Source organism: Ammospiza caudacuta, chromosome 3 (genome assembly GCF_027887145.1).
Source record: "Ammospiza caudacuta isolate bAmmCau1 chromosome 3, bAmmCau1.pri, whole genome shotgun sequence".
In the NCBI taxonomy this organism is placed as follows: domain Eukaryota; kingdom Metazoa; phylum Chordata; class Aves; order Passeriformes; family Passerellidae; genus Ammospiza; species Ammospiza caudacuta.
The window spans coordinates 3,880,374-4,110,727 of NC_080595.1; the positions used below are offsets into that span (position 1 = coordinate 3,880,374).

At 43.9% G+C, this 230,354-nt stretch overlaps 2 protein-coding genes across 5 annotated transcripts; one reads left to right on the top strand and one right to left on the bottom strand.

Moving 5' to 3' along the window:
• Window positions 1-10,443: 10,443 nt before the first annotated feature.
• On the bottom strand, window positions 10,444-172,999 carry CCDC85A (coiled-coil domain containing 85A). Of its 3 annotated transcripts, none has more exons than XM_058801735.1 (7): window positions 172,941-172,999; window positions 168,887-168,937; window positions 78,930-79,318; window positions 75,545-76,460; window positions 27,338-27,414; window positions 17,776-17,895; window positions 10,444-12,394 (listed from the first exon to the last, which is right to left on the bottom strand). In XM_058801735.1, the coding sequence occupies exons 3-7, from the start codon at window positions 79,146-79,148 to the stop codon at window positions 12,305-12,307; spliced, it is 1,422 nt and encodes a 473-aa protein (XP_058657718.1). In that variant the 5' UTR covers window positions 79,149-79,318; window positions 168,887-168,937; window positions 172,941-172,999; the 3' UTR covers window positions 10,444-12,304. The 3 variants fall into 3 exon arrangements, with proteins under 3 accessions (XP_058657718.1, XP_058657719.1, XP_058657721.1); XM_058801738.1 differs by lacking the exons at window positions 10,444-12,394; window positions 17,776-17,895; window positions 27,338-27,414 and adding exons at window positions 64,269-64,318; window positions 74,285-74,352; window positions 75,168-75,243 and having other exon boundaries at window positions 75,702-76,460; XM_058801736.1 differs by lacking the exons at window positions 17,776-17,895; window positions 27,338-27,414.
• Window positions 170,480-215,801, top strand: EFEMP1 (EGF containing fibulin extracellular matrix protein 1). Of its 2 annotated transcripts, none has more exons than XM_058801739.1 (11): window positions 170,480-170,777; window positions 171,232-171,319; window positions 174,220-174,268; window positions 174,446-174,706; window positions 203,058-203,180; window positions 206,492-206,611; window positions 209,208-209,327; window positions 210,759-210,878; window positions 212,311-212,434; window positions 212,551-212,746; window positions 214,606-215,801. In XM_058801739.1, the coding sequence occupies exons 2-11, from the start codon at window positions 171,239-171,241 to the stop codon at window positions 214,762-214,764; spliced, it is 1,353 nt and encodes a 450-aa protein (XP_058657722.1). In that variant the 5' UTR covers window positions 170,480-170,777; window positions 171,232-171,238; the 3' UTR covers window positions 214,765-215,801. The 2 variants fall into 2 exon arrangements, with proteins under 2 accessions (XP_058657722.1, XP_058657723.1); XM_058801740.1 differs by lacking the exon at window positions 170,480-170,777 and adding an exon at window positions 171,082-171,116.
• The last annotated feature ends 14,553 nt before the right edge of the window (window positions 215,802-230,354 follow it).

Consider the following 230,354-nt stretch of genomic DNA (forward strand, 5'->3'; position numbering starts at 1 on the left):
TCGGTGGCTCTGCCAAGCAGCCGCTGTGGCAGACCCAGCTCCGTGCGCATCCACGCACGGCAGCCCAGGCACGGAGGGGCCAAACTGCTCCCTGGCTGTCACACTGGCCCAGGTTTAGCCCTGTCCACATGGAACAACCAAAATCCCATCGGGAAAGGCAGACAGGAGTTGCACAGTGGCAGTGCGGAGGGAGAGCTCCCACACCTGCACCTCAGCAGCCTCAGGTGCTGCCGTGCTGTCTTTGCTGCTGCTCCAGCACAGACTGACCCAGGAGCAAGTGCTATGTGACCAAAGAGCTCCCACCCCTCCCTGCTGACCGGGAAGCAGCAGATTATTGGAAAGCAGGAATTATTTTCAACCTTGTTAGCATTTGCCAAGCATCATTTCAGTTCTAACATTATCGGTGTTTAATAGGGCCATACTGAAAGTCTTTGAACATTGCAATCAATACAGCTGAGCTGCTGCACAAAATTTACAATTGATCTGTGTTTCACTTCATTAAATGTTAGTTTTACAAGCTTTGAAGATAGGCCTGCTTAAAATTGTTTAACAACCTGTGGCTGCATCATCAGCTCCTAAATGGCCACGCAGCACTGACTGAGGGCTAACCCCACTAGTCAGTGATCCCTTGCCCTACAACAGCAAACTCACTTTTAACAACCTGTAGCGTGTTCAGCAACATTCCTTTGAGCTCAAAGCACACTGACTCAAACCACTTAGAGAAAGAGAGAGCACAGACAATAAAACTGAAGCCCTGGGCCCACCTTCTCTGAGCCCCCATCTCAGATGTGGCTGAGCTGCCCACCTACAGGCCTCAAGGAAAGACTCCTGAAAATTCTTCAAACTCTTCAATTTTAATTTTTTGAACATATCAGCTCCCCTGGAGCAAGCAGGCACATGTAGTTAGTCACTTGGAGACCACACAATCCTCAGGTGGACTAAGCCATACAGATTTGCAGCAATAGTAACATGCACACCCTGAAAATTAATAATCAAATTGCTTTCTGGCTTCTCTTTCTTGATGCACTGAGTTAAGAGTGAAACACAAAACCTTGATTCCTGCTACACCAGGATGGCTGAGAGGATCTATCAAGCCCTTACTCCACAGGCAGTGCTCTGCATGGGATAAATTATGAGGTCTGATAGCAAACCATCACTCTGCTACCACTACTAACACACAGTGTTACTTATCTTCTAGACAAGTGCAATATTTTAGTGCAAATGGGTTTATGTACTAGTATTTCCTCATTTCTATGGCCTTGCCTCACCAGCCTCTATATTTTCACCTCCACAGCCAACAGCTAGTAATGGAGAAAAATACTGTACATTCATTATAGATGAAAAAAAAAAATTCTACATCCATTATTTCTTTATGCTCTGGTTAAAGGTTATGCTTTCCTCTTCATTCCTGTCTCCTGCAATATATTAAGCCCTATGCCAAGGTAATTCTTGGAGTAGGTAAAAAACCTATTTACACAAACAAGTGATATATTGTACAAACTACCAGCTAAGAATCAGCATTCCTGAAAATTAAAAAAAAAGAAATATATATATATATATACACATACATATCAGTAACTGAGGAACTTTGTCACCTACCATGTGCAGACAGCTGGGGTGTCCTGGCTTCTCCTCCATCCGGAGCTGCTGCTGGGAACGCTGCTCGGCCCCTTTGGCAATGGCTACTCACGCTTGTGCCGAGGGCGGCTGTGCCAGTCCTGCCCCACGCCGGGGCCCTGCTCCCCTCAGAGGGGGCTCAGACACCAGCCCACATTTACAGCCCAAAAACGCAGCTCCCCCATTCACCAGGCAAGCAATTGGACATGGCAAAAGCACAGAAAACATTTCTGCATTGGTACTCCACATGACTGACCAAAACCTCCCAGATGTGTCACTGTCATATTTTCTGAAAAATCCCTTGCCCAGGATTTCTTCTCCTGGAAAGCTGAGAAGCCTCAGAGAGAAATGAAAACAATGATTATCTGATTTGCTTCTCCTGTGTTTTGCTGCTTTGGAATGTGGTTTGGACATTGTTTACCAACTGGCCATTGTTTGATAGGTTTTATGTGAACTGTTTTGACTTAATGATCAATCATAGCCAGCTTCGTCAGGCTCTGAGGAGAGTCAAAAGTTTTTCAGTATCTTTTAGCCTTCTCTAAATATCCTTTTTCTATTCTTTAGTATAGTTTTAGTATAGTATTCTTTAATATAATATCTTAAAATAATAAATTAGCCCTCTAAGAACATGGAGTCAGATTCACCTTTTCTCCCAACAATGGGGGACCCCAAAAATACCACACAGATGCCACTGCTGAGGGGTTGCACTTTAGCAGTTACTCATTCTCCTGCCAACAAATGGGAAACCTCTTTTGGTTGCCAGGAACTCCATGGCCAGGAGGGAGACACAAATAACAAGTGATCCAAACCACGCCTGCAACACATCCCAGGGAGGTTCACAGCACCCACTACAGCAAAGGAATTCAGAGAATTCTCCTTTGTGCATCATTTCTCTCCCTCATCCACAGCTTTGCTTTGGGCCGTGCTGACAGCAGAGGCTGGGAAGTGGAATGCTGGACTTGGAGCTAAAGCACCACAAAATGCAATGTTTATTGTCCCTGTCTGCAGGAGAAAAGCTGTTTCTCTGACATTCCTACCCAAAACAAACACACTCCTACAGGATAAAAGGAGTAGGGAGCTGCTCCAGCCACAGCCCAGCACGACTTCACAAGGCCCAGCAGCCTCTGCCAGCTTGCCTGGCACAGCCACAAAACCAACTCCAGACCCAAGGAGAGGAACTGAAATCAGCTCTCAGCTGCTAAGTTTTATTCCTCTTTGAGCATTGACAAAACCCAGATGGTCTTTTCTCTGAGTGAAGACCATTTTGCACCTGGAAAACTCCAGTTGGGAAGAGAAACCAGAAGGCAAAGGGGAGAAATCTGCTCATGCAAGCACTTTGCTTTGCAAACAGAGCTGTGCCCCTCTAATCAGCAGCAAATGTTCCTGTGCACAGCAGGAAAATGTGCAGAGCAAACCTGTCTCTCAAAGAGATGAAGGCATTTCTTCACATCAATAAATATTTCACACTGATGTAAACAAAAAAAAACCCAAACAGACACCTGTTGCAAGGTTTAAAATTGAGGGAAAATGTGTGAACAAAAATGGTGTTAATGAGGCTGTTTGGGATCTACCTTTCGTTTCTGAAATCATTTGAAGGATTGAAGGGCTGAAGTCAGCAGCAGATTGGAGGGACCTTCCCTCAGGAGCAAGTTCAGACAGGAGGATTTTTCTGAGCAGTGTTCCCAAGCAAAGGCCACCAAGCATTCCCAGATGCCTTCCAGTAGTACCACAGCAAATAACACCACATAAACACTAAGCTAAGACCAAATAAAATAAGCCTGCTTTTCAGGCCCAGGCTCCACACACCCAGAGTAAACCCCATACAGAGTTACCCCTCTCCACCAACTTGTAAGGTGAAATTGATTTTTAATCCTTTTTAATCACTGCCTGTGACAATTCCCATGTAATTTACCCACTCCTCAGGAAATCGCAACAGACACACCAAAACAAGAATAGAAATTGCATCATTTTGAGGTAATTTTCCAGTCATTTATACCCATGAAATCCCAGCTAACAGGACTGCCTGTGTAAAGCAGCAATAGAAACATGAAGGGATTTGGGCCTTTTTTTAAAGTGAATATCTGGTAAATCAGCATTAATTTTCTGGTGGGTTGGAATATTGTAAGGATCACTCAAGTAATGGCAAACAGAATAAAAACTTGGGTTTGTGTGCAGTTATAGTTCAGCACTGCAGTCATTTTTGCTGCCCTTTGGACATCTTTATGTATCTGAAAAGAATGAAAACTCACAGGATACATCTAAGCAGAGAGTAACTTTGATTACACAGCTCTCTTCTAATACCATCCCTTAATTGATATAATTTCAGCTCCTCTCATTCAGCCACTGGAATTCTGAGGCTAGTAATATGCAATATAGGAACTAATAATGTGGTTAAGAGGCAGTTTAGCCCAAAATCTTTTTGGGAACATATTTAAATACTACACCTAGGGGAGAAAAAGAAAAAAGCCAGCCTAATATTTCCTCCCCAACCAAATGAATAGCATGGGGTAAGTAGACTAAACATCTTTTTCCCTCTTGCAATCACACTGATTTATGGACTGTTTACATATTTTGTATGATGACAGAAAACTAAAATGCAGCAAATATGACTTAGAACCCATTTTTTATAACGTTCATTCAGAAATTTTCCCTCAGTCTGTGACATCAACAGCTCCTGAGTTACTCACAGGCATAGGTAGAAGCACAATTGACTTATGTAGATTCCATCCAGACCAAGAAAAGCTCCCTCCCTCTATGACACAAAAGACTGGAAATCTCTAAATGCCACTTTTTTTTTTTTCTTTTTCCAATCCAGACTCTCTCAGATCATTATTTTCTGTATTTATAGCAAGTACCTGTGCTGGAGGTGAAGGCCCGGTCCTGTGATGGGAGAACGGAGCCGTGAGGGAAGATGGCGGAGATGGGGCTGTGAGGGGAGAGAGGGGAGTTGTGAGGGGAGAATGGGGCCATGAGGGAAAAATTGAGCTGAGAGGAGAGAGAGAGGAGCTATGAGGGGAGAATGGGGCTCTGAAGGGAGAGAGTTGTGAGGGGAGATGGCAGAGATGGGGCTGTGAGGGGAGAATGGGGCCATGAGGGAAAAAGTGAGCTGAGAGGAGAGAGAGGAGTTATGAGGGGAGAATGGGGTTCATGAGGGGAGAGAGAGGGGAGATGGTGGAGGCAGGGTTGTGAGGGGAGAATGGGGTCATGAGGGAAAAACTGAGCTGTGAGGAGACAGAAAGAAGAGTTATGAGGGAAGAACGAGGCCGTGAGGGGAGAGAGTTGCAAGGGGAGACGGCAGAGATGGGGCTCTGAGGGGAGAATGGGCTGTGAGGGAAGATGGCGGAGATGGGGCCGTGAGAAGAGAGAGGGGAGTAGTGAGGGGAGAATGGGGCCATGAGGGAAAAATTGAGTTGTGAGGAGAGAGAGAGGAGCTAGGAGGGGAGAGAGTTGTGAGGGGAGACGGCAGAGATGGAGCTGTGAGGGGAGAATGGAGCCATGAGGGAGAAATTGAGCTGTGAGGAGAGAGAGAGGAGCTAGGAGTGGAGAATGGTACTGTGAGGGAAGGTGTGAGGGGAGGATGAGGCCGTGAGGGAAAATGGCAGAGATGGGGCTGTGAGGGGAGTTGTGAGGGAAGAATGGAGTTCATGAGGGGAGAGAGAGGGGAGTTGTGAGGGAAGAGAGAGGAGTTGTGAGGGAAGAGAGAGTGGGGAGCGAGAGGGGAGTTATGGGGAAATGAGGCCGTTGAGGGGAAAATGGGGCTGTGAGGAGACGGGGTAGTTATGAGGGAAGAATGGGGCCGTGACGGGAGAGAGAGGAGAGTTGTGAGGGGAGACTGCAGAATATGGGGCTGTAAAGGGAATTGTGAGGGAAGATGAATCCATGAGGGGGGAAGAGAAGGGTTGTGAGGGAAGATGGTGCCGTGAGAGGGGAGAGACGAAAGCCATGAGGTGAGATGGGAGCTGTGAGGGGAGATGAGGCTCTGAGGGGCTGTGTGAGGGAGGTGCTGCTCCCGCCGGTTCCCGCCATCCCGGCGGCACCATGCGGAAAAGCTCACTGCAAACACCAGCTCCGGGGAGCTGAGGGGACAGAAACACCCCAACAACCCTGCTCTGATCCCAGCAAGTGAATCCTGGGTTGTGGCAGGACCAAGCCCTCGGTATTTCCCCTCAACCAGGCGAGCGCATTTCCGACTGAGACCTCAGCACCAATTAATTAATTGAGATCCAAGATAAAACCTTATCAGCGCCAGTCTGGGCACTGATCACCGGCTGCCTCTTCTCTCCATTGTTCCCTTTTTCCTGCTAAGGTAGGGATATTAGCAGGGGAAAAGTCAAGCCGGCTGTCACATGGAACTGTCCTCTAAGAAAAGAGAAGGCAGCTTCAAAAGAGCTGAGGGAAGCAGCTGGGAAAGCTTCAAGTTGTCTATTTTTCATTTATTTGCCTTTTTTTTTAACCAACTGCTCATTTTTACATCTGAAAATGCCTCCAAAGTGCCTTTAGAGCAGCACTCTCTGCTGGCACATACCTGCCTTCCCATCCAGCTCAGCTTTCCATCAGCGCTCACAGAAACATTTTCCTGGACACAGTAAAGTTATTTACTTAACATAAACACATATGGATTACGGATGCTCTGCACAGATATTCCCGCACTTTCCATTCTGTCAGGGTACCAACACAACTTCTTCAACCCTCAAAATGCTCCGTGCAAAACTCTGAAATCTCTAGTGAGAAGCCAAAGAGATGCTGCAAAATGGCCACAACAGGCTTAAAAATAAAAAACAAAAGGAAGTGTGAAAATCATACCAGAAAGGAAAAAGGAAAAAAAACCCCACACAGTTTTAACATCGGAATATACAAGAATACTTGTAAGAAAGGCTTTAAATTGAGTTTCATAATTTGTTTTGATTGAAGAAAAGGCCTTACTCATGACATCACTCATCTTGCACCTAATTGTATGCACATGTTGGGACTCCAGCCTGAAGCAATGGGTTAATTCTCCAATTATTTCACAGGATTAAAACTACTTTTTTTTTTTTTCCCCAGGAAATGTAGTGTGATTGTGAAGCCCATCAAGACATGCTATTTCATAATTAATTCTAAATAAAAAGTGAATTCTCTCCTTTGTCTAAATAGTTTGCTTTGGCTCAGCTAGGAGCAGCAATTAGCAGGACAGCCTCCCTGAACACATTTGATCTGCTACAGGGTTTCCTGCTGTGGATCAGAGGAACAAACCTGATTTCACACAATCCATGGGGTTTATGTTGGCTGGATGTGCTGTAATTAAAATGATCTTTTTTTTCCCCAAGGGCTTTGTTTATCTGCTTGTGCTTTCTCACAGAGAGGCATTCACGTAGCTAATTTAGCACTTCTGTTGATTTACACTCCTGCTCTTTACCAGCTCCCTTTGTAGCATTCACTGTTTGTAGTTTGGTGCAGAAACTGGGACCTGTTGTCACTGGTGTTAGAGGTCTGTTTTATTAGCAGGAGTAGAGGAACAGTTCCCATGGAAACATTCCCATCTTTCATGGTGTGCTTTTCCTGGGATTCTCAAGGTTGGGTAGGGTGGGCTCTGGGCCTTCCTAAATGGGAGCATGCAGCAGTCTGTGAAAACTTCCCCTTCAGCAGGGGGAGGAAAATCTGTATTTTTAGATTGTGTATTTCCTCTCTTATGAAGCCTAATGCCTGTGAAAACAGAGCAGCTCCACAGCCCCATACCACTGATTGATGTTCAGGCCAATCCCACTGCTCTGACAACAAACCAGATCCCATGTGGAAAGGGCACCTCCAAACCCAAGAGAACATTTTCCTTTCACTCTGACCTTTACACTTAAGCTGTGAGTGGAGCTGTGGTTTAGCAGGGCTCAGCACCCTGGCCTGAGCCAGCATGGCCCTCCCTGTGTCACACCAGGCTCTTCCCAAGCTCCTTGGAAAAAAACCCAAACACACCATCCTGCTGCACAGTGGAGGTGTTCAGGCCTGGGAACATCACTGCTCACAAGCCAATCCCAGCCCCTGGCACTTACCAAGAGTGATGAGAAAAATAAAGTGAAGTCACCTGTGAAAGGATTAAACCACCTTCTCTCTCCCTCAGTGTTTGCCACACACAGGTGAGCTCATTGCAAGTTGATTGTCCCACCTAAACACAGCATGAGAGTCACCTGCAGCAGCCTGGCAGGGCAGGAACCCATCCCCTGGCAATGGGCTCCCAGTGTTACTTTTTCCTTTTTTTTTTTTTTTTATCTGCAGCCTCACAAATATTTATTTTAATCTACTTCAACCTATACACAGTAGTGGGGAGCAAAAAATCCAAAGAAACCTCAAACTTCAGGGCCACAGCCAGTGCTTTGAAGAGATCCTTACAACAAGTTCTTATTCAAGAGGAGAGTAATAATAATGTTCTAACAAACACATTAAATAATTCAGTATTATTATTTTGGCAGGTCTTTGTGAACCAGGTGTTTAGGAAGCAGTTTCAGACAGGAGCAGGTGATGCAGTCTCTGGGGTCCTTCCCCACAAGCCAGTAGCATGAGGAGAGCCACTGATGCCTGGACCAGGCTGGAGTCCCTTAGAGCCTGACTCCAGCAAAGCCCTCATATCAACATCACAGGACTCTGTGGTTTTTTATTTCCACCATCCCCACCAATATTTCTCAATTTCAGGATTACTCACACAGAACTGTCTGAGCTTCCACAGTTAAGGAAGATTCAAGTAAGGTTTCTATCTCTGGTCTATGTTATCTTAAGCTTTTAAAACACAGTCATATTTTTATTTATGTAAGAGTATTCAAAAGTTCATTTCCCTTCACACTACCATCTCTGCTTTGCTTGACCCTTACAAATCCCACAGCCTTGCTAAGCCTTCCCCTCCTCTGACCTTCCACACATTGAAAACCTCAACCATTCCATGCTATTTCTGGGATTTAAAAAACCCCAACCAAATAGGAGGAGTCTGGAGCCACCAAGCAGGAGGGGAAGGAGGTATTTCTTTAAGAAAAGAGTGATTCCAAGCAAGAGGATTTGCTCATTCCTCCTTTGGCAGTTCCCCTTCCCCCTCATCCCCAGTATTGCACACATCAGACCCGAGTTGCCAGCTCTGGCAAACACCACCTCCCAATCCTCTCCTGCACGTGCTAGAAAGTGCCATAACCACAAATCAGCCCAGAAAATCCCTGCTTGCTGCTTGATTAATTAATGCAGAGCCTCTATTTACGCATTCCAGGCAGAGCTGCTATCAAGCCAGCTGTTCTTACCTTGGGGACCTTGGATGACCAGAGCTGCAGTTTGGTGCTGGTTTGGGGACATTCATGGCTGCTTCACCTGAGCCTGGAAAACACAAGTGTGGAGACAGATTTTGGCATTCCATACCCAGCAGCTGCATTTGCTGGCCCATTCTGCTCAAAATAAAAGACAGTCTCATAAAGACTTTTTTTCCACTTAAAAGTGGGGAGAAAAAAAGTGGCTGAGTCATTTTCTTCTCTATTAAAGTGGTGAGATCAGTATAAAGAACTCACACCACCCTGGGACTTACTTCAAAAACATTTGGGGAATTAAACAAACCAGTGCCCTGGCATGGCTGGTATTTGTTGGGGAGGCAACACAGAGAGCCTGGGGGGCATTTGGTGTTGGAGAGGTTTGGGTAGCACAAAGGAGCACTGGGCCAGGCACTGTCCCCAGGCCACAGAGGCTGTTTGGGCTGGCTCTGCTCAAAACATTACAAAGGGCACTCTGGCTTCATGCCAGTTCATAAACACGTCCATCAAGTGCAGCCTTTGGGGAACAGGCTCCACTGAAATCAGCCACTTGCTGAAAACAAAGTGCCATTCTTTACCTTCTAACCCTTCAGCAAAGCAGCTTTCCTGCAGTACAGAAGGTAATATCCACTCCATACATCCACTACACAAGTGCTATTTAAAATTCACTTGCACAATGAATTTATAGTTCATTCAGGCTCAGCTCAGATCCTGGGAAAGGCCCTGTAACAACATCTTCAGCCAGAGCAGAATTCTGCTAAAAACAGCCACACAAAGAGTCCACGAGGCTTGGCACAGTTGCATTTCACTGAAAAAGGCTTAACCACAGGGGCAGGGAGCAAGACAGAGGAGCTGAAGGTCCCCAAGAACTACAGCAATTTTTATTCATTAGCACAGAGGCATTTCAGCAGGCTACAGACTCTCCCAAGAGCCCTGACCCCCTTCTCCACACACTGCCCACTTTCTCCTCTTAGGAAGGTGCATTTTAAGGAGTTCCCATGGGATTTATTAGCTCAGAGATATTGATTGTACTAAGTATCTCCTTTCTCCAGAAAACTCAGTGAAAGTTCTCTGCTTTGCACCAAGAGCCAGCCCTTTCCCCTGGCCCACACGAGCCCATCCTGGGACAGGGACGTGGTGACACACAAGGCCACCAACACACTACAGGACACTGCCAGCCCCACCAGCACCCCCTTACCTGAACAAGAAGACTCCAGGAGCTCCACATTCTCCTGACTGCACCCCAAAACTGCTCTGTGAGGAGGGCAGGAAGAAAGAAGCAGCCCAACTGTCCTGGGGCTGCAAACACAGCACAGCTGAGGACTGAACGAGTTGCACCTGTGCACAATTACCCACAGCTATTTCTTGTTAAGCAGAAAACAGAGAAGCAACTTCACATTGCTGGGATTTTTTTAAGACACCTGGCAAGAAAATGAAGAAAACTGCACAGTGTGCTGCTAATTTCTCAGCCAAGCATTTTCAATGGCTCCTGCCTGTAAGCCCAAGCAGCTCAGAGCTTCAGTCAGTAAAGGAGAGAAAACAAGGGTGGGATTCTATAATTTATTACCATTGCTAAGATGAACACAATACTTGATACCCCATCGTATGCAGAACTGTAAAAAAATAGTTTTAATACAGTATCAAAATTTACACAAGTGTAGTGTCAAAAGACCAGGGTCCCTCTCTTGGCCCCTGCACACCCAGAGTGCAGGCACAAGTACAGGTGATACAGCTGTTCATACATACAGAGATAGGAATACAACAATTGAAATTGAACTCTGCAAACAATATAGAGCAGAAAACAACCTGGGAAGAGAACAGATCTCTGGCTGGGCTGGGGTTATATCAGAAACCACGCAGGAGGGCAATGGGTCAAAACAGAAGGCTGGATTCTGCACTTCCAACTCAAGGAGAAGCAGTGAAAGGGAGTTTTCCCAAGAAAGCAACGCTGGATCAGAGGCCTTACATTGAATGGTATCAAGTGAAAATAACAACAGAAACCAACAGAATTACTGCTGCAAATGAACACACTTTTTCTGAAGACAGATAGCAGATTTACATCATACTCCTATATAACAAAAGATTGTACAGCAACAGAGCTACATTTCACTGCAGATAGCCCACGGATACAGTCCAAGCTCAGAAAAACAGAGGTTCTGACTTTGGCTCAAATCTCAGTAACCAAGAACAAACCAGAAACCCAGGAATTGTTGCATTCCTATTTTTTTTTTAATTAATTTTTATTAGTCTTTTTGATACTCAGCTATGGTAAAAAGTTAAGCAACAGCATTCAGTCACAAGCCTGTTGCACATTCATACATGAAACTATCATTGCTTTAAGATATACACAAAATATCTATCGTTGTAATTCAATACACACAACTAGGATCATACACAGAGATAAAAATAAACTAAGCACATCTAGGGCGCCGTCTGGTCAAATCTCAGGCAATCTGAACAAGAGCTTTCTGCCTCATAATAATGGAAGGCATGCTCTGAGGATAATAAAACCTTTTTCTTTGAAAGAATGCTACAGTGGCAAGAAAAGCTTTTTTTTTAATAATGCAGTGCAATCTTTTAGATCCTTGTAGGCTTTTGTTAAACAAACCAGCATGTCTCTAAATTAAATAGTAGAAATTAGCATCCTGACAATTGGGATATAATTTCCAAAATAAATTCTAATGGAAATCCTGACTTGAGACCTGTGATAATGATGCCTAAGTATTCTGTTCATTAAAGGGCCGTTCATTAAACACCTTACACCTCTTCAGAAGATGTGCATCAAAAAGAAAGCTATCTTGACTTTCATTTAGAAAGAAATTGTGGATCACTACAAGTACTGTAGTTATGCTACACTACCGGCTGGTTAGGACTTTATGGTCTTTTAGCACCTCCAAAGGCAGGTATTCTACCAAAGCAAAAAAATCACCTGGAAATTGCCTAAGCACCATTAACGGATCCTTTACAGACTGAAGTGTGAGTTACTAAGAAGCGACTTCCTCAAACCTGCGGAGACCAAAGGCACAGTTTATCAGTGTCTCTCCAGTCTGCTGAAAACCTCTCTTAAATCCAGTGGAAAACTCGTTCAGACCTATCAGAGATTCACTGTAACTAACGAAAATAAAACTTATTTCGCGTAACGCCTGCAGAATCCCAAATATCTTTTGGTTAGGATGGCAATACCTCAGTGCTTCTAAGGGTGGAGTGTTGCAGTGAGGGCGCAGAGCTTCGTTAGCTGGGCTATTGGAACAGCAGGATTGGGGGACAGTGCCACACAGCTCCCTGGCAGGCCCCTGTGCAGAATGTCCCCCCTTTCCAGCAGTCTCTTGCAGGGCAGACCCCGTGCTCAGATGGGGATTGGGCGGACGCAGGCGGTGCTTCCCCTCTCCTGGGCAGTGAGGCCGTGCTCTTCAGAGAGAGGATGTGCTCAGGGCCTCTTACATGGGTCCTTTGTACTGATTTCCTGACAAGTGCTGTCTAATTCCAGGGCACGACCCTGCAGCATCTCCAAGTTTCCTCCACACAACCTAGAGGGAGGGATGGAAAGAGAGCTCAGTTATTATTCCCAGGGAAGGAGCACCGGTGTTCCTATGGACATGCATCTGGAATGCCACACACACCATGCAGCACAGCTGGGACACAGGGCAGGACACACACAGGAGCAGAGACTGCCTCTCAAGGGACACAACATTGCTTCTGAACACAGAAAGCACATGCTGCCAGGTAAAAATGACTAAAAACAGGGACACATGAACTGGCAAGTGCATCACTGGGATACTTCACGTTCCACACACAAGACTGAGGGTGTTTGCAGACCTCAACAGAAACTCTGTCCAACAATTTCCCCAACCACATCTCCTGCAGGATGTGATTCAGAAGCACAAAGATCCATCCAGAGGTGTCTAAATGTCTCCAGTTTAAAAACCACAGAGCAGTTCTCTATTTCCAAGGGTTTACTTGTTCTCTTAAAATCAAGCAAGGCATTACAAGTGTTCACTCCACTAGCTCTTCCTCGAAATCAGAGGAATTGTTCCTGCCCTCACTTTGCTTTGCATCCATGTTACAATACTGGAATTAAAAAGGCAGAGAAGTGATACTCCCCAACACTCAGGGAAGTATTTTATAATGATTTACAGAAAGGTTGATGGAATAGGAGCACAAGAACAGCAGTTTGTATCATGTCCCCAGGCCTCTCAGGGACCACAAGAGACAAGAATGGTGATTCCTATCAATTGTATCACAATTTCAGATTATTTTTTTGTAACTGCTACTAAATCACCCACTAATCTCCAGGACAACAGCAATGAGACTGTCAAGAAAGGTAAAAGCTGTTTTCCATTGTCATAATTCATTGTTTGTATTTTACCAGTGCCTAAAGTCCAGCAGTGTACAGACTCTGCATTAGCTGGCACTGAACAAAAACAAAGGAGGTGGATCCCGGGAGCTGACATCCTGAAAAGCTAGCTCCTATAGATGATGAGCAAAGGCAGAACAAACCCAAGGTCCTACTGTGATTCTGTGCAAGAGATGGGAAAGTAACTCAGTTTCTCTGAGCCTTTGCTGAAGAAAACTTGAGTATAAGCATGAAAACCAGAAACATTTTAGATTGGAAGCAAGATGGCTCCAGTGCTAAAGCACAGGGCCAAAAAAGTCAAGTCTTTAAAGGGAAGTGTCTTTAATTCCAATGGGTGGGCATGACCCAAACCCTGCAAACTTGCCATATGACAAAATCTTGCAGCCAGAAATCCCAAGTCACCATCATAAAAAATGTGTGCTTTAGGCACATTTGCTGTGCAGTGAAACACTGCAGAGGTGAGAGCATGAAAAATGGGCACCTCCCAAACTGGGTGTGTGTGGCACAGCCAGGCTGGATCTGACCATTCTTTCCAACCTCTGGTTCCTGATTTTCCTAACTTGATACAAGCAGAGAGGAAGATCTCCTGGACAGCTTTTGTGAGAAGGCACATTGCACCTACCTATTACTTTCAACAAATTTTCTTCTCAATAAACATTTAGACAATATTTACCATGCAGCTAATGCTGACACAGTAACAAACCAGGGGGTGACTCTTCCCACAGTCCCTTGTCCCAACTAAATGAATGACCCTCTGCTTGCTAGGAAGGGACAACAAGCCCATACAAGAGAGCCCATGTCCTAAGCACAAGTGACAAGTTGGGGTCAAAATGTCCCTCGAAATAATTCCAAATTTCAGCAGAAACCTCAGCTAAAGGACAGCTGAGAGGCTCATGATGCAGCCATGGAGGAGCCTGCACCCAGCTGCAGGGGAGAGCCATTACACCTGCAGCAGCATTCCAGCCCTGTGGGACTCCAGGAAATACCCCTGGAATTCTCAGCTCCCTGAGCCCTCCTGCCCAGCTACACCCCTAATCCCAGCTGGTGTATCCCACCTTCCCTTGGCCTCCCTTCCCAAGTGAATTACAAACAAAACTTCCCAGTAACCTGAGAAAAATCAGGAATAACATCCCTCCAGACATTCCTGTGCTTTGGAATTACCCCCATGCTCTCTAATACCCCATGAACTACCTCCAAACCTGCTGCCACATGTGGCTACATTCTCAAAAGGCACTACAAGGTTATAAATGCAAAGCAAAACCATTCCCAAATCCGTTGTTGATGAGGAGGCACCAATTCCATTTGCACATCCTGAGGAGAGAATTCCCACCTCTGTTATCTTAGTAAAATAACAGCACTATCATTTACAGAATTCCTACAGCATGAACTACACATCCATATTTGCATTTTGCAATATTTTGGTACCAGATTGCATTTTGGTACCAGTCAACACCACACTTCAAAATTCTGGAGCTCAAAGTGAAACTTGTCATCGTTCCACTGTTTTCACAGGCAAAAGGATGCCATGGCAAATGTTTCCTGTGAAACACCCACAGTGCATCAGGCTGCAGCTAAACACTGAGTTACAGCCTGGCAGGGACTGCAAGGAGAATGCAAAAGAAAAGAAACATTATAATTAGTTCATCACAAATCCCCTGTGCTTTTAATGTGGGCTGGGTGGGTGTAAGAGAAGACAAAACCAGAAAGGAAATAACCAACTATTTAAAAAGTATAATAATATATCAATAGTCCAATCAGGCACAGATTATAAGAGTCAGAGGAAAAGGGAGCATTTCAATGCCAGCAGCAGAGCTCTGAATGGCTGGGGAACAAAGGGACAAGGTGGGATACAAGTATATATTTGAGATTTACACAAAGGAAGTGATAATGTCAAATTGAGCATTTTGGAAGTGGCATTACTTACATCACAAGAATTTTTATGAATTACTATTAAATATGTATAACTTACAAACTGGGGTTTTAGCCATAAATTGTGAAGGAATATCACAGGCAGAAAAATATAAAAGGACCATTGTTCAGATGGGGAAACTGAGGCTGTCAGGCTTCATCACACTTGCCAAGTTTTATTCTTATGAAGGATAAATTCAGGTCAGCTGAGTCATACACTACTTTATCCCAGATATATTATACACATAGATTTTTCTGATCAATACTAACCTGCATGTTAACACTGCAGTGTTCCTAATGAAACAGTAATTGCATTACAGAAACAGTAATTCACTTAATTTCCATATAAAATCTTCAAGGGCATACTGTCAGCATTTAAACAAAGATTACTCTGTATCTTCAGGTGTTTCCAGGCTCAATATGGAATGTAAAATTAAACACCTTAAACTTAGCCTGCACATTATCCCAGCTGCCTCAGTGCAAAGCAAATCTGTGTGCAGCACCACAGGCAGTTTGGTCAGACACAAGTGGCCCAGGCATGGGGACACACACGTGGCAACAACTTCTTCCAGCAGGTCATGGAAGAGCCTTGGCCACGCAGCTGCATGCCAAAGCTCTGCTCCTGTTCCCCCCTTCCTCCACCAGAAGGAGAGTTCAGACAATTGTTTAAATATTTTTTCATTGTTTTCAAAGCCAGGAAGACAACAGTATTTTAACAATTCCCTCCTCTGTTTCCTAATGGAAATATCCTTTTAAAACACATTCCTGCTCTTTAGGTTTCTTGCTGTGCACAAGTGGCTGCACTAACAACGAGGTTTTATAACACAGACAATTTCTTTGTTGCAGGAATTCCAATTTGCCAAATTAGCACAGAAAAGCAGGCTGTTGGTGCTGGTTGGTTCCTCTCCTGCACCTGATCCTGCAGAGTGTGCACTGCCCAGAAAGGAGGGACCAAAGCCAGGTGTCCCCCCTGGAAACAGCAGGGTCTGCTCCCTGGCTGGGGATGGGGAAGTCGGGCAGTCTGTGAGCTGACAGCTCACTCTCCATTTGGACACAACACCTCATTTATATCCTTTGCTGCAGTACCTCCTGGTGAACTTCCAGCTCAGCTCTCACATCACATTGAGGTAAACTCTGTGTACTTCTTATCAATCCATTTCAGCAAGCAAAGCATCAGCTGTTGTTCCAATATTTCACTTACACAGACCAGCTGTTATTACAGGTTGTCAAAAGCACCTTGTTAAATGCTCCCTTCAGGGAAGAGCCTTTGCCAAGGGGGATTTTAAGAGAACTACAAAAAGCTTTTTTCCATAATGACACATGATCTCTCGACAAAATTACCCAGCATAGCTTTATGTTCTCTGCAGCAGCAGGTGAAATACATGGCAGATGCAGAGAGGACCTGGAGCACTCTGAACCCGGCACTCCCTGGAGCTGGGAACGTTTTACAAGGGTGAGAACGGAGCCCTCCTGGGGCATCCCCCGCTGCCTCTCCCCTCGGGATGCCAGGAAAACAGCGAGGTGGCTGCAGGGGGGCGCTGCCATGCCCGGGGCTGTGGTACACGAAGGGATCTGATTGCTGTCATTTGTGCTCCATTCACTTGCACAAACCCATTTCTTCAGGCTCCACCGAGGTGAAGCCAAATGTCACAATCACCCTGTGCAGGAACTCGGATGTCCAGCTAAGTCAACAGCACTGCTGAGCTCAAAACCAGAGCAAATGTCTGCACGAGTCCCTTCCAGAAAAAGGACAAACCTCCCCCTCCAAGGATGTCCCTGCAATACCTGTGTAGGTGGGGAATAACACCCAATGAACCTAAAGCAGGTTAGAAATGAGTGAAGCACAGGAGAGAAGGGGTGCCCAAAGCCCCAAACAACCACAACTGAGCCAGCACTGGGAGACAGGAATACACAGTCCTCACTCTGCTCAGCTCTCCCTCAGTTTTATTCCCTCCAGAGGAACACAGACCCCACTGGTGCCTGTGCTGCAGTGGGACAGTGAACTCAGCCACTTCTTGTCTCAGGTCACCCCATAAACCTTGGAATCTTGTAACACTTTCTAAGTTTCTTTAATTGCAACAGTTTTACTGCTGACAGAAGGGAGAACTTGAAACTTTACCCCTCTGAGTATTTGTGTCAACTGCTGTGTATCAATGTCACACAGGCCTCTGCAATCCAGCCCTGACTTCAGGGTAAAACACATCTGTTCCCAAGGGAGTTCCAACACTGACCTTGGGATTGTGGTCTTTGCTATTTTTAACACAAATATACTGTGTGCCTTGGCTTTATCTCTGCATTAAAGTCTTTCTCTCTGCACAGGTTACAGGAATCCCTTGTATTCCACTGGAGCACAAACATGAAACAATGAAAGACTTCCTTATTCTGCAAAACACCACTTCCAGCCTCAAAGAAAAATTACAAATGTAACATGGAGAGCAGCTACAGCTGGAACCAACATGGCTGAGAGGGCTGGACCCTGCCCAGGAAACACACAGCCCACAGATGCAATGAGTGACACACAAGAACAACCCCACTGATGACAGCAACATCCCGGTGGTGCCCACGGGGATGTTGCCAGGACAATACACACGTGTTGAGGGACACACAGGACGTTTTGCATGGACTGGACCAGAGGAGCAGCGTTACCTTCAGAGCATTTACCACTGAGTCAGACTGCTGAGAGGCTGAGCCATGTGCAGTGACGTTGGCTGGCTCGTTTGCAGAGCAGTGACTCCCCTCCGCCCCTCCTGGCATCCTAAGGGCATCCTTGGCAAGAAATTAAACACTCTTTAATACACAAAAGGCTTGGTCACTGATTTAAACAGATGTCAGGCATTTATTGCTCTTTTGCAAAAGGCTGAGAAGTGCTGAAGGTGTGTGTTACTGCAAAGCCCCCCTCTTTCTGTGCCACAGTAAGCAAGGGCCATTGAGGCAGTGTGGGTGGCACTGCTTGGCACGCTGTGGCCCTCAAGGGCATCTCCCTGGGAAATCAGGACATAGTAACAAAATTTCTTGTGTGTGTACATCGCCTCACAGAAGTGCTACAAAGTTTAGAGAGATAATTTCAACCTCACTGTCAGGTTTTTAGAAGGTCTAATTTTATCTCCATGATTCTGGAGGTTGTTCCTTCAACAGAACTCATATTTTGGAATGTTGCTGTGAGGTTTGCAACACGAGCTGACCAGGGAAGGAGTCAGGAGCTCCAGGCTGCCAGCTCCCTCCTTCCCAGCCTCCGGCTCCTCCAGGCAAGGCCCCCTTGCCCTGAGAGAAGTCAACTTGTCCCCTGCAGTGACAACCTCGGAGGCTTTGTCCTCCCAGTGGACACCTGCAAGGGCTCCTCAGGACACTGCTAAAAACTGCAAGCTACCTAAACTCTTCCAGCCCAGTCAGCTCCAGCTTTGCAGGATGTAAAGCATCTCCTGGAGTGAGGTAACCTGAGCAAGCAGGCAGCTCAGGAGGAGTGCCAAAAATACCCCTGCAGCATCCGTGGGCAGCGGGGGGAGCGCTGCAGCCGCAGGGCCCGCCCCAGCCCCGCTCCGAGCTGCTCCCAGCCCGCCCTTCCCTTCCCTTCCCTTTCATCCCTCACGCACAACTTTGGGCAAAAAAATATTGAGAGCTACAAAGAAGCAAAACGGTTCAGACCGGGGGATGGAAATTTCCTCCCTTACAGAGTAACAAACACCATAGGAAACATTAAGAAATAATGTAGCAGTAATTCCTGCTGGAATGTGTGGGAAATGCGTTTCTGAAGGAGAAATAATGACAGTGGAAGGGGCCTCTGCTGAGGATCGGTGTCCCCTGTGCAGCCACTTGCCCTGCTGAGCAAGCACACGGCACAGGGCAGAGCTTTGGGGGGTCTCTAATCTAAACAATAGGAAAAGATGAAAGGGAGTGTGGGAGAAAAAGGGCACAGAGCAAAGACACGAGGCTGAACTTCACAGATCCAGTCTGCCTGAAAATTCATTGGAAAATAACACAGTCCTGATGCTCTTGGGATATGCTAAGGCCACTGTAAGGAACAGTGCAGGCTCAGAGCAGTGCCAAGGGGCAGAGAGAACCCTCCCAGCCACCCAACACATCAACTCCACCCCCACAGTCATCTGGACTCGACCTCACATATTCTTTAAAAAACCCTACAAAATTTAAATACCTTTAAAAACCACCTAACCTCAGAATGCTGCATATGCTAAAGCCATAGGAAAGGTACATTAAGCCTGAATCTGAAACCTCATTTCCTAGACAAACCTGTCCTCCTGCCAAGCCCAGGATCCATGTAACCCATCAGAGTGGGCACCAATGGATGGGATAACCAGGCTGGCAGCAGCAGCATCCTGAAACCATCCCCAGCAGGGACAGGAGCAGTTTGCTGTGAGGCATGGAGGGGTTTTAGGACTCACTTTGCTCTGGGAAGGATTTACAGATCTGTAAGTGACTGGCCAGACTTAATGCTGTACTTTGAGAAAGGAAATGAAAGTTGAAGGAAAAGGGGTAATAAAGCAGATTGGGTTAGGATAAATTCAGTCTGTCAGCTTTGGAGCTTTTACCAATAAAGGTATTCTGTTTCTTGACTAACTCCAGAGGCAGCAAAGATTTTGGTCAGTTTTGAATGAAAATAGAAATGTTGCCATTGAAATGCAGAGAAAATAAGAACAGACTACACATGTAAAGCCTCCTGAACACAATAAAACCCAAAGCTCCTGCAAGTGCTGCTGCTCTCAGAGTTCAAGCCTTCCTCCAGGCAGTTGTGTTCCACAGCCTCTTCCCTGCCATATGTAGCACATTTTGTCTCCTTTCATGAGAAAGAGAAACTTGTGAACACAATGCTTCCAGCAACCAGCACATGTTGGTAGGAGACTGAAAATTAATATTTCCCCTGTGGACATCCTTCTCCTTCCTCCCTCTGTCCTTGATAAGAGACAGAAGTTTTCTTTAAAAAGTGAGGCAGATTTTGCAGCCCTGAAGGCCCTTCCCCAGCTCAGGGATTTCTCATTTCAGGTGAGGCCAGCAAAGCTTCTGCCTCCCCTGGAGGAAGATTTTTCCAGGGGTGATGGGGATGCCCAGCCTGAGCATGGCCCTGTGAGCTGGAGCACTGGGAGTTCCTGAGGCAGGGAAGCAAAGCAGGATGAAAAGGCACTTTGGGAGACAAGGACCTGAGGTCTGCAGAGCCCTGAGTACAGGATCCTCGAAGATGGGAAGAGAAATCTGCTCCCTTCCTCCTCCTCCTCCTCCTCCCTAGCTGCACTCAGCACCTGCACTGAGGCACTGGAAGCATCATCCCTGTGGCAGATCTTTCCTTTTCTTATCCAGTAACAAACTGGGAAAGTGGATCCAAATCAGACAGGAGGGATGAAGTCATAGCTCTGTAATGCTGAAAGCCCTAGAAACCTTAAAAATCTGGAGTAATTGTGAGCAAACAGCGCTGCACAACGTCAGCACCTGAGAAATAACTGACATTTTTGCTCATCCCACACAACCAGCCTTCCCCTGGTCCTGGCCAGCCCTTGTGCCTCTCCTGAGCCTACAGGGATCTGTGTGCAGGACATCCCACTGCAGAGAGCAGGTAAAACCCACACCACATCCTGTGTATGGCTTCCCACAAGGATCAGCATCCCTGAATGCACAGATCCATTTGCTGTTAGAAGTAAATCTACAAAATATCTAATGCCAAAATGTGACTCTGGTGAATAAAGAACAGGAAATCTGACTCAGCCCTGTAATATCACCTAACAAAAAGCCCAGATGAATGGAAATTTAGAATTTCACTCACACTAACTGCAAAATGTTACTACTCAGGCCATTTTCCCACAAACCCTGCACTGTACCCTGGTCAGGGTCAGAATAAAGACCTCTGTGTAAAACAGTGGATTTTGTGATGGAGAGAATTAATCATGAGCTTTTCTACTTAAGTCAGTAGAAAGCTTCATTTTTTCAATCTGTATTGTTGAGAAGGAAAGTCATGAATGAAATCCACTGTAGTGCCCAGCCCAGTGCCCGGCCCAGTCCCTGTGCCAGCCCCTCCAGAGGTGCCTGGCACGCAGGGAGAGGCAGGAAGGGAAAAGGAGTCCATGGTGCCCCAAGGACACTCACAGCCACCCCATCAAAGCTTCCAAGAGAGCAGGAGTTTCCTGCCTGCTGGGCACTGCTCTGTGCACTCACCATCCAGCCCCACCTCATTGTGCAGCAGCCTCTTATCCCAGAGGCAAGTGCTTTACTGGGAACAGATCCTTCCTGCTGGGGAGCTGCCACACCAGTTCAATCACTACCTGATTTTGAAAGCTTTTTTTCCTGATTTCTCCAGCCCTCAATTTCCCTGTACAGCTCAAAGCAAACACAGACTGTGTTTGTCAGCTTGTTTCAAACAGGCAGGAGAAGGAAAAGCAGAAAGCAATAACTGCAGCATGTTGCTCTGCTGGATTAATAACACACTAAAGAAAAGTGACATTTTTAAGGGAACATTTTTGTCAATTAAAATACATAATCTTCAAATGCTGCACTTTTTCACCTGTCCTCAAAGACCTCAGCAGGAACCTGCTGCCAAAATCCACACACTCTCACAGTGGCTTGAAGGCACACTCAGATCTTTGAGTGTGCTTCACCCCTCAGAAACAGCCATTTCCAGCAGGCCCTTCAGAAACCTCCTTTGATAATGAGCAGGAAAGAGAAAAATGTTCTCCAAACTTTGGAGGCCACACATGTAAAATCCAGAAGATTCTGTAGAGTCTACTAGAAAATCCTAAGGACAAAATAATTCCAGACTTTTAGAGTTATAACTGGAAAAAGGCACTGTCTGTCCTCTGAGAGCTGCAACTCTCTGTACACCAAGTTTTTCTTGAATTTGTGTCTCAGTAGTTGAAGCTCCTGAGCTCTTGTCTTCCAGCCCTCCCCTGTGAAGCACAATGGACACCCTGAGATAAAGTCTCTGCCCAGAACCTCAGTGCTGGGAACTGGAGCCCTTTATTAATTAATTTAGGCCTGTTAATTTACACTGGGGATGGGGGCACATGAAGGAACTGGGTGGGTGGGTGCTCTTAATTCATTTTGTTTCAGCAAATATTTGATGACATGATTAGGAAATATCAGTTTGTTCAATGGCTTTTAATTACATTTTGGTTGAAGGATTCTCTATTCTACATGCTAAGGAAGGCAGGAGATAAACACTATGGGACTCTGAGTGACAGAGATTTTAGGAAAAAAACACTAACCAAACAGTTCCCATCTTCTAATTAGAATTATAATTTAAAAATACCATGAAAAGGGAAAATAAAAAAAAAAAACAGACCTCAGTGGAAGGTTTTGGAAAGATTTGGAAATGGGTTGAAGTAAAATGTGATAATCTAATGGAAGGGGAAAGAAAGAAGGAAATGGAAATGTTGGAAGAGGTTAAAAATAAAGTAAATTGTGCCTAAGAGTCATTTCCCAGTTTAACATGCCAGGACTGGAATGGACTAACAAGGATGCAAACCCCCCAAAAAGGGGCTGAAGCAACAGTGCAAGTGAGAGAAATACAGCAAAAAGAGATGGAAAAGGAGCAGAAGCCTTTGAAAAGCAAGACTGAGGAAACAGAGGCAGCAGAGCCCCGGTGAGAGGGAGCAGAAGGGCTCCAGCTCAGCCCAGCCCAGCACTGCCTCCTGCTCCTGTGCTGAGGAGCTCACTCCCTGCAGCCCAGCTCCAGCCCCACTGGCACTTTGAGCATCCTGGCAATGGAAAGGGAAAGCTGAATTACAAGGACAAAGAGCTGGAAGGGGAAAAGTCTCCTCCTCCTCCTCCTGTGAAACAAATAAGAACTGAAGCAATTTAAATTGGGTGACTTGCCAAGTTTGTCCATTGCAAATGCATCCACTGTCATTGTATGACAGATGTCCACATTGCCAGAGCATTTCAGCTGAGCTGATCAGCCCTGAAATACCATCCCTACAAAAACTCAGGGATATCTGCAGCTAATTGATGTGTGCATGCCAGATCCTGCTCTGGCTTCCCTCAGCACAAGACACAGGGAGCAGTCAAGCACCACAGCAAGCCTGGGAGGACATTCCTCTTTCCAGGCCTCTAAAGTTACTCCCTGACATAACAGGGCTGTCACAGCCCAGGGAGCTGCAGCTGGGATCCAAATCCAATCTTTGATCCCTACATGTTTTATTGATTATCTCTGAGCATCTTCATTGCAGCACCATAGGTGTTATGTCCTGGTGTGACAGGATTTGAGTGGTAGGGGAAGATTTAGGGTTTTAGTAATGGGGAGGCTTTAGGGATGGCTTCCCAGTTCCCAGCCCTGCAGCTCAGTGCACATGAGATCCATATTTAAGGAGGAAAAAATGCCCTGTCCACCCTGCACTGCTGATGGGGAGGAGATAGAGAAAATCAGGAGTAAAGCTGAGCCAGGGAAGAAGGGAGGGGTGAGGGAAAGGTGTTTTAAGATTTAGTTTCTATTCCTCATTATCCTGCTCTGTTTAGAGTGGTAATGAATTAAACTCTCCAGGCCAAGCCTGTTCTGCCCATGACAGTAACAGGGGAGTGACCTGTCCCTGTCCTTACCTCAACCCATGAGCCTCCTGCTGTGTTTTCTCCCCCTGCCCAGCTAGGAAGGCAGTGATGGAGCAGCTTTGGTGGGCACCTGTCCTGCAGCCAGGATCAGCACGCTGGAGGTGGTCAGAGCACTGCTGATGCTGCACTTTCCCTTCTCCATGGCAGCTGCACAGCCTGGTCCCAGCGGTGCTGAAGCTCCAGGTGTGCTTTGAGTCAGCAGAAGGCACTGCCAGAGCCATGTGCTGCTCCTGCCTCAGCCCAGGGGGAGCTGCTCTGGCCTGAACTCCATCCAGCAAAGCAGAAACGTTCTTGCCCAAGCCCTGCAGCCCCCAGGCCCTGCTGGCACACAGCCTTGCCCTCAGCAGTGTTTGAGGAGCACCAGGGCGAGCTGCTCACCCCTCAGCACAGTCTGGCATTCCCAACAGAACACCCAGCTGTGTGCCATAAATCTTGGGAAGGATCTGCTTTCTTGCTCAAAAGTCCTGTTTGTGGCCAGAAACTGAAAGGGTCTGGATCATATCTTGTTACTGGAGAGAAGAAAAACAGAACAACAACAGCAAAAGAACAGATCTCACCAAACCTGCAACCTACAACTCCCTGTAACTCTGAAACCCCCTCCTATTCTCTGAGCCACCTTCTCAACCACTGTGCGTAACCATGATATTTTCTGGAAAATCCTTTCCTTAGGACTTTTTCTCCTGAGAAGCTCAGAGGCCTCAGGAACAAAATGCAAACATTGATTATCTGCTGCTGTGGAATGTAACAGGTGCATCTGGGATTGGTCTCGTGTGGTTGTTTCTAATTAATGGCCAATCACAGTCAGCTGGCTCAGACTCTCTGTCCGAGACACAAACCTTTGTTATCATTCTTTCTATTGCTATTCTTAGCTGGCCTTCTGATGAAATCCTTTCTTCTATTCTTTTAGTATAGTTTTTGTATAATATATATCATAAAATAATAAATCAGCCTTCTGAAACATGGAGTCAGATCCTCATCTCTTCCCTCATCCTAAGACCCCTGTGAACACGGTCACAACTGTGCAGCACAGCAAGAGACATTAACAGGCTTAAGTGAATATTCCATTTTTATATCTTTTCTATTACTTGACCAAACTAAAATGTTGACTCAGTGGTGGTACTGCAATTCCCCTGACAGAGGAACCCTTTGGTACAGCAGAGTGAGCTGAAACTCAGGTTCCATTTGAACAGAGGTGGCAGCACTTAAAACCATTTGCTTTGGAAATGCCCTTGCCACTAAATATTAATAAAACCTTTACATTAGAGGTCTATGGGGTTTTGAAAAGAAAACTAATACATATGGAGGGAGACAAGCAAAGCAAAAGAAATTGGAAAAGCACCACATCTAAGTGACAGAGGAACAGAATGATTTGTCTGGAGAGGTGTCGACAAATGTGTCAGTGCCTTTCTGTGAGTGGCACATAAGCAGAAAAGGGGGAGAAGAAAAGATATTGAAAGCAGAGAGGAAAAAGAAGAAAAATGTGGCAGGAGGAGAGAATAAAGCCTGAGACAAGGCCAGGGCTCCTCAGCAAAGACAGCAGAGGTGTCACACTTATAGCTGTGAGTTCTCACCTCTCTCCTAAGTGCAATCCTGCAATTCCCAAACCCTCCCAGTGCCCCAGCACCCCATCAGAGAGGACTATCCAAAAAGCAAAAGGCATCTCTCATGGAGGCAGTCCTGAAATGTTAAGGCAGGACACTGTAACTGAGTTAGGGCTGTGCCAAAAACCTTCATCAGTTGTGGAGCTTGTTGTAGATTTTCAGTTTATTTGTCAAAAGCACTTGGCTTGGCTTCATGCCCAACAAACTCCCCTTCCTCCCATTAAAGGGGATCAAACCAGTGCCAGGAGTTTATGCATTTCCATCCTGCATCCTTGTCTTTGGGACAGGGCCTGATCACACTGAGGTGAGCACGTTCTAGGTGGGACCCACAGGAATAACAAACCCCAAAACAAACTCAGGCAAAGGTAACACTGAGGTGATGAGAGCAGAGTTTGAATCAGCTCAGTGTCTGCACTTCCTTTCTCTCCCCAAAGCCATGACTTCAACCAGGAGGAAGAGTAAAATATGCCAGGAAATGTGAACTCTTTCCACTCATTAAGTCTCAGAATGAAGTAACCAGAGATAGGAGATTGTTCAGAACTCTACCACAGATCCTTGTGCCAACAAAACCACACGTAAGACAAACTGACCTGGCTATTTGAAAACAAAAAGCAGTTTCCAGGCTTGCTTGCCTCACTCTTCCCTTTTAAACCCCTACCCTCAGCATATTTTGTTTCAATGTTTTTTGCAACAGCTTCAGGCTTAGGTGCCAGGCTGTTTTTACAGGGACCATTCTCTAGTTTGGCACCCCAGCCAAGGTGTTTTCACTGAACCCAATGCACACAGGGTGGGTGTTCCAGGCTCTGGTCAGATTTGGGAATGCTTTTTGTGGGTTCTGCCTCAGCACCTCAGACCCAGACAAATCAAACATTAAACACACAGACACTTCTAAAGATTTGGCCCATGAAGACTGTTCTGCACAATTATCTCCCAGTGTTGTTCCAGACCCAAGACAAACCACACAGTATTTTTGGGTGGGTTTGTTAACATTTGCCCTGAAAACCATTCTTGAAAAGAAAATAATATTCATTATCACTGAGGATCAACCTCTGTCTTTCCTACTGAAAACTACATGTTAATGAGCAGGCATTTCTTTCTGTCCTTCTTTTCCAGATTCAAAAATTAAGGTAGAGAGAAGAAAAGTGCCCAAGGTCACCAAGCAAGAGCTGTAGAGGCCTTTCCAACTGTCACATGAAAGGTGAGGAGAAAATCCACCACACTCTACCTAAAATCTGCTTTAGGAAAAGGGCAATAATCTGAGCCAGTGGATTTCACTTCTTACTCCATCACTGTTACCTTGGATTTTACAGTCAGACAACGGTACTAAGTCCAACAAAATTCACTTTTCTTCATCAGACCAAAGACCAGTGTTCAATTTCAACAAAATCCAACTTCTTTTCTTTTCCAGTGGGCAGCTTCATTTGAAGACCTGATGGATTTTTCTAAGGATTATTTAATGAAATATAATAGAAATACATTCTAGTAAGTATGTGCATACATGAGGATCACAAGTGTCTTTGATTCATTTGTACCAGACTTTTAAATTTTTATTCTTAGAAACATGTTAGGAAAACCTTTAAGATCATATTTGCTTATTTATTCAATTGCATTTCAGCAATTGCATTATGTAGTTAATTGCATTAATGTAGCTAATATAGTCCTTCAAGCATTAAAAATAATATAACCCAATTATCACTTATAATGTTTGCACTTTTAGAGCAAAATATTTTGGTTAACCATAAAAAGTAGTTGATATTTTAACAAGAACCTCTTGGAATAAAACCAGAATGCAAAGGGTCAGTTCACTGTGATTCCCAACCCATAAATTAATTAATTAATTAGAAGTAGCAGTTTCCAGGAATTTTTTTCTTAACAAAGTATCAAAGCCTGCAAAGGAAAAATAATTAATGAAAGCATTGTCAGAGCCTTAAATGAACCCCCTAGTGGAAGAGAGCAGGATGAGCAAACAGATGTGGGAGCCTCTGGGTGTGTGAGTGTGGAGAGGCAGGAAGGACAGGGCTGCTGGTCCCTCTGCAGCCCGGCGCTCCCGCGGGGCTGGCACCCACCTGGGGCAGCATCCGATTTTCCTCCTCCAGCTGTCTTACTCTGGCCTCCAGCTGCCTAACATAGGACAAGGTTGATTCTAAAAAATCAAACAGAAAAAAACTCGTATTATCCACAGAGATCTGCTCGTGTTCACCAGTGCCAGAGCCTGTGCCACACTCTCACTTGTACTCACAGCAGACTGCCTCTCTCAAATATCCATGGAACATCCCACTCTGCTCCTCCCAGGGCAGAGCAAACACCACTGACCCTGGAACTGATCAATTCCTTGCTGCTTGTGATTCTGCACCTCAAGGTGGTCCTTTCTCAGACCCAAGGTGTAGCCACAATTCTCTTCACAGAGAAAAGCAAGGCACAACTTCCCAAGGCTATTTCTGGGATTCACATTCTCTGAACCTCAGAGAAAAAAAAAAAAAAACAATTCTTATCTCATTTACTGCTCCTGTGTTGTGGAATGCATTGTGGAAGATTTTTTACCTGAAGGGAATTGGTAACTGGATTCTGGTGTGAGTGTTTTGATTCATTGACCAATTGAATCCATGTGTGTGTTGGGACTGTTGGCTGACAGTCACAAGATTCTGGGCATTTGAGTGCTTGGGGGATTCAGTGTAACAAAGTGTAATATAACATAGAATAATAAAGTAATTAATTAGCCTTCTGATAAGATGGAGTCCTCCTTATCATTTTCTTGTCTTTGTTGGGGTCACCCTGCTTTTACTCTACCAAGGAATCTCACAGAAAGACAACACAGGCTTGAGTTCTTCCAGCTCCTCATCCCCACCTGGAAACACTCCACATGGATAATGCACTATCCCACATGGACAATGCACCGTCCCACATGGATAATGCACTATCCCACATGGATAATGCACTATCCCACATGGATAATGCACTGTCCCACATGGATAATGCACCATCCCACATGGATAATGCACTATCCCACATGGATAATGCACCATCCCACACGGATAATGCACCGTCCCACACGGACAATGCACCGTCCCACATGGATAATGCACTGTCCCACATGGACAATGCACCGTCCCTCATGGATAATGCACTATCCCACATGGATAATGCACCATCCCACATGGACAATGCACCGTCCCACATGGATAATACACTATCACATGGATAATGCATCATCCCACATGGATAATGCACCGTCCCCCATGGACAATGCACCGTCCCACATGGATAATGCACCGTCCCACATGGATAATGCACTATCACATGGATAATGCACTGTCCCACATGGATAATGCACCGTCCCACATGGACAATGCACCGTCCCACATGGATAATGCACCATCCCACATGGACAATGCACCGTCCCACATGGATAATGCACTATCACATGGATAATGCATCATCCCACATGGATAATGCACCGTCCCCCATGGCCCACATGGATAATGCACTATCCCATGTGGATAATGCACTAACCCATATGGATAATTCACCATCCCACCAGGTCAGCACTGCAGAGCCCAGGGAGTGCAGAGGGTGCTGTGCAGGCAGAGGGGTCGGGGGTACCCCTCACACCCTCCCAGGGCTCTGGGGCACACACAGCCTCCCCAGCAGCACAGCAGCTCCTGAGCTCCACCCAGCTCCACCAGGCCATGCTGCCACAGCTGGGGCCGGGCTGGAAGCAGCTGTGTGTCCCCAGGGCCTGGGAGGTCCCCAGCTGGTTGACAGCAGGACCAGCCAGGGCACAGAGCAGCTCACGGCATGTCCTCCTCTGCCCCACTTACCAGGGACACACTCCCACTGCCCTCAGGAGTGCACAGAGAGCAAACCCTGCCTGCTCCACTCACCAGGCACTCACCGACCTCCACAAGGGCAACCTTTGGTGCCTTGTGAAGAACATGAGGCACTCCCAGTCTGCTCCCAAAAACTTGACATAAGAAGTGGAGATCCCTGATCCAGCACTAAAAGCACCCATGAGATTTACCATCAGACATTTTTTGGGTCACTGAGAAGTGCTGCTCTCAAAGTCCTGGATCTAAGAGGGAGACATGTCTAGGAATGCAGCACTCAAGTGTAAGAAAAAAGGTGCAGAAAAACTGCTGTGACTCCTGCACCTCTTTGTGTGTAGGAGGAATTCTGCATGTACTCATTCCTGACTCAGTGAGCCACTCAACTTCCCGTGAGATGTCAATTCCCATCACACATTTGTACTCACATTGCCATGTAATTAGCAAAATTGATGATTGATGATATGGAATCCATGGGTACTGAGGCACTGCTGATGCTGATACAGCCCTTCAAAGCTGCATTGACAGCACAGCTGTTCACTGGTTTAAACTGACAGATGAATTTGGGCATGAATTTCCTCTGATAGCTCAACACTAATGCAGCCTGCCCGTAAAATAAGGGAAATAAGGTGTCACTAACTGCTCTTACAAGGCTGCAATAGGCTAAAATATGCATGGGAATTTACACAACATGAAGACAACAAACAGTAATTTGTCAAAGATGATTAATGCCTAGCCAGGCACTGGATTAAAAATAGCCTTGTGCAATAAAAGAGGAAGAGGTAATCTGAGGTTCTGCAGGCTCTGCTGCCTGAGGAGTTTCATAGTTAGTGATGGGTGCATCTCTGGAGAGCGCTGAGCCCGGCTCAGATGAGCACTTAGGAGATGAACAACTCATTCAATTAACTGCCAACGACAGGGACCCTCCCACCAAATCAGCTCCTTCCCAGCACAGGCACTCCTGGGAAGGGCTGCAGGAGCTCCCTCACATCACATTAGCACAGGCAACAGCCCCCAGCACATCCCAACCCTCCCCTCTGCTGTTTTCTGTGTGAGACGCCTCCTGAGCACTCATTATGTCAGAGGGAAGGACCAGGAGCTCCCTCTGGCACTGGCCAGCCCTAAATTCATTGGTTACAGGTTCACTGCTGTGTCAGTGTGGGCTTGAACTTCACACTCCAGTCCAGCTTCCCAGCTGTGCCCTCCCTGTGAGCTCCCCTCTGGATTCTCTTCAGCTCCAGGCTGTCACAGACACATTTTATGAAAAATCCTTTCCTTAGGATTTTTCTTCCTGAGAAGCTCAGAGGCCTCAGGAACAAAATGTAAACATTGATTTTCTGCTGCTGTGGAATGCAACAGGTGCATCTGGCATTGGTCTCATGTGGTTGTTTTAATTAATGGCCAATCACAGTCAGCTGGCTCGGACTCTCGGTCCAAGACACAAGCCTTTGTTATCATTCTTCCTTTTCTATTCTTAGCCAGCCTTCTGATGAAATCCTTTCTTCTACTCTTTTAGTATAGTTTTAATATAATGTATATCACAAAATAATAAATCAGCCTTCTGAAACACAGAGTCAGATCCTTGTCTCTTCCCTCATCCTCAGACTCCTGTGAACACCACCACACCAGGCCTTCTGTGATTTCCTGCCTGAGCATTCCTTATCTCCTCAGATAATACACACCTCTAGGCAACATCTGCCTCTTATCAGTTTTATTCCTTCACTTGTCTGTTGGGAGTCCAGAGCAGAGATCCCTGCTGCTGCAAATCACACAACTCTGCCTCAGTTCTCAACTTCCCAATGCCAGCTGAGGATTTGGTCTGGAATCTCTGTGCCTCTTAATCCTCCTGAAGTGTGAAACAGTTACTTAAATCTCTCTTGTAATCTGATTAAAAGGGAAAATTAGGTCATCTACTAAAGGCTTGAGCAAGCAAATCCTAATGTATGTGAGTCTTCTTGACACACAGACAAGACACATATATATTTCAGGATCTGTTAATATATTTATGCTGGGATGTTATGAGCTTAGAGGAAAAATGAGCAGAAAAGCCAGCCAAGGACACAGCAGACAGAGAAACTGAAAACGCAGTGAAAGTGAAACATAGTCACCAAACTTTAAAAAGACCCAACCCAACAAAAGTTGCACTCAAAGTGTTTATGAGAAGACCTGTATGATCCATCTCTTCTGCTCTGGAACCTCCTGTGCAAACAGGTCAGTCACTGGCTCACATTATTACTGCCAGATTTGACCTCTGTAGGCCCCTTGGTTACAAGATTTCCATTCCTTCCCATCTCTCTTTGTGAGGCACTGCTAAGGGTGTAATAGTCAGGAAAAATTCTCATTCTCAGGAATAGGCTACCACCAAATGAGCTCCCCTCCTTGAGCTTCCTGTGCTCTTAACATCACTGAGAACATGATCAAGGTGGTGCTTCATTCCAGGGCTGAAATAAAACCATTTTCTGAGCTATAAGAGACACAGAAATATCTTGCTCTTAGGGAAATGCAGTGACAATTCACCCTCTCTCCACATCTGTCACTCTAACATGTTGTAAGAGAACATCAATATTTACGTAGCTGATCTCTTTTTCTTTTGCCAACCACACTCTTGAAGCAAGGAGATATTTTGGGGTTATGTCAAACTTTATCAGACACTTCTTACACTGCTGCCAAAGGCATATTTGTGCATTGGATTTATCCATTTTTATATGACTGTGCCTGGTCTCAGTCCAGCAAGAAATTCATAATATTCTTTAAGCCAGATTATCCTCTGCTGTTTTAGAATGGGGGAGGATGTCATGTTAAATTCTGATATTTTCCTTTTTCTTTCTGGGTTTGTTTTGGTTTGTTAGTTTGGTTTTGTTTGGTTTGTTTTTTTGAGGCTCACAACTCACAGACAGCTGTGGGACTGCACTGGAGAACATTTTAAAGTCCAAGATCCTCTACACACTTATTATGTCCCTGGAAAATGGGTGAGAAGCCCACAGAAGGCAAAAACCCAGAGGTTCAACCAACTTTTCTGCTTGTTCATAGGAGCTGGAGTAACAAGCTCAGTATGGCAGGGGGAAGGGATTTTATCCAACAGAGGAGTACTTGAGGGAAAGACAGAAAGGGAGACGCAAGGCAGTCCTCACATCCTCATGGCCAGAAAATGGAAAATCATGATTTGGTGATAATGCAAAATTCACCTGGGTTCTGTTACCAGCAGCTCTCACTGCTTTGGTATTCATGTTCCTAAAGGAGGTCTCCAGAATCCTTGGGAGCCACATCCCAAAGCACATTTTTAAACACTCAGGGTATAAATCAGGGAAACTCATTCCAACAATTCACCTGGGCAAACGATTCAGCATGTTGGGTTAGGGATACTTTGATGTGTGGCAATAAGAGTTTGGCTGAGGTACATCCAACTTCAACAAACTCCATTTGTTATGCTGCTCTTCCAGAACCACAGAATTAACTGGGTTGGAAAATACCTTTGAGACTCCTGCACTGTGCTGGCAGGAATTTCATAATTGCACATCAAATCAGATTTTGGTCACTCAAATCCACACCCAGCACACTGCAGTGGCAACTAAATAATCTTTCAATAAATGGGAGATGAAAACCAAGGTTGTGCAAGGGATGCTCTAAACCCTCCTGTAACTGCCTGGCAGCTCCTCACATTTAGGAAAGGGTTTCTCTGCTAACTGGGGAGCAGATTCAATGACATGCAAACCATCTCCCTGTCCTAGAATTCCTAGTCATCTGATTTAATTGCCTCAATATTAATATTCATGACTGAGACAAGCTATCACTGCAATCCATCCCCTTTCAGCTACCTTGCTTGGATATAAAAAAATAAAATGGCACTGTTGGATTTACACTCTCAGCAATTCACACCCCTTGCACTCAGTGCTGGCAGTGTCCACCTCCCCAGGGCAGGATCAGGAGACCTCCCAAGGTCATTTTTAGCCCTGTCTCCTATGATTTTCTATCAGGGCTGCACATCTTACATAACATCCCTGACTGAGGAAGTGCTGGAGAGTTCCTTGTGCAGCTGAATTCCCCCAAATGCAGCAATGCTGGGATTAGTGCTGCCATGTAGAAAGAAAGACAGACATCTGCCCAAGGCAGGGTTTTGTTAAGCTCACCAGAATGTTTAGGAGCTATTTCTGACAAAGGCACATATTCTCAGGAAGTTTTGGGACAGTGAGCACCATGGCACTAAGACAGGGTTTGCATTTCTCAGTCTTGCTGTTGTCTGGAATTCTCCAGCCCCAAGCTCAGATTCCTCCTGATTATGGATCCAGCAATTCTTGACTTCTCCCAGTAATTAAAAATATCATTAACTAAGCTGAGCTAGTTCACCAAGTGTGTCAAAACTGCATCCTAGCAAAGGGAAAAGCTGGCACATGCTGGTTCAAATATCCAGGGTGCAGTGGCAGCCCTACCACTTCTCAGGCACTGTGTGCCATGTTTCCCCTTTCAGCACACATTACACACAGACAGGTGCTAATTACCTTATCTCTGTAATCAGAGATTTTTATTCAGATTTCACACAAAAACAGTGTGTTTTCTCAGGTGCAGCCTGAGAAAACCTTTTAATCACAGATTAACTGTTTATTAGAAGAAAGCATACTCTCCTTACCTTAAGGCAGCCCTTGCCTTGCCTTTACCCATTCAGTGATGGGGTCTGACTCAGACTCCAAGGTGTTTGCACTTGCCTGGATTTAGGTGCCACTGTGGATCAGGCAGTTCAGTCAGCAGGTCTGGGCTGACTGTGCACACACTCCCCTGTGGTGAAGCTCTCCCAAGGCTTTCCTTCTTCCCCAGGTCACCAAGCAAAGCCCCAGGTCACCCAAATGCTGCCTGTGACACAACTTACTAGAAATGTAATGTTGGCTTCCACTTAAGAACATTACTGATTTAGGCTTAGGAGGTTTTGTTGCACATTTAGCTTTAGGTGCAACAAAATTTCCAGTTCAATTCACCTGGAAAAAAATAAACTCAAAAAAAAAGCTTAAAAAAAGGTTTAAAAACCTTGCATGGAGAATGAAGGATTCAACTACAGCAGCACCTAAAAATCATTTTAGATGTCAGCTGAGGCAATGCTCTTGCTAACAGTTGATAACACAGTCACACTAATGGGCTGCTGAAACACTAACCTTGCTTTGTTTGAGGTTTTTTGGTGCTAGAGGTGACAACAGCAAGGCTTTCCTTGCTGGCCTGTTTGATACTCTGTTAGCTCCCCTCCAGCCTGTGCTAAATGCATTTGGCACAGTATTGAGGGAAACAGAGAAAATCAAACCCATTATGCTGTTGCTGAAGCCTTTCCCACTGGCTGGCAGCTTGTTTTGCTATTGACTGCTGTGGTTTATGATGGGTAAAATCTTTATTGCTTCCATTTACTCAGGTTTGTCCCTGTGCCACCACGCTCTCCTGGGCTCATCAGGAGTGTCCCCAAAGCAGGCACAGCCCCAGGCCAGGAAACACAGCAGAAGGAAAGGGGGGTGGAAGTTCAGCAGGATCCTGCATGGAACCCAATGGAAAGGTGGAAAAGGCACCAGCTGGGAACAGCTTTGTGTAGGGAAGGGAGACGAGGCACTCATTCATCTCTCCAACCCACTGCCCTCATCTCCTTCCTTCCCCAAGCCAGGCTGTTCTCAGGCTTGTCTTTTCCAGCTGATTTCACACAGGAATCTCGACCTCACACCAGTGTCATTGCATCTTTTAAGTGTCCCTTGCTGAAAAGACCCCGGGTCTCTTCCAAACCTGTGGCCACTGAGAAACCACTGTATCCACAGAGCCACCTCCAGCTTTTCCCAGTTCTGCTGTGCCTCTGTAAAATGAACATTTACAGGATAACATGAAAAAAAATACTATAAATGAAAATACAAAGCTTCCCAGCAGCAGCAAGATTTGTGCAAAAACCAGGGGGTCAAACTGACTGAGACACCAAATACATGCACTAAAAGTCACTCACAATCCCCACAATTCTCCCCAGATGCTCACAGCCACTTTCCTTAGTTCATAAAATTTTATTTCACAAGCTCCAATCATCAGATGTTGAAGAGACATGGTTTAGAAAAGTTAGTTTAGGTGAGAATTTCACTATTGGTACAGCAATCTCAGGTTAATAATACATTGGCTTCTAGCTGGCAAACTGCAGCTTAGGCCAAAGCTGAGAGCCACATCTCCAGGAATGGTGAATCAGAGCAAACCTCTCAATCACTTTTATGCTCATCTAGTGCCTTGTTAGGAGGCAGTTATCCAACCTGTAAATTCCTCTTTTATGGGGAATTGTTTGTGTGACTCAATCCCAAATCCAAACAATGTCCCTGAGAGTACAGAAATAGAAGCTCCCTCATTATTGAAACCATTGAACCATTGAACATTTTGTTGCTACAACTACAAAAGAGATGCCAAAACTCACAGCAAAGATCAATAGCCACATGAATATGTGGGGGAACAGCCAGCCCACAACAGTCCCTGTTCTGGGTGTATGTGGGGTAAATTTGAAGGAGAGAGAAGGGCTCCAAGAGATGTTGGGCAGCAGGCAGTGCCAGGAAAGCAAGAGAGGCAGCAGGGCCACTCTCAGGCTCTGTTCCCAGCTCTTTGCCTCACTCTGATCCTGCTGATGCTTCATTCCCTGCAACAGGAGCATCCTGCATGAGCTGTGCTGTGCACACAGCATCCAAAGCCTCCTTTAAACACAGCAGGAAAAACTACAAACCCAGTAAACATCCGAGGGAAAAGGCAGCAAGATGTGCACAATGATCGAGCTCTGTGAGGAGCATTCTCATGAGCAGGCAAGGGCAGGAGCTGGGGAACTGCCAGAGGAAGACAGGCCAACCTGGGCAAAGCCAGAGGAGATTTAAAATTATCAGGACAAAGGAGGGTTTGGATTAATTTCTCTACACTGAGTGATTAAGATGTAGGACAGGCTATTAAATGCAGTAAAAGATGTTACAAGATTAAATATGTCCTGGGGACTGAAACCACCCTCTTGCTTCCAGAGCCCATTAAAGAGCCATGGTACAGTAACACCTGCCTGTCCCTCCTGAGCTGGGCACATTTAAAGCAGGAAAGATGAGCATTTTGTAAAATTACTGCACCAGCAATCTCAGCACAGCACCTAATTCCAAGGAAAAATTAGCTCTATCCATTTCAGCTGGCAGCTACACAATAGCAGAGGGAAAGGCTCTTGGTGCAGTCTCCATCTCCTCTGTAAGACTCTTTTGGAATGATTGGGGAAGCGATAACAGAAAGAAATAATCAAAGGACAAGGTATTAAAAACCTGTCAGTGCAAACATGATGCTCTCTAGGGACTCACATCTCCACAGCTGGAGAATCCATGTCTCCAGACAAAACCCTTGGGAGGAGGAGCCCCAAGAGGGACCTCAGGGATCAGGAATCTGTGTCCAGCTCTGGCTGAAATCACCACTCAGCTACTTCAGCACTTAGGAAAGCTCTGCAGATGTCTCCTGCATGTTCCTGACAGCCCAAACATTCTGACCTCAGGGGTAGAAAGATTCCAGAGCAGAGCAGACATCACCCAACAGAGGATACTGCCCCAGTTTCAGCTCATTATTTCCCTAATTTCTGAAGATCTGCATATCTGATCAGTATCCCTTCTGTACTCTTTAGTTTAGTACTCTTTAATATAATATAGTGTCATAAAATAAGAAATTAGCCTTCTGAGAACATGGAGCCAGATTCACCATTCCTTCCCTTGTCTGGGAACCCCACAAATACAATACCTGACCAAAGAGGTGAAGGAAGCACTTTCACTTTAGTACAATTCCAAGACTCAACTATCTCTCCATGCAGTCCTAACTAAAGGATTCAATTGCCTTCCATGGAATGGTCTGTCCACCCTTGTGGATGTGTGTCCATCCAGATCAGCCACCCAGCACAGCCATTCCCAAATCCCTGTCCTTCTCAAACACAGGGATTTATGCCCCTGCTGTTGGCTGCCCCAGCACCTTCTCCTTTTATGTTCCGAGCACCATTTCATCCAACAGGGATGAAATCAGCCAATGCAGGAAGTGCTCTAGAACCTCAACATGGCAAATCAGCATTGCAATAATTCCTCAAGTTTCTAAATCACCTGCATCCATTTGCAGGATGTATTCACCCATCACAGTGCTGTGTTCAACATCCAGCCAAAGCTGGGATGACTCAGGGAGAGCAGCCCAACCTGAGAACTCTCCCAGCTGCTTATCTTCACCATCAGAACAAAACAAACATTTTAAACAAGGTCTCCTCTGTTTATTTCCTGGTTATTCACTAATGGGAAAGCAATTTACGCATTTCCTCTCCCCAAACATACAAATAATTGAGCAGGGTTTTGGTTTCAAGGCTGCTGGAATGGTTTGTGTCCTTCTGGCTGAGGTTTACATGGAGCCCATGACTAATCCATGCCCCTGGCTCAGGGAGCTCCTCAGGGCCCTTTCCTGCCCCTCCTGGGCCACTCAACACACACTGAAAGATGAGTCAGACTCAAAAATCAAGTGCATGTGTTTGTGTGGGCATGTGCATGTGAGGGGAGGGTTCTCCTGCCCTCGAATTACCAGGATTTCATTCTGGCCACTCTGAAAGCTGCTTTTATAGGGTTACATGGAGGAAGAATTTGCCCCATCAGCAGGCAAAAAGCAACAAGAGACATGTAGGCATTTCCCATTTATCATCTCTGATTAATACTACTAATTAAACTAAAATATAGTAATGTTGTGAAATAGAATAAATTCTAGAAAACTAAAAAAAAACCCCTGATATTTTTCTCTACCCGCAGCTGCAAAGTAGCACTGAATCTCCTGAGATTTTTTAGAATGAAGAAAAAAGGAATTATTCCCAGGGTTCTGGGCACAAAATATAGATGTGACTGTAACTACAAACTGCAGGAAAACTCCAAGTAAAACAGTGGGGGGGGGGGGGAAGGAGATTCCAAATCCCATTATATGACATATGTATGACCACAGCAAGTCATGTCAGAGACACAGGCAAAGCAGCATTCCTGCTGCTTTATTGTAGAGGGATCAGCTCTGATACTGTAGTGCTGTGGGCAGGGGAGGTAAAATCAGATATAAATGAGCTGTCAGGGCAGCTGCTGTAACCAAATGCAGACAGCATCCCAAAATTTCTGGAGAAAATTGAGACATATAGACAGCCTTGGAGGTTTAAGGCTAGAAAAATGCTATTAAAACAAAGCAGTCTGGCTTCCTGCCCTGTGGAGACAAAGGAATTTTGATAATAATTCCAGGAATGCCTGGTTTCCTTTTCACTGCTGGAAGTGGATATGGTTGAAAGAAATCTGTGGGCTTTTTCCTGTAAAGAAAATCTTGGCAGAAACAATTGGACCAAAATTAAATTTATGAATGAGGTTTTTTGTGTGACTTAGGACATGAACATAAGATCTGTAGCAATAAATTACTGCAGGAGGATTATATATTTCATGGATTTTGTGAGCCTGACAACCAGTTCCAACTCATGTGCACTATTTTTGCCATTCCTTAAAACAACATTGCTTTCATGCTCACCTATGGAAACTTGTATCAATTACCTGCAGGAGAAAACTGCTTTTTTCTCACTTCTTTTACAGCATGCTGAGCACAAGAAGCAAACCCATCCGCCCCAGATAAAAACCACAGAATATCCCACAGTGTTTCCTGCATCCACCTGCTCCACAAGGGTATGGAATTGCCTCTGTGGCACCAAGATTTGGCACATTACAGCTGTCAACATCCCTAAATCTTACACAAATATGACCCCCAGCACCTCCCTGGTATTTCCTGGAAGGCAAAAAGCAATCCTGGCCTCACTAAGGGTACAGGGATCTGCCCTCAGCTTCAAAGCCCACAGAGCTTCCAGTCCTAAGGAAGACTGATAGAAAAACAGAGCACAAAAGGAAAAAAACAGAGACTAAAAGGAATCTCCTCTCCTCCCATTCTTCCCAGAGCAGCAATTACAACACACCAACCCCAGAAAGAGCTGGCACACACAACAGTGCCTGCCTGGGAAGGTGCCAGCAGCTCAGGGAAATTGTAAGCTCACTTTTCCCATAGCATAAACACATTTCAAGGAGGTTCCTTGAAAAACAAGGAACCTTTCCTCTGGCAGAGCAGCCACTGAGAGCTCCACACTTCCCTACCCAGCCTGCTCTTCCCAAGGGAAAGAGAACTTTCTGGCACAGCTGAAATAACCCTTTTTGGGCACTCAGGTTCCAGTTCTGGTGGGAACTGAACTCTTCCAGCAGTGGCAAGTCCCACCATTCCTCATCAGCCAAAAAGCACTTGGGCAGCAAATGGAGTGAGAAGCAATGGGAACTGCTCCACTTGCTTTGTTTGTAGAGCTTTGGTTGGTTTGGTTGTACCTTTTTTGGTCAGAAGGCAAAAAAGACATTGAACACATCTCTAGCCCATATCCCAGGAAGCTGCAGTGAGATTTCCCACCTCAGTCTCCTCCTGCTCCCACACCTGCTTGTTTAAAGATGATATTCCCAGGTTTCATTTTCACTTTTTGGGGAGGGAATGCTGGCAGAGGCAGCTGACACAGCTGGCTGAGTTCTGCTGAGAGGATTTGTTCTGTGCTGACCTGGCCTGGCTCCACAGTCAGCACCCAGGGACAATTTACACTGGGCAGGACAGCAAGAAAAGTGCTCCCACTGCAGAACACACGAGGTGACAAGAGGGGGTTGTTAGAAGGGCTTTTCCTGATTTTAGTGAACTCCTTCCTTCAGTCAGTGATCCAAGGATGCCCTGAAGGGTTATTCCCACACTCCCAGGAACTCTGACTCCAAGGGATGCTCACAGAAAGAGGAAAAGCAACACCAGGATCAAACCAGGCTCACCCAGGTGTATGATTTTTTGGTGAAGTCCCTCAGTAAAAGGACTGAGAGCTGCCTGGCCAACATTTTAATGAGACATCATTTCCACCTAAGCTTGGGTCAACTTCCAGATTTTTGCTTGCTGATTCCTGTCCTTACTGAGGACATTTTATGTTTTGACAAAAATCCTTTTCCTTGAATTAAGCATGAACACACAAGTTACTGCTCTGTCTTAGAATATGAGATTAAAGGGTTAGATCTCTAAAGGACTGGAACTTTTAGTAAGAGAAAGATTGAGGGATAGACTCACACCTGGATTTGGAGCTTTTGGAAGGGAGAGACAGGGTGGCAGAGTCAAAGAAAGGAAACATGACCTCAGTTTAAACTAACAAGTAACACAAATCTCCCCTGGTGGAAGTCAGAGGAATGCAGACCTGTTTGGGAAAGTAAAATCAGAGGAAGTGAGTAACTATCAGCAATCTTATTTCCAGAAAAGAACCTTATCTTTACTGCCTCATTTTCAGCATCACCACAATGTTTCTCATGTCGTAGTAAAGAATTCCCTGTAAAGAATTTGTGGTTTTTTCTTGCCATCCATTACATCCAAAGTCTCCAATTCCTTGAGCATCAAACATTTGCCACTGGACACAGTAAATGTTGGCAGTGGCCAATTTTGTCTCAGTGTAATTGTTCTCTGTGTCATGACAATTCCTACCCTATTCTTCTTTTTGCCAGAGCCCAAACAACATCCACTGCAGGGGCCAGCAAATCAGCTTCTCTCACAGAGCCACAGAACAGTCTGAGCTGGAGCAACAGAGCACATTTCAGAACAACAAAATAAATATATTAAAATAAGTTGAAAATGTTTTTTGTCAAAAGCCCTTCCCTTGCAGTAATAGCAGCCTCAGTTCATAATTCCCAGGTTCAGACCCCCCCTGTGTCACAGGATTTCCTAGGAACAGGACATGCCATCATAGACATGAATTACTTCAAGACTCAAATCAGTTTTCCTAGTCTTTAATCAGAGACACTTCACTCTTCAATATTTAACACACCGACCTAGGACTAAAGCAGGACACTTGTGATTTGAGTATCAATTTTTAAAGTGCTTCTGAAGTCTCAGGAGGCTTTTCCCACTAAAATTCAGCCCATGCTTAACCTATTTACATAGTCTTTCATCTTCCTGTTGTAAGAACATTCAATCAAATCTGCTGAGTCAGATAAACCTCTTTACAGGAAAAAGAATATTTGTCCTTTGGATTCAGGCTTGAAAAAGATAATGGAAACCACAAGTTTTCACAAATTCTGTAGTAAGTGCTGATATTCTGGGGAAACATCTTTGTGATTTATTACTTGCTGCTTGGGGAGCACATCTGAGGAAATTCTGCATCACAGAGAAGCTTTCCCATGCTGTAAAAAGATAATTTCCCATTCTGTACATTGCAACTTCTCAAATTAAATTCCTTTTCCTGCTGAAATACTGAATCCAACCCATCCAGCCTACAGTTCATTCAGGGTACTGAGCAGATCACATGTCGAGCCAAAGTCACTTTGATCCTAGGAAAAAGGACACTGATGAATCAGCAGTCATCCCCTGGATTGAATTTGCCACTAATCCAATCAGACCCAGCATTACTTTGCCCTCCATGTTGAGCAGCCCCTCCCAGTCTATTAAGGACAGAGGATTGTCACACACACATTTTATGAAAAATCCTTTCCTTAGGATTTCTCCTCCTGAGAAGCTGGGAGGCCTCAGGAACAAAATGTAAACATTGATTATCTGCTGCTGTGGAATGCAACAGGTGCATCTGGGATTGGTCTCGTGTGGTTGTTTCTAATTAATGGCCAATCACAGTCAGCTGGCTCGGACTCTCTGAGAGTCACAAGCCTTTGTTATTCATTCCATTCCTTTCCTTGCAGGCCTTCTGATGAAATCCTTTCCTTTATTCTTTTAGTATAGTTCTAATATAACATTCTCATTTAATATAATATACATCATAAAATAATAAATCAGCCTTCTGAAACATGGAGTCAAGATTCTCATCTCTTCCCATGTTGGGACTGCCTGCAAACTTCCACAATTATGTAAATAATAATTTTAAAAATATATATTCTCAAAATCAAAAAATAAAATATCCTAGTTTAATAAAAAACTAATTTTTTCAAAAAGTTATAAACAAACCAATCAATATTCAAATTTAAATATTAACATCTAATATAACCACTAAAAACATAAACACACCTCTAAAAACAGAAAAAATTAAAAAACAAAAAACTGTCTCTTAATTCCAATGCATAGAATTGATCACATTCACTTATGGGGCAGCTGGCACAGGTTCAGCTGCATCCCCTGCTCTCTGTGCCACTGCTGCTGTAACCTGGGGCTCACCAAGCCCCAGGGGAGGCCAGGCTCCCCCTTCCAGAGTTTCCATTGAAATCCCACTGAAAATCAGCCAACTGAAGTCCCCAAAGCAGGGACCAAGAGAGGTACAAATGTGCCTCTCCCTCGTGCCCAGCCAGCTGTGAACACTGCGAGGTTCAGAGCTGCAGCCCCAGAGCAGGGCTGGGCCAGCTCTGCCAGGACACTCCCTTCCCTCCCCAGCAGCCTGCAATGGATGTTATGGACTGGTCTGTGTGTCCATCCTGCTAGGGCTCAGCTCCAGCTCTGCCAGGACACTCCCTTCCCTCCCCAGCAGCCTGCAATGGATGTTATGGACTGGTCTGTGTGTCCATCCTGCTGGGAGTCAGGTCCCAGCTCACTGGGGAGCTCCCAGTTCTCATCAGGAATTGCCTCTCACCTGCTGCTCCAGACTTGGAGAGACCTTAAAGCCTCCAATCTCCCAGAGCACAGGCAGTGAGTCACTTCACACTGCAATTAATTCCTCCTGCTCCTGGGAACCACAATACAGAAGTTAATCAAGTGAAAGAGAAATTAAGGATGTTGTTACTCAAACATCCAAGTCGTATTTCTGGACTCTGAGATTATTTCACATCTGTCATTCATTTGTTAAAGCTCCTCTGCAGAAAAAATAAGTTTATTTGAAATGTCACCTTTAAGGAGTCTCATAGCAAATTTAAGCTCAGTTAGCTCATACCCCACTAAATTGAAAATCTGTTAAATGAAAGATGAATATGACTGAATTGCAGTTTCCATAATGCAATAGCACATAATCAAAGGTAGGATTGCTGTCACAGCAGAATTCTCTCTAGAAAAAAATCTGTTTCATTGTAACAGGACAGGTTAATTACTTTTTGCCCCCCAATAAAATTACTTTTATATAGTTTTTGGTTATTACATTAGAACAAATGATGCATGGACAATTTTAAACATGATTTCTCTCTCCATGAAGACAATCAATTAGCAAACTCCCAAGCCTTTCTGTAGTTTTTACTCTGGGTTTATTGAAATTCTCTTCAGATTTTCCCCCATTCTCATTACTCTTGTTGCCTGATAATTCCTGAGACTGGGAATTATTAACTAAGTAATTAACTTCCTTACATCTTCATATCACCCATTAACATAAACCATTACCTTGAACACAGAGAGGTGCCAACAAAAACACCTGAAAGCACAGACAGCACTAAGAGTGGACATCTGCCTCCATGCCCTCAAAATGTTGCTCCTCTCTGCCTGTCAAACACATCTCTTACATTTGACATGTTTATCAGCTGCATAAATATGCACATTGTTAAACTTCACACTCAGAAGCATCACTTTGGCCCTGGGGCAGATATTCACATTGTATATTTTTGCAGCTGGAGGACCCACACAAGAGAAATATGCTTTGAAAAAGGCAGCCAGGTCAAGGCCACAGGAATGAAGATTTAATATTAAGATTTATTTAAGCAAAATAAATTTTTTAAATAATGATCCCTCCCCCCAAAAAATAACATTCCAATGAAGTTAGATCCTGCTGCAAAGAAAGGTGAGGGGACAAGTGTGGAAGGAGTGAAAAAGTCCATTTTCAAGGGTGCCATTTCAAGGGGTTAGAATTCACACAGAACCTTTTGCATGTTAATTAATCCAGCAGGGGAAGGGGCTGTCCCTGCCCAGCAGGTGGCTTGTCACCTCTGTCATTTATCTGCCATGTCACTGGTACTTCTGGCACTGTGACTGCTGCTCTGTGTCCCCTTTGCAGCCAGCCAGGGACTAAGGGCTTGTTTCTTTCCACGGGGATTTTCAGCAATTGTCCCCCACATTTTTGCTCCTAACTGGCCTGTTTTGTTACAGGAACAAACTGTAACCCTTCCAAATGCTCCTTTCAAAATGGGAATTGCCCATATTTATTCCTGGAGCCTGTCCTATCTCCAGAGAGAAAATGTCTAATTACTCTGCTCATCTCAGAGATTATTCACTCACTCATTTAGCTCCAGGGGAAGTGAGCACTCGTGGCATTTTCTTTTAAAGGCTTCTAATTCTGATAGTGTCACCAATGTAATGAGCATTATGATGTGAGTGACCATGACATGTATTTTCTCTAATAAACCAGCTCAAGCAAGGTCCCCATCCTAAAGAGCCACAACAGGGAGCTGCATGGATAAGATGATTAATCATGCAGGGGATGAGTGAAAATTTGCTCTTGATTTATTTACTTGAATTAGTCAATGCAAGCAGGTGTGAAGGGAAGCAATTTTCCCTAGAAATGCAGGGAAAGCTTTGTATTCTTTATTCTCTCTCTGGCTTATGTCAGAAGATCATAAAACCTTTCCAGCTTCCTTTTCAGAAAAATGCAAAGCCAACACATAAAAGCTGCTGTGAAGTCAGTACCTGAAATGATGGACTCTGAGAATTTGGTCACAGCTGTCCCCAAGTGGGGAACAATCTGCAAAGAGCCCCTGGACCCCTGGCAAATGGGAACAGAGCAGAGGCACAGCTCTTCCCAAAGCTCTGGAGCTGGCACATGCACCCTTGGAGCAGCTGGTGCTGGCTCTGAAGAGAGACAAACAAGTGACCATCACAGAGGCTCTGGGTGCAAGGTAGAGTTGAAACAGTTTTAGACACTTTGAGCAGGATTTGGGGGGGACTCAGGGTGCCAGATCCCAACTGGGCTCTTTAGATGCACTGATTTGGGCTCCCTGGGTAGAGAGAAGGCTGAGAAGGGAATTCCCCAGCACAGGAGAATGTCACAGGGCAGCTCTGCTGCAGCACAGCCACTGCTGCTCTCTGTGTTCCTCCCACTTGAGCCCAGGGAAAGCACAACAATCTGATTTTTGCTCCAATATTTACCTAGATACCATACAAAACAGGTACAGTTATTTGCATTTTCACACAACTGCTGCATTAATAATTGCTCCAGGCACCATAAGAGGAACCTTGGCTTGAGTCAAGAAGCACAGCCTGGCAGAAAGGACAGGAGATGTTCCCAAAAGCAGAATACACAGTGACCACACCACCAGCACAAATTCCCTAGGAAGGAGCCCTCTGCATCCAGCCAAACCTGGACAGCCCAGGCTTGGCTAACAGAGCCCTTCCACTCCTGTCAGGATTGTCCTAATGGGATATTTATGGTGTAAATGCTGCTCACAGCCACTGCAAATGCTGACATCACTGCAAATGCTGACAGTCATTTGTTGTTTATTAAGTTATGGGTCTGATTTTCAAAGGCAGCCAAGTGCCAGCTTTGCTCCCATTGAAGCCATGAAGAAAAATCTCCCTTGATTTCACAAGAGTCAGATAAAGACTCAAGATTTTCAAAGTTCTTAATTGTATAGTGATTCAAAACCTCACTGAAACAAAAGAAGTCTAGAGAAACTGAAAACACTCAAAAAAATTCTTCAAGTCAAAATTTTGCAGTTTGCAGGTATTCCACATCAAAGCTATAACAGATGTGACAACCAAAAGGAGCAAGAGTTAATTGAGATCCACAACTTCTCTGCTTCTTAAATGCATGACTCTTCTGTTTCTTAAATCCAGATACAATGCAGAATGACTGAGTCTTGACCTTGCCCTGAAGTTTCGTACACAACACTACAATGTTTCTCAAAGAAGAAGGATCTGTCTTGTGGCAGTAGCACATCAAATTTAAGTTATATGAATATTTAAGAAGGTATTAATAGGTACCTTAAATAAACAATGTGTCATGAAAATGGCATCACATAAAAGTTTTAAATCCCTTAATTGAAAGGGTAGTAAAGCACTTGCAGGAAGTAACTTTTACTTTGATAAGAGCCTAGAACAGTCACTGAGCACACATTCAGAGCTGGCATCAAAAGAACAAAGGTTTAGCTGTGGATCACAGTTCTCAGGACAAAGCCAACATCTTCAATAAATCCCAGTTTGTTTCAGAAGTATCTCCCATCCCATCCCTAGCACATCATCCTCAGCACCCACAGGTTTAGGTACACCCAGGGAGACAGAGCCCAAAACCCAAAAATCCCTTCCAGCACTTCCAAGAGCTGAAATCAGCAGCTGCAATTCCCATGGAACCAACAGAACTTCAGAGTCCTCAAGGCAAAGGTAACATTAACAGATCTCTAGCAAATAATTATTAACAAAATAACTCCTACAGAGGTATCAGGTAAACCAGGGGCTCTTAAAGTGCAGAGAGGCTTTTGCCAATTCAGGTATTTGGCTGCAAATCCCAGAAGCCAAATTGCAGGTAAGGGAACAGCCCAGCTTTCCATCCAGGACACCAGAGACCTCACACAGGAGCCCTCCCATCAGAATAAATTGTTCAATGTTGAGTTAGAAACCTCCAGAAATAGAACTTTGAGATTATAATTTTCACATTCCCTTGGCTAAGGTGTTGCTCTAAAAAGAAACTGCTCAAAAGAGAGATCTATGACTGAATTAAAAATTCAGGGCAGGTAAGTTCCATGTGGAATGTCTATGTATTTAAGAAATCCATTTATCCCATGCATTTATATTTCTCCCTGAGCTTCCTTTTCATGAAAGTGTATTTAGAATTAATAGGATTTAGAATTATATTTAGAATTACTCAGCCAACACTGTACAGCAGTGTCCATCTTTTTAAGATGCTTTACAAATTTATAAATTTCCTAAATTTCCCAAAGATTTCTCAGCAAGTTGAGCTAAATATGGATTTTTTTCCCCCCATTTTGCCATTCTGCAGATATTTGGACTTAAAAAAAATGCTTAAACAAAATGAAGGTTAAAAAAGTACCTGCTAATGACAGCCATTTGTTTAATGGCAGTTGTTCAGCCAGTGCAGCAGGAGGCTGCTTACATCTGCCAACAGAAACCATTTATAAAAACTAGTCTTGTAAACCACCACACATAAATCCATGGAAAATCAATGCCCATGGTTTCTATTAGGAAGTAGCAATGAATTATTCCTTATCCAAGAAGGGAAATAAGCTGCCTTTTTTCTTTTTTTTTTCCTTTCCACCTGCAAAATTCTAGAGGCCAGATCCAAATCCTTTATCAGTGAACTTCTCAGTAACTCCTGTGGGCTTTGGGTGACACCATTCGCCTGTCCTTAATCTTGTCAACAAATTCCATCATATCCTTTGGAGAAAATCCTGCCATTGTTTTAAGTATGTCTAATCCATAAGGACAAAGCTTTAATGAGTTTCTAAATTTGTATCTTAAGCAGTAAAATAAAATAAAATTTCAAAAACCCCTGTGACCTAGAATCCGTTCCGAAGCGCTGCTCATGGCTTCACTCCACAGTGAGGTTTCAAGATGGGATTTATCCCACATCCAGGAGGAAGAGGCACAAAGCAGGACAGTTTCCAGTGCTTCAGAGATGGTTTTCATATCCCCCAAAAGACACCAAAGGGGGCATGGTCTGCATGTCCCCATCACTGAGAAAGTGCCACTATTGTATTTGCAGGGAAGCCTCAATGAAGGCAGGAATGATGCATCTGACTCCATGTTCTCAGAAGGACTATTTATTATTTTATATATTAAAGAATACTATACTAAATACAAAAAAGCTACTTACTGAATGTTAAAAAGCTAATAATGAAAACTTGTGACTCTTTCCAGAGTCTCAACACAGTTTGGCCCTAATTAGCCAAAGAGCCAAAACAACTCCCAGCAGAATGCAATGGAACAATCACCTGTGGGTAAACAATCCCAAACACAATCCACATCAGCACAACACAGGACAAGCAAATGAGACAAGAATTGTTTTCCTTTTCTCTGAGGCTTCTCAGCTTCCCAGAAGAAAAATCCTGAGCAAAGGAATTTGTTCAGAGAATGTGATTGCCACATGGCACCTCCACTCCCTGCAGATGTGTGTGTGTGGCAGCAGGACACCATCCCTACATGAGACACAGCAGTTTTAGTGAAAACAAGGAGTCCAACAACTGAGAGGTGCAGGAAGCCCCTGGGTGTCACAGTCATATTTTCTGGAAAATCCCTTTGCCAGGATTTCTTCTCCTGAGAAACCTCAGAGAAAAATGAAAACAATGATTATCTGATTTGCTTCTCCTGTGTTTTGCTGCTTTGGAATGTGGTTTGGACATTGTTTACCAACTGGCCATTGTTTCATTTGTTTCATGTGAATTGTTTCAACTTAATGACCAATCATGGTCCAGCTGTGTCAGGACTCTGGAAAAAAAAGTTACAGGTTTTTCATTATTATCTTGCTAAGCCTTCTCTAAGTATCCTTTCTCTATTCTTTAATATAGTTTAGTATAGCATTCTTTAATATAAGTACATAAAATAATAAATTAGCCTTCTAAGAACATGGAGCCAGATTCATCTTCCCTCCCCATGATGGGAGACCCTGCAAATACCACACCTGGGAACAGCAAGAGATTTCTCCATTCTCACTGTCCATCCCTCAGGTGCTTTAATAAAGGGCAGGATATTGAGCATGGCAAAATGAAAGATAAAATTCATAAGAACTCCTTGTGTTCCATGGAGTTTGTTTATAATTTGGCAGTTGTGTAATTTAAAAGAATTGAGCAGCACTTCAATAACATCCATGTCTGTTACCTGGGGTTTATTACACTTCCAGCAAAATGACAGACAAAACACCAACCTTTCACCTGCTTCTGGTCAAGAATTTAAATTCCTTCAAATGGCCCAAATCCATACCCTGCAGGAAGTTGCAAGGCAAAATTGTTGACTTGGTCCCTTTTAATTTAATTTTTCATTTCAATCTATTCACTTAGATAAAACAAATTAAGGCTGGTGAGAAGGTAGGGGAGTGGAAGACAAGTGTAAAATAGATTGTGTAAAAATAGATGGGGTTGTACATCCTGCACTGCTTCCTTTCTGGTGCTGTGTTAGAACCCTGGTTACTGAGAATTTCAGACTGTCTGTGCTGAGAGGCACTGACCCCCAAGAAAACACTGCATTTGATCAGAGGCCATAAAGACTTCCAAAATTAAATGATAGAACTAAGATGATGAGTGTGTAGTTTGAATAGAACTAAAACATCTAAGTTCAAACAAGAAATACAGGCTCACACATTTAATCCCAACCCTAACAAAAAAAAAAAAAAAAAGACAAGACTCCACAGTCCTGTGGCTCTCTCCTCTTGATGCTGGTGCATTTCTAGGAAGGATGTCCTTGCTCTCATTCACAGGCACTGCTGGAGGGCTCCTCCTTTGGTTCATATTTTATTTCTGCCCAGCCTCTTCCCTGACTGCTCAGCCCCACTCTGACACAGAGCTATGTGTGTTTCTTTAGAATGCAATCTGCGTGCTGCTACATCTGCACATCCAGCCCAAACAAATTTCTACCTGCAAATTCCCTTAATTATACCCAGGCAGAGTGTTTAAAATCACAGCATCCTCAGGAGCACAAGCCAAACCAGGCACACAACCTGTAGCTGCACTGCCAATGCAGGCAGACTCTGCACAGAGGGATCACCTCCAAACAAGCACAGCTCTGTGCCTGATCTATCAAAAAATTACCAACAATTGATGGGGTAGGACTTGAGAATGAAATGAAGCTTCATTTAAATGGTCCACTCAAGTTGATGTTGGAGCACACAGGATCTGGCATGCTGAGCTGCAACCAGTGCTCTGTCACTCATGAGTTGACAGCCACTTCTAAGTATCAAATTTTATTTATATGTTCAAACAACATCTTCATTTCTTTCATTTCTTTTGAATTTCCTGATACTGCACTTCATAGACCTTCTCCAATATCTTTTTGAAGTAAAATGAAGCTTCAATCTGTCTTTTGCAGTTACTCATTGTTTATATATTTTCACTTTCCCCCCTGCCTCTCCTCAGAGATTAAAGTCTTTTCCAGTTATCCCTGACCAATTAATTATTTTTTTTGTCTCCAGGGAGGAGATGACCAGAGTTTCACTTATTATTAACAATGAAGCTTATATAAAACACATACATTTGTATTTAGGTTAATTGATATCAAATTCTAGTGGAATTGGACTAATTTATGATATTCAAGTAAGCTGATCTCAAATAAGTTTGTTTTGCTTTGGGATGCATCTTGAGTAAGTTTGTTTTCCCAAGCATGACTCACTTCTAAAGCAAACACCATCCAGAGTGTGGTTTTACTCCCAGAGACATTTGAATCTTTTGCTAAAATAGTGACAGAAGAATAGATATTTGAGAGCTCCTCTGGGAGAAACCTCTGGTCAATCACTGCTTTACCTGGGGCTTTCTTCTGATCTCACTCACACCTGGTTATGAATTCTGTGGATGCTCCCTTTGTTCCCCTTTAAATGTCACTCTCTTCTCATGTCCCAGCCATTTTAAGGCAGATTTTCTCAGCTGCTAAAAGGGCATTTGAGAAGGCACGGCAGCAGTCTAACACTTTCAGCTCCAGTCCTGCACTGTGTCAATTTAATCTCATCGCTTGCCTGAAAGTTCTTTCATTCTCCTTGGTTTGGAAGCCCCAGACATATGGCAGCAGTTGTCTAGAGGCAAAAAGAAGTGACATGTGGCATGAGCTGTGAGCAAGCTAGGGAAAATGAGCAGGCAGAATGTGAGGTTGCACTGGAGGTACCAGAGCTAAATATGGAACTGAAGTGTCCCAAATCCAACAGCAGCCCTTCCCACAGGGGTGCCCTGCTATAAATACCTGGGTTTCTGATGGCACACTCCAGGTGAGGAGCAGGGTTCCTGCCCAGCTAAAGCCAGTGCTCCCCCAGTGCAGCCCACAGGAGACAACAGCAGCAGCACTCAGCAGGGAGGGACCAGCAGCTCCCACTCCTCTGCAAGGTCAATCCTTCAATACCTCGTTGACAGCAAAAACCACTTTCTGGGGGAACTTGGAGGCATTTATTTCCCTGGTTGGTCTCACACTGGTTCAGCAAGAGCCCAGGGAACAGGGCTGGGGACCTCCTCCTGCACTTAGTGAAGAGCAAAATGCACAGAGATAAAATTAGAGGAAAAGAGATTTACTCTACACGCATATGAAGGCATTCGCTTCCTTTGCTTTAATGAAATTATTTCAAACTCAGAGTAAGGACCACCTCACAGCCAGGGTTTATACAAGCCCACATACCTGTTAGACACATTTTCAGGTACAAATCAAACACAGAGCAATAGAGATGCTCTTGTGAGTCAGAGGTGTTTAACCCCATGTGCACCACATCCTCACCTGTTTGAAGTTGACACAAAACTGCTCTGCCCACCCACACCCCTACAGAGCCCAAGCTGCAGCTGAGAGAGGCTCAAACAGGAGCAACATACCCAGCCCACCAGATGTAAAATGATGGATATCCTGTTTTAACTGATGCCTCTTCATTGGACTTTTCCTTTACCTTCCCAGGAAATATTGGAAAACCTGTTGTCTTTTGATAAGCTTTAGTTTTAAGCCTTTAAGGAAACAAAAGGGAAAATTAGCAGGGTTAATGTCTGAGCAGAATAAAAATAACTGCTGCTAAATAAAAGTGAAATACAGCTTATTCTGCTTGCAGCTTTACATGCAGCTTGCATTTCTTCCTAGAGCTCCAGCAAAGGCCAGGAGACAGACTATTTATCAGAAAACCATCAGGCTGGAATTTCATACCAGGCTAAGAGATCCCAGCTGAGCTGTTTACTTCTAAATAAAAGAACCCATGAAGTATGGTATGGAGCTTGAATTCCTTCACTTGGAACCCCAAAGCTGAATGGTCAGACCCAGAAAACTCCCTCCAGAGCCTAATTAATCTCATTTTTGGAGTTCTGCTGCACCTGGTAACCAGATCCACTGTGTAGAGCACAGCTTTAGACAAGTCCATATCATGAATTTCATAAAATACACTGGCTGAGCTTGCCAGGTAAAATGAACTATTTTATTAAGCAATAAAGTCAGGGGATGGAAGGAAGATGGAAAAGAAAAACTTCTGCATCACTGGGGTGGCCACTATCCAAATCTTTGCAGCTTTCAGAAGAGCTGTCATTATTTGATGTCATGTATGAAATGCCTTGAAGATCTAAAAATGAAGCCAAATTCTCCATCAGTCAGAAGCCCTTTGCATTATGCCACCTTAAATTAGTTAAGGGTTTGGCATCTCATCTGTTCCATTTTTATTCTTTTATCTGGTGATTTGGAACACCCACACAAACCATTTCCCATCCCCTGTGGCTGCAGGGGGCTGGTTGCATGGAGTCACATCCACAAGGTCCTTCTCTAGCAAGAGAGAAGGAAAAAGAAAGGAGGGATTTAATTTCTACAGCTCTGTGGTCAGGAGTCATTTTCTTCCCTCCTCATTACAGTGTCTTTGCATTTGTTAAAACTCTTTTGGGGAGAAATAAAGTGAAAGGAACAAGATGTATTAAGATGCATAAACAGCTAAACAAAAAAAAAAAAAATCTCTGTATTCCAGCTGTTACTAAATCAGATTAAAGCAGCTCCTGCAGTCAGAGCCTACTCTTACTGAGGACAGAAGTGAAGAAATGTCTGAAAAAAGAACTGGCCTCAAGAAAAGCATCATTATTATTTCCTTTCCACTTCAAAACTTTAAACAAATTCAGTCTTCCTTGATTTCATCAAGATGCTGCTTAGGCAAGCTGAGGCAGCCCCAGCCCACCCCTCCAAGGCCAGGACTCCTCAATGCCTTGTGAAGGCTGGCCCAGAGCAGAGACTGGGTGGAGGTAAAAAAAAAAGTAGGGATTTATTAAGAGGCCTCGAATAGATCCTGGGGCAGCACAACCCCAAATGGCCACAAAATGGACAACAGGTCACTGGGCCTCACACTTTTATAAGTTTTGGTCCATTTGCACATTGGAGTTACCTGTCCAATTAGAGCTTTGGGTTATGAAGTCCCATCCTGCTTGTTTTCTAGAAACTCTCTAAGTCCACATTGTTTGTGCTCTTGGGCCTGAGATCTGGATTGGCTGTCCTTGGTCCCCAGGAATTGTTCTGCCTCCCTATTCTGTGGAGAGAGCTCACATCCCCTAATATGAAGCCCAGACTTACACACTAAAGCAGAATAGAACCTGAAGAATAGAAAAGCAGAAAGCTGAGGCATCTCCTAAGCAGAGCTGTCCTCTCCTGCTCTGACACAGAACATGTTCCCAGGGTCTGCACACTCAGCACAACCCAAAGCAGCCCTGACAGCAATTCAGGGCTCTGCTGCTCTGCCACCTCTACTTTCCCTTTGAAACAGTTGCTATTTATGTGTCCTACCAGACACAAGCACCCTCAGCACATTCCAGGGCTTCCTGCCTTTCTCCCTTTTCTTGGCTCTGGTACAAAATCTCCAAAACTTGACACCAAAGCTGCTTATTGTTTTAGCCACTGATGGCATTAAGTGTAAGGAATACTGCCTAGAAACCACCCAGTGCCCTTTTCCCCATCCTCCTGTCCTGAGACTCCTCATTCCTGCTGACACTGCCCACCTGCAAAATCTCAGCTGGGGAAGGAGTTCAGTTTGCTTTCTCTAAGGAAAAGAATATTAAAATAAATAAGAAACAAATCACACCATTAAACAAATTGCCTTGCTCATTAGTCAGGCAAACATTTGGGGGTTTTTGTTTCATTCATGTACAAGAGTTTCATTTCTGTTCCCTCTGAATTAAACACAAACCTTTCACCACAGCAGGTACAGAGGAACTACACACACTCAGAGTTGGTTCAGATTTGTTCTGGATTCCCAATATCAGATATTCATTCCTTCACTACTGGTTTGTTGTTTTTTTTTTTTTGCCATTTTTTTGTCTTTCAATCAGGAAAAGCTAAACTGAAGCATGCAGTGCAAAGTGAGCATGTAATACCAAGTGTAATTTATCCTCAGGGAGGCATCAAATCCAAATTCTGCCCTGGGACATCAGGACAAAGTTTCTGCAAGTGTATCAGGAAGAGAGAGAAGTTTGTCAACATTTAATCAGAATCACAAAGCTGAAGTCATCTGAATTTCCAGAACCAGCAGCTGGAATGATACCTGTGGCTTTAGGAAGTACAGTCAATCTCCTTTCTTTGCTTTAAAGGCATCGAAGTAGGCTATGAACCCTTCAGTGTTTTCTATCTCAAAGTTTGATCCTGTTTCAAGATTATCTCTCATTCCTTGCTGACAACACCCAGCTTTTTAGGAGTTTTAATTCTATTAATTAACTATATTCCAAAAAGCAGCATTTTTGATGCATATGCTGTTCTTGGCCAAAGGCTGTTTTACCCTTTTTCTTACCTTGAGGAACCATTTTTGTTTGCTAAATATCCAGGGAAGGGACACTACCAGCACTGAAACACACAGCATCTCTCTGACATAAAAATAAACCCAGCCTGCCAACTGTTTGGTCAGCCACATCTCACATTCCCGAGCAAGAGGAGCTTGATCATCACCCATCAGGACTTTGATAGACACGGGCTCCTGTCTCAAGGATAGGAACAAACTGTGGTGTCTCTTCTGACAGCACCCAAAAGGGGTTTTAAACTTACAATGGGATCCAGAACTATGCTGATTTCCCCATTACTCATAATAATAATAGAAAGGTTTCTTATTTCTGTTGAAAGGAACATGAGAAGTACACCATGGATACAGAAGAGAAACTGAAGCAGCATTTGCAAAAGAAATCAGTAAAATGTGTTTGACCACTGCAAGCAAAGGCAAGGCTGAGAAGTGCTCAAAGCTCATGCCTTGAGCACCTGGAATAAGGCAGAACACCTTGAGGAGAAGAGGGAAGCCTCTTCCAGAGGAACAGCAAAGAGGCTAAGCTTGGGCAGGTTTGTTCTGTCCTGCCCAGGGAGGAGCACCCAGCACCAGCCCAGCCACATGAGGAGCATTTCAGAGAGCTACAAAGAACCCACAGAGGTTTGGCTGCTGAAGGAGACAAAATTATTTTTGACCTCAGATACATTTCTCCAATACAAAAAGATTTTTCCATTGTAGAAGTTTGATGATTTCACATTCCAGATATCAATAATTTGAAAGCACTCTTCTATGACTACCTTAAGCATAAAACTTAGTCCTTGAAAACAATCCCATGTCTCCCACAACATCTTTCATTTTCTCACACTTTGTCCAGGGGTGAGAACTGAGTGCCAAGAGCCCTTTAAGGAAAGTGTCTCATGGCCACAGTTGTTTGTCAGACAGTCTGGCCAGATTTACAGATGAAAACCCAAACATGGATCATTCTGATGAATTCAAGGTGACAGATAACAAAACAGGAGATGTAGAAAGAATATGATGATTGATTTTTACCCAACAGAATATTCCCTGGATTGCTGCACTTCAGGGCCTGGTGTCTGTAATGGAGAGAGGAGTTGTGAGCAGCTCCAAGTCTGAGCAGCACAGTCACCTGATACTTATTTACTCAAAGATGAAGGCTAAAAAACTGACTTAGAGATCATAAAGTTCTTTAGCAATGAAATTTCTTAAGATGTGTAGGGAAGCATAAGGGAAACAGAATTTCCAAGAGATAAAACAGGTCAGAGAAGGGATGATTTTTCCCCAGCATTAAATGATTCTTCTTGACATAGTCCTGCACCATGCCACCCTCAGCAGGCATTGTTGATTATAATTAAATCTATTTTATCCACCAAACCACCAGCAGAGCAGCAGGGACAGGGGCCAAAGAGAGGATGTAAGGATGGTTGTGATAAAGAGCATAAATAGGTGCTGTGATGAGAGAAGGGAACACAAATCAGCTTCAGGACTCAGAGGAGAGGGGGATACAGGCTGTGTTTGCTTGGAGCCCAGGGCAGCACTGCACAGCAGCTCCTGACAAAAACTGAATGATAATTCCACACCAATGTTTGCAGAGAGCATTGGGAAAACTTTCAAGCTCTTGGTATTTCAAAGAGCAAGTAGAAAGAATCTCAGTTTAATATTTCAACCTTTACCCTCTCAGTATTTATGACTGACTCAAAGACAATGGTTTTTCCACCACAAGCTCACCTGTGTTCTTTCCAGAGGTTAAAAATCCAGGTAATGATCCAGACTGACCCTGCTCAGCTTTCAGATGCTGAGAAGAGCCTTGCTTGCAAAAGTACAGCTTCTTTCCTTTTAAATAAATAAAGGATTAAATGAAACACAGAGCCTTTGCTTTTGTCAGCTAAGGCATTGCTGAGCCCTTGTGTCACTCCAAACCTGCACAGGAGCCTAAAGGAGGATTATGAAACAACCTCTCCCAAAGCAAAGTCATCAAGGCAAGGACCAAAACTGCTTAAAGACCACAAAATTCCACCTGAGTCCAACATTTAGCTGCTGTGGAGCCTGTCAGAGCAAATCCTGTGTTGCCCAAGTCCCTGGATGTGGGAAGCACAGCTGATGGTTGCAGCAGCAGACAGAACAGCCCTGGAGGCTGACACTGCTGAGCTGAGCTGCTCCCTGCTCCAGCAGGACCCACCAGAGCTCAGCTTACAGACCCAGCATGGCCCAAATGAGACCCCCAGGACAGACCAGTACAGAAATGGGGATTTTACAAAGCCCTGAGTGTAAGGAACCCACTGGGGGAGCAGCACAGGATTTTCCAAATCCCCATAGTGCCAGAGGCAGAGCCAAGGCTTGCTTGATAAATCAGATAGATTTATCTTTAGAAAGATAAATCAGAATAAACCCCAAAACTCTGTGTTGTGGTGTGCTTGTCACAGGGACACAACCACAGCACATTTAATCCTTTTCCTTGCCTCTAACACCTCTCCCCTCTCCATCTCCTGGATTCTCCTCTCAGTTTTCCGAATCCTCTGCCAGAGCTGGTTTCTCTCCCCAGAAGTTAAAGGGTTAAAGCAGCTACAAGACTGGGAGCTGACAATTCCCCTGCTGTGGGCATCTCCCAGTGCCTGGGGCTCCAAAGGGAGGGCTGTCAGCTGGGATCAGCCCAGGGATGAAGGACCACGCACAGGATCATCCACACACGGCAGCTTCACTCAGTCCCTGGAGAGCTTTACAGAGGAAAACCTGGAATTTGATAAGGAACCAAATAAAGTGAGCTATAAACATCTTCTGCAGCACAAAACTGCTGTGCATTAGGTTTGTAAAACATCTCAGGGGAAAACGGGGGTGTTCTGAAATGCATCACCTTAAAATCTCTCATAGTTCATTTTTGAGTTTGGTTTTTTTTCTTTTAAATTGTGTATCAATCATACAAGATTTCAAGGGATAAAAACAATGAATAATCCACTCAAAATTAATTCTGCACATTGGTTCAACAGTTTTGAAGGCAATAAATCATCAATCACCAGCACAGGACCACAGCATCTATTTTGTGCACGAAGCAGCACTTTATCATGGTAAATTTAGCTGTGTCTCATTAAACTGACTGCAGGCTCTGGCCAGCCAGTAAAACCTGAATAGGCTTTCACATTATATTCCTCAGAGCTCAAAATAAATCACAAAGTTTCAGCCCCATGTATCTAAGTGATCTTTAGAAAATGAATTAACCATTGCCACTACTGAACAGTGTGGAGTTGTCTGAACAGCAAAATTTCAGAATCTTTCCTCAACCTCCATGGCTCCATAACAATCATATTAGAGATTTAAAAGCTAATTTATTCTCCATGCAGTGAAGTAGATTTTGTTTATTTGTGGTGGGTCTTGTTTGGGTTGGGGTTTTTTGGAGTGTCAGTGAGTTACTCTGTACCAAGAGGAAAGCCCAGCCACAGGCACACAAGGTGGCACATCCCATTCCTCCAGAAATCAATGGCAATATTTCTGCAAGAGGATCCAACTGTGTCTGATCAATTTCTCATTCAAATTAATTTCTTCTTCCCACTAAAAATGAAATTAAAGCCAAATTCCTCTGCCCCTTCCCCCCTATGGATTACTGGCCACATTTTTCACCCCTGTTAATGCTCTAAAAAATGTTCTACATGTGGCCAACTGTGCCAAGGTTTTATTCCAACCCCACTTCTTTCCTTCACTGCATTCCCACTGATTTTTCATACTTCAGTTATGGTGGGAAGCAGAGACTTAAGGAAGGTGTTGACAATTAAACATGAAACATATGTTCCTGTGAAAATAAAATCAAGATAATCATTGTGTGAATGGTTCTTTGCAGCAAGATAAATGTCCCCTCTGCCTCTGACATCCCATTTTTCATCAAAATGGGCTTGAACAGGCTGGGAACTCTGCTTTGGAACTGCCCTGTGATCTGCCAACTTCCAGCTCCCCAAGTGTTGAAAGGTCAGTGTTTGCTCCTGGCAATCCTAATTCTTATTCCTGCTTCAAGGTCTGCACTCCTGGCAGGAGAACAGGCTCAACAATCCCAGTTCAGTATTTCCTTGACTCCACTTCAAATCTCTCTCCTGAGTGTGTAAGAAATGACCTTGGCTGTAAGTGCATTTGGATTTTTCTGTTTTACAACTTTAGTGAAGGGAGTGACTGAAAAAGCACATGATTCTCTTCTCATTCAAGATATTTAAACACCAGAACACTCATGTTAGGATACTTTCAATAAATTATTTATCCCCAAGACTCTGGGCTTACCACTGCACCATGTTTGTTCCTGTGATGCCCACAGGAGTAATTGCAACAAAGCAGAACTTCATCCAAAGGTTCCACAATCCTGTGCTTCACCCTCTCCACAATTTAACCAGCACCATGTTTCTCCATCTAGTTCCAATTTCCAGTGAAATGCTTTAAGAAATTTCTCAGTTTAAGAGGGAAAAAGCTCCAAACCACACCCAAGATCACACAGTAATTGTAATTTTTAATTATCAGTGACTAAAATCTGCATTTCCTCAAGGAGAAGAGCCCTGAGCCTACCATTATCTCTTTTGCAAACACTGCTGGCCCTCGGCTGTCACCAGAGAGATGTCAAAAGGAAGCAGGCAAACCCCAATTCCAATCTCCAGAAATGCAATCCCACATTGTCACAGCCTGAGTGCAAGTCACAATTCTTTGAAGCACCAGACAGAGCCTGGTGCCCAGCAAGGAAGTCTCCCAGACTTCCATAAAATCACTTGTGGCAGAGAGCAGGGCTGATTTCCTGCTCTCAGGACAGTAATGGATTGGCAACACTTGTATTAATTCTATTTTCTCCCTTATTGTGGCATCTCAGAGGGACTGTGCATTTGAATATTGAGCTTATTTGTACAGCTCCAGAACCAGCTCTGTGTCACCCCCAGAGAACCTTCCTGCTACAGACTTGAAATTTCCCACCAAGAGCTTCACATCCAAGCTGGAACCTGTCCAGGAGCATGGAGGGAATGGGGTGTGCTGGCTGTGAATGAATGCAGCCCACAGCTCTGGATTTCCCTGGAAAGCACTTATTACCTTACAGTGAAATTGGAAATACAAAAACCCTCCCTGATAAACATTTTGACTGTTCACAAACACCCTGGCAGAGGGAGGGATGGATGGAGGGATGGATCTTCATTCCCAGGCAAATGCACATGATCACTTTCTGTTTGCAAACCAAAAAGGCAGTTTCATATTAACCTGTGCAATTAAAACCAAACTTATTTATTTTCTGAGCAACCTTCCAGAAATCTTTCCATCCCACAGTACCTTTGATTCATGTTAAATTTATCAGAATTACCATTTAGACAAACAGAGAGATTATTCAGGTTATAGTTAGAAATAGTCCTAAGGCTAAAACTAAGCATTAAAAAATATTCAATAAAGCTTTCAAACCTTCTACCTTTGTAAAGCTACTTAGCTAAGCTCCTTAACAATGCTGAAAACAAAATAAAAAACCCTCAAAACTCATGTTGGATCAGAAATTTGTAGTTTAACATGTTAGTTACATGGTGCCTTCTACCTGTGTAAAATAGGATTAAATTATTACTGAGCAATTCATGGCAGCCTTTAAAACTGAAGTTAATTCACCTCTTTTACCTTAATTAATCTGATCCCATCATAGGTGTACAGATGGATATTCCTATTTGTGCAGCTGAGTGAGCATTTCCTGGTTGAATTAAAATGGGAGAAGAGGTCCCCTAAATGAGCTGCTACCCTGTATGGCCACGTATCAAATGAACCATCAGGTTCTTACACATTCACTTCACCTGGGATGTTTTTCCAAGCCCCAAAGCATCTGTAGGAACTTTTTAGTGCCATAAGATTCAAACAGCTGCTAGGCAGGGACTAACAAGGAGGAATTCCTATATCCTTGTCTCACTCTCAATAATAAATCACCCACTACCAAAAATAAATCAAGGAAAAGATCTAGAACTGCAGATTTTAATCTCACAATTGACTTTTAGTTGGTTTTCCAATGTAATTGCTTTTCCACCAGCAATAATAATCAAAGGACTCATAGTAACAACTTGCACAAATCATTAAGATTCATTTAGTAAATGTGGATTAAAAAAAAAATATTTTGTTTTCTAGTTTTTCAATAGGAAAGCTCAGATTCAGCAGCAGAGTTCAACTAACACAGACTATTGACTGATCCAGTGGCAGCAGTCATTTGAAAAATTAAATACTCCATAATGAAAGATTTCTGCCTTGCAGCACACAGGGGAACTCTGGGAGAGGAGAGGCCACACAAAAAGAAATTCACTTTTGTAGACTATCACCTGCCAGAACTGCCAAAACCCCATTCACAGTCACGAGGAAAGACTGGCATGATTCCTCCAGGTGCTCAAACACCAAAAGCCAAGGGGAGCTCAGAGGTGCTATGGAAATATGGAAATAAAAACCCTGAGCAGCCCCTTGGAGCTGGGGAGGAGCAGCAGCACCACAATGGTCACTGGCCATGGCTGGCACTGTGACAAATGTCCTGTTTTCCACCTGCAGGAGACCAAACTGCTCCCTGTGACTGACTGAAAAACTACAGCCATTGACAAAACCCTTCAGTTGTGCATCCAGCACCCACAAACAAGTGATATATAAATGGTCATTATCTACAGCTTTTCCTACCATTTCAAACTTGGAAATGCTGGAGCTTTGGTGGTCCTGTACCCTAATTCTGCTCTCCCACAGCTGCATTTTCAGGAAGCAGGAATATTGTTCAAAACAGGGCAAATTCAACATAATCCAACTCTAAGTAACTGGATTGTGACATTTCCCCTTACCCAGACTCCTTCTAAGATTTTTGTTTTTTCAGTTCTTCACTTTACAACCTGTGCACTCTTAGATATAACCCTGAATCTCTCTGACCTCATCCACTTTCTTCTTCCCAAAAAACCCCTCAGAAACAATTTTCTGAGCAGCTCCATTGTCTGCACTCAGCAGGGTGGGACTCCAAACTCCAGCCTAAACACAGCCTTGTGGAGAGTTTAGTTCAGGCATGGCTTGAAGAAAAAGGCCATGAAGCCATGCAATTGAGAGAAAAGTAACAGGTAGTTGTGAAGCAGTTCCAAAGCAGTTCCCAGCCTGACTTCTATAAACAATTAGACTCTCTCAGGCATCATTGTATAAACAATAAGGTTCTCAGGCAGCCTTCCCATAACAAGTGAAACACCTTCTCTGGGAAAAGATGGCACCCTGGGAACAGATATGGAAGTTTTGGGAACCTTGCATATCACAGTGGGAACACTGGTTTTATTTTGTGTAAACAATTAACGGTATTGTAAAACAAAAGGTGTGGTTAGAGTTTTCTCTGTTAGCCTATCATGAACCTGGATTTTGGAATATGCATGAAGTTCGTTAACACTATTATTTAAACTGGCTGATCGATCAATAAATTGAGTCCGATGCATCACAGGATGGTCGTTCTCCCCTCACTTCAACACAGCCTGCTCTCACTGCAGCTCCAAAAGCCACCTCCACACGGGAGTGATGTTTCCCCAGAGATGGCAATCAGCCCTGAGCCCAGCTGCAGGAGAAGGGAGATCCTGTGCAGTCCATCCTACTCCTGCCTTCTCACTTCCAGCAATTGTGTGCTTGCTGCTCCATCTGGGATCCCTCAGGGGGAGAAGGCTCTGCCCCCCGGGCAAGGCTGGGCCAGCTCCTCCTCTCCTGGAGCCCGGAGATGTTTCATCCCTGCAGCTTTCTCTGAGGTGCCCGGATTGTGGAGAGCTCCAGCCTGGGCTCAGCATGTCCGAGGCAGCAGAGGGAGCCTGGCACACTGCCCCTGGAGTGCTGGAATCCATTTCCCACTGCTGTGTGAGAAGGGTTTCAGATCTGCATCATTCCTGAGATATGGATCTTTATACATTTCTAAATATGTTTGTTTAACAGGCCAATTAGCCTCTCACTAATCATCTCTCATGCTGGGTAAGAGTCTAGCAATGTAGACAAAAAATATACAGAATATTCCAGTTATTCCACTCCTCTGACTCTCCTGGCTGGGCCACACTCAGGAACATTTCCAGTCTCCCTTCATTGTGTACAGATGAATGTGCTGCTGGTTTACATTTTTTAATACACGCTCCTGACTCAGGCAGAAGGAACACCATGATTTGGGAAGCCTGTTCACCAGACTGAGCACAAACAGAGATGTAACTGGCTTCCATGTGAGGATTCTGGACACTGTATTAGAGCATTCCAAGTCTACTGACTGCCAAGAGCTCAGTTAAAAATAAAATTACTGTTTTGACCCTTTCAAAATACCTGGGATGTGTTTTGATAAACTTTTTTATTTACTTTATACTATTATCATTATTTCTTACTACTCTCTTTGAATTTCTAACTGCTTACTGCTGACTTGTCTTATTCAGGGTTCAGAGTTTAATTTCTTGACCCACATCCATGAAATGTTTGCAATTATAAAAACATGATAATCCCATTAAGTAGCTGTAAAACCAGTTAAACACAGTAGGAATATTTTTACAGGAGAAAATTATATGGCTCTGCAGAAAATTTTACAAGGAAAGATATTTAAACAAGTGCTACCTCAGAAGTAGCACCATATGTTCCTTTACTTCAGCATGAAAGACAAAACGCCTGCAAAATGAAAAGCAATGACTTTTTCCAGAAGTTACTGCCACGAGATTTTAAAAATACACACTTATTTCAAGTACCAAATAATCAGAGCAATTAAAAGACTAACAGGTTGCTAAATCACGCTCAGGACACACAACCGGGTGTTTGCTCTGGTTTGTAATTGAATTGCAATTCCAATTCAATTGCAGATGAGAATAGGAGCCGTATTAATGTCTCTGTAACCTCTGCCCAGCTCTGAAACCTTGGCCTGCACTCGGAGCACATTTTGGCTGAGAGGGGCCATTTAGGGCTGGCCTGGCACGGCCGGGAGCGGCTGGAACTGCAGGAACTTTGTGCTCCGGGCAGGATCGGTGCTGTGTCCTGTCAGCACAGCTCCCAGCGCCGGGAATGTCCGGGCTGTCACCCCGGGATGGCAAACCCCGGCTCCCAGCACCGGGAATGTCCGAGCTGTCACCCCGGGATGGCAAACCCCGGCTCCCAACACCGGGAATGTCCGGGCTGTCACCCCGGCATGGCAAACCCCGGGAATGTCCGGGCTGTCACCCCGGGATGGCAAACCCCGGGAATGTCCGGGCTGTCACCCCGGGATGGCAGACCCCATGCTGGGGAGCTCCGGAGCCGGCCCCGAGCCCTGGGCGGGGTGAATCCCTTGCTGAAGTGCCCCTGCTGCAGTGACCTCGCCCAGGACAGCTCCAGCTTTTGGCAGCAAGCAGAACCTTTCCCCAGCGCTCCCTTGAAGGCAGCCCCGGCTCCGCAGGACTTGAAGCAAACATTTCAGCCCGCAGAGTTTGACAGAGAGCAGCAGCCACCTACCTGCCAGAGCAGATCTGCCGGCAGGCAGCCAGAACAGCTCCGAACCCCGAGCTCCTCCCTTCCACATCTGCCAAGGCACAGATGTTCAGCCAGAGCCTCGCCGTGCAGATTTATTTCTGCTAAGCACCACTTCCCCCTCCCTGGCACACTCACAATATGCCACACTGTTGATGGATGCTGAGGGCCAGATGACCATCTTGCCAAAATACTGTGTTCTCTCTTGTTCTAAGCTCAAGAATGTTCATTTTCAAATTTTATTCTGATGGAAGACAAATGCTCCTCTGGATTTTACCAGTTAGCAGCCTGAAATCCACAGCAGAGCACTGCCCACGCCTCTGGTGGTACCAGCACCTTCATTTCCCAGATCAAAACAACTACAGCCACACAAACACTGTAAGAGTAAAAACAGGCCATGAGGAACAGGACAGAAAACAGAGCTTTCCTCCAGAAAAGCTATCACAGCCCTTCAGGTGGGGATCCATTGTAAATCACTTTGTGTGCCAAGACATCTTTAAGCAGCCCTGTAAATGCAAAAGGTAGATTAATGGCTTCTAACAGGAATGCTGCACACACAAAAGAGAATTAAAAATAGCTTTGTTTCCCACTAGCCCAGTTCAGGAAATTCAGGAAGGAAGCATTGCCTTAAAAGTTGATTTTGAAAGGAAACACATTGAAAATGTTTGTCTCGAGCTCATTGTTCATCAAGGTGTTTTCTAGGCATGTGAGTAACTTCAGCCCCAGTTTCTACACCATGCTGAGAACAGATTAATCTAAGAATAAAGCTGTTAGAAAACTGACATGATGCAATGGCATAATCAGCAGCAAAACCTCAGGAAACCTGCACTAATTGGTGGCTGATTAATCCTGTCTTGTCTTTTGTTTAGCTCATGGTTCCTAACACACAGGTGATGACAATATTTCTGTGGTTGTTAAATTGTTTCCAGAAGTATTGGTAAGAGCTGCAAGCAGAACCAGGCACTACTGACAGGTGTAACATTTCCTCAGGGTAACTGCACACCCACAGCTCTCCATACACATCAAGGTCTCACCTCCATAAAGACATTTTTTCTGGCTGGGCTGCCACCAGGGGAGCGTTCTCACACGTAAATCAATGTTCCACACATCACTGCTGCCCCAGCCCACACACAGGAGCTCTCCAGGGCCACACTCTGTGAGTTCATCCAGCCAAGCTCTCTGGGCAGAGCTGCCTTCTCTCCTCACTCACACAACTCTGCTCCCAGAACCTCTGCAGGCTCAAACTCCTGTTTAAAAGTTGAGCAAGGACAGGACTTGACAATGGCTTTGCACAGCGAGCAGGGAGCAAAGGAAAACAGCAATGTCCTCCTCTGCCCTGGGTACCCCAGGAGTCACAGACTTGCTCTGGACCTTTCAGATGCTCACAGAACTCCATGGAACTCAGAAAGCTTCTGCAGCACAAACCAGAGCAGAATTTTGGGCCTGAAAAGGACAGACATACTGCAAAGGCCATTTCCAGAAGAGGCATAAATGTCATTAATCTGATGACCAATATGTTACATCATCTTTCCCTCTGATGGTGAATTCAGCACATAACACCAAGGCTGTGGGTCCAATTTCTACACTTAAAGAGTTGGACTCAATGAACTTTGTGGGTCCCTTCCAACTCAGAATAAGCTGTGAACCTGTGAAAATAGATGTCACTGAATATTTCTTCTGCTACCTTTCAGATCTGCCATACACTTGGGTTTGGGCTTTTCAGCATTTGGCTTTGTGTTCAGAGGGAGAAGTTTTCTGCACAACACATACATGAAAACACAAGTCCACAAAACCAGAGCAAAAAGGGGTGCAAGGTCTGATTACCCCCATGTCTGATGAGCTCTCCCCAAAATCCCACAACTCCCCATGGTCAGCAAACCCATCAGCTGGGCTAAAGGCTATCAGAGCAATTCAGAGCAATTCTCCAGGCATGGAGAATAAACACAGATGGAGCTGGGCATGGACAGACCCACAGGGGGCAAACCAGCACCATGCCAAGCCAAGCTCTACAATCTCATCCACCCCTGGTTCTCCACAGACTGGCCAAGCCCTCGGTTAGAAGCTGAACTCTCCCAAAAACCATTCCCAGCCATGCAACCATGTCTGCTTGCACAGATTGGGCACTTGGGCCCCATACCAGCAGCTCCATGAGCTGAGGTGCAAATCAAGCAGCTGGCTGAGGCAGCAGCCAACTCTCCTGACACCTGACAGACCAGAGAGCTTCAGGGTCTGGCATCAAAGTGCTCCTGCTTCCCTGGGGAACAGCATTTCCCAATAACCAAAATGCAAATACTATCTGGATTTTTCTCATTCCAGGGAATAAAAACCTACCAGTAACTTTTATCTTTCACTACAGATTCTTGCCCAAGATTTTCCAGAGCCTCTTTGCTTCCTGTCCATCATTACGGGTTTCTGAGCAGCACTGCACAAATAAATAAATCAAAATCTAACAAAACTGGGAAGGTATTAGAAGTACTTAAAGTGTTAAATTTGAGAAAAAGCATCACCTAACTGCATCTTTGCAGTCAAAATCATGTTTCCCCTGCAACAAGGACAAGGAATATTCAAAAATCCTAAAGTGACATGCAGGATTAATATCTAACATCAACTGACTTAAAAATACATGTGCTAAGTGCAGCTCTACTGAGCACAAAGCAGACACAGCCAAGGTTTGCTACATCCCAACTACAGATCTTTGCAGTGATAAATTCAGCAGTATTTTGCTCTCAACACCAAAAGAAATTGTTTCTCATTCAAACATTCTTCAGCAATCCTCCTAATATCCATTTTCCAAAGTGACACTGGAATTAACCGTCAGGTTTTCTTAATTAAGAAAAATGAATAAAATAAAAACGCCACAAAACAGGAAAAGTAGAATAGAATAAGCTGCTCAGTGCCTGAAGGACACACTTCAGGGGGCAGCTGATCAGTAAATACACTGGAATTTGCATTGCTGTACAAAGTGGGTCATGCCAGCCCTTTGTGCTACATCTCCTTTTGGAGTTCCACAGGCACCTTTTCAGGATTCCATGGATACAACTGGCTGTGCTTGCAATATTGCAATCAATACAAGGCATCAACACTGCTCTACTCATTCTTGACAAATCCAGGATGATGGAGTGGCTTGAGAGCACAAAACTCTGGGATCTGTGCTTCCAAGGCAGTCTGATCAGTCACTTCCATTCTCTTGACCAATGCAGGAATTCAGGCTGAATGGGACATTGCAGTCCACTCAAAAGTGAAAAAAAAAAAAAAACGTCAGCATTTGATTATGTTCATGGAGAAGCTAAAACACATAAAATCCCAAAGTCTTCACACTGAAATTAGGATTTGTTTCAGTAAAAACTCAGGATCTTTTCTCCAAAATATGTGCACATGCTGTGGTTGTGAGTGGTCCCAATGCAGCCCTCAGCAGTGTTGGCTGGAGGACAGGCCAGGCATCAAATTCCAACAGCAGGAATGAATCAAAGGGTTCTCAGCACCTGTACCTGGAGGAGACAGATTTGGTGACTTCTGCTGCTCAGTGAACACTGAAGAGCCTTTGGTCTCAGTGGTTGGAGAGCTGGTTAGGAAAAGATCATTGCTGCAATGCTTTGTCATGTTTTCTTTCTGGACTTAGTGACACTGCAAAAACCTAAAATTCAAAATTTAACTTCAGGTTACAGAGATTTCTAAAATGGACCCAAACAAACAAGGTGAATGACAGTGACAGACAAGTGACTTCATTCAGAGCACTGCATGAGCAGGGATGTTTAAGCATCATGTTCTGTCTGGGCATCCCATTTCAGTGCAAGGAGTGAAGGGCTGAAATCCTTGGAAGGATCTGAGTCAATGTGCAGGTTCTGCCTCACAGCAGTCATGTGGTTGTGCTTGATATATTCATCTGCCTCCAGTGGAATGTTCTTTTTGTTTCTCATAACCCAACGCTATTTTTAGAGGCTCATCTTAATGTCCTCAGCAACGTTTGCTGACCACAGAAGTCATCAGATGGATTTTGAACATCACTAAAGTTGGTTCACTGTAAACCAAAGACAGGCTCAGGAGCCAAGAGGGGATGTGGGTCAGGAATCAATGCTTTTCTCCAGCTGCACTTGGCCTAAATGGAGCTTATCACAGAGTGATGAATCAGCCTTGCACCCTTGGTAGCAAGCACTGACATTTTCCTTTGAATCCAAGTCACAGGTACAGGCTCCAATGTTGATCAAGGCAAATTTTCACAGCTCACAGGAGCTTAGGGAGATGCACTGAAAGAAATCTGGTGAGATTTGAGGTCAAACATTTGAAGGAGCTATCTCACCACTGATCAGATCAGAGGTGTTTAATATTACAGGCATAAAGGCTCTGGAATAATTTGTGCAACCTTGAGGAAGTACCAAAATGGAGGAGATCTTTAGGAGACATTCCATACTGTGGCTGCCACATGGCTCACTGTGCTTTTCCAGCTATGACACATCTTTTACTCTTGACAGTGCCTGAACTGCTGTTTCACTGGTCCAAATAACCACTCCATTCATTATAAGGACTTTTACAAACCACTAAAGTTCACATGAATTATGCAAATAAAAAATACAGGGTAGAAGAAGCATGTCCTTGCTGAGCTACACAGTCCAGAGCTGCTGCCTTCTTCACTCCCCATGAATGTTACAAAAACAATGCAAATATGCCCAAATTTGATAGCAGAAATGAGGAGTAGCACTGAGACTATTTGTTATTCACAGCCTTCACAGAACTGTTCATCTTTTAAGACAGCCTAGCTCAAGATAGCAGCTTTCCCATTCACAATCAATAAATTTGCACACACTTCTATGCTGCATACCAAATGCTCATGGACACAGATTACAATCCTGGCCCTCCTCTGTGTGCCTTGCAGAATTAAAAACACTTTAAAATAAATGTACAAGTCCACTAAATAAGCAGAGTAAAATCATTACTGCTTCTTTTTCCAAAGGCAATTTTAGTTGATGCCCTTCACCCCCCACGTTATACTTGTATAACTCCTTCCCTCTCCAACAATTACTGCACTGCTTTATGCAAGCAGCAAAATTGAAAGCTCTGTTTCAGTCCTTGCTGATTCTCCTCACAGAGGCCACCCTTGAACCAGTGAAGAAGCCCAGGCAGACAAGATTTACATCAAGATCATGACTTGAAGATGATTCTCAGTGCTCCCTCAGTAACTATATATCTCTGCACATGACAATATGACCCAAGATAAGCTGTGCTTCAGTTTACTAATTAAGACATAACTTACAAAGACATTATCAGCTCAGAAGCCAATGAATTTTCATTGCCAGTCATTTTCTTATGAACACAAGGCTTTATTAGAGCTCATTAAATACCCTGTAATTTGGAATGCCTTGCTGTCCCTTACTCCTGTCAACATCCCTGCACTTTGTGTGTGTGGCAGTACAAAATGTGAACCCCACACTACTCTGCCTGCCAGCTCTTCCCTAACTCTTAACCCATTCAGCTCCAAGCCCTGCACAGCCCTCCACTGTTAACTTCATAATAAAACTTAAAAATAAACAAATAAAAAACATTGAATAGGTGAACAGAAGAGACAGGACATTCTGACTGGCAAGTATAATACACACTACAAGGTTGAATGTATTAAACAAGCATCACTCACCAAAAATTACTGTAATATACTGACTGTATTGTAAGTGCCATAGTTCAGAGAATTTTACAATTCAATCACTAATATTTCTAAACCCATATTTTATTTTTCTAAACTTATGGCACTAACTCCAAAAGCTGTGTGAAGAACTGATACATGAGGTCCTGAGCTCAGGTTAAGGGCACTCTCTCTATGCAAGGGCTCAGACAAGGCTTTAATGTGAGGATTTGCCATTCTGGCACTAAAAGAATAGAATAACACACAGATGTGCCCACTTATTTCAGGCAGACAGCACCAATAGCCTGCAAACTCCTGACGAGCTCTCTGAGGTAAAGGCAAGTGGCTCACACCTTGACCCACTCTCCATGAAAAATAAATAAGCTTCTCTGCTGTTTCCTGTACACAGCAAAACAAACTCCCACTCACCACTCAGAAAATACATTGTTTCTCAGAAACGCCCAACGAAATAAAGAAAACAGAAGATGAATATGCCAGCTCCATGGCAGGTGTACCACCACCACAGCCAGGGGGTGGGAGCAGGGCTGGCTCGCAAAGTGGGGACATGATCACTCCCGGCGCTGGGATGGATCAGCTGCCCGTCCCTCCCGGGGCCAGGGACATTCCAGGGGACACTCCAGACACGGGATGGCCACACGTCCCCAGTCACGGAGCCAGCGCGGCTCCTCCCTCCGTCCCGCTGGGCAGAGACGGGCACCGCTCCGGGGCTGCAGGAGGCCCCGCACGGGAGCAGCGCCCAAATCCCGGGCAGCACAGACCAACAGGGACCCTGCTCCCAGAGAGCCCAGGTACGCTGGACATGGCTGAAGGGAATGCCTCTGTTCCATCCAAGAACGGCCGAATTAGCATTAAGTCCTCACTGCAAAACACAACCACCAGGATATGCACCCTCAGGGAGAAAGGAGAAGCCAATAAAACTTGGAAGCAGTGATTTCCCAGAAGGTGCTGGGGTGTTCTCAGTCCCACTGCAGCAAGCCCTGCCCCCAGCGCCTCGGATCAGCCTCTGAGCTGGGCAGGAATCAGTGCTGAACATCCAGACAACGTGTGAAACCAGGCTGTAGCCACGATATTTTCTGAAAAATCCTTTCCTTAGGATTTTTCCTCCTGAGAAGCCGGGAGGCCTCAGGAGCAAAATGTAAACATTGATTATCTGCTGCTGTGGAATGCAACAGGTGCATCTGGGATTGGTCTCGTGTGGTTGTTTCTAATTAATGGCCAATCACAGTCAGCTGGCTCGGACAGAGTCCGAGACACAAGCCTTTGTTATCATTCTCCTTCCTTTTCTATTCTTAGCTGGCCTTCTGATGAAATCCTTTCTTCTATTCTTTTAGTATAGTTTAATATAATAGATATCATAAAATAATAAATCAAGCCTTCTGAAACATGGAGTCAGATCCTTGTCTCTTCCCTCATGCTCAGAGCCCTGTAAACACCACCACACCAGGCCACTCTCCATAAGGAGAGGCTCAATCTGCCATTGACACAGCCAGAGTTTGCTGCAAGGATGATCCACTGCACACTAAAACATTCACATCTAAAGGAGTTATGTCAGGGAAGTTAAGGACATGGAATTGTAAACCTCTCCCAAAAGTCCTACAACGTGGCTTTCTAGCAGGTTCATTGTTTTCATACTACAAAACACATTTTCAACATGATAAATCACTCCCCCAAAAAAATGAGTTGGGTAATGAATGCAGCATGCTGTAGTCACATCCATATTCACAACTCATGCCCCAGTTCTCTTACAGTGTGTAACAGCCAGAACTAATTTACAAGTCTGACATCAAACCTACAGAGCTCAATTGAAAGATTCTGATTGACAAAGCTTCAGAGCTCCACACTTCTAAATTAAATACCCAAAATAAACATGACATCACAAGAAAAAATTCTACTGATCCTGGTGGCCTTTGGTTTCACTCTGCACGGTGAGCAATGCTGCCCCAGGCTCCAGCTGTGCAGTGCTGGGTGCCACCAGGACAGCTCAAATCACAGCCAGAGTGTGTGCAGTGCCATTGATGACAGGCAGATTATTTGCATTTCAACTTGAAGAAACATGAAGTGTAAGAAAACACACATGGAAACATGACATCATGCCACTCTTGAGCCAGCCAAGGGGAGCTGTTTGCACAGAGAGGGTATCACTTCACTCAGCAACATTGTTAGGAGTTTTTTCTCTCTGGAGTCACACTGCAGTTTCCCCTTTTTACTCAGTGCAGTGTTTTCTAATTTAATTTTCCTCCTCACAAATGCATTTATAAGAGAAAGTGTCCAAAATTTATGCTGAGTTTCTGTTTAGCCTGCAAACACCTTTGCTCAAGGAGAGGTGATGCTGCATCTGTTCTGTAAGAGCCCTCACACCTCCAGCAGTACAGGAGGTGTTAGTCAGCACTTTGACTTCTCTTCATTAATAACCTCAGCAGGAAGCAAGAAGCACACATGAAAGCCTTTGGATCCTTCCTTTCACACAAAAGTCAAAGCTCAGAGTAAAACAAAGGACTTCTTAAAATAGAAAGTTGAAAATAAATCACTTAGATGAAAAAACCAACACTCAGACTGCAAATGCTGAAAGCAGATCAATTTATAGAGGCACTTACACCCAGATATCTGTGTCAGAGCTGAACTGTCAAGTGTTCTTCTAGGGTCTATTAATGCTCTCTTCTCAAAATGTTTTTACTGCTGGTATCTTCTCATCTCATTTCAGCAATCTTTCCATCCCAAATACTTCTGTTCTCATTACCCAGAACATTTAGGTGTGATTACAGCAAAAGATTATAATGTTTTGTTTGGTTAAAACCTCTAGAATTAAATACATGTGTTTTCAATTAACAGGCACCAGGCCAAATTTTGCTCTCCCATTTTCTGTCACTCCAAAGTCTAAGGACACTCATTTCAGGAAAATATGTAGGAGAACCATGAAGCAGAGGGTATTTTTAAAGCCTTATAAATCTTATAAATGAAAGCTGACATGTCATACAAGAAAAAATACCAAGATCAAACCTTTGAGCATAGAAGATGAGAAGAATTATGAAAGGAAATGTTATCACCTCATCCTTTATTCCTCCAGCTGTGCCTGTGAGCGAGAGGCTGAGGTAACTTCCCCCATAGCTTAAAACATGCATGAAGGCCAATGATTAATGCATAAACACACCCTGCAAAGCAGCTCCAGCTGCACACAGCACATTGCTGATGGCACTGCAATGTCACACTGCAGCCCCACTCTGGGAGCCACCTGCAAACCCTCTGCTCCACCCCACACCTTCACCTACAGCCCCAGCTCTGGGGAGGTCACACCCCCTGTGGGATCCACTGCTTCCCTGTGCTCACAGCACTGCAAATCCAGCTAAATGGGAGCTGCTGCAAACTCCCATTTCTCCAGGAATAGCCAGGCTGCTCCCAGACATGCTCCCAATTCGGAGCAGCAGCTCCAGGTAGAGAGTACAGCACTTTTGGAATGAGGTCTGACATGCAGAGGAATAATTTCTCCTCTCAGACATGATTCAGGGCCCAGCTCAGAGCAAGGAAGATGGGACAGGCTTGTACTGACTCTGGTAAACTCTGACTATGCAGTTAAATATTTTATTTTACTCCTTTAAATATCAAAACACGTTTGTCTCTGCTGTTTATCACCAGCACTTCACTCTTGCTGCTCACATGACAGCCCACAAGAACTACAATAAGTTTAGAACTTGTGCAAACTCATGACACAGATGTGCAAACATCTGTCAGCTACAGATCCTCCAGATTTGAAAGCAAACTGGATGGCACCAATGTGATATAATATTGTATGTACAGCATGGCTTTGGGATCATTATCAAATATTGTCCTTTTGTGCTGCTCAGCAGAGTTTGGGGCCAGGTTTCCAGGCCATTTCCCAACTCCCATTGTCACAATTTCGGCATTGCTTACAACAAGCCCAGGATTTTTATTGCCTACTCTCAGCTGGCAGGGTCAGGTACACACAGAACATCCAAATTCACATTTACACATTATTTTCACAACAATAACAATTTATAATGAGCAGCACTTCTACCACTTCCCCACAACTTTACAGTAGCTGACAAAATCAGAACACAAAACACCCAGAAGGACTCAGCCTTGCTGTGAAGACCAAGTATTTCCCTGAAGTTTAAAGCCTTTTCTTCACAGCAGAGCTGTCAAGAGTCTTACCAAGTTTGATCAAGGTCAGACAGATGTCAGAATTAAACCTCAAGCTTGCAGCAAATTATATAAATATAAAAGAAGAGAGGTTTGACAACTTTCTGGTGAGAGGAGTTGTCAAACCAAAGAGGACTTCTCTGTAGAAGTGCTTCTATAAAGCCCAGGGCAGGCAAAGCTCTGATTAAAGTCAATAAAGAGCCTCCCAGAGCAGCAGCTGCCCTCTCCAGCCCCTTGTGGCCTGAGTCCAACCTTTTGACAGCTGAAATATGCTGCACAATGGATGCCAGTCAGCTCAGGAGTAAAGTAACGACTGCTTTCACTGCACTGCTAGGAATGTGGTTCTTAACAAGGCTACTTGGGGGAAAAATCCTAAAAACAAACAGAAAGCCTACAGTGCTGGTAGCAGAAACCCCATATCTTCCTCCCCCTGTGAGTTTTAAAAATAAATACTTAAAACCTTGGATCACCTTCCTGCATAAACTGTGGTGGACTGATGAACTCATGGGTGCAAGAAACAAGTCATTTTTAGAAATCTGGTTCCACATTCTGTGCTACTTACAGAAGGTCAATTGTAAACCCAAAAATCTGAATGGAGAAAAATATAGCATTTAATGGAAGTTGTGTAAGACCACCTTGAATAACTTCTGTATTGCACATCTTCACATATTTGTCACACACTCACCTTTTTAATCCTTTCCAAGTCTTTAGAAACAGGAGTCTCTACACTTACCATGCTGGGGTTGGTCAGCCCTGTCAAAAACACACATTTCACTGAAATCAATGTGGATTTGCCCCTGCAGAGAGGGGCTAACTGAAGGCATTGTGCAAGTTAATCCCAACAGGTCACTGCCAAGTGTGACCTGTGTTGGGGACAGCACCCATCTCACAGCACATCCAACAAGTGGCCACTTCCACTGATGCCTACACAGCTTTCACAGCTGCTCATGAAATGGAAACACTTGAGCTCCACCACAGACAATTTGCTGAGGCAAAATCAACACTTTCTGTGTAGAGCTCAATTTCAAATCTAAGTGTAAAGGTCTGAGAAAAGGGTTTTCAACTGGAACACTAATTGCCTTCATGAGAACATCCCAAAGCACGTGGAAGAAATAAAAAGTAGCAGGCTATAGGAATTGTGCTAAGTCTAAAATGAGTGATTTCCACAGCAGAGTAGGATGGCTGAACTTTGTAGCTTTCAAAATAACAAGATACTTACATTGTGACTCTCCTAAAACAAATAATTTATTTCCATCAGTCAGGATATACTGCACTTAAAACTAGGCATGTTCATTGGAAACCTTTCTAAAAGGCAGCAAGAACAGTAAAGAAACCCCTTCTTGATCTTCTTAAATTTTTAATTTGTTAAGATTAAAAATATGCAAACTCAAGGCTTTGAAAGGAGCTATCAGATTCATTTCTATTGAGCCTACTCTTATCTGGGGTCTTTTCCAAAGTTTATGGATAAGGATAAAAGAAGCCTTCAATCAATAAACAGGAAACTTCAAAATCTTTAAAATTACAGACAAAGCAGATTAGGAAGGTGGAAAGAAATTGGAGACACTCACCTCCACTCTGCTGACTCAGATACAAGCAGGACAAGAAACATAATGCAATTCCTGTCTTATGCAAACACAAATGCACCTGGGGACAAAGAGTTTACATCTACCAACCACAGAGCAGGGTCTGGGCTGCGATCTTCTCCTTGATACCCCACACCAACACTCAAAATGTATTTTCGCCCTACTTCTTTAATCTGCCCCACACCCGCTGGATGGACAAACGTATTCCAATGAAATTATCTGCTAAAGGAATAATGGTAACGCCAGACTCACTGCCTTTCATTTCACACCAAACATCATTCCTGCTGCAGAAATAGCTGCAATAACACCAAAACTACCTTAGCAATTTTCAAAGGGAGCTTTTGCTCCAAGCATTGACCCACCATTCATTCCGTTGTACAAACTCCTGTGGTGAGGGGACAGCTCATCTGTCACTTGTCTCCTGAGGGTCCCTTCTCTGCTGCCTCCGCTGAGGTGTTTGAGGTGCTCTGGGCTCCCTCCATAGTGCTGTTTGAGGTGCTCTGGGCTCGTACCCCTCACCTTGTGCAGGTGCTCTGTACTTCCACTGGGCGTGTGCTTCTGCAGGTGGTCAGGGCTGCCCCCGCTGTGCTTTTGGTGCTCAGGGCTACCCCCAGGCCTCTGCTTTTGAAAGTGTTCCGGGCTACTACTCAAAACGTGCTTTGGGATAGTTTCTGGGCTGCTTCCGCTGTGCTTTTGTGGTTCAGGTACTTTGACAATGGTTTTGTGGTGCTCAGGGCTCGGCCCTTTCAGGTGGTGATCAGGACTGCCAGAACCCCTGGGCTTCTGCAGGTGCTCGGGGCTGATACTCCTGTGCTTCTGATGCTCAGGGCTCCCTTCCCCCCGAGGTTTCTGCAGGTGCTCTGGACTGGTGCTTGGGTGGTGTTTGTGATGGTCTGGGCTGTCAGTGCTGCCCGTGCTGGAGGTGCTGCTGCCATCCCCCACATCTCTGATGTAGGCGCTGGCGGCCGTCAGCTGGCACAGGCTGATCTGGCTGTCGATGGAGCTCCGGCTGCCTGCTCCTCCGCCCTTCTCCTCATCCAGCAACACACACAACTCCTTCAGCTCCAGGTTCTCCTTAACCACTTCTTCCTGCCTCACTTCCAGCTCTTTCAGCTTCTGCAGGTACAGGGCCACCTCCTTGTGCATGACGCTGGCGCTGTACCTGCCCAGGCGCTGCCACTCGCGGGACACCCTCTTGCCCTTCTGCCGGTCGTCATCCAGGAAGCAGCAGAGGTCCCTCAGCTCCTGGTTATCTTCCTGCAGCTTCTGGTTGATGTCCTTGAAAAGAAAGATCATCATGGCAGAGGGGTGTCTAAAGGAATTGATGTTAAACTGTTACTGCAGACTCGTGTTTGAGCACTCCAGTAAGGCATAAATAATCCCATGTGCAGAGCTGGCACGTTGGAAATGCCCCGTGCTTTGAGCAAACAAAGCTGCTGTCCAGCAAAAACTTCCCTTAGCTTGGAGCTCATTTCTAATCTCCGATACAGCAGAAAAGTTTCAGGTGTTTAATTAATTTTCATGCTAAATACCAGAGTAATTTAGCTCCCAAATTGGGCAAAGATTGTAAGTGCTCTCATGATGATCTCGCTCCCCTGAGAAATATTCACCTGCGAGTTATTGCTAAATAAAAGTGCAAGGTACATCAGAAATTGTAATCTCTCTTAAATCATTAATTATTAACATTTAGACTCCCTAAAGCATAGTCACATAAAAAGATGACCATTTTAGTGAGTTTTTAAAGAGAGGGGTGTGCTGGATTTTGTTTCTGATTGGCATAAAAAGCCTTGTCAGTTGTCACTTAACCAGGACTGCTTCAACCACTCTGAAATGAAATAATCTGCTTAAATAGATTTTCTTTCACCCTTAACAAAATGAAGTACAGGATTCTATGCCCTTCCCTAAGTGATGAACAGTCTGAAGCAAATGCTGTGAAGTAAAAATGTTCAGGGCATTACTACAGCAGAATAAAAGCATTTCCAGCATTTTATCTTTCTAGTTTGGACTTGTGACCATATTTGTCTTTCTCCCATCATCTACATATCCATTCCTTATGAATGACATTACAGCCAGAGATTAGCCAAAGCTGTTAAAAAGTCAGTCTTATGGAAACACCATTTCAGTAAAGTTTCCTAAGGAAAGGAAGCTTTTGTGACTCCATCAGATTTAGGTGCATGAATGCCTGTGTTTGTCCAATTTTTACCTCAAATAACCTGGAATTTTAACAATTTCAACCTGTACTTGATAATGGCAAAAAAAATCTCAATGATGCTTTAAGGTGTCCTTAAAAGCCTCACCTAGTGAAACATGTTTGAAATTATCCCACAGTAGAATAAAAAAGAGTTGTGGAAGTGCACAATTCCTCAGTGAGGAAGCAGGAGACTCCCATCCAGCCAGGCATTCTTACTCATGGAGCAGTTATTTCACACAGGACAAAGGAGGGAGATTCCCAGACACCAACACAGGGCTCAAGAAATCTCCTTCTCCCAGATTCTTTCTGCAAGTTCCAGCTGAGGCATCTGAACAAAAGGAGGAAGTCAAACAAGACTCAAGGAGTTTGGAATTGAGAGAGGAATTTGTGACTCTGTCCTACCCACCTGAAGTGTGTTTGGTCAGTTATCTGGAAGATGCAGAAATCCAGATTTAAAATATGAGCTTCAGTTTTACTCAATACCACCATGGGTGGGTCTTTTTTACCCTCAGACACCACCAAAGGGACACAAATCCTTTGCAGAACACAAAAACTTGGGAGGCAGGAACTGTCTTCCCCCACGAGCTATTTATTTCATGCCATGCCATTATCAAAGACACTTTCTCAATAATTCTGTCATTTAAAGCCATTGTACAAGTGAAGAACTCTCTTCTAATGCACTTTCCTGTAATAATTCAAAATCCCACACTGCATCTCTGTCTCTTCTCTCCTTGCCTCCAAGCTCACCTCGCTGAAGGAATTTCCTGAAAATTCTCAAAGCAATGAGCCAGAAAATGCTCTGTAGTTCTCCCTACTCAAAGGTAACTTTCCAGGTCTATAATCCACAAGCAAGGTATTGCTCTGTAAATAACAACACTTTCTTCCCAGTCCTCAGAAGTGGGAAGGGAGCATTAGGGACTAAGCTCCTCACCCACAAGAGAGTGAAATTAAGAGTGGATAAAGCACTACAGACTTGCTCTGCCTCTGTCTGCAGCCTGCAGGAGCACGCAGCTAAGAATGGTTTGATCAGAGATATGTTATGTTACCAGATGTCTTTTCAGACAGTAAATTAGGGATTGGTTCTGACCATCCCAAACCCGAGCCCAAGGGTTTGCCATCCCCTGCCACAGGCTGCACTGCATCCTGGAAACGACCAGCTCTCTCCAGCAGCCTACAGCCTGCCTAAGTCTGTCTGAAATAGTGACAGAAAACAGCGTGAGCTACAGAAACCTTATTTCTGGGCACTTCAGGCAGGATCATTTAACCTCACTCACAACCAAGGAACTCTAACACAAAGCTGACAAGACTTCAGCATTTTTATCTACCCAAAAAATACCGGGGCAGAGCATAAACCAGCCGTGCCCCACCGCCTGCCTAATAGCTGGTGATCCCTTAGCCGGATACTTTGATTATTAAGCGGGATCAGACGCTTTTCACCCCGCTCCTCATGCACTTTTCTTGGGAGCGGCTCCTCCCAGACCATCCACCTGACGAGATCGCTCCCGGCGGGAGGCACCGCTCAAACTTCACGGCTCCCACCCTGCCCACCCCGCTACCTTCAAGCCGCGGATCTCGCCGAGGTGGAGCTGGAGGCGGCGGTTCACCTCGCGGATGAGGTTGCTGTGGTCCAGCATCGCGCTCATCTTCTCGGCCTCGGCGCGCCGGAGGCTGCGGATCAGCTCCTCCTTGCTCCACTTGAGCAGCTCCTCGTCCGACACCTTGGACAAGTCCTCGGCCGGGGCTGCTCCGCAACTTTCCGCCGCCACTTTGGACATGGTGGCGGCGCGGCAGCCCGGGGCACTCGCGGAGCCTCCCCGCGCTCCCGGGGCCGCCCCGCCGCCGCCGCCGGGGGAAAGGGCGAGCCCGGAGCCCGCGGGGTGCCCCCAGCTCCAGCGCTGGGCCGGGGGGAACGAGGGAGACCTCTTCTGGCCCCAGGCAGCGGATCCTGGAAAAAAGGAGGAAAAGGAGGAGGAAAGGGCGTGGAGGAAGCCGGGCCACAGGCTGGGGAGCAAACTTCCCCCGTCGAGAAGGAGAAAAAAAAAAAATAGAAAAAAGATCGAGACCAAAAGATCCCCGAGACAAGCCCGGCTCTTGCAACAGGTCAGCGCCAGCTGCGTGCGCCCGGTCCCCGCCGCAGCGCCAGGGATGCGCGGTGGCTCTCACGGTACCCGCCGCCCCCGGGCTGCGGGATGCAGGGGAGGATGCCAAGTGCCGATGCCGCGCACCATGGCGGTGGGCAGAGCGGGAATGAGCAGGGGACCGAGCGGGAATGAGCGGAGGCCGGAGCGGAGCGGGCGCTGCCGGCGCCAGTGGCGGGCGCGGGGCCGCTCGCGGCTTTTCAGCGGGGCGCGCGCCACGTGCGGGCGGGGGCGGCGCGGGCCCCGCGCGGCTCGCGGGCGCCCCCTGCCGGCCGAGCCCCGCCAGCGCGGCCGGGACCGGCCCGGGGCGGCCGCCGGGACGGACGGACACACCCGAGGGACGGACACGCACACCTGCGGCCGGGACACACCTGAGGCAGCGTCCCGGCTCTCCCAGCCGGTGACCGCCGCGCCCCGGAGAATGGAAGCACAAACGCAGCCGGCCGCACCTCCAGCAGCGCGGCAGGTCACACGCATTACATCACCGGCAGGCAGCGCCGCCCCGGCTCAGCGCGGCTCGCACCGAGCCTGGGGCAGCTCCTTACTCCAGCTGGGGGTCGCACGTCATAAACTAAACCCCTCACAGGAATTAGGCTTGGGCTGCTTATACACCTTCCCTAAGAATACTCAGCCGCAGTGTAGCAAGAGACTCACATTCCCCAATTCGCTCAGAGATACAAAGACTCTGCATAAATCTGCCTTGCAGATGATTTGAGAATGAAACTTGATAATCCATTCATGCTGCTTACAAAGAAAGATGAGACGGCAGATCTCAGAGGCAGAGGTGGATGAACTGAAACGATTAGATGAGTAATTGGTTGAATCCCTATTTTTCAATCACAAAGTTCCCCCTGAACAACCCCCCGCGGGCAGAGGAGGCTGCCTCACTTAATGGGCCCTTCCTGCCTCCAGTTCTGCAATTTTAGAATTATGTAGTATTAAAGAAGATTTCTAGCTCTTGAGGGGAAAATTGAAGTAGTTAATGCCAGCTCTGGCAGATCACAGGGTTGTAGCTGGCTCTGCACAGGCAGATGCAGAACCTGTCCCACATCACTGTCCCAGCCGGCGCCCTTGGCATTCCCTGCCAATGGCAGAGGCCCAGCCCAAGGATTATTTTCTGCTCTTAGTCCTGTTCAAAAGTTGCTGCTTAAATGGTTAAATCAAACATTGTTCCTTTGTTCTTACTGCTAATCCTCTCCCTGAACTGCCAGCTGTACTTGACCACAATAAAAGTTCTCCTGCTCCTATCCATCCTGGGCTACACTTGGGCTTTTCCCCACTCAAGTCCTCCATGTTTCCCCTCCCAATTGTCATGAAGAGATGTTCTTTCAGCTGATCCATTTTCCATGTGCCTCCAGCCTTCCAGGCACATGCCAGACACTCTGGTTCCACAGGAAGGTGGCTCAGCTGCAGGAGGAACCCCAAAGCCATCCCTGTCCATCACAAGAGCTCCACCCAAACCCAGAGCTTTGCCAGCATGAAATTCCATTTCTTGAGCAGCATCAAGTATTGTGTGAAAATTTTATTTTCTCTGCAAACTCTATCACTCTCTTAAATCCCCTGATTTTTTTTTTCCACTGCAAAGAACAAAGCTTGAGATAAAAGCATCTGACCAGCCACAGCAAAAATACAGTAAGAGGCCATGAAAAGGAGCTGTCATCGTTTCTGCCCAAATATATTTCATTTTAATGCAACTGAAAAAGAACAGCTTGGCAGCAGTAAATAAAGGCTTTTCTTCTTCTAATTCAGCAGTGTATGAGTTGAAAGGTCACATGATGTCGGATTTTTAAAAGTTCAAATTAATTTCCATCCTTGAAATAAACAGTTAACTGAAAAATGTCCAAGAACTTTTTAATCCAAAAGCTCCAGGGAAGAGTGCCCACTTGCCTCAGTGTTTGCAGCGTTTCTCTGGAGCAGCATTTCACAGCTTTGATCAGGAGGAGCCACGGAAAGCACAGATCTGAAAGGAACAGCTCCAGGGGACACCGTGTTCCCCACAAATACAAAGCACCTCCACAGCTGTCTCTTCAGGAGGCACAGTGTTATTTCACAGGCACCAGGGAGATAGGGGAATTCATGGAGCATGGACACTGGAAGCAGTTCAAACTTCAAAGGCCTGGGACAAATGTAGCTCTAATAATGAAAGCAAAAGTGTATCAAGTGAAACTAATCTGGAACATTTCTATAAGGAGAGGATCTAATTTCACATTCACTCACACTGGTGTAACAAGATCCAAACCAGAGTGGAAGTGCAACATAATTACTCCCATCTCCTTTAAGTTTAAAATTTTCCTCCTAGCCCACCTCACTGCCCAAATGCCAAGAACTTCCCTACTCCTGGGCTTTACTCTCAGGGATGAGGACCACAAAACAAACACTCTGCTTTTCACATCAAAGCTGCATTTTTGCAATACTCCCCTGAATAATTCTCATTCACAGCCTGCAATGGAGAGTCTGGGCAAATGGGTTTGGAGACTGCAGTGCTGGGATTGCTGCAGCCCCTGTCCTGTCCATCCCTGGCAGTTCCTGTCCATCCTCCAGCTCCTTCACTCCAGGTGCCAAATGCCAGCAGCAGTGTGGATCCACAGCCAATTAAACCTCCATAGCTGGCCATGCTTTGCCAGCCCAGGAACATTTCACTGCCGTGTCCTGCTCATGCCTGGACATGCAGACACCAAGGAATTGTTGCTGGAAAATTTCTCTGGCATATCCTCAAGGACTTGCTTTCATGGCTGTCTGCAGACCTCCAGTGCTTTGAGTCCCTGACTGCTGGGCAATCTCTAAGGATTATTATAACCAATAATAATTATCTGATGATTTTAAACTCTTGGACATTTCCAATGAGGCCCTAAAGCTGTTCAATAGCTCTCTGCCAAAAATATGTCATAGCCAAGTACTTGCCTAGCCGTCATTTTACACAAAGATGGCTAAACTGTTTTTGTTCAGACCTTCCAAAAATAGTTTTGAGAGGAGTTCAGACTTGAAAAATGTCATTCCCAAATTGGAAGTAAGTGGAGAGAGCTTTAAAAATGAAAAGTTCAAGTAATTTTAGTTACAGTTGCTTCTAGATGTTGCTCCCATCAGTCATGTGTCTGGAGCTGACACCCAACACAGCATCCCCAACATCAGCTGCTCTCCAGCACAGCCTGTCCCTGGGAGAGCTCCTCACCTTCCCATCCTGGCCCTGCAGAGTGTCTCTCCCCCATGGCACACCCCAGGCATGCATCTCCTGCCTGCCAGCCTGGCCATTGTTCCCTCATTGGTGTCACTGTCACAGCCCTCTCTGTCCATCCCTAGGTTAAAGATCTCCCCAGCAGCTTTGCCAAAATGGTTTTGCCTCATTTGGCCGGGTGGACCCCACCTCAACACTTCCCAACAGTCCTTGACACCCAAAGAGGGTCCCATGGTCACAAAAACCAGATCCCTGCTGTCAGTGTCCCAGGAATTACTGCCCACAGGATCCATTCACTGCTCCTCCATCACAGGATTCACATCCCAGCCCTGCCACTCCTGCACAGCATAAATGACATAATGCATTTTACAGTGCAACACAGATCAACTGTTCCTAATGGAGTCTCCAGCAGGGTTCAGAGTGTTGGTGCATATCAAAGTTAATAGTCTGACCCCAGGCCATCCACACAGCATTTCCTGCTTCACTGCATGCCCACTGCCACTGCACAAAGGATATTATGGGTAATGTCATCTGGCTAAAGCTGGCCACAAACAAAACCCTTCAGTACAGACACCTTTGTATTAAAGCCTTTACAGATGGAATCCTCGTCCTTTGCTCCTGAGCTGACCCCAGGTGAAAGTAAAGGCCAACTCTGAGCAAACCAAAGCAGGCAACATACACTTTTCTCATCCCAGAAATGCTTTGAGAGAGAAAGAAGTTCATGTATTTCCAGCTAGGAGAAAATGCAAAAGAAATCTAAAAAATGTTTTCAAAATAATAGTCTGAAGAGAGGGGGGAAGCTCAGCTTGAATTAATCATTGAGCTTTTTAAAACTTCAGAAGTTGTAACTTAAACCTTTTTACTTAATTACTTATAGTAAATAGTTTCTATTTATTCTGTAAGAAAACTAACTACATAAAGAGTTTTTTCTTCTTGAAATTGTTGAGAAGTTTACCTCCATATTTCAAAATTCAGAAATTCTCACAAAGCAAAGTTTTCTGTGAACTTCTTCCTGCTGCCACCTACACCTTCCTTATAGTCCAGCAACCATGCAAGTGCGAGGTAAGCTGGGTCAGCTTTGTGAGTCAATGAAAGAATAATGTTAAAATCTGCAATTTATGAATAATAACTGGTTTTCTCATGGATGACTGCACTGGTATGGCTCACAGAGGCTGTGTGGGATGCAAGGGAGGTGGGAGGAACACACAAGGCCAAGGATGGAGATGGAGCAGGTCCATCCCTGCTGGCAGAAGCCTGCATTTGGAGCAGACTAAACACACCCTGACTCAGGCAGTCACCAAAGATGTCCCAGAGGAGAGGAGAATGAGAATGGGAATGTCCTGCTCAAGCTTAGGCAGTGCCTGTGGCCCAGCCAGACTGGCAGCTCTCACTTGGAATCTGTAATAGGATGAAAACTCCTGGAAGGTCTTACGTAGGCACTTTGCCTTTTATTTCAGTTGCAGACTTGTGTGTATCTCCTCCAGGACAAACCCAGGATCCCCAAGTCAGGCATTACTCACAGGAGGTGTGCAAGGAAAAGGCCACTCAAACTGACAGGGAATTGCTTCTGCAGGTGCTGGCCCATGCTCCTGAAGCTGCCTGCTCATCCCAGTGAGGCTCATGGAAATGCACATGCCTCAGAAGTGCCCAAGGTTAAACAAGTGGGCTGATGGCTGATCCTCAGAGACAGCACCAAATATGGGAACAGGCACCTTTCCAACCCAGCACAAAACATCCCTGAGACAATAACTTACAGGCATCCATAGATGTTACAGGGAAATCATTAATTGTAACATTTTTATGGCGTTGATTTTATCGTGGAGGGCTTGGCAACTTTTCTGCAGAGCTGACAGTTTGTGCTGGCTGGGATCCAACAGAGACACAGAACCAGAGCATCTGGGGGGTTGTTCAATTGTGCTCCCATTCTTCATTTGGGTAACACTGGGCTTTGCTTCCTGTTCATACTTGATTTGTGAGTTAATAAGGGGCCAGATGCTTCTTTCCACCATTGTTGATGGGAATAAAGTACATGCCCACATGGTGGGGAGTGAGACAAGGTGCATGTCCTACAGCATCATCCCTTGCTTCCCCAGCCCTGGAAGAATGGCAAATACTGGCACAGCATCCACAGACATGAAGATGGAGACCTTCTGTCCTCCTCTAAGACATCAATACAGATTTAAGCATTTATACCATGCTTAGTAAGCACTGGAATGAGATGAAGGCTTTACTGATACTTGTTAATAAAACATTTCTACAAAAAGTGATTACTCACTGCATTGTTTATAAAGCTGTGTGTGTTTAGTAAAACCAATCTACAACAGGACAGAGCTCCAATGGTTTGTAACACTGTTCTTCATTTAGAACCATCTTAATTTAGCAAAAAACCATTTAAACCAGTCACCTGTCCACTCACTCTGGCTGCCTCATGATTATGGGCAGGATTTTTTCATTTACAACAGACGTCCCAAATGCCAGGTTCTGCCTGCAGTCTGGTGGCTCTGCTGTGAAATCATTGGTTATTTATTCACCACTTACTCTGTCCCAGAGACACCAGTGCTGTGCTGCAGAAGCCAATTTCTCCCTGTCTCTTGCTGCTCCACTGACAACTTCCACAGTGCAGCTCAGTGGGACTTCCAAATCATCCAAACTTCTCATCCCAAGGTTTTCACATCTTTACTAGGACTACCTATTTACAGAAGCAAAATTAGATTCTTTTGAAGATTTCCCTGGAGTCACTTTAAATACTAGACTGGTTTAAAAACACAAACAAAACCATTCATCCAGCCAAGCACGAGTCCTTGAGCACAAAACTGGAAACCAAGGAACACCCACAGGAGACATTTGCACATCAGTCCATATCAGTCTCCTGTCCTCACTGCAAGCCCAAGTCCATCTCAGCCCTTCCCACAGGCCAGGCCACAGCACCTGGAGTTCTGCTTCCCACAATGTCCCTCCTTGTCTGGGCTCCAGAGCCAGGCCAGCAGCTCATTTAACTGCAATGCTGCCCTGCCAGCCTAACCCAGGCTGCATCTGAGGGGTGCACAGCTCTGCACGGCTCCTGCTGCAAGAAACAATTCCAAGACAAAAGGGCTTTAACTTTTAGATGATAAAAGGCAGCAGGAGTAACACAACCTCTCCAGCAGATGTGGCTGTGATAACATTCATTTCCTTTATACCAGTTGCAGCTCTGATAATTCCCATTTCCTTATCCCTATTCTTTAAAACTGGGCTGTTTTTTCCCATTCCTTTTTAATTAAAAAACAAACAAACAAAAGGACAAGAACAGAACAAAAACCCAGAAGAATAACAACAAAATCTTCCAACGTTTGGGCTGCTATGAAGTGAAGCATTCAGAGCTCATCTAACAGAACATGGCACTTCCTATTGAGTGCATTCCCTGTGCTGCTCCAGCAGTTTAAAACCACTGCAATATTTCCTGGGGTTTATATCCCACATCTGAGCAGTTCCTCAGAGGCTCTGCAGGAGCTGGGCAGTAACAGGGGTGAAGGAGCAGGCTCAGAGCCCTGTGGGCTCATGCACAATGGCAGTGAGCACAGCCTGACCAGCACAGCACACACCTTTTGCCATTTTGTAATTGCTACCTACAGATTAGGTTTTCATGAGAAAAACAAGCAAAGTTGCCCAGAAAAGGAGAGTTAAGGGTATGGCAGTAAAACTATCACAATGCCTAGTGGAGTTCTCAGTTTCAGCTGGAATTAAGGCCCAGCTGGATCTGAAGTCATTGCCTTCATATCAGCTGGAGACTACAGGACTGTAGAAGGAAGCTAACAGATAAACTGCTCACTTGCTCCAGCCCTGTGCAGACACCAATGGCTGCAGAAATTAATTAATTATCAGCTCTGACAATGGAATAAGGACTGCAGTGTATTACCCATGCTGAGCCTCATTCATTTATTTGCACTGCAATAAATGAGACCCCCAGCACGCACTGGGATCCCTTGGAGCTGGGGCTGTAGAGCCCCTAAAGGAGAGGACTGTCCTCAGTCTAGTCCATAAAAAGACAGCTCCCCTAGAATTTCCAAGATGCACCTTTAAACCTCTGGTTCCTGCAAAGAGGCAGAATTAGTTAAATCTGAGTGTCCCATTTAATATGTGGGCATTTCCCACTCCAAAGCTGCACTCACATTAAACTAAAGAAAGAACAAACCACAGCTTTGCTGTCAGTTCAGCAAACAGGAATCAACTGAACATTTCCCATCATGTCATACAGTGAGACTTTAAAGTTCTTCCTCTGGTTTGAGGCCACTGAGAGATGCATCTCCATATCAATGTGTGAGTGCCCCTCTCAGAAGGAAGGTGCACAGTAACTGCAAAGGCAGCTCATGAGGTTATTGAGAGAACAACAATGCCCACAGATCACCTTCCTCTGCAACTTTCATCTCCAGGAACACACTCCTTAATTTTTCTGCTGATTCCTCTCAGCAGGAAAAATCCATTAAATATTTAATTAGGCTGTGTTCAATATATTAGGTAAGTGAGCCACTCTATCTAGTGCTAACTAAACATTAGATGCTGTATCATTACAACACTGCTGCAATGATATGCACATTATTGGAGATTTTGGGCTGAACAGGAACAGCAAAACCAAAAGGAACACCCAAATCAGGATTTCTATTCTAAGCATCCTCCTTTGAGCTATTATTGCTTAATCAATTCCTGAGGAGAGGCATGAACTGGGCATTGGAGTGAGGGGGTTTGGGGCTTGTTTGAGTTTTTAAGGATTTTCTCTATTGAATTCATCAGTAGGGAAACCCTTGTGTGTGGCTTGCACAGCCACAGGCCAGGGTGGACATTCCAAACTGAATGAAACAGAGCTAAAACAGAGAGAGGGCAACTTAGCAATTCCAAGAAATAAGATTTAATCTAAGTAAAGCACAAACCATTCCTTGAGAAAGGCCAGCAGAATCCTGCTGACCTCAGTCACTTCCCAGCAATTTGGGATGACACACACCACAATGTTTGGAATACACAGGGAGAGGAAAGAGAATCTCATTGCTGCACATTCTGTCCCAGCTGAGGTATGAAAAATGCCAAGGGCAAGTGGTTCTGAAAAGAAATGGATATATTGCAGTTGAAACAATTGTTTCCAACAAGGAAATATTAGACACCAAAAACCTCAACCCCAGCCTTCAGAGGACGAGCATTTCTCAGTTTGTAACATTAGCTAAACAAAGTGCCCAAAGACCTTTGCACAGCAAGCTCCTGCAGCTCCAGCACATGGGAACCCAAGGAGGATCTAACCCAGAACTGAGATTCCCTGGCTGACTCAGCCCCTGCTCTCAAATTGTAATTTTCTAATCTCTGTGGACAGGGACAGCTGGGCTCAGTCCTGAAGCACTGGGATGTGATGCCACCATCTAAACCCCCAAAAGTGACTAACAGAAAGTTTTGATTATGAAAAGAAACAAACTTCACTCATTTCTAATAGGAATTCAGTGCTATGGAGGCAGAGACCAGTTAGATATTTTAGAATTTGTCCCAAAAGTCACTGGCTCCAAAACATGACTTTCCATTATTTGCAAGGACTCTTGGACTCATAACCTTCTCAAATACTCCTTACCAGCCTTGGTCCTCATCTCTTTTTAAAAGCAGAATAACATTTAGACAAAGAAAATGACAGAAACAAAATTAGAAGAGGGAAATAGCTAATAAAAAAATAATTAGGGAAAAAAAAATCACACTGCCTGCTTTTTTCTCTTGTCAACTAAAATCCTCACACAGTTGCAGTAATCCAAGTGGTACTTCCTTATGTTGCCAAAAATGCAAAGATGTTAAAGAGAATTTTGCAAGTCAGCCATGTGTCAGAAAATCCCAGCTGATTGAGCTTTGATAAATGCTCTTTTAAAAAAGAGCAAATGTGGTTGCATTCTTTTTTCCACTATGATGCCTTTTTTATTTTGCTGGGAAATTTTTTAACAGTGGTTCTTATAACCATTAAAATCAAACCATTTGGGGAAAAATGCAGAGCACAGAGCCCTGTTGCAAACAGACACAAGAAGATATGCAGCTGAGAAATTACTTTTGGAAATAAAACAGGTTTTGGAACCAGACCATCTCCAACTTAACACAAACCCAGAATATCCCTGATCTATCACAGGCATTGGGGGAAGCAGTTTGGACCAAATTGAAAGGAAAACTTCCCAGAGGTTTTCTTCCAAGAGGATCAGATGTTGATGCTTCCCTCAAAAGCAGCTATTTATAAATAAATAAATAAATAATAGAATAGAATAGAAACTGTTATTTTCCATACAACCTTCCAAAGCTCAGACAAAATGAAGGACAAAGTCAGAGGGTTTCATCATGATTACAGACATAAAAAGAAAAGAGAACAAACTACAACCAGATCCCGTTCAAGATACTATTGCTTTAAAGACACTCCCCTTCTTCAAACAGTGACAGAAATGTGCTGGTCCCAGAGGGAAATTAAAAATCTTCTCATCTTTGTGCTATAATCTTCTTGTTTCTCCTCTTGCAGGGACACAGATCACTGCTCAGCCCCGTGACACATCCCTGTGCAGCAGGGATGGGCTGAGCTGTGCCAGGCTGGCCTAAACAAGGAGCATTTGGGGAGAGGGAAGCCATGGAAGGCATCAGACCAATGCAATGCAGGACAAAGCTGAGAGGATTCCTGGATCCATCTGCATAAACAGGAGCAGCCTGATGTGGATGGATGGGCACTGCAGCTGCTCACTTTGCCAGGATTCTGAGGGAAAGATGATTCCTGGTATGAAATCATCTTCACCAAGTTTACATCTCAATAATCCACTTAAAATGTACAAGAACTAATTAAGCTTAGTGGATAATGACGGTAACAACAGTCCATAGTAATTTCTAGCACTTTCTATCTTCAATGCACTTTACAGGCATTAACTAATTAATGGATAACATGAATTAAAAAATCAATGCATGAGCATAGCATATGATTAGAATTAACATTTCAATTACTCTCCTTATTTGACCACTGCATTTACAAAACACTTCTCACTTCTTTGCACGTGTGTGTAACAATCAGAAAGGATCCTGTACAACTTATCACAAAGCAATTTTAGAGTTTCAGAGCTGTCCTGTACACTGAGAACTCACATCTGCTCTCCTATTGTCCCTGAAATTCTGCCCTTTTTAGCTATTTCCACAGATTCTTGTTACTGTAATCCCTTCTTCCTTAAGCTTTGCTCCTGCACAGGGGATACTGTGAAGTTCCTGCAGCTCCTGGAGTGCTCACACCCAGACACAAAAGCTGCATTTGGGAACTTCCAGACCAAATCCCAAATCCCATTGCTTCTTCCCACATGGCAAAACCCCCAGCAGATACCTGGTGAGTGCAGCCCTCACTGATGCACCTCCAAAATCACCTCAAGTGCTGAAAACAGAGCAGTGCAGAGCTCTCCATGGGCCAACTGCTCTGGATCTGCTTCACAGGACATTGCCTTCAGCCAGAGCCTTCAGCAGATTAAATTAAATGCAATTGTATCTGTGCAGGGGCCAAACGTGGAAGTCTCCCACCAGCAGGAATTGAGGTTTTCAGAAACACAAAACAAAGACACATTTTGGCAACTTGTCTTCCCCTGCTGCCAATTTAAACCTTACAGTTTAGAATTACTTCCTTTCAACATCTGTTGTTTTGTGGCAAACAGATTGACCTTTGTGAGAGGGGAAAGTTCCTTCTGGGTTTCTTTGCAGACCACTGGCCTGCAGGGATGTCAGTGTCTGGATAACTCACACTTGTTAGATTTTCCCAACAGTTTTTGAGGGTTTTCAGGTACTAAATCCAACCCAAAGCCACGAGGACCCACACACATTAGCTACCACACACAGCCTGCAATAAACAGAAACCTCCCACAGCTGACAGGGTGAGTGCATTTGCCTTTTCTCCAAAACACCAATTTGCAGCATTTTCCCTGCTGGTGCCTTCCATCCATCTGCAGAGACTTGCAGTTTGTCCTCCTGCTGTTCCACGCACCTTTTCAATGAAAATTAATTCATGTTGCAGCATTTTCCCTGCTAGGTGTGTAGGCTGAGCCTGCCTTGCCCTGCTGCTCTCTGCAAGCTGCCCAGCCAGACTTTCCTGCAGGAATCTCTTTTCCCACACATCCCCACACAACGGTTGAGTGTTACATGTGGGCCAAAAGCATTTCTCCAGCCTGACACCTCCTTCAAAAGTTACCTTTTTCAAGTGACTTCTCTGCTCCTGTCCAGCTCTTCAGGAGGCTGCAGCCTCTCTGAGCAGCTGTTCCTGCTCCAATCCCCTTCCCTGGGTGCTGTTTCCATGTTCCCAGTCGATGCAATCAATAGCTCACTTCTCATGTTTGCCTGATTACATAAAGGAATATGGATCCAGTGCTTCCAGAGCACAGGTTGAGGTGACAAAGGGGAGCACAGCAGTGAAAGCCAACAGCAATCACTCAAACCCTGCTGAATAAAGTTCTTTGGAATAATTCAATTATCAGCTTCCTTTTCCCATTTAAATTCATTAAATGCCCATAAACTTCTAACAGGAAAGGCCAGCACTGATTTTAATCTTGCTCATTACCTCTCCTGCTTCTGACTAATAGGGCTGCAAATATTCATTCTCGTGTTAATTAATTTTTTATAATGTTATTATTCTTTAAAATGGACTCTTTCTTTCATTTACACAGAAGCTGGCTGGTGAGGTCTATATACTGAATTTTCCAGCTCATTGGATTTTACTTTCAGCCATGAAAAAACTGTGCAACTATGAAGACAAGTTTCAATCTGATCACTCCATAAAAGTTTTTGGACACTGTGGATGACAGAAGTGTGCTAATAAAGTTTTCTGAACCCTGAATGGAAATTCTCTTTGGAATTCTCATGAACAGGACAGTCCTAAACCCTTACCAGTAACTGTGGGGAATATTTCACAATTTTACAAGAGCAATAGTGAGGCAAACAGGTTGGAACTGGAAAAAACCTCCAGTGCCATTTTGCCACACGAGCCAGAGCTGTGAAACAGAAACATTTGGTAGCCACAAGGTAGGAATCAGATTCAGTGACAGAATTTCCCAAGCAAACAGAAGATGGAAGGGTTCCAGGTACTCTGACATGGAGCCCTCCCCAGGAGTGCCCCTGAGTCCCTCCCTGTGTGCCACCATCACCCTGTGACCCCTGAGGAGGACAATGAGGGAAAACCACCCAATTTCTACAGCACAGGAAAAGGTTATGGAAGAACAGCAATGAGTCCCATCTTGGGAGAGCTGGGCAGGGACGTTGCTCTGAGCTAGGAGATTATTTTAGACAAGATTCAGGCACTGGCCCAGAGCACAAGGAAATTTCCACTGCTGTTGGTACTGTGCATCACTGGGATAAATAAAGGCTTTCCTAAGCTGTCCCTTCCCCATTGCCTTTCAGAAGTACTGCAGTCCCAAAATCCAGCAAAAACTTGGAGACTGCAGGAAATGCAAAGTATTTCTCTTCTATAAAAATATTCTGAAGCAAAGAGGTATCATATGGAGCAATATTTCATGAGAAATTACAGCCTCATAACTCTGCTTTTTGCTTTTCCATTCAGCACTCCTACCCACCTGCTCTCCCACCCACACACCCCCAGCATTATTAATGCCTATGAAAGGGCATAAAGTTTTCATAATAAAGAAGGTTTTTGTCCATTTTCTAGAGAATAATGTGCTTCCTTCAATGTACTCCCTTGGGGGAAAATAACGTTTGGGTCTGCTCTAACTGATGCTCTTTCTTGGGACAATACAACCTGATTTTCTTTTGGATTTATAAGAGTTTGGTACTGAACTTATCAATCCAAATCTGCCTGGAGACACTGCTTTTCACTGAGGGGGTGTCAGGTGTGCTGCTTGTTATACATCACCATCCCACACAATGTGTTGTCATGTGTAGAGCAAGATGTATCCTTGATCCTAAAAACTGATTCTGTGGGTTTTTTATCTCATTACTGAAAATGAGATTGTTAATTCTCAGTTTTTGTACATAAAATCTACTTCAAGGATATGCTTTGTTGCCATTTATTGTTTGCTTCTGGAAAGTTCTTGATTAGCCAGAAATTTGGTGATGTCATTAAATCATACACTTGCAAAACAACCTAAATAAGCATTTTCTTGTGCTAAGGTTAAGGCCAGGCTACAAATTTGAAAGTCAGTGGTGGAGCCAGGGATTTCAGCTGACAGTGCTTTAATATCTACAAGCTTAATGTTATGGTAAAAAACAGCAGGAGCAGCCCAGGCAGGAATGTTTTGGCAGGAGGGAGAAGCAGCTCTCAAGGCAGCCCTGTGCCCTCTAAATGCAAACCAAAGTTTGGATGTGCCCGTGGCAGTGAGGTGACACTGGCACAGAACAGGGAGCACTGGTGCAGGTGTCACACTGTGAAACTCCTGCTCACCTTCAGCAGCACCCAAAGCCTCCAAGCCCTCTGTTATTCCACTTCATGGTGACCTAGACTAGAAGAAACCAGGCAGGAGTAACTGCTTGTGTCAAGGCTTGTCAGAGCCTTCAGCAAGGATCGAGCAGGGAGGGGACAGTCCCCTAAACATCACTCCCCCAGCTGAAATAACCAATTCCATAGCAGCCTCATCTGTCCATGAGAAGTACTGCATGGCAAGGAGGGAAACAGCAGTGGAGTGACTTCAGTCAGCTCAGTGAACTGCATGGGTTTGTTATTTAGTGAACATCACCTGGAGATAAACAGACAAACAAACCCCTGACCTACTCACTGAAATTTTCAAAAATAATTAATATGAGCACTAAAATGGCAGAAATTAGACATAAAGCATCAAATAAAACATAATAGTACTGAGGAGCCAAGAGTTACATTCCTCTCTGGCTTTTATATAGGTAAGTCAAATACAGCTTAAATAAACTTGCTCTGCACCTGTCTGTGAAGAAACTCTGACGCAGACTTTTCTTCCTCAGCCTTTGCCACCTATCCAGATGTGCCCACACGGAGCCAGTCACTCCATGGGGTGAGTGGGATCTCAGAGGATGGCTCAGCTCTCCGGGAGCCTCTGGATGCATCCCCAGCTCACAGACCCCGCGGTGAGGGCTGCCTGCCTCAGGCCCGCTGTGCCCACAGGGTACACAGGGCAGATCCAGGCCTTTGTGGCCGTGTGTTCCATCAGAGAGAGCTGGAAAAATGTGTGACTTCAGCACCACAGACCAGAGACCAAGGCTGGGAGCACTGGGAGGGCAACCCTGGGTGGGAATAGCTGCTGATGGAGAACAGGGTGCCCTGAGAGAAATCCCTGCTGGCATTAACTCAGTAGAGACACTGAGAGATGAGCGGGCATCTCCCCTGAGGGGGAATCTCCCCACAGCACAGAGGATGTTTCCTCTGGGGCTCAGAGCTTGGCTCTCCCTTGGAAAAACTTAAAAATAAAGAGGGATAAATGTGAGTGACATGTAACAGGCATGTGGACATCGCCCACAGCTCAAAATACCTGCAGCCTGCGCGGGCGGCTCCCTCCTCAACCAAATCCCCTCACGGCTCACCCGTGTCCCACAGAGATCAGCGGGGAAAAGGGCGGGAAAAAGGCGGGAAGGGCCCTGCGGCCGGCAGGTGGCGCCCGCACACAGTGCTGCCTGAGGGCGCCGGCCCCAAGGCCATCGATAGGTATCAAATACACAGAAATTATACACTTACATAAATAAGTACATCAGTACTCTTCCGGCAGCCCGAGACTCCCTCCTGCTTTATCTCCACAGAAAAAAGGGGCTTCACTTCAGGCCGTGCTCCTTAACGGCCTTTGGAGCATCCCACACCTCCGGGCCTGCGCCTGCCTGCGGCCTCCTCTCCTGGTACTGGCCAAGAGGCAATGGCACCACAGAAAGCGATTGCAGAGAAATTTCCTTTTGCCTCCCCAGAGAAAGGCCCACGCCTTTTGTAACTCTCACAAAGAGCCACTTCCACGGGTGATTCCCAAGAATCTACCACCATTTTACAGGGTTTCCCCTCACAGTTGTTGTGTATGGACATGGCACACGACATTTTGTACTGCTGGGCACTTTGAGGTTACCCACTGAGGGGATTCCTTAAAAAAATCCAGGATTACAGAATTGTTTGATAGAGGATGGAAGCTTAGGCATGGCTTAGAGATGTAAATCAGAGCAGAACAGGATTCCTGTCTGAGTCTGTGCTTTAGCATCATTCCCTCAGCACCACACCAGGAGTCAATGCCGTCACACTGTGTCAGACAGAAATCCCTGTGAACGTGAGCTCAGCAAGAGGAGGTGAATGGTCTCAGTGACAGTGAGCCATGGCTGAGGCAGGGAAAGGACAGAAATCCTGATCCTCGACTGCTGCTCTAACCATTGGGACCATCCCTGTGAAAACTGCCACCTGATCTTCCTGCCTCACTCTCTTCTCTTGCATACAAGTCAGGAAAGTCTGTGCAAGTCAAATCAAATCAAATCAAATCAAATCAAAATAAAAACAAAAACCTGAGCAATTTGCTTTTACTGCAGTGTAGTGCACGTAAAGGTGACTGTGCAGTAATTCATGGTTACAGCTCTCAAACTGTGAGGAAATAAAACCAAGGCACATTTCCCAAAAGGACCACAGTCCATCCAGCTGCAGCCCATAAGCTTGAGAGCAGCTGATAAAATAAGCACTAAGAGAGCCAGAATTTGAGTGATGTAGCCACCTCCAAAAGCATTTGTTCCTAGAAATGTGTCTGGGAAATATCTTCCTCCCCCAGTGCATCGCCTTCCTCACAGAAAGGTAGGAGGAAACCATGCCCCCCCCACCTTAGAGTACTGAATTTTACTAAAACCAGTAGCTGGATTTCTATGGCATAAGACAATTCCCTCTCTTGAGTGATGCCATCTCACACTCTGCTCAATGATCTGTGCCAGAGTTTGCTGGCAAAGGGACCTGACAGCCTTGTTCTGCCTGTGAGGCTGGCTAAGTTCATTAGGCTTACAAGGGAGAACAAGCTCAAGTAAAGTGCACACATCACTGTGCCCTTCCTTAATTAAAATGCATGATCACCAAAGAGCTGACACCCAAAACACTGCCCACACAAAGCAGGCACACACGTCTCTCACTTAACAATGCTTTATTTTCTGTCAAAACTTCTCAGGCAAGGTATTTCATTGGTGGGTTTGAGTTCTATTTTTCAGGAGGGGCATAAGATGCTGCACCTCAAGGAACTGGGTCGCATAAGTTTCTGGATGTGTTTCAGAAAGCCCTTGAAATACCAAGATTTTCAAGATAATAATTGGAAAATATGTATATCTTTCAGTGACTTGATGACATTTCTGCAATCAAGATTTTGCAAAATACCATAAAAGCACTGACCTTCTTTTCTGCTGTTTCCCATTTTGTAGCTGATGGCAACATTCATACAAATCAAAAAGATTTACACCTCAGAAAGAAATATAAGCATCTAATTATACAGGTTTATTTGCAGAATGGGGAAAAAATGTCAGTCCTGTGCTGCACTTTTTAATTTTGCCAGACCTCAAGTAAGGAACATTTGCCACGGGTGTTTCAACACTGCTCTGCCCACTAAGTGTTCCAGAATATATGATCCAGGCTTTTTTCTATCAGCTAACTAATTGATTCTCAGAGAGAATCAGCTTTCACAAGGTGAGAAAAAATTATTTATGCAATCATTTTTTCTCACAGCAAGCACAGCTTTAAAGGAAATAAAACTTTTACTTGGAATATGATAAGAAAAAAGCATTTCAGCAAGCAGGATTGAGCTGGCTCATGTTGCTTCTGAGAAGAAAAATATATGGGTCTTTTTTTTAACTTTGTTCTATTACTTGTGATATAGAGGGTTTAGATTTAAGGTTATCTTTTTTATGTCCACTTTTATCACCAACCTTTCCAATGATCTTGTTCCTTCTGGCTGCAGAAACTGGGACACATAATATTATGCCATTTGCAACCCATTACAGAACGTTGTTCCAATGACTTGCAATGGAGTGCAATATAAAGCTGTTTATAAGGCAGTTACTTGAGTACAGAGTTTAACATAACTAAAAGATATTGAAAAGAAAGGCTCTCAGAGCCATCGTATTTTTATTTGCTCATAAAACTATTTTGGAACTTTAATGCTCAAGCATAAATTTAAGCCAAATTAAAGCGCTGAAATGTTTACTGAGAGTTGTATTTTAGGAACAAGTAACTTCAAAAGTATTAAGAAAACAAAAACTGAGATGTGAAGGCATACCTCTGCACAGGACAGCAAAACTCAAACAGGATGGTTTAGCTGGAAAACAGAGAGTTCACTCAAAGTGAGAAGTGATTAATAACCCTCTTATGAAGGTGCTTCACATGCACAAATCCCATCAAACACAAGAGGCTGAGAGACACATCCAAGCCCCCTTTGAACATCAGGAAAAACTCTAAATCAAATGTACATTTCCTTAAAAGGGGCAGGTCTTTGGGAGGTAAAAATAGCTGAGCTTTGCTAATTTAAGTCCAGGATTTGAAAGTGTTTTGCAAACAGTCCAGGCTTAGCACTGCTCCTGGGAAGTGAAGGTGTTATTGTGTCCTTTTTATAGGCACACTGCAGGAAGCAGATTTTTGCTCTCAGATTTTGAAACATCAGCCACGAGGTAGAAACAATTTTGAAGCACATCTGTCCTTAATGGAGTCAGGTCAGCTGCTGCTGCTGGAACGCTGAAGCATTAGTCTGATTCAGCACAGGAAATTCTGTGTTCCCAAAACTGAGGGGAGAGGAGCTAAAGGGGAGCACACACTGTGCTCTATCACACTGTGAGTGCTGTGAGGTTACTGACACCCCCAATCCAAAGGGAAAATCCTCTGGTCATGGACCCCTGTATGAGCAACCAGGAGCAGATGTGGAGGGGCCAGCACAGCACCTGATCCCAGATTATTCCAGGTAGAAGCTGCCCAGGGCCAGGAGAACCATTGCCCTACTGGAGCAGCCCTTTGGGGCAGGATCAGAGGCTGAGCTGCCTGGGAGGGGACAGCGATTCCCCCAGGGAGCTCTGTGGTGGCATTTGGCAGTTTCATTGCTTTCCACATCTTCTGCTGGTTTGCGTTACTGCAAAAAGGCAGCATAAACTGGAAAAAGCACATGTTTTCAGAGTTCTGACAGTTTATACAGTGTGCCATGCAAGACAGAGTTCTGACAGTTTATACAGTGTGCCATGCAAGACAGAGTTCTGACAGTTTATACAGTGTGCCATGCAAGACAGCCCAACTATTTTCCTTTTCTGAAGAAAGATTCCCCTGAGCGAGCCTTAATTCCCAGTTCCAAACTGACTGGCAATTAGGAGTAGATGAGCACTCCACGCTCCATCACAATACAGTTACAACTATTTAAAACCCAATTAATTTCTTTCTGACTTTCCCATCAAGCTGTAAAGTTCCAGTTGGCAAGGATTTTTACTTTGATTTTGAATTCCTGCTTGGAAGATTAACTGAAAATGGATTTGGCTGGAACAGCTGCACCGAACATATTTTGTTTTATTTTGTTGCCATCTCAAATAACAATACTTAGCACTCTTCATCTTCAAAGCATTACACAAACATTGAGTCACATCCCCTCCCAACAATCTCGTGACATCACCTTCTGTGAATAAAATCATTCTCATTGCAGAGAGGTGGAGAAGCAGCAAGAGCTCCACAATCTGTGCGGGGTCACAGGAAAAGCTCTTGGCTGAGGCAGATGGAGGAGCCAGGGGCTCACAGGTCCTCACTTTGTTAACCTCCACTTCTGCAGAGGTGGGGGCTGCTTTGGGGTGGAGTTTTCTTGCCTTTTTTATTTTTGCAGCTCTGTCCATGCCAGGATAACAGCCATTTAGCCAGTTGTGCACGTAGCAGCTTGCAGGGGCTGTGCCTCTTCCTGCCCTGCCACCTGAGGCTGAGCATGCACAGCTGCGTCCAGGGCAGGGAGTTCCCTTTTCCCTCACTGAATAAATGGTATTTTGGGCATGCTCCTATGCAAGTGTGTGTCTGCCCTCGAGTCACTGAGGCCCATGAACCTGGCTACATCCAGCAGGGAAGGAAGGTGATCTTTCTCTTTAGCCATACACTGATCTCCAAAGAGTTCACTGCCTGTGGGGGAAGCAGTGCCAGGGCCAGCCCTTAATCCCTGAGTGCTGTTTACTCAAGGCTCACACACTGCACATGTGGCTTATGCACCTAAATTAGGAACCTCAGGTGGCTCTGAACTCGCTGGAGAAAGGTGCCTCCTGTCAGGGGGTAGCTCAGAGACCTTCATTCAGGCTCTGCTGACAACAGAGGGTGCCTGTGCTCCTAAATTAGACATCTAAATCAGTAGTGTGTGCAAAGCAAAGTCGTGTGAACACATCCCTATAAATACATATTCTCTGCAGGGCCAAATCCCATGGAGTGAGTAAACATCAGACATGTTGAGCACAGAGCTGTCAGGGTTTCTTTTCCTGAAGAAAACTGACAAAACCCCCCATGCTATTTTTGGTCCTTTGCACATCTTGGTTTGTCTCCCTCCTTATTTGGCTTCTTCCTAAATATCTAAAGAGATTGGATTATTCCTTACAAAACTACATTACCTAGAGAGCCCCTTTCCAAAGCACAAGTGAGGGAACTGCTCCTCCTGAGCCATGACAGGTATGTGGTGACAAAATCTAGGTTTTGCTGAATTTATGCCTTTGTGAGGCCAAACACCCTTGTTTGTAGACTGGGAGGCCCTGGGAAGAACTGGCACCAGGAGGCTGAATCATTCCCAGGCCACTACTCTTGCACAGCAGCTTTCAACAAATTATTTCACCTTCATCCTGCTGTGAGGTACCCTCCATCTCAGCAAGCACTGCTGGGTGCTTCCTCTCTTAAGTCCTAGTGCCAGTTTTTGAGTGCAAACTGCTCACAAAATTCCCAAAAGAGCTGAATTGTTACTGCCTCAAGTGCAGGAAATTGCAGACAGGGAGAGGGTCCTTCAACTAAGAAAAAGCTGGAGTGAACCTGATTTATGAAAGGATTCAAGAAGTATTCATGAAATTGTCCAGAATCTCACTGGAGGTGAGGGCACCCTTGCCACTCTTCTCAGCATAGATAATCTTTTCCTGGTATCTCAAACTAAAAGAAAACAACCACAAGTAAACCCACCAGTGATCTGCAGCTTTCCAAGTAGCAAGTCTGACTCCAGAGGTGAACACTGTGCCAGCCCTGACCTGGCTCATGTCTTCTGCAGCACTTTCTGGCATTTTAAGTTCCCCACAGGGAGCTGTTATGGCCTTTCTATCACTGGGGTAGTAGAACACATAAAGACACCAAGAGCACATAAAGAACACACAAGGATAGAAAGAGAATGCAGCTGAAAGAATTTTTGAGAATTTCTTTCTTTCCATAATAACCCTCAACTGATGGTTTTTGTTTCATTCTGGATCTCCTTTGTTCCTTCTCAGACTGTATTAGCAACTGCACACCCAGGGACTGAAATGAACCCATTGTACTCACTACCATGTATCAAGTGTGTAAAATGATCATTTCCTCCTGTTTATCATCCATCTGTACACATTCTGGTTGCAGAATGGCAAAACACTGCACAATAATTTCTGAACAAAAATCTCATGCTGTTCCTCCTGGACATGCTTATATGCAGTGAATTAAACAGAAGGATGAGTTTAAAATTGATATTTCTCATTGTGCCATAACACCACTGAAGTTTACAGGGTAGCAACACTGGCAGCTGAATCAGGTTCCCACTGGGATTTGAACAAGTGACATGTAAGCCCTTACATGAACCACCACAGAAGTTTCAGGCTCTGTTTCACACCAGAACAGTGTTTTGTACAAGCTGCACTTCACAAGAGCATCACTTTGTTCGGGTATGATGAAGTGATGAGCTGTGGAATGAAAATGAAGAAAGGTAAGCAGATACCAAAGGCCTGTATGTATTTATTACTTCAAAGTGAAAACACAGTGCAGACTGGAAGGGGAAAGGTTCAGTAAAAGCAGTGTCAGCAGAGGAATTTAAAATTGTTCACATATTCCTTGGAAAGAATCCATGGCACTTTCATCTGGTAAGAGTGGTGCTGTGTTAGAAGTTGTGTCATCTGCAAGAGCAAGGAAATAATGATCTAGCTAACACTTGACTCTGAACCATTCTTGACTTGTCCAAGAGCAAACAAAGCAGCATGAGAAGAACAGGAACAAAAATACACCCTGACCAGTCCAGGGTCAAGAGGAGGTTTTGTGGTCTGTAACAGCACAGATCCCCTTTCCTAAGAAACAGCTGCTATTCCAAATAGCTCCTGAAAAGCACTTTTATGAAAATTCCATTGCTAAGAAAATAAACAAGGAGGCAGAATAGCTACTATAAATATAAAAATAAAGAGTAAAAATACACGTGTATGTAACATATATATCTATATATAAACATAAATATAGTCAGAGAATGAAATGTTCTCAGTTAATTCTGAGACACCATACAAAGAAAATGTGATGTTCTTGCCAACTATGAAGATAAAAAGCCCAGCAATTGTGGCCATTAAAGATTTATAGGAGGTTCCTGTAAAAAGCAAGAGTCAAAAACCCAGAAGTCACCAAAACCGTTTCATTAGACAGGTCAACTTAATTAATTTGTTCAATTTGCTTCTCTTCCATGCCAGGGTGTAAAGGCAGGGTGGGAAGCAGGAGGCTAGAGGTGATGGGAAAGAAGCTCATTAGGAAGCAATAAAGAAGGAAGAGACACCAGAAAATGAATGTTAGTTCATTGGGAGAATTTTAAAAAATGCCATTTGTCTTCATGACACAGAGGCAGAGAGCTCAGCGGGCCCGTGCATGGGGTGGCTTTGCAGGGACCTCTGGCTCCTGCTGGCCCCTGACCCCAGTGCTCAATCAAGGCAACACTGAGCTGTGCATGGGGCCACCTTGGAGTATCTGGTGAGTAGAGTCCCTAAAGATTACAAGCCAAACCAGAGTCAGAAGAGACACCCAATACACCTGCCACAGGATTTCAGCAGGCTGCAGATTACCAGTGCCAGTGCTGACAATTGAAAATCCAAGCTCATACACACCTTGGCCTCTGCCCAGCCTCACCTGACACATCACAGAGCTCCTTCCTACTCCGTGCCTGTGTGACATGTGTGGATGTTACTCTCTGAAGGAGAATTCCATGCTTCCATGCTGGACTGGAGTTAAATGCTCCTGAACTGGGACTCTTTAGCCAGGCAAAAATTTTACTTCTGCACAGAAACTCATATCCTATGAGCAGGAATTCAGGGGAAGGCCAGCTCGCCCTTAGGAAGGGGGATCCAGACATTGAGCCAGCAGCCTTCTGGAGGAATCTCCATGAGCCAAATCCCATAAATAAGTCAGGCTCAATTATTTTATATCAAAACAATATCTTGGCTTTAATGAGTGCAAGTGCCAATACAGAGAGCCCCGCGTTATGAATCGCTATTTTCTCCTGCCCAGCACTTTCTAATTTCCTGCTAAGGAGGCAGCGGAATGGGGTCATTAATCTGAATTAGGAATACCCTGACCTGCTCTGCACTTTATCTGCTAACATTTCCTGGCACAGCAGTATCAGATGGGATTCTGTATGTGAGACAACAGGGGGAGGTGAGAAATGCAGGTCCTGATTTTAAATAACCTCAGGAGAGGTGTATTTTCACTAGCAAACCCTTAAATGTAAAAGCAGCACAGGGTTCTCTGTCTAAAGCATCACAGGAAATGTGTTGAGCCGACAGCAGATAATATGTTCTTTAAATGAATTAACATGAGAACTTTTCCACTTTGCCTTCAGATTAAATATTGGAATATTATTGCAAATACACCAATGAATGAGATCAAATATAAAACAAATAGAAATAAAATTACAAGGCATTAAAATAGAAAAAGAGCACAATTAATAACAATGCTCACAAAATTAAGGAAAACACTGCTCCATTTATAATGCAACTTCCTCACCTGGGAGCCCAAAGGTCCTGGCAAAAGACAGGTCACGCTGGGTTTGTGCTTCTCAAGCAGAATTGCACAAAGACACAAACATCATATAGCCCAAGGGGTCTAATATCTGAAAACACCTATGCACTGAAGTTTTGCTTTCTTTTTTATGATTATTTTTATGGGACAAAAATAGAAAGTGCAAGCTGTAGTCACAGAGAGCGTTCCCATTGCACGTGGCACAGGACAGACTCGGACCAACAAAAACCCACAGCCAGGACTGAGACCTCAGCACTGCCCAGACCCACTGCCAGCTGTCCTACAAAGGAATGCACCTCCCTCCAAATAACTTTCCACAAATGGATAATCCCTGCACAGTCAGTGGGAGTTTTCCACAGGGTTTAAACTGCTCATGGAAAGGAGAATTTCCAGCAGTCAGCCCAAGGCCCCAGTGAGATCCTAAGCGAGGTCTCCCGAGTTTCCAGGGCCCCTCTAGCAGGACTGGGCCTAATTCAGAGAGCAGCTTCACAAAGGCCATGCCTGGAATGGTGAATATTCATCACCTGGGACTCAGCATCCTCACCAGCAGCAGCACAGAAAGCTGTGGCTGAAGGCATGGAAGAAATGCTGCACACACACACATCTAACGCAGCAGAACACAGCTAATTCTCCCTACAAATTACTCAGTAATTATTCTCCAGTCTCTCTATATATTTGAGAAGCCAAGAAAAAAGACAGTAGTAAAACTCCCCCTCCCCCACATATTTCTTTAGTGAAATCCTAATTTTTTCCTGCCTATGGTTGTTTCACTAAGCCAAAATCCATTCAGCATTTAGTCTTCCTTAAAACTAAGTGATCTTACCTCTGGCTCCCAGGGTGGCACATCTATTATCAGGCTTGGATAACATGATAAGCAGTTATATCTCATAGTGCAAACATTTTTCAGCTCTGTGAACCTCGTTGCTAAATGTGTACCTAGGCAGACTGGATCTCAGAGCCAAGGAAGTTTATTAAGGCAGAAGACAAAGCTTGTCAGGTGTTCATATTTCTGTGCTTGTTATTTGTTGGCTGTACCTTGATTTTTCTCAGGAGTGAGACAATCAGCTCATTTCAGCCTCTCTCAGCCTGCTGACATGACAGAGAAGAGGCAGAAAAGCAAATGCTGTGCTCCTGCAGCTGACAGGTATCAAGAAATAGAAAGTTTGAGGCCAAGATCCCTCCAATTTTTGCACAACAGATTCTTCTCCAAACGAGTAGTGCTGTGGTGTCCCCCTCCCTCATCCCTGCACAGCACACAACAAAGAGCATGGGATGAAATGTTTGTGCTGGAAACAAGATGAGCATTGACAGGTGAGCTGATTTCTTCCATTATTTGATGTAAAAAGTTTTACAGGAACATCAGAGTTTTCTCTTCCATGCAAATGGATAACAAAACATGCAATATACAGGCTACAGAACAAATTTTTTTTCTACTTCTGTTAACATGTGACACTCACAAGAAATGGGACAGAGCTGGAGAAAATGAAAACTGGCTATATAGCTTCCTATCATTCATAGTCCTGCTAACTTTGTCCCATCTCCCTTTTTTGTTACCAGGACACAGGAATTCCCATATATGAGATAACTCCCTGGCTTAAAAAGACATTTTGTGCTGGAAAAAAAATATATTACAGAGGGCAAAGGGCTAGGAGCTCCTGTCCTGATTAATTCATTTACCTTTTAAATACAAATGCTGGTATATCAGCTAAAAAGAGCAAGGTAGCCTTTTACAGTGTAGGTGTACCCAGAGGAACCTCTCTGCTGCTTCTTTAGCTCTGACTTCCTTTTATTCCAGAGAAAGAGCTGCAAACTGTGCAGCTGATCACCTGTGGTTTGACAACTGCTTTAGCAACCACTTGCTCTACACTGGACAGGCACTGATTCACTTTACTTTTTTTTTTTTTTCCTATTTCAACCTTTGACTATAAAAAAAATTTATTACATTTTGGCAACCAGTTAAGAGTGCAGGAATTGCTGGTCAGAAGTCCTGCTGCCTCAGCATCCTGCCCTTGCCAGCAGCTTTCAGGAAACCCATCACTTTTTCAGGCAAACCTTATCCTGTCCCCAGGGCCCACCCAGACTCTCCCTGGTGGCTGTGTCCCTCCATGGTTCAGCATCTCAAACTTAATTTAATATTATTTTATTAAAAAAACTCACACTGAAGCAAAGTCGATTCCTTTTCATTACAACCAAGAATATAAAATAAATGCAACGAACTCATAGCTTAATTTCAAGAGTCGTTTCAAGAGTGACATCAGGACAACTTAAAAGCAGGAAACTCTCAACTCTAGAATGAGAAACAAGTATTTGTTAACTCTGAAGGTGCTCCATTAGCTTCCTTTCTTGCACACTACCAATCTTTGAGGAATGGCATTGTTTCTCAAGGAAAACCTCATGATTTTCCACTGACATTCCACCCCTGAGTCCTACAGGTGGAATACATTAAAAATAATTAATTCTATCCCCAAATTAATTTCTTGTCCTGTTTGAGTTGTGACACAAACAGATAAATCCTAAACTCTATTTCCAAATCCCAGTAAAGCTGAGACATTCTAACACTTTTTTTTTCTCTCCTTCCACTGCCATCCAGTTTTTCCAAAGGAAACAGAGCAGCTCTTTTCATGAGCTTTTTGAGAATTTTAGAGGCTGACACTCAGCCATGCAGCAATTCCTAGAAAAAGGAAAGCAGAACAACTGAACATTTGAACTCCCACAAATAACCTCCACAATGATTTTCCACATGACCCAGAAGAATTATTTTTAGAACCAGAAAAGTAGCTTTATTCTCTATTTCCATTTAGTCCCTGCAACGTTGGAAAGGACATTCAGTAAGGATGAGTATTATTATTTCTCCATGATGTGGATTCCCTTGGAAAAGCAGCAATTCCTAGAAGTACCAGCCATGATGAAGACAGGCTGTTCTAAGCACGGTGTAATTCATGGTGAGAGCTTCTCCCTGCCGAGGATTTTCAACCAAAGCAGGCAAAACAGAGCAAAGCAAAGATGAGGAGTTTGTTTTGGAGGCTGGGGATCTTCTCTAGCTCCCATTTTGTGTGAGATAGGACAAGTAATAACCCTCTACATTTTATATTTCTAGGCAGAAATGCTTCCACTACCTTGCCATGAATTGAGAGGTTTTGGAAAAAGCTCTCAACTGCCCTTTTCCACCTCAGACCCAACAGGAAACTTCCCTCCATCCCTGATTTCTGCTTTCCACTCTCCAGGGCCTGGGGGCACTCAGTGCCACTGGGTGGTTACAGAAGAGGCTCAGTGGTGCAAACCAGACCATCCCATTTCCAGCTTTGACACCCCCATGGCTTCACAGCCCACAGAAAGTCAGGTTATTTCCACAGCATCCCTGCTCCCCTCATTTCTTAGTGAATCCATATTGCTCAAAAGCCCAGCAAATGCAAAATGCTCCTGTCCACCTGGCAGGATCCCACAGGATCCTGGCCCCCACTGACCCCTCAGTGAGTGCAGCCCTGAGGGGAGAGACAGAATGTGACATTTCCCACACAAATGTACCTGTCTGATTTGCCAATCTCTCACTTCTTTCTGCAGCCTGAGGGCAAGCAGCAGCCAATGCCAAATGCTGCCTGAGCAGATTTTTCTGTATGGATTACATAGAACTTCCATTTGCATGGCACAGGAAATGAAGCCGTAAATTCTATTTCCTGTAAAATCCCATTACATACATCATATTAGAGAATAACACAAACTCTGATGAACTCAACCAAAATGCATCTCAGCAAATGGTTATGGAGGAGCTGAGCTCTGTTAGAAATCCATGAAAATTAAGGAGATGCATCAATAGATTTGGGATTCAGCACAGGTGAAAACCAGGACCTGATTCATGTCTGTTTTCTTCCTTAATATTAAAAGTCCATCCAAACCTCCCATAGCATTTATATCCCTATTTGTCAAATTAAACTGGTCTAAGCAAAAGTTTTTGTGCTGTGCAATGCTGCAGATAAAAACCTTGGCTTAGGAAATGCTTCTCTTCAAAGCTTTCCCAATGCAGTGTCTCTCTCCTGCAATATCCAGCTGAGACATCAATGACAACATGGATACAACTTCAGACTGAAAACTGGAGTGATTTTAAAGGTAAAAAAATATTCCATGAGAATAATCCCTCTTAAGGAACCACTGAAAAGCTGCTGTGAGAACCACACAATTGATAGTGAAGCAAAAGAAGAAATTTCAATTAAGAATTTATAATTCAGGAATTTTGTACAGTGATTTTTATTTTGTGGTCTCGTAGAAACTCTTGAAATTTTGTATGAGTTATTTATCAATCTGTGACATACTATGCTACCAATTTGAAGCAAGTTGTATTAATTTGCATGTTTTTGAGAGGCTATCTTGGTTTATCTACATTTTATGCGTAGGAAGAGTTAAATGACAGCCTGTAGGAATGTCCCAGGAGGTATCTGTGCTTCCCTCTCTATGTGCATGGCACAGTCCATGCTCCAGCCGATACAAAAATTCATTTAGTGTGGAAACACACCCAGGAATATTCCCAGAACAGACAAGGCAAAACTGCTTTATTGGCCCTTCTTCTTTTGCCCCTTTCTGGAGAAAAGGAGAGGAGTTCACCCAGAATGTGCAAAGGTAGCTGGGCTTTATCCCTGCAGGGATAAACAAAATCCCCCAGGTTTTGTTCCTTGTTGTCCCTCAATGAATGAAAACTCTGATGCTGCAGAGGCCAGGAGGAATTTAGGCATAATTCAAGCAATCCCACCCCCATCCCCACGAGTGTGCAGGGTCAGTGTGCCAGGTTTTGTTTGCTCAGGTGGCTCCCATCCTTATCTGATTTCTCTCCCTCCGTGGGTCATGGCTGTGATGAGAATCACATTCCATTTCTACAAACAGCATTTCAGCTCTGTAATTAAAATGCAGCATAATCACAAACAATTGAACAGCCATCAATGAGCACAAGGCAGAACAGCTTGTCACACACAAGCCACAGAATGAAGGCTGGAGACAATTTTCATTTGTTTCCTTATTAAGGAACATGAATGAAGCCTTATATTATTTGAGGATGCTTAGAGAATATAGGTATGAGCACTGGTGGGTTAATCACTTCCAGACAGAAGACTATTGGTAATTTCTTTAATTACAGTACAACTAATCAAACACAGAAAACTCTAAAGAATTGGCTGGTTCCTATGGATTAGCCTGCAGGGGTCCCATCTAATTTCAGCGACTTAACCCACAATTTCCAGTGATGTATTTCTACCCCAACTCCAGAACAAAAACCAAAGCTGCAGAGCAGATGGTGAGGTTACCATACCAGTTTCTGTATTTTTATTTAATACAGCCACAGCTGAGGTTTGATAGGAAGAGAACATTAACAATCAAGTGAACTGATCGAATGCAGCTCTGGCTAGGGAGTCAGGATAATCAGATTAAACTTGCTGCAAAAAGCTAAGTTCACAAACCCATAAAAGTCACCTAATTGCAACCTTTGTTTCAAAAGAGCAAATACAAGTGTATAAACTGCTGCCTTTGTCTGCTTTAGTGTTTAAGACTGGAATTTCTCTTTATATTGCAACTTCATTACATTTATTTAAGGGGTTTCAATGTATTAAATAATGTGCTGCCATTACCTTAATATTTTCCTGAATTGCCTAATTTTCTATTTATTTTTAACGTGCATTTTTCATATTTTTAAGAGCCTGTTATAAAATTAAGATGTTTATATTTGGCTGATTCTGACATAAAAACAGAATGAGCCCAGTGAGTCAGAAATCAGCTCTTGCTAGAGAAGACCTAAAGAATCCTAAATTTATTCACAGTGACACATGGAATAATAATTATTTTTACATGGAGAAGGTAATAGAGTGCATCACAATGCATGAAAATAATAACCTGTCTTTAATCCAACATATGGTTTTCATGAAAGATGAACTTAAATTAGAGACTAAGCAGAGGGGGGAAAAAAAAGGAAGGCCAGTGAATTAACACAGGGACAGACAATTTACTACCTTAATATTAATAGAGAAGGGAAAATATCTTTCTGGCACAGTCTATTGACACAAGAATGAGAAGATAAATTTCAGGGAAATTCCCTCCATCAAATACAGCAGTTGGAAAGAATGTAAGTGCAATCCTTTGCTTCCCCACCATAAAACAGAAAGGGATTGCCCAAAGAGTTTGAGACACCTCTGGGTTTTCACAGCTGATTTGTAATATGCACTTCTGCATTTTGATTCTCCAGAGAACTTGGTATTCTCCTGCTAAATCTCATTTATAGTCCAGCCAATTCTCACCTTGAATTTTCTAGACGCCTTCTGACCTCAGGTGCACACAGTTAATTCTTCCTCGTAATTTATCTTATCCTTCTTTCCAGCTAATTCAATTACTGCTTGATTAGTGACACAAGAGAAAGGAGAAAATGAACCTGGGCTATCATTAATGAACAGAGCCAGGGAATTCACCTGCAGCTTTCCATGAGAGGCCTCTGCAGCAGGGCACAGTGACATGAGGAATGACCAGGGGTCCCTGTGCCACCCTCCAGAGTGGCCCTGAGGCCACAGCATGGATCACACACCACTGTGGTCACTTGAGCTGCTCCTGCTCAGCACTGAGTCAGTGCTATGGGATCCAGGCTCCTTCCTCTTGGACACTTGGGCAAATCCCCTGAATTCAGTACCCACATTAAAAGATAGTAAGAATTATTAATTTATTATCTGGATAGAAAAATAAAACCACCAGTGCCTCAGTGAAGGGCAGGAGTGGTGTAAGTCACTGAGCTGACAGCTAACTGGGAAATTTGCTCATCTTTATCCCAGAAATGCTGATTTGGAGTTATCCAGGGAAAGATGCAGCAAAGTCCAGAAGTATTGAATGATTTGCTGCACGTGCCTTCACCAGGAGCTTTGCTGACTACAAGAAGCTTTAATCAAATACTCTGAGGGTTCCCCAAGTGCTTGAGCAGATATTCCAGCACACTGCTCCTCCTCCTACCTGCTCACTGAGCAGCATTTGCTCCCTGTGCTCTGAAAACACTTCCCTTTGCTCTGGCTCCAGCCAGAGAGGATGTGAGAGGGAAGTGGAAGGTAAATTCTGCTGGTCCCAGAGCTCCAGAGAGTCCTCCTGCTGCAGTTTGTTAAATGACACTGTTAACAGCCCCCTGCTCCAGAGCTGCTCTCAAGTCTGCCCAGATGGGAAAATATTTTCCTCCTTGCCATCTCCTCCAGCTGGAATAGGATTGCTCCTCCAGTAAATCCCACCAAGTGACAGAGCCATGCACTGCTGCAGCACGAGGGAGGTGACAACTGCACCTTGTGAGGGAAAATTGCAAGTGCTGGGCAAGGTTAATGGGCTGCTGTGGAGCTCTACTGAGATAAATGGAGTTTTGCCACACAAAACAGGGTATGGAGAATATTAAAAAAGGCATCATTTTCCACCATGTCAAATTGCTGCCCTGAAACAGAGTTTTTAGCATTCATCTAAGTGGCCTTTTAACAGCATAAATGGAATATTGTTATCTCCAGAGCAATGCTCCAAAAGGTGATCTCAGATAACAAGCAGCAGGGAAAGCTGAAGAACCTGACAAAAATAAACATTTTCTGAAGATGAAGATATTTCTGCTAGCACAGATGGGTTACAGCAAAAACCACTTACAGCCAGAACAGAGATTCATCAGAATTATTTCACAGGGTTTGCCACATGGTACCACCGCAGCCTCAGACATTTCAGGGATCTAAAAAGTGTCACCTGGTGTCATGCCCGGGCTCATATAAACACTCTGCTGGTATAAAACTCAAGAACCAGATAAATATCATCCTTTGAGGAGACTTCAGCTCCAGAGCATGTTTCAAATGTAAAATTTTACAGCCTGCCTCAGGAAACTCAAGGAATTCAGGATATTCCAAGTTCTCCAGTACCACTGCAGCTCCACTGTTTATTCTCCAGTGTTAACATATGCTTGGCTTGAAAACAAGGACTGCTTTAATCAAGGCTTATTTGGCTATTGTAATTTTGGAATTATGAGATCATCAAAGGACCCAGCTTAGGATAATGACAGTGAATAGAATGACTTTGGCTTAACAGGGAAGTATAAATTATGTCTAAAGAGGATACATCCACCTTGTGCCAACTGGTTAAGCAGTGCTCCCACAGATGTTTCATCCATACAAACTTCTCAAATCCCATCTTTTCATTAAAAAATTACCATAAAAATTCAGATGCTCAGCTGAAGACGCTTCACCCAATGCAACAGACATTTTTTTCTTATTTCATTTAACCTTTTGAAGCGTGGTTTTGAGCTGTGCCCTCTTTGGTGAGCACACTGGAGCTGATCCTGTAATATTTACACAGTGAGTGTTGGATGGAGCAAACCAGAGTTAAGGTGTTGAGCTGTGACTGCCACGTCCTTGGTGGGTGCAGAAGGGCTGGAGGCAAAACCACAACCAAACAAATTCTTTGTTTTTCCTTGATCCACAGGAAGAGGAAGCTTTTCCAGGGAGCCTACAGGCAGTGACAGACTACTCAGTGCCTGCTCACCACTGGGGCAGCCAGGGAACCGTGGGATTTGGGACAGCCCTGACACCCCCTGTGCAACTCCCCATGACCCATCCCTGCCCCCCAGGGTGCTGTGCATGCCCTGCAGCCCTGTGGCACCTCCCAGAGGCACAGCCAGGGTGCTGTGCATGCCCTGCAGCCCTGTGGCACCTCCCAGAGGCACAGCCAGGGTGCTGTGCATGCCCTGCAGCCCTGTGGCACCTCCCAGAGGCACAGCCAGGATGCTGTGCATGCCCTGCAGCCCTGTGGCACCTCCCAGAGGCACAGCCAGGGTGCTGTGCATGCCCTGCACCCCTGTGGCACCTCCCAGAGGCACAGCCAGGATGCTGTGCATGCCCTGCAGCCCTGTGGCACCTCCCAGAGGCACAGCCAGGGTGCTGTGCATGCCCTGCAACCCTGTGGCACCTCCCAGAGGCACAGCCAGGGTGCTGTGCATGCCCTGCAGCCCTGTGGCACCTCCCAGAGGCACAGCCAGGGTGCTGTGCATGCCCTGCACCCCTGTGGCACCTCCCAGAGGCACAGCCAGGGTGCTGTGCATGCCCTGCACCCCTGTGGCACCTCCCAGAGGCACAGCCAGGGTGCTGTGCATGCCCTGCACCCCTGTGGCACCTCCCAGAGGCAGACCCAGAGTGCTGTGCATGCCTTGCAGCCCCTCTGCAGGGATGGCACCTCCCAGAGCCAGGAACCCAGGCAGCACAGTGAGGAAATTTGTTGAAGGTGCAGCATTTCTGAGCAAAATCACATTCATGGCTCTCCCTGGAACAAGGCTCCCAGTATAGCTGTGGTCAGAAGCTGCTCCAAGGGAAGCTGTGCTTATTTATATTCTGGAGACACATTTGAGCCCTTAGTATCTTGTTTTCCATACTCACTTTAACAAAGCATGCCTTCTCCAAGGTTTGCTAATGAGCCTAGCATACTTAGGGAAAAAATGTAAAATATACAAACAAACTCACTGTCAGATGGGTTTTTCCAAGACCTGGCCTGAAACTCAGAGAAATAAGAAATAAATGCTGTGTCCCTCCAAATATCTTACAAACTCTGATGAAGAAAAAAACCCCAACCTTGATTTTTCAGCCAAATCTCCCAGCTGCTTTTGCAATTCATAACAGGTCTGGCTGAAGAGTTGGTTCATTTTTATAAATCCAGTTCCTTTCCACAAAAAATGTCACTTCAATAACACATCCAAATCCTGATTATTTCGGGCTTAAAACTAAACTCTGTTAAAAGACAGTGCCTTTCCCTGCACTGCACTTTCACCCAACATACATAAAAGCACTTCTAAATTTCTTTTGGAAAGAGTGTGACGCTTCCAGAACCAATGCTGTTACTCAGGGATTAGGATGGGTGAATTTGAGAAGAAAAACCGTAAATCAAGATAAAAAGATAGCATCTAAAATCCTGGGCATCAGTAACCAATCAAAACATGCATGGCACTAGACCTTCAAAAATCACACATGTTCAAAATGCAACTAATTGGTGAACAATCAGTGCAAGTTCCAAACTGATATCATCACTCTGAACACCAGGAGACCCAAATGTCAGGTTTTGGAGGATATATTTCACTGGATTTCCTTTATTTCCTCAGTGCTGATCAGCACTGGGCTCTCAAGGATTCTTCTCCCTTCTTGCAGGTGTAACATTTCCAAGGATCCCTTTGCTACCTCACTGCGCTGATTTTCTTAGAAACTCAGGAGTGGTGTGTATTTTGTGCAAGAAGACATCAGAAAATATTTTTGCCATATACGCACACATTGTTCATGGAATTGTGTGCAAATACATCTGTGAGTTGTCTCTGCCTCACCTGAGCAAGCTCTCCTCTCCTCCACATGAGCTCTGTCCTGACAAAAGACACAAAAATAACCTCGAGGAACCAAATGTGTTTCTCAGAAATGCATCTGCCAGCCTTGCCACAAAGCCTTTTTCCACCTCCATTACCCAAAATAGCTCTGAAGCATTTCCAAAAGGCCATCAAGACACAAAGCAACTTTCACATGTGGCTTGGAGCCTCTTGTTTCTCACCTACTTCATGACAGAGGAGGGGTCTGGGGAGGTTTGGACCTGATTAAGCCTTTGCCCCACACATGTACCAGAAGTTTCTACAGAGCTGCATCCTATAATGTGCTTGGTACCACACTTACAGAAGTGAACATTGTAATTTCTGATGTCTGATGAGCTTTTCTTGAAGGACAACACAGCAGATCTTGGCCAGGGGCCAAACACACAGGAAACACTGTTATCCCTCAAATAAATAATTCATAGAACTTTGCTTAATGAAAATTTAAGAAGCAAAAAAATCACACCAGCATTAGCAAGCTGTCCTTTGAAGAACTTGTCTGCCAAGGTCAAAAAGCAGTCACCTGAAATGGGATCAACCAGGCAGAGATTCAGATGGAAATTCAGCTTTTCAGATCAGGTTCTCCAGCTGGTTTTGGTTGGAGGGAAGCATTTCTTGCTGTGCTGCTGAGCAGCCACAGCCACTTTGCTCTTCCCTTGTGTCACAAACACGAGGCCAGCTCAGCAACCAACTCTGCAGAAAATCAAAGGAACCCAAAGCCAGCCCAGACTCTGCCATACAAACCTTGCAAATGCCACCCCAGGGGATGATTTGGACCCAGTGGCACCAAGAACTCACAGGCACCCAAAGAGTGACAGCAGCAATCTGGAGCTCATCTCCTTTCCTCAAAAGTCAGTCCTGTAGGAATTCAGGGAGCAGGGCTCCAAACCCCAACAGGGATTTTGAGAATTTGGGTTTGCTGCTTCAAAAACACACAGTTTGACCAGTCTGCTGTCAGACCAATTCCTACTAAAACAAACATTTAACATGTGCAAATACTAAAAGATGAATTTCCTGTTTGAACAGTCAGCACAACAGAACATTGCCAAAGGAATCATTGCAACATCTGTCAACGTAACCAACCAACTTCCAGCCAGAAAACAGGACAACCATCATCTGTCATCAGAGACAGAACCAATGCCCCAGCACAGCCTCCCTGTACCAAATTCCACATGGAGACAAAAGATCAGCGGGATGGGGTGCAAGGAAGGGTTCCTGTGATCTCTTACCCTTCCCTTCCTACCCAAATAAGCCAACACCCAGCTCAGGAGTGGAAGCCCCTTTGGTACTTAGCAAAGGAATCATCTCCAGGCAGTGACAACCTGGAGACAGTTCTGTTCTCCCCAAAAAAACCAGCTGCTTATGGCCATGGAGCTGCTTCCCTCAGACATCTCATTAACAGAGTTCCAGCCTGGCCAAACCTCCCCAGCAGACATGGACAGGCATTGCAGTGATAGCAATGACAACATTAATGTTCACAAGAAATTCTGCTTTTTTAATAACTATTTCCAAGGTCTTTGCTCATTTTCTAAGCAATCACACATTCCTGGTTACTCAAAAAGGTTTCATTTCAGTTCTAAGGAAAAGGTGTTGCTGCTGACAGCCCATTGCACGGGTGTGTGCTGTCCCTGCAGGTGTGTCCCTGTCCTCAGCCCTTCCTGCCTGCAGGGACTCACTGAAAGCTGTTTGGATGTGCAGGGGGACACTGCCATCCATGAGAGATGTCACTTTATCAGTGGAAATGATGCTGATGTGGCTGTGGGAGTTTTAACCTTTTTCAGGAACCAGAAATTCCTCCACTGCCTGAGTGCCTGAAAAGTTATTACATTTGTGTGCAGAAAAGGTAAATGTTACCAATTTTGCTTTTAAAATTATGTAGAAAAAGCAGAGGGAGACAAATGAATGCAGCTGGATTTGCCCAGGTAGTTAAAGAATCCTCCAGTGCCAAGGAGGTGGTTTCTGGCCACAAGGGGCCAGGGAAAAAACTCTTTGTGAACTTGCTGCCAGTGGAAAGGTGGTGGAGACGTTTCCGAGCCACTTCTTACTATTGTTGCACACAGAACAAACCAGGGAAAAAGAAAATAATAAATTAAAAAAGAAAGAAAAAAGGTGTAGCAGAGCAGTTTCTGCTATCTCAGAAGAAGATGCTTCAGAAAAGCTGCAGGAGCAGGACAGCTGATTTCCCAGAGCTCCCTCCCAGGGAGAAAGGAGCTGCTGCCATCAGCCAGCTCCACGCCTGGGATTTGGAAATGTGAACAGGGCCCTTAACTTCCAAAGCCCTTCTTCCTGTTTCTATTTTAAACTAAAAGGAGCCACTCAGAACTTGCAGAAGGCACAGGCCTAAAGCTCTCCAGGCCAGGGGTATCTGAAGCAGTGACTGAAAATGTTGTGCTTGTAAATTGTTGCTGTTGCTCTTTGTAACTCTGTTAACAAAATTTGTAATTTTGTTTTCAAATACAGAAAGTGGAAGTGGAAGAAGGGAGGAAAAAAGCACAATTGGCACAGCTCAAATCAGACATCCAAGTCAATGTATCAAACATTTCCAGGGCAAGACTCTGCTTCCAGCTCACTTCCACACATTGTGCAGGGGGGTTTCCCTGGTTTCCTTTGGATACCACCCCCAGACATAATCCAGCTCATTATCAAGAACCTCAGTATTCTTTTCTCACTACTTTTATCTTACCAGCCTTGATCATGCTTTTCCCCCATTCTAAATCACTCCTTTATCACTTGGATATATTAATGCTCTCCCTCTCAGTGATAACCAATGGAGCAGTTGCATCCTGAAAAACTCAAGATGAACTCAATTAATTAATAAAAAAATTTGTAAATCACTGTCATGCTCTCTAATTAGCCACTTCCCACTCCTGCACAACAGCAAACCCTGTCTTGAGAGTTTAGACTCAATGATTTCACCCAAAGTTTGGAGGATGAAGACCCAAATGCATCTTTAAACACACAGAGCAGTTTCCTGAAGTGAGGCCACGCAGTTTGAAGCAGTTAAATCCAGCTGGCTGCAGGATCCATACAGCTGTGGCTTCCCTCAGCTCTTAAATAAAATATTAGGGTGTGTTTCTATTGTTTGTTGGCTGTCATCAGCCCATCCTTCAGCTGACGGGGGTTAAAGGCTATGTAGATTCCTGGGACAGCTGTTTGGTAATTGTCACAGGCAGTTACTTGGTAACCCAGGAAAGGCAATCTCAGGAGGTGGATTCTTGGTTGCTAAGCGATAAATTCAGGTAAAATAACCTTTTCCTGGATTTTATTGCAACTACAGGCTCCAACTGTACAGTCCTGTGCTTTTTTTATTTTTTTTTCCCTTTCTTCTCAGGGATGGGATTTAAAATTATTGCTGAATAACTTTTCTGGGATCTCATGCAGCATTCAGCACAGGTTAAATGAGGTGGCACAATATTCTACTGCTATTTGAAAGGATAAATCCACAAGGCTTCTCCAGCACATTGCAGCACGTGCTGTTTATTTGCTGGGTGCATAAGAGTGATTCACACAACAACAAGCTGAGCAAAACAGAGAAAGGGGCAGGTGCTGCTTCAAAAAAGGATTTGCTGTTCTTATTTCCCTTTTTGGGGGTAGGAATTTTTTAAAATTTACTTATTTTTAAGAAACTGTAACATGCAGGTTTGAGCTGAGCCAGATGCTTTTGTGCCTGAGGCTCGCTGAGCAAAGCTCTGCAGCCCCCCCCTGCCCTTGGCAGCGTCGTAGGGGTCAAACTCCCACATGGACACAAAGTCCTTCAGCAGTTCCCCATGTGTGTGTCACAAGCAGGAGCTCAAACAGAATCTCAGCTCTCAGTGCTCTGTAATTTCTCCACCTATGAAACAGACACTGGCAAGACTTATTTTTCTGCATGGCAACCTTATTTATGAAAGCCTTAGAGGGTGAAATCCTCAATCTTCATTTCCAACAAAGGTATTTTTATTGGTTGCTACCTTATCATCATTGAGTAATTCTCATGTCCATTTTCAAGGAAATGACAATGAATCAACACCTGCCTCCCTCCAGAAGAGATGTGCAAACAGAATTTGGCTGAGTGGGCTGCACTGACCCCATCCTGCTGTAACAGAGCAGAACAGGGGATGGATGGATGGATGGATGGATGGATGGATGGATGGATGGATGGATGGATGGATGGTTCAGCACTGGAGCCTCCCAAAGGATCTGTGCAGCCACCCCTGTGTGTCTCAGGCAGCAGCAGCCCCCACCAAGGGCAGGCACCAGCCCGGTTCCCTTTTTCGGGGCCTCTGACCAGCACAAAGAAAATTCCATCCCAATTCCTCTAACATCCCACCTTGCTCTCCCTGGGCATCTGAAGGAGGATGTTGGTCCCTGCCCCAGGACCATGCTGTCTCTGCCACTTCACTTCCCATACACACCAGAAGGACTTTGCAGAATTCCCTCAAGTTCCTTCCAAGAGGAAGAAATCAAAGGTGCCTCTGTGCCCAGACTCTTGTACCATAATCTGTGATTGGGAACAATCAAGCTCTAAAGAGCTGCTGAGCTGACATCAGGAACCTTCAGGGGGGATTTCTGCAGCCAGCTCCACAAAATCCCAGTGAGCAGGACTGATTCTTGCCTTGCTGACAGCAACTTCACCTTATTCCCTTGACAGGAAGAAGTGAACTCCTTGAGCCACACTAAGAACCTAAGGACATCCCAGCTGGCCAAGGAACCCTCCTGGTTACTAATAAAAGTCAAAGGAGTGAACTGGAACAGAGAATTGGTTTGGATGACAGACACACTGCCATGTACCAAACCCTTTTGTCACAAAGATCACAGAACTGTTCCCCTTTCAATCACTACAAAAATTACTGTTGAGGAGAAAGATCTGACTGTGCATATACAAAACCGGGAGAAAAAATATGGTTTCCAGTGAGACAAAAACCACATTTTTCTGGTAAAGGAGGAAGCCCATTTGCTGAGGTTTGCCCTCACACCCGGGGAAGATGGATGAGCCAAGGTTTGAGCCAAGGTTTGATCCTTGCAGGCTGCTCAGGGAAAGGCTGATGGAGTGTTCAAGCCCTGGTTCTCCACTGAAGGGCCAGTGCAAGTTGTGTTTCCCACTCCTTTATGTGCCATATGGCAAGTAGAGGAGTCTGGCTGGGATTTCTTATTGATGATTTTAGCTTTTAATGCTCAATTTGTACAGCCCCAGGAACACAAAAGCTCTAAAGCTGCATTGTTGTTCAAGGTATTAGGTTTGCATGCAAGCACAGAGAAAATACCACCTGCTCTAGAAGTCAGGTAAAATGACACACAGAGTCAATATTTAGTGAAAGACTGGGGTCTAACCAAGGAAGAATGGGCAGTGGCTTTCAAACACACAGAAAAGAACAGAAACAAAATCCACTAGTTGGGAACGACACAGGGAAGGGATGGGTCACATTTTACACTACAGATTGTAAAGGAAATAAATATTTCAATACATCTTATTTAAAGGTCTGAAAATCAGATCAGATTAAATTTAGTAATATTTTATACCCATCTATAAACCACCCACCCTAACCCTTTTCACTGCTTCTTCCAAGCAGGGGAAAGCAACTGCATCCAAATAAAGAGGCACAGAAATATCTGTTTCTGTGTGATGTGAGGCTGATCCAGCACCTACAGAGTCAATGCAAACATTCCTCTTGACTCCAGTGTGCTTTGGATCAGGCTCCTTGTAAGAGAGAGTCTTATACCAGGGAATTTTCTATGGCAGAAGGAGAACATCTGCCTCAGAATTTTCTTTCTGTCCCTCAAAAATACTTTTTTGAGGAAACAAGGTGCCATCTTTTGTGAGATGTTTTCAGGCAGCTTTGAATGCTGAGCAAAATTACTTTGATACAAAAATCTCACTGATAAATGGTTATTAAACATGTTTTAAATGCTACAAAGACGTGTCTCAAGAATTAAACACAATATTATATCCGTGTTAGGCAGAAAGGAAACAAATGTCCATTTTTCCACAGCATATATATAATCCTGTGCCTAGGAGTCATTTCTTCCCTTAAAATTGCATTATTTTCATTGAATTCTTTATCTTTTTTTTTTTCATGTTTCAGGTGATAATTAAACATTTAATAATTAAGCAATGCCTTCCTGAGAATGCCAGGCCCTGTTTCTGTTTCCTTATTCCCTTGCTGCTTAGGCAGCATCCCTACCTAGAGCAGCAGGGATAAAACAAGCCACGACTTTTTGGGACCCAGGCAAACAGAGAGTAGAACAGAGAAGGCAAAGATTTTTTAACTCACACAAAGCTTAAAACAGCACCCTCCTTGCTTGTCATTTTTGTCCCTTGACAAGATCTCCAGTAAAAAAAAAAAAAAAAAATTTTGCATTTTCAGTCTCACAAAAACCATGGGTTCTCCAGCAACGAGGCAACGGAAAAAATCAATACTTGCCATGTACCATGTAACCAATAGAATAAGGGCAATGATTTATGTATGGATGGATGCAGACTGAATCAGCTGGGGCCTCAAACACAGGCACACAGAGAAGGAGCCAGAGAGAAAGAGGTGTGGGGGTGAGCTGGACTGCAGTGATTATTCCTCCACTATGGGCAGATTTTTTTTTTTCTGCAGCAATAATCCCCCTGGCTGGCGCTGCAGGATGTGGAGGAAGGACTAGCAATGTGTGGAATATATGCTGGACCAGCTTTTCTCTTTTTGCCTCAGAATCATGATGCTGTGTTGAATACTGAGGTACAGTAAAAAAGGAAGACCAATACACGGGCTGCAGTCCTTCAGGCTTCCAGCTGCCTCCACCCTAATAAAGAGCAGCCCACTGGGGCAACAAGAAATAGTTTAAAGAGAGTCAAATTATCAACAGGATAAAAATGTACCATCACTGCTTCATGCCAAGGAAAAGCAGGAAGGGCTCACTGAAGAGAACTACTTATACCCCAGGAGTTTCTGCTGAGAATAGAGTTTTGTAAATTGGATTACCAGGGACACAGCACCATAAGGTATTTAATGACTGTGGTAACTTTTAGGATATCTAATACTGCTGCTGCTTTAGAAACAAAAGCATCATGCTAAAGATTTACTTGTCTGTTTGTGTGATGTAGGCTAGCAATAAACACTTATCCAAACTTAATTCAATGCTTTATTGCTGTGCTGTTAATAAATATCTCATGGCTGACTTTAAAGTGAGAGTAATTTGCTGCAGAAATGTCATAGTATTTTATTAAAAATCCCTCCTGTGTAGTTTGTGCCAAGTGTAAAATAACCCGTAAGCGTTCCTGCGACTGCTCGGATCCAGGCTGCATTTACATTTTGCAGAATCAGATGTTGCTTCAGGACTTTCAATGTCTTACTCTGCCATCAAGTAATTTGCTATAATTCATATTTCTGCCACAATTACCACTGAATCAATTATCTTTTCTTTCTATAATGTTTAGACAATATTTAGACCTTGGTATTTTCAGTCTCTCTCTTGAAAGGTAAAATATTTCAGATAATGCTGCAGAACAATAGGAGGCCACCAGTTACATTCACCAGTGAGGCAATGTTAGATCAATTAAAGCTTTAAGAATTGGGGGATGTTTGAAAGCCTTGAATTTTATAGAGGTCTGGGAATTTATCAGGTCAGAATAGAACAGAATAGAACATTTCCATTCTGCCTTCCCACATCTTATTATGACAATCTGCTGGTGAGAATAATCACCAGCTCCCAAACAATTGTGTTTTATGGTGAAAATATCAATGAATATGGGGACAAAATTTAGTTTAAGTATAAATAGATTTTTGTTTTCTAAAGAATGTGGTTGCATGTCACCAGACTTTGCACTTGAATGATAAAAATTCAGAGTATTTTGCTTTGCTATTACCTACCTATAGTGTGCTCAGCATAACAGAGCATACACCTGTATGGGCATAGCAAAAAAGCAGGAAAATAAACCCCTGAAAACAGAGTTGGTATTTCATTTCCCAGTCAGTTGACAGTGGCAGACAACAATAAATTTCAGAGAATGAAAGTATGAAACATGTTCTAAATCACAGTAAATATAAACAGCTCATTCTTAATTCAGTTAGAAAATCCTTCTGGTAGCAAACACTCAACAGCAGTAACAACTATCTGCTCCTCATCCCTCTCTTTTTATTCATCCCCAGATTCAAATCTTGATAAATTTAAACCTTTTAGAGTTATGTTAGGATACAATGGACAAAGATGCAGCCTATGAGCCAAACAAAGCACAACAGAACACATCCACAAGAGAAGACACCTCAGCAGCAACTTCTGCTGTAGAAATGAAATGTGCACAATTCAAGGGGATTTTCCCAACTGCCCAAAGTCCTGGAACAGAACAGGGCATGGAGAGTCTTACCTTGGAGCAATAATTGTAATTCTCCTCCTGCTTTCTCTCTCTCAATAAACAGAACAGAAACTCCACAGATGATGCTGGACTTGCTTGAGTTTAGTTTAGCAGCAGCCATAAGGCCATGGAGCCCTTGGAGGAGCAGAGGGAAGAAGGGAAGAGCCAGAGGAACAGGCACAGCTCCTGCACAGCACCAGGGCCAGGTGAGTCACACAGACAAAGCCTTGGAGGCAGGGATGGGGGAATTGGGGTTGAAAATGAATGCCAGCATTTTCCTTTCTGCTGGCCCTGCACTGCTTTGATAACTTGAGCACAAGGTTATGCAGATAAAGCACCTGAGCAAAGCCTGGTTTGGGTTTGGATACAGCAGCAGAGTTCATTTTAAAGCAACAACAGCACCCAGGTCCACAATTCATAAACAAAAGGAGAGGAGCACTGTCACTCCTGCAGCCCTGCACTGCTCCCTCACCTCACAGGTTCTCACTGGCAAAAACTTCAGAAATTGAAGTTAGCCAATTCTATGTGTTATAATTAGGAAAATAGTACAGAAATTATTAAATCTGCAATCCAGAAAATTATCCTCACATGTACCAATAAATGTCTGTTTCTATCCAGCACATGATGCTCTCTTTGCAAATCACCATTTGAAAATACACTGAAGTTGAAGAGAACCAAAAATAAAAGCTGACATATAAAATACTAGAGGAAAAAAATCTTATCATTTTTAAAGGAAAATATTTTAATCTGATGTTCACTGCAATTCATTTCCTCAGCATGATTTCCACCTTTTATTAGGAGAAATACACAGTTAGGCTTGCTCCCATTTACACTACTGGTGAGATTATCAGAAAACTAAATTATTCTTGTTGATACCTTCTTAGCATTTTAAATATTTGTGCTTTGGAAACAACTAAAAAAAGGAAGTGGGTGTGTGACTTTATTGAATGTGTAGTTTTTAATTCATTTTCTATACCAGGAAATGTATGTATACAACTGTGTGTTAATTTGTTTTCAAATGAATGTGAAAAATTTTCTCATTTCAGCAGGGTAATTTAAAATTTTTTAGGGACACATTTGCAATTTTTTCTGACATTAAAGTATTGTAGTTTGTCTCATGAATAAGGAAATGTCACAGATTGAAGTGCCTTATCATGCTGTAAAAACTGGGGTACTGTGGAGCAGCAACATCTGGATTTTTGATGTCTTCATAATTTTTTGTCCTGGTGTGGTCAAAGGATATCAATATTTGTTGGAAACTGCTAAAGTACTTCTGCAAAGAGCAGCACTAAACTAAAGGCAGTTCCTGGGGAAATGAACAGCCCAAGATCCTGCCTAACACAAAGCAGAGGGGATTTATCAGAAATGCAATGTCTGCAAGGTGTCACATTTAATCCACAGTAAAAGGGGGGGAAAATCAACTCAAGAGCATTGTAGGCCCTGATTTTGGAAGTGCTTGAATCACAAAAGCAGCACCCACTCTGAAAACAACCCAGTGTTCACCAGGCATGGCCTCTGGGGTAAAATCTGAGGGGGAAACTGAGCCCTGATATTTGGCACATAACAAACCCAAATATTGGTGTATCAATGCCCCCTGAGCAGTTGGAGAGCTGGCAGTGATCATTTGCAATTACTGTAATTGCATTCATTCCTTGTTATCATTTCCTGTGCTTCCAGTGCACCACATCTGATTCTTTTATCTCATGCAAACCACCCCAGCTCTGTCAACAGCTCCTGAATTTTTAAACAGGTACCTTTGCCTCCCCTCTTTTATTCTGCCTGAAATTTTCTGACCCCACATCCTCAGCTAGAGCAACTTCCATGGATTAAACAGTTCTATAGCAGTCACCTAATAAAACACTATTAATTGTAATAGATTTTTGTTTCTTCTTCCAATGATATTTCCATGGCAACATTTTCAGGTTCTATTGTTGAGGGTGTTCTTCATTCCCAGAGCAGGTTAACCACAGGGCAGGAAGGGCAGGCTGTTGGTCAGCTTTTATTTTCTCTGGTCCTTCAGCAAAGGTTAGTTGAGGTCACCAGAAGCCAAAGGGTAATTACTTTTCCTCAACAGGGTTAAAGTCACACAGATTGCTATTGAGACAACTGTATGCACGACCTTCAGGATTTTATGTTCAATCTTCCTTTCTTTCAGCAGAGCAAATGTTAATAAGGAAGCAGAGAGGGTAAGAGCCTGGTTAGCTGGACACTGTGCAGTTCCACACTCTGCAGCTCTGCTCCTGACTGGCTGAGCAGTTCAGAGCAAAAATGCCCTTAGGTGAGCCCAGACCACAAAAGGCTGCACAGTGATTAAGTGTGAAAGCTATCACTAGCCAAAAAGGACCTTCCCTAGTCAATTAACAATATTCCAACTCAAGTAAGAAATTTTTTAGGAGAGCCAGCACCCCCATATTCTGTTTCAGTGGCCTCCAATTCATCAATAATGTCACTTCCTTCCACTCAAAAAATGAGCTGGAATTGCAGGTTTAACTAGGCAGATTTTAGTGCTCAGTGTCTCGGGCCTGGCTCTTTTCAGTTTCCCATGGAACAGCCAGCAAGGCAGGAGCCTGGTGGGGGTGGAGGAGAGACTGACCTGACCTGCAGGGAGAGCCAGGGAGAGGGTTTGGGTAAATGAGGGGTTAATGTGGATTTGGTGGAAGGAGAACGGGCTGGTAGCACACCAGCATGGTACACAAAGTGGAAATGCACTCACACGGGGAACCTGCCACCACCAGAGACCAGCCCATACAAAATCCCCACGTGTGAGTGCAAATCCAGCTGGAGCCCAGGCTGGTGGCACCTGGAGCTCTGGGGGTCCCTGCTCACAGCACTCACAGCCAGGCACTGCTCTGCTCCTTTCCCTGCCACAAACTGAACTTCCCCTGTGGCTCCCCAGGCACCACTGCTCTCATTTCCAAAATTAACAGCCCTGGGTTACTTTTTGTGGTACTCCTGAAAGTAAATATTGCAGCAGTGAAAGTCAATAATGCAAAGCAAGAGGAGTAAGAAGGGGAGGGGGTTAACTTTCTCCATGTTAGTTTCAGTTTTCTGCTGGCTGGCTTCTCAAGCTCAATGTTGACGAAATAAAATAAATAATATTAAATAAATAAATAATATAAAATAAATAAATAATACAAGGATCAGGTCCTGATCATTAAAATATCCATTATGAGTCAGGGAAGTGCAACTCAACTTCTTGATTGATGCATTAGGGTGTAAGCTCAGCACGAGTTATAAATAATCCCAATGCTGATAGATGACAAATGGAAGATTTGGTAATCAATCAATTCAAATGGGACTAAATGGAAGAATAATGCATCATTTATACTTGGCTGTGTTGTACAGTATGTAAATTATTGAGCACTTGCTGTAGCACTGTCACATCAAAGGGCTGCTGGACAAACATGCTCATAAAATGAAATTATCAGGTCTGTTTAAGCACCTGTGGGACACAGCCAAAGGGCCACAGAAACTTTCTTCTCTCCAGCCTGAACTTCAGACATTGAACCAGTGTTACAATTAGGAAAAGATTACAGAAATTACTGAATCTATAACACAGAAAACTATCCTAATGAAAAGGCAGACCTGTCTGCTTACAAGTTTCCCTTTTCCCAGGGACAGCCACTGCTGTCTCAGAGCTCCAATACCAATTCCCAAACAGAAATCCTGTTACCCAGCATTGCAGACAAGATCAGATTTAGGGTAAGGGCATCAGGGGACCACCCCCTAAGAAAGAGCTCCAAATACAGCAGTTTAAGAGCTACAGTGTCAGATGTAACTTCCATCTGCAACATGTAAGGGAATCAAACACACTGTGCTAGGAAAAGCTGCTTTAAAGACTCTCAAACCTAATTCCATTATGAAATCACCCTATACAGCAATGACACAGTTACAGTTTGTTCTGAACTTTCAATCTTACATATCACTAAATTAATTAAGATGCTCCATTTGGAAAGGGAACTTTCTCTTGGAAGTGTGTCAGGCAGCAAAAAACACAGACAACCAATGGCCAGGGGCCACTGACACCACATTGCTCCTACCTGAACCACAGCATCAGGGAATGATTTGGGCTGGAAGGGACCTTAGATCCAGTTTCACCCACTGCCAAGAGTGGAAGCAGTGTAATAGCAGAATTCCTTCTGTCTCATCTGTTCTGGGAAAATTGGGCTTTCAGGAGAACTTACAAACATCCAAGGTGAGACTAAAAGATCCAAGGAAGCCCCAAGGAAATTCAGACAGCTGTGTGGACTCACCTGCTTCCTTTGGACTTGTAAACAATGACAAGAGCCACAAAGTGCTGATATTGCCAGCTCAGGGGAACACTTAGGAACATTTATCCACTGTTTTCCATCATATTTAGAATATAGTTCATCCTATTTCATTCCCATAGCATTCTTAGAGCCAAATGCAGGCTTTCTGATTGCTGTTGAATCATTAAAAGCCACAGCGACATGATACACCTATCAAGCATTTTTATAGATTCAAAAGCCAGAAATAACAAACCCTAGGACTAAAATATAAATTTTAGCTTATTTTTACTTGAGTAAATCTATGGTAGGGTACCCCAATTACTAATGATTTGCAAATCATGGTCCTTTGGATGTACTTTGCATCTACAAACCCTGACTGAAAATGGCACAGACTTGCAAAAGTCCAACTGCACAGGAATTTGGCTGCTTTGGAATCTTCATCTTGGTTCCTTTTGTTGTTTTGTAATGGACACTGTAAAAAAGAATGTGGAAACCACCAAGGCTTCAAAATCATGCTGTCATCTCCAAAGTTCAGCCTGCCTTGGTCACTCTGTGCTCATGGAGCTCCAAAATTATATGGGGTTTAGGTGAAGAGAACAATTGAAAACCCAAAGATATTGAACCTGTTTCCTGATAGTTTATCCATTTCCTTCAGTTTTCTTAGCATTCCTGCTCTCAGGATTAGCCATACAAAGATAAATACTTTCCACCTGTAGTGTAGAACTGATGTTTTTAATCTGGGCTTTTAAAAAGTGCAATTAATGATGCTTGAAGCAAAAGAGACATTTTAGATATCAGAGTTCTTAACCAAAAAAACACAGCTCCACCTGCACTCACCTTTGCAGGTGATCATAAACAGCACAGGGGGGAAAAAAACACTAGGAAACCTATCCTGGAGCTGGCAGAAAACCTGCAGCACCCCAAGTATCACAAAGGAAAGGTAAAGAGGTTTCCCAAATGATAAAACTGGGAAATGTGCAAGTACTACAAGCTGGCAAGTCTACTTTATCTCAGAAGTGCACAATCCTGCCTAATTTCCCATGTCATGGTAAGACAGGCAAGAGGATAAACATCAATCCCACCCCATCCCTTCAGGCCTGTCCCATGAGCCAGGTGAGAGCTGGGATGTCCAGGCTGGGTAACTCTCTCCTAAAAGAAAGACACCAGTGTTACTCTAAATCACCTTTTCCACTTCAGCCCTTGTGCCATAAGGGCAGGTGGCAAGTGGGCTGTGGGATCAGTGTTTCTTTGGATGTCACACATGGGAAAAGCAATCCCTGGCACAGCATTTATCTGTGACAAGTCCTCCCTTCCATGCTGTGACCCTCTGCATCTTGATTTCCTGTCAGCTTTTAGAGCCCAGCTAATTAGAAGATTCACTACTCCTTATGATTCCTGACTTTCACAGTTTCTAATTAGTCTCTGCAGCAGTCTGTTACCTAAATGAATTGTGATATTCCACTTGGTGTGTTAAATGAGAATCACCAACAAACATTACATTTTCTCCTCAGCATTATTTACCTCACAGTAATTTAGCTCTGAGGACAGCAGGTTTTAATTTCAACACTCAAATGAAGAAAGGTGGAAGGGAAAAGAAAAAAAAAAAAAGGAGGTTGAACATTAACTCCAATTCCCTTTTCCAGAACAACCCCTCAGATTAGGAGCCCAAATGGGGAAGCTCTGTTCCCTAGAGATAGGGCTGAAGGTCTGCACAGAGAGAGGCACAGCCAGGCAGGCTGTGGGACAGCCCCTGCGCAGAGCTCGGTTCTGTCCCGCGCTGCGGCGGCTGCGGAGTGCCCAGAGAGCAGCCCAGAGGTAAGAGATGAACGAGGGTTATCCCCAGATTCAGAGATCCCTCCAGAGGGAGGTTGGGCTGTGAGCTGCAGGATGCTGAGGGCTGGTTTCTGAGCACTGTGCACCCATGAGCTCCGGAGCTGTTCAATAGCCCAGGGTTGTCCAGCAGCAGCTCTGATGTAAAAGTGACTGGAGCTGGTCAGTCTGCAATGCTGGACTCTGATAGAGGCTTTGAACAGTGTCTGCTCTGGAAAAAACCCAAAAGTTCTGTCTGTTGTTCCCACTGGCCCTTCTGGGAAAGAGAGCACCAACAGCTTGGACAGGGTGATGTTCTTTAGCAACAGAGATTTGAGCAGCAAATCATAAATGTTATTCACCTCCATCTTCATCCAGTGCAGCAGAAATGCTGAGCTTGGTTTGCAATTTCCAATTTTAAGATCAACTAACTAAGTTTTAACCTCTTTGTGCCATTTATTGCATTATAAAAACTCCTTTCATGCAGGTTGCATCACCTGCTGCAGCCCAGGCACAGCACAGCTCCTGCAGTGGTTGTTAGCAGACTGTGCACTCTCACACCTCCTCATTTTGGAGCACAAGAGTAAAAAGCCTTCACTGGCTGCTGCACAGCACCTGTAAAGAGAGGTTTTCAAAAAGGCAAAATTTTGGTCTTTTAAAAAGACCAAATTCTCTGTATAAGCAGACAGTCAGCAGTCTGAAGATGCAGAAGACTCTAAAACAAGTATTTATTAGAGTTTCTTGCTGCTATTGCTATTAGAACATTCTGGTTCTGTTAGGCAAGACCTAACAATTAAATCCATGTCAGAGTATCTGAAGTGTCTCACTGCATTTGCTCAGGGCAGTTCACACCACCCAGACTCAGAGGGCTGAATCCAGCTCAGCTCTTTGTGCTGTGGTTTATGTATTTCTGCCCAGGTTCATCTGAACATTTCAGCACCACACACACCCAAAATGCCCTTTCCAGGGACAACTGAGCATTCAAAAGCTGCTTGAACTGCACTACAATTTTAATGGTGCTTTGTGGAAATCTCTTGTTATGTATATTTGTAATGGGGCAGATTTGTGCTAATATCCACTACCAACCGTTTGTCAAATCATTATTTTAGGAAAGCAAACTAGCAAAATGCAAGAGAACAACTGAAACAAATTTCTCAATTGAAATAAATTTCAGAAAGGCATAAAAAGACTTTTATACTTTTTGTCTGCCAGTTTTTATTCATTACTAACTAAGTATTACTGTGCTACAGTTGCTGCCCGTGCCCACAAAAATAGAAGAATCCAAAAATTAGTTATGATCCTCATCCTGTGGATCCCAAAATGTTCCTATCCCTGCAGAAAAAGTAATTTGCAGATTCCTCAGAGCTGGGAAGAACCTTGCCTATTTTAGTGTCCATCAGATTTCTATCAGCACTGAACATTTTACAGGAAATATTTCCAAACAACATTTTCCATGTGCAGGATGAAGTGATTGTATTTAATAACTGCTATAACAAAAGCTTCCCTTGCTCCATTAATTTAGCTGCCAGGCTGTGCTGCAGCAGCAGACAAAGAGTTAATGTCAAATTACATCTTCTGATACCCCGATTGCCTTTCCCCATCCATTGTTTCCAAACTTCCTTTGAATGGTCAGAAATTTTCTGCCTGAATAAACTCTCAACAGAAAAAAGAACTGGAACAAACAGAAAAATGAATAAAATAAAACCAAACTCTGTGGGCAATATACAAAGGAGACCTGGTTATAAAATCACCAATTTCTAGTTCCAGCATTTATTGTGAAAGTAAGGTCCTTTAAAAATGCAAATGTTACTCCTTGAAGGAAAATTATATAATGGTGACAACATTCTGAACATTATCATAAACTTTGTAAATTTATCTTTGGATGATTTGATACTCAGAGCAGAAATTAACTCTTCCCAACTATTTGAAAAACATTTATAAAAATTACATTTAAAATAACAAATCCCTGCTTTCCTGCTGCTGCTCATGTCCAAGCTTTCCTTTAGACTGAAATATGGATGAATTCTACTAAAAGTTATTTGTCACTAATACACAAGAGCTCCCAATTCCAACTGCTTTGCTCACTCTTAGCATTCTCATTTTACTGTCAGAAGCAAAACCTCTATTCTTATAAAAACCAAGAGCTGCATTTCAGTTATGGTTATCTATTGATTCAGTTACACTTGAATTGATCTCAAATTGTTTCAAGCAACTGTTCTGCACCCAAAACACCACATGAACCACAGAAACCAGATCAATAGATCTCAAGTGAAATAATTGTTTTCCTTTGTAAGAGCCCATTATTCCTTGAATGCAGAAGTGTTTGATTGACCTCCAGGAAAGCAGCAGATGTGAATAAAGCAAGCACCTCAGGCCTTATCGCTCCAGGAGAGGCCTTGGAAATGCTCAGAGCTCTGGGAAAGGCACAGCTGGAAAAGCAGCAAACCTGCTCTGGACTCTGATAAGGGCACAGCAGTGGGACACACAGGGAAAGAACAGATTTTGGGAGCAACTCACTGTGAAAAATGCCAATCACTTGTTTTTAAAATTTTAAAAGTTTAACAGTAATAAAATGGTTATAAAAATAGTAATATAATTAGAGTAATAATAATTTGGACAATTTGAATTAGGACAATATGAGACAATAGAAATAAAGAGTTACGGACAGTCTGGGTACATTTTTCTGGGCAAAATAAGCCCAAAAAAATGTACCCATGTTAACAGAGGATTAACCCTTAAAAGCAACAGCCTGTTGCATATTCATACATCTCATCCATGATGCATAAATTCCATTCAAACACAGGATTCTGTCTGGGCAGTGTCAGCTTCTTCCTCTGAATCCTGACAGCGCCTTTGAGGCAGGAAGAAGTTCATTTCTTCTGATAAGAGGGCAAAAAATTCATTTTCTCTGAAAGATTTAGGTGTCCTATGGCTGCATGGCTGCTATCTCAGGGCAAGTCCTTTCTTTAACAAAAGTATCCTACACAGCATAGTTTCTACTTTAACATTTTGTTATAACCTAAAACTATATTTAACACACTACTTAAGAGAATTAATACAGCCTAACTTTCTAACACAACACATATAATATTCATTTTAATATTTGTGAAAAGCCAATCATAAAATACATGCATTTTTCACACTCACTCATGAACAGACAGCAAAATATTTCACTAGTTAAGGGAATAATTCAAGGGTTCTCCAGTGACTGGTTTGATTTACAGAGTGTTGGTATTAGTGAGGGTTTGGTCCTGTTTTGTGAAATTTCACACCATAGTGGCACTGAAGTAATTTTTTCCCAGTTCCTCACTAAACAATTGTAAGGCTTTGTGAGGGCAGTCATTTCCAGATTAGCAATTTTCAGTGCAGCAGCTGAGGAAATTGGGGGCACCACATGAATTCCACTGGCAGGATAAGATTTATACCGGATTAACAATTCAGTGGAGTGCCTGAAGTGAGATTTTATTTCTTTTAATAAGAATAATACTGAAAACAAACTAAATGCTCACATCAGAGCTAAGAATGGTTTGTAAGGAATATTGGTTGGCTCCTTGCACACATTAGACCAGGTCTGAGCTTTACTCTTTTACGAGTGCAATTAACTGCAAACACCTTGTCATAAACATTGCAAAAGGTCAAAGAGATTGCAACAATTTTGCTAAAGAGATAAATGGTCAAATAAAACATTGAATTGTTAATTCCCAAGTGACAAAAAGCTGCATGAATCAGATCAATAGAAAGACGTACAGAACGAATTCTGGGATAAAGGGCAGGTCAACCTTGAAGTGTTATTAACTGGCTCCTGTTGTTTTGCTGGGGGACATCCTGTGTTCCAGCAGGTAACAGGGTTCCCAACAGCAAATTGATGCTCACAGAGCTAAAATTGGGCAGCAGAGATTGTTGAAACAAAAAGTTCTGGAAGGATTCAGCTCTATTAACTTTGCTTTTATTAAATATTGTCAGACACATACAGCCGCTCGTTCCATCTTATCCCTAAATTCCAGCAGGGAGTGTGTAAGGGACAGGTTTGTCACTGAAACTGCATTTTGAATGACTGCAGTCCCTTATTTAGCAGTGAGGCAGAATGGGCTCCTGTTTTCTGCTTATTTTTAGACTATTAGGGAGAATTTCAGGCTCTTGGGAGGGGACCATTTGAAGAAATCCCTTCCCAAATTCATTCAATTTTTGAAACCCCTCCAGAGCAGATCACAAGATTGAAAGTTATATGCAAATAAAATCATCTCAGTATTATTTAATTAGGGACATTTACAAAGAGAGGCTAAGCTACTCACAGAAGAGAAAGGATGAAAAATTGTAAAATGCTCTCACAAATCAGCAACTCTAATATGCACTGGAAAATACCTAGCAGTATCCATGGGAAGGAACCGAGGAACTCCAACTATTCCAAAGTGTTAAATATAAAACACAGACAGCAATGCCTATCATGATCCCATTGGACACTTGAAAATGAACATTTCAAAGGTCAGGAATTTTACTTCTGTCAAATTGGATGCCAGCAATTTGCATAAGACTGAAAGTCAAATATCAGTGTAAATTTCCCCAGTCATATGCAAATGTAATCACCCCATGCCTCCAACAGCAGTTTTATGTCAGCCAGCATGAAAAATGTACAGGAATCCCATCAAGCACGGTGGGCTTAGGGATGTAAGTACCACAAGACACTACATGACAAACATCTGTGCTGTGCTCATGCCATGAAAACATATTTTACTCTGGCAGCAAATTTTAAGGTGCTGTTAACTACTCATTCAATGATGTTTATAAATGAAAAAGATGCCCCTTATTTTGCAGTGCACTTCAGAAATGTTTATATTTAGACAAAACTCGTGGCAACATTGAGGTGTAATTTTAGCTTTGAAAAGAGGAAGGCACATTTGTGTTTTTTTTCCAGAAAATATATTTTCACTCTGCACTTTCTAAAAACATCACTTGATATCTATAGCACAAAGCCTCAGGGCTCACTAAATTAATGGCAGTTATGCCTCTAGAATTAATGGCTCTGGGATCAGGACTGACTTAGGTTTTCCTACAGTATTTAAAATTTAAAGAGAAGCCTAAGACTTTCCCACAATTCTAACAGAATAGTAATAAATAATACCCTCTAAATGGGGCTATATCAAACCAGTCATTTCAGCCAGTAAGTTTATGAAGCAAAAGGGTGTAGAAAGTTTTTCTCATGTAACAAAGGAGAGAATAAGCTGGTGTAAAACTCCTATTTGCTCATTTTTAGTTAGTTCAGATGTAATGTTAGACATGATAGTATTTGTATCACCTGAGATACAACACAGAATAAAATTATTCTGTGTTCTGAACATCCTCCTTTTTACCACCACAAGGCACTCATTTAAATGACTCTTTTAAATTAATGAGAGAAAAATAAGCAGCACTTAATGCATATCTGCATCACCAGCAGTGATGCTGCTGGAACATAAATGTTATTTTATTAAAGTCCGTGGCACTTCCTAAATATCCATAAAGTACCAGATACCCTGGAGTGACTGCTGCACTGTCTAAATGCTTCAAAGGGCTCTCACAATTTGTTACAAATTGAATAATGTGACATCCACAGAGTCCAGCAGTTTAACCACAAAAGCCCTTCAGATTCACACATGGAGCCTGGCAAGATGAAGTGCAACTAATTCTCGTGCAGTTTTATTAATTATATCCAAAGGATGCGATTTGACCTCACAACTGTGATCTTTTCAAGAAGAGAGAGACAACTGCTGTGCAAGTGCACATCTGAGGCACTCGCAGCTTTCCTTGTCCCATTAAACGGCGCCGCTCCCCTCGCGGGACCCCAGCGGCGCAGACCCGAACAGCAGAGCCCAGCAGGAGCGGGCTCGGAGCAGGTGCTCCTGTTTGGGCTCTTTGTGGAGCATGTGGGGCTGAGCAGCATTGCTTCTCTGCCAGAAGAAATTCTTTTTATTAAATGTCCCTGGTGCTCCCCTGGAAGCGGGGGTGGATGTACCTGTGAGGGCTGTGCTCCCCTGGAAGCGGGGATGGATGTACCTGTGAGGGCTGTGCTCCCCATGATAGCAGGGATGGATGTACCTGTGAGGGCTGTGCTCCCCATGATAGCAGGGATGTACCTGTGAGGGCTGTGCTCCCCATGATAGCAGGGATGGATGTACCTGTGAGGGCTGTGCTCCCCATGATGGGATGGATGTACCTGTGAGGGCTGTGCTCCCCATGATAGCAGGGATGGATGTACCTGAGAGGGCTGTACTCCCCATGATGGGATGGATGTACCTGTGAGGGCTGTGCTCCCCACGATAGCAGGGATGGATGTACCTGTGAGGGCTGTGCTCCCCTGGAAGCAGGGATGTACCTGTGAGGGCTGTGCTCCCCATGATAGCAGGGATGTACCTGTGAGGGCTGTGCTCCCCATGATGGGATGGATGTACCTGTGAGGGCTGTGCTCCCCATGATAGCAGGGATGTACCTGTGAGCGCTGTGCTCCCCTGGAAGCGGGGATGGATGTACCTGTGAGGGCTGTGCTCCCCATGATAGCAGGGATGGATGTACCTGTGAGGGCTGTGCTCCCCATGATAGCAGGGATGGATGTACCTGTGAGGGCTGTGCTCCCCATGATAGCAGGGATGGATGTACCTGTGAGGGCTGTGCTCCCCATGATAGCAGGGATGGATGTACCTGTCAGGGCTGTGCTCCCCATGATAGCAGGGATGGATGTACCTGTGAGGGCTGTGCTCCCCATGATAGCAGGGATGGATGTACCTGTGAGGGCTGTGCTCCCCATGATAGCAGGGATGGATGTACCTGTCAGGGCTGTGCTCCCCATGATAGCAGGGATGGATGTACCTGTCAGGGCTGTGCTCCCCATGATAGCAGGGATGGATGTACCTGTGAGGGCTGTGCTCCCCATGATAGCAGGGATGTACCTGTCAGGGCTGTGCTCCCCATGATAGCAGGGATGTACCTGCGAGCTCTGCTGCCCTCCCTGGTGGCTGGGGCAGGTCCTGCTCTTGCACACCTAACACAGGCAGGCTCCCTCTGGAACACACCCACAATCCAGAATCTAGCAGTAAATCAAAGATATTCATCCCCAAAAGAAGCATGTGGATTTAAATGCTGCTCAGCAGGATATTGAACAGAATAAGGGGTCACAGAAGCACCCTGTATGGCAGCAACACAGTGAGAAACAAACCTTTACACTGCCTGCAAAAAATACAGATTATTAGTGAGACAGCAATTTAAAATATCAGCTTTCACTGGACAGTTTTGGTTTTTTGGTTCTCTTTCCTGTCACCTTTTCTGCCTCCCTTGCACCCTGCCTGCATGGCCTGAAGCCCCTCAGGAGGGAACTTCCACTGAGCAGTGCTCCCTGCACCAGGGACAAAGAGCTCATCTCTGCTCTCACCCTGCCCATTGCCACAGCAAACACAGGCAGGGAGGATGGAAAGGGAATCAGGACAAATATGTACTGGACATACAATTTCCTCCTAACATAGGGACAGTCACTACATCACCTTTTCTTCAAATCCTCAAAGACAACAACCACGAGTACAACTGCCCACACAGAAGCCTTTGAAGTAATTTCTCCATGCAAATTGCTTCTGCCACACACCACAACTTTTGTAACAACCTGCTTGTACCCAAATTGGACACTTGAACATTTCTGCTCAACAGAAGAGACAAAAAAACCACCAGGTTCTCAATCTCACTGATTCCCTCCCCACCTGTGTTACCAGCACAAAAGAATTTTCCAATTCTTTTGCTTGCATGTATTAAGCAAAATTGCAGGAGTATAAAATTGCAAGGGGACCAGAATTGCTCATTAAAATCACACTGCTGACCTTTCATAATGGCAATATAGATTGCTGTGACTAAAGAAACAATAAAATTGCATTGGAACTTTCTAAATGTGTGCTCACAGTTAGTCACAGATCTCTTCTGCTAAATTAACACAAATTGAAATGATGTGATGGAACTCAGCAGAGGTAGAATGTGATACAGTAAAGGGAGACCTAAGTGTCTTGATAAAGATAATTAAGAATTTCTGCATTCTAGAATTCAGACCTCGAACAAAATTTCATGCACAATTATATCCTGAATTTCAGTGGTTTATTACAATCATTTCAAGTGAAAACTGAGCACTGCTGCCACAAATGTCCAGGTGGAATCACAAACCCAGTTGTAAAGGCTGAACATTTCCTGCAGTTTATGAAGCTGAGGGAGAAAAGACAAGAAAGGCACTAAATGTCCCCCAAGGAGTGGCTGTGACACCGAGGGCTGTGTCACTGGTGTGGAGCTAACCCTGCTGACACTGCACTAACACAAAACAGCTTCAGTCCCACACTACCCTGCAAAACACAGGATGGTGCACAACCAAAATCCCTGACTTGAAAGAATTTTCCAATTCTTTATTCCAAGTATTAGCAACTGCTGTGGTTCTTAGGGACTTGCTTCTCAAACAGCCACTTGGGCAGGCAGGAGAAGGCAAAACCTGGCTGCACCTTGCAAAGCAACACTGGTGACTGCAGATACATCATCCCACACAGCCCTGGACATCAGGAAAATCAGGAAATCCTGGAAAATCAGGACACTGCATTTGTTATTTTCTCATTTCCACCTGTGTTGCAATAACTACAAACCCCTCTGATAGCAAAGAGAAAAACTCATTTGTGTCTCTAAAGTCCCAGCAAATTTTGATAGAGTTCAGAACAGGTGCTAATTTAGGGCTGAATATAAACTAATGAGACATTAAAATGTCCCTTTGGTAATTCTTTTCCAATGCAGCAGGGGGGCATTTCTCCTCTGCCAGCTCCTCTTATTAAATGTCCATCAGTGGGAAATTTGGAGTATCCTTTCAAAGTGTTCCTTTAGGAAAACAGCTGAAACCTCTGAACTGTGCATCACTTCAAAACTCCTGTTATAACACAGTTCACATAAACTCATTTTTAAAATCATCTGCTCAGTTTGGGAGCTCAGATTTTCTCCCCACTTACCAAGGCATACATGTTATATACTTGTTTTTAAAAACTTTAGGAACACAGAACAATCTGTTCTCCTGCCCAGCGCCTCCCGAGTTTTTTGCAAACAGCAGGATTTCTTTAATGCTTCTGATTGAATTTCCCTACTTTCTCATTTAAGGGTAGGAAAGCAACTTCTATTCCACACCCCTCTTAGCAGATTGTGGCAAAAGAGGAGAGAGGGGGGAAAAACCCCCTCACTAAAGCTCTGACAGATGGTACCCAGCGTTTGACTCATGCTGGGCTCAGCAGGACCTATAGTTTAGAAGGTTAGGACTGTCAAAAAGACTCTGCTTATCAAGTGAATAACAAAGTGTGCACTGCCAGGCTGTTTCCTATAGAAAACTTGTCTTTTCCTTGTAATTCTCAGCTATCTCTGTGGTGCTTCTGAAACTTGTGGAGGAGCAGATGCTTTAGTGTTGGAGGAGGGAACCATGGCGGGAGCAGGGCAGGCCTGGCTGCGGGAGCGGTGGCAGCGCCGCGCTTTGGGGAGCTCACAGGGGATTTGAGAGCAGGGAGAGAACTCTTCCTCCTCTCCCCTCGCCTCCCTGTGCACTCAGTGACAAATTCATCTGCTCTTAGTTACTGCCCCAGCCTGAGGAATCGCTGGAGCAAAGTAATTGTGGCAAACTGGGAGCAAAGGCAGAGCTCACCAGGCTTTTGTTTGTAAGTGATTTTGTGAGATCGAGCTCCCATCAGGCAGCATCCAGCCCAGCACAGGGTGAATGAAGGGACTGCAAATGTTAGTGAGCAGCACTGGAGCCTGCAGAAACACAGCTGAAAGGTGAACAGCTTGTGGCCATGTTCTCTGGTGAGTATGGACTTTTCAATTCAGGGTGGGGGGAGCTGGTAAATAACTCCTGGTATTAATCACTGCTATAGCTCTGTAAATATTCCTAATGCTTTCTTCCTGAAAATAATGTCAATTCATTTGTTGAACAAGACCATTGGTTTAGTCATAAAGTAAATTGGTACCAACAGTCAGCAGCTGCTCTTCAACAGTTAGAATTAATGAGATAGTAATTATACAGCAAAATACAATCTTATTATTGCCAACACTCAAGCCTCTGTCATTGCCTCGTTTGCTTTTTGTTCAGAACTATGAAAAATGAAATTACTTAACTGAGTTCTGAAGTTCACAGAATATAATTAATTCAATGTGGGTTCATTGCTGTGTCTGGAATCCTAGTTGCTTTATAACAGACTTAAAACTAAAACTTGGTACCAAGGAGGGCAGGGGGAGGAATCAGTGCTGCTTTGCAGAGCAGCAGAGGGGGGTGACTGCACACAGATGATTGTCCTGAGCTACTGTGCTGCCAGAAAACCTCCAGCAGAACAAGCGTGTGGGCAAAAACTATATAATAATGATTTAATATTTGATATCACATCAATCTCAAGGAAAAGCCATAACCAGTGTGAGGCTCCTGAGGAATATAGCTCAGGGCACGCATGAGGCAGGCTGTGTATCAGAAAGGGTTTACCTGTTTGTGGGTTAAAAAATTAGGATAGTGCTTTCATTCTTTGACATTCTGGCCTGAAACGTGGCTAATTTATTTAAGGCTGTTCTCCTTCCAAAAAGGGAGGGGGAATAGGTTGAGTGTACAACCTGTTGCTTTTCTCCCTCCTTTTCTTGCCTCAGCTCAGTTCCCTTTCCCAACCCAAGTATCCTCTAACAGATCATGTAGAGCTCACAACAGGAAATGGATCTGTGCAAAAACTGAGTTTGATTTCATTTTCATGCAGTCAGTCATGAGCCAAGCAAAGGAAGCCATCCATCAATAGAGTTCTGAAACACGTGTGAAATATGAGCAGTGTTCTCACCCATGATGTATCCCTGCAGAAGGTGGCATTCCCACAGCCCTGTGCAGCACAAACCCAGCCCCACACAGCCATGTCAGGGAACAGACACTTGTCCTTGTCACCTGGGCTCAGGGCAGACAGGTACTGAGCTCCCACAGCTCCCAGCAAATCTCCTCCATGTGCTGCTAAAAATCCCTTGGGATCTGGCACATCCCAGGCCCAGGAGCCATTTTCCTGCTGTTCCAAGGCAGGGCCCAGAGAGGGACCCTGCCAGCCAGGGCCCAGGGCAGGGACACACTGTCCTGTCCCGGGGTCCCTTAGCAGCCTGACCCTTGGCTTTAACCCCTGCCTGCATCCATGGGTAACTGATGAGGATCCTTGCTGCCAGGGGACTGAGCAGCCCATCAAAACCAGAAGCTGCAGCAGTGATGGGACAGAGGGAAGAGAAGCAAAGCACTGATGGACAAATACAGGAGGCAACTTGCATTAAGCTTCCATATAAAATGAGTTTGCAACCAAGTCACACTGGTCACTGATCCATACAGGAATGCCCATTTCTCAGAAAAAAAAACTTTACAATTTGCAAAATCACTCTTAGAAGATGCACAGTCATACTCACAGGTGCATTTCAGCCATGATATGACTTATTTGCTTTCTTCTGATGACATAACTCAGTCGTCAGTAGCCTTTAATTCTTCCTGGCTTGGATCTGTTGCAAATCTTTGGGAAAAGCTCAGCTGTGAGGGGCAGAAACTTTGTCCTCACCCTCTGCACATCTGCCTGGGATCCAGCTCAGGCCCAGGGGTATCTAAGCTACAAATGAGGTATGTGCTCTGTAACAAAGGCAGCAGATGGGCCAGCCCAGCAACACCTACCAGGGCTGTACCTTTGAGAAAACCCTATCTCAAATTCCATGAAGGGAGGCCCTGAATACTTGCATTGTTCTCCAGATAACAAAAAATTAAAAAATAATTATTAACCATGATCCTGAGGGCTTGAACCTGCCACTGGACTGAGAGTTAATTTCAGGAAAACTGGGACAGTTTCTCAAGCTTGGGGAGCTTTGTTTTGTGCCTAGTTCAGAGCACACTGTAAAATCAGGTTACACAGCCAGTACCTTGTTTAAAACAAGACTTCACGCTACCAGTGCAACAGAAGAGCTTCAGAATGCCTCAAAAAAAGGATAGATCAGCTTTAACTGCCTCCTCACTTTTTCCAGAAAGATGAAACCTTTTATTACAAGCTTTCCAGCATGTCACTGAAACATTATCTTTATTTATACCTCAAAGTAAACATACAAACAGCCACTATAAATTTTATCAAACAGACAGGAGAGGGAGCTCTCTCTTCATCCCACTCGATTAGGAATGGATTTTGCTAAATTTATTTAAATCTAACCATATTTTTACTCTGTGTCACATTTTACTTGCCCCTCTTTTGTCCTGGGACTGTCTCCCCTTAGCAAACCACCCTAGCTCAAACATTCCTGTGTACCACAGGAAAATGTTTATAAATTCAATATATACATCTGTAAGGCACATTTAATTTTGGTGTAGTAAAAAATGAAGATGTAACTCCTACTGATGAAATTCTGCTTCCCTATGTACTGACACACACATAAATGCATGTGTGTCTGCATTGTAGGTGTACTTTCATATTTCTCAGCTTAAAATACCAAGCAAGTTATTTTTTCATGGTTACCATCCTTTCCATAGTCACAGATAATTTTGTATTAATACTGAGATCTATCAGCCTAAAAATTCTGGTAGTTCCAAGTGCATTTTTAAGATAAATCCCTGAAATATCAAATCCACCAGAAATACATCCAGGCAAAGAAACCACAGCTGACAGAAACACAGGACAAAAGAAAGTCACAGTAATTTTAATGTCTGCATGTTCTCACTGGTTTGATTTGAAATCTTATTGGAATGGGGTCTGGATTCCCATTCCCAAGCCACAATTTTGACAGCAGAAATGCTTGTATCAGCATCTGGATAAAATGCTAAAAATCAAACTGCGAGTTACATCTGTCTCGCAAAGGCTGGATAATAAGATTTACTTAATCCATTTGAAAGAAAAAAAAATGGTTTTGTCCCCCAATTTGTTGCAACATCTGAAAGTTCATGAGGTTATGACCCCTCTTTAAGAAAGCATCTTCTACCACCTGCAAATACCCCAGGAAAGCAGTTGGAAACAATAAAACACGTGCTAGTTAACCGTTTCCAGGGAAACAGTTATGCTCCAGCAATGGGAGGTTTCAGCCCCACAGTGGCTTTGTCTAAAGAAGACATGGCCCAGCTGTTACTGAATAACCATTGTTGTAGATCATTGGGAAATAACAGTCAGGGCACCACAGAAGCCCTGTGGAAGTTTTATTTTCCTCGTTGCCAGAGGTACATGGGAGTGAAATGACAGAAGAACAACATAACCAAAATATAGGGACAGGAAAGATACTAAAGTCAGCTCCTGGTTAAATACACACAAATGTGTTGCCTTGTGCACTTTTAGGATGGTGATTTTTCTAATGCAACATCCCCTCAGGGCACTAGTGGCAAATATTAACATGAGTAATTAACTACAAAAAAATTAGTTAGAAACTCAGAAAGTTTCAGAGCCTGAGGATGGAGTTACTCTTTGTGCTCAGAAGTGAATCAGCACACAGAGCCCATTTTTTGTTCCTTACATCAAAGGGATGTAGCAACAGATTGGTCTCCTGCTCATTACAGGGTTTTCCAGAGCCACACAATGGTTAATTTCATTGTCTGGAAACACAGCATCAGAGTTTGCAGTGCAAATTTTCATTCCCTTGAACATGGAATTTGGCTGACTACACTCATTAATTGGCAGAGCAGAGCACATCATTTAACAAGGGTGTTCTGCAGGTTTTGTTTGAAACAGGGAGAGTCAAACCCTGGATCCCAGCAGCCAGGGCAGAGCTCTCAGTAACAGCAGCAAGGTTTCTGTATTTAGGAGAGTTTTCCCTCTTATATTTATCAATTTGCTCACCCTACAAGGATTACTGCTGGCTGTGTTAAAGGGAGCATGCAGAGGGTGCAGCACAGCTCCAGTCCCTTCCCAGCACGGGCAGGGTGAGGTGACTGATGGGCTGAGCACAAGAAACACACAGAAATCACAGGAAAACTGAGATATTCCATACCCTAAAATTCTTTCTCCTAAATACAAGCTGATTCCTCTGGTGCTGCAGGGTGTGGTGAGGGGAAAATGTGGCTCTGGGTGTTCATTTCCCCTTCCCTTGTGCTCCATGAGCATTACAAAAAATGACGAGAATGACTTGTTCTCTAGAAAGAACCTTTTCAACCTCTCCTGATAATCTGCTTAGCAAGGACACAAGCTGTTTCTCATTTGTTTATACTGTACAAGCAGTCACAGTGAGTCACATCTCAGGGAGACATTTTTTTTTGCATGGATTTTTCAAGAATTTGCTACAAAACATCCTTTCACTTCCAAAAGACAAAGGGAAACAAATAGTGGGCTTTAGTTCCCTTCTAAAGCACATTAAAGATTTTTCACAGCAAAAGACACTAAAGATTTGTTCCTCATCCTTCAAATTCTTTGGATCACTTAGTGTTGGCAAAAACAAATCTCTTACAATGAAAGCTCCACACCAGAACTGAGTAAATTAATCTGAGGCTTTTATAGCCTCCTTTGCTGCTCACAAAAAGAGTATTAAAGTAGGTTAAAGTAGGGTATTTTTTCCTTTCTTTATTTCCTGTGCTTACTGTTTGGAATTAGAAGAAGGTTAGAAACTCTACAGTCCTCTCATTCATTTGTAATTTTCCCCCTTTTTTAAAGCCCTGCACAGTACAAGTCTATTCATAACCTGTGCCTCAAAGAATGCCCAATTTAAATGTAAAAATGCACAACAAGACATAACAAGTGGGAGAGTCATAAATGAGGTGAGAATTCCATGGACTGAAGGAGGGAGGTTTGTACCAGAGGAACAGCCAAAGGGATGGTGATGGCCCCTGGAGAACACTCAGATTTTCCCTCCTTTCCTTCTCAATACCAACAATTAGACAAAAAAGGAGAGAGATGATAGAAAATAGATCATTGCCACTTGATTACAAGTAGAATCTGTTGAGAAGGGAAAATTACAGTTGTTCCAGTAGAGACCAAACCAAAGTAAGGGAGTTGGGCAAGAAGGACCCAGCCACAGAAATTCAGAGGAGAGGTGCTGCTCTCAGTCCCAGCTGACTGGGAGGCATCCAAACTGCAAGCTGTGGAGGCCAGGGTTCCACTGGGAATGAAGTGTCAGATCCAAACAATACTGAAATTATCAATATTATTATCTAGTTTTCTTTGAGTTATATCTGATCTTTCTGCAACAGAATCTTCAACTTCTTACTCAAAATTTCATTTAAAAAATTACACAGAATAGCAGAAAGGAAACATTTCTCTCTCTTCTTCAACCTGGATAGAAGTCACAGACTGGGAAATCTCTGCAGGCAAGTGTGATGTCTTTATAGCAATCTCACAATTACCTGTAGAGATTCTACAATCTGGCATCTTTGTGCACAGTAATTATAAACTATTCACTTCTTCAGCCTCTGCACCTCTGCTGAGCTGAGCTGAATTCCATCCAAATTGCCCAAGTAGCATGGAGCTGACTGCAAGCTTTTTGTTTAATCATTTTCATGAGTCAAAAACTGAAAAAAAAAGCATCAAACCTACATAAATTAACCAACTGGACACTGGAAAAAATACTAAAGGACAAAGTTATTATAGGCTATTTCTCAACTATGAGGGCTTAATATTCCATTACTAGGCTACACCTCCTGTTAACTGAGCTGAATCACAGCTGGGTTTTATGGGTGACCAGCTCATGCAGCACTAGATGAGTTCAGCTTTTCTAAAGTGATGATGCTCTGAAGAACTGCTCAGCTGATGAACATTCTCATAGCAAGCCCTGGACAGAGTGAAGGAAGAATTAGCCACTTTGAAAGAAGAGAATACCCAGCAAGGCAAGCCTTCATGGAAAGAATAAAGTATTTATTTTTCTCATTAAAAATGTTCCTAAAAATTATATTAATGAAATTTTAGCTCATCCTACTGCAATGACATTGAACAAATTAATTGGACAAATATTTATCAGGCTCAGAAAGATGTTTGTGAGACATCCAGGCCTTCATCCTGCTCAGAAATGCATTCCCAGTCTCTGCACTAGAACCTGTGCCTACACAGTGCAGGAAACTCACTCCACCTGCCCAACCCTTACACAAATTGTGGCTGGAAGGACAATTTGGCATGAAGGGACACCAATGGTGATGCTGAGCTTTTTGTGCAAGAACACAGAGGAAGCAGGATCACAATTTCACCAAGCTGCAAGTGACAGACCTGGACCTGCTCAGTTCATGCTCTGCTGGAGGACTCCCAGACAACACCTGGCCCTTTGAAGAGCCCTCATGTCCACTTGCTTCCTGCTCAGAAGTCAAATAGCATCAAATATCAGTCAAATATCAGTCCAATATCACATTTTCATCTCCCTGGGATGAAAAGCTGCCACTCAGGCTGTGCCTCCGCTCCTGCAGGCTCAGGGGAAGCTGAGCTGCCTCTTCCTCAGGGCTGCAGCTCTGCCAGCAGCTCAGGGGAAGGGAGCAGTGCAGAAGGGGTGGGTGTTTTCCAGAAATCACAGAAACCTGATTCTACTTGGGTACAACAGACAGGACCTCTTGGAAGGGTTTGGGCTCTCATTACAAAACTCCACAAAATCCAGCAGCTGTGCTCCACCCCTTACTGTAAAGGATCAGTGATTTCCACACTCTTTATTACTTCCTCGTTTTACATCTCCTCTGTTCTCCCTGTTTACAAGAAATACATCCTTACTCTGCAGACCCTTGCTGCATTCCCAGTTTCCCAGCACTTGCCAGCAAACCACTACTCCTCCAGAAGAGTCACCACCTTTATTGTAGATTGGAATGTACATAAAGACTGAAATAAGGCCATGAATTTAATCTGTTCTTCTCAAACAAGTGTTAATTGACAAATGAGGAGGGCAAGCATTTGCAATACCGTGATTACAGCTGATAATTGTGCATGTGGGTACAACTGACTTGTCAGCATCTGCAAATAAAACCTGTGGTGACATCCCAGAATAACTCCAAACAATGGCAAAGACCCACTCATTTCAGTACCAAGTTTGTTTCAACATAAGCTTTATGTATTAGTTCTGGACTGGAGGCAAAAGTGTGGTTGGAACAAATGCATTGTCCCCAGTCAGATCCTTACAATTTATCCTGGTTTTTATTGAGCCAACTTGTTCTTGTCTACTGAGTCTTCACTGCTTAAGTCATAAAATGCTGTGCAATAAAATCATCAGTTACCTTGTATGATATTTAAAAAATTATCTGATAACTCCACTCAAATATTTTAAATCCCTCTTCAATTATTCAGCCAAGCCCTGCAGAGACATCAACAGAGTGCCACACATTCCCAAACTGCTGCTGAGGAATGAGATGGAACCTGTCCTTCCATTTGGATTGATAAAAAATGCCCCAAAAAGAAGCTGTGCTGGCAAATCCAGTCCTGAGAAGGAATGAAGCTTTGCTTTCTAAGCACTGACTCAAATCATGCTAGAATCACTCCAGGCTGATCTCAAATTCTAATCCCTTGATTATTTAATATTTTCTTCTTAAGACTGTTCTGGCATAGAAGGTCTTTTGGTTCATCTTGTATGCTTTAAGTTTCTGACACCATTTTCAATCCTTCTTCTTCTCTTCATCCTGCCAGAATTACCTTTCACACCTTCACCTTCAGAATGCTGCCATTGCATCAACCAAAACAAAAGAAAATAAGAGAAAAACAAATTTTTCTGCAAGTTTCAAAAAACTGTAGTAATTACACCAATGACAATAATGTGCACTTATTATTTGCTGGTTAAAATCTTGCCTCAGTGAAATCCAGACAAGTTTTTGCATTCTCTTCCATGGGATTATTCCAGAAGCCTTTCATCCTTCCTCTAATGACTTCTTTCCATCTCCCTATTTACGAGGAAATCTTTTAAACAGGACATACAAATGAGCACTAAACTAGGGAACTAGCTGGAACCCAGCATGCTGCAAGAGCGGAAAATTAAATAGCACAGCGTGAAAAAAAAAAACCTTTTGCAGAAGAGAAAGAAAATTCTTAAACACTTTCCACCAGTAAGGAGAGAGTGCAAACTGGTAACACAAATCTGAAGCTGCAGCAAGTCACCAGGGAATGGAATGGAGAGCTCTTTTCCTGGTGAGCTGCCAGGTTTCAAACACTGATTATCTCTTAATTATTGATTAAAAACCTCAGAATCCTTGCTTCTAGCAACATGCAGAGATGGAGCACCACCTTCTATTTATCCAACTCCAAATGTAAGCAAAATTCCATTATGTCTGAACTTTTCATTGAAGGTTTGCACTGAAAATTACAGTACCAAAAAAAAAAATTGAAGATTCATAATTTGATCTTTGATTTGGAAGTTCTAAATTCTCTTTGAATCAGTCTTGCAATCATTCCATAATCTTATTACATACATGTAAAATAAAAGAGGGGAAAAAAGAAGAGGGGAAAAAAAGAAGAGGGGAAAAAAAGAAGAGGGGAAAAAAAGAAGAGGGGAAAAAAAGAAGAGGGGAAAAAAAGAAGAGGGGAAAAAAAGAAGAGGGGAAAAAAAGAAGAGGGGAAAAAAAGAAGAGGGGAAAAAAAGAAGAGGGGAAAAAAAGCTGAGCACTTATGTCCATCAAGGCTGAAGATTCAAACACTTAAAAGTTCAAGATTCAAACATTCAAAAGTGCCATGGCTGAGGCTGCCTGGGTGCAATTGCTGTGTACCCTCTGTGCCTTTGCAGAGTGAGACAGATTTAAATTACAGGATTACAGGTGTCAGAGCAAGATTAACATTCCTTTACCACAAGGCTTTTATGCACCAGAGATAAGGAAAGGACAGTGCAGCCTTTCAGGAACTTGAACACCTTCTCACTCACAGGGAAGCTGTGAGGCAGAAAAACATCAAAAAATCCCTGTGCAGGGACCTTCTGTACCATTAATCCACACCTATTTACCACTTGTCTAAATTCCTGGCTAGAAATGGTCTCCCACTTCTTAGGAGCCTCTGCTTCCACAGAAGTTCCACAAGCACACATTAGGAGGCCTAAATTTGCAGAAATCCTAATCTGAGAGCATCCTCCAGCCACAGCAAGTGCCTGCTTTGAGTGCTGTGCCAAAATGGCATTTCCTGAGAGCCAGCACTGCATGCAGGGCTGGCAGCAAGGAAAGGGCACTGGGCAAAAAACACCAAACAAGAAGGGCAGCTGCAGGAACTGACCCCCACAGCTGTAACTCTTTTGTCACCAATGGAAAGCAACTGAAGCACTACAAAAGAAACACAGGGAAATCAGAATTTCCCCCAGTGCAGTGTTTAGGAGCCTGCCACACATGAACCAGCAGAAATGATGCATCTCCTGTTCCTTGTGCCTTCTCCTTTCCCTTCACCTTCCCAGATCTGCAACAGATGAGGAAGTCTGGTCATGTCTGTGTTCATCTGGAGCTTTGTTCAGGACTTTCTGCACCACCTGATGCTCCTTTTGTCTGGCAAATACTGAGGAAGTGGCTGAGCAAACACAATCAGCCCACCTGCCAGGCCTGCCTCTGGTTTGTCCCAGCAGCAGCAGCTCTGTGCTCCTGAGGATTTTCTGAGCAGCTCCCCCTCCAAGGCTGCTGGGATTGACTGCAGGGATAATCCAGCAGCTCCCCAGCAGTGATGGGCAGGGCTGTGCTCCCTGGCTTTAGGGACAAGGTAAGGAAAGCAGCTGAGCCCTGCACAAACCCTGATCCCAGCACGTGCCCTGGTGCTTGCTGGAGGGCTCAGGCAGGGCAAGGATTCCCTGGAATTGCCTGTGGGCCCACAGCTGCCCCTCCAGCAGCCAGAGGCTTCCTGCAGGGAATGAACACTTGGTTCTCCTGGATTCAGCGTGCTGTGCTTGCAGCAAAGCACAATGAAACACACAGGGAAGGATCTTTTTTATTGTGTCCTGCAGGTAAACACCTCCAGGAAACAACTTGATGTTTTACTTCATCTCCCTGAAAACTTTTGTGCAGCTTTTGTCCACAACAATCTCTCAAAACCTGCTTTTTTCCTCGTTTTATCAGATGTCTCCAGTACATCCAACTTTTTTGATCCTTTTTTTGTTTGCAGTTCTGGCACTTCATCCCTAAACAGAGATTTAGTGCCCAGCAGGAAAGCAGGGTTTGGTTAGAGCTCCCTACCCAGGTGTGCCACCCTGGCTTGAAGGTGCTGCTCAGCAGAGTTCCAGGAGCAGTGAAGGAGGTAAGTGCAGGAGCTGAAGAAACAAGCACATCATTTTCAGATGTTTTACATAAATGCTTTTTGTTCAGAAGTCAGAGAACTCCCTTGAATGGGTATTTTATTGTATTCCTAACTATTCAAGGGGAGCCAAAAAAGCTGAACCAGAAAGAACAAGTCTGCTTTATCAGTTCACACCCAGACTGGAGCATGCCAAAGATCACCAAATAAACCAGGGTTATTCAGCAAGTTGCTTAATAACAGCTCTCTCAGAGAAGATGCAGAGAGAACCTAAATGTTTTAATGACAGATATCCACAGCACCAGGTGTTGTCTGTGGAATTTTGCCATTTTTTCCTGTGTAGGACATTCAGGGAAGAAATGTAGCTGACATGAACCCACTTGCAGGCCTAACGTGGATGGCTGTGAGTTGGCTTAATCTCAGCTGGCAACTGTGAGCAGTTACTAACTCTCTCACAGTTGTAGCTGGGATTATGCTAAACACAGCAATTTCTTGGCTCTAATGGATTAGCAGACCTGCATGGCACCTCCAGTGCAGACCCCAGGGACACTTCTGCAGTGCACAGAGCCCAAACACAGCACACACACAGGATGAACCTCATTCATGGCTTTATCCAGGCCATACACCAACCTCCAGGCTTTGCCCTGCTTCCTCCTGCCTTCCCAGCCTCCTGCAGCAGCAGCACAATCTCTTCATTAACTGTGCTCACTGCTCTTGCTGAAGTCACATCTCATTTTGCCCACCTTGAAACTGTCACCTGTCTAAATATCTCCTGAAGTCACTGATTAAGCTCTGAACCACAGGGCTGGCAATGACTTTTCTGTGTTCAATCCTTTGCATCTGCAATTTTTACACACTGATACACACAGTTCTGTGTCCCGACTTTTCACCAGTTCAAAGGCTGTTGTTCCACCAGAACCACCCTCCATGCTGGTTTTCCATTACCCAAAACAATTACAATCCATTTTCCCCATGTTAATGACCTTGGTAACATCCCAATTCAAACCAGTCAGGATTCTTGCAACTTGCCTACAGTTGAAGATTCCCTGCTCAAGAGGAACAATCCAAAGATGTAGAAATCAATAAAAGACTCCCATTAACATTAGATGGCTCTAGTCAGCCTGTGGATACATAGCAGAAAGAAGTATTATATACAGCCAGAGCACATAAAATATATTTATTACACCCCAGTTTTGTGGCTGAAAGCTCCAGATGGCCAATCCTTAGAGATCCATCCCTAAGTTTTATTTATGTGTGAGATTCCAGAGAGCATCTGTAGCCTGCCAGAAAATATTCCTGTTTTATACCAGGGATCAAAAGAACCTGCTAAAAAATGGCTCACTCTGATGTACAGAAGTTGATGCTCAACAAGGCCAGGTGTGACCTGAGTTCTTTTTAGTCCTGCAGAATTTTAGAAGAAAATTGTTCTGAGATAAAATTCCCTGTCTGAAACAGCTCTGCTGAAGGGACACCACTTCTGCCTCAGAAACTGCTAAGAGAAGAACCCTTGATGTAAAAGTGCTGCTTGTGCAGAACATTTATATGGATTTAATCTCATTCTCATTAGTCACCTGACACTCCCCTGCCCACTGTAACTATCTGTCTTCCATACCCAAAGCAGAAGTTAGTGAAAATATCTGTGACTGCAGAGCATTTCAGGACAGACCATGTGTGCCATAAAAGCAGTGACAACACAAGTCACCAGTTAAACACAACCAGGGAACCCCTGTGGGAAGAGCAGCTTCATTAAATCAGTCAGTCTGACATTTCAGATTATTTCTTTTTAGGCCTGAAACAGAAATACAAACCCCAACTGTCTCCAAAATCATTGACTTTCATACAGAAGTGGGCAGAACGAGAAGTGCTGCTGTCTGAGGGCTGGGATGACCATATGCTGTTTAAGTGGGGTGTGCAATTGCTCTCAGTACAGCCGGACCTCCAGCAAATGGACAAACCTCCCTGGCACACACCCATCCAGGGGACACAGCAGCACCAGCAAGGCTCAGGGCTGCAAGGAGAGGATTCCTCTCCAAGGCAGTGTTTTCTCCAGACCCAGCACAAGTGTGAGAAATGGGACAGTGACATCAGGTCTGCAGTTCTCAGTGCCAAGGGCTGCATTTGAAAGCCCACCCACACTGGCACAGGGCTGGAGCTTCCTCTGAATTTCACAGCTCACACACAGTGAATTTGCAGACTCGCCCTGCTGCAGGCCTGCATCATTTCCTGCCCTTCTGAGAAACAGAACACACTTGCTGACTAATTTGTGCTCAACTATTCAGCCACCAAAGAACAGGCTTGAAGAGCTAAAAAGTAAAACTTGCCCAAGATGTATAATGCTCTCCAGCAGTGCTACCCAGAGTGATTCTTGGTAATAGTTATTCTTAGCATTTCTTAGATAAAAGTATCAATTTCCTTGAAAAACTGAGCACATTAAGTTGGAGATTTTTCTTCCTACTACACTGACCTTGTTAAGATTCAACATTTGAAATTAAAAAATTGCAAGCAAAACCACAGCAGAGCTTTTGATGTCGCAGATACTGCATCAGGAACTGATTGGATAATAATCACTCACCATCAGTTCCTAATGCATTGCCTTCAGCATCTAAACAAGCACCCAGGAGCTCCTCACAGGAGCAGCTGCAATGTTCTGATGGTGACACAGGAGCCAAATGTCATCCCACCAAAACCTTGACAGCTCTCCTGCAAAAGCACAGCTTTACCTCAAGGGGGAAATCTAAAGGTACTGGTGCTGTTGAGTGACACCTCACTCCTTCCCAGAGTAGGGTGCTGCCAGACCTAGAACCAGACTTGGGGGGAAAATAATTGAAGGAAAAGAGTTCTGTCCTTTCCTCAGGTGGTTACTTCAACAATGTATTCTCTTCATACAAGACATACCTAAAATTTAAAGATTATAATAACGGCAAGAGCCCCTTCTGTCCAAAGGATTTCCAAATTATTTGAAATTATTTCAAAGTATTACAAAATTATTTATAATCTGCTTTGTATTATTATAATACATGCACAAAAATGCACCTATGGATTTGTATGCATGTTTGCATGAGACAAATGAAAAAGCAGAGAGGAAGCCTTTGTTTGCTGATGGAGCAGGAGCCACATCAACTGGAGCACAGCAAAGGGCAGTGTGGAACATTAACATGGACCAATTCCCTCAGGGACTGAACAAAGCCATCCCATTTCAATGGGGTGGGACACCTGGACAAGTGGAAGATATTCATTTGACAAACCTTTATGGCTCTTTAGCTTCCTGTGTCTCCAAAAGAAATCTGAGCCTCACCTGCAGAGCACAGCCCTCACCACCACAGTTTCTATTCACAGCACAATTTTCCAGCTAAGATTGGCTCAGAGCACAGCACCTGGAGCCTCCAGTACATCCAGGGATATGTTGGAGGTTTTGTATCTCCATTCTGAGCATCTCAGCCCACATGAATTTGTGACCTTGAAGCTGAAGGAAGCAGCAAGACATCAACTCTATCACAGAACCTGCTGGTATCAACTGCTCCAAAAGACAAGCTGGCAAATCTTACCTGTGTCTGACAGACAGAACATCACCTCCACAGCTCTGAGGGGCAAGGGGATGTCTCAGCACACAATTAGCACATAGCAGAGTCAAAGACATTGTTTTATTCATTATTCCTATTCACACCTGAAGCTCAAATACTAAATGCAACCTCCTGGCTGTCTCCATGTGAGTTTTACCCATTTCTTCTGCACAGAGATGAGTCTGGCCACAAGCTTTGAATAAGAATGAGGATCTGGAACTCATCTCCATCCCACAAATTGTCAGCATTTTTTAACCAAAGGCATGTTTCATTATGTTCCATTGGTAGGAAGTTAAATGGGTATTCAGATCCTCAATCCCTGTATTTGGAGATGAGAAGTGCTGGCACAGGTGCACAGGTTAAATCCTGAGTGAACCCTTCCCCAGAGAGAGGAATTTGCATATCCCAAGGTGTCTGGAGGTGCCTCTGAACGTGCAGAGACATGGAGCACCTTCCAGAGCAGGAAACATGGCTGGGGGCAAGAGGAATCCCAGGAGTGAGACAAGGAGCCTGAGTAAGCAGATACTGTCTGCAAGCTTGGAGAGGCAAGTGCCAGTTTCACAGCACTGCAGCTCAGGCAGTGACTCTGAACTCATTCCAGCCCCTCTGGAGAGTCCACACCTTGCTTTGTCTGGGAGCACATGGAACTGGGACCTACACATCCACACAGAACCTGGATTCCTGCACATGGAGACCCACAACCTCCATGCAGAACCTGGATTCCTGCACATGGAGACCCACAACCTCCATGCAGAACCTGGATTCCTGCACATGGAGACCCACAACCTCCATGCAGAACCTGGATTCCTGCACATGGAGACCCACAACATCCACGCAGAACCTGGATTCCTGCACATGGAGATCCACAACCTCCACACAGAACCTGGATTCCTGCACATGGAGACCCACAACCTCCATGCAGAACCTGGATTCCTGCACATGGAGACCCACAACATCCACATGGAGATCCACAACCTCCACACAGAACCTGGATTCCTGCACATGGAGACCCACAACCTCCACATGGAGATCCACAACCTCCACACAGAACCTGGATTCCTGCACATGGAGACCCACAACCTCCACATGGAGATCCACAACCTCCACACAGAACCTGGATTCCTGCACATGGAGACCCACACTGTCTCCAGCTGGCACTAAGGCTCCAAAGGAAACCAAAGTGGTTTTAGCCCCCTTTTTCCTCCTTCCTGGGAAAATAATTCAAGGCTACCAAGACTTAGAAACACTGGTCTTTCACTATTTTTTCCCCTGCTATTGCCTATCATTTTTTAACAGTTGTATTAAAGGGGAAATACACCAAACATTCTTATTTATTGCTTTACTTATTTTGACCTTTACTACTGCCAAAAATGCATCCAGCACATCATTCATGAGTGAATGGCATGGTTCCACAGCCCAAGCACACACAAAGTGTGGGGCATAACTGCTGTAGAAAGAACCTAGCAGTCTAATTCCAAAGGATTGAAAAAACCTCATTACTCCTTGTAGGTTTTATTTAAATTTACAAGGCTTGAAGGTGACTATATCACTTGACAGTAGTTCTGAAGTGCTCTGAATTTTGGCTTGTTAGATAAATGCAGTTACCTGTGTGGTTCAATGTGTATTTCTGACTTGTCAGTTGTGAGGAGTAGGACTGGCAGCTCTGACCCTTTGGGCCACAAAAGAATTAGCATTTTATTATGGACACCTTCAGATGCTGATCAGCCTAAGCAGAAATGCCGTGAGAAAGCCAATGGGTGGGAAGACTGAAGGGAGCTGATGTCATGGAGTTCATACTGTAATCTAATTCTAGATTGTTCAGGCCTCCCATCTCTCAGGCTCTTCTCCTCTTCCTGTTTCTAGGAAAGCAGAGCCTCCACCCTGCTAATGATCCCCCCGGGGAGGCGGTGTCAGGAGGCAGCACTTGCAGCAGCAGAGGAGCCACGGCTGCTGCAGCGCACGGCACGGGCCGAGGGCAGCCACAGCCCAGCGAGATCGGCCCGGGAACGGAGGGGGAGGAAGGAGCCTCCTCCCGGGAGAATGCAGCTGATTCAGGGAGGAAGGGAACAGCTTCGCAGGGAAAACAAACCATGAGCTTCTCAGAACCCCAATAATGGCCACGCACTCTCCAGGGAGGGTTTGCACAAAGATGGGAAGAAACATAAACAGAAAGATGTGCGGTTGGAAACACCACTTGAAAATGACATTTCACAGCGAAATGTCAGGGCAGAGTGTTGCAGAAGGTGATGGGGTCCTCACACTTGGTTTTTCCACAACTTTTTTGCCTCCCTCCTCCCTGCTGAGTGCTCATGGCCAGCTTCAGAGCTCCCTCACTGAAACCTCTCTGGGAAAAAGAATAGAGGCAAAAAAGCCTAACCATTTACTCCTTCATATTTTTTCCTCCCCTTTCACACTTCTATCCCAGTTCAGCTACTGCAGTGAGAGGCACAAGAAAATGGCATTAACTCTATTTCTCCTTATTTCCCCTATTCTCACTGCCAAGAGAGCATTCAGCAGTTCTTGCCCTGGGACTCCTTTGCCAGCCCAGAAGGAAAGGAACCTTTCCATCACTTGGAACCTTTCCAAGGGACCCCTTTGCCTCCCCAGAAGGAAAGGAACCTTTCCACCACTCTCTGGTTCAGCCTCTGCCAGAGCACAGTGTGCAAATGAGATGCTGCACTTTAACCACAGAGCCCCACATCCACTTACAACAGGATGACCTAGGAGAAAAATGAAGAGAGAACAGGGAGGAAGCATTTGATAAGGCATTAATTAAAGACTAATGTGGTTAATCTCCCCCTCTGCTCTCACTGCTTTTGAAGCAATAGAAACCAGACTGGTATTTCCTAGGAATCTCTATACAAACAAAAAATTATCTGAGGTAGGCATTCCCTATGACAAAACTTATCTTCATGATAACAGAGCAAAGATCCAACAATTCACCTGGCAGCAACTAAAACAAGGTGCAAGCACAAAGTAAAATCAGAGGTGTTTTCCCAAATGCTCTCCAACAATTTGTAGCTCATTAACTCCCTAGGACATGTGTTTCCATGCATTTAGCATCCCTAAAAAATTGTTTTTTCACAAACCTGTCCAATATTCCCCCAAATCCACCTAAATTGCAGTGTCCATAAAGCCTGAGGCAAGGAGTGCTACAGATTGACTACATGTAGTAATGGAGATTCACTTCTTTTTGCACCTCTGCTCAGCAAAGGTTCCTTCAAGCTTTACCTTAGTTGAAAATCTATTAACTGAGTGTGCATGTGCAAAACAGTAATTCTTCCCAAAAATCATGTACATTTCACCCCACTATTCCACAATTCCTTCTTAAAATGGGAGAAATAACAGAGAAACAACATAACATTGGTGGGTAGGAAGCCTTGGCAATGAGGAAAAAAAATAAGGTAACTGTGGTGATTCCAGGTTATGGAATCCAAAGAGAAAATCTGTAATTCCTCCTTTAAGGACTCAAAGAAGACTTCCAGATAACTTTATACATCCTCTGAATTTTGGCTCAAGTATCTCAGCAAGTAAAGGACGTTGTAAATGACAGCCCCTCCATCCCCTGACTTGCTTGGAAATGTTCAGATGCCACATTTATTCCATCAGGCTCATGCGATCAGTCCCAGCCAAAGCTGAGCTCCAGAGATGCCCAGTGCAGGCTGTGAGCAACAAGCACGGAGCTCCATGGGCTCCCAGTCTTGGTTAATGCACCTCCCACTCGTCCCATTCCTCAGCACAGACAGGGAAGAGCACAAAGCTGCCCACCCTCTTGGATGACTCCACAGTCCTGATGGAGCAACAGCTCGGGGCACACACTGCAGCTTAGCCACCCACACACGTAGGTTAATGCACTTTTTGATGATTCATAAACCCAGATCTAAGAGCAGAATCAAGGCTTTTGTTCATTATTTTGGAATGAAACATCAACTAACATTTTTTACAGATGACTGTCAAGGCAAAATCTTGGACTGCAGAGTCCTGCTTATCTGAAATTATATTCAGCTACGCCCTTCAAGGCAAAGCCATATCTATTAAAAGAAATACAGAAAATCCCAAAATCACAATCCTGGAATGTTCAGCTGTGTACTGTACTCCATGCAGTTCACTCTGTTCAGATTTTACAAGGATCCTCCATACAAAAAATGCTATTCCTGTGCTACATAATCCCTACTCACTAAGGACTTGTTAAGGATGGATTTGTAAAGTCTTAACTGCAAATTCTTCTGCTTTGGGGTGTCCTTGCTGAGTCTTTAATAACAAAGCTTTGAAGTTTAATTACTCTCTTAGCAGCTGCAACCATTATACTACAGATATATATACAAGGTGAGTAATAAGGTTGTGAAGTAGGAGTTAACTTTAAACTAAAAGGGAAAACACGAGGAAAGTTTTATTCATCAATGGCTTTGACAAAATTAACTTCAGAGTCACACACATCAAGGCCAACTTCCAAATCAGCAGAATCTGCCCTCTTGCTCCTTCCAGCAAATTCTATTCAATGCCTAATTATGAGATGCAGAGTCAAGGGGGGGGCAGGGTGCAAGAAAACTCACAAGTGCCAGTTCACTTTGCTGCTAATATAATGGAAAAAACATGTGCAGAGCAGGCACCCAGAAGAGGAGCTGCCCACAACATCCTGAAGGAAGAGTTACATCAGCAGGGACAACGCCACAACTCCTGTGCTGTGCAGAGCCAGAGTGAGACACCCTGGCCACAGAAAACTGCTCTGACATAAAGATACATTGCCATGCTCCCCTTTTCAGGGAAAGGGGAGTGATTAACAACCCATGTGTCAGCTACCAAGGGAAGCATTTCCAGAATATTTGCTATGATTGATCAGCTTCTTTGACCTCTCCACCGTACTGAGATACCCTCGGAGCAAAACTGCTCGTGTTTGCAAAGGGAACACAAAGGAAGGCACTGGAAATGCAGACCCAACTAGAAATCTCCTTTTCCATCATTACTGTTGTTTGCCTGATGACACAGACACAGTTTTGGGTGGTAATGTACACAGACATAAGTAATATCCCATCTGGATGCATTTTTCTTACTCTGTTGATTTGGTATATACACCAGATAAATACCAAATACAAACTTCTTTTTTTCCTCCTGCCATTTTCCAATCCATTGTGGCAGCCATGTTATTTTTAAATATATATCACATATTCTATTGGTTCTCATCAATGTATATTTTAGATGAACACTCACATTTATAATGACACCCCTAAAAAACAATGCTGAAAGAATGTTAAAGTTGTAAAGTCCAGGCTCCAAATGTCATGATGGGCAAGATTCAACATGTACATTTTATACAATTAGGAAAAAAGTTGTTTCTACCTCAATGGTGTCCACAGAACATGAAGGGGAAAGACATCAAGGTTATATAGAACCCTTTGATCCAAATAGCTGATGTAATATAATATCTATTCGCTAAAAAAATGTTCATCGCTTAAATATGTTTTTTCTAACAAATTCTCCCAATGCCAGGTATTTTAAGAAAACTGAAGTGTTTTTTCTTTCTCAGTGCAGTACCTACAGTTGATAGGATACTTGTAAATTCTGAGAGACAAAACATGATGGTAAGACATGGTTTTAGCCAATCTACCCTGACTTTATAAAACTAAACCCCCCCACTCTTTGCCATCTAAATACATCATGTCTGGTGTCTCACCAGAGGAAAACACTAACAGAATTTAGAAACTGTCATCTAAATATTTCTGCAGGAAAATCACAAAAAACATATTCTCATTATTTGATAACTTGACTTTACTTCCAATCTCCCTCCACATCAGGATACTACAGAGAGCTTTCCAAACTCACTGGTTGAGAAGCAGAATTTATCATCTCCCCAAATCATTCGTTAGGCTCCAATAAAAGTACGGGATCATCAGTGATGTGCTAGATTATATCCCATCCCTGAAGCTGCTAAATCAACATGAGGGACAAGCTCCAAACCAGCCTGGCCAGAGAGCACCAGGTTTAGAAGCTGTGCTGAGAGCCCATGAGCACTGAAGGGCTCCAGGAGCTGCCTGTGCACTGTGCTGGCTGCAGCTGCAGCCAACGACAGCCCCGGCTGCCTGAGCCAAAGCCCTTACGCAGATGCACAACTGGAACTTGGAAATTACATGGAGAAACAGCTAAGGCTCATGAAACTCCAAAACATTTCTGCTTCGACCAGTGTGGTCAGCAGGGCTGCAATTTCTGTGAATCCAGTATTTGGGCTTCTTGGAATTTACCAGCCCTGCTGGCAGAGCAGTCACGTCTTGTAACTTCCATGTGGGCAGGAATGAGGCTCGAGGAACTTGCAAGCTCCCCAGGGCAGAGGAGGAGCTGGCAAATTCACTTCGACAGATACCTGGTGTTCGTGGGGATCTGCCAAGGCCGTCTGCAAACAGCTCCCGGCTCCTGTGCAGAGCTCTGCGCTGCTGCACCGGCAGGGAGCTGCGCTCCCCCTGGGGCAGAGAGGGAATGGCTGTGCTGGGAGCAAAGCGATGTTCTTGGCTCTGTGGCTACGGGGCAGCAGAACTTCCTAAAAACTCAACTGCGGTGCCTGAAGGATGCTGCGAGTGTGGTTCTCAAGAAAATTAACCTCTGCAGGTAGTCTGGGAACATCTGTGACACAAATTGTACATCACACAAAATAAAACAGACACCAGAGGGGCTGGCAACTACTTCACATTCCAGCCTCGGAGCGGTTCTGCAAGGCTTGATGAAAGGTGAAGATGGCCCTAAGCACAGAGCAGTTGTTTGCTCCTCTGTTGAGTGTTCTTCTGTTTGAGATATCCCACACTACCTGCTGAACTAAAATCTAAATGAGAAGCACTGAAACATAGTAACACAAGGGCAGCACTGAACCCTGGAGAGCCAGGTGGGGTTAGGGGGATGGGACAGATGGGAAAAGCAAGGAAAACAACACCTACTCCTGGATATGCTGTACCTTGTTATGTGGGACAAAATATCCCACATAAAGGGACAAATGTAACAAAATATTCAGGAAAACAACACCACCCCTGGATATGCTGTACTGTGTGATGTGGGGCAAAATATTCCACAGAAAGGGACAGATGTAACAGAATATTAACAAATTACTGTTTCACTGTTGATTCATATGTAGCAGCTTCAGCTGTTGTGTGCTTCAGTCTAATCCTCTATGCTCAGAAGTCTGATAAGGTTTAAAGCCCCAGGCTGTCAATATAAGAATATCACATGTACATCAGTGTGGTGGATTATGAGTTAACATCTATATGAATTAACAACTATATGAATTGACAGGATATGTTATCCCCTGCCTGTAACTGGGTAACTGGACTTAGTTATCCCTGGAAGTTTCCATCCAACTTGCCTCCAAGTGTCTATAAAATCACTAAGCAGCTTCTGCAGAGCATCTGCATCTGTCTACATCAAAATCCAGCATCAGACACTACAATCAGCCTCTGAATTCAGATTCAGGACAGACCAAAGAATACCCTGCCCAATGGAACTGAGCCACAATGTCTAATCTTACCTTAACAGCAGGGAGTATTCCTTGGATAGGAACAGCCATGGAGGTGAGTCAAACATCAGCCCACCAAGGAGAAGATTTTGCCTCATTCACAGCAACTTAGAGAAGGCCAGGATTTTCTGGAGTGAGGTTTTTGACTGTGGAATCCAGCACCATGCTCTGGCTTGCTGGCTCTGTGTTCAGAGGGGCTCCTCCCACCTCCTAATCCCAGAGATAACCTGCAGCACCTGCTTTGTGCAGCTGACAGAAGCCACGGAAGCAGAGCAGGTGCCACCAGAAAGGCCCTCACACAGCTGCAATGGCTCTGTGCGTGTGTGAAGGTATGTTAATGTTCACAGGTCTGTCCACACTTCCAGGGCTTCTGCACCCTCCAGAACTGATTTTTGTCTTCCAAGCAGCAGTGCTTTCACTAAGAGCAGAACAAAAGAGACTGTAGGAAACATGAACAGGAAGGAGAAGTGCCCCCACAAGCATGGATAAAGGGAAGCCTGATCCATCAGTGCTCCTTAGACTCTGCCTATTACACTGACTTCCCCAGCAAAAGCCCAGCCTCTCATTCGGGTCTTTGAAGACTCAGCACAGGCAACAAACATTGATGAAAACTCTTTGCCATCAATGTTATCTGTACTTCTCCTTTTATCTGCACTGATATTAATACACACAAAGAAACTTTTCAACAGGAGCCTTTCAAACCTTTCTCCTCCGGATCTCACTCTTTCCCCTCACAATATCCATTGCCATCTCAAGACACACACTGGAGTAACACAGCCCCTCCCAGAGTCCCTTGTGGGGCACTCTGGGAATCTGAAACACTCTGGTATTCCCAGAACCTGAACCTTAAGACAAGTGGTTGTATTTAGGATTCCTAGTCTTGCCAGACTCAGATTCTTTTCTTGAATTTGTCTTGCACAACTTTAACCAAATGGAAACAGAAACCATATTTTGCACAGAAGATGAAGATAGAGCAGCAGCCTCAGAAACACCACACCAGGACAGAAGAGTTTAACCCTCACTAAGCAGCCCTGTGCTGCTAAGATCCCAAGGAAAGATCTCTGTAGGCATTCCCTAACATTGTGCTTCCTGTGCTCTCCCTAATATCAGAGAGGGACTGGTAATTCCTTTGGAAAGGCAGCTGCTGAAGCCTCACACAGACACAATGTGTGTAGGTAGCAGCTTGCTACATGACTTATACAACTTATTCTCTTCTCCTTCAAGCCATGTTAAAGAGGCAAACTGACTTAAGGGGTGTGGAGTTATTACCACAGTTTAAGCAGGAGGAAAATTAGTTTAATTGCATAGGTTAGACTCTGCTGGCACTCTCCACAAAGACATTATCCCCCTTTTTAAGGTGACCCTGCTCAGACAATTCATAATTTTAGCCCATTTCATCCATGAACTCCTTCCTTCATGAACTGGGGCAGAAGACTTTGCAAAACTAGAAGTGAAGAGGATTAATGCAGCCTGCAGGGAAGAGTTCTTTGCTCTGGCTGAGGATAACCTTGGACAAACCACCAGTTGAGCAGTTCCAGACTAGGGCAAGTTGGGCTGTGGCTCCCATCCCCTTCTCCACCGCTGCCCTGACATTTGAGCCGTAACTACGCAGTCCTTTCGGAAATATTTGCACGTTTCTGTTTGCCCTCCAGCCAACATCCTGCGAGCATTGGAGACAGACCCGCTCCTGGTGCCACTGGAGGGCAGCACCACATTTCCAGATCCCTCTCCTGATCTCCCAGAGGAATGAGTTTCATCCCGTTCCAACACAATGGATCCACAATATACCACTTCGACTCAAGACTCTCATAAAAGCCTTCTTTGTTTTACAGCAAGCACGGTGATACCGTTTAATTCCCCACTTCGCTGTGCATTTTTCTTTGGGAAGTTTGGAGTATCCCTTCGTGCAGGGTTCATAGGGAACTCAGCTGAGCTTTTTAATGGGGCTCCATTGAGGAAACATCTCTTTATTTTGCCAGGGTGCTGTTTGTTTCCATGGTGCATTCCCAATCTCACAGGCTTATGGTATTTTCTGCTGCCTGTAAGTGTATATGCAACAATAGCAAATCACCCAAACTCGCGTTTTTAAAGGTCAGCATTCTTTTAATGTGCACGTTTACTTAAAACCACAAATCTAAGTTAAGCAATTTTCACCCAAAAATAACTGGATGGCTCAAATTTCCTCGTTTTTTTCTTCTTTTCCATTTTCCTGCTATCAACTCCCCTATCATTAGGATAAATCTCCACCAGTGTTAGATGTGAACATTTGCATTTAGATTTGCTTGTTTGCACGTTCTCCCTGCCTGCTGCCAGGGGGGAGCCCAGTCCCACTCACCACATCCTCAGTGGCATTCCCAGACAAGGATCCAGGGATGGCAGCTCCACAGTGCCCTCACACACGGCTTGAAGTGCAATTTCCATGGGGGATTAGCCACAGATGTGCATGGACAGAACCCAAAACATCCACCAAATGAAGCCCACACAGAGGTTTTGCCACCCCACCTTTTCTGCTGAAATGGCTAAACAGACAATGCATCACTTACCACAACTCTCCCTCAGTTTATCTGATAAGTTCCCCTAATTCTGCTCTCTTATTTCTCAGAAAACTCTGCCAGGCTGCAAGGATTACTAGGGCTCCAAGGCCAGCTGTCGGTTTTATGCCACCAGAATCTTGGGAAGCGTGGATTGAATTTCCAGCCTCACTCAGGGACCTGGTCCCACTTCTGTCCCCACGCACACCCACCTCACACAACTGCATGGCACTTGGTGCAAGGCAAGAGGGAATTTTTTCTGGCACTGCCATATTAAATTTCTATGAGAACAACCCACTAATAAAAACAATATGTTGTACAAGTTCCTTTTCCTATTAGAAGCCCTACAAGTCAAGCCCCATAACTAAATACTTGTACTGGAAATCTTCCAACCATGACTGGAAAAACACGCTGACACCAAAGTTTATTTTATAAGACACCAGAGGGGTCACTTCCAGATTAGACCAGATTGAATTCTCCTCACATTTTGTGAAACTCTTCAGGAGATTTGTTGTGGCATTCCACAGTTCTCCAGGCAAAAAAAAGGGGGGGGGGGGGGGGGGGAAAAGCCAAGCATACTGTATAGAGGCTGCAGATGCAAGAGTTGAACACTTCTTTTTAGAAAATACCAACCTACAATAACAAATAATTTTGTTATTCACAAGAGAATCATTGAGTATTGCAAAACTTGATAATTACTGATTCATGACAGATTTAGGAAAAACATCAGCTTAAGTAATCAGGTCAGGGCACTGCTGTTGACCACAGTGTTGGCAAAAGAAACAGTTTCTGTCTTCATATCTTTCATCAAAGTTTAACATTTTACAGTATTTAGCTTTTAGCACTTCATTGGTCCAGACCAGTAAACAACTGATAGCTTGAGAAGCAGAAGTTCAATTGTGAGCAAACATGTCTAGTTAGTATTATCTTACACCATTCACATACTTTTAAATTCAGGCTAGCAAAATCATTGAGGATCCCTGAGAGCTCTAATTTATTACTGCTGTTAATAAATTCACCAGATGATTAATCCCTTTTGCAGCCTGTCACCAAAGGTATGCTCTGTCACACATTGCCAACTGGGAATAAGGATTTCATTCAGATCTCCAGGTGGACAAAAAACTAGCCCTACTTTTTGTGAAGGTAATGTGTGTGAGCTTCATTTCCTCCTGGAAAATTAGGAGTTTTTCTCTAATAAAGATTGCTGCAAATAAATCCATTCCACTTCCATCCATGCCTCCATGATATTTTTGCCTGACACTGGAAGTCATTCTGGAAAGGCAGCAGTGCAGTGCAAGAAGGCCTCTAAGTATTGTACCAGCTCTTCTTTCTCTTCTTGAGATTCACACTAAAACCCCCAAATTTCTAACAGTGAGAAACTGTTCATCCACACCAAGTAAAGATGTGTTTTGCAGAGGAGAGGATCCTGTCCTTCCCTTCACTTACCAATGCTAAGCCAAGTGTGTTCCAGCACTTGAAAGCCATTTTGAATACCACACCCTGCCACACTTCAGGCCTTGCTCACAGGTCCATTTCCCGCACTGTAGAAGGGCTGAACTAAATAATGGAGGTGAAAGTCAATTGAATGAGGAATCTGGAGTAATTCTATCCAAAAATGCCACTGACATTCTCTGCATGGAAGTGCTCTGTACACACACCATGTGACTGTTAACTTTGAATCATTATTAGCTCTAAAGGAATGTTGCACACCCCCTCAATCCTCCACCTTCAGAGAAACAAAATTATATTTCTCTTTGTGCTTTTAGCTAATGTCCTTTTGAATCCACTGTAGGAAGGCATGGGGAAAACATGGAAAGGCCCTTCTTAACAACTGCAGTGTCACAATCCTGAGGCCAAAGCCACCTCCTCTGGTTTTGTGCAATTCCTTTTAAAGCAGCAAGGAGGAATTTAGCAGCAGCTACAGGACTGTCCCCAAAAGCCACAGGCACAGCTACCCACAGAAATGGAACAGGCTCCCAACCCACTGCAGTCAGACCACACAAGTTTTAATGCATCTCCAGTGCAAGGCAGAGAAAGAATCTGACCCTTAGTCCTACAGCAGCAAGTGCCAAAAAAGCTATTTTACAATCACACAATCTAACAACCTGCTTCAACAGACTTAAATCATCCATCTTCAGGATGACATATTTCTGTGTGTCCACAGCTTCCTCAGAGACACCAGGCAGGAGCTCCAGCTACATGTAGAGATTTGCATATTAAAGGCCTTCCTGAAAGATTTACAGATTCCAGGTACTTACAAACTGAGACAGATAATTAATAACTCAGCCACAATTTGCTGACAAAATGTTGAACCAAGGGCTCTCCTTTGATTTAAGCTCAATCAATTTTGCTGTTTCTGCCCCAGTGTTTTCTTGCAGAAGTGGAATTTCTATGATAAAAGCTCTATTAAGAGTCTACATCTGAAAAATGAAGGATGAACGTGAGCAGAAATGACCAAGCCCTAAAACTCTGACACATTTTAAGTATTGCCTCTAGAAGTCAAAATTTTTTTCAATCACAGCTCAGTGTTTAAAGTGCTGTCAAACATTGCAGTGAGAAAGGCATTTTTTTTCCAGGATAAAGGGAGCTGAAAATTAAACCCCTTTTCTATATAAAATGGGGTAAAAAGTAATAAATAGGAAGTCTGAAAGTAAAAACAGTGAGTAGGTAAATCCACTCTTCACTCCCCTCCTCTGCACTGATGGAAGGGGTTTTTGCCACATGCCTCTTGCTCTTTTAGTTGGGATTTTATAAACCCATGAAAATAAATAAATAAATAAATAAATAAATGGAAAGCCATTAATTTGCCAGGGCTTTGGGCTTGCAGAGAATGAGAACTTGAACCAATTAATGAAAAGAATCCCTGTGTTACACATGACATAAAGTGAATATGCATTAAGTGAAGTGTTAGTCTATGACACAAATTACATGCTGGGGCTGTTCTGCAGCCTCTCCCCCTCAATGACTTGGAGATGTGGTGCTCCCACTACCTCACTCCCAAAATTGATTTTTTTCTCTGATGTGGGTAAACTCCTTCAGAGCATATTTTGGGAGCATACAGGGTAATGGGCATTTCTGTGCCAGCTTTTTGTGGCATCATCCTCCAGCCTTTTCCAGAATTTCGATCCCTTTCAACCACAGGTATCTGCAAAGAGGGGTGAGAGGATAACCCCATCAATCTCACAGAGAGGAAAATCCCCACTGGCATTTGGATTCTGCTTTCTGTGGGACAGCTTAAAGACAAGCACTAAGCTTAATATTCCAGGGAACTCAAATGCTCTGATATACATCCTGTAGTATTAACATGCAGATATTGAGAAGAAAAGTTGTGTCTCTGGACAATAATTAATAGGTTAACTAAGCAGGTTGTTTGCCAAGTTCACCCCCACACAATATAAACAAGAAATATTTCTGCTGTTCCCCTGTTACTTTTTTTCTCAAAAGAGAAAGAAAGGAAAATTCAGGAAGTTCAGAAGATGCTTGTGGAACCAAATTATAGTTTAATATATCTACTGATCCTGATGTTCCTGAATTGTAAAAAGCAAAGTGGTCCTTAGCAAGAGCTCTGCCTCATAAATCTGTTCCTGCAAGGCTCTCTTTCACTACAGCATTTCTGAGAGGTCTCAGTTTGGTTGTGCTGAAAGATCACAGCACTGTCACACTCAGGTTTAGGCCCACGAGGCTCTGCAGAAAGTTTTGTGTTAAGGGTTTCAAACATAAATGTCTGCCTTGAAGGCCTTTAGCACTTTCTGATCATCAGGAATACTCCAAATCCTCTTGAGAAAAGTTAAACTACTCACATTAATTCTCAAAATCTGCAGCTAAATACAGTGCTGGGAAATTGCAAAAATGAAAAGTAGGGCTTGAACAGGCTGCTGGAGCTGAGCTGCCAGTCAGAAATCCATGCTGGTCACACAAAGGTGTTCCACTCCTATCAACCAGAAGTGACAAAGGAAGGGAAACGGATTCCCTGCATGGAGGGAGGATAAAGAAAGGGCACAGAGTTTTTACTCATCCACAGCCATGAATGTTGCAGTGGATGAGTTCTGCCTGATTGTCCTTTCAGCTGAGGGGATGCTGAGGTGCCCACAGCCTCAGAGACAAACATCCAAACTCCTGGACTTGGAATGGGATCTGAGCATCCAACACAATCACTGTCTGGAAATCCTGGACAGGTAAGTGAATGCACCCACCCCACTTCCCTGGGCAAGAGTCACAGTGACACCTTTTCCTCATCTTTTCCTCATTTCAGAGACAGTGCACCAAGAAATCGATGAAATGATTTGCACAAAGCTTCACAGGAAGGCAAACCTAGAGCTGAAAGCTGTCTCCAGCATATTCTGGGTGATAGTGGATTTGAATTCTGGCATTTCCATGTTGCCTCTTAGCCGAAGCAAGGAACTGCCCTGACACAGCTTCATCAGACAACAGTATATGCTCAGGCTAGGATTTTGAATATCAGAAAGACTGTCTGCTCCTCAGCTGGGTTATATTTCTGGGAAAAAAGTTCTCATTTTAACCAAATTGGTTGAAACCTAGTACAAATCAGACTTCAACTCCTATGCGCAGCAATGCTGGTTTTCCAGAAGAAAAAGGGGAAGAAATGACAACTCCAGTGTACAAAAACCCCACGTTGACACTGACGAATGTTTTCTGTGCTGCTGTTTCTCTTATCTGGCATGAGAAAGACAAAAAAAGAGAAAGAAAACCACTGCTAGAGAATGGAAAATAGTTAAAAATGCACAGTATAAAAATGGAATAAATCAGAAACACAAGCTAAAGAGAGGAGGAATATTTAAATTGCAGATCATCACAGTGCAATTTAAGCTACAGCCCAGATTTGCCATATCTGAAATTCTCACCACATCAAAGGGTAATTAACCTGTATGGTTAATCCATAAAAATCCATATTCTGGGGTTGTGAGTACACTTGTGTAAGATGGACCTCAAAGTTACAACTGAGAAAACCCTGAGAAAACACCCAGTAACCATATCACAGGAGTGTCACCAGGAGAGGCCTGCAGGCCTGGGAAATCCTCATTCCCTGAGATGCAAGAGGAGATGAACCCCACATGGAAAGTGAAATGGGCTCATCCTTCCCACACACCATCACCCCTCATTTCTTGTGCTGTTTTCAGCTGTATCTGCAAATCACTCATCCTTCCAAAGCCCTTCAATTGCCAATTTATTAGGGCTGCACAACTGCACCAACAAAAAAGATGGAAAACCTCTGGGAAATGCCTTTCCCACTCCCTCACTCTCTCCCTCTTGTTTCTTTTACTGACAAAGGACTCCAGTGGGAATAGTCACCACCTTATCTGGCCATCCAGATTTCTGCTGGAGTCCACAGAAACACACAAAACACAGGATCACATCCCCATAAAATGCAGCAGACAAGCAAATTGCATGCTTGACAAATTGTATGCAGACCACAGGCTTGATCTTTAGCAAAAATCAAAATAAAAAATGGCAACAACATTATACTTTAATATCCTCAGAGCATTGTTAGACATTTAAAAATGAAACACTGGTTTGCCCAAGTTAGCCAGAGGCCTCAGCATAACAAAAGTCAGGCAAGATCTCTCATACAGGAGAAAACTTGAAAAAAATAAAGGCTGGAATTCTACTACTACATTTTTCTAATCCAGCTTTTGTATTTTTTCTCTGTCAGTTTTCTGTAATTCTGTGTTTGCATCATCTGTCACCTCTGAACTCTACTGCACAGCAATAAACAAAGAACAACAATAAATATATGTTTAGGTTGAATGGGAGGATTAAGCAGAAGGAGAGAATTTGTTCTCTGTCCCTTGCTACTGACATTTTGGTCCTTATTAAATTTTTGTCATTTCAACATTAAATTTTTGTCATTTCTTTGTGATAAGAAAGTGATATGGTGAATTTTTACCATATGAAAAGTGAGAGTAATTCCCTAACACAGACCTTCTTTCAAATCAAGTTTAGAGTTCAGTAACACTTCATGGCACATACAATATACTCAGGATACCTCCCTTGAAGATAAATAAACTTGTAGAATATTACCTCAAAGAAAAGTTTAACATTTGTCATGTTTAAGCAGCAATAAAAAATCAGACATCTAATTTTTCACAGTTTATCCTTCACCAACATTATGTCACTTCCAAGCTGAAACATGGAAAAGAATTTGACATTTGCAGGCAGCGTGGCAGAAAGGCAGCCTGCCATGTTATCAAAATAATTTATGTTCTAAAATTCCTGTGAGTCCAACATGAAAACAGCATCTCCAGCACTCCAGCTCTGAGTTCAGACAACTCCAGTGTCACTGGATGTGACACACTCAGGGACAGAAACCTCTTCAATTGACACTGATGGTCCCCTGAGCTGACAAACACGAGTTGCTGAAATTCTCCATGTGCTTCATTTTCTGTTCTAGGGAGGGATGTTTGAAACAGGAAAAGGGGGTCAGATCTGGGAGTAGAGGAGATTAAACTGCAATTTTGTTTTCCTCCTTTTTGGGCTGGCCTCTAGTATCAATCTCAGCCTGCTCTAAATTATGTCCAGCTGTCTGCTGCCCCCAGGGACAATTCTAGCAGCCAGAATGAGTTGGGAGTGCAGTGACATTTCAGCCACACACAGCTTTCCTTCAGCCTACCTATCCTTGGGTTTTTGAGGACAATGGGGGGTGGCAACACATCCTGCCAGGAAGAAAAAATGTGAACATTGAAGTCGTAAACACATTCGAGCTGAAGAATTTATGAAAATTGTGGGGTTTAAAGAAAGCAAAAACTGAGATGTGACAGAGTTCACCATAACAGTAGGGAACAGAGTGCACCATTTTCAGAAGGAGCCAAAAGTAAGGAAAAATAGGAAAATTAGGAACCAGCCTGACGGGATCTCTTCAATTGTTAGGGGTTGGCCTCAGCAGTGCCAAGCTGCTCGTGGGCAGCATGGAAGGAGGGAGGTGTGACCACAGGGACATCCTCAGACACCCCAGATCTGTGAATATCTGTCCCTCAGCTCGTTCACATACCTCACACTCCCATCAGCATTTCCAAGTTCTGCTCTCCCACACCAGGCACGTTTCCAGCTGTCTCAGCAGGGAATAGCTGAACCACCAAACCATGGACTGAGTCTCCCACCTCCATCTGAAGGACTGACGGCCACCCTTGGCAGAACAGGGCATTTCAGCACTTGTGTGACACTGGCTGAAGCCAAGGCAAGGGGGTCCCTGCTCAGCCAGTGCTCAGACCCCTCCAAAATGATGTTCCTGCTCTCCTCTGCTCTGCAGAACATCTTTCCAGAGGGAAAAAACCAACTGCAGTCCTGTAATACAGGCAGTGGTTTCCTATGTGGTAGCTTAAGACAAGACTTTTTAAATTTTTTACTTAATCCAGAACCCAACAACTTAAATTTTGTTCTCTTTGCATGGCATGGATGACAATGCCACAATTCAAACGGCAATTCAATACTCATCAATAGTATAGCCACAGTAGATAAAAGCAGTTATTATGCTATTTTGCAGTCATTCGATTATTAGAAACACCTGCATTTCTTTCTATAAGCAAGAAACAGGAAAGTTTGAAATATATAAGGGACCACATCACAAATTGGAATCCAATTTACACCACAGAAGTGAACAACTCAGAGTCAATCTAACACTGTGAGGCTGTATTCCTAAATAATGACATGTAGGCTTTAAAGGAATCATTTTGGAGCAGGAGAACACATGTCAAAAGACAGCCTGTTAAATATGAAATGAATATGCACACAAAAGTACATGCAAATTGTCCTATAATGCAGTCAACTTAGATTTTCTCTATTCCACCATGTTTTTTCTTCTGTTCTTTATTTACCAGTGAGGTGTGTGGATTGTAAGTACATTTTCAGGAGTCCCACTTACCTGTAAGCACAGAAACTGCAATGAGGGAGGGAAAATCCTACCTTCTCTCACCTAAAAAATAAAAGATAGGCAACATATGGTTGCAGCTCCAAGTATTCTAAAACTACCAGCTTGCCTGATTCTAGAACAGATAAGAAGTGATTTGATCCAGAGACAAAATTAATGAGCACTGTATGGCTGTCCAAAAAAGAACTCATGCTTTATGTAGGATCAGCTCTAACTGAATGTTAAAAATTATGGGGTTGTGTAGGAAAGCCATTCTCTAGGCCAGCAGTGTAAGACATTTTTTCAGATTTCCAGTTCTCCAGGCCCTTCATGGTCTACATTAAGGAGACAAAAACTTATTTTAGAATTAAAGACCTCCTGTTGAACTATAGGAAGAGAACAGAGGTGCTGTACTGTGCCACAGGCCCCGCAGAAGCCAAACTGGGGAATTAAATAAAGATCTAATGAACACGTTTCTGGACACCTTCTCCTCACCCAAACCCTCCAAAGCTTCTAAACCCCTGCAAAGCCTCCTCATCCTTCCTTCTGTCCATGAGCTTTCCCCTGGGTGGGGAAATAACAGCATTTCATAGCCTGGAATGATTTTTAGAAGTGATGATTGCTGAACTTGGGCCATGTCTGAGGAACAGGCACTGTCCTGTGGAGGGCTCCTCATGGCTTTTAACTACCAAATTTTTAACAGCCACAACACATCAATAGTCCTGATATTTTAAAATTCATGGGGAGGTTTAGAGTAGATATTACTGAAAAAAAATTCAAGCAAAGAGTTGCAAAGCACTGAAGCAGGCTGCCCAAAGCAGTGCTGGAGTCACCACCCATGGAAATGCTCAAAAATGTGTGGATGTGGGACGTGAGGGCAAGAATATTGGAAGTAAGTTCTGTTTGCAACCAAGTGACACGTAGGAGGTCTAAAGGCCTTTTTGTGAGTTTATTTTCTTTTTTATCTGCTTGTGTTCAGTGTTTGCCTTGCATAATGCATGTAATGGAAGGAGAGGAAATTACACAAGCTTAGACTGGGGAAAAACCCAGTTTTCCACTCTCATTTCCACATCTGGTTACGGTTGCAAATAAGACCAAGGCAGTGATGGACCCAATAGCCTCAAAACTCCTTTTTTTCCAACCTTAAGCATTCTACAGTTCTATGACTCACGACAGACACCAAAACGATGGCCGTGCTGCGCTTCCTCGAAGATCCCAACCAGGACACGGCTGGGGTACCGGAGCGGCGTGAGGGAGCGGCCCCCGGGGCTGAGGGAGCGGCTCCAGGGGCTGGGGCACCAGACCGGTGTGAGGGAGCGGCTCCCGGGGCTGAGGGAGCGGCTCCAGGGGCTGGGGCACCAGACCGGTGTGAGGGAGCGGCCCCCGGGGCCGAGGCTGCCCTCCCCTCACAGCTTCCCGCACTTCCGCTGTCCGCGCCGGGGCCGCGCCCGGGGCTGCCCTCACGGCCCCAACATGGCGCCGGGGCCGCACCTGCCCCGCGCGCTCCCGCGGCGCCGGCAGGGGGCGCGCGCGGCGCCGGCGGGACAGGAGCCCGTTCTATTTAGCCCGGGGCCGGCACCGGGCACGCACCGACAGCGGTGAGGGAACCGCGGCCGCCGGGTACGGACGGACAGACGGCGGCTGACGGCAGCGGGAGAACGGGCACCGCCGGCGCCGCACGGCACCGAGGGAAAGGATAGCGAGAGGCCGCCGGCACCGCACCGACACCGCGGGAAAGGGAACGAGCGGCAGCCGGCACCGCACCGGCACCGCACGGGCAGCGGGGAAAGGGAGCGAGCGGCCGCCGGCACCGCACCGGCAGCAGGGCAAGGGGAGCGAGCGGCCGCCGGCAGCGCAGCGGGGGCGGTGCACGGGAGCAGAGACCGGCGCTCGCCCGGTCCCGCAGGTAGGAGCGGGCAGCGCGGCGGCTCCGTGCCCATCGCCCCCCGGGCACGGCTCTGCCCCAGCGGGTCCCGCAGAGCTCGGCAGGTGGGGGGTGTCCCCCACGCCTCGCTTTGACCGAAAAATCACTTTTCTGCCCCAAAGCGTGCGGCGGGCGGGCAGTGCCGCTGCCCGCGCCTCGTCCGGCGCTGCTGCCGGTGAGCGCTGGGGTGTTTTAAACTCCATTGACTGGTTATTTCCGCCCCTCGCTCCCAGCTGGATAAAATCCCCGGGCTGGGAAGCGCGGCCAAGCCTCAGCCTCTCCTTGCGGGAGCGAGCGGGCAGCCCGGGCCGCCTGTCCCAGGTAGGGCTGGGTGGGCTCCCCCGGCAGGACCCGGTCCCAGCGGTGCCGCAGCCTCTCCCAGCAAAGCAGAGCGCTAAAAGCATTCCTGCTGGATTTGTTTTTCCTTTCTTTCAAGGTTCACGATGTTGACAGCTATGTTCTTGGCTGTGCTCGTTCTTACTACAGTACATTCGCAGGAAACTGAGGAAACCATAACGTACACGGTAAGGTTTAATAGACTCGGAGATAATTACTGCTTTGCGGGGATTCTTTGCTAAATGACCCTTAAGAAAAACCGAATTTCTTGCCAATGTATAGCATGTGCTACAGAGTTTGAATGTTAACCATAAAATAAGCTGTTCCTGCACTCTAACAGTGTTTAAAAGTTCAAGTTGACAAGATTGAGCAAAATGCATTACAACTGCTTGTTTGGAAAAGTTTATCTGTGTAGTCAGTTTGAGGGATTGAACAAAATTAGGAGATTTTAATAATTTTTTAATCCATTTTCATAAAGGCAGGGTCCCTAGGACTTTCATTTGAAATGTATGGAGTTTGACAGATAATTAGGTCAAACATTCTTTTGTGTTTTCTTATGGATGTTTCAAGCTGTTTTTAACAAAATGTAAGTACTTCCAAATTTGGGGCTCTTAATGAAGCATCTGAATCCTGGAGTGATCATGGGACTGTTCTTTTCTGAGCTGGATTTGAGCAGTGGCTTTGCATGGCTTGATAAAATTGTTCAAGAATACTGGAAATAGGTTCTGCTTGCAAGCAAGTGGCAGGCTAAGAGATTTAAAGGTCTTTTTGTCAGGCTTTTTCTTTTTCAATCTGCTTGTGTTCAGTGCTTGGCTTGCATAATGCATGTCATGGAAGGAGTGGCAATTACCCCAGCTTGAGCTGGGGAAAAACCCATATTTTCACATCTGATTACAGCTGTAATCCCTGCAACTTGCTTCATATGGGTGGACCTCTGGATATGTGCACACACATCAGCCCAATGCCACACAAGCAGAAAATTCTGCACACATGCAAAAAGTTATAGAACCACAGCCAAAGCCCAGGATTGTGTCTTATACAAGTAATCCCACTGAAGTCAGTGGGATGGCTCAAGCAAGTAAATATTGCAGAGTTGGACCTTCTTGTAGAAGTTAGGGCTTAAAGAAGCCTCAAGTGAACATCAGGAAGTCAGTAATAAAATACTTTAACACTGGGCTTTAGAAGCATTAGGGTTTTGAAGGATGGGAGTAGTTTTATTTAGAGGCTTCTGTGATTTACTTTTGTTTTAAAGTCCCTGTATGTAAGTGGAAACTGAAGATGTAAGTACCTTTTGAAAATCTGGACTAAACAGGGATCCCACCCTCCTCCTTCCCCACAGTTATTATATGAAGGGGGTTTAATTATACAGCATTTCACATAATTCTGATTATACCAATTGAACATTTCTAGTAAGATTTCTATGTGACTTGGGCACCTATGCTCCCTTTTCAAGGAGGTCTTAGCCCTTAGGTGCTTCACTGATGGTTAAATGCTGATCATGTAAAATGAAACAAAAAACCCCAGCTTTGGGAGATTTTGCTCGTGGGATGCTACTGTTTCTCATGCACACATTGTATCCATGGAGGGCCAAATCCTTTGCTATTGTAAAAGCCTTTGGCTGCAGTAATAGATGGACTTGGCTCCTTGCAGTTAAACAGACAGTACTTCTGTTGTGCATTAACAGGAATTGGGTGATTCAGTAAATGCATGAATTAGCTGTTTTCCTTTGGGTTTACCTTTTCATAGCTACAGTAACTTTGGAGTTGTCAACTCAGCATGTAGTCAATCCTTTAGAGAGTGTCCACTTACCCCTTGGGGAGAAAAACCCTTCCAAGCTGCAACTCGCTGCCACATTTGACAAATCGCTGGTGTCACCTGCAAGAGAAGAAAATATTTTCAATGCTCCTGCTGAGTCAGAGTCTGTCAGTAACAAGTCCCTTAAAATAACTTGAGGATCGGGCCTGCAACAAGTGGATCTTGGCATCAAAAAGTCAAGTTTGCCACTTGCAAGTCCCTCAGCAGCAGAGGAGTTGCAATAAGATTTAGCTTGCTTGACTGTGACTAATTACATTAGTCAACTCCATTCCTTTTTTGTATGGGGCCATTAAAGTAATAACCTGAGCAGCCCAAGATGCACCTACACAGCACAGTCTGGTTGATTCAATGATATTTTAACATTTTAAAATTTCCTGCTGCAGTTGGTAGCACCATGATCCTTTGCTAATCAGTCTCTGTAACTGTGACCTGCGATTAAAGTGACTGCCCTCTGGATAATTTAATGTTTTTGGGCAGAGGAATAATGAAGATGCAGAGCAGACAATTTAAAATCTTTCCTGAACTTGCTGGTGTGCATTGATATGAATAGCTGCTGAGTGTAGCCTTGTTTGAGTTCTGCAAAGTCTTGTATAAATAAGTAGTCCTGCTGTTATAAACTCTAACCGTTTATTGTGTGTCTCACAATATAAATTGTCCTTCCTAGACTGCAGTTCCTGGAGTCATATGATTAAAAAGCATGTGAATGAATTTCCAGCTGTCATGGGATCCTTCTCCATTGCTGGAGTGCTAATGGGAGAGAGGATGAAGTCCAGGGGCACAGAGTCCTCTTGGTCCCTCTGGCAAACAGAGCCTGAATATGAAAGAGGTTCACCTGTTGGAAGGCAGGGAATGAGATCCAGTTTCAGAAAAACTTGTTGCTTTTCACAAAAAGATTTTCATTCTGGTCAGCTTGGTCACTCCAAAGATCATCCAAGGATTCAGCTAAGGAGAGATTGTATAGCACAGGAACAAGGGAATGAGAAAGCAATGGTTTTCTCACTTTGCCCCCCAGCCTGCTCACAACAAACAATATCTTGGGAACTTCCCAAGACAGAGGCACTCTCTGTGTGTCAATAGAACATTCTGAATAGGAAGGAACCACAGGTTTTACTGCTCCTGCACAGCAGTGATGTACCAATTGCCATTTTTCTAGCCTACTCCAAGGTATTGCATTTCCCTTTGTGTCACACTTTGAGCTCACCGAATACCCCAGACTGTTTTTCCAAAACAAAGAATCCCAAGTAACCAAATTATATTTTTTTTTTCTCCACAGCAATGCACAGATGGCTATGAATGGGATCCTGTTAGGCAACGGTGCAAAGGTACAGTAAATAATTTTCAAAGACAGACTTGTCACTGGTATTCTTTAAGTATTCTCACTGCACACCCCTGTTTTGGACACGGAGGTGTGCGTGCATGTCTCGTCGTGTTCTTTGTGTTAATGGTGTTGCAGAAGGTTCGACTGTTAAAAGCATGACTTGTGTTGTTGCTAACCACAGATATTGATGAATGTGAAATAGTCCCAGATGCATGTAAAGGTGGGATGAAATGTGTTAACCACTATGGAGGATACCTCTGTCTACCCAGAACAGCGCAAATTATTGTAAATGAGCGAGAAGAAGCAGCAGCAGAATCCACAAGTGGTCGGAACAGCGTCATTCGCCGGACCCCGGCCGACCCCCAGCGCGCCACTCCCAACCCAAGCCACCAAATCCAGTGTGCAGCTGGGTATGAGCAAAGTGACCACAACGTGTGCCAAGGTAAGCCAGGCCTGCCTGCCTCCTGCTCCCGTGCAGCTGCAGTGGGGGTGACCACAGAGCCAGGGGAGGACAGCCTGCAGCACTTGTGCTGACTGCAAGGGGCTGGTGCTCCATGAACACCTTTAAAGATACAAAAATAAAATACAGAAATGTCACTGTTGTTGTTGAAGGCATCAGAATGTGCAGTTTGTTGCAACCTTTACAGTCTGTTCCATCTGCTTTTGGGCTAAAGAAATGAATTAATTTCATTGTCTGTAGCTCCTAAAAAAAGTCTTAAAACTACTCTAGTGAAGCATTTTGTGTTGTATTAAGTGTGTCTAGGAAAGAAATGAGTGAACAATGCAGCAAGGCACAAGCAATTTGGAAAGGTTTGCAGAACTCTGTATTTTTCAGTAAGTGAATGCTGAATGAACAAAAAATAACCACAGGATGAACTTTTGCTTAGAGCAGGCTGTAGTGTAGAAGGGTCCTGTATTTTTACTGTGGATAAGGACTATTCCTCCAGCAGTAGGAACCCAACTTCTGAGCAGCCTGTGCTCTTGTGATCTCTGTGGAAGCAGCTCTAGGCAGACCCTGCCAGTTCGCTCCCAGTCCCAGCCTTGCCACTCTTTGAAACTATGGCAATGAGGAGCTTTCATCTGAGTGTACATACACCACACACAGTGCCAAAAATTCTCAGGGCATTAGCAATGTTAATTGTATGCATTCAGGAACCAGCCTCACAAGCACTTCTGTAAACTAAGACTGTTTCATTTATTATTTTATATAAACAGTTTACTCTTCTACTTGCTGAAGTAACAAATGTTTTGGCCATTGTTTTGTTTTCTTTCATAGAAATATATTCTACCCCTTGCTCACAAACTTGCTTTTCAAGCACATTGGAGGGACACCCGTGCAAAGAGAGGGCAAAACTTGACCTCATGGTTCATCTTTTCCACTTTGTGGCCTGTAGCAGTATAATCACAGAAAATAGTACTTTAGGGACTGTAATCAGGGCAGGCTGTAATACACAGTGGTAGTTTCCTTCTCCCTGGTATTCATGTACACAGGACATTATTTATCACTAGTAAGTAAATTCCCTGTCATTCTGGACCACAGCAATCATCATGGAGGCTGGAGGAGTTATTTTTGTAGGCAAAGCCTCAGAGTTGCATTTCCAGCTTATCTGCTCCTGTCCAACATTTCTGTCACTCTGACTCAAGAATGTCAAGTACAGAACCTACCACAGGAGGTCAGATCTCCTTAACCCTGGGCGTTCACTGGGGGTCATCAGGGGAAAATCTAAATTTTCCTTAGATGGAAAATTGGCTTTTTCCTTAGTTTAACTTGGCAAAGCAGCAGCAAAGCCAGGAGCAGAACTGCTGGGTTTGGCCTGGTACTCCCTCCTTCAGGTGATGCTGCTGGCAGTGCTCTTCACTGGTAAACTGTAATAAACTGTTCCAACTTCAGCACATAACATTTTTATTTTGATAAAAAATGCAAGTCATGCTAGAAAACATCAAAACATGACTGTCCCTTTTCTATGCTGGCTTTAGATGTATAAATTTGGGATACAGTAGGGCAGTTTGACAGCATTTTGTACCCATACTTTGTGCTCCAAACAAAGGTTGAGGTTTAAGTGAGAGACTGAAAACTGGTTAAGGTTTCTGTTTTGTTGAGGAGAGATTGGTGGTGATAGATTACTATTACTTTACTCCATGCTCTGGCTTCCTGGAACTTGCAGCTAAATATTTCTATTCAATTCCCAAATCTTTGGTTAATTTATAACAACAACAAAGTGTTGTTACAGTACCAGAAGTTTTAACCAGCAGGCACACAGGCTATGGTGAAATCTTGGGCTTGACTGCATTGAGCTATTCATTTCCTCATGCCAACATTTCAATCTAAATGCAGAAAGCATGGAAATATTAGTGTTTGAAAGCTGAAATGTATTGGATTGAATGCATTCCAGCTGGAAAAAGGGTAGTGGACAGTGTGCTTGAAATGAAGGATGAAAGAGTTTTGGAGCACTTAAAGCATGCATTCAGCTTCATGATCTTCATACTTTTCACTGCTGAAAATATCTTATAAAAGATAATCTTGATCAGCAATGGTCCCGCTGCGGATTTATTTAATTATGGTTAAAAGACTTTGCTATGATAACTGCTCGAGGCTCCTAGGGAGTGTAAGTTACAGATATAGTCACACTTAAGCTTGTTTTATTGTTTAGTAAATCAAATATGAAGTTCAGCTCCTTCTAATTGTTTGCAGATGTATGACATTTTCCTTCCAGTCCAGCAGCACTAAGTATTTTATAACCAATGTGAAAGTGTGGAGATCTCTGTTTCAAACAATAACATGCTCCAAGGAGCTGAATTACTGACATCATGCTGCAGTGTGAGGGGCCTTCTGTTTTAGTATAAGTGTCCACTCCCTTTTCAAGCATGGAACAGTGTGGGAATGACAGGCCAAACACACTTCTGGGCTTCCTGTGCTTGGAATAAATGCCCATAAACGACCTGGTCCTGGAGGACTTCACTCCAGTGATGTGCTGATACACATCTTTATAATTACTGGTGAGCAGAAACATGTTCTAGTGTGTTAGAAATAGGGGTAGCAAACATTTCCTGGGACATTTTTAAGATATTCTTTATGAGCAGTGATGTCAGGAACTCCCAAAGTGAAGCAAAGATGAGGGAGGTTATTCTGGAGAAAGGTCTCTGATGTGGAAGAAGTTGTGCTTCAACATAAACACTTGAAGTGTGCTTTAAATTCTGAGTTTCTGACCTTACCTAATCCCCTCCATCCCCATCCCCAGCAGTTCCCACTTCACTGTCACTCCTAAATTTGGTCCCTAAGGGAGATTCCCATATGTGGCACCTGGTCCCATTTTCAGGAAGCCACTTGGATGTTCAGCCCTGTCCTCTGAGGGTATCACTGTAATGGGGAAGAGCAAAAAACATAGTAAGAAATAATTTGAAACAAATTACTGAGTTAACTCAGGTTCCCAGATATTTTTTCCCTGATAAAACCCATGAATAGCTGCACTCCGTGCCTGCACTCAGGCCTGAGTTTTATTTTACTTTGTTGTTAGGCTCTCTGTGATTTGAGTCTGCTCCTATTGAATTCAAAAGAAAATCACCCAATTAATTCAATTTTGTCAAACCTAGTCTGCAAGAAAGTACTGGCTTCTCCTAGAATGTTAATGACACTTGAATGCAAAAAGGGACCAAAAAAGGTACCAAATAACCTGTAAACTTGAGAAGGGAAAGGAACTCATTTTCCTTAATTCCTGTCATGTTGGCAACACAAGCAATAAAATAAGCAAACATTTTTGCTCCTGAGCTAGATTAGCTTTTGCTGTTTCTCCAGCCTGTTTGTAACCCTTTGAGCTGCTGCAATGTCAGATTCAGGAGGCAGACAGATTGCAATATGAGAGATCAGTGCTTGCTCCTGTGAGAGAATGACATTTTTCCAGAGTTCTGTCCAGATTTGGAGGACATTGGTTGCTTTTTTCCTCCTCTGTGGAAGAAGGAAAAAAAATGAATTTGTTTTCTGTTCTATGGTTATTCTTCCCACGGTGAAATCACTTTAGGTATCCCTACACTGGTGGAGGTTAAGTGGTTTTTTGTTTTGTTTTTTGGTACTTTTCAAAGTAACTTGTCATACTCAAGCTATGCTTTTGACTCCAGAAGTTAATTGTAAGTAAGTCAAATAAGACTAAATTTTGCATCTGTAGAATCCTTTTTGCTGTTGTCCTGTTAAGGAGGGAGGGACATGGGGGAGCAGTTCATGATGTTTGCCATAGAACAATCACTTTATATTACATATATTTACATATGTCAGGGATGTGCAGCTGGCACATGAAGAACATTAAAGGTGTGGGAGTGCAGGTGCACTTGGCAGAGCCTGGCTGTGCCCTGGCAGGAGGCTCCTCCCTGGCATTTTGGCTGGGGCACTGCAGCTCCTAATGAGCTCCACTCACTGTGCTTTGATTCCCCTCCCTGAGAGCTCCTGGAACGTGCAGCCACATCCAGCCCAGCTGAAACTCAACCTGAAATGCACCCCAGGGGTGCCACTAATGTGCCACAAGCACTAATGAGCACTCAGCCCTCAGGGCCAGACTCCAGGGAGCCTCAGAAGTGCATGGACTGGGATTTTGGAGCCTCTGCACAAAGCTGGGATCTGATCCTATGGGCTCAACCCATTTTCTAATGCAGACACAGCCTCAAATACAGCCATAGATGTTCCCTAGCCATGGAAATGGTTTTGAGAGCTTTTTGTAAAATATTGTATCATCCTAAGTTTTCCCCCTTCCTGTAGGTAAGGAGTGCTTTTAAAAATGCTTCAGGGCTCCTTGTGGCTGCCCCATCCCTGGAAGTGTCCAGGGCCAGGCTGGATGGGGCTTGGAGCAACCTGGGACGGTGGAAAGTGAAAGGGGTGGAACAAGATGATCCTGAAGATCCCCTTCCAACCCAATTTATTTTGTGATTCTGTGACACCACTAGGCCTGTTGAGTTTGAGGATAGGGTGAGGACAGAGCCTGTGGCAGGAGAAATGAGGCCTGGTTGGGTGGTTTAGGATGGCAGCAGCTCCAAGGGCTCCCTCAGGCCGTGTGTTTGTGCAGCACTCCAGTGAGTGGGGAGCACTTGTTGCCAGCTGTAGCCACTCTGAGACTGACCTGGTCACATGTGCCACTCCAATGCTCATTACTGGGACAAGCCATAGGAATTCTGCAGGTCTAAGAGGATCTACAGAAGGACACAAGCTGACACTTTCACAGCTCTCTGTTCATAGCCTCCAATTAATTCCTTGTACATTTGGATACATCATGCAGAGATCATCTTTCATCAGCCCTTCCCTAACCAACTGTTCAAGCTGTTAATCTGTGAAGCTGCTGCACTCTGCTGCAAAGCAGCATCTCTTTAGCAGCCCTCAGGGTCCACAGGGGCGTTCACAAAAGCCCATCTTGTTTTGAGGGCCTGGTTCTGGGCATTTTTGAAATCAGGCCACTCTGAATCATCTTCCCATCTGTGCTATTTGCACAGCTGTGGGTGTCAAGTCAAGACCTTGGAGAGATATTCTCTGTTCTGTCTGACCATTTTACTGTGAACATCCATCACAAGCATAAATACTAGCAGCTGCTTTCCTTTCCCGAATCAGTCAGTGCTTTCCCATTGTCCTGACCCCTGCAGGAATACACTCAGTGTGTTACAGTTACAGATTCCTCCCATTTGCTCATCGTGCTAAGTGTGCTAGAGGCAAGCAAGCTTCCCCAAATTGTATTTACCTTAGCTTCCTGAATTGGGATTATGCAGGCAAGCACTGGATTTCAAGTTTAAGTAAACTCATTAGCAGTTCTCATGGCTTCCTGCAGCAGGAGAATGGGATCACACAGTAGTCACCTCAGCTGTCATCCTCGTGGGCTGCATTTGTTGATTTTAAAGCCTGTTGCCTTAGTAGCTCGGAGGAGGCTGATGTTTTGACAGACAAAACACAGCAAATGGATTCAGGAGGCACATGGCCTGAAGAAAGTCCAAACTCCAGCCATCTGTCCTCCTTCAGAATTCCTCTCTCTAAGCCGGAGGTCTTTTTCACAATGCAATCAGGAATAACACCAGATAGCAGAGGGGAAGAATGTGCTCATGCCTGGTCCTGACTTGGCACCCAGAGTACTTGGCACCCCTTGTAACAGCTCAGAGCACTTCTTTCTCTCTTGAGGAATTCCCTGTACCTGCTGCAGACACTGAGATCTGTGCATCCCACAAGGCAGGAAAGCCACACCAGGAGTGAGGGCTGTCACCTGCTGCAGCAGAGGGCACAGAACAGCACTTGGGGCAGCACAGGCTGTGCTCCCTGTGCCAAGACCTGCTCTCAGAGGGGTACATTCCACAACATCACAGTGCCAAGGCACCCTGGCAGCTGCTTGTAGCACCTCTCTCAGGTAATTTTATGGTGACACTATTGCCACTGGGATTTCTCACTGTGCTTGCTCTGAGCAGTTGTTTCCTCCCAGTCTCCTGAGAAAGGCTCTGTGCTCCTCCTCTCCCCAGTTTTTTATTCAGGAGGATTTTCTCTCAACCACCACTTTTTTCCTCCATTTTCAAACCTGATTCCTACATCAGATTAATTAGTGTATAAAGGAAGTGCTCTTACCTGGGTTTTATTTTCACTCCTGTACTCTGGCTTACTGAGTCACATTTGCTAGAACGTTTCTGAAGGATCTCAGCATTGCAGACACATTTTTCAAAGGTCCAAGATTTTTCTTGAGCATCCCTAGTGATGGAACACAAATTTAGGAAGCTGGAAAACTAGTGCAAGAGCTGAAATTTGAAACTTATTTTCCTCATTTTATTCTCTTTCCAAGTGCTATCTCCCTTCCCATGCTGGCCAGGGCAGATGATAGCTGCTGTTTCTGTGTGCCAAAACAGCCCTGCAGGAAGAACAAAGCTTCCTGCAAAGGCAGCAAAGACCTGTTTGATTGCTTCCTGCACCACCCAGGGATGCCTGTTCTGCTCTCCCTGTCCTTTGCTAGGGAATCCCAGCCAAGCCCAGAGTCTCCAGCACTGCAGGAATTCATTCAGGGTGGTCAGACTTGCTGCTTTGCCATTTTCCTACTGTCAGAACCAGTGGGAGTGTTACAGGGCTCCCTCCTAGCAAGATATTTTTGGTCTGGTAGGAACCACAAGGAGAGTGTAATTTTTGAGTTCACCTACCAGGTTGCATCCTAAACATTCCACACTTTTTGTGGTGTAGTCAAGTCCTCTTGTGCAGCACTTTGTCATGGCAACCCCTTTGTGCTGTGTCTGTGTTAACTGGGATGAATGGAAGCTGAGCTTGACCACCTCCTTTCATTACTTAAAGAATATGTATTCTTTTCTTTCCCTCTGAGATGCTTTTTGAGCTGCTTTTTCTGGGCTATCATAATTTATGCATGGTCTAGAATAAGTCATGTGAAATGTAAGCCTCCTTTGGGCTGAAGGTTCTTATGAAAGGGAATTTTTCCACATGCCTGTCAAAGGGTTTAGATGCTTCTGTCCACAAGGTTGGAAGATCTCAACTGGCCTTGTAAGATCTCTGTTCTCTGTAGGACAATGGAATAGGTAATCAGACATATAAAGTTCATTAGTAAAAAGTACAAAATTTCACAAAGAAATATCTGTTTCATCTTTAATTTGCTAAATTTTGTTTTCATAGCAGCCAGCTAGCAACAGTTTTGAAGAGAAAGTTATTTGCCATAATTCAATAGACAGCAAAATGTAACCTGAAAAAAAACCCTATACTAAATACACAGGAATGCTGTGTGTACCTTCTTTCATCTACCTTTTAACTTTACTAAAAATACAAGAGGGACTTGCAAATTACAGAACTCTGAACTATTTTAGCACACATGTAGTTATTATAAAATACCTTTGACGCTCATTCCCATTTGTGTCTCATTTGTTAATCTGAAACCATGTTAAATGTTGTAAGCAGAGTAGAGAAATGTCTAGTTTTTGTTAGGTATAATTTTATGATCAAAGCTGAAAAAAGTGACTAAGAAAACATTTGTTAAACACACTTTCATAAGTTACAGTGCTAATAAAAAGTTCTTGAGGCTCAGGAATGAATTAGACCTTTCCTGGCAAAATATATCCCAAGCTCTTAATTAAGCATTTTTAAAATTAGATTTTCAGTAGCCCCTTGTCTGTTGCTGTTACTGAAAGGCTTAAATAAATAACTCCAAAGGGAAATTCTTGAATGGAATGACAAAGGATTCAGTGTGTGAAGGTCTGGCTCCTGGGAAGAGATGTTTACTTTGGGAAATTCTCAATCTGGCTTTATTAACTCCTGATTTAAAAAATTCATGCCTTTGAGTGGACATTAATTAATTAAGCCTGTTTTGATGAGCTCTGAGCAGGAGAAGACATTGCTGAGCCTTCAAGAGCTGGATTTAACCAGAAGGAAACTCCTGGTCTGGTGCATGACCCAGTGTGAGATGATTTAAGCAAATCTGACCCTGCACTTGAGCATCTTATGGGATATAAACCCCCAGAATTCCAGAAAACCAGTAATTTGGACAAAAAAATCCTGAATATCTTGTAGCTTTATAAATTTAGAAAGAAATCCTTATCAATACTGTGAGAGCTGATTGTTGTCAGAAGTACTTAGAATTGGGAAATACAAGGGCTTTTGACAGGTAACAATGTTCTGTGTGGTTTTAAAGAGGCTGCCAACAAGTTAACAGTTAATAGCAATCTTACACAGAGCAAAGGAATCAAACATGGCAAAATGAGCAGAAATTTAAGTGTGATTTTAGCTGATGTGACCTATTTTATAAAAATAAAAACCAGGAGAAACAGTCTCTCTCCTGTCTAAACTTATTCTGGGAAGAATTTTAAGTGCTTGGGATACAGAGTAGGTAGAATTAAAAACACTTTTAGAAGCACAACAAATACTTGCTTGTAGTTTTTAAAGCACTTTCTTTTTAAATGAATTTGCTCTCAAGGGATTTTCTTATCAGGAGCCAGTTCTCCACAGAACTTGGAGATGATAAAACATGGACTGGATAAAACAAGGACTTGTGTGTCACTCCTTGGGTGAGTTAAACAGGAATATAGGAATCTTTCACAGGGAGTGAGCACAGAATCACATCAGAAATAAGCAGGGCTTTGGAGCAACCCCTGCTCTGCCCCTGGGGGCTGTGGATGACACCTGACTTCATTCCTCCCAGAAGTTGTTGGAGCCTAAATCAGGAAAGAGAGCAGAATCCAAAAGTCATTCCCACTTCCCAAGGGGAAAGAAAAATGGTGTTCTTCCCTGACATCATCCTGCCTGTATGTGCTCTGCATCCAGACCTTTCTCACTCTTATCTGCCTTAACTTGAAGCATCAAGGCAGATTTTCTTTCCCACTCTCTCCTTATGTGTTGCTGGAGTAGAAAATAATTTGGGGATGGTTGCAATACCCAAAGATACTGCTGACATTTCCAGCACTTTTTCCCTGGAGCAGAAAGCACTGTACAAGCAGATAAAAATTATAGACTTAACCCCACTAAGCACCTTTTGGCTTTCTGGTGTTTGCAGGAGCAGCAGAACTTTCCAGCTTGAATTAACCTGAGGTGGAAGAGAGTTAGAACCAAACTTCTGAGAGCAATTGTGCAGGAAAAGTTGGGAGAAGGAAAAACACACCCATTTTCCCCATTGCAAACACTGACCATTATTTAAACAATCCAGAAACTGTATTCCTAGATTTTAATCTTTTAATCAGCATGTGAAAAAGGACGATTTTGGGGAAGGGAAAACTTTGTTGTGTGTGTTCCAAGACAAAGTATTCCTCTGTTAGAAACTGTGGCTCTCTATGCCTATAAAAAGGGAAAATTCCCCATTTCTAGACAAGACATTTTTACAAAAAAGTTGCTTCATTATGTACTTAAATCCAAACATTCTCTCCATTCTGGTTACACTCAGAGTTCAGTATCCACTGTGAGGAGAATCTCTTCCTTACTATGTATGCAGATTTATAAGGCTCCAGGCACCTTTGAAATAAATTGAAAGCACAGCCATGTAATGGAGCCAAACCCCAAAACCAGCCAAGGGGATCCACCCAGCAACACCCTCGAACACCCTCAGCTCTTCCCCTGAGCACAGCTTCAGAGTGCTGGTCTTGATCTTGTCTCTGCTTTCTCCACCCTCCTAAAAGCTTCCTGGGGGATTCCCCAGCTCCAGAGCCATGCAGGGGCTGTTTGGGATGCAGGAATAGTTCACTTGCTTGGTTTCCTTCCCTCTCAAACAGCTCAGGAGCAGGGCAGCTGTTTGCGGAGCCTGGGACAGGGGGACACTGAAAAACAGGACAACAGGAGAGAGCAGCAGCTTGGGTATGAAGAGAGGCTTTGACAGTAGATCAAAGTGTAGCAAAACCATACAGAAATAATCAAGGCAGGTTTGTAGCTGCTTTTTCCCACTTTGAAATTGACAGTTCGAGTATTTGTGATGCTGGAAAGTGGCATGGTTGGAGAAGGAAATGCTTCCCAAAATCTCTGCCATGGGACGGGAGTGAGGCCAACAGTTTAGGAACTTGATCAAACAAAGGTCTGGACATTTAATATAGTGAGAGCAGAAGTTAAAAAGCAGCAACTTTTGAAAAGGTTAACAAACCTAATTTATGCTTAGGGCAGTCCTCAATTCTTAACAAATGTCAGGATGAGGTTGATTGTTGAGGAGCAGACTGGTGATATCTGTACTTTTCTGAGGTATGTCCCAGTGCCCACTTTGAGAAAGCACAGTCAGAATGTTTTCCATCTCTCTGGATTTGGTGGTTGTTATCTGTGGGTTGAGCACCAAGCCAATTCCCCAAAGCTCTGGATAATCAGCCTGGTGCACATCAGATGTTCAGTCCCATAATGGAACCACTTCTGGCCCTACAGGCTGCAGAAGGCTGAGTCTTTTTTGGAGAGCACAGATCAGTGTAGTTTTGTTAAAAATTAAAACCATTGGGAAATTCAGACAAATGTTTCTGTAGTTCTGATAAAGGGGTGTATAAATAATCCTATTGTTAGCTGTCAAGTGGAATTTATATATAAAACAATCAGGTATTGATATCAGAACATTGTCATCACAGGAATCAGGGTTTGTTATTGTGGGGCAGAGCAAGCAATACTGAAATTCAGTGACCCTGAGTACTGGCACAGCTTCCAGGGGCCTCCAAGGTCCCATTCTCCTGAATAAGATGTGCATGGAGAAGGAGCTGTCCTTCACTAAAACAGCCTCATGGGGCATGCACCTCCTGCCTTAAGGGCTGGACTTGGTGACCCCTTTTAACTCAGAGGATTTTGTGATGTGTGACTGAGCCAGCACATCACGCCCCACACTTGCTGTGTTCAGTGGTGCATCTGGGACAAAAGCAGCAGCAGGAGCAGCTCATTTCATTCCTTGCATTTGATTCTTTGGTTTAGTATCTGTCACATCCAAGCCAGCCAAAAAGTGGCCTCAGCACGTTCTGGCTGGTGAGGCTGAGGAGCCCCGGGGGCTCCATTCACATGCCTCATGTGTGACCAGGCTGGGCTGAGGAGCCACTGCACGGCCTGGTCCTCAGGGTGGGATCCCACCCCTGCCACAGCCCCAGCAGGAAGCTGGAAGCAAAGCATTAAACACACCAAAAGGACTGCTTGGATTTTCACATACTCAATGGCCATTGGGGGGTTCAGCCAGCAAGAAAAACCCCAAGTGTGTAAGAAGAGGAAAAACAGCAAAAAGGCAGCCGGAACCAAAAGTGGTTTTTCATCTGGCTGTAACATTGAGAGCAGGACAGCCGTGGGATGTGCCTGGATGGAGCCCATCCCCATGGAATGCACCATCACACACATGGCTGTTCCAGAGCTCCAGAGCTGCCTCTGTCACACACAGCCAGCTTCAGACAGCATTACTGTCCCGTTGGGATGCACTTGGGATGGGCTGCACACACAACAGCCCTTAAAAACTGGAATGATAATATGCAGGTTTTTCCATTCCTATCATTTGTCCTTAATTGAAAAATTAAATGCTTATGTCCCATTGTTAACTATTCTTAGCACTAATTTCACAGTTTAGCCCAGTGGTCACCAACTGGTTTACTTACAGTTCTTCTCTTATTTCACAGCTGGGCTGAACTTGCTTGGTTTGAACTTACTTAGGTTGCATTAAAAAAAGTTGTGTGACAGTCCCCACATGATTTAATCAGAAACCTCACTGTACTCAATTCCTGCCCAAAAAACACTATAAAAAGTCAGAGGAAAGAAAGGTAGCAAAGTTCTCCATTCTGGTTAATAGCTTAGAGTCTGTTTACAGCAGCCCAGTTCAGGTGAGAAGGAGCCTTGGAATGTCTCCAGCCTGGCATCTTGCTCTGATCTGAGATCAGACCTGGGAGATTTATCCAGTCAGGGCTTGAAAAACCCCATGGAAGTAGAGTACAGAATTTTTCTGGGCACCTGTTCCACACCTTGACTGCCCTAATGGTGAAAAAATTTTCCCTGTACCTAGAATCCCTCCTTACAATTCATCCTGGATTGATACACACAAAAGAGATGTGCTAAAAATGCAGACTTGAGGGTAAACCACTTTTTTTGTTTTCTTACAAATGTGTAAGTGAAAAAGTGTTCTCCATAAGGGGAGGTAAAAATTCTGGGCAGCCCTAAGTTTGAATGAAAACATTTTCCTGAGGAGCAGACTGGCTGAATGTCATTCCCAGCCTCCCATGACCCAACTGCCACTACAAGTGAAGCTCTGCAGCTTTTTAATTTCCAGTTAAAAACAACCAAAAAAATAATAGTATCAATGTGTGTCCACAAACAAGGAAAGAAGGGAAGTTTCACTGATCCATGACTGTGCTTACTTGAACTCTGAATAACTGCAGATATTTTCATAGCTAGTGCCCACCAAGCTTCTCCAAGTACTGAGAGAATATCAAGAATGATTTTAACAAACAAAACCACTGTTTGTACTTTGAAGTGTCACATTAAGACACCTTCAGTTGCATTCCAGCATTTAAAGCACACATTCAGATCCCAGTATTTTCCCTGACACCTTTGCACATGCCTCAGTTTACACAACTGCTCACTGCTGGCCTCAATCAGGTTGTTGCTAGGAACTTTTATTTTAAAACCCCTCACTAAACTTGCCAGAGCAAGCCTGCAATACCAGGCACACACTGATCCTACTCATGGGTGGGTAGGAAATGCTTGAGAGTATGGGAGGGAGTAGCCTTGATGGGAGGAATTGCCTGTTTACTCAGCTTGCAGCTCCATTGCTGGGACACTTCAGATCCCTCTGCTGAATATCCCAGCTGGTCTCACATCTACCAATGCTGCCCCTTTTAGATACCCTTCAATTCTTGTTTCTCTTCAATTCCTCACTCTCCCCTCCTCTTTTCTTTATTAAACTCTTGGCAATGAGGGCCAAAACCTGACAGAAAACAGCAGTTCACACTGTGGTCCTGGATAAATTATGGTACAATTAGCAACGTCACTTTCAAAAAGTTAATGAAATAAAGCTGCTCCTTTAGGAAACCAGAGACTTTACAGCTGATGATTTATGGTGACTCAAACAGGACTGTGAATTTGCAGTGCCAGATGAGGCCATGCTGTCACTTCTACTCACTAAATACCTCATGCCACTTCTCTAGGAAATGAGGCCTGGCTTGGTTACAAGAACCAGCTCCTCAGTGTCTTCTCTGTAAAATCTTCTCCCTTCTGGAAGTTGAATTTCCAGCTTGTTGATGATCTGCAAAGCAGATCAGTTTTGTCCCTCCTGAGGAGCAGATGGATGCAGGGGCTGCTTTGGGACAGAGTGACACGTAACTGTATCCCCAGAGATCTTTCCAGGAACCTCTCAGATTGCTTTTCTGGCTCAAGGGCCTTGCTCTTCACCACTGGACATTTTGGGCAAGCACATGTACATGTAATAAGTGTGGAGCCTTGTGGGGTAAATAAAAATTCCTGCACAAATAAGGGGAATAATAAATCAAGCCCAAGAATTTTAAAGCTATATGAAAAATTAACCTGTTTGCTGGACCTTATCTAGATAAGAGGTCATTGTTCTTTGCTTTGAAAAGATTTTTGTTTTTAATATGTATTTAGCCTTACTTATCTATTATACTTTGCTTCCTTTTTATTTTCCTTTCATTGAAAACAAGTCCTAACTCCTGTTTGGACTTGTTCCTAAAACACACTGAACACTTCCCAGTCAAGAAAATAACAGGGTACAAGGACCTTCATGACTTGGATTTCATTTGTCAGAGGTGTTTTTGAACCTCTGAAATCCCTGCAGAAGACCCTCTGGTTATTGGCTGAGACATTATTTCTTTTCTTTCAGGCTGATTTTTTTTGCCTGTCCATGAAATCTCCAAAGCAAACTAACAGCCTGTTAGATCCTAAATTAATTTAGATACGGATCTCACTACAGAGGATGTTCAATTAACTGCTAGAAACCAATCTTGTCATTAGTCTTCCACTGGTGTTTTGCATATTTATTGGTAGCATCTGATTCATTAAACCCAGCCTTTAAATCAGGGCAGTTGGTTAAATGCTATCTATGAAAGTTTTCAAGCTACTGAAGCCCACATGTTTTCAGTCTGCTAAAAAAACTTCCTCTCCTCTTCAGTAGAGCATTATAAAACCTTATATCGTGAAAAAGCTGTTAAAAAAAAATCTTTACAACCCACAACTTTCATTACCTGGTCCTCGCTGTCCCCTGAGATGTCCCACTCTGTCCTCTCTGTTTGCTGCTTGAGCATCATCCTGGGGTTTGGTTCAGGTTTGGAGCAGCACAACAAGGGAATCCTTCTCCACAGCCAGAGCTTCTGAAAGCCAAGAGCAGAGAGAAATCCAGGCTGGACCTCCCAAACTCACACAAGGAATTTGAGGTTGATTAGTTTGGGACAAGGCTTAATGCTGCACACATTGGTTTGGGTTATTCCAGCTAACAACTGTAATTGCATAAATAATAGCATTAGTAAATTACTTTTAAAAATTACTTTAAAACACTCCAACTTCAGAATTTTAAGCAATCCCCCCCTTTGTCCTATAGGTAAGAAATGAATGTGCTCATAGATCATTTATTCTATCTTCCCAATACTCAGCTACATCTCTCCTTCCTTCACCTTTTCATTCTATTCCTTGCTCTTGGCATTAATTACTTGGATATAATTAACCTCCCCTAGATTCATCTTTTGCCAGTTCACCTCTTGCCTCCTCAGTTCCTGGAAGGCAGCACTTCCATGAGGAAAGAGCCACCAGTCAATTTTGTTGCCATCCAGCAGCTCAGTGAGGATGGCATGGAGCTGCCCTTACCTGCTGCACCACAAAGCTGGGTGGGCAATCAATGGAATTAAATCCATCTGGAAGGCATTTGAGGCAGGCAGGCATCTCTGAGTGTGATTGACTGCTTTTTCCAATAGCTTTGATGAAAGTCTAAATTGAGAAATCTCTTCTCCCATCCTCCAAGAATTTATGAGCAGAATTTCTTTTGCCCATCCACCACTGGCCTGTGTTCAGCAGCATCTGAGGCCCTCATGTTCCCCTGTGGATCCTGCCCAGCCATGAACCTCTGCAGTGGATTTTAATCACACATTCATGGCTGTCTGCTATGGGCTCCAGCCAGCCAGGCAGTGCCAAATAATGCACTGACAATGTCCTGGGCATCCCTCAGATGTGCCAGGATGCAGACAGGCATCCCTGGCATTGGCTCATACATTCCATTTGCAAGAGCATAAAGATCTGGGATCTCATGCCTTTTAAAGAGGGCAACAGAACACACAGAGAACTGAGCAAAAACCCTTTGAGGAAAGAAAAAAAAAAGGAATAAAAAGGTCCTCAATGCTTTTTCAGAAAGGATGGCTACAAAAAAGATGGAGAGGAACTTTTTGCAATTAATTTCTTTGCATTGAGAGAGTAGGTTTATATCAGGTATCAGGAAAAAAAATTCTTGGCTGTGGGGTGAGGCCCATGCACAGATTGTCCAGAGAAGCTGTGGCTGCCCCATCCCTGGAAGTGACCAAGGCCAGGCTGGACAGGAAGCAAGCTGGGACAGTGGAAGGTGTCCCTGCCCATGACATGGGGTTGGAATTAGATGAGCTTTAAGACTCCTTCCAACCCCAGCCATTCTATGGTTCTAAAGATTCCCACTCATCTTTCTTCCTGGGGCCAGAAGCAAGAGAAGCATCTCAAGCCACAAAGTATTCAAAAAACTTGTCCAGAGAATCTGTCAAGGCTTGTTCCTTCCCTTCCCCCTGGTAGCTGCAAAGCCAATTCCTTTTATTCCTGCTGTTCTCTGGAGGCAAAAGCTCGGTTTGGACAGGCACCAGTGCTAATGGTTGTCCCACAGATCTTCTCTCTGTGTCCTGGATCTGTGCTGCTGGAGCTTTCCAAGCCCTGCCAGAGATCCAGGGCTCTCCTGAGCTGGAGCAATGGCCCAGACCAATGTTCCCTCCTTGGAGCCTGTCCTTGGCTCTGCTGCTCACGAAGCATCAACACGTTCTGGGGAGCACCCACACTTGGTCACAACCACAAATGGCTTCAAAAGCAACAATTTCCTTTCATTTGGTTCTAAAGTGCTCTTTCAGGAATTTCATCAACTTACAGGGACTAGCAGGGGTTGTTGGAGGAGCTGCTTTTCCTCTCACAACCACCTTGCAAAAGCTGATTTTCTCAGCGGGCTGTGTCCTGACAAAGCCTGGTTGTCTCTCCGTGCTCCCTTACCTGTGTTCTGTACATTTTAAGATCATCTGGAGACTTGCACAGGGCTGTATCTATTTTAGAGTGTTTTTACTGGCAGCTGGTGCATACTACCATGTACCCACGTGAACAAAATTACAGAGCCCGGACAACTTTTGTACAGAATTCCTTTGGCCACGGTTTCTCTGTGGGTTTCATTTGGCAGAAGTGATATCAAGCACAAGTCTTTCCCTCAGCTTCTGGTGTCAACTAAAATGCACCTTATAAATAGAAAACACAGGCATTAGGAGCAGTGCCTTTGGGCAATCAGCCACCTTTGGGCTATGGGAAAAATTCAGTTAGATATGATTCATAAATATAATGAATAGGGTGCCATAAACTCGCCTCGCTCTTCACAAACAAAGGCACATCCTCTGCCTTGAAAAATTACAAGGGCAGAACCCAAAGGAACAGGGAAAGAAAAACACAAGAGTGGGAGATTTAAGGGGGAGAAGGAAAGTATAATTTTGCAGCCCACCAAACAATGTGTGGAGCAAAACTCCACTGCATCCCCCCATGTCCAGCTCCTGCTGAGCTCCGGGCTGGCTTTCCAGAGCTCACCGTGGAAGACATTTCCAAAGGCACTCAGTTTGTTCTTCAGGCTCTGCTTCAGCTGAAGGCTCCTATTGATTACAACTGGATCTGGATCAAGCTGGGGCTGCCTGTGTTCTGCTGGCAGCCTCTGCTTTGTAAATACCTTTCATCTCATCCAGCAGTGATGATGATGTGCTGGGATGATGTGGCAGCAATTATTTATCTGCTGCCTTGGCTTTTCTCCTCCATGCTTGCCAAGAGCCCTGAAGTCAGGCCATACAGAGGGACGCTGACATCTTTACATTTCCATTAAATCTTCCTGCTTCTTCTGAAGGAATTCTAACAGCTCTATTGTCATTTCAGCAGTCATTTCTTTCCTCACTCTCACACTGATAGATTTGGAAGCACTGAACCTATCCCACCAGAATCAGCAAGTTTAAACTTGTCACAAATAACCTTGTTATCTGATAGCACTCCCCAAAGGAAAAGCCCTCCAAGCCTCCCTTGTCCCAGGTTTCTGAGCATCCTATCTATATCCAAAGATGAAGCAGGAAAAGCAGGCAGGGTAGGCCTTGGTTACCCTCTGCATGGATTTACACACTTGCTTAATACCATGTAAATACTGACAAATAAAGCATGGATCTTGTCAAACTTAACAACCTAGCAAATAAGGAGCATTAGAAACAGCAAATAGAGCTGAAGTATCTACTGCCAAGTCAGTGAGAGATCCCACGTCCTGCCTGGCAATCACTCTAAATACATCCTTTCTCCCACTTCATGTGACCTTTCCAGGTCAGCAATGTTGTGTGTTAGTTTAATATTTTAAAACTGGAACTTTACTGGTATTTGGCCTACTTTTTGCTATTTATTTTCTAAACAAATGATAGCCACTCCCTTCTCAAGCTAACCTTTTAAGCTTCGCCAGGAGTCTGTGAAGATCACAAGGTATTAAAATAAAAAAAAAAAAAAAAGAAAAAGAAAAAAAATCACATGCTCAGGCAAACAAAGCAGGTTGCTGCACTTCCCCCTCCCTCCAGCCCTGCAGCTGGATGTTCAGAATGCTTCAGGAGTTCTCCACTTACTCTAGGAAACACTGCTGAAATCTCATTTACAGTGAAAAGTGCCAGGATTATGGTAGCACAGCATCTATTCTGAGGCAAACCCATGCAACATGTTCCCAGCCAAACACCAGGGGAAAAAAAAATAAAAGAAAGAAAGGAGCAAAGCTGTCCCAATTGCTACTTCTACTTGATTGCTTAAAGGCAGCTGGGAAGGCAAATCCTCAGCCTGAGAGCAAAGCACATCCCAATTGTAAGTCAAAGGAAATTTGGAAGAAAAAATAGCTCTCTCTTCCCAAGGAAACTTCTGGTTTTTAGAATGTTCATTTTTATTTTTTACTGACTCATTGAAAGAACAAAGTATTTTTGGTGTCTTTTTTTTTTGTTCCCAAACACAGAAAAAAAAAATGTGGCTAAACCCCAGAAAAACCTTAGAATGGGGCCAAAATAATAATAATTTTCAGTTTTCAGAATTTTTTGTCAGGTTTTTGAAAGAACAACAAATACTTCCCAAGCACTGCTGTAACTTACTAACTCCAGTGGACTGCACACCCTCAGTTTATTTCAGTTACCCCTCTCATCAATCTCCCCTTTTTCACAACCTCCCCTGGGCTCCTGTCTTGCTTTTCCCATGTTCATTTTCCTTCCTTCATTAGTATCCATACTGCTTTTTCTTTCTTTTTTTTTATTTTACCTTCAAAGGATTGATTTCTTTTGCCCTGGTGCCTCTGCCTCAGTTTTGATCCTTCCTGGCTTTGCCTCTTGTATCTATTCTCTTACAAACAAAGAATTTTTAAAACTTCAAACTCAATTTTAAGCTCTCTTCATGTGAAGAATTACAAGGAAAATTGAATTTTCCACTTAAGTTCTAAGGAGAAGGCAGTTAATAAGAATTCTTAGGGAAAAACAGACAAACAAAAATTTATAAGATCCAGTTCCTGATGGTTTTGTTAGATCAGAACTAACACTACTTGTTTTTGACATAGTCAAATTCATATTGCCACAGAAACCTTAACTTCTGCACACCCATTCACTTCACTTGAACTGTGCAACCTGAACATTGTGTTTTTCTATCCCAGCTCTTCCAGTCCCCTCCCATCCCCAGAGTATATTTTGGACCAAATCGACCAAAGTGTCTTTTTTTAAGTACTATTTCCATAGTTTGCTGTTACTCTTCTATCATTCAGAAGCTGCAGGAGGAGTGCAAGTGAGAATTTCTTTTAACCATTTCTATTTCACAGCCCAGTGCCTGCCAATTACACTTGAAATAGGTTTTAGATCCATTTCTTCAAAACAAGGCATCTGTGGGTACATCCAGCCACGTGCTAAAAGTATCACATAACCACATAGGAAAAATTCAGAACTAAATAATGCCTTCAAAGGCATTTCTGAAGCTGGAACAGCATCAGGAATCTGCTTATTTATGTGGGGAGCTGTGGAGATTGCAGCATGTTGGTACTGCCAACAGATAGGATGATTAGTGCTAAAAACAATATCATCATTTAGATAAGCCCTCTGCTTTGGAGAGCTGCTATTGAACTCAGCTTGAACTTCAATGTTCTCAGCTTGGAAACTGGAATTCCTAAAAAGGCTCATTCAGCCTGCAAAAGCTGAAGGGGAAGGAGATGATATTGATAAAATGGGGCTCATATCAAATATTCTAAGTCGCTTGTCCTACATCTGAAGTTCCTTCCAAAGGTCCCTTGTTTCTTGTGTCAGCAACACATCCACTACCAAAAACCCCCAAAATCAGGTCCTGTACTTCTGCCTGGGACTAAACCACTGGAAGGCATGCCAGTATACAAGATAAGCAACATTTTTTGCAGGAGCTGTTTTCTGAGCTAAGTCAGAATGAAAATTGATTTTTGAAGTGTGCCCTGAACTCACTTTCTGGGTAGATATTTCTATTTTCCTTTGCAAGGATCCAGCAGCTGCCAGTGTAAGTGCTGTGAAAATGCTTGCAAAGGTTTAATGAGCTTCAACTTCCTAATTAAAAACCACAATGAGCTTTCAGGCCTTGATTTCTCCAATATTACAGGTTGTAGCAGTGATATTTTGTTCAGTCAAGCCTAGCTAAAGGAAAATGCTTACGAGGTTTCCAAGGAGAGAAATAAACAAAATGGAAATGAAGAGGGAACTTGGAACTTTCAAGTGTACATAATTAAGAGAAAAATACATCCTTCAGATAATTCTGGAAAGTATTAGGAGATATTCATAATTCATAAGCAGTTGTTTGGTTTTCTTTCAAGCAAGGGGGCAGCTTTACATCAAACACTGACTAGCTTTTCCATTAACTTGAGTAAACAAACCAGTATGTTTCAAGTTAACTGAACATCCTTTTTTATTTTTTACTTTTTTTAATAACTGTGTGAATTAGAAATAAGAACAAGACATTTACTTTCCAATAGGAAATTAGTTTGCATGCTATTTCTTCATGTTAAAAATACTTTGGAACACTCACAAAAACAACGTTAAGCTGAATTAATGGAAGTGTTCCATATCAGTTTTGAAGATGATATGCCAGATGTCGGGGAGAACTCTTTCATCTGCAATAATGGAATAGTTTCATCCACCCTTGTTGTTTTTGAGCACAGTCCAAGTGTATTGGTCATCATGGGTGGGTGATCCCCACTTGGGCAGGCATGAACCAAAAAGCACAAGTTGTTAGACCTCTAGCATAAAAATCACAAGAAAGCAACAGCAGGAAATACTCTACTGAAAGTAAAAATAAGCTATTGCAAAATGGAAATCAAAAGTTTACCATTATGACAACTCATGTTTTGGAGCACTCAGAGACTCACAGATATATTGCTCTGAATTAGTGGATTGTAATGACTCCATTCATGGCTCCAGCAAAAATAAAGCAAATAATACAAATTTTAAACTAATCTAGATCCATCAAAGGCATGGAATACTTTTGCTTTCAATGAGTGGGAAGACTAATGGTTAACAATGTGGTCTTCTAATGGGGCATTAAAGTGTTCTTCCCTTTGAGAAACTTTCAACACAAGGACAGATTATCATCCATGTTCTTATTTTAACAATAACATTGGAGTAACACTGGATAGGAAATCCTTTTGGGAACAGTTTGGGGCCTTGTGCCTCAGACTAACACCATATCAGCCACACCACTCTCACTTGCAATGATCATTTTAATGTGTTACCAATGTTTTATGTGGCACATTAATTCACTGTGGCTGTGGTTAGATAATGAGATATCCATCTAATTCCAAAGGATCTTGGAATTAGGAGCTATTTCCTGTGTGCAATGCACCTCCCAGAGTGCTTGGTGTGTGCTGGAGAGGGCAGGAGCATCTCACACAGAGGGAAAGAGCAGGAGAAAGGAAGAAAAGCATTTTCAAATGCATCACTTCATAGCTTCATTCATTTTTTTTCTCCCTTCTCAGCTGCCTGCCTCTCACAAGCATGTGGGAGATGTTCTAGTGCTGAAAGCCATGGTTCCCTCCTTTATTGAGCTGTTCTGGGTGATAAGCCAATTTGCTTTGGACATACCAGAGACAATAGATAATTGTGACAGAAAACTGCAGGGCAGGCTCACTTAGGGCAGCTTGTTAACTCTGGCCTGTTCATAGAAGGATGCTTTTCCTGTACCTTCCTATTCCTGGAATCTCTGGGCTTGAGTAACTTGCCCAAATCCACAGAGCTTGCTCTGGACACTTTTGCAGTGTGTCCAAATACCAAAATCACACAATGAATTGTGGTGCATTCAATTCTCTTTTTGCAAATTTACCAGACTTACCACATCAACGCTTTGCTTCTCTTGTGTTCTGCCATGACCCCCAGGAGCAGGAGGAGATGAATCCACCAGGAATTTGCTTTGCTGCACTCTCAAATGGGAGAGGGGAAATGTTTCAGCACACCAAATGGAGCTCAGTTTTTCAGGAAAATCTCATTAATTTAAACATTCTACCTCACCTATTTGCTTTAAATGTAGGTCTTGGCTCCCACATCTCCTTTTCCTGTGCAAACAAGTATTTGTGCAGGTTACCTTCGCTCAACTGTGAAAACTTGTTACCAGGGCAATCGGGCCAACATACCTCACATGAAAGGGCAAAGGAAAATTTAAAAGGGAAAAACCAGCAAAAAAGGGGGAGGTTTTGGCCTGCTGCAGAGCTGTGCAGAACTAGAGAGGGTCCCTCATGACAGCACTTGGAGTGAAGGTCTCTGCATTAGCAGGTTTTGCCACTCCAAGAACGAGAAATTTCTCAAGACATTTCATCTCCTGCTGCCTCCTGCCCTGATGTTATGTAACAGATCCTATGCTGGGCTCTACCACCACAGAGCACAATCTCCCAACACCAATGAGTTAAAAGCTGTCTGGGCATCCAGCCCAGATGAATAACATTGCAAATGTTGAAGGAAGTAGCAAGGGAAATAGAAAAGCCTTTGACAGAAATTGTTGATAGCTTGCTAAGGCTGGGGAGGGAACCAGGGAATTTGGAGGTTGCTAATGTTGTTCCTATGTGTAAGAAAGGATCAGGGAGGATCCAGAAAACTACATAGCAGTGAGCCTGGCTTCAGTTGCAAGAACAATATAAGGAACATAAATAAGGGACAGAATACTTCATTTGGTCAAATAAAATAAGCTCATAGTCATGGATGAACTGTAGAGGTCTAATTTCTCCCAGTATGTTATCTTCAGGTGGTTCTTTCTGAAAGATGCCAGCATGAAACATCTTCCAGACAGAATAGAAGTTAATGAAGTGGTCAGAAAGGGAAAATTTTGGCAGAAGCCTGAGGTTAAATAAATTGTCAGTGATGCTGCAGCCCCGTGCAGATCACTGTGAGACTGATATCAGACTGCCTGGTGCCACTGCTGACGTGGGAGCTGATGTTTGCTCTTCAGATGAATCCATTGGAAAAATAGACCAAGTCATTTTCTGGCTTCACTCACACTGAGAACTCAAAGAATTTAGACCCATTAAGTAAAATATTTATGGTTTACATTCAAAACAAATTGAGAACAGGTTCACTGCAGCCCATGACAAGTGCAACACTGACATTGGTAGGACCATCACAGATTTGGATTTCTATGAATCATTCAGGAGCTGCTCCACTGATGCTCCTCAGAAATAAGAATTTCAATCCCATAAAATATTTTAAGAACCTTCTTTTTGTATGTAGTGGAATATTAAGGTTGCTATGGACCAGGATAGAGAAAAGCAACCTGGAAACATTTTGTTTGGACAGAGGAGGATGTTCACAGAGAGCAAGAAGATGCTGTAATACATTGCAATGTTTTAAGAGCCAGCAAGCAGCAAGAAGCTGAACACTTCAGTCACAGGAGCAAGATACACTTGAGTTAGTTAAGAAAACATTTCTCCAGCTCTGAGCACAACAGACAGGTATGTGCTGGAAAGGAGGAGAAAAGCTTCAAGTGGCCTAAATAAGATGAAGGTAGATGTGAACAGCATTTCTTCTCCAAAAGTCCAAAGCCCTGGTGAAATGCATCTCCTGGTTTTATGTGCTGCTTCTAATGATACGAAGCAAATTGCAGAGATTAAGCTGTTGCATAAGTGAGTGAGCAGCATGAGTCAGGGGGTTTGGGAAAAGTGAGTCACAGCGGGAAGGGAACGGAGCCAGGGCTGGAGCTGAGAAAGAGAGGCTAGCAAGAAAATTTTAAGGATCTAGATAAGAGCCTGAGAGAATGGAGTGTAGGAGAGAAGCAGAAAAACCACCTCTAAAAGAGGGAGCCATACATGAGGGTTAGGGAAAGCTATAGCTAAAAAGCAGGTCAGGCAAAATTTTTGTACACAACTGTGGTTGAAACGCAGAGCAGGCTGCCAAAGTCAGCAGTGCAGGGACAGAATTGTGCAAATCACTTCAAGAGGCAGTGTGGGCACATTTTTGGAAAATGAGGGAATCACTGGGTATAGCCATTAGTGAAGCTTGTGGAATTAAAACTATGAAATGCAAATTGATTTATATTTTGAAGGAATACAGGAGAGAGCTCTGCTGCCCTCCATGGCTCTCACACCATGGCTGTAGCACCCTGCAAACCTCAGACTCTTGCCTGTGCAACTCAGAGCATTCTCTTAGCTCACAGAGTTATGGATGGCCCAGACTTCCAAAAGGAGCTTTCTAGAACAGCCCTGGGAATTGCTGCAAAGGCAGAATTTACATCAGGGTGAGTCACTGGGGTCTGAAGGCCCTGTTTACCACAGCACAGCTGAGGATTTACATTCACATTTCTGGAGGAGCAGTGGAGCTCACACATCACTTCATTGAGACATGGTGTCCTTAATTGTTGTGTTTCTGCCCCACTTCTCCTTAGACTGAATTTGACTTCAATTTAAGGATTTTTTACAGCAAGTTAACAAAGGCTCACACCACCCAACCCATTCTGGGCACAGCCAGCTTTGCCCAAGCATAAGGCTGCAGGAAAAACAGAGATTAAAGATTCTGTTGTGATTCTTTATGGATCTGAATTCAGTGTTCAGAGAACCTGAATTCTGGGCTTTGCAAATCCTCAACTTCAGAACTGTCACATCCTTCCAGTGCAGCATTCTGGATGTAATACTAACAAGCAACAGACAGAAATTAAAATACTCAATCTGAACCCATTTTGCAAATAGTTTTTCCAATCAAAGTACAAATAAGTCCCTTAATAAGTTTCATTTTGAGTGGCCTAATGAAAGACTACATAATTCCCTCAGTTCAGTTATTACAGTGATCAAGACACTGAAGGTAGCCCAGCTCCATTTTTCAGATTAATCTGAAAGGATTGTTAAAGACACCCAGACTATTTCAAAGGAATTTTTCCACCTACACAGGATGTAACTGTCCAGAGGGAAACTGTCTGGGAGTAAAAATCTGAGAATCTCAATCAGACTCAGATATAGTGAGTTTAAGAACTAAACTGTATTTCACAGATTGCATCAATAATCAAACACCATTCAGGTTTTTTAACTAACTAATACAAAATTACAGCCCTTATTTATGTGTAGTGAACAGCACAACCTTTAGAAATGTGAGTGAGATTAAAAAACAAAGAAAAAAAGAAAGAGCAGATCACTTTCATTACTAGTTACTAGTGTAATTTATGTGGCTTACCTAGACAAACAAATGCTTGTACAACATCTAGGAAAGAAATTTAAAGTTGATGAGGAATGATTTCGAAGTGTTTTCCGGTGTTTTCTTATCAGGCAAGATAATTGCTTAAGGCAAAAGTCTCAGCTATGGAATGAGCTGCTGAAACAGTTCTGGAGATGAACTTTATCATGATGACACTAAATTTGGAAAAGAGGATGTAGAGGAAAGATGCTCAAGAATGAGCTTGTAAAAGCCCCATATTTTCTTTCTAGATCTGTTTCTTATACTGCACTCATCACTGTGGTATCTTGAGTGCTTTCCAGTAGTGCATTAAGCAACATGACAAACATCTGTCACATGTTTGTTCTCTCACCCTCTCCCCAGAGGGACAAGTGTGTGCAGTGGAGAGCCTTGTTTTAATTTCTTTAATTATTATAAATACACATGCACGTAACACATTATTAAACATTCATGCTAGAGAGGAAAGGTCAGATAATTTTATCTTGCTCTCAGGATTAGAGCTGGTGAGATCTGTGGTGTTCCTGTATCACACCCTTGCCCCAGATTGCAGTGTCTTCTCAGAGACCAAATCATGGCCATGGGTGTCTGCACCAGGCAGATACCACAAGTTTGGATTCCCAATGCATTTACTGTTTCTACTTAGGCCCAGGGATTCTGTCAAGAAACAGCAAATGGAATGAGGTGGTAGAATCTAGGGAAGGTCATGTGCTTCCCATACTTGATACAGACTAAAAGCAGGATTTGATGGAACCTCAAAATCACTGTCAGGTCAGAGGGCACTGTGAAAGTCATGATAAATCTAGGAATTTCACAGGTTGGAAAAGTCTGATATCAACAATGGAACAAAGACCTGAGAGTGAATGATTTCCCTACAGGGGGGGACGTAACTAGGAAAACAATCTGGAAACTTGAGTTTGGTCAGACCCTGAAGAACTGCAGATAGACAACCTGCCCACTCAAGAGCCACAAACAAATTGTGGGAATCCCAAATTAATCCCCAGTCCCCAGTGTGGGATGGTGCCATTTCCCATGGGCAGAGAAGTAGGTGTGCCTTGGTAAATAAATAACTCTGCCTCTACCCCATCAGAGAGAAATGGAGCTGCTCTGCCCCATGCCAAGGTAACTCCAATGTTGCTGTTGCTTCCCTCTGATGACTCCCACACCTCCTTTTCTCCAGTAACTCTCTGGACAGCTGGAAACAGACTATTTCTGTAATGGACAGTGATCTGGGTCACACTGAGTGCCAAGAGCTGGAGCCTCCTCTGGCCTCGCTCACAGGCAGAGCTGCAGCACCACTGCTCAGCTCCAGAGCTCCTTCCCATACTCCACAAGGGCTGGGGCTGCAGCACCACTGCTAAATCCACCAGAGCTCCTTCCCATACTCCACAAGGGCTGGGCTGCTCTGGGATTGCACCAACACAATCCACATTTGGCTCTGCTTTCAGCACAGAAATCCTCACTCACTTCCTCACCCCTGTATCAGTCCCAGCAGTAGGACACATCTGTAACTCCTGCAATACTGGAGATGCCAGCACTGAAATGTTTCCAGGTGCTGCTGTTCTCCTCCCACCCTGTTTCCCTCAAACACAACCTTCAGGCCACCAGCCTTGCTCTGCCAGCACGGATTTCCCTGCTCAGGTGGGAGCAGACCCACTCCAAGCATGGCAACCTTACCACCTTCCCTGGGGAAGGCAGGAGGCTGCCTCACTCCCCACACCTTTCACAAACCCACATCTTGGCCAGAACATCAAAACCCTCCAAGGGTTTCCACATGGGGAAACAGCAAGCAGGCAATAATTGTTTTTTTGTCCAGCTGAACTTACCATCAGGAACAGCCAAAAACCATGAGTACAGAAGCAAATTTATGAATCATTTTAGCTTGAGTAGCTTATTATCCAATGCATTTTAACTAATCCATCTTAAAAGGCAACTTCATATTTACTCATATATGAAGCTCCTAAAGATCAAATAAATCTGCTTTGTTCCAGCACAGTATACAACAAAAAGGACTGGAATTGTACAAGTATTTTATTTCCAGCTTTTGTAGGAACCAGGAGCACAAAGCTCATGAGCTTCCTGCAAAGACTTGCCCTGAGCTGCCTGGTGTTGGGGTGGCAGGAGGTAGCCAGACCCAAAAGTCTTCTTCACACCTGGGAATGTGCTTTGCAGTGTCAGGACACAACAGTGAGCTCAGCAAATCCTGCACCAGCACAGCAGCTTCAGGACTGACACTGGGGAGAAATGCAAAGAGTAGCCTAACTTCCCTATAGAATAAAGGGAAGATGTATGGAAAATATTTGGACATTTGGGGAGAGGGCAAACATTGAGAATTAATTCAAACTGTTGATGGTTTGTTTTTTATTGAATCTTGTGGTTGAAATTGTTTTCATTTGTTATGAGAAAGAATCCATCATTTTTTCCAAAGCACCACCCAGAATCTGCCACTGGTGATGTTCTAACATCCCCAGTGCCTATACAAATAGAGAGGTCAGCTGAGATTTGTAAACTAGAGATCATAAGTTTTAAGGAATTTGTTTATTCAGCCTAGAGTCTCCAAATTGTGTACAATGCCAAAATTCAAAAGTCATCTCACTGTACTGTGTCATGTTACAATAAAAAGCTCTCAAGCATTTTGGATGTTCAGATGAGAAAGCAAATTGTAATTCGTTTGTCAGCACATGCAGTTTAATTATAATTAAGTACCTCCAGCAGTCATAATGAGCAGGCAAAAATGAAAATGCTGTTTTTATACTTGTATAAACCTGCATTGAGTGCAAACTAAAAGCTGCCTGAATTACTCTGAAAAGCATCGGGCTAGAACTTGCAGTTTTAGCTGTACTGAGCAAATACAAACACACATCAACTGTTTCCAGAGACTTGAACAGATTGACTGAATTAGGAGAAATTTCATGGGAATGACAAGAGGCAGATCTCTTCCTGATGAGAAGGCCACCACACTCCCAGTTCCAAGTCCCTGTCCAAGGCATGGAGCACGGGAACCATGCAAGAGATCAGCAGAGTCCTTTTAGTACCAGCAAAACAACATATTTCTAACTCCTCTTCTCCTTGAGAAAGAGCTGAACTACATTTGCTGAAATTTTCTGGAGTAATTCAGCATGAAACATCCAACCAGCGTGGGAAAAAAACCAAAGCAAAACAAAACAGGCAAATGATTCAAATATGATGAAGCTGCAAGAAGTTCACAGAAAATTCTAGACTGACAAGTGCAAAATATTAATGGTATTTGACAAACAAATGTTTAAAATAGCCATATCTGAAAATATCTACAAAGGCAGTGTATGAGAATTAAACATTACCAGATTCCTGATAGCTGCAAGTGTTGAGATGACATCTTGGGAGTGCACCTGAACTTTTCTGCTTGCACTCATGGGTAGCTTGAAGATGTGTAAAGTATTTAGCCTGTGGAAATACTCTAAGTAAATGTAATGACTAATATTGCACTTACTTTCTTTCTTATAAAGATATAGATGAATGTGCAACTGGAACCCACACTTGCAGAGCTGACCAAATGTGTGTCAATTTAAGAGGCTCCTTCAGCTGCCAGTGCCTTCCAGGCTACCAGAAACGAGGGGAGCAGTGTGTGGGTAAGTGCTGCTTTCCATTCAATGATTTTCTTTCATTACCCACTGTTACAAACTTCACATTGGTCATAAAGCAGATGGGTATGTGTGGTGTGAAACAGCTGTCTGGCTTCAGAATGTAATGGAAGAGTCACTTTACCACAGTAATTAATCACTAAAACATGGGATGAGGAGCTATTTTAAGGATAATCAACACTTGGAGTTCACAAGCTGAGTTCTGCTAATAGTTCCCATTGTGTGATTGTTTGTGTTGGGGCATTGCCAGTGTCCCAGAGACTGCCACGAGTCCCTGATGGCAGCAAAGCACTTTCCCCTGAGATTCAGCCCCAGGTCCATGGGGCACAGCTCTCCCTCCCCCAGCCCTGCTCCAGGACTGGCTTCCTGAGCACAAATGACAGAGGTGGAAGCTCTGAATGCAGGTTCAGGAGAGCTGCAGCCTCTAAAACCACCAGGCCTTATTGTCCATGCCAAGACAAGCTGTTGGCACCCTTGGGAGCTATGCAAGCATGGCATGGAATTAAATCCAAGTGCAGGGCAAGCACCACATCTCTCCTGTCCCAGCCTCAGGTGGGGACATCACACCAGAGTGCCATCCCCCTGTCCCTGCATCTGACACTCTTTAATCACCATTTCAATGGATAAAATACTTTTAGAACCACTCCAGCCATAAGCCTTGGGTTTGTCAGATAATAAAAACAACTATGAAGGAAGAGACTCACATCTACACATGAGGAGGTGATATTTGAGACAGCCTCCTCTAATACACTGCCTGCATTTTATGCAGCTTAGGAGAAAAGCATTTGGGGTTGGGGTTTTTTCCTCTTCCAGGGACCCTGCATTTCAAAGTGTATAAGAATTCTAAAATTCTTTTTTTTTTTTTTTTTTTTTTTTGTTTAGTTTTTTATTCTTAATCTCTTCTTTTCTTGCTAAGGCTACAGGTAAAAAACTGAGAAGATTTTAGTTCACACCTAGAATAACTTCAATATTCTTATCTCTTTCCTAAGAGACATAGATCAGGCCTCAAACTGTCAGATTGGTGTAAACACAGGTGTATCTGATTTCTCTCAGTTCTCTGTGCAGGAGTAGGATGACTAATTTGGAATGTAGGTAGATGAATAGTGTTGGAAGGTCATGCATTTGTTTTTTTAATATCTGGGGTTTGTTTGGATTTTCTATATAGCAGGTAAATTATATTACTGACATGCAACAGTATTTCTGATATCAAGATCCTTAGTCCTAAATGACAGGAAACAGGACAGAAGTGAGAAGAAATGGGAGTGATAGACCCTTATACCTAAATGTGAACACATTTGTGCATCTAAATCCATCCATGAAGAGGTTGGGAAAGTGAAATTTCCCTTCTCCTATTTAGGTCAAAACCAAGAATAACACCTGTGTTACATATTACACACTGACCTAAATTACAAGTACATCCCAACAGTTAGTAGTGTCAGCATTTCAGAATAAAGCCTGTCTTTAGAGATTTTATAACAACTTAGCCAGAAAATGTTCTTGGGGCCAGATCTTGATAGAGGTTCTCCATATGGGAGGAAATGTTTCTCAAATTTGAAAGAAATTTTTCCAGACTATTTTGGCTTGAAGGTAGAAGGAGAAAAAGAGACATTTTTAACAATTGGTTGATTTTAATCTAAATTCACTAACAATTTCTGACTTTTTTTTATAATTTTTTCTTTTTAATTTGCTTGTTCACATATTGCCAAATGAGTCTTTTCTGAAATGCATGACTGCAGGGAGAATGAATTGTTTTCCAGCATCACTTGAAACAGATTTGGCCCAATTGATCAGATGAATCTCAGCCCTTAGATCTGCCCTTGTGCCTAATCCCACAAGGAAAACTCCCACTGAATAAGAGCCAAATCCTGAAAGCATTTTTGTGTATAAATGTACCAATGCATTGCTCATATGTAGAATCCTATTTTTTTAAAGTTACTTATAAGAGCTTAGTCCTGTAAAAGTCAAGCATGGAAATCTACTGTGCCTCCTTAATTTATTCCATTTCCACTTCCAAATTTCTCTCTGCAACAAGAGTTCCAGTGACAATTGCTACTGTATGGATAGCCAGGAATTTTCCAGCAGAAGCCTTTTCATTCAGAATCATCCAAAACACTCCACTAAGTTCAGCCCTAGATTTGACAAAGAAAGGGTTAACTTGTAAAGATTATTTTTTTCACTTGATATTAAAACAAACACTGTCCTCATTATATTTAAAAAAAAAAAATCTTGGCCTCTTTTTAAACACATCTATGGTGGAAACAGCTGGAGGTAGGAAATGCAAGATCTGGCATGGATGTGGGAAGTGCCTTTCTTTGTTCCAGTGAATACTGCTCTGATTTGTGTGAGTGTTGATCCTTTGAAATGTCCCACTGTGTACAAGCCCAGAGCACAGCGTTGGGTTTCTTCACCGAGCTCCAGCTACCAGAGCTCAAGGCAGCCACCACACACACAAAAATGGAATAATAAAGCATGTTTTCCAGGCAAAGCCAGAGCCACTGTCTCCTCCAGAAGCCTTTTAAAATGCAGAGGGGTGAGGGAATGGGGTGGTGCACGCAGGTGAAAGCCCTGCTCGGATGCACAGCAGGAATGCTGACTCTTGGAAAGGCAGACTGCTCCACCTCAAAAGCAGGGCTGACCTGCAAGGAGAGGCTGTGCAAGGCTCTCAGTGCCTGGGATGCACAGCCAGGTGTGCTGCTGGGTGGGAAGGGATCCAGGACAGGCAGCCAGGGGAATGGGAGCAATGGGAAACCCTTGGAGAGCAAGGCAGGGTCTGGGGATCCCTGTGGAAGCACAATCACCTGTTTCCTTTTCAGGCCCATTAATTCTCTATCCTTGCCATTCCACTGCACTTGCACAGAAAATCTGGACTGTTCCTAATGGAGCTGAAAAGATTTAGTACGTGCCAGGAGTGCTGCATGCGAGTTTTTGGGAAAATGAGCTCCAAGCCACATTGGCTGTGTTGGTGAGCACCGTGCCTGATCCTGAGGGATCAGAGAAAGCTGAACAAAACACTGAGTTTTACCTCCACAAAATAAACCAGACCAAGCACTACTGCAGGACTGAGTCAATAAAATAAAGTTGGAATGCACAGTGAAGACAAGGAGCATAAAAGCTTGTTACAAAACAGTCACCTACAGGAAAAGTTCAAGTGTATCTTGTAATATCCAGGGAAGCAGTGCCCAGCTCACATAAGCTTTCCTCTTGCTTTTAACTAAGTGCAATTAACTTTCCTCAGACACAAGAACAGCAGGGAGGTGCTGTGCTTCCATGTGAACTAACCAGTGTTTTCGGTGCCCCAGACATCGACGAGTGCACCCTGCCCCCGTACTGCCACCACCGCTGCGTGAACACGCCCGGCTCCTACTACTGCCAGTGCAACACTGGCTTCCAGCTGGCATCCAACAACCACACCTGCGTGGGTAAGCACTGCTGGGCACTCCCCAACAGCCCCCAGACACCAGCACACACCTGCCAGGCACACACTGAAAGGAAAGCAACACCAACCAGGAAAAGACTGAGCACTGAGAGGCTCCTCTGCGAGTCAGCCAAGAGTTACAGGAGGGGTGGAGAAAAATTGAGAGTTTTCTTGAATGTCTTATTTTGTTGGCATAGCAGATTTCCAAGGAATATCTAAAGCCTTATATTCAGTATTTAATCCTAGACTGAATTATTCTTTCAGTTCTGCTTTATTATTTCCTGATATTATTCCCAGTTCACACGACACAGGCCAGAACTGGGAATTAAAGGAATCCTACACCTCTGCAGTTAGGGGCAATTTTCAGAGTCACATTTTATGAAAAATCCTTTCCTTAGGATTTTTCCTCCTGAGAAGCTGAGAGGCCTCAGGAACAAAATGTAAACAATGATTATCTGCTGCTGTGGAATGCAACAGGTGGATCTGTAATTGGTCTCATGGTTATTTCTAATTAATGGCCAATCACAGCCCAGCTGTCTGGACTGTCTCAGTCACAAGCCTCTGCTATCATTCCCTTTCTATTCTTAGCCAGTCTTCTGCTGAAATCCTTTCTTCTATTCTTTTAGTATAGCTTTAATATAATATATATCATAAAATAATAAATCAAGCCTCCTAAAATATAGAGTCAACATTCTTATCTCTTCCTTCATCCTAAGATCCCTGCAAGCACCATCACAGGTAATTTACCTCAGCACATGGTAAAGAAAGCCTTTAGGACACATTTGAATATCTAGAAAAAGTTAAAAATTGAAACAAGTGCTGCTAAGAGTGACCTTTCAGCTGTGATGTTGCCCTTAGAAATAAAATACTAAGGGAAGCTGCACAGTAAAGCTTTAAGACTGATGTCCAGTTTGAAATCATAACATCTGTTCTAGAAGGATGAGAGTGATAACAAAAGGTAGCTCTGTCTGCAGAAGCACAAAGAGAATGGCTATAAAATCAAGAGACTGGTGATGGAGATGGTCAGCTCTTTTCGTGTATGTAAACTCTATACTTTTATATATTATATAGTTTTGTATTTTATACAATACATTTTTCTATGTATTATATACATAGAGAAATCAGGCTGTGTTTTCCAGCTTCCACCATCCCTTCCAAGCATTGCCAACCCTCACCAAGCACCCTGGCACACTGCACAGCTCTGCACTGAGACAGGAATTGCTTGGTTCTCACCAAATCACAGGATTTTAAAATTTGCCCATGGACGCAACAGAACCAGGTGACAAAAGTCACTGCCTTGTCCCTTTCCATGGCTCAAATGGAAGGTGGATCCTCTCAGCACTTGACCAAACCCCCCTCTCCTGGCTTTCCAGCCTCATCAGGCACATTTCTACCAGGTAAAGGGGAGGAAAGCTTAAGGAGAAGATTTATGAATGGATGATTGCTGCATCAAGACAAACTCCCATCTGCCCCAGCAGCACTTGACAGCTGTAGCTCTTACATTTGTGTCACGACTTCTGCCTCTATTGAAAATGGGTCAATATTTCTTGGGAAACGAACAGAACTGGGGCTTTGGTCACCAAATTCATTCCTCCTGGTAGTATTGGAGGAGGAATGATGTACATCCTTTGCAATGCTGCCAGAAATTAACTCAGAGGGAAAAAAAAAAAAGACTTTGTGATGAGTTTTCCCTGTTATCATTCATTTTCAGGACTAGGAGGTTGATTATGCAGAGAATTCATATCCTCTTCACTGGCTGCAGTTTTCTGAGTGCCTCATCTTTGTCAGTTTTTAGGTGTATCTGTAAATTTACAGTGTTGCTGACATTTATAAGCCATGAACTCAAAGGTTTTTCTCCAAGCACTGCTCTCTGCTCATGGAGATATCTGATAAACACAAACATGAATTGAAAATATTCAGGATGGAAATAAAAGGGAAAACATTAAAATCCACAGACTGACAGGAGCAGCAGTTAATCAACAGTCTGTGCCAAACAAGGGCTATAGATTCCAGAGGTGATTAGACTTATATAAACTTCCCATTAAAAATTGCTTCTCTTCTCATACCAGTGTCCTCAAAATGTTCTTGGGATGGGCAACACCATGGAAAATGTAGCACAGAAAAATACCTTCCCCCAATATGGTCTAGGCCTTAGAGCTCTGCAGAACTCTACTGGCCTCAAAGGCTCATGTTATAATTGCAATGGAATTTAAAAGAACAAATTTTCAGAGTAATAAATAGCTCAAATAAATCTTAACCACTGCATGCTGAGAGGTCTTATCAGTATGTGTTCCTTATATCAATTATTTATAGAGACTTGGCATTTCATACCTGAAAAAAAGGCACTGGAATGTGCAGCTTAATAGCCACATTAAACATTTTTGGGAGAATTCATCACACATTAGAATAACTCTCATTCCTGGAAAAATACTGGTTTTTACATGGAATGTAAAGCACAGATCTAACATTGCTCCAGTGTCTGCAGATCCACATTGATAGAGCCAACTGAGCTTCTGCTGAGCAACAGGCCCAGTCTAAGGACTAATCCACCAAGCCTAATTACCACCTACATGAGAAAAATATCTCCTTTTTCCTTTCAGACATAAATGAATGTGATGCCAACAACCCATGTGCACAGCAGTGCTACAATATCCTGGGTTCTTTCATTTGCCAGTGCAATCCAGGCTTTGAGCTAAGCAGTGACAGAATCAACTGTGAAGGTGAGACTTTTCTTTGTCTTGGAAAAGAAAATTTTGTTGTTTTTATTTGCACTGAAGCCTTTCTGTGAACTAAGGGACAGAATAGAAGTGGAGACAATCTGTGGGTAGAGTTTGTAGTCAAAACCCTAAGGATATTTATTTTTTATGGTACAAAGGAGGCTAATTTACACTTGAGTAGCTGCAGCTGCTCTCAGGTACAGGTAGGAATGGGTCTCTCCATAGCAAGTGCATAACAGGACACAGATTCCTGCACTTCAGATCCCAAGTGGGAAGAAAGATTTCTGAACCCTGATTGCACAAACTCCCTGGAATTGTGGGTGGTCTAATGCTGATGATCATTAAATGAATTGGAAAGGAATGCACAGCAAAAACAAGGGCAATTTTGTGTGTTGTTAGGCTCCTCCGAAAACAAAACCTCCAATTCCTGATTTAAGGGGCCCACAAGTGTGCTTTTGAGGTGCTTTGCAGCCTGTGTACACAAACAGCATGCCCCCTGTACAATTACACAATCAACACTTTATTTCCTCTGCCAGAGGCACCACAGGGGTGCCCTAATCTCCTCTTGGACACATGATGACCTCACCCTTAGAGCCCACAGCCTTTCTACCAGCCTTGCAGGCAGAGAGGTCCCTGCTTCAGCTCTGCCCTCCCCAGTGAGCTGGGAGAGCTGCTACAGATGCTCCCTCTGTTTAACCTAATCTTGGGTTAATAATTATAATAATAATAGGTTAACCAAGCTGCTTACCCTAATCCCATTTGAACAGAGCAGGGAACAGAACAAGGACACCCCTGAGCCCAGCCCAAGAGCTGGGCTCAGCTCAGAGGTAGGAGGAGGGAGGTCTGTGCTTGCCAAGCCAAGCCCTCCTCTTGATGGGTTTAAACTCATTTCCTGTTGATGGCATGCACTGTTCAGTTCTGTTTCACACCAGGCCTCCCTCACGAGGGACTGATGGATACACAAGGATAAAGAAGCAGGGGAATGGTATCCACTGATTATTATTAGAAGGCAAAAAAAAAAAAAAAAAAAATCTTTCTCTCTTTCCCAGAGAGCTACTCCATGAGTGTAGGGCACAAGTACAAAGGCAACATTTTTTGCCTTACTAACTAATCTCACAGCTGTGGGTTTTTTCCTCAAAGTCATCACATTTTGGAATACTGCAAGTATACACAATTTCAAGAGTTATTTTCCCAAATCTGTTCTGAAGTCTAATTTAGCTTCTGCTTCCTCAAATCCAAACTTCTTTTGGAGGGTTACTGACAAAATCCCAGCAGAGCTAACCCTTCCATTCTCAAAGTATTAAGCAGCACATTTCAGCTTTTGGATAGCTCTTTTTAGATACTTTTTTCCCCAAGCATTAAGCTATTACATTTAGTTCTGCAACAAGGTAAATTTCAAAAGCCAATAACACAAAGCTCTTTTGCTCTCTGCAGACACTGACGAATGCAGAACCTCAAGTTACTTATGTCAGTACCAGTGTGTCAACGAGCCAGGGAAGTTCTCCTGCGTGTGCCCTGAAGGGTACCAGGTAGTAGGAGGCAGGACATGCCAAGGTAAGTGCCCTCCCCTTGGCAGGCTCAGCCCTGAGTTTTTTACACCACTTCAGGCTAAGGGTGATTGCTGGATAAATGGTTGTACTGCCTGACAGGATTACTGTGGTGATAGCAGAAGATATGTTGATAAAGCACTTGATGATTCATTAAATATCTTTTAATCTCATTTGAATCCTTTAGCTCAAACTCCAAGTCCTTTGGATTCCTAAGACAAAATTTCAGTTTTTGCAGCCCTCAGGTAAAGCTTGGCTTGGATGTCAAGGTAGTGGCTCTAAATTTGAGATCAACATCCCTGAATAAATCCAGGTCATGAAACATGGATTTATATCATGTTTCTTTTCAGAGAGATTCCTAAATCCAGTCACAGTAAAAATTAAAGATATGTTTCTTCTGATAAAGGAGAAAAAAATGCAAGCCTTCAGCAGCTTAGATAATTTGTGTGTAGAAAAATAAACATTCTGGCCAGGTGCCACCAAATGCTAGGATTTTCAAGTTTGTGGTTTTTTCTCAGTGATGCTAAAAGTCTCTGCATCTTTTTAGAATACACTGTTCTGCAATATTCTAAGTGCAAGAACTATTGCTTCTGTAATGCAGAACCAGGCTGAACAGAAAATATTTTTAGAAATAAAGAGGTGTGATAATTAGGGCCAGAAAACATGAGAAAATAACTCTTCTTTATGAGAATTTGTCTTACAAAATCCTGCTTAACTTCTTTTCCTTCTGAAGAACAACAGCTGACACTGAGCATTGCAGAATGGTTGATTTAAGCATATAAAAACCTATTTGTGCCTTCCAAGAGATTACATTTGGATAAAGCCTTTCTGTGCCTGTATGAAATTTAGGAGACCTTGTGGGTAGACAGTGGGGCTCTGGCACTGACAGGAAATAGAGCATTAATGCAGTGCAAGGCTCACAGTCTCCACCTCCCTTCAGGGGTCTTTTCTCAGGCAAAAGAAACTCTACTTTGCACAATACATGAGTTTTCACTATTTCTTCTAAAGCTATTTTGGTGAAAATGTAGCCATTAATGAAGCACTTTAGAGCATGAAGCCCAGGTTATAATAACTGAGAAGCCACAAAAGGCAGGCAATCACAATTCTTCCTTGAGACCTTTTTCCTCTGTCTCCAGGACACCTTTGGCTGTAAAATCATTCTTTGCTAATTATAAACTTGACAGCCCTTCCACAGTTGCATTATATATGATTAATGTGCATCTCCAGTCAGCTAAAAACATTCAGTCTTGCTTAACACCCAATAAGCAAGTTTATTCCACTTCTGCACAGAGAAATGCAGACCTTTATAGCCAGGTCCCAGAAAACAACACAAGGACATGGAAAGCTGATGGGTTTCAACAGACAAACAGATTTTTTTGTAGTACCTTTGTAGCAACCCTGTTTCCATCTGCTTTGACACAGCATCTCCTTCCTCCTAGATATAAATGAGTGTGAGACCACTAATGAATGCAGAGAGGATGAAATCTGCTGGAATTACCATGGAGGGTTCCGTTGTTACCCCAGAAATCCTTGTCAAGAGCCCTACATCCTTACCTCGGAGAAGTAAGGGAAAACTGAAATCTTGTGTTTTAGGCTCATCCTGAAGAAGGGCCATGAAGGAATGAAGAGAACTTTGTGTTTTAATGCCTTTTGCTGTGCTCTCCCCTGTCTGTGTGCAGCCGCTGCGTGTGCCCGGTGTCCAACGCCATTTGCCGGGAGCTGCCCTACTCGGTGGTGTACAAGTACATGAGCATCCGCTCCGACAGGACCGTGCCCTCCGACATCTTCCAGATCCAGGCCACCAGCATCTACCCCAACACCATCAACACCTTCAGGATCAAGTCTGGCAATGAGAACGGAGAGTTCTACCTGAGGGTGAGTCCTGGGGGCACTCAGACCCTGCCTCCACACTGCCCCATCCTTGTGACAACCCCAAAGGTCCCCAGAAGGCTTCCACAACACCCCTAAGTTCAGCAGCTTTTGCTGCTTCCTTACCAAGTGTGCTCTGTTTCCAGTTTTTAACAAGCCTTTAACTCTTCTACCTGAAAACCCTAAATGGTGACTCCAACTCTCAGGAATATTTAGTAATCCTGGGACAGCCATGTCAGAGTCACACAAAATAACTCCCTGCCTTCCCCTCTCTGTACCAACATGTCAGATAAATCTGAGGACACAGATAAATCTAGGACATAATTATAGAAAGATTCCTTTTACAGTTACATGAATTACAATTCTTATTTTACAAAATAAGAAATCAATAACAGCATTCTAGAAATCCGTGCCCCATCCCAAGCTAAGCTCAGGGCAACTTACAGTGCTGTTGAGACATGATTAAACCTTCATTTCCCATAGGAAAAACCAAGGAAGTTCAAAATACTTGGGATAGCAGTATTTCCTGTTAGTGGGATACATTCAAGTAGATACACATGAATGGAAGCATCTAGAATATCTGCTTTCTAAGCAGATGTTTTTGGGGTTTTTGGGAAGAAATCTCATTTTCCTGAACGCCTATAATATTTACAAATTCCTGGGAAATCCTTCCTTCATATATGGCTTTACACTCACTAAAACAGATTCAGCACAAAAACCTTCTATCAGAAATACAGTAATTGGGAGGTTTTCATGTTTGATTATTTTCCTTCCAATCAGGAGATTATGGGCTTTTGATAGTACAGCAAGTGTACCAAGTTGTGGTATTGCCATTTACACCACATTTACCCAAGGTGGGAATAGGGAACTACTCATCCACATATCATTTGTTGTGACATAACAAATCCAGGGGAAAACACTGGATTACAGGTTACACATCAAAACCCCCTAACTACCCCCAAAATACAAACAGCTACTTGCTTAAAATAAAAACAAGATCACTGCAGGTCCCACTTGGGTTAGACCCCAGTGTGGCCCTCAGACTGACCCTTGGAGTTCTCACCTCCTGTTGCCACCCAACAAGAAATCACAGGCCTTAAATAAGGAAGCACCTGTTTATCCTGCCAGGGGACTGTGGTAAACAAAAGCTTACTTGGAAGTTAGTCCTACTGTTGTAGTAAAATGCTGAGCTGGCTCCTGGATGCAGCAGATGGGTTGGATTCATCTGAGCACCCAACTCACATGACATGGGAAGAAAATATTTGTGGTAGGCAAAGAGAGAGATGGAGCTGACCCATCTGGAAAAGGCAAAACTGTTGGACAAACCAACAGCATAACACCAGATTGGGAAAAGAGCTTTGAAGCAAAACAAGATGGGGATAGCAATAGGCACACACCAGTAACAAAAACTCCTAGTGTTTACAAGGACAGCACAACTTCTGGAGCATGAGCCACAAGACAGAGTTTTGAGTTTCCCTCCACTAAACAAACTACCTCACTGTTAAAGACATTAGAGCTCTTGTTTCACTTGTTCTCCATTTTAAAACCTGGTAGATGGAGTTAAAACAAAAACCATCTTGGGATAGATTACCACTTCCCACATCCTCTGGGGTAGTCAGCATAACCAGGAACAGATTTTGCAGCACAGTTTATTCCTGTGGGGCTCAGTCAGGTGGAGCTTTCCCTGCAGCACAGCCAGGTATGAGATTAGCCATGGCCCTTTGGAAGTGTTAAAAGTGCCCTTGCCTGGTGCAGGCCTGTGCTGAGGCAGAGCCGTGAGGGAGGGGGCACCGCACGGAGCCGTGGCACAGCAGCAGGAGTTGCTGTGGGCTGGGCTGAGCCGGGCTGTGCTGTTGTTGTTGCAGCAAACCAGCACGGTGAGCGCCATGCTGGTGCTGGTGAAGTCGCTGTCGGGCCCCAGGGAGCACATCGTGGACCTGGAGATGCTGACAGTGAACAGCCTGAACTACCGCACGAGCTCGGTGCTGCGGCTAACCATCATCGTGGGCCCCTACGCCTTCTAGCGCCCGCAGCCACCCCGCACCAAAGAATAGTACCCAAAACAAAGCACTATTGTTATTTATAGATTTTTGCTCTCTTTTTTAAAAGAACTTGTTTAGTAAGTTGATCTGTTATTCGCACGTTACACCTGTAATTCCGAATTAGTAGATGTGTTCCATAGTATAACATGGGCATTGTCACTTTCTGTATAAAGATTTAAATCTTTTTTTATTACCTTCCTTGGACTAGATACATACTATGCTTTTATATGAGAACTGTATGTTCATACTATCCTGTAAAGCTTCACACACCCTTCCTAGCCAAATAGGTCATGCAATTTAAAAGTGATCTTCTGTTTTGTTTTTATTTTAAATTCTAATGCAGCTACACTGAATCTCAAAAAAGAAAAAAATTATGTAGTACGAATGATACACAAAGTAACAGTTATCCGATAAGCTAAAATATATTTCTTATTTTTAACTACTTTGTAACAAAAGGCAACAGTAAATAAAAATCTATTTCTGTAGACATTTATGTGCTATCACAGTTGGATTTTCTAATCTGGGTTGGAGGTAAAGTGACATTGTGAGAAATGCTTTGCATCAGGTTTTTGTATGCAGATTGTGTTAACCATACCATGGAATAACATTACGCTCTCTCCAAGAAAAATAGACCATAGGAAGAAAATATCCCCAACAAAGAAACTCCAAATGGGAAATCACCAGGCAGGGCACAAATGTCCATGAGAACACTGTTGGTAGTTACTGCTCAGAAGGAGGCAGCATTTTCAGACTGAAGTTAACATATTATTTTCCAGAAATATTATGTTGTATACTAAGAATTGAGTGCATTTTCTTATTAAGTTATATCATTTTCAAGCACTCAGTCCTGTTCTTGCTCTTACAACTCAGATGTATCATGTACAGTGTTCATAAAATTTATTTCTAATTCAAGAACTAATAACATCTTTTGTAATATGTAAAATCTTATTTCTTGTTTAAAATGTAGTAGTTAATCCTTTGATGTACAAAATTTTTAATAAAGATCTTACCATATTGTATTTGGTCTCTTTAGAGGTAGCTTGTTACTACTGCTGTTATTGTCACATACTGTGGGAGTTGGCAAAGCCGTGTTGAGGTCTGAACAGTCAGGGGGATCCAGATCTCAGCCTGTACAGGATGAGTTCTTGGAAGACTCACAACACAATTCCTTTGTAGAAGAACGAGCCTGCTGCCTATTGAGATTTAGTTTTACTGACAGCAAAAGTTCAGAGCAAAACTTTGAGCAGGCCACAACCACTGTGGCTGAGGGCAACACATCCCCCTGCCTGGGCAGACTGCAGAGCAGGACCCCATTATCCAATGATCATTCCTGCAGGAAGTCATTTGTGGCTTTAAACAAACATTTCATCTGCCAAAAGGCTCAGAGCACGTGGCTGCAGCACAGGCCAGGAAATGGTGCTGGTGCTGGGTCACATTCTCTGCCTGGGGCCCAAAGCAGTGGGGTGAGACCCCCAGCACTCCTCATCCCTTCCAGCAGGGAGGCGCTCCCCAGGACAAGTCCAGTTGCTCTGTAGTGGCATTTAACTGGGGTTTGCCATGGTGAAAAGTCTGTGACAGAGTTTGGCTTGCAGGGAGCACCTTCCTCCCCATTAATGGCTCCAAGCCCACTCAGTCTGAAAGGCAGCTCCTCCTTCCACACAAGCACTGAGCAAGCTGCCTCCAGCCTCCTGCATGCAACTCCCATGGCAAATGCTCACCTCTACACATCCTTTAATCAACTTTGTCTCTCCATGTAGACTGCCCTCATGAGCTGTGCTGCCTCTCAGGCACACCCTTCCACCCCCAACATCAGCACTGTTCTTTTACACCAACTTTTAACTTCCAAATTGTGCAATTCAGCATTGCCCAGTCCAAGAAAATCAGTTTTGGTGCTTTTGTGGGCAATTCTCTTGAGAGGTGCCCAGAGGAGGCTCAAGTGGCTTTGCCTCCTTAAGGGCCCAGAACTTGAAGGGCACCAGGCTGGTCCCTGGAGCAAATTAAGGAACCCACAAATCATCCCTGAAGTCTCCAAGCTGCCAAGATCTGTCCCAAGGATATTCTGTACCACTTTTTATATCAGTTTTACCAACAGCCCTTTTAAGCCTTCGTTTTAAAACTCTGCTCATCTGACAGTAACCCAAACTTGAACACTTTATATAAAAATATTTCTACACCTCTCAAAGGGTAGGAGCAGCAGAGGCAGTTGCACCTCACACATGTGTCCAAGTCATGCTCAGCCTGCACACCTCACTGTGCAGGATTCTTGGCTCAGTCCATTTTATTTACACACCACTGCCCTGCTCCCTGTCTGTTTGCAATATCCAGGTGCCCAGCAGATCACTGAGAGCCCAAAGTGGCCAAGTCAGAGGCTGTCACAGCTCAGGAGGGCAGATGCAGCCATGGGTCACTGTTCTGCAGGCTGGTTCAGCCTGAAGGTGGTCACTGGGCGTGGGCAGCACTTCCATGAGCCCGGAGCTGGAATAACAGCAGCCCCTCCAAAGCAAAACAGGAGCTGAGCAGAAACTGTCAGGGGGTGGCTGGTTTTGTTTTGGGTAGGGGTGGGGTACTTGACTGAGCCTGAAAGGAGCCCACAGTCAGAATGAGAAGATGGTTCAGAGCCTGAACCAGGAGAGCTTTTGCACACCAAAAACCCTGCATGTTTTTAGGAGAGAAACCTACAGGTCCTCCAGTTCTCCAGGCAAGCAAAGCTTCACCTGCTCCCTACAAATTGTACAGAAGTGCAGCAAACACACAACAAGAGTTTGAAAAGCTACTTGGATTATAAGAGACACTAAAATCCCAAGAAGTTATGAGAGCAGAGTGTTTGCTCAGCCTTCTCTGTATCCCACTGCCATGACCATTACCAAGAGCACTCTCCAGGAAGGATTCTCATATAAATCTGTCAATGTTGGAGAAGAATCTAAATCAGGATCACATGCAAAGTTTAGTATCTTCTCAGAAACAAAACAGGGAGAAAAGAGAGGAAAAAATGGGATGAGTTAACAGAATTTAAGGAAATCAAAATGCAAGTTCATTCACTTCCCCAGGACCACCTGAACACAGTGCAGTGGGATTATTTTACTTGGAAGGCTCACAAATGCAAGTTTGTTGTTGAACCCCGTTTCCATAGCTGCAAAGAGTTGCTTGTGTTTTGAATGATCATCCATGTTTCTAACTTCATAAGTCTCCTAATAAAATATAGAACAGCTGCTGCCCCAGTCAGCTGTTGAGCATATGGAGCCCACCAGGGACAAAGCCCACTGTTAACATAGAGAATTATTTTTAACGCCCTCACATATCTAAACCTCCCCATCATCTCAGCAAAATGGCACAATTCCACACTTCCCAGCTGGGGGAACACCTGCGTCATGCAAAGCTCAACTGGGCTGCATCTGCTACAAAACCCAACTTTATTTCATCTGGCCAGCAGAAAAAAGTGATCAGCCTCAGTGAATAGGGCAAAAAGTTAACTGTGCTCTAGATCTGGGGAAAAGCAGATGTCTAGTTAAGATGTTTATACAGCAAACATTTCTGTATATATTAGGAGGAAAGAGAGCTGTTTAATAAAACAGGGTTGGGTTAGAGTTGCCAAAGCAAATTTGAAGGGCATTACAACAGCTTTTGTAATTTTTGCATGGGAAAAGATATGAAATCCTGTTTTATATTGATTATGTGCATTGAACAAGTAATTTTTTCAAGTGACCTCAAAATTAACTCCTTAAAGTCTCACACTTACTGTGTGTATTTGCTCAGTAGAAAAAACTGCAAATATGTCACAGAAACATGACAAGGTAGCACTGAAGGCATCCCCTGATTTATTCTCTGCTATCTCAGCATTCTCCTTGATACTGACTGAGGGACCAAGACACAGCAATACTTCCTGCAGACCAAAATACTGGAACCAGGTGAGCTCCAGGTTTTGTTTGCAAACACCTTCACTGTGTCAGTCAAATGCTTTCTCATGAGAAAAATTATTTTGCTTTCTGCTCCAGAATCCCAATCGTCCCAGAAGCAACATCAGCACTCTGCATCCCTGCTCCCTCACAGAAATGCATCTGGATAATTAGTATTTTTTAATGTTCATAGTATTTTTGTAACTTCTACCTAACCACAAAGTACATTTATACTCAAACAGGATAAACATTCAAAATGTGCAGCTCTCAGCTAAGCACTCCAGCAGCCCCTGCCCTGCAAACACACTGTGCTGCACTTCATTGCATTGCTGTAAATAAAACATGGTTTTTTTTCCTCTCCCCCCAACCCTTAAGACACCCACTAAAACTTCTGCAGGTCCACAAAAACCCCCAAAGCAAAGACATGGCCCATCCCCATCCATACACCTGAACAAGCACACAGAAAGGCTTTCAAATGGAGCAGCCTGCCAGCTGGGTTGACAAAAACAACATATTTATGCTGTTAAATTCTGAAACCAGAGCCATGGAAGTTACACAGGCACCTCAAGGTTTAAATGCTGCCAGTGCCACTCCAGAAACATCTGAACCTGTGACCACCTCCTCTGGAGGGGTCACATTTTCTTCTTGCACTGGAGTGTTTCTGGAGTATCTCTGTGCAACATACAGGAATGTTTCCTATACAGAATATATACAACAAACACCCATGTGGGAAGTCAAAAGAGCAAAATTCCTGCAGGCGGCATGGAAACTAGGAAAACAAACAAATTTTGGAGCAAGGGCTGCAGAGGGGAAGCCAACATACCAAAACAGCAGGGTAAAAGGCATTATTAAAATCAATAAGTCATTCTCTGAGAAGCTGAGGCTGTACATGAACACGGCAAATGGAAATGTTCCTGAGCTCTGCAAGGTCAGGGGTGAAAACAAACACGACAGGCCAAAGGAGCAGCTTGCAAATGCCTGCACTGGCAAATCACAACTCTCCCAATCACAGCAAAAGCAACATCCCAGGAGGCTGATGGGGCCACACATCGGGGAGACAAGCAAAAACAATAATGCCATGGCAAAAAAAAAAAGAAGTGAAACTTTCTGTTGCATGTCTGGAGGAGGAATTTGGCACAACAGCACTGTGCCAGAGCTGCTCTTACAGGCAATGTATCAAAGGACCTGCCCCAGAGTAAGAAGTGGATAAAAAAAAGGGAACAGAACGCTTTGTTAATGATATCCAGTTGTTCAGGTAAAGATGAGCATCCTCTGGAAAACAGAGCCCTTACAGTGCTCTGAGTATTGAGCTGGAAATGCCAAATAAAACCAAAGGGGATAAATGCAAAGTGATGCACATGCAGGAAGTGATCCCAGCTTCATTTGAACAGCAAAGGCCTCTGGACTGACCACCACCTCCCAGGAGAGCATCAGGGTTATGGCAGACCATGCAAAGAGGAAACCACAACGCCACAAAGCTAATCCAGCATCAGGAGTAACTGGGGATCAGAGCAGGGAACAAAGCTGAACCTTTGCACACTTGTGCAAATTCACTACAGCATAAACACAGTTTGGAGCTTGGGTCCTGTCCCCTTCTTACAGCAGGATGCTGGGAATGTTAAAGCCCAGAGCAGGCTGAGATTTAAGTGCACACATCCACAGCAAAGCCTCCCAAGAGCCATTAAATACGTGGCTGTCCTGGACAGGAGCCTTTCCCCTGCCAGGGAAGCATTTCCAGTTTGCCATGGGCAGCTCCAGAGCTGCTCACGCCCTTGCCAGGAGCTCTGCTGTCAGCACCAGCCCTTGTGATCCCAAATGCCCCAAACCTGGAAACATCACCAAGAGAAGAGGGGAGCAGCCTGCACAGAGCACTGGTGCTGCCTCCATGCCTGCACTAGTGAGGGCTTTGTGTAGCTGCTGCCAGCACCGCGTTCGGTGCCCAAACATCACACCCAGCTCAGCAGTGGCCACAACGGCATCAAAGCCAACTCAGCCAGCAGCAAATGTTTGCAAAAAAAGTCACCTTCAAGGGAGAAAAACTTCACTTCTGCCCAGCTTAAAGGCACTGCCTGGGGGAAGGCAGCAGGAACCAGAGCACTGCAGACAATGGTGTTGCTAGGAAAGCTGTTTCTGCACACACTAATTAATGAATTGATCCTCGGAGTGATTAAAACAGATTTGCATTTGCTGCTTTCTCTCCCCAAAATAAATCAGGTTTCAGACAATTTTGCAAACCAGGATCAGTCCAGAGACTGGACCACAATATTTAATAGGGCTGTTTTGTTTCAGGAGAGCTCTACAAGTTGGCAGAGGTAGGTAGGCAGAGAAACATGAACCAACATGCCAAGAACTCTCTACAAGGCCTGTGATTCTGTACTAAAAACCAAATCACAAGGATCAAAATAGTAACATGAAACTTTAATGGGGTCAGGAGATTTCTGCCTCTGCTCTGGTATGATGAGGAGGAAGGATTTGAATTGTACAGTGAACATGTCCAATAAAGCACTGACATTCCACGGACAATCAACCATTCCAGGCTGAAAGCTACTCAGTTCTAACACAAGCAAGCATTTGGCAGGAATGTTTCCTTACTTGTTTTAAAGCTTTTTTACCTGCATTCTCTGGGGAGACAGACCTTAACAGGCCACAGTGCCATTCCTGTGAAGCTTTACTTTGTGCTTTGCACAAAGGCTGTTTGCATATGAGTATAAAGAACAGCTGGAGAGGCACCACACTCACATCACAGCAATCAAAGATGCAGATAAAGCTCTCCTGAAGGATTACTCACATTACTACAGGTGTAGGATACTGAAAAAAATGAAAATCCACTCAGTACCAACATCCCACCCAAATCACCTGCCTGCAGGTACCCAGGTAATGGAAACTCTTCTCTAAGCTGGCAGCTTGTTGGCACAAAAGAGAGCACTTAAGTCACTATTCATCTTGTCATAATTTGGTGCTTGTACCTAGGCCAAAATCCCTAAACCAGGCTATTTGCAAATGTTAAGTCCAGTAGCTTGGTATGTTTCTCTTCCCCAGGCTGGGATAAGCATTAACCAGCTCAGGAAAAAAAATAAAACATACTCATAAAATTTCCAGATTCTGGTTTTTAGCCTCTATTACTGAATTTACAAGACTATTTTGAATTTGAGCACTGAGTGTTCAAGCATGTTTTGGAGAAGGGTGGAACACCCCCAGCCCTTCTTACTCTGCCTTTTCAATGGGCTTTGGGCAGCACCACAACACATCCTCCACCACAGCATATTTTTATTTGAATTTAACCCTTCCACTGCTGTTATACTGTGCAGGGATATTTGTTAGCTCTGCACAGAATATTTCTTCACCCCTGGGATCACCCAGATTTGCACACACTCAGACACTTGGGATCAAGGCTTTTGGTCTGCTTGCTCCTGACTACCATCACCCAAAATGAAGATACTGTGCTTCAGGGCAGGAAAATATTTTCTGGAAATTTAGAATGACCAGCCTGGCCTTGAAAAAATTACAGTGCTTTTGAGCAGTGGAAGGTATTTGGTGATAAGGGGGTGCTGCCTCACACCACAGGCCCCAAACCCCTTGTGACCAGCTATTTAACCTGGGGTATTTCAACAGCTGTCCTGGGCAGAAACTTGCTGAGATTGCCTGAAGTCCCCAAAAGGATGTAAAATATTTGTAGTAATTCCCTGAACAAGCCCAAGAGGCTTCCTCGAAGCAGAGCCCTCAGCTCTGTTGACTTGCTTTTTTAAAAGGTAATATAAATTCCACTTACGCTGGTTTGTTTTGATGTTGAAAATTGGTCTCCATAGACATGGTTGAAATCATGCCCTGCAGCACCGAGGCTGGAGCCAACAACCACACAGCCCTTCGCCAGTGCAGAGCTCAGGAGGCTTCAGAGGTGGAAATGCCATCCCACCCAGCACAGCAGCACCGGGGGAGCGCAGGGAAAGGGACAGGGAGCCCCATCCCACAGCTGGGGCCACCCAGGAAGCCTGTGGGGTTCCCCCCACATCAGCCTCAACCCATTGCTCACACATTTCCTTCACCAGGCACTGACAAGCCTTAAAGAGCTCATGGGAAGGCTAAAATATTAATTTTTGTTAATTTTTCAAGCCTCGCTTCCCTGTAGGAGCTCCTTCGAAGGCTGACATGCAGCTAGGACCACAGCAGTGTTTGCCAAGCAGAAACAGCAATAAAAAGAAATCAGGGTGAGCCAATCAGGGGGAATATATGGAGAAATGACAAGTCGAGGTTTTTATATGGAAATTTCTATCGAGGGTAGCATTCCTGTCTAACACAAGCATTTTAATACTTCCGGATGCAAGCCCCAAGCCAAAATCCAGTGAGGTCTGATGTTACAATAGTGTTTAAGCTTAGGGATGCTGAATGCTTTGCAAGAGCTACAGGTTTTCCCAGTGCCACAAACCATGCAGAAGAACAACAAAAAAGCTTTTAATTCTGCCCCAATGACCCCTCCACACTGTCCCAGCACAGAGCAGAAACAAGTCCTGAGGCACCAAACCAGCCAAGTGGATTTGAACAGAGGTGCTGATAAGCCTGCCCACCCCATCCCCAAAAAAGGGGATGGCCTATATTTGGGAAAGGCAGGGAATGGCCTGTAATATTTAGGAGACCATGATTTCTATGACACTGTTTTCCTCCCTTCTCTGAAGCAGCTCTAAGGCTGCTTCAGGCACCCCCTGCACCACCCTGGGATGGTTTCACAGCACTCCCCAGCACCACAAATCCCAGGCAGTGAGGAGGAATTCCCTGGAAAGCTGGCTCAGGCTGGGATGAGGCACAGGATGGCCTGGTTGAGGGGATATCGGGCAGAGATCAAAGCAGGAGACGCTGCCCAGGTCAGCAGTGCAGCGAGCGCGAGCCCACGAGCGATAAAGTGTTCAGAACAGCTTGTCCCAGAGCTGCTGCTCTGCCTGCCAAGGCCCATTTCTGCTTGGTTTATGCACCATGCCAATTCCTCCCCTATAAGATTAAGCTGCCTCCAGGCAATTTTAACTTACACATCTGATATTTGGAGCATTTGCCATGCTCTGCAGCTCAGGAGCAGGCACAGCCCCTGTGCTGCCACTTCCCCTCTTCACCTCACATCACCTTTGCAGAGGCACTTGCTCCCATTTAAGGGCTCACATCTTTTCTGTGATTTTCAGACATAAAGGCAATAAAATTTTTCTGAAGAGCAGGACAGAACCATCAGTGCCATTGAGATCAACACTTCAGGGGCATCAACCTGACAGTAAAGAATACAGGACCTGTTCACTTGGATATATCCGTCATCCTGGAGGAGAGTTTCCCCTTCTTAAGATTGTTCAGAGCTCATGAAATCCATTAATTAATCACAAATACCCAACCTAGAAATAAATAAATGCTGTTTGAAGCCTAAAAGCTTGGTTTCAAGACCATTCCAAGTGGTTCCAAGTTAAAAAGGCAGATACCAAATTAAAAATACTCAATCTTGAAAGTCTCCAAATTCCTTATTTGTTTATTTATCCAACTACACATGAATAATTTTAGTCTAGCACAGGCCTGTTTGGGTGCCAGATCATGTTTGCAAGTCTGCCCTGTGAAAGGCAAATGTACAGCTGAACTTGGATGCCATGCAAGTATCAGCCAGCTATTAGCAGTGATTGCTAAACAATTTTTGCAAAAATTAGATCAAACAAAGCTCAATGCCTGTGGTTGTTGCTGGTTACCTCTGTGAGGAAAACAGTTACTAATACACAACTGGTTGGGCTCAAATGATAAATGTAATTAAAAGGCTGTAAACAGTAATTCTACTTTATAGAGATTTTTTTTTCCATCATTAAATCTAATTTCTGTACACACTAACAAGTGGACAGACCTAAAGGGACACTTGTGTGCACAGGAACCACGATCACTTTGATTCAGCTCACAAAACATCAGAAAATTTTGCAGATGAACCTCCAAAACCATTGGTTAAACCACTCAGATGAAACAGTTGTGTAACAGAGTTATAAAGAAGACCATGGAAAAGCAGAAGAGGAAAGAAACTTCCTGAGGGTTTGGCATTGTTACTATTAGTGGTGGCTGAATTTTGCCTCATTTCCAATGCAGTCAGATCTTCAAATAAAACTTGAACACCATCTGTTTGCCATGATCCAGAGACAACAAGGGCTGGAGACCAGGAGTCATGATGATGGCAATAGTTACACACAGGTTTTGCCTACAGATCCAGCCTGGGACCTGTGAGAAAGGCTCTACCTGGAACAGGGGAAAAAGTTTCCTCTAAATGCAAACCCATTTCTAACTGAATCAGCATTGGATGTGTGGAAAGAATATATTTACAAGGGAAAAGATTTTACAAGAAAATTTTGCAAATGTAATCAATTCCTGTATGGAAAGAGTCTCTGGAACAGCAGGGCAGAAAGCACTGGCTTTACAGCCACTGGGCAAGAATGGTTTGCAAAACCTCTGCACCTCAATCTGTGCTATAATTATACAGCTCATTAGTTTAATCACTAACAACTCCAGACTCTTCATGCTGAAATCAAGAATGTTGCTTTTCTGATCGGGGAAGCTCTCAAAAATCAAATTTTTTAAAGCTGCTATTTTTTAGAAGGCTGACAAAACCAAGAACATTAAAACTCTATGTATTCAGGAACTAAAGTAAATCAACTAAATAAACATCCAAAAAAAAGCACCAAGAAAAGCCCTAAAGCAAACTTAATTGTGATAACTGAGTTTAATGATGATAAATGGCAAAGCTCATCATAAAAAAATTACAGCTGAAACTTCCCCCCAGTATTACTCAGGGCAGGTTTCACTCCACTTAACTCGGACAACAGGAACAGGATTCACAATTCATTTAGTCAAGGAAAACCTGCGGGGAGCAGGAGGGCTGGGGAAGCAAATCCATAATTAACTCCATTTGCAGGCACAGTTATGATATGAGTGTGCATTAATCCTTCATTTGTGCTCCTAAATCTGTAGCCAAGATTTGCACATTTCCCTGAATGAGAATAAATCTGTGCAAGGCTTTGCTCTGACATTTGCTTGGTGTTGAGCCCACTCTGTCCCAGGCAAAAACAGCCCAAGTTGGCACACAGAGTGTCCCAGCCCTCCTGCCAGCAGCACAGGCCAGGGGGCACAGGCAGGCTCCTCAGGAACTCAGGGATGGCAGCACAGCCGTGCCAAGCTCCAAGGGCCAGGGGGCACAGGCAGGCTCCTCAGGAACTCAGGGATGGCAGCACAGCCGTGCCAAGCTCCAAGGGCCAGGGGGCACAGGCAGGCTCCTCAGGAACTCAGGGATGGCAGCACAGCCGTGCCAAGCTCCAAGGGCCAGGGGGCACAGGCAGGCTCCTCAGGAACTCAGGGGTGGCAGCACAGCCGTGCCAAGCTCCAAGGGCCAGGGGACACAGGCAGGCTCCTCAGGAACTCAGGGGTGGCAGCACAGCCGTGCCAAGCTCCAATGGTCAGCCCAGGAGGTGTCATGGGCAGGTTATAGAAGCGAAACCCCTTCAGGAAGTGTTGGGGAAGATGAACCAGGAAAGCCTTATAGATATGATTGTCTGGCAAAAGATTTTGAGACTATAGAAACTATAAGTGAGATAGAAATAAAAGCAAGCTTTGAGATACCTCAGTTACTGAACAACTGGAAAACAATGGTGAGGCCAGCTGAAGGTGATCCCCTTTTGATGAAACAACACCCTCTGCCTGCAGACAGCTCCAAGGGTCAAAGCAGACCCTACAGCTTGGCAGAAGGGGCCCAAAGAGGAGTTTTTAGGGTTTAAAATGTAACACAGTGTGGTAGTGTAATGATTCTTACAGGCTGTAAGGAAATGCTATAGGGTTTGTATATTGTACTAGATTGGTTAGTGAGAATTAGAATATTTAACACAGAAGAAGATTTATTGTATTGTAACAGGAACCTCGTTCTCTTGCCCTTTAACTCTCTCACTCCCTCATCCTCTCTACCCCTCTCTTCTCTCAGGCTGCTCTGAGCTGTGGCTGGCAGCTCCCAGCAGGGCCCTGCACCCAGGCCCTTTGCAATAAACCCCAAGTTCCAGACCTGGCTTCAGAGATCTCTCATCTCCATCCATCCCGACTGTCCTACAAGGAAGCAGCCATTCCCTCCCACCCAGTTAAAGGCAGGTGCTGAACAGCCCCCAGATTGCACAGAAGCACCCTCAGCAGTGCTGCACTGCAATCCTCAAAAGCATTTTCCCTCTTGCATGTAACCAAGGCCTTGTGCTCAGGGCCAGCCCTGGCCAGGGATCCCAATGCAGAAGCCAACAAACCCCAAACCTTGCAGAGTCAGCCAAGAAATTGGGTTTTATTCCAGAAGCTCACAAACCTCAGAGGCTCCAAATTCTTCCCAGGGTTAAAAAGATCAGCCCTGGCCTCAACATTTTGTGGCATGGCAAGTGAAGAGAGGATTTTCTTGGCATCGTTTTTTTTTTGCACAGCCTCCTTAGAGGCTGTGAGTTTGCTGGTGCCCATCAGCATCTTGCACTGCACCCCTATTATAGCAGAAATTGCTGTGCAAGCCCAGCCATGTGCCACTGCTCTCAAAAGTATCAGGGTCAGGAAGAAAAGACAAGATTTACAGATGAGAGGTTTTTTTCTGCTCATGGCAGGCACAGAATTACATCTGCTTGAGGATTTCACAAGTAGAAACTACCCAACAGTTGCTTGGAATTGGAAAATAGGTACAATCCTAAAGGAAAAAAATTCACTGAGAGAAGATTCAGCAAAGAGCTCAGAGTCAATGATACCCTGGATGTTGCTGCCCTGGCTTTGTGTTTCCATTTGCCTGTACACTCAATCATTTTTAATATCCTTAAAGCACAAATAATTAAAAATAATTTATTAAAAGGTGTTTTTTTCAGAACTGTGTTGGAACTTCTAAAGGCAGAAGGATAGAGTATCACCTGTCCTGGGAAAAATATGCTGGGAGTTGCTGATAAAGATCATTCCAGTGACACAGCTAAAGACCAGGGAGCACCACTGAGAAACTTCTGGTCTCCTTCAGATGCTCTTCCCACCCACCACACAAACACTTACAAACAGATTATAAAGATCAGGTTTGGGATGCTCTGAAGACAACACCTGAAACAAGATCAAGGCCAAACACCCAGTATGAAGTTATGAGACAATAAAATAAATCAAAGGTTGCAGCTGAATCACTGAACTGTTACCAGCTGTGGAGCAAATACCTGTTACTGGGAGCAGCTGCTACTTCCCTATAAAATTTTACATGTTTTGCACATTTCAGACCCCAAATCAGGGTTGACTATAGTTTTAAAAGGCAGATACCCCATTAACATAAACAATTACCACTCTTCTCCTGCTTTTACTAACACTGGCATTTTTCAAGCCAGTTGCAACTTGTGCAGGTAACTGTGTGAATTAAATACCACACTGAATTCTTTACTAACTTTTCTTTCAACAAGGTAGCAATGTGTAAGTATAGCTATAGAAAGTGCTGATGAGATTTATAACTGAGTCCTGACTATAAATCATCTTTTTATCATCCCCAGAAACTTTTTATTGCTGTTTTCATCCTTCATTTTATAGGTCATATATCCTCTCATCAGGAGAACCTATATCAAGGTGTAGCTCTTACTTCATACCCCAAAATATAATACAGATTTTTCCCCAAGGAAAAGAAAAAATTAATGCAAATATTTAGGGATTCCAAGGAGTCCTTTTGAGGAAATATTTGCATTCATGGTAAAATTCCAAACCTCCACACAAAGAGCTTGACCCAGCCCTGGTGAAGCCAGTGACATTTGTCACAGCAAGAGGATGCAGCCAAACAAACTGGAAATGGATCAAGACATGGCAAGGGTTGACAAACTGCTTCATCATTGGCTCTTAATTTAAGCTTAGACCTCCTTTACAAGGCAAGTGGGTGAGAACAGCAAAAAAAAATCCATATCAATCACCACATCCACACAGTTCCCAACTCCTATTTATAGCTTTGCTTTGAAAATGAGGACAAAAATGCAAAGCACCATGCCAAAGGGGAACAGCCAGGATCCACAGGACTCTGAGCTGCAAGGCTGCTGCTTTATTTCAAGTGTGCTGTCCACCACACTCTGCACTGCTGCAAGTTCAGGCCTCATCAACATCCAACTCCTAACAAGATTTCAAAGGCTTTTCCCTGGAGTTTCTCAGAGAGCAAAGAAAAAAGGGATTCAGTGGCTGAGATTCTTTATTGATGAAGAAGTTGTGGTCAAAAATCTCTCCTGTCTTTCTCCACTATCTGGACCTTTCTGCTTGGCACCTTCAGCAGCTTGGAGGTTTCCAGAGCTTTGTTCTTTGTTAGAGAGGCTCTATGAATCACTGTCTTGCTTTTGCTTCTCTTATTTGAAAATGCCTCTTAAATTTTTATTGGTTTAAGTAACCATTAAATAGCTATTGCAAAATGTCAAATCCACAGGTAAATTAATCACAGCTTTTCAGCTTGGGATTTGAAAAGCTCCAAATTCACCTTTTTGTACTGATTTTGTACCATCACCCAACACACACCAATCACAGTTTGCCCTTCAATCACTCAAGGAATTCAGGGCCTTGGGTCATTTCAGACCTTCTTGTATTCCTTGGTATTTACTATAATTCCCATCAGATGCATTTAATATTACAGCTTTGTCTCTTCACAGCCAACAAAGATCTGCAGGGCTTCTCAGGGTGACACAGAGAAGAGCCCTCAAATGGGATTTTTGGAGTGTTTTCTAGACTACAAATAATTAACTTGGGCACCCAAAAACTGACTTGACAGAGAGCAAGCACACATATCAGGAAGCTTTGCGCATGACGTTCACACACAATGTTCACTTACATTTTTTACACTACAGGTCAGAGTCATTATAGTGAGTAGTACACAAGTAGTGTTAGAAGTGGTGCTAATTCAGTTTAGAAATCAGGAATCTGAACATCACCCCACACATGCAGAGTGCTCTTGCATTCAGCTTTGCTCAACTCTTTTGTTAAAGGCACAGCACTGAATGATCAGAGCTCACAGAAATGCCGAAAAGGCTTTAAAATCGCACCTCTAGGTGCTCCTCTTTAATCTATGAACTTAGGGTCTCTTCAGCCCCTCTCCACTCCCATTGCACACAAAAAGGGAAGAGCAGTGTCCATAGCAAATTCTGTAAACTTTAATATTTCTGTAGATCTATCTATTCGCTTCAAATGAAAAATCCTTTCTGTGCCAATCACTCACCCATGCAAGTTAAGAATTGACATGAAAACCAAGCCGTTGTTTTCTAGTACTCCATAAACACTCAGGGAAGTTTCCAAGCGAGCCACGGAGGGGTTGCGCGGGCAGGAGCTGCACCCTGCAGGCACCGCCAGGGAACAGCGAGAACGGAGCCCGGCCCGCGCCGTGCCCAGCTCACCAGTGCCACCGTACGGCAGAGGGGGATGTTCAATAAATACACACCAAGTCACGCAGTTTGGGGTTTGACTCTGTCCAGAGAGCTTCCCGCCAACGTAGGCACGGTATTCTCAATTTCTGTACTGCAGAAAAGCCAAGGCGTGGTGAAGACCCCTCCGAGAAAAGAGGGGAATTAAAATGTGATGTTTCACACTGCCTTGAACACTTGTTATTCGGTGAAATGGCTAAAAAACAAAGTAACTCACTGTGGTTGCTCATCCCTCTGATTTCCTGGTGCAGTGTTCCAGGCCCATTACTAATTT

Excerpts from the sequence above, each read along its gene's own strand:
- CCDC85A (XM_058801735.1), bottom strand. The coding sequence starts at position 79,148 with ATGTCCAAAGTGGCGGCGGAAAGTTGCGGAGCAGCCCCGGCCGAGGAC. Across the intron at positions 27,415-75,544 it reads TTTGTACAACGGAATGAATG|AATCAACCTTGTCCTATGTT; the intron begins GTGGGTCAATGC and ends TTGATTTTTTAG. Across the intron at positions 17,896-27,337 it reads AAAATCGGATGCTGCCCCAG|GATGCCCTTAGGATGCCAGG; the intron begins GTGGGTGCCAGC and ends TTTCTTGCCAAG.
- EFEMP1 (XM_058801739.1), top strand. The coding sequence starts at position 171,239 with ATGTTGACAGCTATGTTCTTGGCTGTGCTCGTTCTTACTACAGTACAT. Across the intron at positions 171,320-174,219 it reads AGGAAACCATAACGTACACG|CAATGCACAGATGGCTATGA; the intron begins GTAAGGTTTAAT and ends TTTTCTCCACAG. Across the intron at positions 206,612-209,207 it reads CAACAACCACACCTGCGTGG|ACATAAATGAATGTGATGCC; the intron begins GTAAGCACTGCT and ends TTTTCCTTTCAG.